General features: G+C 52.5%; 7 protein-coding genes across 11 annotated transcripts; 3 read left to right on the top strand and 4 right to left on the bottom strand.

Moving 5' to 3' along the window:
* Positions 1–23,825: 23,825 nt before the first annotated feature.
* Positions 23,826–154,876, top strand: NCOA1 (nuclear receptor coactivator 1). Its single transcript, XM_075707139.1, has 21 exons — positions 23,826–23,843; positions 87,835–87,941; positions 91,901–92,067; positions 105,170–105,181; positions 115,192–115,277; positions 119,999–120,176; positions 121,930–122,109; positions 123,735–123,830; positions 124,678–124,818; positions 125,916–126,063; positions 126,780–128,124; positions 134,070–134,253; positions 140,231–140,357; positions 144,736–144,904; positions 148,153–148,467; positions 148,637–148,738; positions 149,853–150,252; positions 151,107–151,281; positions 152,454–152,637; positions 153,510–153,599; positions 154,709–154,876. The coding sequence occupies exons 2-21, from the start codon at positions 87,856–87,858 to the stop codon at positions 154,874–154,876; spliced, it is 4,353 nt and encodes a 1,450-aa protein (XP_075563254.1). The 5' UTR covers positions 23,826–23,843; positions 87,835–87,855.
* Positions 154,877–156,585: 1,709 nt separating this feature from the next.
* On the bottom strand, positions 156,586–159,268 carry PTRHD1 (peptidyl-tRNA hydrolase domain containing 1). Of its 3 annotated transcripts, none has more exons than XR_012830955.1 (3): positions 159,041–159,262; positions 157,753–158,039; positions 156,586–156,604 (listed from the first exon to the last, which is right to left on the bottom strand). XR_012830955.1 is itself a non-coding variant. In XM_075708112.1 (2 exons), the coding sequence occupies exons 1-2, from the start codon at positions 159,260–159,262 to the stop codon at positions 157,869–157,871; spliced, it is 393 nt and encodes a 130-aa protein (XP_075564227.1). In that variant the 5' UTR covers positions 159,263–159,268; the 3' UTR covers positions 157,680–157,868. The 3 variants fall into 3 exon arrangements, 1 of the variants encoding a protein (XP_075564227.1); XR_012830954.1 differs by lacking the exon at positions 156,586–156,604 and adding an exon at positions 157,483–157,543; XM_075708112.1 differs by lacking the exon at positions 156,586–156,604 and having other exon boundaries at positions 157,680–158,039; positions 159,041–159,268.
* A 542-nt stretch (positions 159,269–159,810) lies between these two features.
* On the top strand, positions 159,811–167,209 carry CENPO (centromere protein O). The gene is made up of 6 exons (XM_075707885.1): positions 159,811–159,997; positions 160,833–161,002; positions 161,397–161,508; positions 163,100–163,359; positions 163,842–164,013; positions 166,688–167,209. Exons 1-6 carry the CDS (start codon positions 159,904–159,906, stop codon positions 166,810–166,812), a joined length of 933 nt encoding a protein of 310 aa, XP_075564000.1. The 5' UTR covers positions 159,811–159,903; the 3' UTR covers positions 166,813–167,209.
* A 2,460-nt stretch (positions 167,210–169,669) lies between these two features.
* Positions 169,670–184,993, bottom strand: ADCY3 (adenylate cyclase 3). The gene is made up of 20 exons (XM_075707493.1): positions 184,319–184,993; positions 179,951–180,100; positions 175,612–175,742; positions 175,187–175,298; positions 174,660–174,787; positions 173,979–174,137; positions 173,713–173,896; positions 173,535–173,651; positions 173,221–173,363; positions 172,972–173,133; positions 172,802–172,889; positions 172,583–172,699; positions 172,071–172,332; positions 171,905–172,026; positions 171,313–171,471; positions 170,884–171,030; positions 170,640–170,753; positions 170,443–170,569; positions 170,088–170,212; positions 169,670–169,852 (listed from the first exon to the last, which is right to left on the bottom strand). The coding sequence occupies exons 1-20, from the start codon at positions 184,991–184,993 to the stop codon at positions 169,670–169,672; spliced, it is 3,405 nt and encodes a 1,134-aa protein (XP_075563608.1).
* A 4,922-nt stretch (positions 184,994–189,915) lies between these two features.
* DNAJC27 (DnaJ heat shock protein family (Hsp40) member C27) lies at positions 189,916–199,135 on the bottom strand. Its single transcript, XM_075708053.1, has 7 exons — positions 199,049–199,135; positions 197,518–197,600; positions 196,323–196,392; positions 193,333–193,497; positions 192,394–192,516; positions 191,678–191,838; positions 189,916–190,048 (listed from the first exon to the last, which is right to left on the bottom strand). The coding sequence occupies exons 1-7, from the start codon at positions 199,133–199,135 to the stop codon at positions 189,916–189,918; spliced, it is 822 nt and encodes a 273-aa protein (XP_075564168.1).
* A 22,909-nt stretch (positions 199,136–222,044) lies between these two features.
* On the top strand, positions 222,045–247,866 carry EFR3B (EFR3 homolog B). 2 transcript variants are annotated; one of them, XM_075707515.1, is made up of 21 exons: positions 222,045–222,166; positions 226,185–226,335; positions 231,629–231,750; positions 233,919–234,068; positions 235,863–235,997; positions 236,358–236,436; positions 237,805–237,940; positions 238,923–239,084; positions 239,722–239,833; positions 241,726–241,777; positions 242,009–242,181; positions 242,848–242,923; positions 243,788–243,949; positions 244,256–244,387; positions 244,500–244,567; positions 245,280–245,407; positions 245,805–245,903; positions 246,655–246,699; positions 247,041–247,144; positions 247,351–247,400; positions 247,761–247,866. In XM_075707515.1, exons 1-21 carry the CDS (start codon positions 222,060–222,062, stop codon positions 247,864–247,866), a joined length of 2,349 nt encoding a protein of 782 aa, XP_075563630.1. In that variant the 5' UTR covers positions 222,045–222,059. The 2 variants fall into 2 exon arrangements, with proteins under 2 accessions (XP_075563630.1, XP_075563628.1); XM_075707513.1 differs by having other exon boundaries at positions 245,805–245,896; positions 246,651–246,699; positions 247,038–247,144.
* Positions 247,867–251,888: 4,022 nt separating this feature from the next.
* POMC (proopiomelanocortin) lies at positions 251,889–254,906 on the bottom strand. 2 transcript variants are annotated; one of them, XM_075707022.1, is made up of 3 exons: positions 254,866–254,906; positions 253,137–253,344; positions 251,889–252,524 (listed from the first exon to the last, which is right to left on the bottom strand). In XM_075707022.1, exons 2-3 carry the CDS (start codon positions 253,263–253,265, stop codon positions 251,889–251,891), a joined length of 765 nt encoding a protein of 254 aa, XP_075563137.1. In that variant the 5' UTR covers positions 253,266–253,344; positions 254,866–254,906. The 2 variants fall into 2 exon arrangements, with proteins under 2 accessions (XP_075563137.1, XP_075563136.1); XM_075707021.1 differs by lacking the exon at positions 254,866–254,906 and having other exon boundaries at positions 253,137–253,265.
* Between the last annotated feature and the right edge of the window lie 12,529 nt (positions 254,907–267,435).

Below are 267,435 nucleotides of genomic sequence, written 5' to 3' on the forward strand. Positions count from 1 at the left end.
GGGCTGGTCCACACAGACTTAACCTGAACCCTCCACTTCTTTGAGGCAAGGTCAATGTTTTGGATCTTAGCACTGTCCCAGGTCTGGGAGCATCACCTTGATGTGTAATTTTGAGGTAGGACCTCAGTTGCCTGTAAAAGGACTTGCTGAGTATTCAATGGCATAAGACAGGCAGCTGCAGGGATGAGGCTGTGATGGGCTAACGGTAGGCAATGTATCGGGGGCAAAATATTTGATGGCTGGTTATGAACGTGAAGGTGCCGTCCTGCAAAAATAGAAACTATGAGTAGCAGATGGAAACAGTGCAATTGGGAGGGCAGACCTGGGTTTATTAGCCCTTGGAGTCAAATGACTTTTTTTGTGTGCATTTTCTTTAAGTGGAATGTGTTTGTGGCTGATATTTTTCAGCAACTATTTGCAGGGGTTTAAGTGTTTTAAGGGGGAAGGATGGAAGTACTGAATTGAGGTTGAGGTGGGACTTCTGTATTGTTTCTGTTTTCCCATCTAAAAAGGCAATTGTTTTGACTGTATGATGTTGAGAATTTAATATATAAGAATGACTGGAGGAAGTCCTGAGGAAAGGATGACCTCAAAAATTTAGGATGTGCGTGGAAAATTTCAGGGCGTATTCTCATAGTTGGGAATCGTATCGTTTCTGATTCACCCCTGAACTCCCTTGCTGGTTGTGATAGCAGGGATCTCGGCACGGAGGCTTCTGGTAGCAGCGGTCCCGGTTTCTGCCATGCTGTAATTTGCACTAGCAACCTCAGAATACTTCTCTTGCTTGACTGCAAGTAGTTGACCATAGAATACATCTACACAGAATTAACTCGAAGGAAAAATTAGTGAATAATCTTTGTACAGTGTTCTTGCTGCATAGCCCGTTGTCTTGCCTTCTCAGTTTTTATAGTTTCATTATATCTGTGTTACTACACATCCCTGTTAAACAGACCTGCTAGGTTGATTTCATATTCTTTTAGAGGTACAAAGTCTTTGAACAAGCCTAGAATTACTCATGATGTCAGGTTGCATTTTCATTATACTTAGTGTACTTCCCCCCCCGCCCCGCAACACAAAAAGGCAGAAAAGGGTAAAGAGAATATATTCTTGGCAGTTGAAGCATTCAGCAATCTGGAGTTATTTATATGTTGGGAATGCAGAAGAACGCAATCATAAAATATTAATACTTCTTTATAAAATTAAAAAAACCCCTCTCTTTGCGGTGGGTTTAAAGCCCTGATGGAGCACTCAGGGTGCTCGGGCAGCTCCAGTTCATCAGGAACTTCTGCTCAGGTCTTACTGTTTAGCGCTAAACAAATATTTGTGCTAAGCATTTATCTTTGTGTTAGAAAATTCGCGGTGGTTCTGTATCATCGGTAATAGTGCTTTTAAGTAGATTATGTTATTAGTGTTTACATAGCGTATTTGTCGTAGCGAATTGGTTCTAGCTCGGCTAGCCTTCGAAGCGGCGTGCTGCTTGGCGTCTCGTCCTTCTGACTTTAGAGACTCCCAACGCGAGTGCCAAGCTTGTCATGGAAACGCGTGCTTGCTCGAGGTGCGGGGCTTGCTGTTTTATTCGGAGGAGGAGGAAGAAGAGAGGCTGAATAGGCTGTGGGACCTTTCCTTCCAAGAAATGGTAACAAGTAAGCTTTGTTAGATTTTCTTTGCCCACTTCTTCAAAGGAGGAGAAGGCACTTTCAGTAAGAAATCATGAAGGGACAGTTAATTTTCAGCATCTGCGGTGGGTTTTGGGGAGAGGACCTGCTAGGACTGGAAGTCCCAGGCGTTCAGGAGTCCAGAATTCCCAGATTCTGGTAAATGAGGTAATTCCTTGCTTCATGCCAGAACTATTGGAAGCGTAATATTTTTGAAAAATGTCATTTCCATACAGTAATCTATGCATTTGCATCCAATCCTTCTTCCCCCCTTCCTCAGCTCTTGGATGGAGTTGTTCCCCAGCTCTTGGATGGATCTGTTAAAGGGACAGACCATTGAAAGGGAAGCGCTTGCCAAGTAGGGAAGGGTCAGGTTCAGACTGAGTTCCTCCATTAGAGCCCTTATTTTATGTTTGTCAGATTCATAAACCGTTTCTTGTGCTCAGAACCTAAAATGACAGGGATTCATATATGTGCTTGTTTGGACAGAGGAAAAAAAAAATTGCGTGTTCTTACCTGGAAAAAAAAAAAAATGTTGCAGGCAGCTTGGAATTACCATTTTGAGGGGTCAGCCTAGATGGTCTCACAGGCTGGTTGTGTCACAGGCAGGTTTAAGATCAGAAAGCTGGAGGCCATTGTGCACGAGATTGTGACTTTTAGTCTTCCACTTACCGATGTGGCTCTCCTGCAGCTGGAAATACAAAATGAGAATAGCTCAGAGGTCAGCAAAATCCCCTTGAAAGAACATTCTTAATATATTTATGGTGTATTTTTATATAATTTATATGTTTATGTATTATTAATAGATAAATTCTAAGTTTTTATCATGTTTTTGCTTCATCTCTTGCACAGCGTTAAGATGACGCACCCATAATGCTTTATGTGAATGTGGAGGGAGACGCCTGTTTCACCAGCTTTGTGGAATAGTAGCACCTTTTTGGGAAAAATGTGTCTTTGAGCAGAGCAACGGCCTCCAGCAGCACTTGTTGTGCTTGGAAGTCGGCTCCTGGTATTTGCTGCTGGGGCTGTGAGCTAACCAGGGCTCTGGAGGTCTTGGCCCGAGGCTTGCTCAGAGCCCTGTGGCTTTGCATTTAGCGTAGAGAAGAGCCAACCTTGGTAGATGAATTAAGCAAAATGATTAAGGGCAAGAAGCTCCATGAATGGTCACTGCAAATTGTGTATTAAATGGGGGAAATTAATTTGCTGCGGTCGTCTGAACCCTGAGCACCCCACAGCTAAGCAGAATACAGTGCGCCAAAAGGAACTGAAGAATCATAGAATCATGGAATCATGGAATGGTTTGGGTGGGAAGGGACCTTCAGAGGCCACCCAGCCCAACCCCCTGCAGTGAGCAGGGACAGCTTCAACCAGAGCAGGGTGCTCAGAGCCCCGTCCAGCCTGGCCTGGGATGTTGCCAGGGATGGGGCATCTCCCACCGCTCTGGGCAACCTGTGCCACTGCCTCACCACCCTCAGCGCAAACAATTTCTTCCTTGTGACTGGTCTGAATCTTCCCTCTTTTAGTTTAAAACCATTACCCCTTGTCCTATCACTACAAAGCGCACGGTGAGGCACAACTTTCATCTCGGGTAGGTTTTCCACCTGTCAACAAGGAAGGAGAGGTTGAGATGATCATCACTGTGTGATGCTGGGCAGGTGGCGGGTGCTCCCACGCGTACCCCACTGCTTAGTGGTGGTGCAGAAACATCTCCGGCGGCTCAGCTTCAGATCTGCTGGTCTGACCAAATGGTCAGGTCTTTTACCCAAAATTAACTCTTCATCCCACCTTGCCTGCAGAATCCCTAAATACTGCTGAAAACGTACTTTACTGTGGTGGAGGCCAGCACTTTCCAGTAAACTATAAATGTTATTACCCAAATTGAGTCTTTTTCCCCACATGGAGAAGGGTCATAAACTGGGAAGCGTTAATGGGGTTGCTTCAGTGGATCCAGTCTATACACAAATATTAGCATTACAAAATCTCAGGCCTGTGTTTAAGAGTGCATTTGTTAGATGTTGTTTCTTATTGATGTCAGTTTGTTGTTATCCATGAAATTAAGCAAATTCTTAGTTGTTGACCTCTGCTCCCATAAGAGAGGTCTCTATCTTCGCTTAATCTTAGCTTAATTCTCACATGATTAATGACATATCCATTTGAGCCTGGGGCAAATGTTCTTTATTTTGTCAGTTGACTAAAGTTCTTGGCCGCAGTCACCTCTGCCAGGAGAGTTAACGAGTTACAGGCACTTCTGTTGAGTCCCCCATTTGCAGTCATGTGTCCCTTATCCTTTATGTGTGTCCCTTACCCCTTATGTACATCCCTTATCCCAGCTTGCATGATGCAGTTGCATATTTTGGGGGGGATCAGATTTGTGTATATCCCTTTCCAAATCCCAAGCACATAAAGGTGAAGCCAGACTATGTTTTTTAGATGTTAAAAGAGGTTTAGCCTTCTTATTAGGCAGACTGGAAAAGATAACATCATCTCCCAGTCTGTTAGTTCCTATGCTGGGAAAAAAAGAGAAGAAACTACTGTTTCTCAAATCACATCCATAGGGACTAAAATCTGCACAGAGGAGGTTTGTGAGCTGTTTTCCATCCCTTTTCCTTAGAGGATAAAGTCCTGCTCTTTCAGAGCCAAGAGAGCTTTAAGAGGATGTCTCAGACATTTGCCAGATGGACAGGATCTCAATCCTCATTTTTAGTAAATAGTATTTATTTGGTGGAACTTAGCTTCTGGATTTTGATGTAGTTGCCTGGCCCACCTTCCAGTTGCTTTTTAATTTGGATTCTTATTGATGAGCTCCATGTAGCCCCGCTCTTATGGGAGAAGATGTGCCCAGTTTGTTATTATGGAGTTTCTCCAAGATGAATTTTGCTTGCTTCCCCAGTTTTGCCTGCCTGCTTGGAAAGCTTTCCAGAGATGGCACAATCAACTTGAAGATCACATTCCTAGATGGAAACAAATAAAAATATTTTCCTTTAATTTTCTCATTTTGTTTGTAGCCAAATCCTCCTAGCTGATCTTTTCTCCTTCCTGTGAGCAGGTATTTATAAGCATATTAATGCTTGCTAACACTTGATCAGCTTCAAAATACTTATTTATACGAGAGCACTCTCAAGGCATATTAAGTTTAATTTCTGTCTGCCAGGGCAGTCTTTGATCTCTGGTTTCATTCTCCATGTTTTTACCCTTTATATTGCGCATCCTTAAGGTCTGTGAAATACAACTTCAGAGGAGAGTGATGAGCGCTTGGAGAACAAGACCTGGATTAGGACCACAAGGGTCTCTCCTAGATGCCAAGAGCTTCATCAGCAAGTTTGTGGAGGACTTTTGGGCTAATTTCTGTGCACTTTGGGATCTTCTGGTGAGAGCTCAAGGGAACCGAAAGGCCAACTGCTGCTGCCAAGTCACACGGTGACATTGGTTACGTTGCACAGTGAGAAGAGCACCCTAAAATATAAAACCACTGGGCACGGAGAGGTGAAGGTCTCTGGGACTGCGTGTTTTGTGTTTAAGGGAGTGAGAATTTTTAACAGGCAGCACTAGTGAAAATTTCAGGAGATGAGGGTGTACATTGGGGGAAGAGAGGCAGGTAACTGGGGGATGGAAAGGGAGCAACATGCAACGTAGTTTTTCTAGCACCTTCTAGTCTGAAGCGTGGACTAACTTGCTGACGTTGTGCTAAACCATTATAGGAGGACCAAATTAAGCCAATAAATCCTTTTCCTGGAGGTGCTGTCAATATTATGCCGCTACCTGTGGGCTTGTACCTTCATCAGCAAAGCTTCGCTCTCCATGCCGATGTTGTGCACGGACACACGCTGAGTGCCTGGCAAAGCGCTGAACATCTCCAGGTGCTCGGAAATCAAGTGCCTCCTTGAGAGGCCTTGCTTTGTTCAGGCTTAATAAAAGCATCACGTTTTCAAACGATGTGCTGAATCACCAGGGAATTCTCCCTTTCAGCCTGGCTTAACCGAGTGGGAAAAGCATGTATCCAAGATAATTTTATACAGCTTACTCTAGGAAGCAGTTTTGAAATGGTGTTTGTCAAAGTTTCTCTGGGTTTTTTCAAAAGCTTCCACGGTCTTCTGCTAAACAAGCTCTTCTGGAGAGAGTTTTCTAAAGCAGGGGAGGAAAAATAGTTCTTTAGGCTTGTCTTCAGAAATGTAAACAGCTGCGGCACTACGGCGATACTTCGGAGCATCGCCTCTCAAAGCAAGAGTGAGCGGGGCTGGCACAAGCAGCTACTTGTACGAGAACAGGAGGTAATTACCACGGAGTGAGTTCACTTCAGACTTCAAACACCGGGGAGTTAATTTGCTCTAATGTGATTGAAAACACAAAATGTTTGTAGATGGGCTGCTCCCAAGATGAAGAATTTCAACAGCTATTGACGTGCTTTAAAGCCGTTTCTTTTAAAACACAGTGTCCCTGTGCAGGTGTAGATTTGCACGGATAATATTTGGATTGTCTTGCCCGTCGATAACGCTGACCTGGCTTTGAGAAGCCGAACAAAAACCCACCCGGAGATAGTGCGAGGACACTCATCCCGCACCTTGCGGTGCGAATGGTCCGGATCTTCTCGGTGGTTTGTGTCCTGCTACCTGGCCCACCCTAAGTAGCACTTGGGAACCTCTAAAGAAAGGGGGGTGGGGGGGGAAAGGGGGGAATAAATCCCTTAAATAATCTAGGGCTGATTCTCTGCATAGTGTTTTCTCTGGCCAGATATTTTTAGATTCCTGTATGGTTTTGATCACACTCTTGTTTAAGATTGATCTGAAAAAAATAAGTCCTTTTTTGAAGTGTATTTTGCATATATTATTGCTTTGCAGTGTCTTTTCTTTGGGAATAAAATAGTTCCCTTTAGTCTGCATATACTACCGTTCAGTAGAGTACTTTGAAAAATCACTATTTATCTGTGTCTCCTTCTCAAAGTGTACTGAGGTAGAGAAATTACATTTTACAGTGTTTAAATTAAAAGAAAGACACTTCGTTTGTAAAACTTTGTGGAAAGCTGTTTTAACTTAAGGGAATGGTTCCATGGTTGAAACCTCCAGCTCTACCAGGTCCTGGCAATCTGTTGGAGTTTTGCTTGAGCGAGTAATAACACTGTGAAAATAAACCATTTAGTGACAGGTATCTTCATATCGTATCTGTGGATTCTGTGGCGCAAGTCACAAAGATGATATCTTTATCATCATATCCCAGATTTGCAATTTTCCTACCGCTCCTCCAGAAATTAAATCGTCTTTACTGTTTCTTGGCGACGTGCCCCATGATTGCAGAGCTAAAATAGCAGATCCAAAGGGAGGATGGGGATGAATGGACCAGCTGATCCAGCAGAAAGTCACGCGTTCCCAACCGTATCTCCTCCCAGGGTTTGGGTATCGCTCCTCAGCCACAGCTGTGGGGCACATCTGGCTGCCTCCATGCCCTGCACTCATTATGGTGCTATGTGAAGCCGATGGAAATCCAAGGTGAAACAGGAGCTGATCATTTTTGTTGCAGGAGGCAAAGGGCAGCCTGGCTTCGACTAGCATCGGGGGCAACGTTGGTCTGGTGAACCAAACCCACGCTGCCAGCACGCCTGGCGTCCAAGCTCCTGCCAGGTGGGATGGCTTTGAAAATTGCTTTCCTTTCATTTTTAAGAAATGATTCTCTTGAAACTGAGGATTAGGATGCCTCTGGCAGTTTGAGGAAGGTAAGTAGGACTGCAAATAACAGGGGTGTGTAACTCATTTTCTGTATCTTAATTCCATTATAACATACCCATAGTCCCAGTCAGATGGGACCAAGACCTTTTAAATGAATTATTTGTCTGCTCTGCTTACATTTGCAGGGATTATTTTAATACCCAATAAAGCAAGGACAAGACTTGGGTATTTGAGGAGTGGTAGAACGAAGGCTGTTAGGATTTGGCTCTTCTGGGTGTGTGATGCAAAGCAAGGCTGGCTGTTGGACAGAAATAAAATCCATCGTGTAAATTTGGTTGTTGTTTTGTCATATTCGGGCAGTGCAGGTCATGACCGACGGGACCCATTTCACTGAACTGAATGTCTCTTTCTGATGGACCAGTTGGCTTTCCAGCTGGGATCTTCTGTCACGTGTTAGCATCCCGTGTGAAATAATATTTATCTTCTTTGGTATAGCGGTTAAAGTAAATCTCAGAGATGCTTATAAAGGTCTATTTCTCACAATTTGCAGTTGAAGATAAATGCTGGGGTAGGTAGGTTGTGTGTTTGTTGCTCAACCAGCCAGGTGACTGAGCTGAGTGTAGAGTAAGATGGTCACGTAGGTCTGCAGCTCCTGGACTTGCCGCACATCGGTTGTTGTAGGTGGCCTCCCAGAAGTAGTGTCCAACAGCCTTGAACATTTCATTAAAATACAAATCAAGAAATTCTTTCCAGATAAGAGTTTTTCCATAAGTGATGCCGAGCAGAAATAGCTCTAATTTTGGATAATCTTATGGATTTCATTCTTTGGACTGAAAACACCACCACTTTAGCTTGAGTTCCTTCAGTCATGACATGAATCATTAATATTATTGTTTAAACACAGTTGCGTAGGTGTTAGTCATGGTTATTGATGTGAGTATGGCCCCTTGCTTGTCTTCTAACATCTGGAAAAATCTGTCTGATCCAACAGCTGTTTCATCTGGTAGAATGATAAAATACTTTCTTGTAGCCTTTAATTCACACTAGGACTTTGCTAGCTGTCAAGATTAGCTTGACATTTTATACAAACATGTATCTTCTTATCGTACCTATCTCTAATGCGGTTCCTGTAAACTGTAAAAGTGTAAAATTAAGTTTTGGTTAAGACTTAATACATAATGTATATGATCAGAAAAACAGTGGCTAATGGTATGAAATACTTTGAGGCAGGAATGGAAAAAATCTCTTAAATGCTTATAAATGGCTTTGGAAAAATAAGTGCTTAGTCCCGTCTAATCCATGGTAACTTGCATGGAGGTAACCATGGAAATTTTATATATAAAGCTCATCTCCGAAGAGCTTATTTTAACACCATCTCTTGCTGCAGTCCAGTGCTTAACAACACTCTACTGGCGCGTGGTAAGACTTTGAGGCTCTGAGCAACCTGATCTAGTTGAAGATGGCCCTGCTCATTGCAGGGAGTTGGACTAGATGACCTTTAAAGGTCCCTTTCAACCCAAACCATTCTGTGATTCTAAAACTTTGGTGCTGTCCCTTTCAATTTGGTGTGTTTGGGAAAAAAAACCCACCAAGAAAACAAACTCCAAAATGCTCCTCCAGCCCACAATTGGGATTATGTGATAGTCCAGCAATTTTGGCTGCTGATAAATGAAAATCTTGCCATCAAAATGAAACACAGATCATAGAATCATGGAATTATAGAACAGTTTGGGTTGGAAGCGACCTTAAAGATCACCTAGTTCCAACCCCTCTGCTATGGGCAGGGACACCTTCCACTAGACCAGGTTGCTCAAAGCCCCATCCAACCTGGCCTTGAACTCTTCCAAAGATGAAGCATCCACAACTTCTCTCTTCTCTGGGCAACGTGTTCCAGTGCCTCACCACCCTCAGAGTAAAGAATTTCTTCCTTATGTCTGATCTAAATCTGTCCTCTTTCAGTTTCAAGCCATTACTCCTTGTCCTATCACTGCATGCCTGTCCTCAGAGCAGAGCTGCTCCAGCCCTCTCATCATCTTCATGGCCCTCCTCTGGCCCCGCTCCAACAGGTCCCTGTCTGTGCGGTGCTGAGGGCCCCCGAGCTGGGCGCAGGGCTCCAGGGGGGGCTGAGCAGAGCGGAGCAGAGGGGCAGAGCCCCCTCCCTCGCCCCGCTGCCCACGCTGCTGGGGATGCAGCCCAGGGTGGGGTTGGCTTTCTGGGCTGCCAGCGCACATTGCCAGGTCATGTTGAGCTTCTCATCAACCAACACCCCCAAGTCCTTCTCTGCCCGGCTTCTCTCAATTGGTTTGCTGCCCAGCCTGTATTTGTGTTTGGGATTGCCCCAACACATGTGCAGGACCTTGCACTTGGCCTTGTTGAACTTCATGAGGTTCTCACAGGCCCACCTCTCAAGCCTGTCCAGGTCCTTCTGGATGGCATCCCTTCCCTCCAGCGTGTCGACCGCACCACACAGCTTGGTGTTGTCAGCAAACTTGCCGTTTGGCAAAGATGCCATTCTTTGTACCCGTTTGCATTTTGGGAATGTGACCAGCAGCCCATGCTGCTGAGCCGGTCGCCTGCATCGCCCTGGGAGGAGGCTGCAGAAGCGACGCAAGCCCCTGGCAGACCTGTAATGACTTAAATGATTTTAAGGCTCAACTACTGAAAGCCAGGAATGCTGAGATTAGCAGGATGATGCTGAAGGTGTTAAGTCCAGATTGACCTAAACTATTATTTTGACTTAAGCCACCGGTGTTTATATTATTTATACGATTTATTTTTGCTAAAGAAAAACCTATTTCCTTTGGCTGCAGAACCAGAGGCTAACCTTTTGATTAACCATCTGTTTGGTTTCATGTAATTTCCTTTTCCATGACAGTTTTTCAAAGCTGCTTGCGCAGGAGACATTGATGCTTTACAAGGTGCAGTAAGCAAAGCCCATAGCACTTAACAAAAGGTGTCCGCATCAATAATTCCCATTTTACACCTGCAGAAACCGAACTGGGAGGAAGCTTGCCCAGGTTTCCAAGTTTTCTTTCTCCCTTCTGCTTTATGCTGGCGTTTGCCATCTCGTTGAGTTGTTTTGCTGCCGCAATTAGCAATAACCACCTTGTTGCTCGGGTGAGGATGAGGGTGCGTTTCCTTCCAGCGCTGCGCACGTGACGGGAAGGGGAGCGCGTGGTCAGCAAACCCCCTTGTGTAGCTCAGGATGGCGTTGAAATTGAGATGTCATGCTAATGGGTTAGGAGATCGTTCTGGTTAATATGTGTAATGCAGGAGTGGGTGTTGTTTTGCTGGATTTGCAATGTTCTCTCCCTTCTGGTCGTGTTGCTATACAGCAAATTGCAGCTGGAGTGCTCTTGTGTTAGAGTATAAACACCGCTGGAGCAATCTGGGGATTAAGTAAAATGGATGCTTTAGTTGAGAACCGTGTTTTCCTATATCTCTCTAGAATCATAGAATACTTCAAGTTGGAAGGGACCCATAAGGGTCATCGAGTCCAACTCCCTGCTCCTCGCAGGTATAGTTGGAGAAGATCAGAATTTCTGGGCTTGACGGAGGATAATTCCTCCTTTATCACTGTGCCAGATTCAGGACCTGTGGACTACTGGAGAGTGTCTACTGTGCTTCTTCCCCATGTGTCGTCTTCTGCCCAAATATGCCTTGGTTCTCACTATGGTGATCCCATCTGCTTTAGGACATGGGTCTGCAATTAAAAAGACCCCTGCAGCCAAGGCTTGGTGGTCCTGCGGTGCAGGTATGACATCTGCCGGGAGGGTCCTGTGCCATGGGACGGGGCAGAGGAGCATCCATCTGGGATGCAGAGAGCTCAGGCTCGCTGTACTTGTGTTTTGGGCATGTTCTGTGCGCCCATCTGAAGTGTCTACAAGGCCCCGGGTTCTTTAAGGTGTCTTTACCCGCAAAACGTGCAGGTAGATCAAAGCGATTTGGAGGCTGCGTGTTGTACAGGTTTTGAATGGATATTGGAGGTGACACTTCTGAATCCTTTGCTTTGCTGCTAGCTTGTTTGTCAGACAAGGGGTATATCAAATTCTCCCCTGAAATGGAGACACCGAGGAGTTATTTCAGGAGATTCGATCTTCGCTGAAGTTTCTGCAGTGGAGTGCATCTTTGTACCACCTCCAGTGTAGCTGTTTCTCATTTCCAGCCCCTTTTGGTTAATGTCTCAAAGGAATATTGTCTAAGAAATTGCCAAATGCGCTGTGGTTACCAAGTTGCTATTGGAAAAGGAGGAGGAAATTCCCCACTATTGCAAACCAATAAACAGATCGGAGTTGGGAGTACGAATGTGAAAACAATATATTTCAACTGGATAATGAAGAGAGATGTTGAATCTCAGCAGCTGTTTAGATAACTGTCCTTTGATTTGTTTACCATCTGCTTTTAATTCTGAAAAGGAAAAGCAGTGGTTTGGGACTGGTTTGAGGAGCTTCACAGAAAAAGGCTTGTTCACATTGCCACTAGCCACAGGTGGAAATTCTCAGCCAAATCCTCTGTTGTTGGCGCTGGTTTCCCTGGAAGAATCGGAGCAGCAGGGAGCTTGGTCTCTGGATTGATGGATGGGAGAAACTTGAACGTTAAGGGATTGGTTTGCCCGCAGGATCTGAAGTTCTGCAAGAGACACGTTTTGCAGAAAACACATCTCGGTGGATTGACTTAAAGTGGTTTATGAACAGCTTTTTTTTTCCCCTCTTTTATAGCATTACAGTCAACTTGCGCGGCTATAGTCGTCTGCTTCTGAAAAGCCTTTTTCCTTCCCTGCCCGTGCCCTCTTTTGATGGCAGACCACACAGAAAACAAGCGTGATGCTGTATTTGCAGGGTGGCTCTGGACCGATTGTAGGACACGATGGATGCAAGAGCAGAGGAGTGGGAGGACATATATTAGCACTGACACTTCGCTAGTCTGCATGTGCAGCTGGAATTCCTTTTCTCTAAAATTACTGGAAAACAGGCTTAGAGGAGCGTAGAATCATCATAGAATCGTTTAGGTTGGAAAAGGCCTTGAAGATCATCCAGTCCAACCGTTAACCTAGCACTGCCAAGCCCACCACTAAACCAATTAAGGGCAGAGGAATAATTAATTTCATGTTTCCTGGCCTCGTGGCTGCATTATTTTCTAATGAAAGTAAAACTAGAAATCGTTAAGATTGGAAAGGCCCTAAGATCATCAGCCCAACCATCAACCCAACACCCCCATGCCCACTAAACCATGTCCCCAAGTGCCACCTCTGCCCATTTGTTGAACCCCTCCAGGGCTGGGGACTCCCCCACCTCTCTGGGCAGCCTGTTCCAATGCTTGACTACCCTTTCCATGAAGAAATGTTTCCTAATATCCAATCTAAACCTCCCCTGATGCAGCTTGAGCCCATTTCCTCTTGTCCTATCGCTTGTTCCTTGGGAGAAGAGACCAACACCCGCCTCCCTGCACCCTCCTGTCAGGCGTAGAGGAGCGTAGCTGGGTGGTAGGAGATTTCACGAGCTATTTCAGGCTGCAGTGGAGGAAGGGAAAAGCGGTGGTTAACCCTTGACTTTTCTGTTCAAGTTGTCTCTGTTTCCCTTATACAGCCCCCTGTTCACCGCTCTGGAGCTGCTTTTCCACCAGTGCCCAGTCAAGGCCAGTTTATAGCATGGAATAGGCTTTATATGAGAAATTACGATTATCAAACCTGATCTGGCAGTGGGCGCTAGTAGCCGAGAAAGTAAAGCAGTTGTCCTTGTCATCTCAGCCCCGTAGTGCATGCGTGGCCGTCGGGGTCATTTGCAGGAGTGGCAGGGGTGGGACGTCCACCCTCGGCATCCCCTTGCTCACGTTGTGCAGCGTTGTCGGTGAAATGATTTTAGCTGAAATAGTGCTGAAGGCAGCGGGGGGAGGAGTCTCAATTTAGACAGGGAATCAATTCAGACAAAGCATTCAAATAGCTAAAGTTATAAATACAAATAAGCTTATAGCATCTTGGATTTTTTTTTTTAATAAGCATAAATACATGAGAAAGAGCTGTAAAGCTTTTAAGATCACTACAGCTCTTCTGTATAAACACAGGCCCCTTACTCCCCGTAATCCTTTATTTCTAAAGCACTGGTTAGGCATTCGGGCTGATAAGCGTGTCATGTTAAAAGCTTTGGCGATACATTCCAAGCTGCCTTTAATGGTCCTCATCCACGGTGGCACCTGTGCTTTGCCAGCTGCAGTGGCAGCTTGCACGTTGGATGCTCTTGTACATGGAATTTCCTTCCCGCTACACCCACCTTCCCTCTCTCATAGAACAAGACGAAGCACAAGCCATTTCCCATCCTCAGTCCTGACTTTGATGAAACCTTCTAGAAATGTTCTTACCACTTTAAGTCATTTGTTTCTTGATAAAGTCTCAGTATTTTTTGATATTCCGTACTGGAATAATTAAAAAAAAGATACCTCCGTATTTTTTTTGAGTACTGTACTGGAAATAATTAAAAAAGATAAACATGCATTTAAACTGTTTAAACAGCAGTATGTTTTCAGTGTGCAGTAACATAGCAGTGATGAAGGTTTTGCTTTCCATTTTTTTCCACTCGTTAGAATCCTCAAAATCACCTTTTAACTTTTTGCCTTCCTAGAATTTTCTTTCTGTAGTTTTAGCTACATATTCTTATATTATGCATGTATCGATTTATGCTGTTCCATAATATATGGAATTAGAACTCCAGTATAATTGTTTACTTAGTATTAATATGCTTTGTGTTATTTAATTGTCAGCCAGGGATTATAGTCAACACAGTACTTCTGTGTTCATATCCAGTCTGTTTATCTGAGCTATCTGCATTGTATAAAAATCTCAAATATACTGATGTGAGTAATGAGAGCAGTGAGAGAAGAGCAGTTTTCAAATCTTGAAGTGGTGGTTGTTTCAGAAAGTCGTCTTCATTTCTTTTTTCCCCCTTCATCGTCCCAATATATTTAATCATTAAGACGTGACACTCAAGAAGCGTCAGAGAACATTCTAAAATGGTTTCTTTGGCTTTACTTTTTAAAGAAACCTATTGAGTCAGCTTCCCAGAAACTTCTAAATTGCTTCTGGATATAACGAGCGCTGCCACAGTTTGGATCCAATAAAGGTGATGAGATACAGATCTGAAATCGCAGGGCTGAGGACAGTGATGCTTTTATTAGAGATGCGTCCCCGTCATGGTGCGGAGTGCTCTGCTTCTTCAGCTCGCGCGTACTCCCAAGCTTGACTCGGCATGACCCAGGCCTCGTGAAATGATATTTGAGGTCTAATGCAGTTGAAATTCCAAATTCAATGAAATCAAGAGAATTAGGATTTCACAGTGTCTAATGCCTCCCCCGTGACTGTTTTGATGCCAGGACAATAAAGCATCTTTAGAGTTAAAAATGTAAGACAAGGATAATTCAGAGCTGGCAGTCCAGACATATGAATTAATAGCAAAGTTGTCACTGTTGGACTCTAGTACACCTTCGCTGTGTTAATGTATTAACGAAAATTTTTGAACTCTGTAATTTTACATACGTCTGTATGTTATTTATGAGATTCTTCTCCGTTAGGTTTTTTTTAAATCACATCTCGTTGTGGAAGAAAAAAAGGCAAGAACATCTGTCCCAGGCTGCTGGTGCTTGTTGTTAAGCACATTTTAATGACGGATTGCAAGAAAGTAAACAGTTTAAAGTACTGTACCGTATACTTGTAATCCAGCGCACAGCTGTTCAAGTGATCGTGAAGGGTTGAGGCCACCACAGTGTCTGTGCATTGCTTGGTATAACAGCGTATTTGTGCATCACTTAAGGTTTACTTGGATGGCAGCCTGTTTCACGATGGTACCCGTACAAACCCATTTGTCATCGTTTAATCACCATCACTGGCTTTGAGAAGAGGGAAAAAAAGGTAGGAGAGAATTAAAAGTCAGTCTCACGTTCTTAAGATCAAGATTGTTCTTCGCAGGAGATCTCAGATTAGGGATTTATTTTTAAAGCGTGGTAGAAGCTGGTTTTGTTGGAATGGGGAACCTGTGACAGCTTAAATTCCACTTTCAAAGATGCATCTTCTTTCCAGCCCAAGAAATTAGCATTTGCACAGCTCTTCAAGCCAGTTACTCTCTTCTGTACGAGATCATCTCTCCTAGATTACTCAGAAATAACTTCAAGTATAGTCCTTTGGAAACGTCATGCGATTTCAGCCTTTCCAAGGAGCTGACAACAAGCGAGCAAGCGGTTATCACCCTTTGGCATCAGTCTGACAAAATAGTTTGCAAATGACGGTAGACGCTTTTTAAGATAACTCTGAGGCTTTGGAAGAAAAGGAACCTGAGCACCGCAGTACTACTGAGCTGTGTAAATAATTATTTATATGTTGTTTGGCTTGAAACCAAATTTGCCCTAATGAGAGAAACCAAATATTCTGAGAATGTGGATGCCGTTCCAGAAATTAGGGTTTTCGTAGAGTTCACATTCACCAAATGAGGGAGGAATAAAGTTGGATCTAATCTATATCAGGAAGTTATTAAAAACTAATATAAAGTGTGCAGTTAAGGCCGTTAATGACTTGAGACTTTTTGGACATAAATCTAATGATTCCTTTGGCTAGGAGCAAGCTATGGATTAATTTGGCGAAATGTAGTGAGTGGGCACCTGGGGTGCTGGGTTGCGTGTGGATAGAAAAACACTTTGGGTTTTGGTTTTAGGATTTTCTTCCCCCCCCTTAAAGCACACTTCTGCTTTCAGGCTGCAAAACCGGAGTGCTGCTCGCATGTGCTGGGGCAGGGATGGCTGAAGTGCCCTTGGAAAGTGTCATCTGCTAAAGAGCTTTCAGGTTTATTCTCTTTGCGGGATCCTGCGGCAGGTTCAGCGTTCCCCAGCGCTGGCGATGGTCAAGTCGTGGCAAGGGAGAGATTTTGACTTGTGTGATTTCCACCTGAAGCTCCTGTGGTCCACCTGGGGACTTCCGCCAGCAAAGTGCTATTATGGCTTCGCAGCACTTGGGAAATCTTGCGCTGGTTCAAAATTACAGCAATTTGCATAAATATCAAAATTGGGAACTCTGGGCTTTGTGTTGCCATGAGGCAGGTGAACGAAGAAAAGCCGATGATGGTGTAGGAGACCTGTGGCAGGTTGAGCATTCATGGACATACGAGATGGTTGCCGAGGCCTGCGGAAGTCTGGCATGGCTCCGAACTCGGGCTCCGTGATGTGCCTCTCCTGGCTTGCAGGAGTACCTTGGGCTTTGGGGCCCGGCAGATTAATTCATTGCTCTTGATCTGTAACAGTAGGAGCAACCCGCAGATGTAACTTTAGTATTAGTGTTGCCTGTTGTTATCGATTGCCTAAATGAACACATGCAATCAATTTCTCCTTCACATTTATTTAAAACATATTTTACACTTTCTGCCTTTCAGTTAAAGCCCTGCAGTTTCATCTAGGATGAGCGAGATCCCTGCAAAAACTGGCACGCGTTCAAAACCTTAGAAGTACAGAGAGCTGTTTATTAAACTTCCTCATGGGTAGATAAGACAACTCGCTTCACTGGAACAAAGTTAATACCTTTTTTTTTTTTTTTTTAGGTTGAGGTCTTAGTTGTGTAAAATTATTCTTTCCAAATACAGTGATTGTTTTTCTGACCTTTTAATTTGCAACAGTTAACTGGCAAACAGATTTAGCCCTCTTGCAAAACGGCTTTTCTCTCTGTCTCCTGCAACACTTACTTGGTATTGGGTATAAATCAGGAAGTAGTACGTGAAAAAGTAGATAAGGAGGAAAACAGGCTTTCCAGATGCCCAAAAATGTGTATAAGTTCTTAAGCAAAATCAAATTTAAAGGGAACCTGCAAGAGTACTTTCACAGGGGGAAAATGTAGTGAGAATTGGCATTGCCTTGAAACTGTTGCCTGAATGTCCTTACTCCAGGGAGATTAAATATCCCTTTTAAAAATGCAGCATTTACACTGACCCAACAGCCTTGGAGTTCGGAGGAGTTGCAAAAAAATATTTGTTGCTGCATGTTACTTGTAAGCAGGCAGAAAAGGAAGGTCCTTGCGGGAGGCTCCCTGCAACCCCTTGTAACAAAGCTGTTCTTTTTTAATGTGACTTTGTAGCGTGCCCTTTTTATATATAGCACGGCAATGAAAAACAAGTAAATAAATTATGGATTTTGTCAACATACAATAAACATTAAATCCCTCCTAACTCTTTTCCACTTGCTTTTTATAGTTGGGTATAATTTGTTAGCTTTGATTACCTAGGCTAAATGGAACAAACTTTTGCAGCAGAAAGACAGGAGAGGATCCTGCGGTCACAGCGTGGGCCAAGGTTGGACAAACCCAGAGCTATGTTCATGTTTGTCTTCACGTTGTAGGTCTGGAGCCCACTTATCAGGTGAAGAGAGTAATGCTCTTTCTGGTCCTGGCTCTGTGGACCCTTGTTTACGCATTTTAATATTAAACAGTCACTGATAAAATATTTAGAGCCTTAAGTAAAATGTAACAAGGGAGGCATTGAAAGATGCATGTTTCACACGCTAAATGATGACCTTTTCAAAGGTGCTGGGGTGGTTTGGTCCATCACGGGCTGTGTGAGAACTCAGCTGCAAAGCGTTTATGCCCTGTAGGTCCATGGCTGAAGATGCGGTTAGAAAGCTCATGACTTCGAGGCACTGGAAAATGTTGCAGTATGCTAAAGATGAAAGGTTTTGGGTGAGATCTAGCTCGGATGACGGATGACAGGAAGTTGTTTCTTATGGTCACTGGAATGTCTGAAATGGTTTAGTGGATATATTTTACTCAAAAATATATTAGCAGTTGACCTTGAGCCTAAACACCATGTTAGAATTTAGCTTCCTTATATTCTCCACTGATTTTTCAACTGATTAGTAGAATTTCAAAGCAGACATACAGATGGAAGGGCCGATGGGTTCAGCAACACGCCAGGCTCTCCTGTGTGTGTTTGAATACGTTTTCATGGGGTAAGGAGAACTTTTGATACACTGAATCTGCTATAGTTAATGTGGGATAGTTTAGGTGGAAGGGGTGTCAGGAGGTCATCTGGTCTGAACCTTGCTGAAAGCAGCTTCAGAGGATATGCTTAACAAGATCGTGGATAACCCACTTCTTGCCCTCAGCTTCAACTGTTTAAAACCAAGGTCCAATCCATCGACTTGTACGGGATATTTCTTCTTTCTGCTTTGTTGGGTTGCAGGGAACAACCCGGCTTTGATGCTTTGTTGGGGGGGAGAATGGGGATACACCTAAAGCAAATCGCTTCAAACCATTCAGTGAAAGTTGTCAATAGTTGGAGCAAAAAATGCTGAATGCAGGATTTAGGAAGAAAACAGAAGAGCAAAGGTCACCAGTCAATGCAAGCTTTAGTGAAAGTGCTTGGGGTTTTTTAGGTTGGAAATCTCTTAAGTGCATATTCCTACTAATTAAAATGCTTTCTGATGAAAGGGAAAAATATCCTGGACTGTTGATGTATATAATCTATGGATACTTCTTTTATCTGTCCTCCGGATCTCTCTATGTCTTAAACTGAAAGCTTGTGCATAATAGCACTTGTAAAGTGTCTTTTATTATTGCCGCAGGGTATTATGTTTTGGAAAGAAAAGCCAAGATCCAGCTCCTTTAGCTTCTTGCTGTGATTTATGGACTATAGGTAGTGGTCTGCAGACAGGTTGTGTAGTAATGACCTGGGAAAGCTTAGCAAAATCTTTGTATGGTTGAGGGCAAGAAAGCATGTGGGACATGGAAGAGCTTGAAGGGTTAGAGTCATAAAATGCTTTGGGTGGGAAGGGACCTTTAGAGGCCACCCAGCCCAACCCCTGCAGTGAGCAGGGACAGCTTCAACCAGAGCAGGGTGCTCAGAGCCCCGTCCAACCTGGCCTGGGATGTTGCCAGGGATGGGGCATCTCCCACCGCTCTGGGCAACCTGTGCCAGTGCCTCACCACCCTCAGCGTAAAAAATTTCTTCCTTATATCCAGTCTAAATCTATTCTTCTTTAGTTTAAATCCATTACTCCTTGTCCTGTCGCTGCAGGCCCTGCTAAAAAGCCTGTCCCCACCTTTCCTGCAGCCCCTTCCAGCAGTGCAGGGCCGCAGGAAGGTCTCCCCGCAGCCTTCTCTTCCCCAGGCTGCACAAGCCCAGCTCTCCCAGCCTGGCCTCAGAGCAGAGCTGCTCCAGCCCTCGGACCATTTCTGTGGCCTCCTCTGGCCCCGCTCCAACAGGTCCAGGGATAGAGCGGTTCTGCCAGGGAATTACGTCTGGAGGATCTTTGGTGCTCTCCAAATGAGGTGTGTGTTTCTGTCTGCCTCTCAGACCTGCTTTCTTCTGCTGATGTGGGCTCAGATCATTCGGTGACCCTGGGACGGCATCACCCCGCTACTTGTGCAACTGCGCTGCAGTCTGGGATTGATTCTGGGGCTGCCTCTGTAGGCTGCTTGTGGTTCAAAAGCCATGGTTTCACCATCTCTGGAAAAGGAGAGGTTGTTAATAGTATCTGATATGGTCACCTGCACGAGAGGCTGTAGGACCTCCCTGAGTTCAGTTTGTATTTGAAATAGTGAGTTGAGCTCCCAAGTTCAGGAGTTTTTCATGCACGTGGATGATGCTCTGCTGTCGCTAAAGGGAGCTGCACTGGGGAACCACGTGCAGTTGGTGGTCCACCATCACTGAGATCTTTTCCAAAGTACAGTTTCTTCTACTCTTAGGTGAGAATGTAAGAATAGCACTGATGGATCTGCGCCCTTTTTCTAGAAGTGGAGCCCCCAGAAGGATGCGAGAACTGGGCAGACCCTGTATGACACTTTCCCAACTCTCCAGCCTCTGATCTTTCAACATCTCCAGGACTTTCCCAGCCAGACATGATGTCCATCTTATTAGTAACCATCATGGGTGTCTGTTCTGTGACACGGCCAGTCTTCCCTTGAGCTCATGCAGACGTTTAGCATGCACAACATCCTGCAGCAAGGAGCTAGAACGCTTAGCTGGGTTGTGTGTGAAGAAACCGCCGTCTCTGGTTTGGTTTTGGACTTGCCACCTGCTACTTTCATTTCTTGCCCTCTTGTTCTTGCACTGAGCAGGCTGCTGCTGCCTTCCTAAGCTGCTGGTGTGTCCCTCCTCTGTTACATCCCATCTGGACTGGGAACGGTCTCTGTTCCCAGATGCAAGTTTGTGTTTGGTGATAAAAATATGCAAGGTTTTAGCTTGTAGTCACATTGGTAAAAGATCCGTATCTCGTGTCGTTCGCTATCTGCAGCTTTCGGAGTCGGTGTGAGTCTTGAGTTGCAGTGGCTTTTGCTCGTGGCTTGCAGGAGGATGAGTAATGTAGGGTGCAAGAACTGCTCCTTCTGGGATTTCAGTATGAGCATGTGATTAATGATGATCTAGTTATATTTTATGACTTGTCACTTGGCCGATTATTAATCTGTTTAATATATTCCATGTTATGTAATGTAATTCCAGTTACTTGAGAAATCATACTTTACAAAGTTAAATGATTTACCGGACTCTAAGTATGTTGCATCAGAATTTTTACAGTTTGTAGCCAATCTTGTAGTCTTAATAAAAACGCATACAATTGATTTAAGACGTATGTGTTGATAGGCATCAGTTATTTACTTCCTATAATTCCTAATTAGGTTTTTATACCAGCATTTCCCTTGTCTTCCTGGGATGTAAGCTGGACTGATAGCTTGTTATTAGCCTAGTCATCCTGCTCACGCGTCTAAAATACTGGCACAACAGCGCGTCCTTCCATGCTCTCAAACTTCCCAAGTTAACACTTGCGGGAAGCTACGATCAATAGTCCAGAGGGTCTCTTGTCCAGCTCTTTAAAAGCCACTGGGATGCAGCTGAAGATCTCCTGACTTAAAACCACCCAGCTCTGATAGCTGTTGTTTCACATCTGCCTGCATTGCTATTTGGAATAGAAAATGTTTCCTGTGACACGACTATACCGTCTGGTTTCTTTCTTAATTAACGAACAGAAATATTTGTTGCATTCTTCTGCCGTTCCTATAATATTGCTGGTGGTTGCTCTGCTCCTGTGCCATAAGGGTCCTCAGCCATTGCTGGAATTTGCTCTTCGTAGGTAATTTTTATAACCTGATACGCTCAAACCTGTGAGTATTGTGGTTCCTGTCATTGCATTTTGCTTCTCTTGCTGTTTCATATCACTACATTTCTTATGTATTTTAATATTTAGTTTAGTTTTTCTTCTCTTTTTTATATATGTTTTTTATTCTGATTGTTGCTTTCCTCTTCATGAGAGCCAGCTTGAGATAAGTATTTTTATTTTTTTTTTAAACAGGAACATCTTCCCTTTTTAGTTTGGGAGCTTCAAACAGGAACATCTTCCCTTTTTAGTTTTGGGAGCTTAATCCCCCTGAGACGCACACCTTGCCTCAGGAATCGGGAATCATATTCTTAAAGTTTCCATTATTATTATTTATGTTTTTCTGTTTTTAACATTCATTCCTTAGCATCATTTCGTCTATTTATTGTAGGGGTAGTGAAAGCAGCTGGGACGTATATATTATTTAGAAATTCAAAGACGTCTCCTACTGGTAAAATGCAACTTTCAGGCTGGAAGCCTGAGCGATACAGCAGTTTGTGCATCTTTTGTGTTCATTGATGTGCATGTGTGTATAAAAATGGATGCTTAACAAGGCAGGTGTCCCGTCTCCCGTCGGGATGTGCTCTAGTCACACCTCTCTGGATGCGGATCCGTAAGCTTCTGGAGTTGTGCTTTGCCAGTGCCTTGGAGATGATGCTGCCGTCTGAGGTTTCCTCCCTCCTTTTGCCTACTGGTTTTTCATGAATAAATTGCAGCGAGTGACTTGTAAGAGTCTTACGTTGCTAATGATGGGTGCATTATTAAGACAGTATTCTAATGACCTTGTCCGTGTAAGTAATTTCTTTAGTAATAGCAAGAGCGGCGATAGGGACAAGCAGGTTTTGAACTAATGATGGTACTTCCCTCATCTAACTTCAGGTATAAATTTAACCCGGTAACCCTAGTGATCCTGTGCGAGAGAGAGAAAGAAAGAAAATAGACACATCCTGGCAGTAATTTGATGCGGACTCCTGACATGGTGGCTCCTCAGGGGCTCCGCTGAAGCAGCAGCCAGCCTTTGGGGCTGGTTGGGCTGCGGAGGACCTGCAGACATCTCCATCCAGCACCTCCAAGGGGAGCTTCGTGGACCTGTTTATTGACTGCAGAAGGACCCTGGAATTACCAGCTCTGGTTTCCAACCAGCTCTTAGGTGTCCAGGGTTGATTAAGATGAATTGCACCCTATAGCTACTGCAAATAAAAGTTCTAAAGCAATAGTGGGACTTCTGTCTCGGAGCATTTGATGGGGTGGGTGGCAAGCTTGGCTGTAGAAACTGCAGTGCGTGGAGTGGCTTGGAGGAAAGATTATGAAGCTCATCTCAGTGTTTCCATGGTTGGGTTTTTTTTTTTTTTAAATTACTTACTTTTTCATTAGCATTCAGGCAATGCATCACAATATGAAGAGTCCTATTTTAGGAACTTACATTTTTCAACAAAGCAAGGTATTTGCAAGCCATGGATTAGTTGACATACTAGCATTCGGCTTGAGAGGAACAAAGTTCAGACTGGTATGACTGAGGGGATAGCTGGAGAAAATGGACATACTGCAGTCTTGGTGTCTTTTTATGGCGTACGTGCTTCCGGAGAGAAATAATTATGCTCGTCTGGGGTTCAGAGACTACCTGGCTTATCGAAGGCAATACAGAAAGCCTGTGGAAGAGGAGGAACTGGAGAAATCCCCTTGATCCGCTTCTAGCTTAATGCTTAGTAACAACAACAATTTACTATCCGTGCCTTTGTGAGGCAGGGAAGGATCTCATTATCTTTGAGTTTTATGAGTTCGGCGGTGGTCTGCAGCCTGTTGGCTGTAAACACCAACTGTAATTTTCTGGTGCTAGTTTTTATCTCCCGTGTTGCGTAGATGCTGTCTCGCTATGGCAGATTTGCTACTAGATCTGTGCTGTGTTTTTCTGGAGGGTAATCTTTCTTTCTTAGGAGTGGCGTTGGCAAAGAGGGAGGGGAGAATTTAAAAAAAATGTATCCATTGGAATATTAAGCTTTCATTTACTTTATTTCCCTGCGTAGCTTAAAGCTTGAGGAACCTGGATGAGTTCTTTTCCAATGAAATAAAAAAGATACCTTGCAATTGATAATATTGAGAAGCCGGCAAGCTATTAATCATGCCGCTGTGAATTAATAGTTGACCTCAACTTTGCTGGTTTTCTACTTAAAACACTGAAAATTGCATTGTGTGAATAATAATTCAGAAAGATAAATGAAAGATAACACAGACAAACTGTCTTTTCCTTTGCAGGACTCAGTAATTGATGGTGGTCCCCTATCAGAAGAGTTCATGTGAAGACTGCCCATGGAAGGTCAATGCCTGTGTTTGCTGAAGCTCTAGGATTCTGTTGTTTTGCTGTTTAATTAACTGAAGAATCCAGTTTTTCCCATGAACCATCTTTCACCTCGGGAAGATAGAGGTAAGGTTGCAGGTCTCTGTTTCTTCTTTCCTCTGGCGGAAAATGTTTAAACCTGTCATGGAGGTGGTTTTTGCCGGAGCACTTCTTCATGCGGAATTAATTACTGAGACTGCTGAAAGCAAAAGCCACTGTTTTTCTCTGTCCTTGGCATCCTTTGGATTGTTTTCCATACGTGAGATGTGCAGTCAGTCTGCATTGCATTCGTAGCTATGAGAGTTGTTTTAAAAGCTCGTAAAGATGAAATTATTGCCTGAATCAACTGCGCTTTCTCAATATGTTTTGCAAAATTGAATAGCTAATTGCTGCAGTGGCAGAATGGTATGCAAAGGATTTGTGCTAAAGAATAATATGTGGTTTTGGTAAGTCAGTGTTACGCTGTAAGCTGTCTCGTGGTGTTGATCAGGTGAATTGAGTCCATAACTAGAGAATTTTAAAAGTCACAAACTTGGGAAATCAAAATGTTTTATGGCAAGGGCTACTACAACTTCCAGAGCAAGAAGTGTGTACTCAGCATCCTTGTAGCTCTTACTAGCTGATGCATGTAACAACTTGAACACTTCTGTGGTTTGCCCACAGCCGGCAATATCATAAAGGAAAATTGTTGTAATGGAGTGGTAACTTGGAAAGACGGTAGAATATATTTAGAAGTGGACAAAATGGTAAAACAAGTAGCAGTTGGATGATGGGTCGGCTGCAGCTACTGTATGGCTGTGGGATTTGCAGCCTCTCTCCATCAAGACTGGGAGCGCTTACTGCTGTGGACCATGAGTACGCAGGAGAGGGGAGGACCTGTACCCCTGCGAGTTCCCCTGGAAAACCAGCTTCTAGCAGACATGCCATAAGGCAAAAATTACATGTAACGCTACAGCTGCTTTTGTCTGATGAAATTTTATATTGCTTGTATCACAGTTCCCTGTCTGAGATAGCTGGTGTTGCAAGAAACTTTTGCGTCGGAGCTGGTTTTGGCTGGAGTGCAATGGAAAATGGGATGTTTCCTTCTGGACTGAGCATGGCTTGCTCCTATGCTCCTCTTCAGTGCAGTGTAAATACTGGTCCCAGTAAGATACTGGTGTTGCATGTCCTCTGTAAGCTGCTTTGGCCACCTGGTTTCTGTCCTTGAGTTGGCTGCTTCCCTAAAATGTGGTGGGATGATCATAGAATCATGGAATTGTTTAGGTTGGAAAAGACCTTTAAGTCATCAAGTCCAACCATTAACCTAACACTACCAAGTCCAACACTAAACCAATTAAGGGGAGAGAAAGAATTAATTTCACGTTTGTTGGCTTGGTGGCTGGATTATTTTTTCATGAAAGTAAAACCAGGAATCACTAAGGTTGGAAAGGCCCTCTAAGATCATCAGCCCAACTGTCAACCCAACACCCCCATGCCCACTAAACCATGTCCCCAAGTGCCACCTCTGCCCATTTTCTGAACCCCTCCAGGGATGATGAACCCCTCCACCACCTCTCTGGGCAGCCTGTTCCAATGCTTGACTACCCTTTCCATGAAGAAATGTTTCCTAATATCCAATCTAAACCTCCCCTGGCGCAGCTTGAGCCCATTTCCTCTCGTCCTATCGCTTGTTCCTTGGGAGAAGAGCCCGACCCCCCTCCCTGCCCCCTCCTGTCAGGAGCTGCAGAGCGATCAGGTCTCCCCTCAGCCTCCTCTTCTCCAGGCTGAACACCCCCAGCTCCCTCAGCCGCTCCCCACCAGCCCTGTGCTCCAGACCCTTCCCCAGCTCCGCTGCCCTTCCCTGGACACGCCCCAGCACCCCAATGTCCTTCTTGGAGTGAGGGGCCCAAAACTGGACACAGCATTCCAGGTGCGGCCTCACCAGCGCCGAGCACAGGGGGACGATCCCTGCCCTGCTCCTGCTGGCCACACTATTCCTGATACAAGCCAGGATGCTGTTGGCCTCCTTGGCCACCTGGGCACACTGCTGGCTCATGTTCAGCCGCTGTCGACCAACACCCCCAGCTCCTTTTCGGCCAGGCAGCTTTCCAGCCACTCTTCCCCAAGCCTGCAGTGCTGCATGGGGTTGTTGTGACCCAAGTGCAGGACCCAGCACTTGGCCTTGTTGAACCTCACACAGTTGGCCTCGGCCCATCGGTCCAGCCTGTCCCTGATCGCTGCAGCAGGGGCTGCGGTGGCTTGGAGATGTCGGTGCCCCCCTTCTAGATGTCCTCCCCTGATCGGTTTGGTGGCTGGAGGGTAGATAATCGGGCGCCCGAGATGGAGCCAGGGGTGGGCAACGGCTGGGGAGACATCCCCCCTTTGCCCTGTTCTGCCTAGTGTTTGACCTGTGGTTTGGGGCAAGGCTCTTTGCTCTCTGCCTCCGTGTCTTCCATTTGTAGCACAAATAATGGTGGTAATTAAGCATGGTTGTAAAATTTGGAAATAATATCACCTCTGTATTGCTGTGCCCTGTCCTGACTGTTAGCTTGGAGTCGCCTGGGTGGAGAGGAGCTGGGGGGCTGCCTGTGAGTGGTAAGAAACCAGCAGAGCCCCGATCCAGTGCTGAAAGTGCTGCTCAGAGTTAATTATTAAACCACGCTTTGCCTGATAAATGCACAGTTGGATTCAGGATTTTTCACCGCAAAAAGATCACCTTTCTCCCTGGACATAACAGCTACTTTTTGATTGGAAGCGGGTAAGCCGTATCACACGCAAACAAAAAATCTTAACTCCTGCAACTCTTAAGATGATTTTACTTTTCTCTCCGGTATCTGACCAGATTCAGCTTTTGAAGAGGTGACCTCGCAGGGTGGTGGTGGGTTCTCCCCACTGCCCACCAGCGCTTTCCAGGCGCTGATTAACACCTGCCCAGGCTGGGAGCTTGCAGCCTGAGCGTCTTGGGCTGGAGCAGGCTGCAGGCTGGGCTGTACACAGCTTTTCTTCTTTATTTTCTTCTTTTTTGGCCCCCTCTCCAAAGCAATCGGTACAAATAATGCACCCAGCAGTGGCCAGGCTTTGCATGAGACATCTCTTAATGTCAGGCAGCTTGACGGATGCAGCCCAGGCAAGGAAAGGGTTAAATTCTTAACCATGAAATTGGATATCGTTGCGGGGAGGAAGAGTGAGTTCAAGATTAATTTTAAGGGTGAGGTGCCTCCTCGGCTGCTCTGGATTTCCCCTAATTTAGGGGACTGACGGGCTAGCCCCTGCAGTGAGCCGGGGGGAGCCCTGCCTTCATCCCACCTGGCACCTCCCAGCCTTTCCTTATCCCCCTCCTCCCCCCAATGTGTCTTATTAAATTTCATTTCTTTCCTCTAGCAAATGGACTTTTTGGCTTGGCATGAAATCCGGTTGCTGTGATTGAGTTCCCATCCCCTTTATCCTGCGATGGGGCTTTGAGATGAAAAAATGTAAATCCAATCGCCGAGACGCTCCTTCCCCCACCCTAGCCCTAGGTCTTTGCTGAGCCGAAACTCCCTCTTTATTCCTTAATGATCATATTCCTTCCACTTTAAATAGATTTCCTGCTGTTAACAGCGTTTTCAAGTGTTGCAACACTTTATAAATGGTATCTCGTGAGAGGTATTTACCGTAGCTGAGTTTCCTTGAAGTCGTAACCTCTGCCTTGCCATTCCCTTTTCCCGGGGGCTGCTGGCGGGGTAGGAAGGACACAGATGATGGGCTTGGCAGTCACCGTACTTCTAAATCATCCGTTCTTCTACCTCTTTTGTTAGTTTTAGAGAGGGATGTTGTTTCAGCCATGTATTTGAAATGGAGTCCTGCTGATCAAGACAAAGATGCACGCAGCACTTTTGGGGACTTAGAAAGAAGAAATCCCAGGCTTGTCTCGCCGCGTACGAATTAAAGCCATTGGGGCGCTCCTGAAGCCTTGCTCTTAAAAAGCAAAGAGCACAAACAAACCAGGAACCCCCCACCATGCCCACTGGAAAAGGCTCTTTAGGTTTCCCAGTAGAGAACAGACAGGACAACTGCCGTGGACCACGTGCAGGGAGAGGTCTGAAGCTTCTGCCGCTTTGCAGAGGACACCCGCCAGCTAGATTGCATCTTCAGGTCAGGCTTCTTGTACTTCTGCTGGCCAGCCTGCAGCCACAATGACAAGAGATGTGGTTCTCTCTTTAGGTTGCCAAATACAAATGCTGAAGTGCTGAGTCTTTTTGGTTTTTTGGGGTTTGTTTGTTTCGTTTTTTTTTTTTTAAGAAGAAAAGCTAGAATGAGCACGTGGAGGCCCCAACGCATTTCTTTTCATATTTCTTGTGAAGATTTTATAGCCAGCTGTCACTAGCAAAAAAGTTTACATTAAGAGCATTCACCCTGTTGGAAGTGTTCGAGTCTTAACTGAGTCTTCCCCCATTTTGTTTTTATTTGGTCATTTGATTCTGCTGCAGTCTTCGTTTCCTTAACGTTGAAATACCTCTTTCTGTTAGATGTTTATATGTTAGAGGCACCTGCGCGATGCTAAAGACAAAAGTTTCAAGCATATGTTGAGAAGAAAACAGTTGATGGGATTTCACATGTCTGCTAGTGACTTTGGCTCTTCTGTGCAAAATTAAGGAAGAACTGTTTTGATACGGGAGCTGCTTGTAGTTTCACATCTGAGAACTCTTTCTGTTCCTTTTTTCTAAAAATGCCATTAGATGCTCTTGTTTTCACATGTAAATCCTGTAGTTGGACAGTGAGATTGGGTGCTTTGTTTAGATAGAAAGTATTTGAGACACACATCTCTTCCATTAAGTAGAACTTTTGGTGCTTAGCTCCTTCAAATAATTAAAATGTCTTAAGTAAGGGTTTGGTCATCTTCTGTTAAATGTTGCTTGCCCAGGAGCTTTGATTAGGTCTCTTTTGACTGCTTTGGTTTAATATCCAGATTGCGGTTTTGCTTATCTTTTGGAACAAACCACTTTGTCCATTTGCCTTGCTACTCCTAGAAATTTTAAGCAAACGTACCTTTTTCTTAGGCTTTCACGTTTGTACACAAATCCAGCCTAATTCTTTGACCATGACCAGACACCAGCTGCAGAAACCCTGCCAGGGTCTGAGATGTCATTGTCCCTCCGCCGTCGGTCGCTACCTACATGGCAAAGCTGGTGGCTTCCATGAGTTCATCCAACAGCACGGTTCTTGTGAGCACGCCTCATCTGCAGCCCTGCCGAGTCCTCCAGGCTGGGCTGAGCCCTCTCTAGCAGCTTTTCAAGCCAAACTTCTTGTGCTGAAGCACGTGAGAAATGCTCACGTGAACCCTTCAGCTGTGAGCGTGGGATCCTCTTCACAGACAACCCAGGAATGGGAACATCTTCATCTGCCGCAGCCATTTCTCCAGTGATCAACTTATCATCGCCTTTAGTGTACGGCTACGGCATTAATGCAGGTTGTAACCCCTTCCTCTGGGTCTGCGGTGGTTGGCTGAACAACAGAAGCTTAATTGTAGGTAGCTCTTGCTGTGCCGAGGAGACAAGGTGGAAATGTGTTTGTGTCTTGCCTGAGCAGGATTGTAATCAGCATCCAACAGGACAGTAAATGATGCTGGATATGTTAATGGCTTTTTAGTCTGCTGGGTTCTCTGCTGCCCTCGAGGAATTTCTACTTCCAGGGCCACAAAGATGATGTATTGTTTAATTGAAAACCACACTCAAGTGAGTCCATCGGTTTTGGGGATTTAACGATTTGCTGTTCTTTGCTTAATGTAGTATTTGCTGTACGAGCCCTTCCTGTGGATGTAAGGTTATAAATCGGTGCCTATTTACTTTCTTCCCTTGTTTTAGCTATTTTGGTACCTCTTTGTCAGTTTGTGTTAGCTACTGCTCTGACCTCCTCAAGGGCACCTCTTTGGTGTCGGGCTTCCTGTTGGCTGTCAGCTCTCCGGAGGTGAGACACCAGCGATTGCTGATTCTCCCTGCAAGACACGGCTGTGGCCGCTGCCTCTGTAAGCCAGAGAGGGATGAGAAATTCTGCCTTTTTTTTGTTCATAGAGGTTGGCAGGATTAGAGTCATAGAATCGCAGAATGGTTTAGGTCAGAAGGGACCTTTAAAGATCATCTAGTCCAGCCCCCCTGCCATGGGCAAGGACATCTTTCACTAGATCAGGTTGCTCAAAGCCCTGTCCAACCTGACCTTGAACACTTCCAGTGATGTGTGGGGCATCCACAATTTCTCTGAGCAACCTGCTCCAGTGTCTCACCACCCTCATGGTAAAAAAATTTCTTCATTATGTCTGGTCTAAACCTACCCTCTTTCAGCTTAAAACCATTGCCCCTTGTCCTGTTGCTACAGGCCCTGGTAAAGTCTCTATCTGTCTTTCTTATAAGCCCCCTTTATATACTGAAATATATAAAGACCACAATGATGTCTCCCCGCAGCCTTCTCTTCCCCAGGCTGCACAAGCCCAGCTCTCCCAGCCTGGCCTCAGAGCAGAGCTGCTCCAGCCCTCGGACCATTTCTGTGGCCTCCTCTGGCCCCGCTCCAACAGGTCCCTGTCTGTGCGGTGCTGAGGGCCCCCGAGCTGGGCGCAGGGCTCCAGGGGGGGCTGAGCAGAGCGGAGCAGAGGGGCAGAGCCCCCTCCCTCGCCCCGCTGCCCACGCTGCTGGGGATGCAGCCCAGGATGGGCTTGGCTTTCTGGGCTGCCAGCGCACGTTGCCGGCTCGTGTCCGGCTTTTCATCCCCCAGCACCCCCAAGTCCTTCTCCGCAGGGCTGCTCTCCATCCCTGCGTCCCCCAGGCTGTATGGATACTGGGGGTTGCTCTGACTCAGCTGCAGGACCCTGCACTTGGCCTTGTTGAACCTCATGAGGGTCACATGTGGCCGCTTCTTGAGCTCATTAAGGTCCCTCTGGATGACATCCCTTCCCTCCAGGAAATCAGCTGCACCACTCAGCTTGGTGTCATCAGCAAACTTGCTGAGGGTGCACTCAATCCCACCATCTAGGTCATTGATGAAGATATTGTACAGTACCAGTCCCAATATGGACCCCTGAGGGACACCACTTGTGACTGATCTCCATTTGGACGTTGAGCCCTTTGTATGAAGCACAGTTCTGTTTACTCGGTGTGGAAGCATTTAAGGAAAAAAACCATCATAAAGTAATAAAAACGTAGGTGAGTATTCGTCTTGTGGGCAGTGACGCATCCTCATGGGCATCGCCACCCTGGCTGCGTTTGTGGGGCAATAGCTAAATGCATTCTGGAGGAGTTTCTTCCTCCTCCCACGAGGTTTTGTCTTCTGTCTGAAGCCTCTTAGATAGGGTGAGGCCAGCTGGGGTAGAGCTGGGGATGGTGACTGAGTTTAACCCTGCAAGAGGCAGGTTCTGCTCCTGGATGGTTGCAGTCATCGCTCCCCTTAGCCTTCGGCAGACGTGCTCTTCACAGCAGCTTCTGGGGAAGACGTGGCACAGCATGATATCTGAAAAGGAGGTCCTTTTATCTTCTAAAAATAACAAATAAACCTGCTTAGAACTGCCTTTTTGTTTGTTTCCCTACTTTTGATCTTGTCTTTGAAAGAGGAAAATTTTAGACGGGTTAAACCCTTAGTAAGGACTATTTGTGCTTGTAGTTAGAGAAGTCTTTTTTATCCTCCAGTTATCGCTAAAAACGTTTTTTAGAGCTGATGGGAGTTGTGTAACCAGTTGTCAATAACTCAGGAGAGTGGTAAGATCTGTTTCTGGTAAGCTTTCAAGAGATAAACACGAAACCCCAAAGCTACTGCTTGGCTGACAGAAAGTGAGAAGAATTTTTCTGGTGTTTTTTTACTTCCGTGCTGAGTTGTTGGCTAATACCTTCCACCAGCGCCGGGGAGGTTTTGCTAAGTACGTGGCTCTGTTTGCTTCTCAGAAAGAAAACTATTGATACCTAGTTCCTGTGGTTTGAAGATGAAGGTATACGCATTAAAGCATACACGCACACGCCTGCTGCCATCAGGAAAAGACTGAAATTTAAAGTATTTCCTGGCAGTTTTGCGTGAATACTGGTTTAAATTATTATTTACTATTGAGTTAGTCCTGTGAGCTGGAGGCAGCGGTGTCATCTGTGATAATACTTTCCGAGAACCAGAAATACTGGTAAATAATTTTCATTACAAGAAAGTTTTAGGAGCACAACACCCATGAAATCCTGATGCTTTGGAATGCAAATCATAATTTTGCTCATCATTGATCAGCATTCCTCCATGGCATCCTGTCCTTGTCTTCCCTGACATGCCGACATCTCAAAGCACCTCAAAGGATGCTTAAAACTTCAGAGTACATTGCTGATAAGAATTATGAGCTCGGGGTGAAATTCAACATTTGCAGAGAAATTGTCTGCATCATCTGATGCCCCGCTGGAGTGGGATGGAGAAGCTGCAGAGAGGCTCTGCCTGGGTCTGTGGCATTTGGGTAGCTAATACACAGGGGACTCCTGTCTCTCTGAGGTGAAAAGGTAAGTGACGTTTTTCCATAAAATCAGCGTTTTTCCCCACGTATTGATAACACTTGCTCTCCTCCTTGAATTTACTTACCTCCTGGAGTTGCGAGTTAGGAGGCTGGCTAGCTGTTGCAAAGAGGACGAGGCGGTAGGAATATATAGCAAAAATACGTCGGAATGTATAGCAAACTCCTCATAGATGCTTTTTTCTTTTATTTTCGTAAAGACCTTAGACTCCCCTTGCAGATTTCAGAGAAGTCTCATGAGGTTAATAAAGCCTTAGCTTTAATGTGCTTTCCCTCCCCACCCCTGCTTCCTCTACCTTGTTATCCTGGAGTTTCTTTATACAATGAAAGGCATACATTTGTTTAATGGAGCTGTCACGAATCCCAGCTACAGATGAACTGCGGAATGTATATTAAAATATATTTGGCGAAGTTAAAATGAAATTCAAAATCAAAGGAAAATTGCCCCGTTGCTTGTTACAGTTCATATCAAAATGTCACCTGGGAGAAAGCATATTCCTTTTAGAAGCGTGAATGGGTTGTTAAGAAGGGACCAGTTTCATCTGTAGGGAAATTCTCTACTGTCTTAAGCCCAAGTGTGAAGAGGGAAAGGCAAACTAATTAGCAAATTTTAATAACAAAGTAACGGAATATCAGATGGATGGTATGTCTGTTAGCATTGGATTTATACAACTGAGCAGTTTCCACGTATCTCTGAATGTGTAGCAAATGAAGGGAAAACCTTTTATTGAGATACTGGAATAAAATTGTGATTTAAGCAGCCTTAAATTTATGGCAACCATAATAGTAAATAATCCAGAGATGGAAAATAAGTGAAACTTCATACTTGAAGTGGAAGGTTTAACAAAAAACCAACTTCAACAAACACTCCTAAAGAGACGCAGTAAAAATCTGAATGGGCAATTCAGAGCCCACAATTGCACAAATGAAAGAACCACAAAGGAAATGGATGTTCTTGTGCAAGGAAAGGTCATCCCAGATCTTGACAAATGTTAAAACAGAACCCAGTGGTGTTACTGACAGTTTATTATCCGAGAGTTGTAAACAGGGCATTCTGCTCAATGGAGCTGGAACAAGGGCAGTTCAGGTGGATATAAGGAAAAACTTCTTCACCACGAGGACAGATCCCAGAGCTGACCCAGAGCAGGTTGGACCAGAGACATCCCGAGGCTCAACCTCAATTTCCCTGTGATTCTAGAAAATATTTAGCACTTAAATACACAGTATTTGTAAAGCAGACCTGCAGCTCTTGGCAATTGATGAACAACGAAAATAGGAATTTGCTAAAATTTATAGGAAGTACAGTCCAGATCCATGAGTGACTATTGTCAAGGCATGGAGAAACCCCTTAGGGAGCAGGGCAAGGTATTACTAGTGGTCATGTAAGTGGTCGGCAGTTGAGTTTAATGACATTAATTTCTAGTAGAAGACCCTTCCTCTTTACTGCACCATAAGTGAGCATAGGGCTTTACTGCGCGTTTCTCGCTGGCGGCCGATTTTAAGCTATTTAGAAATTTGAGGCCATTTAAAGTTGGTTGTGTCGCAGCTTCTGCCTCGCACGGCGCCGAGTGAAGCGCTGCTCACGCATCTGCAGTGTAAAATGCTCATTAGGGTTTTCATACGTCTTTGTAAGTTCAGAGCATTAATATTTCTCCCTGCTTTGATCCCTGCAGGAGAGAGGGAAGCGAAGCCGCCGAATGCTGCTGACTCTCATCTCGCTTGAATGGGAGACTCCTCCAAATTTCTTACATTTGTTGTCTCCTCGCATTCTGCAGTCTCATCTTTAATCCCTCTCTCCTGTCTTTAATTCATGAAAGTAAGTAATTAGAGACCCAAGCACATGTCAGAGTGATGATATACAGATACAGCTGCAGCGTTTTTTTCTTAAATATAATAGTATAATGTCACAAATGAGCTCCCTTTGCTCTATATTTCTCCGGACTCCATCTATCTTTAGATGGAAAATACAGCTGCACAGCAGCCTCCTGACTGATGTAAAAACGGGGAGGAAGCTTTTCCACTTTGTGTAAGCATATTATTTATGAATATACCATGAAGAATGGCATTGCCGCACAACACAATTGTAATCCCATCACATCCTTATTTCTCCAGCAGATGAAAATACTTCATTACAATTAGATGTTGTTTGCTTGTTGTTTCCTGAGAGGGTCTGCTGTTAAACTCGAGACCTTTTCCACCCTGCCATTATTAACGTGAGTGTTGGTAGCGAAGTATTTCATCAGTCATCTACTTATACACTAGGTCTGGGTTTGGGGTGCTGCAGTGGTCTTTGAAAATGATGGAGTAATAACGGATGAATGACAGGGTAGAAGCAATCTAGCAACTATTTTGCATGTTAAATATGAAGGACGGATAAATTTTACAGCTGTTAGCAATGATTAGAGCATTTGCAGACAAGTAGATAAGTCATTAAAAAAATAAAATCACTCCATATACCACTTACCCCTCTATTGTCAACACCGTGACTGTACATGGGGTAAATAATTTCAGTAAGTACTGAAATCTTATTAAAATTTTTAATTAACTCATCAGCAGACTAATAAATATTTCATGACAGCTAACTAAATGTCTCCTCTAATGTGTAAGAATGGCATCCTCCTCGACAGGAGACCTGCTGAAAGCCATTTGTCTTGCTCACGAGCATTACAGGTGGTTGCAGTGAACTTTCCTTTCCAGTGTGGTGGGGTGTCCAATAAAGAAAAGAAATTAAAAAAAAAGAAAGAATGAAAATTAAAAGTATACATCACAGCCTAGTTCTTTATTGTTTCTAAGAGTAATTTAGTGAAGGAAAGGACTGATTGCCTTGGCACAAGGATAGGGGGTGAGACTTGTCAATTAAATTATTGGTTTGCTCTTTGGTGGTGCAGCATTTCTCAAGAATAATAGTGCGGTATTTCCCTCCTTCTGTTTGTAATCATTATGTGACTTCGTAAAACACATTGGATGCCCATAAGAGATCTTTTCGCAGGTGCACGCTCGGATTGCCACGCTCTCCATCGGAGGACGGTGTCACCTTCCGGCTTGACCGCCCCAGGGTGGCATCGCCCTTTGCTGGGGCGGCTGCCGTGTCCTTCCCTGGTGCCTTCAACACCGTCCTCTAGAGCAAGCGGAGGAATAGCCTCCCTTTCTTAGGAAAAGAGCCCCCCAAGGCCAAACATTTAAAATAGTAATTTCATTAATGTGATTCAGCTGTGATTACCCAGGTGTCACATAGCTGCCATCTTCTAAAGGCAGCATCGCCAGCCCCAGCCTGCCCCGCGCTGCAGCAGCTAGCGAGTTGCCGTGCCGCAGCTGAGTCTTTTCATCGCTTTGTTTTCACAGGCTTTAATTATGGAGGGGAAAATAAAACTGTTCCTTATATCATCGTGTGATGGCATGGGTATAAAATAAGCCGTATCCCTGCACCAGTGTGAACTTCACACTGAAGTGCTGGAGCCGTCTTATTTGCTTGTATTGTTTGTGCAGCTGCAGGAATTGCACGCACATCTGTTTTGCGGTCCTGAAATTTAGCCCCATGCACATTTACAGATCATTGTGAACCGGCAATTTTTTTCCTCTTTCTTAATGGTTTAATAAATACCAGGGGTTTTTTGGTGGTGGTTTTTCTTTTTTTTACATTGAGTTTCATCTTCCCTTTTCAAACAAAATGTTGCTGGCAGCTTCAGCACGTTGCTGCAGAATTGTTTTTGCAATGCTGACTTTACAGTTGCACAGAGGAGGTGTTTGTTAGTGCACAAGTTTTGTTACGTAAACTTCAATTTTTCCAGTTTGTGCTGGAAGATATTTTATCTTCTACCAAATTCCAGGGGTTTATAGCAAGGTAGTTGCCCCCCCCCCCCCCCCTCTTTTATTTCGCAGTTGATGTTTTCTTTAAAAGACTGGGTCTTCTGCTTGCATTTCTTGGGCTTCTGGGAACCGCTGAATTAATTCCTAATTCATCGGACAAAGCAAGAAGTTATTTTCTCTGGAGCAGTGAAGAATTTTGGGGGAGAATTCAACAAAAGTGACACTGGGTTACTTATAGCTAACAGCCCTTTGTCACCTCGGTGGGATCCTGCGTCTTTCAGAGGATGTCCTACTTTTCGGAAACGTTATGTGGAGCAGCCCAGCCATTTTGCTGTATTTTCTCGTGCACTTGCCTATTTTTGTATTGTAGAAACAGTTTTAAGGAGTGCTGAGTAGCGTTGGTAAAGGATTTTAATGCGGTTGCTTCTCTGCAATGCTTCATGAAATGGCTTGAGCATCTCTTGCCCTCCATTTTAACAGACCAGATACTTGTGGATCTCTTCCGCTATTAATATCTGTGATTTAATAGCACCATTTTGGACTTATTCCTGCAGTCCTTTCCTCCCGAAACTCTCCAAGGGCTGTGCATTTTAATTAGTTTAGCCTCACGCTCCCTCCACGAGGGAGCTGGACTCTCCTGACCCCCTCCTGGTTTTCCTCTTTCCTCCGTGCATTTCCCTACATGCGTTTGCGCTCCGGCTCTTTGCAAGAGACGTTCATTTTTCCTTGATCGAGGCACATTTACGCCCATTTCTGTGGTATGAGCTTGCCCTTTCTCCCCATTTAAATATACTTGATCACCACTCTGATTTTTTTTTAACGCACCCACTGTATTTAGGGCAGGAGATGCACCCAGTGCATAATTTTCCCGCAGTTTCTTGAAGCAAGGGTACGGTTTGTAGTGCTGCCCCATCCCATTTCTTCATTCTCAGGATTTAATTACAAATCTCTCCTTTTTTTTTTTTTTTAAATGCCTTACCTCTTTTTCTGCTGTTTGTTTTATTAATGCTTATTGGGTTTTTTTTTTTGCAAACCTAAGGATTAGCAGTCGGAGAGGCAGGTTGCATCTGTGCCTGCAGCGCTTGTGCTTGCAGAAGATGCGGATCCGGTCCTGCTGCCTGGCACCGGGCAAAGCGGGTGCAAAATGCTGTCTGTTTTAGCTAAGCTTAGCTTTAGCTTTAGCTTTAGCTTAGCGGAGGGGACTCTGTGCGCTTTGGCCTGTGGCGTTTTTATCACGTCAGTCATTCGCATGCACGTGAAACAAAACAGCTCGTGGGGCTTCCATGTAACTTGGAGGTGATGCGGAGGACGGGTGGTACGAAATGAAGCCCTATCTTATTTTTCTCTCCAAATTAATGTATTTTTGGGGAGTAGTTCCCAGCGGGTGCTCCTGAACTTTTGCAAGCTTCCTATGGCAGATGCCTTTGTTGCAGAGCTCCTTCTCCTGAGCTCTCTGCAGCCTGCTTCAAGGAGAAAGCCTAAAGGAGAATGTAAGTAGAAATTATGTAACGAAGAAGCAGACCAGCTTTGCTGCGGTAAAGCAAAAAAAAAAAAAAGAGAGAAATTGTGTGTTGGATAAATGTATTGCTAAAAGGCTGCCCCAGCACCCTTGCTGGGCTGCTTTCCCTCCCCAGGGTGTGGGATGAAGCTGCAAAATGGTGTGAGCTTTTCCTTCAAAACCAGAAAGTGGTGTTTAGATGTATACCGGGTTTTGGGTCAGGGTTTGGAGCTGACTCTAGGGGCAGGTCTCTAAGGACAACAAACAAAACCCTGAAAACCTATAAAATCCTTATGTTCCCCAAATGCGTTGCTTAGCAAATCTGTCCGGATGGAAATGCGGTGCACTGGATGAATCAAGAAGGGGATAAAGAGTCAAGAAAATGTGAGCCATTTCTACATTTGCATGAAGAGAATATTATTTGGAAAAACCTGCTTATGAAGTGGGGGGGGGCTGTTTGCCTCTGTCACCAAAGCTACTTAAAATTCAGGCTTTTAATTAGATTCCAACTGGACGGCGTCCTTTCCAAGCCGGTCTGCTGTACTGTAAGCACAGCTGGGCTGCAGCACTTCCACGTGAAGCAAATGGCAATGTTAGCCCCGGCAGCCTGGACCAGCGGAGCATCCTGCCGGGTACCAGGAGTGCTCTGTGCCCGGCGTCCCTAAGCAGTGCCGGGATGCGAACGGCATCTCTTCGTCTAACATTATAAAACACATTTCCTGTAACCGTGCTTGAAAGTTCAGTAACTCAAAAAGCTTGGAAATGAAAATAATTGCTACGTTGAGCAATCTCTGTCTCTTTTTGTTGTTGTTGTTGTTTTGTTTTTACAAAGCACATATCTGAGGAAGTGTCTTTATTAAGAAGTCATGTGAGGCCGTTGGTTTCCATTTTTGGGATCCTCCGTCTCATCAGCTCGGCAAGTTACAATGCATAAAACTGAAGTAAAACTTGGCGAGTGCACCGTGCGTTTACCCCAAGTAAGCTCCAGCTGGTGCCACTGGAGTGATGGCACCGGGGAGCCTGGCGAAAGGAGGAGCCCATCCTTGCACGTGTGGGGCTTGCTGGTGCAGTATTTGCTCTGCGTACATGCATTTCTGTGTAGAGTAGTAAAATAGTGTCAATAGTGGCAGGTCTTAATATGAAGAGTGGATTAATAACCCGAGATGTTCGTGCCTTGAGCTTGCACTTGACTGTGGAGCTCCAAAGCACATTGCAAATGGTGGTAAAGGCTTTTCTCCTTCTGGGGGTAGAAGGGGCCACATTTTAGGGTCACAGAAATGGTCCGAGGGCTGGAGCAGCTCTGCTCTGAGGCCAGGCTGGGAGAGCTGGGCTTGTGCAGCCTGGGGAAGAGAAGGCTGCGGGGAGACCTTCCTGCGGCCCTGCACTGCTGGAAGGGGCTGCAGGAAAGGTGGGGACAGGCTTTGGAGCAGGGCCTGCAGCCACAGGACAAGGGGGAATGGTTTTAAACTAAAGAAGAATAGATTTAGAGTGGACATAAGGAAGAAATTGTTTACAGTGAGGGTGGTGAGGCACTGGCACAGGTTGCCCAGAGAGGTGGGAGATGCCCCATCCCTGGCAACATCCCAGGCCAGGTTGGACGGGGCTCTGAGCACCCTGCTCTGGTTGAAGCTGTCCCTGCTCACTGCAGGGGTTGGGCTGGGTGGCCTCTAAAGGTCCCTTCCCACCCAAACCATTCTGTGGTTCGATGATTCTAAGGGTAGAACTGAGGTTGGAGTCTTGGCTTCCCATAAGCGTGAGTAATAAGGATGCTTTCAATTTGTTTCCAAAGGTACAGAGCATTAATGGCTTCCTGTGCAGCCCTTCGGAGGTTGGGAAGCTGAGCGTCGTTGTGTCTTGGGCTCAGGAGATGCAGGTGATACTTGGAAATTACTCAGCTGGGTATGTAACCCCAGCCTGCTCCTCCTCAGGGCAATATCTGATAGAGCTTCTGCGGCGTTCGTGCCAAGCGAGAGCAGTTCAGCTTCTTGCTGAAGTTCCTTCTTGGTCACAAGAAACAGTAATTAATACTACATTAAACTGATAAGTTTTTCCTTCCTGCTGTGATTCATTTTCATTCTTTGAGCGTTTATATGATGCTTGAGAGTACGTTGAAGATTCTTGTTCCTAGCAGACCGGCATTTAAGAGCAGGATATTGCTGTGTGCAATCGTATGGGGAGTCAGATGTTATCTAGAGATTAGATTGCAGTAATGTAAGGTCAGAAATTTGCTTTACCACTGACAATACTTGATCTTGGGCAAGGAGCCTAAATTCTTTTGCTGTGTTTTCTGCTCTGAAAGTCCATATTCTACCAGAATAGGAGAGATTTGTTTGAATCGGAGTATGGGATTTCTGCTTCATTCATACTCTCCCAGGCCAAAGCGTTTGTAAGTGAGATAGGCTGCTTTCCACCATGATCGACTTTTATTTCCTCTCCCGTATCCCCTCTCCGGTCTCTCCATCCCTATTTTAAGTTGTCCTCTTGTTTTATGGTAAATGGGCACGAGCCAGAAGATGGCTTGCTTGGAGCTTCACGCTATCACGGTCTTTTTTCAGTCTGCAGAGCGCTTTAAAACAGCCCCATCAACTTACTTTGAGATGTGCCCTTTGAGGTTGTGTTTTAGCACCTATTCCAGGTTCTGGGAAGCCGAGTCCTCCCTGCAGCCCCAGCACAAACAGAGCAACCTCCAGGCTTCTCAGGAGAAGGATTTATCTTCCAGTTCCCTTCTGGAAGCTGCAAAGGTTGGGTTGTTAGGAAGATTTATCTGCACAGAGGTGTCACCAGCACTCTTGAGTTTGAGATTTCTGTATTGAACAGCTTGGGAAGGAGGAGTTGTCTTCTCTGCTCGGGGAATTTCTGGGGAAGAAATAAAGCCCCATACGCCAAAACCCCCACCAGTCTGCAGTAATTTCTTATTTGCTTTGTTCTCTTTTACTGTTGGAGAAGGAAAGGCATGGGTTGAGGATTGCTGGGTTTTCTGCCATTAACCTGAAGACTGCATTCTGCTTTTAAAATGCAGGTTGTTGATTAGGAAAGTATCATTTGGGTTCTTCCCTGTATTTCTTGGCAGCTGTTGGCAAGATAGTCTCTTTTGAAAATTATTTTTTGGTACTCTCTAAAAGTAATATCTACCAGATAGATGCGCCGTGAAAGTTGAACGCTCCTAAAATACTTTGATATGGTCACCAAGGCTATGAAAATGCAAAGTATGGCAATAAATTCATTTTTGGAGCTACATCCAGGGAGATGAGAAGGTGAATTTAGCAGGTTAGAAGTGACTTGGCTGATTCCCTTCATTTAAGCATTACTCTGTGATATCTGCTTAAGAGGGTTATGCTCTGCAAAGCAGCAGAGTGAGCCCTTGAAACAAAAGTACTTTGTCCTTGTCGGGCAATTGCCCACCATTAAAACCCCCGACCCGCAGGATCCGGCCGGTGCAGACCTGGAGCAGCCTCCCAGGAAAGCCGGCTGCTTTCCCAGCCTTCCAAGAAGAGGCTTCAAAATCGATTAGTTAGAAATACACGGGGTTTTTTTTGTTATTTTGCTCTGGTTCTGCAGCAAGCCCCGCTCTGCAGGTGGGTTTCCCAGCTCTCCGCTATAAGCGAGCAGCCAGCAGCTGCTGAAGCTAGGCTAAGCGCAAGATTCCTGCACTCAGCCCCTCACTAAGCGTGATTTTGGGACTGGGAGAGCATATGTATTCAGTTTAGAAAGAAACCAAGCTCGCTTTATTAAAGTGAAACGATAAACCCCAAACAAACGGTAAATCTCTTGCCCGCCGTACTCCCATCGCGTGAAATCCTCTCACTGCTCTTGCCTAGCGCAGGTGATTTCTTTCCCCGCAACATCAGACGTACAGCTGGCATACCTGCGGTGATGAGCCTTTTTTGTCGCTTAAAATGCGGTATTTCCCATGGCCAGGGGAATGCCAGGGGATTTTTGGTGTTTAGCGAAGGAATTTCTCAAGTTCACTGCCTGCTGAGCATGAGCGTTTGGCACAGAAAAATGGGTGCAGTTCTGCTTAAATTTTTTATATTGCCAAGGTGCTGCTGGAGCTCCTGGGGAGGGTTGTGGTCTGTTGGAGTATAGACGAAATCTTGCAATTGAGGGCAATAGCCCTCAAGAGTTTGGTTTATGGCAGTAGAGAGAAACTACCGTAGTCAGTTGAGCCCAGCTACCCAATTTCTACCCAATCTACGGCAATTTCTATTAACAAATGCTCTTTGTGCATTTTTTCCTAAATGAATGACCTTTCCTTATTAAATGGACTTTTTATCAGTTACTGTGGCTGAATAGGAGCAAGTTTTCCTCCATGGAAGACACGCAGGGATTTCCAGAATTGCTGAACGGTGCCTGGAGAAGTGGCTGGTGAAACCCCCGTGGGCTTCAGTCGGGGCTTTGAGAGTTAACTCTGGAAACTGCTGTGCTGGACCTTGGTGGTTGCACCTGATGGTGGTTGCCACCTCCTCCCACCACTCACCGGAGCAGTAGAGGGACCTGGGGGGGATGCAGCTGGGCTGGGGGGGCATGCAGCTGGACTGGGCTGGGATGTTGTGTAGTTTTTCTTTGCAGCAAGACCTTCCTCAAAGTTATGACCATGTTTAGCTGACAACATGGAAGGGGAATTCTTTCCATATTCCAAAGCCTGAGGCAAAAAAGATTTTTTAAACAGCTGCTTCTCTAAAGTGCCGCTTATTTTATAGTGTGAGTTGTAAATGGGTTACGTGCAGCGCTCCTCTGGCCATCGTCTTTGAGCTGTCTTCTTCCCGGTGTGCAGCGGAGCGGGCTCTCGGCACGTGGAGGTTTAGTGAAACGCACTCTGGGCAAAATCTTGTCCTGTTTTCACGCAAGAAAGCAGTGAGAAATCAGCTGTATTTTTGTCGTGTCAGAGTATGCTATATTTTACTCTAGTTGTTTTACTGGGTGTGCTTTTTTTAAGAGGTAGCACGGGCAGCCTTCCTGTTTGTGTTTAGAAGGCGGCAAGGTGCTTCTACAGCATCTAAGCTTTGCTCTGCTTTGAGGAACGGTGAACTTGTCCTGGGATTTCACAAGGCTTTGCTCTCTGCCAAAGCTGAAATTTCTTCAGGATTTAGCCCATCCCTCTTCAAGTCAATTAAGGCAGCCTTTTAGCCTTAACACCCACTAGCTAATTATTCAGATGTTTAAAGGCGTTGGGTTGCCCGCGTTCATGGGAGTGGTGCCTTCTGCCTGTGCGTGTCGGATGAGGTTCTGCTCCGTGAGGAACGCGTCCAGCGATGCTCTGGCAAGAGCGAGGCTCTGCGTGGGTCCAGACCTGGCCCTGGCAGGAAGATCTCCTCCTCCTCCTCCTCCCCCTCCGCCTCCTCCACCTCCTCCTCCTCCTCCTCCTCCTCCTCTTCCTCCTCTTCCTCCTCCTCGTAGTGTCCAAGAGAGCCACAGTCAAGTGCTTGAATGTGGTGTCCAAGTCATGATGGAGAGTTCTTCAAGAAGTATTCAGTAGTATAATCCCAGTGCCAAGATGAAATCCAGCAAATGGGAATTAAAAATGATCGTGATCCTAAACTGTAGCTCTGTCTGTAGCATCTATTGGCTTCAATAGATGGGCAAGACCAAAGGGAGCTTTGTGTTGTAAAGGTTACCCAGATCGTTGGGTTAGAGAGTGTTTTCCGCCATCAAATTAAATGAAAACGTCATTTAGAGTGAGGGAGGGAAAAATGGCATTCCTGAAATTCCCATCAGGTAGGGATTTCTCCCCCCCCCACCCTTCCTCCCTTTTTTCTTCTTCTTTTTTCTTTTTTCCCTTTTCCCCTTTTTTCTTTGTTTTGCCTTTTTCTTTCTTTTTTCCCTTCCCCCCTTATTATTTTCCTTTCCTTTTTTCTTCTGTCTCTTCCTCTTCCTTTTCCTTTTTCCTTTTCCTTTTTCCTTTTCCTTTTTCCTTTTCCTTTTTCCTTTTCCTTTTTCCTTTTCCTTTTTCCTTTTCCTTTTTTCCTTTTCCTTTTTCCCTTTCCCTTTCCCTTTCCCTTTCCCTTTCCCTTTCCCTTTCCCTTTCCCTTTCCCTTTCCCTTTCCCCTTCCTCTTTTTTCCCCTCCCTTTCCCCCCCTTCCCCCACCTTTTTTCCCTTTTTCACCCCTTTTTTCTTTCCTTTTCCTTCTTTTTTTTTTTCCTTTTTACCGGACACCTTACAATGACAGGCACTCTGATTTGCCCCGCTACAGATTTAAAATGCTTTACCACTCATCTGCCGGCCTCTAAATGACCAACATAGCTGAGAGACCATCACCCAGTGACAGATACCCAAAAAGTTTGATCGACTCTCCTTCGCTCGCCGCACTTCTCCTTTCCCTCTCCCTGTGTGTTGAGGCAATGAGTTAATGGCCGTGCAGATAAGCGCGCCGTATTTTCTAGTGCCAGTTATTAGATCAGCAGATGCTCGGGGGAGTACTGATTAGAGAATGTCATGTTAGCGGTCCCAAGGTGTAATTATGCTTTGCAGATTTCTCTTGCTTTAGCCGTGTTGACAACATGCTTGGATTAAGGAGAGAGGGAGGAAGATGAGGGGTTTGTACAGCTCTTCAGCTACGATTGAGGAATTAAAGTTTATCTAATAACGACGTCTTTGCACAGACCTCTGCACGCTTTCCTCCAAATAGGTTTGGTGTAGGGTTTTCCTCCTTAACTGATATCAATAGTTTTTAATTTTTGCTATGCTACTAATTTATCTAAATTAATCTGAATTAATGTGTCTGTTGGTGGTTAACCTAAAAATTGCTGTCTGGATGGTAGACTTTATCGGGCAATCTCAATAAATTGTTAAGACTATTGCTTCAGATAGGTGGGGTTTGGAAAAAGAAACAAAACCTGACTTGCTTTGCTGGGGTTTTAATATATGATATATAAATTGAAAAAAGTACCCAGAAAAGAATGGAAATCTTGCAAAGTCTATATTCAGAGAAAAACCAGGATTTTAGAAAAAGGCTGTTTATTATTTGAAACCTCAAGCCCCTCTGAGAACTGGCTAACGATAAATCAGTAAGTGCTTTAATTTCTGTATAAGCAGGAGCGAATGCTGAAAATGTATTTTCAAGTATTTTGACAGATACTAAGGTAATCACCAGGGAAGTTAATAATTATCTTATATTTCTATAATTTTTAGTTTATTATGTAGCAGGACCCCTGGTAGCTCTGAGATATAAATGCCTTTCTGGTTCCTCTTAGACGTGCTTAGATGCTTACCAAAGCTCAGAAGGAACAGTTATTAATTGGGACAAGACCCAGGTTAAGTTAAAATCAGCTATAGCCTCTACCTCTGTATTTCTCCCTGACAAAGGCGTAGGATCATACTGGGATTTAGCATCTTCTTTCTTCCATCTTCATCCATCCACCCATGTTCACTTGTGAGACCTGAATCTTGGGTTTAGGTCTGCTTCAAAAGCAGCTTTATGTCGTGGTGTTGGGTTAGGTGCTGAAATTCACTGGCGACTTTAAAAAAGCTAAATTAGTAATTCTACGTGACAATTTATAAGGAAACTTTTCAGTTTGCAGTGTCAGCCCCTCTGGGCTCATCTCCCACCATCAAACTCCCCTGTGCTGGCCTCAGTAATATTAAAATCCCCCAATAATAATAAAACCAAGAAGTACCTAGTGGGATATAAAAAATTTGTCACCAAAGTCAGGAGCAGAAGGTGGCATTGGCCTGCGTAGTCTGTGGTTTTTGCCCTTCAGGCTGATGCCATGTGTTGAATTCGCATCCTTCAGGTGTGCCAGATGTTTCCGTTGGCCAACTCCAAGCGTGTGGCTGGTCAAGAGAGGGCGAGACCCATGGTCCTTCCAAAGGAGGGACCACCGTTCTGTGGTCAAACATTAAGATTAAGCCTAAATGAACCTGATGTGATCTGTTTGGTACTCCAGCAAATTAAGTTGGCAGAGGAGAATATAGCCAGAGTCACGGTAGATGATTCATATCTTTCAAAGCAACAAGCATGTGAAAATGGAGACCAAACCCACCATCTTTTAGAAAAAACACCCATATTTCCCTTTATTCCCCCCAAATCCTAAACAGACCCCAAAAATAAAGCGCTTCTGCTTAGAAAATAATATAATATTTTCAGTTGGAAGGGACCTATGACGATCATCTCGCCACAACCCCCCAAACTGGCAACAGCCGCTCCGTGCAGAGGATGTTCAGTGAACTTGGGTCAAGTTAAGCGAGACCTCCTCTGTGTTCCCAAAAACAAAATAATTCTGTGTCAGAAGGCTTTAAAAAGGTAATGGAAACCATAGTGGAAAGATGAGAAATGCAGGGGCAGGGGGAAGAACAAAATAAAATTGAAAGTAAAATAAAGGAAATGCGTTGAAATGAAGCAGAGCGTGCAGGTTCTAACTTGAGAAAGCAAGTGAAGGAAATGGGTCATTAAAAAAAAAAATTGAGGGGATTGGAAGCATAGAAGGATGGGTGAAAAAATGTGCATAAAAGGGGCGGGGGGCGGGGTACACCAAAAGTAGAGACCTGTAAATGTGGATGGATGGTGGTGGGAACCCTGCTGTGAAGGGGAGCGCAGCCGTCCCCATCTTCTCTATAAAAAGGGTCAGCTGGGTGCCCAGCGATGCTCTTTGCAGCATTTCTGCCCCAAAATGAGAGGGGCGGCCGCAAGGGCTTGGTATCTCTTTTTCCCTCCTTCCCCCCAGCCGTTTTTTAAAATTATTTTTAAATAAGAGGTGGATGTTTATGGGGCCCCTCTGTGCACACATTGTAGAAATTGTATATAACACTTTGTGTATAACAATGAGTTATGTACATGAGTTTATATATTTATATATTACTGATACGTGAGTTTATACATTTATATATAATGAGTTATATACATGAGTTTATATAATTATACATTATTGTCTATAACTCATTGTTATATACAATTATAAAGCGTTTGGGATGTGAGGTCCCCCCGCTAACACCCAGCCTAAGGACATCGCTGCACTTCCCAAACTAAATGTAGCTGGAGCAAACAAAAGTTAATCAGAGGGACATTCTCTGCAACTTAATTTACATTAAACAAGGAAGGTGCCACCTTCCCAGGATCATCACCTGGTGCGCTTTTAAACCTCTTATTAAAAATTAACTTCATTATTTATCGTAAAACCCTTGCTCCAATGGGTGGTAACGTCCTAGGCATTTACTCTATCGTGCCACAGCATCACTAGTTACCTAGCATTTAGGGATATTGATTACAGTGTAAAAATGTTTAATTTGTTACATAATTATCCACTGTAATTTTAGTTTTTGCCTGAATAAACTATTTAATTAGGACACAAGCTTCTAATATTTCAGGATGTACTGAACAGCGATATAATTGATTATATGCCTTGCCGGTGGAGCAGTCCTGAAGTTATTATGTAAGGACACATAACTGCATTTAATCAAACATTGGCTAAAGCCAGCTGCCGGGTGCCGAGTTTTTTTGGCACAAAGTAAGTAGCAATTTAACGATTACTGAGTGCTGCTGAAAATAGCCCTGTAGTAGGGTGGACTTTCTGCGGCGCATGTCAAGGCGGGCAAGGCTTGCCTGCGAGGGACCCGCACGGTTGTGATGGGGTCTTGATTATGGAGAAGGGTTGCTTAACGAATCCGTACATCCGAGTGACGCAATGGGTTGTGTTCGGTTGGGGTTCTGCAAGTTCTCCAGGCTATTTTTAGTGCCACCATCAGCTGGGGAGAGAAGGAGGCTCAGCAGCACTGGGGGAAGGGTGGGGACCTTTGAGCAGATAAAGGTTCACCAGCAGCGTAACGGTGGCGTGGAGCACCCAACCGACGTGCAACGAGTCCTGCAGCCCCTTCTTCTTCTCACCTGCACCGTGCTGGCAAGTCCGGTGAAGCCCCATGCTCGTGTGGGTTGACCTCTACTCATGTGGCACCAACGCACTCTTGCTTGCTTTCTTGAAAGTTTCCAGAAAGCTTGAGTTTACATTTTGCTGTTTGATTTTTTTTTTTTTTTTTGCTTACTGAGTGCATTTCTGACAACTTCCTCGTGCTGGAGAAAATTCAGAATTGCAGATGGGAGAAACTTTGCTGTCACACGGACGCTCCCCACCTCCTCTTCCTCCAGGGTGTGGTGACCTTAGAGGGCATTCGCCTTGGAGATGAGTGGGGATAAAGCTGAACCTCTGTTAAGAATTGGCCAATGTTTGTTTGCTCTGTCGCTGGATTGATTGCTGCAGAAATAAATAAGCTGTATTAGCTTCCTCCATTCCTAGGTGGAGAGAAATGCCTCCTACGACGTCCTCCTGCAACACCAGCGAGAAAGGCAACTGGCCTGGGGGTAGCCAAAGGGCTTACAGCTCGGCCAACGCCAACCCTTGGATCTTCCTAAGCTGACGTTACCCATATATTACATTTTTAGGGCCTGAACGTGGCCCATGTCAGCACATCAGCAGAGCTGGAAACCTGTTGGTCAAACGTCCCACCCCAAGGGGAGGCCTGATGGGCAGAGGGCTGGTCGTGCCAGTACCTGCTCTGTCTTGGGCTGCCGTGCTGGTTGGTGCACTACAACTGTGGAACTGTATATTTTCGTAATTATTTAGCAGTATCTTCTTTAAAATCATGTCAGGATGTGCTGCACAGGGAAAGTCTCACTTCTGTGGTCACGGTCATGACAGATTCACTAACCAAGAACAGGCTCTGGTGTGTTTTTCAGTGGCAGACACATGACTGATGCTCAGCTTGCTCAAGCATAGCAACTCCAAAGCTGCGACGGTAATTCGGAAAATATCCAAAGGCCACAAAATTTGCATATAAGCTTACAGACTCTTACATAAGCAAAGGATATAAGTATACACAGGTATGTTTGCTTGAACTTGTACCTTCCTTCTTAGAAGGAGTGTTGCTGCATGTTTAATTCCCAGGTAATGAGAGCCATTCCTCAAGAATTAAGCCTCTCGCCCTCGCTCACCCACATGTCCCCTCTGAATCAAGTGTGACTGTCTCTTTCCAACGCTTCTCCCTCCTGTGCACCCTTCTGCATCAAATGGAGATCCTGACCCTACGCAAGACACTGCCCCTGCTATTCTTTCTGGGACTTGGTGTGGGCTCAGGAGTCTGCCCGTGGCAGCCTGCTTGGAGCAGAGGGTCGTACTGTGTGTTCTGTAAGGCTGGCAGTCCACATCTTAGCAGCCGTGTGAAATATCCAGCAGTAAAGTATTCAGAATGTGCTGTCTTTCCAACTTGGCATTAATCAGGAAGATGGGAGTCATGTCCCTGAAGGTGCACATCTACAGTTGGGCTAGCGGTCATGGTGCCTGTTGGTGGTGGTGGGGGAGAAGCGGGTGGTTTAAGGTTGCAAGAGCGGTGGCCTGTTTCAGATGTCCACCTATACAAGCAGGTGGACATCTGAAAGCCCTTCCCCGGAAGGGCTTGGTCCTCTCCAGGGTTGGTACAGGGAACCTGGGGCGAGGAGCTGCTGTGGAGATGCCCCAGCTGAGTGAAGAGGAGACCCAGCTAGAGCGCTTGCAAGGAGCCCTTGATGGTTATGCAGCGCTTGGTTCTTCTGGTGGTTGCTACCTCACTGCAGCCCTTCGCTTGCTGAACTTCAGCTGCAGGGAGTATATGATGTGCTCAGTAGGTTGCAAACAGAAGGTGTGAGTAGACTGTCTGATAAGCACGGTTGTTTGCCTTTCAAATGCTAGATAGTCTTCACCGTGGAGTTACAATGTAAGTGACTGGCTCTGATTTCTCTTTTTTTTTTTTGGAAGAAGAAATTTGGATGCCAAATTTCTACTCCCGGTATAATTGCACTTTGATTACCAAGTATGGAAACCACCTTATCCACTTTTCTCATTCATCTAATTTATATCTAGGCTGTCATAAAGGTGCACAGGTAAGGAAGGAGAGAGCGAGCTTTAGTTCTTGGTCTAAATGATGTTTCTTGCAGACAAAAAAACCCTACCTTGCTTGTAAACTGAAGTATTGAGTTGGAAGTGCTCTGCAGAAAAAATGAAGTAGAATCAGGGTCTAAGATTTTTTTTTTCTATAAAGTGAGTTGATTGCAGAGGCTGGATGACAATTTTGCTGTAATCACTGTGAATTTGGGGTACCCCTTTACTGCCTTTTGATGCTGCACGTGCAATTCTCTTGCTTCTGGAGTTGAGACCCTGGAAGAGACCCTGGAGACCCTGGGATTGAGTTTAATCTCTGTAAACTCGGATCTAACTCCTGCTTGGGCTGTCCATTAGCCCTGGGGTTTGCCGGGGCACTTGATGCAATAAAGTTGATTACAGACAGACCTACAGAAGGACTCCACAAAAATCCCTGAAAAAGTATTGCTTGCAGATTTCTGCTGGAGCAGAAGATGTGTCTAAATAATGGCATAATTCTCCTAATTACAGGGCAAAAAGTCAAGAGTTGAGACAGTAAAACCTCCATTTCTTGGTATTATTCATTAGCTTTTAAGTCTTCCTTCCTCTCTCAGCTCAGCCTCTTCCTCTCGGTGTTGCAGTAAGATAGCATCTGTTGATAACCAGCCGTGGGTTTCGCTGTGCCTCCTCTCTACCCTACTCATCCATCCGACTTGTGAATCCCTTTGCCCTCGGTAAGCACAGTCCAGGGGCACTTTACTGTCCCCTGGCATCCTGACACCCAACAGACAAATTTAACAGCCTGCTAATTGCATGCTAAAAAGGCACTACGGCTTCTTATCCAGGTCTGGCTCAGCAAAATGAGTGCTATACGGTGATTTTACAGCCCCAAATTTGGAGAGCATGCTTTTTCCTATGCAAAGCTTACTGCTCTTTCTAGTGCTTCACCCCTGTGCTAGGAAAAAACTCGGGGAGGGAAGGAGTTGAGATGGGAAGGTCTTCCCTAGCCTCCCGCTCCAGCACTCCTTGCACAGCTCTTATCATAGAATCATGGAATCACAGAATGGTTTGGGTGGGAAGGGACCTTCAGAGCCCACCCAGCCCAACCCCTGCAGTGAGCAGGGACAGCTTCAACCAGAGCAGGGTGCTCAGAGCCCCGTCCAACCTGGCCTGGGATGTTGCCAGGGATGGGGCATCTCCCACCTCTCTGGGCAACCTGTGCCACTGCCTCACTGCCCTTCATTGTCAAAAATTTCTTCCTTATATCCAGTCTAAATCTCCCCTGCTTTAGTTTAAATCCATTACTCCTATCTTATATGGTCCTTGGGGAATATTGAGAAGATTTGAAGAATTAGATGGGAATGGAGTGTTGTGGGTTTTTTTTCTTAAAGGAGTGCTGTCTGGACAAACCAACCTTGTTTAAGTAGTGGGTTTTGCCTGTAACCATTTTCCATGCGTGGACACATGCAGTATCAGCTGCAGTGCATAGCGCTGGGCAGTGATGGCGGGTCCGTGTGCTGTTTGCCGAATGCAGGGTCATGGTAAAACGCTATTTATTTTTCCTTCTTTCTTTGAATGAGAAAAGCGACCCAACTTTTGATCCAGCTGTTTGCATGGCTTTCTCCGTATTTCCTCAAAATACGGCAAAAGAAATGATGTCTCCTTACCAGCACCGTGCTGGCACAAGCCTCGGTGTTGAAATAATGACGTGAGGGGGAAATCGTCTCCCGAGTTTGTAAATCTTGTTCAGGGAGTGGCGGCGTTTGCAGAAAAATAACTCTTCTGCTGGCATGAGTTGCATCTTGATCACAGCCTGGTCTGGTTCAGCCGTGCTGATGGGAGCCCTTTAACAACTCTGATCACTCTTGATAGGTACGGGCTTGAATCTGTAATGAAAATTGGAAGCTGCTTCTCTTGTTTGCAGGAAGCGGGATGGAGGGGTGCTGGGTTGGCAGTCAGACAGAATACCTGCTTTTCCAGATATTAAATGAAAATATATCTCATGCCAGCTCATGCGTGAATCTTGGAGTCCCCCAAGTCTTCACTTGCTTCCTTAAAAGTTAGTCTGTGCTGGAAACTTTATCGGGGCAGTATGTGGGTGCTAAAATCTGTCAACATAGACCTGTTTGCAGGATCTAGCTTCAGCTAAAACCAACCCCAATCTTATTAACTTGTAATACAAATGTACATGTATATATAAAGTACTGTGATGTGACTGGAAACAAGCCCTGGTTGAGCTAATTTTAAGCAGTTATGAGCTTACTCTGGTTCCTTTGGTAGGATTTCTCTCTGTCCTGGGCATAAGAGGAATTGTATTGATCTGGAAACCAAAGCTATGCTGTTTGTGAGTGCCATAGAAATTCGTATACACTCATAACATTTGGTTAAGATCTAAAGTTTTTATAGTACAGTGACTCCTCGGGAGCCATTAAAAAAAATTTTGGAAAAAGACTTAATCCTTTTTTTATAGGACAGTAAGCACTTTGAAATAGAAAAGCTCTTAAAATACTTTTAAATTTGAGCATGGCTTTGCTTCCCAGCTGACTTTTGGTTTCAGTTTCAGAGCCTCCCGAGAAACGTGGTATTTTTGGACTTGAGCATTACAGCACTTGTTAGAAAATGGTTTTGGTTTGCTTCTTGGGGTTGGTCACACTGCATTCCCGCTCCTGTTGGGTTAATGAAGTTTCTGGAGACGTGCTAAATGCAGTTTGTGCGTAGCCGGTATAACTACGCTGAGCAAGGAGATCGGGTGTGCGACCGGGGGAAGATGCAGATGGCATCGGTCAGTGGGGAGCCCGAGTTCATCTGTGACCAGCACTGCCAGGAACCTGCGAGAAACCAGCAGTGGAAATGATGGAATAGCTTCTCTCCAGAGAAAATTTCTTTCTAATCCCTGGTAATTAGTAGTCAATATATCCCTGAAGGAGGAGGGTTTGCTCTTCTTCCAAGTCGTTGGGATGAAGTAGGCACAGGTTTGCTCTGTACCTGTGGTGCTGGAAGATGGGGGTTCCCAGGAGATACTTGGCCATCGATAACTTTGTCCCAGGTGCTCTTTAACTCCAGCTTTGGCCCATCAGACCAGAGCCGGGATCTCAGCTGGACCCCCAAAACTGCTGGGCTACGCTTTGAGAAGTGCCTTCTGCAGCCTCCATCACTCTGCATTTCCGTGTATTTTGTGGTGGCATTTTGGGGTGGCATGTGGTTCTTCAGGTGAACAAAAAAACCCAATGAAAGGCACAGTCCTTTGTCACCGCAGTGAGTATATCTTCCTTGACTGCATCACCCGAAGCAGTTCTCACTCGTGGTTGCTGGTTCCCAGCCTTCGCTGAGGAATCTGAGCCTTGTGTGACTCCGAGTGTATTTTTCTTTTTGCTCCTTGCAGATGCTGTGATTGTAATAATCTCCTCTGCAACGTGAAACTCACCTTGGGGAAAGTGTCTTTCAAGTTGTGATTGTTTTGACAGTGTGATCGCAAAGTGCATTTTTAGGGAGAGCTGTTCATGATTTGGGAAGCGCATGTTGGCTGAGGAGTGCTGTCAAGGTTGTGGGGCTGAGAACAGCTCTGCTCCTACGTAACCATCCTGATGGCCAGTCCTTTCCTACATAGGTCTGAAAACACAGCCTTGAACCTTTCTTCTCCAAGCTTCTGGAGACTCCCTGGAGCAGGGGATGCGTTGCAGCCGCACGTGCTGGCCATGCGGACCACCTTGCCTGCGCCCCTTGGTCAACGTGCCGTTACTTTGCCAGCAGACTGGGCCCCTGAACGATCTTGCTCAACCTGGGGAAAATGTTGCAGGACCTGCTCTGCAAGTGAATGTGGTTGAGCAGAGGGAATATCAAGTTCTGGAGAGTTTAAGAGAGATTAAGTTTAATACCCAGAGCATTGCACGGACCCCCCCAAGAGGTGCTTCTCCAAGGGCTTCTCTCCATCATCACCAGAAAGGCTTTTGTGGTGTTACCTGCTACAGGAGATTTCAGGGCAAAGATTTTCTCCTGCCTCTTACCTGGTTGTATTGTTCCAACATGTGTGGTTTGAACGTGATTCCCTGTGTTTGTGGGCAGCATGAGGTGAGCAAACAGCGTGAGAACCTGGTTCTGGCAGAGCTGATGTGCAAGAAGAGGGGGGAGATACCTCCTCTGGGGGGATTATCATCCCTTTGCTTCTGCACCTGTTAAGGCATCATCTCTCTACCTGGGGTTTCATCTATCCGTACCAAAATCACTGTAATCATGAAGTTTTGTGAACAAAAGATGCTTTTCCTCCCTAAATTCCCCAGAACTTTTGCTGGGGACGCTGAGCTGTGCTGTCGGTGATGCTGGATTCCTTGCTTTACCGAGCCCTTGGCATGCCGCTCTCACCAGCATGCTGCCTTTCTCTCTTGCTTTCTTTCATTCAGAAGAGATGCTGATTTCTTCCCACACATGCTTGCAGGTTTTTTTTGGTGAGTCCCCTCTCTGGAACGAGCTGTGGTTTCCCCAGAAGTTGTATGTGGTCACATCACCTGCCTGTATTTTGTGTTACATCAGCTGGAAAGCGCCGCATTGCGTAGTCTCTAAGTCAGTGACCCGTTTACACCCACATGTTTCCCGAGACTGAGACCTGCCTCATGCTCGGTGACGTGGTGAACCCAGGGCAGGGCCAAAAAACAAGAGCTGGCCTGTCTTCTTCTTGGAAGCAGGGTCTGTGTTATGCTCTTCTCTGGCACGAGCAAGATGTTCTACTTCTTAGCAATGGGGTGGGTTGTAAAATCATAGTTGTCTTTATGGATTGGGCTTTGACTTTTTAATTTTGGCTTATCAACATCATCATACAATCACAAAACGGTTTGGGTTGGAAGGGACCTTTGAAGATCATCTAGTCCCACCCCCCTGCCATGGGTAGGGACATCTTCCACTAGATCAGGTTGCTCAAAGCTTTGTCCAGCGTGATCTTGAAGACTTGCAGTGATGGAGCATCCACAGCTTCTCTAGGCAACCTGTTCCGGTGTCTCAGAACCACCCTTAGGATGCAGAGGAGCTGCTGAATCGCTACCTGGTCTAAGTCTGGAGGTTGGCATGACAGCTTAGATGAAAACTAAATGGTAAGCAGGAAAGAGGAGTGCGTGCTTTGATCTTCTCAGCTCCCTGGTCACCAGAAGGGTTCATAGACCCAACGTGGAATGAGCGGGGGAGAAGCAAAGGGCTTGTTTGCAGAGCTCAGCCCCACTGCAGGGTTTGGGCTGGCACGGCTCGGTTCTCTTCGGGCTTTTGCAAGACGCTGAAATCTCTGGCTGGAGCCCCTGCTTATAAGACAGAGATGGTCATTTTTTTTCCCCTTTCAGTTAGTCTAATCTATTCAGGGTTTGACATCTGGGGCAGGGACAATCTAATTCTGCTTATTTGTGCGGTGCCAATCATAATAACGCTTCGCTCTCGGGTCCTCTGGGTCCTGTTGTAATACATGGCTCGAGTGGATTTGGAGCAGAGGTCTCACTGATCTGATATCCCCTCTCTGATGATGACAGCTTAAAGAAGATGCAAAAATATCCCTGGAGAGGGCAGCTACAGCTTATCCTGCCCTGAGAAAGTCTTTCTCCTAACCTCTTGTGGCGGAGGAGTGAAGAGAAGTGGCTCTGAAGAGGAAAGAATGAAGACGCCAACTTTTCGGGTCCAAGAGGCTTCGTCAGTGACTTCAATGGGAAGGCTCTGTGAGAAAACCAAGCAGAGGTGGATTCTGAGGAATTATACCGAACGCAAAGCATCTCCTGGGCATAAAGAGGTAGCTGCTGGACCACAGATAGCAGCTACTTGTAGGGAACAAGAGGACTTTCATCTTCTCACTGCTGCATGTCAGGAAGAGGAGGCGGTCTGTAGTTTTCCCACTTAATGCGCAGCTTTTTAAACCGTAGCAATTTGAGAATTAATTTTTTTGTTCATTTGCTTGGAAACAATTATTATAAATAGGGCAGTGGCGAGCTGTTTTGGTGTTGGGCGTTAGGAGGTCATTCCAGTGCCCCATCTCCTGAGCAACCATCCCCTGTCACACCATCCGAATCCTGCCTCCGAGAGGGCAGAGGCTTGGAATCCCGCTGTGGTTTGGAAGTCGGTGGGAGCCTGTTTCAGAGCAAAGGCTTTGCTGAGCAGCAGAATTTCTGTAAAAAAGAAGAGGTTCCTGCTGTGTCCATCGTTCAGCAAGAGCCGCTTGTCCCTGCTGCTTTTTTTTTGCCTGCCCTCGTTTTGCGCTTTGCCTGGTGGAGACTCAACCCTCAGTGCTTTGCAGAAAATGATCGGGGCTTTTTTTTCTGTGCACAGATGGAAAGATTAAGCTTGTGTGCGTTTGACTCTTTGGAACATAATGAGATTGGGATTCCTAAGGGTTAAGGATTTCAGAATTTCCTGTGAGTTTTGTCCCTTTTTGCACGTGCTGCCTTCAGCAATCTCAGGGTACGCTCTTCTGTAATGCAGCTATTTTATCAAATTGCTTTGCTGGTAGTATATAATTTTGCTCTAACTGCTGCCGATGGCAGCATGGAGATGATGATCGGCGCACATATCTTCCTTTTAAAATATTTCATAATAGACCGGGCTGGGTTCTTTGCATTCTTATGGTGATGGATGGGTGTAGGCTGGCCCTGATCTCCCTGCACTTTCGGAGATGGGTGGACTCTCCAGGCTGTACCGCTGGAGGAGAGCTTTCTGCACAGTGCTTGACTCCAGGACTATCTAGGAGACGTGCAGTGGGAACCGAGACCACCGTGTTCCTTGGTGGAGATCAGCTGGGATCTGCCCTGTATCCCCTGTTGAAGACACTGAACATGCTGTGGGTTTCTGAGCGTGTTAGTGGTCAGAGTGGGGTTATTTTTGTTGTGATACTGATTTGCGTGTGCCATCCTGTGGTTCTGGAGGCACCGTAGAAATGCCTTACGTTCCCAGCTGAGGATCTGGAGAATAAGATCAGTGTTAATAAGTTACTTTTTCCTCTCTGTGGTTCATTGGAGAAGCATTGCTCCTGCTTTTCAGGCTTGAGAGGGAGGAGGATTGGAGGTGACCACATGAGAAGCCCATCTCTGACAACCCATGGTTGGCGATTCCTGGTGCTGAGCCTTAACCCCAACCCCACCTTTTCCCCAAGTTTTCCTGGTACAAATTCTGTTGAACACAAAGGAAGTGGCATTGCATTAAAACGACGTCATCATCATCAGAGCTTTAATTCAAAAACATAACGAGCCTTTTTGATGTTCGTTCCCATTTGGGAATAGGTAGGATGCTCTGGATGACCCCACCTCAGCAGACCTGATTTTGTTGACGGGCACTGGAGGTACTGGGGCTGCTGTGTGCACCGCAGACGCAGCTGGCGCGCAATTAAGGTTGGTTACCTAACCTATTACAATTAGGTAAGAATAACAAAGGCAAGACGTTTTTAAAAGCCAGGCTGAACCCAGGGTGTCTCTTGATTGTTTTCTCTTGTCACGTAATTGAACCCTTAGGACCTCTCTGCTCCATGGGAGGTCAGCTGTTTTCATAACTGGTTTATAATTATTCCTGTTGTGGAACCTCTTACGTGGCATTAAAACTACAGTAAGAGGAGCGAGGAGGTATCGATCCCTCCCCTGGCAAGGGAGGGGTCTGCACATAGCGCTTCACTCCCAACCATGTTTGCAAAGCGTTTTGGGGCCAGAAAGTGCCCCTAAGTATGAAGAGTGACGTCCTTCTGGTGTTAGCAGAGCAAAGGTTGAAGAAGTGTTTTATCAGTTCAGAAGGGATCAGACAGCAGGACCACCAGCCTCGGGGCCGATGCCATTAGTACACCAGTGTACCCCTCAGGGGTGGTCTCTGCTCATACTGGGCTGCAGGTTAATTGTCCGGTGTCTTAATAAGCTCCTTTCCTTTGGGGGTACGTCCTAAGGCGCAGTTACCTACATACCATGTCCGCTTCCTAGGCAGCCCTGAATTAAGCAAGAAGCTCATGCTTTTTCCTGAAGATGGGCCATACATGGGCCATTTGGGGACATCTCTGCTTCGTGCGCATCCTCCACCCGCTGTGGTGGAGCTCCGATGGAGCTCCGATGATGATGACGTCGTTTTAATGCAATGCCACTTCCTTGGTGTTCAACAGAATTTGTACCAGGAAAACTTGGGGAAAAGGTGGGGTTGCGGTTAAGGCTCAGCGCCAGGAATCGCCAGCCATGGGTTGTCAGAGATGGGCTTCTCATATGGTCACCTCCAATCCTCCTCCCTCTCAAGCCTGAAAAGCAGGAGCAATGCTTCTCCAATGAACCACAGAGGGGAAGGACCTCTCCAAATGCCTCCGCAGGAGCAAGACCACAGCAGCTATCAAAATCCTCATGTTCTCTTCAGTTGTGCGGAAGGGGAGAGAGCCAGCGCGGTGCGGATGTGGAGCCCTGGAGAGATAAGGATGCTCCAAATTCTGCCCGGCTCTGGGTGGGATGCCGGGCATTTGGGTTTGGGGACAGCCAGTGGGGACTGCGTCCTTACCATGTGTCTCCTACCCTGATTATATATCCCCAACAAGGCAGGGAATTGTCACTGATATATATAAAATATAAATAATTTTTGTATATAAAATACATATTTGCATTATGTAGCAAGTCTTGCTACCGACTCAATAAATATCTCCATATATTTTTAGGAAGAAGAGATAAAAAGGTGTCCCCATTCCTATCTGAGTGCCTACCTCTGTCCTCTGTGGCATGCATCAAATTCTTCTTCATTGAGACCAAATGCATCAAAGCATCGTGTGTTGTTTTAAACAGCTTTCCCTGTATCATCCTCCCAGTCGACTAACCCCCACTTTAGCAAAATAAGAGGAGGAAGTTTGGAGATAACTGTGGGCTTTGCAGTCGTACTGTGATTTGTATAATTTTGGCTTTGTGCTTGGATTCCTCGATTGCCGCTCCAAATTCACGCAGTCTAGCGTGTACTTCACCCCAAGGCATGGATGTTTTAGGGATTTAGTGGGTAGAAGCCTGTTTTGGTTTTGGGTTTTTTTCTTCCCTAAGTTTGCAATTCTTACTGCTGAATATCAAGCTTGCACCGCTGCAGAGTTTATAACACACGCCATCCGTTGGGAAGAACATCTTTTGTTTTTGTCGCTTAGCAATTCCAGGCTGAGTTTCAATTTCAACAGCAAAATTCACCCTTCCCTTACCCCAGAGCTTGCCGAGGTCGTGCATCATTAGACGTGTTTTCTAGCCGAGAAGGTCTTGCAGCTTATAGGTATGTATGTAATGTGTGTTTGGTTGTCCTGTAGTATGTGGTGGAGAAGATGAAATGTGTCCACGCCTGACTTGGAGATGGTTCTTGGGAGAGAAATGCAAACTCTTACTCTTGGACATCCTGGCTGAAGCCCAGCATGGAACCTGGAGGATAATAAGGCTTCGTTTCAGGGTATCCCTTACTGGGCAGAAGCTGAGTTACAAAACCAGCTGCCCGGGGTCTCTGAGTGTTGGCTATCAATTTTTTATTTATCCCTCCAGAGCAGAACCTTAAAATGTCAAGGTGGATGTACACAGAGGAGTTTGCAGCTGCAAGTTTTGGGTGAGTAGAAGGAAAATGGTGATTTTCAGCACTGGTAGTGACGTTTAATATTCAGAAGTGAGTGATTTCTTTGCTGGCCCAGCTGGTACTGAAAATAAGCTCCTGCCTGTTACCTAGTAACTTCAATTTCAAGTTTATTTGTTGGCAATGTCCTGTGATGTTGGATTATCACACTTACATGGATGAGGATATATCACGCACCTACTTCTCAGGAGAAGGCTCAGAAATTTTGGGTTGATACTTGGAGAACCAATGATGAACCTCACACCTGTCCTGAACGGTGTATTCTGCAACTTGCCCACCCCACCCCAAACCCCTCAATGCCCAAGGTTTGGCCATGCCTTTGCGTGCTCTTGTATCTTCCCCGAGCAGTTTGTGCTGGTCACCAGGATGGCAGCCAGGTGAAGAGGGACAAGGTGTAGGTTTTGCTGTAGCTCGTAGGGGCAGTTGTCACCTTTTTGCTCCCAGATGTAATGGTGACAGGGATGGTGGTGGCGGTGGGGGAGCATCTGGGGTGGCAGTTGTCAGTGTGGCCATCTTGCCAAAAATGGGGAGATCATAGAACCACAGAATGGTTTGGGTGGGAAGGGACCTTTAGAGGCCACCCAGCCCAACCCCCTGCAGTGACAGGGACAGCTTCAACCAGAGCAGGGTGCTCAGAGCCCCGTCCAACCTGGCCTGGGATGTTGCCAGGGATGGGGCATCTCCCACCGCTCTGGGCAACCTGTGCCAGTGCCTCACCACCCTCAGTGTAAAAAATTTCTTCCTTATATCCAGTCTAAATCTATTCTTCTTCAGTTTAAATCCATTATTCCTTGTCCTATCGCTACGGACCCTGCTCCAAAGGCTGTCCCCACCTTTCCTGCAGCCCCTTCCAGCAGTGCAGGGCCGCAGGAAGGTCTCCCCGCAGCCTTCTCTTCCCCAGGCTGCACAAGCCCAGCTCTCCCAGCCTGGCCTCAGAGCAGAGCTGCTCCAGCCCTCGGACCATTTCTGTGGCCTCCTCTGGCCCCGCTCCAACAGGTCCGTGTGCTCCTGGTAGCATGGTTTAGATACGTTTCGCTGTCAAAGCCTCGGCTGCTGTGAATTTGCAACAGCCACACGCATGTGTAGACACCTCTGTAAGCCTTGGAGCTGCTGATGCAGAGCAGGGACCGAGCAACCTTGAACCGTCTCTGAGATGAGAAAGGTTGGGCTCAGCTGTGTTTTGTCACCAATTTCTTCCTCTATAAAGCCAGCCTCCGGGCTGGGAGGGACTTCGGGCTTTTAAACAGCGCGTTGGTGTTTTGGAGCTTGTAGCGCGGAGGCTGGGAAAAGCATCTTGCTCACCACTATAGCTGGCATGCCCGAAAGAAAGTGACACGCTTAATTAAGTTCAGTTTTTATTTAAAGTTTGCTCTTTTGGACTGGAGTAAATAGAAACATTAAGTGCTGACAGTTGCTTAAACTAGACATTTACCATGAACTTCATTTTCTAGATGCAGAAATCATAACCTAGTGACTTTTCCACTTTCTTACAGTTTTTTTTTTAAGAGAGGAAGGTGCCGGGCTGGAAAGTGCTGAATTTGCTGACTTTGGCAGACACGCAGGCCTGAATGTGCAGCTTGTTTCTGTTGCTTTTTTAACAAAACAAAGCTATTTTGTTCTTGCTTTCCCATTCAGACATTTACCTCGGATGCACCTCGTCTGCTGTTTGCTACCTGGAGAGGGTAGGAAACCTCTCTGGAGCTTGGCTGTCAAAGGATGTTAATGCGGTTGTGTGGATTTAATCACCTCGGCAAAGCGCTGAGCCTCGCGTGCTCGTGCTGTATTTATTCTGCTCAGCTCCAGCTGTGGTCCATGGGCACGTGCAGGTGGGCCAACATGGTGCTGCTGTCAGAGAAAAGGAGCACATCCCTCGTTGGGGAGAAGCTGCAGGTTTCTGGAGGAGTTTTTGGCTGTCAGAGCATCAAGATAAATCTTGTGATGGAATGATTGTCTCTAGAAATGATTAGTAGATGATAAAGATTGGTGTTGATGGAGTAAGATCCTTGAGCTGGTCACTACGGGGTGATTTATGGGTTTTGTATGTAAAGCACAAGGTGCAGACTAGTGCCGGTATCTGGTGGTCTCATCTGATCTGCTCTTGTTGCCATGTCAGCTCTCTCGGTCCGTAGAGACTTTTGCGAGCTTTTCCAAGAAGGCTGCTAGAGGGTCCTCACAGGACGTAGGTGAAGCTGGGAGTTGATTCGAGCAGTTGTAAAACCTGAAGAACATTTTCCATTCCTTCATTTGTCATGAAAGTAATTTTCATCCCTGCATTTCTCCTCCTGGAGTGTCATCTGCTCACTGCGAGGCAGTCATGTCTCAGATAAACGAAACCTCATTTTCCATCCCTCACCTGGAATGACATCCATCGAGATGCTGGCTTTTAAAGGTCAATGTCAAGTGCTTATCTTACCTATGTTACAGATGGGCTCTTCTGGTATTGCTCTAGGGCTCGTTTTACTCCAGATTCCTGCACACCACTTCTCCATCTCTTAGGACCCATTTAAATTGGGAAACTTTGAATGGTGGGAGTGGAGAATTCAGATTTATTGGTGGTTTAGAAGTCTGTTGCATGCTGTTGCCCACAGCCGCACAAGATCAGGCTCGAGGTCTTTTGAAGTGACTCTTAAATCGTGCAATCACAGAATGGTTTGGGTTGGAAGGGTCCTTTGAAGATCATCTTGTTCAAACCCCCTGCAGCAGGGACATACTTCATTAGATCGGGTTGCTCAAAGCCCCATCCAGCCTGACCTTGAAGACATGCAGTGATGGGGCATCCACCACTTCTCTGTCTTGCCCATTATCATGAAACCTCAGATCTGTGATGATGCCTGGAAATGCCGAGCAGCCGGACCACTGTGTCCCCTCCCTGCATGGTTTGTGCTTCTTCATTGGGTTCTTGTAGCCAACCATTGTTTTAAACTTCAATTTTGGAAGAGCTTTTGGAAGATACCCCGGGTGCCGTTGCTGTTGGTGTAAGACGGAAAGCCAAGAGCTTCAGTTTGTTTGGGGCTGCATGCACCGCCTCTTCTTTCAGACAGACGTAAAAGTAAACATAAAAGAAAGCAAAATCTCGGCTCGGAGTGCCCTGGCTAACCACTGCGTAGGGATATTTGACAGAAGAACAACTTTAACTTCTTTTTTATTTCCTTTTCTGAAAACCTCAGTACTTGAGTTGGAGGTTTAATAGCAAGATGGTGCCTTGTGGTGGGCTGGCAGTGATTTAGGTAATGCCAATAGGTTCAGAGGGTAGAAAATCTGGGGAGGAAGGATCCTTGACGTTAAAACTTACTCTGAGCTGAATTTGCCTTCGATGAACCATTTGGAGCCTTGTAGCTCAAAACCCTATCCTTGATTCAGGAGAAAACTTAAAAAGAACCAGTATTTGTATAACCATGTCAATGCAGAATCGAGACGGAGATGCTCAGTGGTGCGAGCTGATGGTATCATTTAATTGCCACAATGTATTGTATTGTATTGTATTTTATTTTATTTTATTTTATTCTATTCTATTCTATTTTACTCTATTGTGTTTTATTTTATTTTGCTTTATTTTATTTTATGTAGAAAGGTTCTCAGTTTCTGGTGTTTTAGTAGCAAATATCTTGGGGAAAAAAAAAAGATATCGAAGTAGATGAACCTGTATTTGGTGGTTCTTTTCGGTGGGAATGGCTGAAGGTCAGACAGTTCCCAGCTTGCTGGCAGGCTGTAGCCGGGGATGCGGCGTTTGGGTTGCGGGCAGCGGCCGTTGCCCTTTGCCAGCGGTTCGGGTGATGGATGAGCAGCGCGCGAGGCGGGGGCTCGGTGCTGCCGGCAGGGAATCGGCTCCCCTCCGCTCGCTTGTTTTCTGCAGCCTTCATAATTAATCACCGTGCCCAGGAGAACGGGCAAGAAAATGAAACTTGGGCTCCTCACAGGAGCTCTGTAGCTTCTGCAAATTCTTTGTATTCCAAATTCTTTGTCTTATTTAACTCTGCATTGGGAGAGCTGGGTTCTACTGAGTTTATTTCCCTTTTTATGGTGACATTGCGTTAGCTTCTGCCCACCCAACTCTTTCAAATCTCCACGAAGGTGAAAAGATGGAGTGAAAAATACACGGAAGGCAGAATTGGGGTGGTACGCCCAGGTTAACATCGATGTTCTCGTGAAAGGCAGATGCAGCCAGGACAAAGACATCGATTAATCATTCATTTAACACAGCAGCTGGAATCAAATTCATTGCTGGAGCCGGGCCATTCCAGCAAGGGAAACTTTTTGCTGCTGAAGTCGTAAAAAATTGAACAGCTGAAGGGGTGGAATTTGTTGGTAAACTCTTGAAACTTCCCATATTTCTCAATTATTTTATTTTTAATTTATATCATGCGCTTCCCAACTCCTCCAAGACTGCAAAGAGCAGAAAATCCCCTCCAAAAACACTGTGCTTTGAAATAATGCAATCAGAAACTTGGTTTTTGAGCAGGTGATTGGGGTGTAGTCTTTAGCCTAGTTTATTCCACGAGTGTAGAGGAAATAGGATCTTCACTTGAGCGCTGGATTTTCAGTAGAATTGCACTCTAATTACAGCTCTCATCCATTTTTCTTCTTTCCCCTTGTGCCACCTCAGTACATCTGGACCACGTAAGGTCTCTGCAGTCAGTGATCAAGACCATATTTATTATCCTGTTGTTTGTGCCTGTAGTACCCGATTTTTTAAAATTATTTTTTATTTTCTTATACACCTCCACATCCCCTGCGATTTTCTCCTGCATTTTGTCATCTTCCCTGCTTGGCCGTTCCACATCTGTGGTCCTGTAGGCTCTACTATGCAAACAACAGCATCCTCCCTGGACAAAAAAAAATCAGGGAATCACAGAACGGTTTGGGTTGGAAGGAACCTTTAAAAGTCATCAAGTCCAACCCCCCTGCAGTGAGCAGGGAAAATGCTACCTGGACATTATTCTTTAATTAAGTTATTCTGCAGCTGTATCTATATAGGCTTTTAGTTCTCCAGGACTTCCTTCCATGTCTACCTCCAGCTCTTTTTTCTTACCCTTTTTCCTCTTTTTAATTTTTTTTTTAATTTTTCAAAGTATTTGGGCTCCAAGCATTTTCTCCTTTGCTGACTTCTTCTGGAGCATCATTTCTGTATCACTCCACCCTACCAACACACTTTATTTCAAGTTTTTTGTTGAAGTTTCCTCCTTCCATGGCTTTTTGAGCGCTTTCTCCTCCCATTCTTTGATGTCTGTAGCTGTGCTGTGCAAATCCCATGGTGGAAACGGTTCGTCTTTGGTTTTGATGAAAAGAATTTGAGAACTGCTGTTCCTCTGAGCAGGGCAGCAGAGGAGGGACCTTCCTCGGGGTCCCCGAAATTAGACGTTCAGGTGACGCACTGATGGCAAAACTGAAAATATTTGGATGCGGATCAAAAGAGCCATTTTACAGCCCAAACACCTTAAGGTTCCTGTTTATTTTTGTTTATGCTATTAAAAAAAAAATGACGTCGTCCACACCTTGATGGTGCCTGTGATGTGACTCTTGGTATGAAGATGCGGCGCGTCCCCATGCTCCTGCTTGTGATGGGTGGTGGGGACCGAGCCCCCGCTGGACACAGGTCCCTTTGCTGAAAAGCAGAATGGTGACAATAATTTGGGGTTTTTTTTCCCCTGAAATGGGTCATGTGTCCCACCCCCCCCCAGCTCCGTACAGGAGTCAGGCTCATCCAAAATTTTCGCAGAATATACTGTCCGTGGTGCACATCAACGCTAGGGAAAAGACCGGTGGGGGGGTGCTGATCACTGCCAGGGTGATGTGCAGCCTGATCTGGGTTTTATCCCGTAGTCACCTGGATGTAAGTCCAAGCTGACATTCAGAGGAGCCCTTTTTCCAAGCTGGAAAATAAAAAAGCTGCTGCTTTTAAATGCAAAAATGCCCATTTTTGACGGAGCAGCTGCAGGCTCGGTCACTGGGCTGGGACTCGGGGGGTGCAAGAGGGCTGGTGTGATTTGGGTAAAGGAATTTTTCTTGCACCTTATTTTTTCCTCCTGTGACATGATAATTTCTGTGTGACATAGAAAAGGGCTGTGAGATTAAATTTAATAACATTTGTGGCACAATCAGTTTGGGATGGTGAGTTATAGGGATGCACAGATGAAAAACTGCTTTGTGTCTGAATTTAAAAAAAAAAATAGCCAAGCTGCTTTTGATTTCAAGAGGCTTATATTTTTATTTTAAAAAATGAGGGTCCCGAGGACAGGACCGGTTCTGTTCCCAATCACAGCAAGCTGCAAGCATCGCTGCTCTCGCTCGCTCCCGTGCCGTCGGAGCCGCCTGGCAGGTGGCATCGGCGGCGCTCGCTCAGCGCCGGCACCGCGCGCTGAGCTTCCTTATCAGCCAGCCGCTGCGGGATTCGAGTGGGAGAAGCTGGCGGGGAGTCCTTTCGCCTGCGATGGCAGCAGCACCGCGTGCCGGCGGGCGCTGAAGGGCTCGCCAAGCCCCGGGGAGCGCGCGGGAGCGAGCGGGAGCCGGCGAGCTTCCCGGCAGCATGTTCGGCATCGGGGGGCTGCGCAGCCGGCGTGCGGAGCAGCGGAGCTGGGAAGCTCGCAGGTAAGGGACGACGGCTCCTTCCCGCTAAAGCATCCCTGGGGCGGGTGGTGGTTTGGGAGGTGTTTTCGGCGGTGGGTTTGGGAGCGAGCGGTGGGGCGCAGCGCTCTCCTGCGCTCCCCTGCTGCGACCTGGCTGGGATGGGGGGGAAGGGGAAACCTTTGCTGTCCCTTTATTCAGCATTTATACAACGGCGCAAAGAAAAGCCGGCGTCCGGCTAATGAAGGATATTTGCATTTTCCGAGGCCGCCTTCCCTCGGGCATTTTACTTCGGATTTCTTTTACGGATTGAACTTTGCCGAGGCTGTTTTTGGTGCTGCTCCCCTGCGCGCAGCGTTTCCAGCGTTGAATACGGCCGCGCGCTTGTGGGAGAATGTGCTAAGTAGAAAATGACGTATTTCAGCGGTGACCTTGAAAATCAGTGTGTAAATGTTTAAGCTGGGTAGAGCTGGCACGAATCCTCACGGCGACTTGCAGAAGTAAGGTTTTTTTTAAAAATAAAGCGTTCCTCGTTAAACGAAAAAAAAAAATGCTGATTGCTTAATGTTAGTTAATCATTGATGAAAGAGGTAAAAGCAGCAGATGAAGTTAATGATTTCACATGTATATGGGTCCCCCTTAGCAAAGCGTTGCACAATTTGAAGGAGCTCTTCCCCCTCTGAAGTTGGCAGAGGGTTGCTGTGTCAGTGGGCTCTCGCATGAGGTTTTATGCTTTAATTTCTCCTGCCCTTAACTTGCTTTTTGGGTCCGTGCATGTGGCAGCAGCACCCGCCGCCCCAGAGTTGCTGGATTACGCAGGGTGAATAAAAATACAGTCGTCGCCTCGAGCCCGCTGCGTGGGGGAAGGTGTTGTAGGGCTTTCCACCATAAATCCGACATCGACAGCGCCTTCGTTTTTGAGGTACATCACTGTAACAGGCTGGAGTGATGGAGAAGATTGTTTAGGATTTATGTAAACCTTTAAAACACTGCATAAATTGTAGCCGGAGGCACTGCTACACCTCTCTTGAGTGGCACGAGCAAATTCCCATTTCCAAACCTGGCTCTGTCATTTTGGGTTGGGTTTTTTTTTCAGTTTTTTTTGTCGCTGATGACATCAGCGCATCACTAAATAGCGCAAGAATAAGGTCCAAGCGTTGGGTATCATGCTGCTGCTCGAGTCTTATATCTCCGTCTGCATTTTCAGAGCTCTTTTGTTCACCCCTTTTAAATTTTTTGTGTTCTTGATGTAGGTCTTCCATCAAAAAGGGGCACCGTGGCACTAAAAGAACCTCTTTTTCACTAAAAACTTAGGACCCAGCCCAGTAAGGCAGAGTAGCAGCAAGTATTGTGTGTCTCGAAGATGGGCAAATTGGTTTTAAAGGCGGTACGGGGAGATGATGATTTGCCAAGAGGGTTGAGGGCCTGAAATCTCACACTCACATCTGTCACGAGTTTGTGGTGTCTCTGTGACGTTTGCTTTTTTGTATTTTTTTGCTTTTTTTACCCCATCCTCTAGCAGTTTTATGTACGTGTTGATGATGGTGGTGACCAGGGTGAAGTCTCGGTGAATGACAGCCTTTTGTGGGAAATAATGCTTCAGCGTTGCATCAGCAACGAAGCAAGTCTCTGTGCAAGACCTTAAAAGCAGAGGAGGTGATTTTAGTTTTAAATAAATCCAATCCAAACTGGATTTCACAGATCCGTGCTCACATTCTCATTGGGTCCAAGATGTGTGTTGGACACAAGCTGCTCCTGTCTAGGAGGTCAGCTCAGGATTCCTGGAGATGGGATGGAGATGGCAGCTCGTGTGCTCCTCACACCTCCTGGCTTCTTCTGAGGGTTTGCACGTGCCTTTCCATGTCTCGGAGGAGCTGACACTGGTCAGTCCATCCACCCTGTCCCATCCCAGGATTTACCTGCTGGTTTTTGTCTCCCAACCTGGGTCTCCTGACATGCTGCAGGTAGATGTGTGCTGAGACTTTGATGACTTGTTAACCTGAGTACCGACATCATCTGCCATTTTTTAGCCCTTCTTCTGCTGTTTCTTCCTTGTAGCACTTCTGCACCCACCATCCCCATTCACCCAGTCAGAGCAGTCTGAATGTTCACAGTTCTCCGTGGTTCCCTGGTCCTTACCCAGCTCTGGTACGAGAGGGAGGGACTTGACTCTCTTTCCTGTTGTTGTTGGCCCCATCTGGAAACCCAAAGGAAGGAAGTTGTTTTTGTGTCCCTCTCGAGTGGACAAAACTGGATCATCTCTGATATTTGGAGAGGTCACCCTCGACTTGGGTGGGTGAAGCAGGCAGGTGGTTTGGTTCGTCGGCACGTGCTTTGCTTGGTGGCCAGGAGGATGCAGAATCTGCACTGATGTCAGCTGAGGCTGAGCGTCCATTGTGGCTTGTGCTTGCCATGACATTGCCAACCACACCAGCGACGGTCATGTTGCTCCGGCACCGCCATCCCACCGCTCCCGACAGAAATTCAGGGCATCCACATGTGCTGGCTTCCGGTGCTCCGGCTTTCCCGTGCTTGCTGGTGGCGGCGAGATGTTGTGGGTGACTTTAGATATACCCCCATCAGCAGAGAGAAGTGGCAGTGGGTGACAAAACCCCTTCCTGCAGCTGGGCAGAGCTCCAGCTGGGCAGCTTTTGTGCAGGGAGGGTCAGGAACCAAAAATGTGGAACCAGCTCCTCGGTAGGTACCAGCACACGTAGGGTGTCCATGGCTTGGTGTCTGCTGGTTGTCCTGGGACATCTTCCTGGGGCTGTTCAGGTAGCTGTGACAAGCAGCGTTGAATTAATTACATTAAAAGCAGGATGAGAAATATTTTCAAAGTTGATGGTTTCCACCATACCCTGTTTTGGAGCTCTGATTTAATGCTTAAAATTAAAAAAAAATTAAAAATTAGCTTTTGTATTATGGTTGCTCCCGGAACTGGAGAGCTGAGCACTTCCTAACAACTTGCCAGACTTTTAAAATTTTCACACTTTGTACTGTGGGCACCTCTGCTGCTTAATTAGTTTGACTTTCATTATTCTTCCTGGCAAAAGCCATCAGGATCCAAAGGTTGTTCAAAGGGCATGAAGTGATGCAATTATTTTTGCTCCTTTTTTACCTTTCCTAGCAGGTTTGTATCTCTGACATCGGACTCGGGGGAATGCGATGCTGAAATGTCCTCGCGTACCTTGCTTGTGCTAATGGTTGAACACGTTTTAGCCTGCCTTGTCATGGAAATGTTGGTGACGATGCTGAACGTGGCGACTTCAGGATTTTTTTAAGCGTGCTAATCGTCACCACCTCTTTTAATGCTACTGTGGTGCTACAAGTGCAGCTGTATATGTTTAAAAAAAACCTGTAATTTCCAACGGTGCTGCTCCTTGCAATGATTCCTGGCTGTGTACAAGGTTCAGCCCCTTCCCAAAGCGCTGCTCCATCACCCTGGGGCTTAGTTAGCGAGCGGCATTGAATTCCCCCCGGTCTCCTTGCACAGACCGCCTCAACCCCTCAAGGGTTCAACTAAGAAGCTCCAGCCCCATTTCTCCCTCTTTCCATCCCCAGAAAATGAAGATCTCTGTAGCTAGCAGGGCTGCAGAGGAAGGGGATTGGTTGGAAACCTTAATTATCAAGTCTGCTTTTAATTAAGTGGGTAGCTTCAACCATGAAAGTAAAATATTTGTGATTAAAGGCATGGGATATGGCGTTATCTCCCGGATCCGATGGTTGGAAGCGGTGTGTGTGACGCTGTGCCGGGTTAGTCCTGGCTGCAGCCAAGATCTCCGCCGGGTGAGATGCTGCTGGGCTCCCCGTGGGGTCCCACGATGGCCCCTCGCTCTGCAGGGCTCTGACCGCTCCCGTCCTCCTCTGGCCTTTGGGGAGGAACCCGTGCTGCTCCTGGCTTTTGCCAGCCAGGAATCGGGTATCCAAGGTAGGCTTAAAAAGTTTGTCGTCTTAGAAAACACTTGATGACACCAGGATACATGGATGGACGGGTGGGAGTGCTCATCGTGTTCGTCCTCAGCTCCTGTTTCTCCTTGCGGTGGTTTCCAGCCAGGGTGAGATCCAGCTCCGGACTGGAGCAGGGCTGCATCTACGTCAAGAATTTCCTCTTTTCAAACATGATCAGTGCGATGTGCCGTGTCTTCTTCTGACGTGCCTTGCCTGAGGCTCCCGAGTTACCCAAGTAGCTGTCAGCGGCTTTTAGGATCCCTCCCTGTGCCTATTTTATCTGTGCTGCTCTCCGGACCTGTCTGGGATTCGCACACAAACGGGAGGGACATGATGTGTGCATGCATATCTGAAATTAATAGGAATTATGTGCTACGTTCATGTGCTTCGGTCTGTAGTCAGAGGTCCCGGAGGACTGGGAAGGGCACCTGGGCACCAGTTTGCTGCTGGTCGGCCGCGTCTCCTGCCATCACGCAGCCTGAAGCAATGCGTGGATGTAGCAGCAGCGCAGCACTCACGACTGATAGGTTTTTGTCCTTGCACAGCGTGATTTCCAGTAGCGTTTTCCACCCGTAGCATCTCCACCCATGGCTGTCGTCCTCCAATTAATCGATATTTGCCTGTGTCGTTGCAAAGCAACCGCCCATCCATCTGCTCAGGCAGCTCCTGAAGCAGTTCCCCGCGGGCTGAGTTTTGTAGGGGCTGGTGTTTGTGGGACATTTCCTGAAGGGCAATAGGATTTGTGGTTGAGTTTCATCCTTCTCTCATTACCCATTTGCTTTTTAAGACCTGGAAAGTATCTTTTAAAAGTGCTGCCCGGCGCTGCGTTGGCAAAAGCTGTGGTCCTGGAGGGTGACGTGCAAACGGGGGGGGGTATCTAAAGTCACGTCGTGACTTCAGAACGTGGCCAGAAAGGATGTCCAAGGAGGACGAGGGACATCAAGCAGGTGTAGGGTGTAGGGGTGCTGCTTTGCTGCTCTTCGAGTCGTTCTGAGCCGTGCTGCCTGCTCGCTGCCCTGGTAAATCTTCCATGGAGGAGTTGGGTGGGAGAGAAGGGATGCTGACTGCGATGGAGGGGATGGAGGCTGGAAGCTGGAGAGAAACGGGGTGTCTGCGGGGTGTTGGGCAGCGCTGGAAGAGCCAAAGGTACCATCCCGCTCGGCAGCAGCATGAAATAAGAAAGCAGTGGGTGATGGAGACTGGTGCCGGGGAGGGGGTTTGGTGGTTAAAACACCAGATGGCTTCCCAAAAAAAAGAGCCTGACAGTTTGTGGGCACAACACACTGTAATGGAAAATAGGGGTAACCTCTGCAAAGCTGCCGAAGTTAATTGTGTCTTTCTTCCCCCTCGCTCCCCCCTCACTACGTTCCCTACTGCCTTATTTACCTCTTAATTATATCACATGTAACTGGCTCTGTAAATACCTCAGGGCAGGGATCCTCATGTTTTGGAGGCGTCTGCTGCAGCTGTGAGTGATGGTAATAAGGGATTAATAATGATGCAACAAGCTACAACTTTGCCTCCCTTGCGCACTACTGTTGCTGGGTGGGTTTTTTTTTTTCCCCTTTTCCTCCATATGGTTTGTCTAAAATATCAGCTGAGAAGAGACGGAGGTGTTTTGAAATCTAAGCCCTACACAAACGAAGATAATTGAAGACGGGGGAAAAAAAAAAAATCTGCATTTTTGAAGTGGCATTCCCTGCAGTGTGCCCAAGTCCTCCCAAAGAGGGGTCTCTCCAGCCTTGCATTTCACCGCTTCTTGTTCTTCTCGTCCCCCTCGTGCCTTCTCCTTCTGCGTCGCCTTGGCATGTCATCGTCGTGTGTTGGGATAGCTGTGACCTCTGCAACTCAGAGGCGGAAAAGAAAAAATCTTGAGGACTCTAAAGAGCCAGGTAAGCCTCTGCCGCCGGCCGGAGGACGGTACCACCACAGGCTGGCAGCCCGGCGAGGTGGTACCCGCAAGGATGCCAAAGGTCCTGGTCTGTCTCGCTCGGCTTTAGACCACAGAGTTTAATTTCTGAGCCTGCCTTGAATATTGGTTTGCGTCTCAGAGGCAGGTCCTGGCTTGCTGCGTGGCCTCAAACTTACCACCTCACAGCCCTGGGGCGCTTTTGCCATATGTTTTCCTTTGGAAATGCTTCCAGGCCGCGGCTGCTGCATCCTCCCCATAGAGCCTCGTGTAACGGGTCCTGCTCTTGCTCAGGACCTCTAGGTATTGCTATAATGCAAATAATTATTAAGGAATTCAAGCCATCTCCTAAAGTATTACCTGTCATCCGTCGCTTTTCCATAGCTTTTTTTTTTTTTTTTTTTTTTTGTACTCTGCCTACTCCTGGATGCCGGAGTATTTGTAATAAGCAGGAGCAAGCGGCTGCTCTTCGGAGCCTTGCTCGGGCATCAGCAGCAGCTGCCGGCTCCCCTTGCTCCAGAGCGACAGGAGGTAAACGCACCTCGAGTTTGAAGGTAATAGAACCGTAGTTCTTCGGATTTGGTGTCAGCTGCGGTAACCCGCGGTGCGATGCCGGCAGCGGAGGAGGCAGTGGTGGGGGCTGGTCCTGCCCCCCAGCTGGGATGCGGCAGCGGGGATGCGGGTCGGGACGTCGTGGAGGTGTTTTGGGGCTTCTGCTGCAGCATGAGCGGGCATTGCCGGTGGTGGTGAGGTGGTTGATTTCTGAAGCAAACTGCTCTGCGGCCACTTTAATGAAAATAAAAATAAACCTTTTGTTACCTACTTTGGTCTTCTTCCCAAAGACAGACTCCACTCTAATTAGTCTAAATAATTCCTGTACCTCTTCTGCCACCCTCCTTGGGAAGTTCCTTGATGATATTACTCTTCCATGGTCAAGGCTCTTCAACCCGGGTCATCTCAGTGACCATCTTTGCGTCCAGCGTATGGATCACGTAGGGACTGCGCAGCTGGCAGGCTGTCATATGCAGTCCTGACCTGTTGAGTTCAAGCAGCTTCTCCTTTTCGCTGGGGTTTGGTCAAACTATACCCGCTTTGTTGTTTTAATCTTTTTCTTATAAATCCCTTTAATCGCTTTGTCATTCACACTGCTCTTTTAGGACCAGTTGTGGCTATTTGTCTGCTGCGAAGGTGATCTCAGCTGTGCATAATCCTCTGTTTGCTTAGCTAATTATGCATAGATAGCTACCAACGCCGTCTAAAACCCCAAACTCTTCATTCTCCATGCTCTGCTGACCGTGTCCAAATAGCCATGAGCGCTGCTATGTCATTGCTGCATTTTGCATAAGTTGCCATCCAGCATCTTGCTCAGTATTATCTGACTACTGTTAAGTATTTGGAAAAAAAAAGCCCCATAACACCACCCCGACCCAGTAAATGGCAACAGGAGCCACGTCTCCCTGCAGCTGAGGTTATTGCCCCCTGCGGCTATTGATTAAAGTTGTGTTTGACCAAGTTTCATTTTGTTTCTTGCCCATATTTTTCAACTCCCTGGGATGCTTCACGCTCCGTTTTTGTTCTCAGCAATGGTTACATCTCTTCCAAATCTTGTATCGTATGCAAATTTCAATAGCTGTCGGATCCCTGATTAAAATAATAAATAGGGAAAGGCTTAGCAGATCTCCTGTGAGCACCATCAGCTACCTCTGCCCCACGCCGCTGAGTGATTTAGTAGGTCCTCTGCGAACCTTCTCTGGTTGGTGGAGAAGAGCTCGTGTTGGGACCGCGGAGTTATTGTCCGCTCGGGAGCAAGATCTGGCATGATATGTTGCTTATTTTTAATACGTTTTGAAAACCCCACCAGCGCCCTGCAGGTGCTCAGGAAATGTCAAGGATGCAGCCACGTTTCTGTAGAGTAAGGTCATCGGCAGGTGGCATCAGTCTTCATCCCTTTTGGCAGCAAAATCCTACCGGATATATTCTAGAGACTGGAGGCTTTCCTTCATCCTTGTGAGAAGGATGGTGACCCCATCCCAAATTCTTCAAGGAGGGGAGAAGGCCGTCGCTGCCCTGGCTCAGGCACCAGCTGTGGTTCAGAAGCTGGTTGAAATCTTCTGGTCACAAATGGTCTTGTGGAGCTCTAAAATCTACGCAGCTGAAAGGCAGACCTGCCGCTTCTGGTGTGCATCATGTAAACTTGGGGAGAGGATAAAGACAGAGCTGGCGGCAGCTTGAGGGTGTTTCTTTAACACCAATAATCCAATTATCAAGGAATTTCTCTGCGTAGATCTTCAGCGGGTTTCATAAGGGTTTGGATTCATTTGGAAGATGCTGGTAATGCTTTAGTTTTTAAGCTGCATTTTTCTTTGTATGTGGTTTTAGTTTTTTAATATCTCCCTCTACAGCCTTTCAAAAGATTTACTTTTGGCAGAAAAGAAACCCAATTCAGTGGGTTTTTTTTTCATTCTATCTTACTAATAGCTTTCCTTCTCTAAAAAGCTGCAGCACAGCAGTTAGCTCATCTTGCTGATACAGTTGGTTACGTTAGGGTAGGACATTAATTGTGAAGGTGAAGCAATCGCTTGCTTTGATGGATTTGTTTGCTTTGGCCAGGGGTAAATGAATGGTCACTCTTAATGTCCTGGTGAGCAAAATGTTCTGCTTGTGGCACCAGCTGAGAGGGACGCTCATCCCCGTCCCCGTGAGCATTGGTGGGACCTTTTGAAAAAACAAAATAGAGGTTTGCGTCTTCTCAAGTCTCTGAAATGCACTGGGCAAAAAAGGTCTTTCAGAACAGCAATTAGTAACTTGTGTAAATAGTTGGGACGTGCTGGTTGGAGAAGATTTGGGTTGTGTCCTGGAGCTGGGCTGAAAACCCAAGCTCTGGGCTCGTAGGCAGCACAGTGATCACCGAAGCACAGCGGGGATGGGTGTTTTGCACCGACGGTGCACCCGTGCAGCATGCCGCGCTGTGGGGGAAGCTGTAAAATTAAAGAACTGTTTTTAATAACAGAAACAGCGTTGTTTGGGTTTCCAGGTTGCAGCGTGTGGAAGTGCCTTCATGGTCACTTGGAACTGCTGAGGAATTTGGAAGTAAAATCCATGGAGTGCCATGTATACCTAATAGCATGGGGAAATAATCAGATCCACCTAATGAATCATAGAATCATGGAATCACAGAATGGTTTGGGTGGGAAGGGACCTTCAGAGCCCACCCAGCCCAACCCCTGCAGTGACAGGGACAGCTTCAACCAGATCAGGGTGCTCAGAGCCCCGTCCAGCCTGTCCTGGGATATTTCCAGGGATGGGGCATCTCCCACCTCCCTGGGCAACCTGTGCCAGTGTCTCACCACCTTCAACATAAACAATTTCTTTCTTATCTCTAGTCCGAATCTTCCATCTTTTAGTGTAAAACCATTCCCCCTTGTCCTGTCACTACAATGGCTGGGGTCTGTGTATTTGAGATGGTTCACCGAGTGTAATACAATGATTCTCCCTGCAAAACAGCGAGCTGCGGCCCTGTGCAGCATCTCAAAAGGCTTTTTTCTGCAAGGCAGGAGCCCTACAACCCCTCCGGAGATCAGGCTGGAAGCGGCAGAGCTGGTGCCTGGCTCAGCAGGCAGGGTGGCTGCCTGGCTGCCCTAACCCTTGGTGCAACGCATCTCGCTTCGGGTTTTTCCAAGAGCATGCCTGGGCTTCCCATGGTGCATGGGATTCCCAAACCGCTCTGGAGGTGGCAGCTGTGACTGTCCCCCGGAGGGGACCTTTGCTGCTGCCACGGTGCTAGCGGCGGTCACAGCCCTGGGTCTGCACGCTTCCTCAACACCTTCTTGTTGTCCGTCTGGGCTGACATCTACCCTCTGGTGCGCTGTTGGGTTGTATTGCTATTAGCTTTTGGGGAGCAAAAGGCGTGCAGTGGAAGGCAATCTGCTCGACTGGTCACCAAAATGTTAGCAGGCTGCACTGAGTGTCTTTAAATTCTGCAATAATTGCATCATGGAGGGGTCTCCATGGGGAAGAACATGGACGTGTGGTGGGGTCACCATCGTCCCTGCTCAGCGCTGGTGAAGGGGGTCAATGGTGCCGTGTTTGGCGGTGGCTGCCGTGACCAAGCTCCCGCTGGTCGTGCCCTCAGGGGTTCATGTTTGCTGCGGGATGGAGAGGTTGGTTGGGGGAGAGTCCCATCAGAGCCTCCTGCCCTCACCCAAACGCTTTGGGTGGCGGTGTGTGTCTCTGGCAAACATTAATGAATGGCCTTACCCAACGCTGGGTCTAGATGCTGCTCCAAAAAAATAACCTGAGCGTGATTCACCACCACATTTTGCTCACACCTGAACTGGAGAAGAGAAGTGAAGTTAAACCAGTCCCCTTGCAGCATCCCAGTGGGAATGTTGTCCTGCTCCCAGTGCTCTGGAGGGATCCTCTGGGTTGGAGGGTAGAGGGTTGACACCTCTGTTCCTGCTCTACACTCAGACCAGGGCGTTGTGCACCTCCACACCTGATTATATTATATTTATATACAGATTATATAATCTGTATATAAATATATAATGTAAAGACAGGCGCGATGGGCATCAATTGCTGGATTTTAAGGAGGAATTTAAGTTTGCCTAACTCCAGTGTCAATGATAATCAAATATGCTCTTGTGCTCAAAAGGCGTGGAGTTGTGGGGCTGTTTGGGAGCTGTCAGGGCTGCTGTCTCACACCGTGCCATCCCCAAAACACGTGGTTTGGATGCATGTCTGGGAGACGGGGTTGCTGCATGACCGTCGCCGGCATTACGGTGGCTCTCGCCGGGCTGCTGGAGTATTTGCTCTGCGGCTGCAGGCCAGCGCTCCGGGTTTGTTCTTTAATCCATGCATTTGAGGTATCCAAGATATTATGCAAGTACAGAAAGATAATAACAAAATTAGCAGGGGGCGTGTATATATAGATAAAATAAATCCTGCAAATTTTGGAGAGAAGGGACCCGTAGCCCAGCATCCCCCTTACAGCGGGTCCATAACCAACACGACATGGTTACAGCAGGCTCACGCAGAGCACGGACCCCCGCACCGCTCCTGAAAAGGGATTTTTCCCTGCTCCATCCTGCTCTCTGCCTTCTGGTCGAAGGCGTTGGGGCTGGCTTTGCCGGGGAAAGCCGTGGCCTTGCGGGCAGCCGAGCGCCGTCTCTGCTAACGAGGTTTCCGTGCCGTGGTCCGACGTAGGATGCGCCGGTGCCTTTGCTGCTTGCGAGTTACCGTGATTTTTATGAAGCCACATGTGCTTGTGCCGCAGTTTAATTTGTGCTACATGAGAACCTGATGTATTTGTACGTTCTGCCAAATACTTTCTTCTCCCCATAGAGAAAATTGTGTAATTGCAACGTGTAATTCACGAGCGTAATATGAAACTAAGTGTGTAATGTTCTGTGACTGCGAGGGAATTAGCCTTATTTTTCCCTTTCAGAAGCTGTATAAATTAACCCACTTCAACCCAATTTTAACTTTAAACCCAATTAACCATCAGTTACTGGGAGAAAAGGTTATGCTTCTTGTAGTTCTGTTTTGTATCTTATCTCTGCTGTAAACATTGCCAAGCGATGCTTGTTGGCGTCGAGACACGAGCAGCTCCACGAGGAAGACCGCTCAAGGATGGCGACTAAATTGCACATCCATTTCTGGGTTCACCTCGGTTTCGTGTTTGAAATGTATTCCCATTATTAGTGCAAAGCAATCGCAAAAAACATAGTAAGTCTATATTTTTGCATTGAAAGAGCAAGGTTCCTGCTTGCAGTGTGGAGAAGAGCATCCTTTCCCAGGGATGGGACAGAGCTGTTGTAGCGTGCAAGGGTTGACTCTCATGCAGGAGCCCACCATGAGCCCTTGCTCCCATGTATTTTTAAGCAGAACATTGCCATTTTTACCATCCACCGGCTAAATTTCCCTCCCCCTTGCTCGTCATAGTGGCACTAAAAGGAGGTGGGTAATGAGAAAAATTATTATTTATTATTAAAATTATACACACTGAACCTTGACTTGCCTTTTCAGAAGGTTTCTTGCCTCGCTGCTGTTTCTTTCCATACTGTACATTCATTTATCTCACCTTGCTACCAGCCTTGCTGCCCCCCAAAATATTAACCGTGCATGATGCACCCTTGGGGGGATCTGGTGGGCCTCTCAGCCCTTGTCCTGAAATGAAAAATAGTGAAAGAAATCCAAGCAGGACGGCGCTTAAGCCCAGATCTTAGAGAGAGAGTTAAACCTCACTGCGTCCACCACTGCAACCATCCCATCGCGTGGCTGCTGGTTCTTGTTCAGCCCCCGCTGGTTTGGTTTTCCCCTCCTGTGGATGGCTCTGTGTCCGCTAACATCAATGGTTGAATGCCTTTCTTCTGGTTTTTGGATATGCAGATATATACGGATGCAAACGCTCACGGAGAATGTGCTGACATTCGTGAGCAGCCCTGTAATAAGGCAGTTGGCGTGCTTTGGGAAAACAGCTGGAGTAAGAAGAAATTTAAATTTCTATTGCGCTTTTAATGAGGATAAAAACCAAAGTGGTTTTAATACTCGGAGATCTTTACACGGGCTTAAAATACCTGATCGGAGTAATTTTGAAGGGAAAAGGATGTGTCATCATGCTTTTACATGGACTTCTCCCAGGGGTGTAGCAGGTGATGGTGGTGGAGTAACTCAGCTGATACAGAGTTATGACCCATACAAATTGAAAATAGTTGGTGGGCTCCCATCTTACCTAGCACCGAGGCATCTGTCTCTTAAATATTTTTCATTGACTTGTTGTGCTGCTGACATGAATTCAGGCTTGCTTTTGTCTAGGTTCTTGGCAAGAGGGTTGAAATGGAGAGGGAATGAGCCCTGGCTGAGACCAAGTGGGTGCCTGTATTGACCCAACTCTGGAAAGGAGCCGGCTTCTGCTCGAGCGGAACCTCAGCAGCAAAATTTCATCCCCTGCTTGCTCGTAGCTCAATCTGCTGAGCCTCGGGACTGCAGTGAGGCTCAGGGTTTCCCCATCCTGAGCACTTGAAGATGGAGCTGGGTTAAAATAGTGGGGACACCGGGTAGTCACGCCATGGGTGTCCTGCCTGGGGATGTGGATGGTGCCACGGCAGCAGCGCAGTCCTACCCCAGCTTCTACCAGCTGGTGGGGAATGCAGCCATGGCTCAGGCAGGGACAGCGTCAGGAGAAGGGGACAAACAAGTATTGAAGCAACTCACAGATGAATTTTACCAGCAGTGCTGTTCAGAGCAAGCAACGTGAGCAGAAACTTGAGAATACTGAAATTTAGATTGCTGTTAGAAACCTTTCTTCATGCTTTCGTTTCAGATGGCAGTGTCTGGTGAGGTGCTTGTGCTCATTTCTGTTTTTTTTTTTTTTAAAAAAGAATTACGTGCTTCAACGTCATCATGTGTAGCAACCATCACTTCTGATCTCTAGACTAGGGAAGCATCTTCTGAGCAGCCACCTTCTGGGGAGGGCATAGAAGAACCTATAGGACAGGGTGTTCTAGCAGGAAGCTCTTGAGATGGTGGTCAAAGTTGCTAATAATTAATCAGCAGCATTTCAGTGCTCCAGAAATTAATGTGGAGAGATGAGATGCAAGATGGTACCTTCTGAAGGCTTTGCTGGAGCTGGTGGGCTCCGTTCCCCTCACCCTCGGGGCAGCAGCATCAAGGATGCTTGCAAGGCGAGTTGTCCTTTTTTGCTTTCCTATATTTTTTGTAATGTAGCCGAAGGAAAATTTTAGTTTCCATGACCAGCCGGGTTAGCTCAGTTGGTTAGAGCATGGTGCTAATAACGCCAAGTTCACAGGTTCAATCCCTGCTTACTGCAGGGGGGTTGGGCTCGATGATCTCTCCAGGTCCCTTCCAACCCAAAGCATTCTATGATTCTATGTTTTCATCTTTCCCCCACAATTAGTTTTGGTTTGATGTTGTGCCCCGTTGTTCTTCCAAACAACCCCAGAGGAGCTTGGAAGCTAAATCCGAGAAAGTTAGGACAGGTAGCAGAATCTGTGGGTGGTCATTTACTCCTGAAAGCCCTCCGTGGTGCAGCGTGATTCTTACTGAGCTTATTTGCTTCATTTTTGGGGTGGGGTTGGGTTTTTTTTTTTTTGGCTTCCTATTTTCTAGCTGTCTTCCTTCTACTTGGCCATGCGAGAGGATTCACGGTGGTAGCGCGGAGATGCTCGGACAGAAGCGGGATGCCGGGGGGGTTAGAAAATCACGTGCTGTGACAGTCCCTGCCCCTCCGAGCGCACGATCTAATTAAGACAGACAACAGATGGCTACGACAAACAGATGTGGGTGAGCACCAGGTAACAAGGAGATGATTGCAATTAGTGTAATAAGCAGCACATCAGTTATCTCCTGTCTGTTGTATTTTAGCTGAGGTGAGTTTTAAAGAGAGCTTGGGAAAATAACAGAGTGGCGTTGTGGATTTTCAGAGGTCTCCTTAGGCATCAAATATTGATTTCCCACAGCTGGATTATTCATTTTCATCGTGCTAAGACAAAGCCCTTTCCCATATTTTCCCATTCATTTGTAAAACAAATTGGCTGCTGGAATTATCCACGGGCTAAAGGGGAATGACTGCTGTGGGTCTGTGAGTTGCAAATATGATAGAGATGATGGGCGTATTAAAATTCACACCTCTTTGGACCATCGCCTCTCTAAGGATGATACTCAGCCCGCAGGACGTTGATTTATGTACCCCTTTCCCTTCTTTTTGTGTTTTCTAGGGATCATGTAGAAAGCAAGCACTTGCAGAGCTGGCATGCAGCTGGCCCGTGCTTTCATCCTTAAGGAATTCACTTGGATGCCTGTATTTTTGTTACCGTATGCAAAATTCCCTTTGGCTGAATAGGTTCGATTTTGTGGGTTGTACGGCCCGTGTTACCTTTCCAAAGCAAATGATTTCTTGTGAGCAAAAGGTGGTGGAGAAGCCTGGATTTGGAGAGCAAAGCTCGTCTTCTCCATTGTGCAGTATGGAGCAGTTTCTGGTGCTCCGAATTAAAATTACAAGAATAATGGGGCCCTGGAAGGTGGGATTAGTGTCCTGTCTCTACCCCATTAGTATGAGGTTCACTCCTTCCCATGGCTGCTCTGCAGAAGACACGGATCTGTAGGACCTGGGGGTGAAGGACTTGATTCTTGGTGCTGGCTGACCCACCATGGCCACTGTGGGTGGTTGGGAAGCCAAGGGCTACCCTTCTTCCCCATGGGCACACCAGCCGGTTGGCATTTCCTACCTCATCTTCTGCAAAACCTTCTGCAGTGGCGAACGCAGGATGGGTTTGATGCCAGGAGTTCAGTCTTCCATTGGGATGCATTGGGTTTCTCTGTTAGGGTCAGGGAGCAAACCCACCGGGGTCTACAAGGTGGGAAGAGACCTTCAGCTCTGCCCCCATCTCCTCGTTTGGTCCTAAGAGACCAAACAAGGTCGAGCAAAGAGCTCCTGGGAGGTTTGGTCCCCGGTTGTGGACCGCTGCTGGGTGCCGCGTGGCTGGGGTGCTTGCTGCGTGCCGGGGCATTGCGCTTCCAGGGTGCCCTTCGCAAGAGGATTCAGAGCGCTTTGTACATATTGTCAGCTAATTCCCAGGGAAATATTAAGTCAATTAATTCCCAGGGTTTGCCAGCGCTCGGGGAGCTGCTTGTTCAATAGTTAGGAGTTTTCCATCCTTGTGTTTAAGACAGAAAAAACTCCGTGTGTTGATAGCATCTCACCCAGTAAACAGCTTGGAAGAAATTAAATTAAACTCTGACTTTTTTTTCCCTGCGTCACATCCCCAAAATCCAGAGCCTGTGCGTGTCCCCCTTGCCAGGAGCGCCGATGCCGTGCTCCCCGGGCTGCAGCCGCCGGCGCTGCTGCGGGAGGGTCTGGACCCACAGGATTTGGTTTGTTCCTCTGCTTCCCTCTGCCACCTAGGACGAGTCCCCGTGCCCCTGCCGCAGCCCCCCGAGGGATGGGAATGATGAGGCAGAGAAGTGAAATTCATCTTCAGAAACATTTTTAGCTGTCAAAACGTTAAATCTTTCATAACGTTAATCTCTTCCACATCGGTTGAGTTTTTGATCGGTGGCTTTCAACCTGCGTTGCATCAGTGATGTTTAAACTTTTTCTCTCCCTCGTGGCATAGGGGGAGTGGGGTATAGAAGTGACCTGCCCGGGGCCACCCAGCCTGCCGTGGTCCTTTCTCCTCCATGCCAGCAGCAGTGGAAAGCCTCTCCTGAAGGGTGTAGGCATCTCACGCGTCCTCTCCATCCCCTGCCGCGCAGGACCGGCGGGTGGGTGCGGACGCGGGGAATTGAGACGGCGGGCTTTCGCTCCACTGCGTCCCCGAGCTGACAGCTTTTATTAGCTTGCTGCCTCCGCAGAGCCGGCGATAATTAAGATTTCTGCACGTCCCGCTTATCGCCTAGGAAGGAAAGCAAACACTGGCCCTCCAGGTTAGATGGACATGGGGGACATTGGAGCATGCTGCTCTCTCCCTGAATTCATCCTCCTCCCAACGCCACGGGCTCTGCTTAAAGAGGTGGTGCGAGATCAGGCAGGGTGGATCTCCCTGCTGCCTTCACCTCTAGTTTTCCCCCCGCCGAGGCCAGTGAAAGTAAATCTTTATTCATCAGCTCCCTCCTCTTACAGCCCTAATGACCATGGAGGTGTGGGCTCAAGGTAGGGTTGCTCCAAGCCCTCCTGGTGACCTTGAGCGTGTCCCATCCAGCCTTGACTTGAGCATCATCGTTATTACCGTAACGAAGGAAGCATCACTTGGTGTCGAGAGGAGATGTTCAGGCCAGGACAAGTAATGGGAACCAAGAGAAACCCAGTTGCTCATGATTCCCGAGTTGGATGTCCCAGAGCCAGAGGGTTCATCTGGCAGCGTCTCCGCCAGGCTCAGGCAGAAGATGGAGGGTTCACAGGCTAAGTGAGAGGCAGGAGGAAACAAAGCAGGGAAATTGGGGTAAGGTACCAAAAAAAGAGGATTTAATTGGAAGGCAGATGTCTCTGCAAGCTGGAGCAATGGCATATGGATACAGGGATTTCCACCACACCACCCTCCCGCCCCGGAGTGTTGCACAAACCAGATGTGACATTTGTTTTTGACAACTTCAGCCACCAAAAAAACAACATTTAATCAGGACTTTACATCTCTCTCCTTTTTTTGTTGGGGATGAGGTCAGAAAAAGTTCTTTTAAAAAAAAACACCCCAAAACTAACACCACGTGCAGTAGCTTAGCAAGTGACTCACTCTTTCTCACCCATTGCCTCTTCTCTATCCACATCACAGCTTCAGTGTTTCTTCTGTAATCTGCAGAAGTTTAAAAAAAAAAAAAAAAATTAAGGCTTGTTCTGACCCCAGCTATGAGAGGAGCAGCTGATGATGAACTTGTGAGGGGAACAATATAGACGTGTCCTTGCGACACTCCAAGTATGCTCTTAATTATCCCTAATTGAGACTGCCTATGCACAGATGGGTTATATTTTCATGATAAATAGCTGTAATATGAGGGACTTTTCCAACATTGTCGTTTTCTTAAAAACAGCCGACTAATTGTGTCTCTCTCCAATAGATGTTAGGGTTATTTTGTAAGCCTTTTTTGTTTGGTCAAACTCATCCAAAATGTGGGAAATACATTTTAGAAATAGGCAATTCTGTTAGAATTAAGTATTCAGTGGCCAGCTCCATCTTCCGTGCTGTCAGTGCAAATCACTTGGGCTATTTGTGTCTGCTAGAGGTAGCGATGGCCGTCTTTGGGACGTTATTGGAAATCTGTTGGCATTATTAGGAGAGCAGAAGCATTAAGCCTCAATAATTCACATCTTTTTTCTTTTTTGTGATTTTTTGTTAACACCAAAATTGCCTTTGTATCATGATCCCCGATGTTGTGTTGGAATATTGATGTTGGCTGGTGCTCCATCCTCCGTGTCAAGGCTCTGGTCTCTGCTAGGATGTTCGTTAGCATCCCAAAAAGCAGCATCTTCGTCAGGTAGATGCTCCGGTATGGTACATTGCAAGACCGGTGGAAGAGGAGAGAGTATGGGGTTGGAAATCAGAGGTGGTTTCACCTGCCTGGCCGTGGGCAGGTCACTTCAGCTCTTGTGCTTCGTATCCATCCCCCCCTCCTCTTTTTTTTTTTTTTTCTGATTAATCTCTTTGAGATTAATTAATCTCCAGTGAGCAGATGCAGTGGTGCATTGGGGTGCTGGTTTCAAGAGGGGCCAGGGACTAGTGCCGTATCCAGGTCAGTGGTGTAAGAACCAGGGGAGCAAGAACAACGTGGATGTGGAGAATCACCTTTGAGAAGCTCCAAACCTTTGGCCTCGCCAGTGGCTTGGGTTTAGCCCTGGTTTCACTGGAGCCGGGGAGCTGCAGTCTGCATCAAAGGCACTTGCTTTGCTGCTAAACATGGTGCACGTCGCAGCTTTGCTCATCAACACCGCTGCTGCAGGTCCAAGGGCCTGTGCGCTAGCTGCACCCAAGTCCAAGCGTGAAGCTGCTGGTTGCAGTGATAATATCTATAGTTGTTGAAAAAAACCACTCTACATTTTGGGTTTGCACCATGACATGGAGTTTCTTCAGAGCAGTGGGTCTGCACCATGCTGTGATGTCTCTTTGGGATGAGGCTTGATCCACGTGCATCCAGAGAAGGGCAAGAAGCCAACGCTCTTTGCATTGATGCAACACTTAGATCTTGCTGCTGCCATGGTCAAACATCTCCCAAGGAGCCCCCGTGAGCGAGCAGTGCCAGCAGGGACACCAGCAGCATTTTATACTGTCCCTTAATATATTTTTTTGGTGGCTTGTGACAGCAGAGGAGCAATCGGTTTAGCAGAGGTCTGCATCGGAGAGCCCCCCGTACGAAGCCTGGAAACGGCTCCCCCCCTCCCTGGGCTGAACTAATTAGCTTGTTTTCCTTAGCATCCCACCGTCCTTCATCCGCCTCTGTTTGCTTTGCTAAGCCAGCAGAATATTAACGTTTTTACAAGAAGCCAGTGTTTAGAAATCGGGTTTCCGGTGAAACAGCCCCGAGCACGGGCAGCGGCAGGCAGGGCTGCCTTTCACCGGCAGCCCAACCCTTGCCCTCGGCGGGGCATGTTGTCCCCTGGACCCAACGGGGCTTTCGAACCGAGTCCTCCCCGTTATTTTTAGACCAAATGACATTTTTTGGCTTGTCGACGCTGGCAAGTTTTGCTGTAAAATAAACTACTTTTACAATAAAAAGAAACACTGAGTGTATTACATCAAGGGCTTAACTCAAGCCAAGGATTTCAGCTAAGGCTGCAATGTTGTCCTTAGTTCACCTCTCTAGGGCATATGGTCGCTCTTGCCAAGCCACAGTCCCGCAGCGCAGCATCCCAGTGGGACAGTCAACGTTACCTGCCATATCCCTGCTCATTTTTTCTTTTAATTCAGTTGCCGAGAGGAAAGATCAGGACCTGTCAGAGCAACGCCACTTGCGGACACTCAGTGTTTTGGAGAGAGCAAGTTAAACCTTCAAGAAGAAGGTTTAAACCTGGGTAAGCTTGTCTGAAACCCCAGCGAGCCCTTCTCTCCCACAGCAGATGATGCAGCGCTTTTAGTTTTCCAATCTAAATTTTTCAAGAGTTTGCTTTTTTCTCCCTTCCTTATATTTGCGTTGGCATCGTTCCTTCTTGCAAACATGCCAAAGACCGGGGGGATGAACTCGGATCCGTGGTCATGGCTAGCTTGCTGGCGTCTGCTCAGGGTTTCTGATTTCGGTGGACGAGCTCTTGTGCCTGCGGCATCGATCACCTGCACTAATATTGCTAAAATGATTTCAGGAACCACGTTCGCCTTAGCACTGGTGACGCAAGCGTTAGCAGAAATGCCTGCGTGCTGCCGAAAGACGGGCTCTTTCCCCGTAGCACTGTGTTAAGCTGAGATGTTTCACTTATTTTGGAGTAGAGGTTTTCAACGCTGAGCGGGGACGTGGGTCATTGGGGAGCCAAAATGTGTAACACCCACCTGGATACCTCAGTCATAGGAGATAACAAAGCTGGTAATGCTGGTTTTCATAGAATCACAGAATGGTTTGGGTGGGAAGGGACCTTCAGAGGCCACCCAGCCCAACCCCTGCAGTGAGCAGGGACAGCTTCAACCAGAGCAGGGTGCTCAGAGCCCCGTCCAACCTGGCCTGGGATGTTGCCAGGGATGGGGCATCTCCCACCTCTCTGGGCAACCTGTGCCACTGCCTCACCACCCTTACAGGACAGAATTTCTTCCTCATATCTGATCTAAATTTTCCCTCTTTCAGTTTAAAACCATTCGCCCTTGTCCTGTGGCTGCAGGCCCTGCTCCAAAGCCTGTCCCCACCTTTCCTGCAGCCCCTTCCAGCAGTGCAGGGCCGCAGGAAGGTCTCCCCGCAGCCTTCTCTTCCCCAGGCTGCACAAGCCCAGCTCTCCCAGCCTGGCCTCAGAGCAGAGCTGCTCCAGCCCTCGGACCATTTCTGTGGCCTCCTCTGGCCCCGCTCCAACAGGTCCCTGTCTGTGCGGTGCTGAGGGCCCCCGAGCTGGGCGCAGGGCTCCAGGGGGGGCTGAGCAGAGCGGAGCAGAGGGGCAGAGCCCCCTCCCTCGCCCCGCTGCCCACGCTGCTGGGGATGCAGCCCAGGATGGGCTTGGCTTTCTGGGTTTTAATACAAACACTGGGGTCTTCAAGCAACCAGGGTGTGGAGGAGATGCTCACGGCTGTGTCCATCCCTCTGCACTGCTCTGAGGTCAGGAGGAGCTGGTCTGTGGGTGTGGTTTGGGGCTCAGAGGACCTTCAAAAGCTTGTGGGACTTCGATCGTCACCTATGTGAGCATGAGATGAACCAGCACCAATGGCTTTTGATGAGTGGCCACCTTGTGCCAGGCTGGGCAGCAGGTGGGAGATGCTGGACCACTCATGGCATCCCACCATGCTTTCGGGCAGGCTGAATAAAACATGAGGGGAATCTGGGCTGTGGGAACTGTGGATGTGCCTTCTAGGGTTTGTTTTATCACAATCTGTCAGCAGGTTAATTCTCATTAAAATTCCAGCTTTTGGAAAGTAATGGAAGAAATGAAGGGAATTAAGTTTAAGAACTTAGTGCTTTTACCCTAAACTACTACCTTCTTGTCCAGAATCCTGTTACTTTATTTCTCAGGGATTGTATCTTCTCATAATGATAAACACTTCCAAAAATCCTAAAAAAAGAATTCGGAAGGTGGCATTATCCAATACTGAATCATTGTGGTTACTGAACAAAAAATCACTGAATGGCTTTAGCAAAGCAAGGGAAACAATGTGCATAGCTGATTTCTTTTCTGGAGACACTCTGTCCCTTGATTTAACGTGTTGTATGAGGTTTTGACCCTGTCCTATAGACATATTTAGTCCTGTTTAGGCAGTCAGAGGGGACTGGCTGTGCTCTTGGGTCGGAGAGTGTCACGGTCTTTGGCCAAACCCCTTTAACACCCTTCAAGGTGAAGTATCCAGAAAGAAGCCTTAATTGGCTTTCTTGCCCTTATTTGGCTTACATAGGATTTTATTCAGTTAAATAAAAATAGATAATTCAGTGTTTAGGAGCATTAACATGTGTGATATTGCAATGTTATAGTCCTCATGACTTCTGGTCCTTCTTTTGTTGCTTAGACCTCTGACTTGCCTTAGCATGGACTAGTTTACCCAACATGTGTTGAAAATTCACCCTAAAAATAAGGGTGAGATGTCTGTGTGTGGGAGAGAGCTGGAACCCAGGAGGTGCCCAGTGTTGGGACCAGCCAAGGACCAGCCGTGGTGGGAAGCTCTCTGCCAAGAGAAGGTTGGGGCTAGGAGGACCATACACGGGAGGCAGCCTCAGCGGGAGGTGGGGAAGGGGTTCGTGGGAGGGTGTCACATCCCATTAAGAGATGAGTCAGTCTGCAGCTCTAATTAAAGCCCAGGCCATGTGCTGAGGGGAAAGGAGGTGATGGTGGAGCAGGAGCGCAGACACAATGCGAGGGGTGGAGTGTCCTCTGCCAGCTGTGAGTCAGAGGAACTGGGGGGAGATGGCAGAGGAGCCAAAAATGGGCTGAAGGAGAAGCTTGCAGGAAAAGGAAACAAAACAAAAGCAATCAAACGCACTTAAACAAAGCATTGAAACGGGCTGTGTTTAGATAGTTGTTAAAATGCTGTAAGGCCAAGAGGCTAAAATTTGCAGGGATACAAGGAAGAGCTCTGTGTGTGATGTAAGGATGGTGGTGCTGGTGGTGAGGGCTTGCTTAGCGAAAAGATGACCGGGGGACACCAAAAGGAGGGTAAAGCGATCATGTGTTGTCTTCCGATCATGTGTTGTCTTCCCTTCACACTGTTTCCTTCACAAACAAGGCATCAATTCAATAAGAAAGACTTGCGTTGGGTTAGTTACCTCTTCAAAGATCACTTGGTCCATGTTTTCTGGCTCTGCCACGGAGGAACCGCTCCTCCTGCAGCTGCAAAAAGCTTGTCCTTACCCTGTCTCTCTTCGGTTCCAGGTGCAAAGTAGGTCAACCAACATGAGTGGCCTTGGGGACAGCTCAACGGACCCTGCCAACCCCGACTCTCGGAAGAGGAAAGGCTCACCCTGCGATACAGCCCAGAGGTACGTGCGCTGCTCCCAACCCGTCCCCTGCCGTGGCTACTTTGTCATTCCCACTGCGTCGCTCCGTCCCGTCTGCTCGAGCAGATGGAGCCGGGTTTCAGCCACTCGGAAACGTTCACACTTCCCACCAGAACTTCGCTTTGCTTTTAGCAGTGGCTGCAGTGGAAGATGGAGCATGATGGAAATGCGGCTCCCCATCTGCTCTGCTTGTTGTTAGGTGGCAAATGATGATTAGAGGCTCGTTATTAAAGCTAATGTATTGATTTTATAAATTGAGAGCGCTCAGAGCATCAGGAAAGCTTTGTCAGGGTAAATTTGGGGGAGATACTTCTGCGAGGTCTGCAGATCATCCCAAGCCTTCTGCCTCTTCATGCCAGATTCCCGAGAAATCCGTGTTTTTGTAATATTCAAAAACCCTGGTGGAGACCCTCTTGCTCCATGGTGCAATTACAGAACAGAAAGTATTTCTCTCTGAAATATCTTCATTTCTGTGTGCTCATGCAGACTGCTTCAAAGCTCAGCTCACTGCAGAAAGGCACCTTTTGCTTATGACCCAGTGTTCCCGTCCCAGCTACCTTGCCACCTGATTTAAGACTACGAAGTCCTAGACAGAGGCAGTTGTGATCTCCTTCCACAGGCTTTTCCAGGCTCCCTGTAAATGCTGTGTATCTTTTTCCGTGGCGGTGTAGTCTGTTAGTAAGGGTGAACGTACAGTGCTGCTGCTGACGCTGTGTTTCTGCTGCCTGGGATGCCGTTTTGCTCGTCATCGCAGAATATTGATGCACTGAGCAAACCCCAGGTGCATTTTCTATCACTTACAGCTCATACATGATATTCTAGACAATAAATGTAAAGGCTACGGTGTTCCGGTAGAGAGACATTAAGAGGTTGTTTGAGGATTTCTGTTTATTGCAGTTTTTGGCTGCAACATCTCCCTTCTGTAGAGTTCACACAGCTTTCTGCAGAGGCTCTGTGGTTCATGGCTTAGCTAGGCGATTAAAGGAGTAGTAATTGCAGAACGTGTTTTGATAGCACTTGTAGCTGTCTTATTCCTAACTAACACTTCTGTAATCATGTGAAATATTTCCCCTTTCTGGCTGACTCATTTGTGTCAGAGCTCTGCAGCCCTCACTGCTGTCTCCAGGCTCATCTTGGAGCTGGCCCTTGCCCTGGAGGTGAGGGTAGGGTGGAGCAACAGCATGGTCCTTGGGTCCAAGCAAGGTGGGCTTGGACGCCTCTTCTTGAAGGAACTGCTCTCTAGATGGATGACCACACACCTGGCTTTGCTTCATCTGGTCTGCCTTTAGAAAGCAGAGCTCTTGTGGTTTGTTTCCTAACCCCTAAGCACCCCAAGAAAGCCTTCTGCTGCCGACACCTGGGGTCTTTCAAAATACGAGGAATGAACTGATCGTAGAGAAGCAGAAACTTCTGGATGAAGGATTTTCCTTTCTTGTCCAAGCACAATGAGTTTTTACATCCACAAAGCACCTACAAGCAGTTTTAGAAGGGTTGACTCAAATGCTTGTCATTGGGTTGGCCATCCAACCCCAAGCACTGGAGCTGAAGCATTTTACCAAAATCCAGAAAAGTCCTCACCAGTGCTGTGTCTTCCTTCCTTCAGACCGTCTCCCGACTCGCAGCCACGGCAGGGAGGGACCTCATCTTCCTCCCTGGGCTGGCTGGAGTCCTCTATAACGTACTCCAGAGCAAAGTGAACTTCAAAACTCCTTTTTTAAAACCTGGAAGGTTTAACTATTGCTTTTGATGATACTTGGGAGTCATAAAGAACAGCCCACTGCTGTAATATTCTCATGATGCTTTTATGTAAGGAAAATTGGCCAATTTTCCCTCCTACAATTTGAAAGTTGCCACAGCAACAGCGACATTAAGGGTTTTCATGAAATGAGCTCACCCACAACAGAGGTTTGGGTTTTTTTTTTCTCCCCTCTGCTAGTGCTTTTCGGTTCGCAGGGAGAGTTAGGAATTATTTTGACCTTAACTAAAATACTCACTCAGCTCCTTCGAGAAGCATTTGCCTGCCCATTGCTGGGGAGCGTGCCAGCGCTGGTGTCACCGATACCTGTACAAAAAAGAGGCTGAGGTCCCTGGCTGGACCCAGCACTTCTGCAGCAGGTGGACATTCGACCTGCCTCCATGAAGTTCTTTTTGCTGCCTGTGACCGCTGCATCCGTTGGCAGCTGCCTGCTGGGAAGCAAGGGCTCCTGCGCCCACCCGAGTCCATTGCAGAGGAGTTTCCAGGTTGCACTGCGTGTCTCCTGTGGAAGGTCTCGCTTGTGGACTTCACGAGACCGGTGGCCCGAGCAGAAACACGGCTTGTGTTCTCCGCACCCACAGCTGGCTTTGCCTTTTCTTTTTCCTTTCTTTTTTGATTCTGCTGCTCCACTGAGTTTGATTCTGCTGCTCCACTGTCGCTCCTTTGGGCAGTCACACCACCTGGAGAGACGTGGGCAGGAGGAGAAGCGAGGTGATGGAGAGTGAGCTTGGGAGGCAAGGGGAGGTTCATCACAGAGGCTCATCCCTGTGGTCGTCAGGTATTTTCATGTGAGATCAAGTTTAAACAGCAGTAAAATGCCCAAGAGACAACACCTACCTGTCAGACCTGGATATTGAGCTAATAAAGTGGCTGGAGTTAGGAAAAAATAAAGAAACATCTGTGCAGCCTACCTTAGGAGCTCCTTAGAGGGTAGGGCTGGTGTTGTCTCATCCCCTTTTGGACAGATATGGTTTTAAAGGGTCTCTGCAGAGTTATCAGAGTATATTCATGCTCTGGCTGGCTCGTACTCTCAGCAGATAAAATAAACCAAACATCTTCTCAAAGCCTTCAGCTGTTAGCGGAGCTTGTTTGGCCACGTAGCACAAACCAGAGCACGTCTGCGGTGGGACACAAATCTCCTACTGAGCTGGACTTTTGGAATCAGCTTTTGTAACCAGTGTTCTCTCAGCCCCTCTGTGAGTGGTGGGGCCTCTTTGAGGCAAGAAACATCTCACCATGCCCACAGGCATCTCAGCAGCTTCTTGGTGTCCAGTAAATAATAGGGATTTTCAGGCAGTACTTCTTACATAAAGTGCTAGGCATCCTGTGGAGGTTGTAACAAAAAATTAGGTGGCTTATTGAAAACCAACCTGATAAAAGGCATCGCAAGCAGTGGAGAGCCCTGTTGGGCATTCTGAGCTGTCCTCATTTCATCCCGTGGTTGATGTAGTGGAAGGTATTTAGGGAAAGTGTGTCTCTCTATGTCTGTCCCATATGCACAGTTCATTTTGGTGGCTTTGATGCTTCTAATGTCGTTGGTAAAGGAATATGTTGGTGTCCAGGGTGGCTTCAATGATGGCCATGTCATGGCACGTAAATAATATATTCTCAATTCCCAGAATTTAGAAATAGTTGATGGGCGAGCGTTGGGCTTCTGCAGCAGCTGGGAGCTAAAAGAAAAGCTGCTTTTGCTGGGACAAAAAGGTTGATCTCATGAATATTTTTCATCTTCCTCTTGTCACCGTTGATTCAGATTTTCACTTTGGTGAACTCCGGTGGATGTTGTTAACCTTTATGTGTGAATTTAGGATTAAACTTGGCGACAGCTGGAATAGTGGCTGTGGAAAAATAAGAGGCTCTATATAACTATTTTTTATTATTTTTATTATAACTCGGGAGAGGAAGGCAGAGTCCTGAATGTTAGAAGTTTGTTTTTGTTGGGGGTGTCTAACTAGCCCTATGTATCTCCCTTGGCATTAATTTTGATTATTTTTATATGCATAAAAATATACAAAAGCCTGAATGAACTCCCCAGTATTTTGGAGATACTGGGATTATAGCACGGTCATCACTCCAGCCAGTAGTTGTATTTTTGGGTTCTTGTCCAGTGCCCAGGTGTGACTAGACTGAGCAGTAAGAAAAAATCATTAACGTGACTTTTAACTTTTTTTTCTTTCTCTAACAGCAATGAAAAGCGGCGACGGGAACAGGAGAACAAATATTTAGAGGAGCTGGCGGAGCTGCTGTCTGCAAACATCGGGGACATCGACACTCTGAGTGTCAAACCCGACAAATGCAAGATCCTGAAAAAGACGGTTGATCAGATCCAGCAGATGAAGAGGTTGGAGCAAGGTAAGGCAGCAGCCTCCTGCCTTGGCTTGTCGGGAGGCTTCTGAGTAAGAGCGTTCTCCTGGTACCCTTCAGACACTAAATTGCAGCAGATACTCGTGACTTAATTCCTGAAAAATCGTGACATAGTCATTCCATTTGCAATAGTTTTCCTTCTCCCGCTTTTATGAAAGCATTAATACCAAAGGGTATGCTTTGCCCTCATTGCTTGGCTTGTTTAAGATGCCACCTTTGTTTCTGGTGCAAGGTGGCACTTTACTCTCTGTTTGTGATTCATCCTGAAATTATTCCTTAGATTAAAATAATCAGAAGTGCTTGTTCAGCTTTCAGGATCGGGCCCCTTATCAGCAATACTGCTGTTAACTGTGGGCAGAACCCCCATTTTATAGCTGGGTAAGGTGAAGGACAGATAGCTGTGCCACACACTGTGCAAGACTTGGTGAAGAACCATGTACCCTTGTCAGATCTGTTCTCCTGCCAACCAAACAGGTTAGAGCGGGCATTAATCCACCTCCCGCCGGTGAATACGGCGCTGTAACCGGTAAATGGAGAAGAGATGCTTGAGAAGCCATACAAAGGTTAAAATTCACCCTGAGTGTCAGCTCGTAGACTGAAATGTAGAAGTCCAAAGGGCTCAAGTGAGGCGCAGGAGAAGGGGTGAGGTGTATTAAGGAGGGAGTAGGACTTGTTCAGGTCCTTGCAACCCCAGCATCCCTCCTAGAGCTGCTGCAGGTGGGCTCCAGTTTGCTCCGCATCGTGCCCACTACGGGCTGCCCATCTCATGCACTCAAATGCTTTGCCCTTTGTGCAAATACTTTTTCCTTGGTGCAAATACTTTGTCCTTCGTGCAAACGGTTTGTCCTTCGTGCACAAGGTGAATCCCGCACAGCATTAGCGCTGAGAGCACGTCATCCGTCAAGTGTTGCCTTTGCCAAAGCTCCCGCCGCACTCTCTGAGCGGAGCAGCGTTGCCTGATAACAGATGTTGAATTTTTCCCAAACCCAGTGGCTGGAACGTGGGTATACACGCACAGGCGCTCCATAGAATCACAGAATGGTTTGGGTTGGAAGGGACCTTGAAAGGTCATCCAGTCCAACCCCCTGCAGCGAGCAGGGACAGCTTCAACCAGAGCAGGGTGCTCAGAGCCCCGTCCAACCTGGCCTGGGATGTTTCCAGGGATGGGGCATCTCCCACCGCTCTGGGCAACCTGTGCCACTGCCTCACCACCCTTAACATAAACAATTTCTTCCTCCTATCTAATCTGAATCTCCCCTTTTTTAGTTTAAGACAGGCATTGCTGTAGGTCCTCAAAGCTTGCTGTTATTTTAGGCACTGAATTTTGGGGCAAGCACGGTGGCAAAGCATTCGGCTCACATTGCGCGGGCTGCCCGGGCTTCCCAGTGAACCAGGACGACTGCTTTTAGATTTCATTCACGTTGTGCCTGGGCTCTGAAAGGAATTTGGTAGCGGGTGAGTACGCCCAGGTTCCTGCTTGCTGCCGCTTCCTTGTTCATTAGTTTTCTTGACATTGCACGGCAGGGCTGAACATTAACTAGGGCAAGTACTACTTAAAAATATTATGTCTTGAGCTTTGCTCTGTATTGCCAGCTTATCTAGCGCGGTGCCAAATTACCGAAGAAAAGAAACTTCACCTGTATTTGTTCTTAGCAGTTTACTGTGACAGTGTGTTACATGAGGTAGGAAAAATACGGCAAAAAGTCAGAATATTTGTGGCCAGAGACAATTTTCTGTCCTTGTAGTTATATCGAGTGTTAGACATCATGTTTCCCTGCCCATGTCTTTCCTCCTCCTCTCTGTTTCTCAGCCATAAACCTGATTAATATTTGCTAACTGTTCAGGGTGGGGTTTTGCTGCTAAAGTATTGTGAACGGCGACATATCCCACAGCATTGGCTGTGCTCCTTGTAATGCTTCGTTAGGAAACCCACCTGGAGTCGTGATTTCATGTAACAGAGAGGGGCCGGGGAGTTTGGACTTTGCAGTGGTGTGTAACAGCGGGCTCAGGACATCCCAGCAAATGATGCTGTTCAGCCCAATAATAAGCAAAACCCATAAGCGCCGGGAAAAATTATGCTAAACCTCGTAGCAGAGCATATTTCAGTGAAAAAACTGCCGACATCCTGTTATTAATTTAATTTGGAAAATGTGCCAGGCGCAGAGCTGGGGAGTTTAGGAGGGGGCAGGTGGCAGCGCCAGGGGAGTGGGGACGTCCTGGGGGGGAGACATCGTCCCCACTGCCAGCCCTGGAAGGTTTGGAGGTTGCATCCCACCGGCTCTCCCCACCCTGCACCTCCACCGCAGGTCGTCCTCGGTTTTAACCCGCAAAGGGGTGGAGGAGCCGGCAGAAGCTTGCAGATGGATCGCACGCAGGGGCTGAGCCCTCCCTCCCATCCCCCTGCCTGCTGGGCTGCTATTTAAAGTATGAAGCAAATGCTTTTAGAAAAGATTCCTAGGTCTGGACACCTTCCAATGTTAGTAATGTACAGTTGGCAGAACAAGCGGTTTGCGGCTGTGGCAGCAACCTGAAATTCATCTGCCAAGACAGCAATAAACGCAGTGGAGGAAGAGGCCAGACAGTTAATTTTTCAGCCTTTGTCCGTCCCGCAAAAGGTTTTTTTTGATTTTTTGGAGTCAGATGGTTTGAGTGATGGAGCCCTGAACCGTGCCTGTGCACGGTCACTTGCCGGGGAAGGAGGAGAAAAGGCCACCGACGTCTCCTGGGCGATGTGGAGGTCAGCAAGAAGATCTCTCTGAGCATCCTGCCTGGGCTCCACGGGGCCGCGGTCCATCCGTGAGGACCTCCCTTCCCTTTGCCTCCAGGCTGGCGTCATGCCCAGCATGGATGCCGGAGGTCCTCTCCTGGGGTGGGTCCTCTGCTGCGGAGCCGTGCCGTGAGGCGGAGCTGACGTCCGTCCATTACGCGGAGGTGAGCTCGCCCAAGGTTGTTTGAATTCAGAGCAGTTCCGTCGCGGTCAACACCCGACGGATGAAAGCAAGCCGGACAGCTTTGCTGCTTGACATGCATCGCTCCTTGGCTTGTAGGGTTAGCAGAGGTGGTGTAAGGGCCGTTAGAAGAAGCCTTCAGGGCAGCGTGGTGGAGCTGTGATGGAGGCAGGAGGCTGCAGGACGGGGAGGAGGCTCGGTTGCTGCTGGGAAGGCGGCCGGTGCGTGGTTGCAAACACAAAAATAAGGCATCTTGGTCATATGGGAGAGTACAAAAATGAGCAGAGATGTTGGAAAAACTGCGTTGATGCACAGACCACCGCTTGTTTTGTTCCTTTTCTGTAAAATGATGTCATATTTGATGCCTACCCTGCAAGTGCTGTGCAGGCTGGGGTCACCCCTGCCCCGCGGAGAGGCAGAGCCTCGGCATCCAATGCCCCTGCGATGCCAGGCTCTGCGGTGGAAGGCGGGCTCCAGAAAGGGTATTTCCTTTTTCCCCCGGGTGATTTTTTTTAATTAAATGCCCCAGTTTTGGGAGGGTGATAACCTTTGGTTTATGGAAAGGGTGATGAGCAGCGTGCAGAGATCTGACAGAGATGGGAGCCAACGGAGGGTTCATCTCATCTCCCGTGTAGAGCTCCCAACCTTGGCAGTGTCCTTTTTAAGATGAAGCCACCAAGTCTTTTCCCAAAAGCCCTCTCCACTGATAGGCTGCTTAATTTCCTTCCAGAGCAGGAGTATAAAGGCAGCACCTTAATAGAATAAATCAAATAGTATTGAGCTTTCAATTACACCACCTACAAACTCAAACAGCCGCAGAGGGTTGCCCTTGAAACACCTCCTAAGGCATCGCAAGTGACTCTACCACCGCCGGCGTCCAAGGGACCTCCTTCCCCCCGCCCTTCCGGCATTTGCTCATCGCTGGCGGTCTCTCCCGCTGTGCCGCCGTATGTTCGGCTTCTGCGGGAATCGGTGCGCAGAGCCGGCAGCTACCTGGTCCAGGAGCAGTCGCGAGATGGCTCCTGGCCCCGCCAGGACGCGTGGGGTGATGCTCATGAGTTTCTGGTCCTGCGAGGTCCAAAAGCCCCAGCAGATTTACTCTGTAGTTGCCAAAATAAAGGATTTGTGCTGTGTTTGCTTGGATTTGTACAACTTAGCTTGTCTCGTGAAGGACCCCAAGTTGCTGCTTGCCTTTGCAGTGCAAGGCTTCTTATGGCGATGGAGGGTCGTATGACCCCATGTATGACACCTTCAGCCCCGGCGAAGCCTGGCTTTTCAGTGATGGAGCTGCCAAATTTATTCTTATAGATGTATAAGGAAAAAAAAAATTCCGATCTTTATTAATGCAGTTTTATTCTGTAATAATGCTACAGAATAGTGACCTGATTTCGGGATGTTTTAAAAACAGCACTAGGCGAAGAATTAGCTTTCTTTCCCGAACGTTACTGTGTTAACTTGCAAAGATGACCCTCAGTTTTTGAGTTACTTTGGGCAGGGAGGGGAAGAAGGCTATTTCTTGAGCCTTTAATAATTTTCAGGGGTTTTAGGGATAACACCGTTTCTGTCTCTTCTCGGACTACACAAAAATTCCACAACTCGTTCTTCTACTGCATGGAGGTGTCCTCTTTTGCGTCCAACAAAACCATGGAGCAGTTGTGTGCTCCTGACTTCTTTTTATTTGTTTTTTTCCTGAACTGTGGCCATAATAAGACGGGCTCCTTCAGGCAAGTTTGTGCTTCTTTGTCACTAGGGCACATCAACCCAAAAAGAAGAGGACCCTTAATTTAAGACCACCCCCTATTTGGAAGTTAACCTACTTGGGGAAGTAATTTTCCTTTGGGGTAAATACAGGAGGTTAATTAAGTGAAGTATATGAAATAATTATTGATTTTGGCTGCTCTGTTGCATACGATCATTGGGCTGTCAGTGGCTTTCCTTTAATTAAGTTTCCCTGCTGTCTTGTCATATGCCTAGATTTGGCCCTGGATTTATTTTGTGGTACATATGTACAGCTTCTAGCACAGAAAGGTCCTGGGTCCTCAGTGGGACGTATGGAAGCCTCTTCAAAACGAATGCTGAGTTTCTTCTTGGGTTTGGGAATGCCAACACATGGTGAGCTTTAAAAAGAGAACAAAAAAGCCTTGGCTTTGTATTTAGCGGTGGTCAGAAAATGGTGAAGTAGTGGCCTGGGAAGAGGCTTCTCCCACAGCCTGTGACAGCGGCGTGAGGTTTTGGGAGGAGGAGAGGAGGAGACCTTGTCCTCAGGCGCTGAGTCAAGAGCCCCTTCTTGTCCCAGCAGCCGAGTGATGTGGTACATTATTAAAGATCATAAAATTACTCCCATAAAACCACAAAGCGAGTAATTGCGTGCAATGTGTGGAAGCAAGTCACAAAGCTGAGGCCCCTTGGCGAGCTTTACCCCAAAGCAGAGGAACCCAGTGCGGAGCAATTAAAGGCTTTCAGCTGGTTTCTTCTGCCCAGGTCCAGGCTCCCATGTTACCCTCAATCTGCAGGGTTTTGTGTCCGCAGCCCCTGGGGATGCAGCTCTACATGGGCTTTCATTAGCTTTCAGGGAATATCTAGCCCAAGTCCACGTTACTGAGTCTGCAAGGAGCTGGACATCTCCAGTGCAGGAGTGGAAGGAGCCTTTGGGACCTTCTCCCCTGCTTGGCTTTGTCTTGCCGAGATGATGTAATTAAAGTCTTCAGGCTTTTTTTTTTTTTTTTCTGTTTAGGATCCTCCTAAATTGTCTGCATATCCTTCTTTCACTGACTCCAGTTTGAATGCATCTTTCTTGACATGCACTAAATCACAGGTAGTATTTCCAGTTTCTGATTAAACTTCTCAGGTCCTTGGAGCTGCTGCCTCCATGCCACCAAGGGAAAGTACCTTCTGCATAACATGCTCTGCCTTGTTTATGCTTGCATTATATCTTGCATTTTATATTTTTGAATACTCTCATTTCAGCTCTTCCCTCTTCCCATATTGTAATCCTGTATCCTCTTGGAGAAGTCTAACATTTTACCTGGGTGCTGGCAAGCTCTCTGTCCGGCTGGAACCATCTCATTTCCATAAAGCTTATTTCCATTTCTGATAGCGATGTTGTTTGACAAATGGGCTCAAAGCAGGGTCAGCCCTGGCATCAGCCCAGGTTGCTGAGGGCTTTACCCAGTTGGGCTTTGGAAGACCCCAAGGATGGAGAAGCACAAGTGGTCTGGGCAACCTACTCCAACACTTGGCTGGCCTCGTGGTGAACAGGATTTTCCTTCTATCCCACCTGAACATCTCTTGCTTCACTTGCACCTATTGCTTCTCATCTTCTCACCATGCATCGCTGTGAAGAGCCTGGCTCCATCACCTCCTTAACTTCTTGTAGGCATGAGCAGGCTGCTGTCAGGCACCCCAAAGCCATCTCCAGGCTGAGCAAACCCCTTCCCTTGGCCTCTGGTCTCAGGATCAGTCTTCCAGTCCTGACCATCTCGGTGGCCTCCACTGAACTCACTCCAGTTGTCTTACACTGAGGTCCCAAAACTGGACGCAGTATGTGGTGGTCATCTAAATGTAGTGCCCAGGCTGGTCATGCAGATGGAGAAGGTTGAACACAGGAGTCAGTGGCCGCTCTAGCAAGTACACATTGCCATCAGGAGAGCCAATGGGGGAGAAACGTCCCAGGGATTCTGGACACCAGGGATGTCCTGCTGCATTCCCACATCACATCTGAGCTCCTTCCTTGGTGGCCTGGAGAGCTGCTCAAGGTGGGTTGTTGCTGCCAGGAGGGCAGGGTGACAGCACGCCATCACTGCAGCCTTTCTGCCTCACATGCACAAATTGAGATAAACTTAAATTATTAGATTCAGAGAATTCAACTGTAATTTTTGGTAGCTTTGGTGTGCTGAGTCAACATGGAGGTCCTTCAGTGGACCCAAAAGAGGGCACTTTCATGCAATGGAAGAACAAGTAGAGTTTTTGCATAGTCAGAGAAGAGATGGAAACCCCATTGCTTGGAAAATCATTAAAGTGAATGCTCAAGAAATAGCCTGAGCTCAAAGCATCCCAGCTTTCAAGGCCAGTGATGTATTATAAACAGAAGTTTAGGTCTGACATTTGAGGTTGGACTGAAGAATAAAAGCAAGCAGCAGAATAGCATCTGAGGAGCAATGTAAGTGGAAATGTCTCCTGGAAATGGAGTAAATGAAAACCGCTTTAAGGGGTTTACATTAATTAAAGGATTTTTTAAATTAATTAATTAAAACCACATTAAGGTTTGTGTCAAATCTAAAATTAGATTGGAATCTCTTCAGGCTACAACTGTCAGCCTGGTGCTGTTGTCTCCTCTTTAAATGCATTGACTTTATCGGAGTTATCCTGATTTTGTTTGCTTCAAGGGAGGTCAGAAAAGGGGAGCTTTGCTTTTGCCTTAGAGCGGTGTTTTGCAGACTCTGGGTTCCTCCGCCTTCATCCCTGAGGTCAGGAAGGACCTTCTCGGCCAGCGACGCTGTTGCTGGGTGTTTGCAGGTGCTGGGGAGGAAAGCTCTTTCTTCATCCCAGATCTGGTGGTTGGATTAACCCTGATGGAGCTGCTCGTGCTACTAGAAGGAGGGAAGCGCACTGCTTTCATCCCGTCTCGGCGGCCAATTTCTCACTGTATGTTAGAGGGCTACAGAGAAAGAAAAACAACCAAACCCTGGAGGCCAGATGATTAGACATCAGCAGGGAGGGGGAATTCCTCCTTGGCTTCAGTAGGTGCCCACTGAAAGCCCTCAAGTGTGAGGCTGATCCAAGGTAAACAGAGTACAAACAGATCCAGTCCTTTTAACTGTTTAACTTCATCCTTCCAGGAATCCCTCTGTGATCCTGAAGAGGATGAAACTGGTGGAAGTGAGTTTCAGATCATTTCTGTGCCAGTGTTGCCCTTTAATTTGGTTTATTCTTCTTTCTGTTTGGTAATTACTGCCCTTCCCTAATGTATTTTTATGAAGTTGTTGCTCTTGTTCTCTACCTTCGCTTGACTTGTCCAACAAACCAAGTTCTCCTAGGATCTTGGTGTCATATAGTTATGCCTTTCCTTTAATCAACCCAACAGCTCTTTTTTGTACTTCTTCCAACTGTACTTCATTTTTCTTAAGCGAATTGACTCAGACTGTCATGATTTTTCTTACCAGATCTTACCAGTAGCGTTAGGTTGTTGCTGGTACCACCCCTGGCATGCTAGAGGTAACAGTCCTTGTCTCCTCTTGACACCTCCATTAAACCATCCCCAACTTTTAGCCAAAGCTCATGTTCCTGGTTGATGACTGTGTGACCTTCAAGTAGTGGAAAGTGGGAGAAATAAGCACAGTTTAGCAGAGCAATTGGGTAGTTTTTCTACCATTTGGTCCTCTTTCATGTGAACAGGTCAACCCACCCTCAAGTTGGTGTGTATTTTCTCCCTGCATGACTACCTTACCTTGGGTGCCAGAGGAACACCACTGGTGACCTCTCCTCATCCTGATGAAACACCTTTATTCTCAAAATTGAGTTTCATGGAGCTTCTTGGGAGTCTCTGCTAGTTCTTGGTGCTATTCAACATCTTCACGGATGTGGAAGAACATACAAAATCATTACTAGACCAATACAGGATGGGCATACAGGAGTGCTGGATGGATCGTATCCCGGGAAGTGGTGCTTTTCAAGAAGATCTGGAGATCCTGGAAGCAAAGGCAGTCCATCTGAACTTGGGATGTGATAAAAAGCAAGGTGGGCTTCTCTTGGGTGATGTTAGGTGTGCATGGAATTGGTGGGACAAAACTGGAGCTCAGGCATGGTATCCACACTGGAAGGAGATTGCAAAACCCAGAGAAGGCAGAGAAGAGGGCCACGGAAATGAGCCAGGGGCTGGAGAAAATGTGTTGCAGCTTGGAAGGTTGAAGAGCTCTGTTGAGTGTATCCAAGGGAAAAAAAAAAAAAAGGAGTGGGGACATGGTGATGACACTATAAACACTAACAAGAACGGAAAATGCTGGCTACCAGAGAGGTTTTTAAATCCAGCATAACAGAGAATGACTCAAAGCCGAAGCCAGACAAAAACAAATTAGGACTCAGGCCCAGAGTTACAACTGGGAGGGTGACTGCTTTGGGAACCAGCTGCCAAGGGAAGTGGTGGGTTGCATCAGGTTTTGGCCAAACAGAAGTTCAGGGCTCATGGTGTGGAAGTGGGTGAACTTTGATGGCTCTGTGATAGTCAAGAAGTCAGACTGGCCAATCTAGTGATCTCTACTAGCCTTTGTCTCCATAAATGTGAAAATTTTGATTTTGAAAAATGCCTCGAGAGCCGGATCCCTGTCCACAGCAGCAACTTCTGCCAGCACAAAGCCAGCGCGAGAGTCCTCGCTTTGCTTCCCGAGCATCTGCGTGGGTTCCCTGCCCCACGCTCTGTCCTGCCCCCTTCCCGGGGTTAAAACCTCCCTGTTAACAGAGTAATTAATTGCATTTCGTGCACGAGGGATGAAGAGTTTGTTGGAGCTGGTTCGGGGAATTTCACGCCCTCCCTTTCTCTGCAGTTTGGTTTCAACGTGAAATGTTAAACGGATTGCATCCCTGCCCACGCTCTCCGCAGACATTTGTGAAGTCTGTCTCTCCGTATCCTCTGGAATCTGTTTTATATCAGGGATTGATTTCAGATACAAACTCCCCCAGGTCAGTACTATAAAAATCTCTGCCTGTGCAGCAACACCAGGGAGCATCCTCTGTATATGTTTATTTTATGGAGCCGTACCACCTACAAAGCATGTCAATAAAATTCTCATCCCTGCTCTGACAGTTTTAATCTAGCTGGCAGCTTAAATATAGACCAAGGGGAAGGGGAGGCTGCTAAGAATTGCACAGACCTCTCCAAACGGTGCCTTTATTTTAACAAGTGAACATTTGGTTATTACATCCTCAAGCTTTTAAACATCTCACACTGTCAAGAACTAATAAATCCTTTAGCACCTCTCCGTAAGAAGAGGATCTGATAGGATGTAACAGGCGTGTGGATCATGCGGAGAGTCATAAACCACCTGTAGAAATCACTCCTCCTCTTGCCTTCTGCTGTGCCGGATTAGCTTTTTTTTTTCCTCTTTTTTTTTTTTTTTTTTCTCTCCTTGATTCAGTCTCATTTTTAAGAGAGATGGGAAAGGAGGAGGAAAAAAATCCCCTTTCTTTAAAGCCCTTTTCCTGGCCCTCCTTACTCTTTGTAGAGATGGACAAAACCTATTTTAAGATTCTTCTTCTCCTGGAATGGCACCCCAGCAGGATTTTGCCTCCTCTGAGCTTGTCCTCCTTGTGTTCTGGACCCCCGCTCGTTTGGTTGATGGTCAGAAAGAGGTTCATCCATCCCGTGAGCTGGCATCCTTTTGGGTGCAGGAGCAGGACGACGGGGCTCCGTCCCACCTCTCTTCTAGCAGCCGCGATGGATGCATCTCATCTGAGCTAGTCATCAAGTGTCCTGTGCACGAGAGGGGGTTCAGAGGGAAGCTCACCCCCGCACACCTCTGCAAGTGCCCATCTCGATTATTGACCCATCAGAGCGCCCAGCGGTGCAAGCATTGCCATGCCTAAAAAGCAAGAAGTAACACAATAAACCTCTTTCTTATGGGAAAAAAAAACCTCCAAACTTGGAGCCAGCCATGCGAGTCCTTCAGTTTTCATTTCAGATTTTCCCCTAAACAAACTTTTATAAACCTTAATCCTCCTAACGCTTCTGCAAGCAGAGGAAATAAAGGGAGATTTGTACAAGGAGATAATAGCTTCTATTATGCCGAGCGGTATGGTTGGGCAAAGCAAACAAACTTGCTGGGACATGAGCGTGAGAGATGCAGGAGTGGTCTCACTCCCTCTTGCGCCACGTTATTCCCCGGTGCCCAGCTGCTGAGCGCCTCATCTGACTTCTGCTGCTTCCCCCGAGCCCCACAATTTCATCACGGGGTGTTTGGTGGCACTTAAAGCCTCACCAGAGCCTTGGGTAGAGAGCCAACGACACCATTTGAATGGTTTTAAATGATATTTCTCACCGTTCCTTCTGCCCTTGCTATTTAGGAAGTCCGCCTTCCAAGACAGGTTTTCATTAATTAATTAAACTGCCAGACTCAGCTAACTATCCTTTAAATCATGAAGTGCGTATTACGATGAGCGGGGTTGATGAATGCTGGCAGATCAGGTTCCTCGGGCTGATGTTTGCCCCCAGTTTGGCGCAGCTGCTGCGCTGAGACAGTGAATTACGTGCGTGGACAGTTTCTTAGGGGAGCGGGGAATAGTTTGGACCATCCCAGATTTTTGAAATAATGTATACGATCCTTAAAAAAGTAGTTGCAGGTAGCTGCACCTTGGTCCTAGGTGCAGAACCCCATCACATGAGTCTCTCTGGTGTTTCCTGCGGGGAAATGAAGGGTGGATATTCAGCGTTGTTCCTTACTCTCCCAGGCACTCGCCTGCTTCGGGATAGGGAGCACCCGAGAGCTGTGCCTTCGTGCACCCACTGTGAACATCTAGCACCTGGCACTGCACCCGCAGTTCTGCAGGTAATGATTGCACTGGAAGAGTTAGAGTTCATTTTGGAGGTGAGGTCCTCCTGAGCAGGCTCTGCGCAGATCGACAAGAGAGCAGTCTTCACCTGCATGGCTTGGTCTGTCTTCTCCAGGTGGATTCCTGTACCAGGAGGCTCCATCTTCTCTGGTGGCTTCCTATACCATGTGGCTCCATCTTCTCTGATGGCTTCCTATACCACATGGCTCCTTCTTCTCTGGGTAGCTTCCCATACCAGGAGGCTCCATCTTCTCTAGGTAGCTTTCCATATCACGTGGCTCCTTCTTCTCTGGGTAGCTTCCCATACCAGGAGGCTCCATCTTCTCTAGGAAGCTTCCCATATCACGTGGCTTGCTCCTGCCCATCCCTGTCCCCCCCAGGGGCATCTCATGGCCTGGAGCTGCACTTGCATCTACTGACCACACTCAGTGCACGTGTTACAGCCACCCCTCGGTTCACTTAACGCCGCACTGTGAAATCTGCCTTTACCTCTGACAGATCCCTTTTGGCGTCGCAGAAGCAGCAAGTCGATCCCGTCAGTAGCTGCAGATTGACAGCTCTCCCTTTGCAGCCGAGGAGAGACAGATGGGAGGCGCGAGAAAGTTGGGTTTGGAGGAGCGGGGCTGGGGCGGGGAGTGCTGCTCTGTGCATGGGAAGCGTCAGCTCCCCCCTCGCCGCGCTCGAGCTTTGCATTGTCTGCACGCTTTGGCAGGCGTCCCCTTGCCGGTGCAGTTCACATATTTGAAGTGCCTGTGCAACTTGAGCATGAAGCTGGTTTAACGGTTGACACGAGTGAATTTTTAATAGTAACTTCTCATGGACTTTAGCATGCAGCGTACCAGGGCTTCGAGGTGCTACGTCTTGAGAAAAGACAGACTAATTCTTTGCAAAATTAATTAAGTCAGATCGTTAAAATGGTGTTGCGATGTATTTTATGCCTGCAGGAGGAGAATGAAGGCTATGCCAGGGCTGAATTAAAGTTTGGAGGGGGGGAACTACATGTAGCCCTTTCTCATCTCTGCAGATTTGGCCGTGAGAGTTGACACAGTTTTTTGAATGAATTAAATTCTTCAGATTTGAGATAAAAGTTTTTTTCTCCCTTTATTCTTTCCCCCAGCAAGATGGAGATGTTCTACCTGCTTGATCTCAGCGTCGACTATAAAAAAGTCTCAGCTCCTTATGCCTGTTCTCTCCTGTCAGCATTCAGCACTCATTAATTTTGCATTCACTCAGCACCGTATAATTTTTCCTGACATTGTTCAGACAACCAGCCTTTTTTACTTAAGACATCTCGACACCATTAATGTTTAACTCTAAAAGGTGTGAAGACAGAAAGAAATACCCTTTTCCTTCTGTTTTAGCGGCAGCACGCTTTGCTCTGTGCTCTTCACCATTACACAAGGATTTTATCAGAAGCAGAAAAATAGAGTTTTCCATATAAACTTTGCCCAAGAAAGCGATGCTTGCTGGTCGGAGCAGGGACCAGTGTCTTGGGTCTTAATCTGTACTCCTGGTGCTGTTGTACATGGATGGTGCACGATGCTCTTTGCCTTGGGGCATGGACAGATGTGCTCTTGCAGGTCCATCTGGAGTCCTTCAAGAGAGAACCACCAGTTGGTGAACCACCATGATGTGTGAAAGCAGCATCGGTTGAAGCTAACCCTGGTGGCTTTTGTGTTGCGAGCATTTATGTGGCACGTAACAGCATCTCAGCTCAGGAGATGGCAATGAACTTCTTCATCCACTCCAGCAAGAGCTGCAGAAGCCTGTGTTATTGTGCATCAGGTTTCTTCAGCAGCTGGAAAACGGGAGTGTTAATGGGGAATAGTGTCTTGGGCTCGTTAAAGGGAAGCACGTGTCTTGTCCATCCTCCCTGAGGTCCTCACTTGCAAGGATATCACAGCCTGCCATTCATTTGAGTGCATAGCGGTTGGTTAGGATGAGGGCAACGCTGGAATACATTCTCTGCAATTTATGGGAAGGGTCAAATGGGTTAAAACAAGACTGTTGATTTATTTGCATTGTACAGTCCTGAGGAACTTGGTTGTGCCCATTGCTGGATAGATACATGTTTAAAAAGTAAGAAAAAAGTTTAAAAAAAAACCAACAAAATTCCTGCCCTCAAAATCCTTATCCTCTACCTGGGAAAAGAGGGGAAATACCGCTTGGAGGAGCAGCCAAAACTGGGGAGCAGCCCATAGCCATGTGGAAGGTTAATGTTGCTTGAGCTTGTGATCACCAGGCTGGAGACCTGGTACAGAGTTGGGTTGTTGCCCACCAGGAGCGTCCGTTTCCCGGGGTTGGTTGTAGACGTGGTGGAGGTGGCTGTAGCCCTCCTGCTGACGGGAAGTGCCATCAGCTCTGTGCGGCAACTTGCAATGAAGCATCGTGGGATGTTGTCCTGTTTATGAAATATCAGTGTTGAAGGGTTTTTCAGGCAAGTGGAAGGATAAGACAAGTTGCTGCGTTAATATAGACGCTGGCCTGTTGTATCCTTTGCTCATACAGTTTAAAAGATACCTCAAAATCACTAACCTTGATATAAACCTAGTGTCCCACCTGCAGATCTATGCTGGTGGATGAATAAGTCTACATGGTTTACTCCTTTTAGGATTTGATGTTTTATATAGAATCATAGAATCGTTTAGGTTGGAAAAGACCTTTAAGATCATCCAGTCCAACCAAGTCCACCACTAAACCAATTAAGGGGAGAGTAATATATAGTGGTTGGAGAGGTGCTTAACTGCTGGGACTAGCCCGTGGACTTTAGTGAGTCTTCCCAGTGCCACCGTGGGTTGGTAAGGACAGGCTCTCGGGCTGCAGGCAGCGTGGCAAATAGCTGCGAGAGTGTTAGGTGGAGCCATCATTGTTGCTGGTACAGCAGCAATGCTAGACTGGTTTTTTTGACTGCTTTTCCAGGCCAGGCCACAAAGGAAGAAACTCAAGTGAGACATGGGAGAGTGGCAGGATGTCCCCTCCAGCAAGCTGGTCTAGTGGAAGGTGTCCCTGCCCATGGCAGGGGGGTTGGAACTAGATGATCTTTAAGGTCCCTTCCAACCCAGACCATTCTATGATTCTACGACTCTATGATTCTATGATCTGTCTCCACCGCTGGCTCTACTGATGCAACTGGAGTGGCCACCAGCTTCAGTCCTCAATCCTCACCATCCACATGGGCACTAGAGCCCGTTCTATACACCTCAAGGGCTTAGTCTCCTCCCTTGGCTGTGGGCCTGGTGAGATGTGTCCTCTTGACGTGTGCCTTTGCATGTGCGTTTATGGAATAAGGGCTCAAGATGTGTCTGAAGAACCACTTGGGGCTGTGTTGGTGAGGATGTTCTCCAGGATGGCACAGAAATACTCAGGGCTGAAGCAAGTGCTCTGTTGCCAGCTCTGGAGGTGCATGGGTTATTTTTTCCAGGGCCAACATTGGAATGAGGTGATGAAGTCAGGATTTCCACTCTGGCCAAAAAAGAGAGAAGAGAGAGAGCAAAACCTGGTTGACTGCTGGTTGTGGAGGAAGGCTAGGGGATAACAACACCCCCCTAAAAAAACCAAAAATGAGACTCTATCTTAGAAGAAAAATTTAAAATGGATCAGGTGAATCTCCCGTAAGAATGCCTTTTTCTGTGCTCTGGCTGTAAGGGAAGCATGAGGTGAGTGACTCAGGTGGCAACATCTCCATCACAGATGTCCCATGCTCCATGAGACGGATCTCACCCCAGTGTCTCAGCACTCCAGCCTGGCGTAGCGGCACACGGTTGGGGAGCACCCAGGGGCTTGTCACTGATAGACCATCGCGACGGATGGTGTAAAGCAGGCAAGCGCAGGGCTCTGAAGGAGCCGTGCTGGTTTCTGAAAGCCAAGATCTGCTCTTCTATTTCTTGCACTGGTATTTTCAAGCTCTGAATCTCACAGATTGTATTTTTCCACAGTTTTTTAAATTCATAGATCAGATAATTTCCTTCCTCCTACTAGAATAAAAAGTTACACAACCTAAGAGCTGCTGATTTCCATACAGTGTTTTAGAGGAATCTGGTATTTGTGGAAGTGAAGAAGGGAGGACTCTGGGCTGGGTTTTCTGCATCTGCCTCCGTGTGAATATGCTGACATTAAATAGGTGAGCATTGGGCAAATCTCAGCTTCCACAGCTTGAATTTTGGTTTAGAGTACCTCCAAAGAAGCCATCGTTTGCTGTGGTCCGAACGTGTGCCCTGTAGGCTATGTAGGATGGTCTTCCTTGGAAGTTGGCTTCATGCCCCAGTTGAGGTTGGATCTTCCTCTACTTGTTGATCCCTAGGGAAGGGGAGGAGAGCGCTTGGGCTTGCTGGGACTCAAGAGGAGGCTGCAGGTGAGCTCAGGACTTTGGGCCAGGCCACCACGACCAGCAGCAGCTGGCGACACTCAGAAGCTCTCCCCCAACATGTCCCTAACCTGACAGATAGCCCTAGACATGCCTTCCTCCTTGAGTACTGTTTAAAAACACAAAAGCGTTCCCATTTCTATGGTCTCGATCCCCTTACTTATTGCATTCCTGTATCAATATCATTGTCTTTTTCTCCTCTCGTGGCTTTTTTAAACCAATTTTTTCCTGTCCCACTGGACAGTGCATTCGGTGCCCACCTTCTGCCAAGGTGTTTATTTTTATGGCAGTTTTTTTTCCTGTTGGGTTTACTGGACTAATGAACCTCGTAGCAGGCACTAATTAATGGCACAGCTTTCTGTCACGCTCTCGATCCATGGGTGCACCAAGTCTGTTCCATCTGATTTTAATTAACTAAAAATCAAAGCTCCTCATTTGGGAAATTACAGATGTGGGATTTTTTTTGCTTCACGCATCTTTTAAAAAGCAGATAGAGCAGATCCTGGCTGAGATGTGGGGGTTCAGCCGGCACGGCCCTCAGGGAGGCTGCGGAGCTGTGCCGTATGGGAGAGGGATGGGGAGCTGTCGTGCCTCGTGCTCCATCGTGTTTTCCAGGTATCACATCAACTTCTCCATCTTGCCCCGCTCTGTTATCCTTGGTACCCAACACGCTCTGGGAAAGGCTGCAAGTCCTCCACTGGGCTTTTTGCCTTTGAGCTGTTGAATTTTTAATAGAAAAATCAAAACCCAAAGACTTTTTGGGCTTCTCTCATAAGAAATGAAAAATGAATGTTGCCCATAGAAATCTTGGGTTGAAAAAGAGCCCTTGGAGAGCACGGGGCAGTTTTTGGGTCCCAGCCATCACGCCCACAACCATAGGGGCCTCTCCGTGGGGGCTTCCTTGGGGAGTGGCAGCGAGCTTCTTGCAACTCAAGGCAAAATGCAATACATTACAAAGTTTTGCGCTGGGCAAATGGAAACAATTGTTCTGATTTTCTGTGTTCATGACATTTCTCAACAAAATCCTGGTTTGAATTTTTTATGTCCTGGTTTAGAAGACCCACGTGCAATGTATTATTTTTTAGATATTCCTTTCCCCTTTGGGGCGGGGGGGGCGGGGGAAGCACTTCAGCTCCAAAGTTTTAGATGAAGAGCAGAATGAGACAACTTGTATTATTTTAATATCAAAGTGCGGATTTAAGGGATGGAGAGACAGGAGTGCTTGCCCTGGGTGCTGTGGATGGAGCTGCATGCGATGGAGCCTGCAGGGCTGGGGCTGACTTCCCAAGACACTGCAGATGGACATCAACGCTGGACATCTTTCCACCTCCACCCCCTTCACCCCCATTTTCCTTCCCCTCCCACCCTCTGCTTTGAGTGGCTCTGGGAGGTGTCCCCTAAAGCCACCGACCCCCCTTCCTTGTGGTCCTGCCATCATTCTGGTGGCACGTCCATGCTTCTCTGGCCCCTTGGAGTGCAGGTGCTCTCCTGGCCACTGAACTTTGTTGTGTTTTGGATAAAAACCAATAAGTTAAGGCCTTTTTGGGGACTTTTCCCATTGTGTGGCTGTGCTCCAGGGAAGACCTTCCCTGTTGCTCCAGAGAAGGTCTCCAGCTGTGGCTGCTGGAGGAGGTCCCAGCTCCTCTCCAACACTTGTCTTTTCCCTACCTTGGATGCCTGATTTTCTCCGGGTATGGGTTTTCAGGTGCAGAGGTCTGGAAGCGGAGGGAGGTGAGTGCGGGATCCCAGGGATGGTTTTGCTGTGCCCCGTGCCACCAAAAGTAGTTGTAGAGAAAGAGCAGAAGACCTGCCAAAGGGATGGAGGCAGCTAAGGCAAACTAGGGAGGTTGGGGAAATAAAAAATAATAATGCAAAGAGGGAGAAGAGGCAAAGGAAGGGGAAACCACCAGTGACCCTACACTTGTGTGGGCAGGGGGGTGGTGGCACCCACTTGCCAAAGCCACATCCCTCAGCTTTGCTCTGTGTGATGTGGTTTTGAAGCAGAGGGTCGGAGCCAGTTTTTAGGGAGGTACATATTGCACCGTCTCTTTTGGGGGAGCAGAAATAACACCCCAGATGAGCCGTTTGCCTTTCCTGTGTGTGCTCTTGGCTTTGGGCTTTTATTAACAAAAAAACCCCGACTTTGTGCGTTGATGTCTTCTAAAATCAGAGGGGAAAATGCTCCGAACAGGTCGGCTGCCCGTCCGCATGCCTTGACTTGCCGGCATCCCCCCGGCCTGGGCTGCACCCCGCCGTTTCAGCAGCTTGCCACCCCGCCGTCAGCCCTCGCCTTGCCAGGGGTGTTGCTTTTTACTCTGCTCGCCTCCCACCCCTTTTTTCCCCCCGCAGCATTGCTCCATGCCTTCCTTCCACCATGCCGAGCCTGAGAGGAACTGCACGCCGAGAGAAGCCTGGCCGGCAGCCCCGGACGTGGCTGGGTACCACCGGGCTCGGGGATGGGAAGAGCAGCTCTCGGTGATGCAAAATCTGTTCCCATTGCCTTGTGCTGCTGGCCATCGCTTCCAGCATCAGGTTATCTAAGCGTAGCATTCCTCTTCCAGTCCCGGCGTGCTTTAGCAGCATCCTCCCTCCCTCACCAGCCTCGTGCCTTCCCCATCCCTTCTTCTAATCCTGCAAAGAAACAGCAGCTTCTAGCCAGGAGGCTCATGTGGCTGCAAAATAGCGGGGCTGAGCTGGAAATGTCACCTCTGGCCGTGCTAACTTGGCTGCATGGGGTTGGCACGGGACAAGATCGTTTTCAAAGTGACCGTGGCGTTCCCAGGCATCGCAGTGGGCGTCGGGTCCTGCACCCGCTGCAGTATCGATGGTGTTGGGTGACCTGATTACAACACACTTATCTCATGGTTCAGGTCCACTTGACCTGATATTTTTGGAGTGCCAAGGATCCCGTGGCTCCTGTAGACTCCGGAGGCACCCAGACATCTCCCTGGATGTCAGAAAATCGGGGTGTAATTTGAGGAATGCGTTTAAAATAGCTCCTCTCTGTGATGCAAGAAAAAACCCCTTGCTTTAATCACGTTTACAGCAATTAGGTTCCAATCGGGGCCGTCGGCGTGCCGGGCTTTTATTGTGTGATGGGGATTTATGATGCACGAGGCTGCCAAAGCCCCCGCAGCTGGATGCCAACAACCTCAAACGGCAGCAGCACCGGGGCTCGTGTTGCTCCCGTTGGTTTATTTTCATGTGGATCTGTCTGTCCAGCTTTATAATGAGATTATGAGCTTGGGGAACTGGGAATTTGCTCTGTGTTTGGCTGTGTCGAGCACAGGGGATGCCTGGCCCGCGACCGATGCTCCCTGGGAACGTTAGCCTGTCGCCAGCATAGGAGAGCCACCGCTGCAATTAATGCTGGGAAAAAAAAAAAGAAAATTGAGATTAATGGGTTAAGGTGCAAACCAGCGGTTTGCTTGTAATGTATTCCTTGGATGCTTGGGATGGAAAAGCTGAAGAGCTGTGTTTAAGCACATTAACTGAAGTGCTTCGCCGGGATGTGCTGACGCTCTGAAGGAGTTGTGTATCGCTGGGATGTGCCGCCCCGGAGAAGGTGAGCAGGAGTTTTAAGGGATCCGTCTGCTCCCGAATGCTGGGGCGTGGACAGTGCCTGGGAAGGCGGGAAGGAGAAGGAGGGAGACGGTGCCAGCGCATCGTTCTGCCAGCTCTTTCTCCCAAATAACGGGCTCGGCACTGGCAGATGAAACTATTTTGCTAAAGCAGGAGGAGGATCCCACAGCCCAATTAAAGGATTAGAGCTGAAAGCCAGTGCATTGCCTCTAAGTGCACCAATTTATTAAGAGTAGGGAAAAAAAAGCCGTTTCTCATGCTGTGGTACCTGCCAGCTCCCACAGGTTTGGGTGCATGGGAAGCTCTTCCCTCCCTGGAAGGGATTTGGGTGTCTTCCTTGGGACGGTTCTGCTCCTTCATGATTGAGCGGTGCAGCAGTGCTGGGTGGGAGGCAGGCGTCGCTGCTCAGAGGCGGTTCGGGTGGGATGAACCCCAGTTTCTGCTTGAAACAGGGGAAACTGAGGCCCGTGGGGATGAGGTGAGCTGCCCAAGGGGGCCCGTAGCAGGACACAGGGGTCAGGTGTTTTAGGGCTGAAGTCAGACCATTGCTTGAGCATCCAAAACCTGTGCGTGCGTGCTCGAAACAGGGCGCGCGTTGCCTGTTGTTTTCGGGGCTGCGCCAGCAGAGACGAAGACACGACCTTTTTCGGTTGATTTATTTTCTAAAGAGAAAAGAGCCGCTGGCTGAGAGAGAAAGCAGAGGCAGAGATTACCCGATAAATTGGTGGGGGAAGCTGGCGGCCACCTCTGCAAGAGCAAGCGCTGAGCAAATGCTCTTCTAGGCTCGCTCCTCTCGCAGCTGCTTTACAAGCGATGCACGGGATGAAGGACAAAGTCAGGAAAGAGAAACACCCAAAGTGAGCTTGAAGGCAGATAAAGTCCTGGGAGGACACAGGAGAGAAGAGTTTCAAGTGACACATCTGTACGTTTTGCAAACGTGATTTGATGCCGAGTAATAAACCTCGCATCCGATGCGCTGCAAAGCAGCAAATGCAATTTAGCTTTCGCTTACGGACAAGTCGGGGGGCCGGATCCCTTGGTGCTGGGATGATCAGAAATTCAGGCCAGCGTCGAGGGTATCGAGAGGGATGGGCAGTAAACCTCCAGCACTCCTAGAAACCTCTTGGCTTGCACCTTCGGCATGCACGCCGCTGCGCTCAGTGGATATTTATCCCAAGAAAACATCTCTTGCCCTGTGGGAATGGACTGACATAGGCTGAGCAGAGCTCTTTCGTCAGCCTGGTGTGTTGATACACATACACATTTGATTGATAAACAGGTATTTATGGATGCACATGAAGGTTTCCAGGTCCTACATGAGGCACCGTGGGGTTGAGGAGCCTTTTCCCTTGTCCTGCTCTGCAATAAAGTTCGCAACTTGCTGCCATCCCTCTTAAAACCAGTTTGGGCAATTTTCTTAGAATCATAGAGTCACGGAATGGTTTGGGTGGGAAGGGACCTTTAGAGCCCACCCAGCCCAACCCCTGCAGTGAGCAGGGACAGCTTCAACCAGAGCAGGGTGCTCAGAGCCCCGTCCAACCTGGCCTGGGATGTTGCCAGGGATGGGGCATCTCCCACCTCTCTGGGCAACCTGTGCCAGTGCCTCACCACCCTCAGTGTAAACAGTTTCTTCCTTCTGCCTAGTCTGAATCTCCCCTCCTTTAGTTTAAAACCATTCGCCCTTGTCCTGTGGCTGCAGGCCCTGCTCCAAAGCCTGTCCCCACCTTTCCTGCAGCCCCTTCCAGCAGTGCAGGGCCGCAGGAAGGTCTCCCCGCAGCCTTCTCTTCCCCAGGCTGCACAAGCCCAGCTCTCCCAGCCTGGCCTCAGAGCAGAGCTGCTCCAGCCCTCGGACCATTTCTGTGGCCTCCTCTGGCCCCGCTCCAACAGGTCCATCTCCTTCTTGTGCGGTTTCTTCCTCCAGCTCCCAGCACCGCACACGTGTTTGGTCCTCGGGATTTTTCTGAGCATCCCTTTGGTTTCCTGGCAGACCTCGGGATGTTACTCCTGCTGCATGGGGAAGTGCAGCCTGCGAGGATGGGGCTGCATCCCCCTGGACCGTGCACGTTGTCCACAAATCACCCGCTGCATCCCAGCCCCAGCATCTTTCTTTATACAAACAATTAACAGTTATATGGAAAAACAGTTATACAGCTTAATTTTCAGCTACTAGGCTGAATTTGTGGTTCTGGTACCTGGGAAAACCTTGTAAATGGTGTAAAATTAAGAGAGGACCAAGTGTCACGCCATTTTTCGGCTAGCTACAGAGGGTCTTTTTCATTTTTAATCAAAACCTGCATCGAAGCTGCCTGTGTGAGCCTGGACTGAAGATGCTTCAGGACTCCTGGGCTGTTTGCATCCTGCACGACTGATAATTTCCTTTGCCAGTGCCGATGGGCACCGATGTGCTGTGGGCAATACCCTGCCCCTCCGGCTGTCCCCCGGAGGTGGCGTTTCAGAGCAAAACATCGCTGAGGCAAAAAGCATCTGCAATCTGAGACGCCCCTGCTTTCCCCTTGCGAAGTGATGCCCGTTCAATGAAGCAGGTATCCTCCCCGTCAAGATTTAGCTCCCACTTGCCTCTTTCTGCTCTTATTCCACCCAAACCACGTGATTAAACATAATTAATCTCCTTTTTGCTAATGCATCTATAGCCCCAGACGTGCCCGGCTGGGGCTTGCACTGCCAGCCTCCCAAGTCGCTCCCAGCCATGAGGGTTTATTTTCAACTGCATCCCGTGGAGACGGGGATGCTGCTCTCCCCATCCTTCCCGGATCACATCCGGGGAGGCTAAGGGACTCTCGCAGCTTTCCCAGAGGGAAACAGTCGTGGATATATGGAGGAGCAAACCAAAACAGCCCTGAAACACCAGCGGCATCGTGGCTCACTTGCCCGTGATCGCTGGCTTTATCACATCCCACTTGCCACCCGCCTTTCACTGCTGGATTTATCCCGAATTCCAAGGAGTAGCTGTGCGACGTGGCTAGCACCTTTTGGGGGAGTGCGAGATAAATAACAGGGCCTTCTCTCCGGGTTTTTTTTTTTTGGGGGTTGGTTTTTTTCCCAAAGGGATTATTCAGCAATACAGTGTGAGAGTTTCTGGCAGGGCTGGGGCTGGGCTCCTCCAGCAGCATCGCCCGCTCCGTGTTGGATGCTCTCCTCCCATCCCCAGCCCCGCTGGCTCCTGGCTGACCGACGTCCGTGATGATCCGTGTGGATCCGTGATCCACATCAGTGGTAGGAGCTGGGTTTTTTTTCTCCAGCAGGTTTCCTTTGGCACAGCCTGTTCTCCCTGAATTTCTCTCGGCAGTTATTCCTTAAAGTGTTGTTCGAAAAGTTCCAGATCAAATACTGCAGCTTGCGCTAAACTGGATATACCGTTTCCTTTTCAAAATGTTGATTTTGGATGCCTCTTTCTGCAGGCTGCTGCTTAAGACGGGTTTTTCCTTCCTGCTAGCAGTAGGTTGTGATCTAATTAGTGCCTTTATTTTATCATAATTAGTAAATAATTAGAAATTACATTATATCTTCACAGGACTGAGGGATGAAATGAAAATGCTGGAGTCTTTTGATGCACATCCTGCGTTGTCGATATTTTGCTTATTATTGGTAATAATTCAGTAGTAAAATGACAGTTCTTTTGGCTGAAGCGTCCCTTTTCCTTTGCTACAGAGAAAGCAGCTGATGATGAAGTCCAGAAGTCCGACATCTCGTCCAGCAGCCAAGGGGTGATTGAGAAGGAGTCTCTGGGACCTCTTCTTCTGGAGGTAGGTGCTAAAATATCACTGATGCTGCCGGGCTCCCGCTTCTGCCCAAAGCAAAGCAGCGCACCAAGAAAGTGAAATACAGTGGAAGAAGGCGACGGGGACATGGTTGGGATGCTCTGAGCCCAACCTTGTCCCTGGCCTAAGTTGTAGGTAGACTGATCTTAGTCCTTCACTTCAGCAAATGCTTCGGAAAGTGAGCGAACCAAGCTTGATGGAGCTTGGACTTGGTTAAGTCGAAGCTTTTCTGGATAGCTTCTTAATATCAGTATTAAAATATTGAGTTGCTTCTAAGTGTGGATTAAATTGAGCCCCCGTCCCCATTTGGAGGTGAGTTAGGTAACGTGGATGGATGGTTTTCAAGATATTTGAATCCTCCGTCCTCTGAAAAACAGGCAGGAATGAGGAGGGCACCCCGCGTTTCTGTTGGTATCAGAAATAGTCGTATCTCAGGAGGAAGGTCAGAGCTGGACCTGACGGGACCGTCTTGTATGGAGAAGGTTATTATATGAGGGTGATTATATTATATCACAGGCCCCAGAGAGAAACTTCAAATCCTGAATCATTTCACAGGGGGTGGTTGGGGTTGGGCCTGGGGGGGTTCCTCCCTGGGGATGGCCAGCACCAACCCTCAGCCGCCTTCTTGCATGGAAACCACCTGATAAAATTACACATTCAAACCCAAAAGGAAGCAATGTCCTCGTCTAATTTATTTTATTAACTGTAAGAGCGTAATTGCTGACATGACACAGTCCAACGATTTACTCTGAGGTTTCTGTTGGGAGCCCAATAGCTGGGAGGTGAAGTGTGGCATCATTTTTGAGATGCAAAGCCAGCCTAGGTTTTCAGGATTCCTGGGGAGAGAGACTCTCCCCCGCCACGTTTTTGGCCTCTTCTGTATCTCCGAAAGATGCTCAGAGGCCCTGGGGAGCTCTCCTGCGCTGCGCTGCCTGCTTTTCCAGACCTGCTTAATCCCTCTTCATACCACACTGGTCTCCACTGAGCCCTGGAGTGAAGGTGTCCAAATTAATAAAACTCTGCAAGAGGGGACTCTGCAGATGGAGGAGTTAAGGCAAAAAGGGATGGGAAGGGAGTTAGCGTCGAAGGAAGGGTCTGACTTGTGGGAAGGATGGAAAATGGGTGCTGGAAGCACGTGGATGGGGTTAATGGGGAGCTGGCAGCTTGGCTAAAGAGGTGCTCGGTCTAATAGAGGCAAAAATGCAGGAGGGGTGTAGAAATTAGTCTGGGAATGGCACGTGGGTTTTGAGGAGTGCGTTGGGTGCTAGAAACAGGTGTGGGGGTATAAAGTGATGCAGGAGAAGAAGGCAGATCCTCAACAAAACCCAGTATTTGGGTTATATTGGGAGAAGGCATCCTACGGCAGAGCAAAGAAAAAGGTGAGAGAGAGCAGCGTCCATACATCCGCAGTAAATCCACATATTTCGCACTGCGGTCTTGGGAATGTGCCTTTACATCGCTTAAATGATGACCGTGGGGCCAGCCGGCTCACCAGAGCATCATTCAGCTGGAGTCGATCTCCTGGTGTCCGTGTCCGTGTCCGTGTCCGTGTCCGTGTCCGTGTCCACACGTGGGAAGAGGTGGTTCGCTGCGGCCGGCAGCCCCGGAGGTAGTCAGCCCCTTGGGTGATGGGGAGCAGAGTGCCTCGGGGCAAAGCGGGGACAGCAGCACATCGGTCATAGAAATAGCTCTGGAAAACCTGAGGTCATCATAAAAAAAAGGAAATTAATTAAATCAGCTAGCACATGACTAAAAATTATCCTCCGTGCTCGGGTCGGGTATCGACGCATCCTTTCTGCGGGAAGGAACGCAGAAGCGTTGTACTGCTCAGTCGATGTCGCTTTGTAAACAACCTACCCCGTATTATTTGATTTAAAATCCATGTTTAGCTTACCGTTATTATCTATCAGGCTGAGGAATAATTTCCTAATTGGCCTCCTCGTGTGTGAAGCCGGCGCGCTGGAGATGCTGACCCTGACCCGTGCCCGTGCTATGGGGCATCCGTGGCTGCGTGAAACGCTTTGAGGATGCCAAACCCTTACCATGCTGAGTTCATTTTGCGGATTGACCGTGAGAAGCAATTAGTGGTTTCGCTGGTCCCCAAGCAATCCGCAGCCTCCCATGCCTAAAAACATTCCCTGAATGACTTCCAGCTTCTTCTGAGCACCCTGGGCTCAGGCGGGGTTTTCAAACCCAGAAAGGCGGAGATAAAAAGGGCTATTAAAAAGCATCTCGTTCATTTTTAGGAAGGTTTTTTGCCTCTTGACCTGTTGTTTGGGCTTGACTTCCATACGCAGTTGTGCTGGTAAGGTAATTTAATATTTAAACCATGGATAAATGCCCCGTGTTGCTGGAGGAGGAATGGGGGCTACAGGGAAGGCGTGCAAGCGGGGTCTCCACCAGCTGCTGCCTCGGAGCTCCCCTGCCCCTTCCCTGCTCCCCCGGCCCCCCAAAACCAGCATCATTTGGGGAGAAGGGTCCAGGTGGGTTTACCATCCAGCCTGGGCCTTTTTTTTTTTTTTGGGCACCCGAAGTGCAAAGGCTGGTTGTCTTGGCAACAGCTGGGAATAAGGAAAATTGCAGCCAATCTGCCAGAACCATTTTGACAAAAGATTTCTTTCTCCCCCCCCCCCCCCCCCCCCCCCCCCTCTCTTTTTTAAATTCTTCCTGCTTCTTGCACTTAATGTTGCTCTACAGCAAAACCTGATTTTTAGAAACTGCATTAAATAAAGCCTGGACGCCCTCCATCAGAGTAATGCGCTGCAGGCACGGGCAAGCAGGAGGACGGGGAGGAGATGGCGATGCTGTGGGTACCAATTTTTGGGCATCATTAATTTCTCCTGTCCCTGCACCATCTCCCACTCCAGGATATGGCCAGATCTAGTTGCAGGATCACGGTCTACCAGAGCTTGCTGTTGATGAGCAGGAAAGGGAGGAATTAGACTCAGGAAAACCAGATCCTGCCTGGATGAAACATTTTAGGTGATGCACGCTTGCAAGACTGTAAATCAGCAATCAGCCTTCTCAAGGGCTCCTTACAAAAGCACTGGGCTCTGCAGCTCTGAGCTTATTTCGTAGCACCCCCCGCGTACCACGGCAGTGAATTAAAAACCTCGATGGTGTCCTCGTTAAAATAAGCAGAAGATCTCCCCGTGTTGTATGATTGGGTCTGGGTTATGCTCGTTCTCCTCCGTTCGATTGCAGGGCTGAATTTGCCACTTGCATTCTAAATGCATGAAAAAACCCTGTTATTCTACAAGATGCAAAGGCTCTGTCATTCTTGGGCGGTAATTAAGCAAATCGGGCATATGCTTAATTTCAGCGGCTTGCCAAATTAGAGCCTTCCTGACTGCTCTGGCCCTTGGAGGAGGATTGTTTCTCCTCCACTGGCACCATTCTTAGTGGCAGGGACGTGCTTAGCAGACGAGGTTGCAGACCAGAGATATGGATTTGATGGATGGACTGTTTGGTGGATAAGGAATTGGCTGGTGGATGAGGAATTGGTTGGATGGTTGCATCCAGAGGGTAGTGGTCAACAGCTCAGTTTCCGGATGGAGACTGGTGGTGAGTCGTGTCCCTCCTGGGTCCGTACTGGGACCAGTACTGTTTAATATCTTCATCAATGACACTGACAGTGGGATCGAGTGCACCCTCAGCAAGTTTGCAGATGACACCAAGCTGAGAGGTGCAGTTGACATGCCTGAGGGACGGGATGCCATCGAGAGGGACCTGGGCAAGCTGGAGAGGTGGGGCTGTGTGACCCTCATGAGGTTCAACAAGGCCAAGTGCAGGGTCCTGCACCTGGGACGGGGCAACCCCCGGTATCCATACAGCCTGGGGGATGAAGGGATGGAGAGCAGCCCTGCGGAGAAGGACTTGGGGGTGCTGGCGGATGAAAAGCCAGACACGAGCCGGCAATGTGCGCTGGCAGCCCAGAAAGCCAAGCCCATCCTGGGCTGCATCCCCAGCAGCGTGGGCAGCGGGGCGAGGGAGGGGGCTCTGCCCCTCTGCTCCGCTCTGCTCAGCCCCCCCTGGAGCCCTGCGCCCAGCTCGGGGGCCCTCAGCACCGCACAGACAGGGACCTGTTGGAGCGGGGCCAGAGGAGGCCACAGAAATGGTCCGAGGGCTGGAGCAGCTCTGCTCTGAGGCCAGGCTGGGAGAGCTGGGCTTGTGCAGCCTGGGGAAGAGAAGGCTGCGGGGAGACCTTCCTGCGGCCCTGCACTGCTGGAAGGGGCTGCAGGAAAGGTGGGGACAGGCTTTGGAGCAGGGCCTGCAGCCACAGGACAAGGGGGAATGGTTTTAAACTGAAAGAGGGAAAATTTAGATCAGATATGAGGAAGAAATTCTGTCCTGTGAGGGTGGTGAGGCAGTGGCACAGGTTGCCCAGAGCGGTGGGAGATGCCCCATCCCTGGCAACATCCCAGGCCAGGTTGGACGGGGCTCTGAGCACCCTGCTCTGGTTGAAGCTGTCCCTGCTCACTGCAGGGGGTTGGGCTGGGTGGCCTCTGAAGGTCCCTTCCCACCCAAACCCTTCTGTGATTCGATGTGTTTGAGCAAATGTGCTGTCATTTGAGCACTGCTATAATATAGAGTGGTGATGAAGCCAAGGTATGAGAGGCAGAGGAAGGTTGCCCATGATTATGGAGCATCCTGACCTGCTTCGGGACCTGCTGCCCTCACGCTGCTCGGGTTTATTCCCCTTCCAGGCATTGGATGGCTTCTTCTTCGTTGTGAACCGTGAAGGGAGGATCGTCTTCGTCTCTGAGAATGTCACCAGCTACCTGGGTTATAACCAGGAGGAGCTCATGAACACCAGTGTCTACAGCATCCTGCACGTGGGGGATCACGCCGAGTTCGTCAAGAACTTGTTGCCGAAGTCTCTGGGTAAGAAAACCCTTGAGGTGGGGTTTTATGAGGTGGTGCTTGGAGAACGCTGTCAAAAATGACGTTGCGTCTTCAGTGGTACTGGCCTTATATTGGTTTTTGTGTCTATTTTTTATGTATAATATTAATTTTTGTCTTGTTTACGGAGAAATTCAGAGATATACCCAAGCCAGGTAATAATCCATAAACCTTTGCCTAGCGAAATACATCCTACCAGTGAGGTATCAATATTAGATTTTTGAATAAATAGCTGGTGGATGACAATATTCAAGTCATCTTCCCTTTGTCTTTCTCTACTAAGAAAACTTTTGCCTTTGACTTTGGCTTGTGGATGGGAAGAACCGACTCGTCTGCCCGAAGTGAGGAGCACACGTAGGAGCTTTAGGGAAACGAGGAGGAGGATTTCAAGGTGTTGATCTGGGGGACTGAGCCTGTTCACTTATCCCAGTTCATTTAGGGTGTCCTCCCAGCTGGAGGGGGGTTGTCCCCAGCTGGTTTCAGAGCCCAAGTATCTGGCATGGGGATGTGCTGCACCTTGGGGTGTGACAAGAGGTCACGGGGCAAGTGGTGAGCTGATGGTCGTCCCCTACACCGGGGAAAACAAACATTTGCGAGGGTGGAAGGAAGCATCGTGTGATGAAGGCACTTGCGGGGTGTTGGAAGCAACCGAAGCAGAAGGTTTTATTCATTGACTGGAGATGAGCATCCTCCGGGTGGGTGACGTGGGTGAGACATCACTGATCCCTCATCCACTCACACCTTTGAAGAAACACAAGAGAAGATGAGCCTTTTCCAAGTAGCTTGACTTAAAAATAGGGTTTTTTTTTTTAATTCACACTTGTCTGTCTTCTGCATAAATACAATGATGTCTTAAACCACCTAAATCTATGGGCACTCATCAGATTGAGCCTATAGAGGTTCAGGCATCATCTTTTCCCTGTGGTTACCCAGTTTAAGGCTGTGTATTTTGTCTTTCCTTGGGTGTTACAAGCCCCTCAGCTCTTCTTGTAGATCAGGTTGCGTGAAAACTTGATAATCTGCTGGTGGCAAAATCACTTGGGTTGAATATGGATATCCACAAAGAGGTTGTAGAGGGTTAGCAAAATCTTTCAACTGCTGCCCAGAGGTTTTCGGAAAAAAGCCAGGTTATAGAAAAAAATCAAAGAAGTTTTTCGCTGCTGCAGTACCAAAAGATCTTGCTGCTGACTTACACCAGAAATGGGGAGGAAGCGAAGAAAAAATTCATTTCAATGGAGATGTTCAGCTGGACTGGCTGGAGAAGTCCCTGGAGCGTCGCTTTGGGAGGATTTCAAGTACAAGAGCAAGAGGCAGGAGCCTTCCCCAGCTGTGGAAGTGACTCAGACACCCCGTGCCTCAGTTTCCCTGCCTGTACGATGAAGATGATAGCACCTACCATCGATGTAAGGAGCAATTCATAAATGTCAGCACGATGACTCTCATGGTGATGTGCTGTTCTCAGTTAGGGTTGTAGGTGCCCTTCTGGGCTGGCTGGCAGTGTGGGTCTGGGCACGGGGTCTTCAGCAGGTCTGAAGGAGCCCTGGGGGCTGGCAGGGAGAGTTCTGCCCCCGGCTCTGCTCTTGGCTCACCCCTGACCTGGGCAGCAAGCTGGTTTCTTCATGCCAGCACTTTTCTTTCTGTCCCCTTATCCAAGGGGTCCTCAGGAAGTCGGGGGAGATGTGTGCACGGCACAGCTCCTAACAAGCCCTCTTCTCCTCCTTTCTCCATCCCCCAGTAAATGGAGTTCCTTGGCCTCAAGAAGCGACCAGGCGCAACAGCCACACCTTCAGCTGCAGGATGCTGATCCGGCCGCCTGACGAGCCGGGTGCGGAGAACCAGGAGGCTCGTCAGCGCTACGAGGTGATGCAGTGCTTCACCGTCTCCCAGCCCAAGTCCTTCAAGGAGGAAGGAGAAGGTAGGGGAGAGCACCCTCTGCTTCTGACCCTGCTTTCAGGCAGGGCAGGCAGGAGGAGGAGCAGGGTGGGGATGGCAGTGCAGGCAGGAGGAGGAGTGGGATGGAGATGGCAGTGCAGGCAGGAGGACCAGGGTAGGGACAGCAGTGCAGGCAGGAGGAGGAGCAGGGTGGGGATGGCAGTGCAGGCAGGAGGAGTGGGATGGGGATGGCAGTGCAGGCAGGAGGACCAGGGTAGGGACAGCAGTGCAGGCAGGAGGAGGAGCAGGGTGGGGATGGCAGTGCAGGCAGGAGGAGTGGGATGGGGATGGCAGTGCAGGCAGGAGGACCAGGGTAGGGACAGCAGTGCAGGCAGGAGGAGGAGCAGGGTGGGGATGGCAGTGCAGGCAGGAGGACCAGGGTAGGGACAGCAGGAGGAGGAGCAGGGTGGGGATGGCAGTGCAGGCAGGAGGAGGAGTGGGATGGGGATGGCAGTGCAGGCAGGAGGACCAGGGTAGGGACAGCAGTGCAGGCAGGAGGAGGAGCAGGGTGGGGATGGCAGTGCAGGCAGGAGGAGGAGTGGGATGGGGATGGCAGTGCAGGCAGGAGGACCAGGGTAGGGACAGCAGTGCAGGCAGGAGGAGGAGCAGGGTGGGGATGGCAGTGCAGGCAGGAGGAGGAGTGGGATGGGGATGGCAGTGCAGGCAGGAGGACCAGGGTAGGGACAGCAGTGCAGGCAGGAGGAGGAGCAGGGTGGGGATGGCAGTGCAGGCAGGAGGATGCTCAGCCACCACCCCGCAGGGCTGCCCTGGGGGTTATTCCTGGCCCGGCACAGACGATGCCTGGCACGGGGGAGATCCGGGGGAAGATGCCTGAAGTTCTCTGCAGCTTCTCGCTCCCCGTTCCCCTCCAAGCTGATGCCTGCCAGCCATCCCGGCTTCCCTGGCCCTCCAGAGCTGCCCCTGGGGCTGCTTGCAGTCAGTATTCCTTAAGGAAGGAGCAATATTTTATTACCCACCAAAGCCCATTGGCTGCAGGACCTTCCTGGTGAGTGATGTGGGTGCTCGACACCCCACCTTGTGCCTTCACCACTGCTGGACCACGGTGCTGCCCGCATGTTTTTGGGCTGAACTGGCTGCCTGCAGGCAGATCTCTGCCCGGGGACTCAGGACAAGCAGGGTTCCCTCTGTGCCGTGGGGGCTGTTGCTTTCCTGCAAGTGCCCTAACTCTCCTTTTGGTGTCCCAGCTGTTATTTTCCAGCACGTTAGCTGGATGAATCCATTGCGGTTTACACAGGAGATCATGACTGGAAGGAATAAATTATGGTATTTTATGACCAAATACTTTGCCTGAAGCCGACAGTTGCTGGCTTTTAGTGCTGACTTTTATTGTACGATACTGCCAGATCTGAAAAGCCTTTACAATTAATTTCTCCAAGCACTGGAAACCTCTTTTCCAGCAAATTTTATAGAGAGTTTAGAAAGAGGCTACTTGCTTTGAAGGGCCGGAGGATCGCTCAGGGTAAACACTTCCAGGGCAGGACGTGGCAATCAAGCCCAGCAGTGGTATTTTAATTAAAATGTTGAATTGCAAGTGGTGTTTGTAACGTCTGATTTTCATGTTCCCGGTCCCTTCTCCTGCTTTGGCAGATTTCCAGTCGTGTCTGATATGCATCGCGAGACGATTACCTCGACCAGCAGCCGTCACCCCTTCTGAATCCTTCGTGACCAAGCAAGACACCACAGGTAATGTCCCAGCGATGCCGGGGAGTCCTGGCTCGGCAGGATTTGTTCTCCCCCAGGGTCAGAGGCCAGCGGTGCAGTGCAGGACCCCATAGCATGAGCATGGTCCTGTCGTCTGCAAATGGCAGCACTGCCTGCTAGGACCGATGTGGTTGGCACCTCAACTGGAGGCACCTCAACTGAGTTTACACCTCAACTGATCCAATAGACCAGGCCCATGCCCTGCACGCAGCCCCTCCCTGCTCCCTTGGATTTCGGGCGGTTGCTGATGGGAATGAAACAGTCACCTTTCAGATTCAGGTTTGCTCTCGGCCAAATATCGCCTTCTAGCCATTCTGGTGACCTCCTTTCTGGTAGTTACCCATCACTCTGGACTTCTCTGCAGCCTGAAAATCCTTAATGAATGTTTTCTCTGCTCTCTGTTCCCTGCCCATGGCTGTAAAACAGCCAGCAAAGCTGCCTGGTGTTTCATGGCAAGGGAGAAAGCAGGCAGCAGGTCCTGCTTGGAGGACCCTTGGATGTGGGCAAGGTGGCTGGCGGGGTGTCCCACTGGGTGAGGGAATCTGGGGACCCCAGCCCTGGAGCAGTGAGGGTCCCTTTGCACAAAGGTGCTTCTTGTTGGGTCTTGTGTCTGCTTCAGCTGGCCAAGGTGTGCGTAGAGGTCAGTGCACGCTCCAGAGCAAACTCCTTGAACCTCCACCTCCTTCTGGAGGACATCCTTGTGTGCTCCTGCCACTGCTGCCTGACACCAAATAGGACGTGCCTTCATTTTCCACATTTATGGACCTATAGATGCTGAGGGACTTCTGATGCTGTGCTTGAGTAACGTGGCTTCTCTCTCTCTGCCCAGGTAAAATCATCTCCATTGACACCAGTTCCCTGAGAGCTGCCGGCAGGACGGGCTGGGAGGATTTGGTGCGGAAATGCATCTACGCTTTCTTCCAGCCTCAGGGCAGAGAGCCATCTTACGCCAAACAGCTCTTTCAAGAAGGTAACGGGCTCCTCTTTCTGGCTGGCGCGCTCTTCTGCCAAGCAGTGGGAGCTGCAAGGAGAAGCCGGAGCACAGTCCTCCTTGCTGGATAAATGCTTTCTAGAAAAAAAAAAAGTGCTGCAATAATAATCACAAAGTGCCAAAGGGAGATGGGAAGGGGCTGAGTAACACTGGAGGAGCTCCTCCAGCCAGGAGGTTCCCTCTCACCCTTCAGGAAATACAGAATTGAGACAAAATTGACCTAAATGTGATTAATTTTTTTTTTCCTGTGCCATCCGCAAACGCCATCCCCAGTGTCTAAGCAGAAGAAGCGGATGCTCTTTTGTGAGCATCTTTGCTCTGTCGGCTCTTTCATGAGCATCTTTGCTGTGTTGGCTCTTCAACGAGCGTCTTTGCTGTGTCGGCGAGGATGCTCATGACAGGGATGTGGGGAAGGCAGAATGTAGGATCAGGAGGTCGCTGAGCCTCCGGAGAGCTGTAACTCTGCCAGGGTTGCAGCGGCAGCGTCCTGCTGTACCTTCCCAGCCTGGCTGGGGTTCATCAGCTTGTACGTTGTACGCTGGTGATTGAGTGATGGCCCCTTCAGAAGCTCTGAGCACTCAAGGACGGTGCTGGATGGATTTAGATTTATAGAATCATAGAATCATAGAATCATTTAGGTTGGAAAAGACCTTTAAGATCACCCAACCCAACTATTAACCTAACATTACCAAGTCCACACTAAACCAATTAAGGGTAGCCTAGACTAAACCACGTCCCAAAGTGCCACGTCTGCCCGTTTTTTGAACGCTTCCAGGGATGGGGACTCCACCACCTCTCTGGGCAAATTTACCCACTGCAGGACATAGGTTTGGAGCTGGAGAAGCAGCAGGGAGGATTCCTGTGCCACCGTGGTTATTCATAACCCTCTTATTTTCTGGGTCTATGGGGTTAGCCAACACGCAGCATGTGGTTTTGTTTGCTGGGATGGTGGCTGTCCCAAGCAGCTTCTCCCTCTCTTCTGCTCCTTCCATCCTCCCCCTGGTGCTTGTAGGGTGTTGTGGGTTCTGGCTTGAGTTTCTAAGGGAGGTTCTTGTGTTTCTGGTTATCTCCTTCAGTGATGACACGTGGCACAGCCTTCAGCCCCTCCTATCGATTCACCTTGAGTGACGGGACAGTGCTTAGTGCCCACACCAAGTGTAAGCTCTGCTACCCCTCCAGCCCGGAGATGCAGCCCTTCATCATGGGCATCCACGTCATCGAGAGGTACGTTCCCACCCCGCCGCTACCGAGCCGTGCCCGCGCCTGGGTGGGCGATCCAGGAATCAAAGTGCGTGTTCCTTGCAATGGAAGGAGGATCCACTGGTGCTCTATGATGCTGGTTTGGAGGTGTGATCCCCATGAGTAATCTGAGGCTGAAAACCAGCGTGACAGCAGCTCTGTTGCTCTTGATTATTCTTGTTTTGCAAAGCAGTGGCCCCGGGAGTTCAGGTGGAAGTTTACAGACATGCTTCAGATTTCTGCCTTGCCCTGAAGAACTTAAAATATTTGGGGAGGGAGAGGCTCTGACAAACTGGCAGGACAGGGAGAGGTGAGGCTGTGGACCTGGGCTGTGCTGGAGAAATGCAAGGGGGCTGGGGCGGAGGGGAGTGCTGTCGGAGCAAGGTCCTCCTCCAGCCATGTGGGAATGTAAGACCCAGAGAACGTGATGCCTTCGGGATTTAGCTGGTGAGTGGCCATAACCCCAAGCAGCATCATGTTTCTGGGGAGATGCTAAAGCTGCTGCACTCCATCCATGATACCGAAATGGATCCAGAAGCGCTGGTGGAGATGGGAAGGCTGAGACCCCCAGGGCTCGCGAGCTGCTGCTCTCCAGGCTTCAGAGCTCTGCAGCATGGACAGGGGGCAGGAGCTACCTGAGTGACACTGAAGGTTTGGGCAAAGCCTTTTGTGACTTTTCCTCTCCTTTTCACCTCCCGCAGAGATCACGGCATGCTCTCACCCCAGGAGAACACTAACTCCGCGATGTCCCTTCCCCGGGTCAGCCCCTCGCTGAACCCCAGCATCTCCCCGGGGCAAGGCATGGCCCTGCCGCCCTCCATCCCTCCCTCCAATGGCAGCATGTTGGCCACCAACGTGAACCAGCAGCCAGGCGCCAGCCTCCACAACAGCAACTCCAGCACCAGCCAAACCAGCTTTGGATGTTCACCTGGGAACCAGATAGGAGCCAACGTTGCCTTAAGCCAGGGACAAGCCGGTCCCCAGAACAGTAACCACACTTTGAACCTCAATAGCTCCCCCATGAATAGTCCAGGGATTACCCCACCACAGTTCATGTCTCCGAGGCATCGGGTCAGCCCAGGGCTGGTGCCCAGACCCAGAGTGCCCAGCAATCCCTTCTCGCCCACCATGCCCACCATGCACTCCCCTGTGGGCATGGCCAACAGCGGTGGTGGGGGCGGCGGTGGCACCGGTGGCACCAGACCCTTTCCCAGTGCCCCCATAAACTCTATGCAGGGGCTGACCGAAGGTCCCAGCACGCCGGTGGGCTACTCCACGCCACCCCCCGTGCTGAGACAGCTCAGCTCCCAGAGCTCGCCCGGCCGCCTCGCCATGCAGCCCATGAAAGCAGAATCGAAGGACAGCAAAGAGATCGCCTCCATCCTGAGCGAGATGATCCAGTCGGACAGCGGTTCAGGGGATGGCAAACCGCTGGACTCGGGCATGCTGCATGCCGGCGACAGGCTCTCGGAGGGGGACAGCAAGTGCTCCCAAGCCACCAGCCATAAGCTGGTCCAGCTCCTGGCCACCACAGCGGAGCAGCAGCTTCGACATGCCGACGCGGACACGAGCTGCAAAGATTCGTTAGCCTGCGCGGGCACTGCTGGCACCTTGGCCGCCGGCAACCCTCCCAGCAGCACCTGCCCTTCCTCCCATAGCTCGCTGACCGAGCGGCACAAGATTTTGCATAGACTCCTTCAGGAGGGCAGCCCTTCCGATATTACCACCCTGGCCATGGAGCACGAGAAGAAGGAGAACGCCCCGAACCCCACCACCACCCCCACAGCTCAGAGCCAGCTGCCGGGAACCCCGGACATCAAGCTGGAGCCTGACGCGCTGAAGAAAAAAGATGTCAAGGATCACCAGCTCCTGCGCTATCTGCTGGACAAGGATGAGAAGGAGCTTGCTGCAGCCCCGGCGCTGAGCCTGGATGACGTGAAGGTGAAGGTGGAGAAGACGGAGCAGATGGAGCCCTGTAACACGGCCCCAGTGCCGCTCGCCAAACCTCCTGCTGCGGAGGAGGTCAAGCTGGAGACACAGGGCCAGGTGAGTTGACCCATCTGCGTCTGCGCTGGTGGGATCCTCTTGACAAGTCGTGTTTTGGGGGCACTTTCCCCCAAACCTGCTGGTGTGCTCCCTCCACAGCAAGGTGGTGGGGGCTGGGAGAAATGTGGGGAGACGTCCTGTGGCTGCCGCAGCCTTCTGCCCTGGTGCCACCTTCTCCAGCACTGATGCCACCCTCTGCGGTGGTGCCGCCACCTTCTCCAGCGCTGATGCCACCCTCTGCGGTGGTGCCGCCACCTTCTCCAGCGCTGATGCCACCCTCTGCGGTGGTGCTGCCACCTTCTCCAGCGCTGATGCCACCCTCTGCGGTGGTGCTGCCACCTTCTCCAGCGCTGATGCCGCTGATGTCACCTTCTCCAGTGCTGATGCCACCTTCTCCAGTGCTGGTGCCACCTTCTCCAGCACCGGTGATATCCCCTTTTGTCCAGATGCTTCACATGTTGGCAGCTTAGACCTTCAAGGCGATGGTGGGAAGGGAAGGGAGAAACTTTACCGAGGTGTATAAAAATGAGAAAGAAACACAGCACATCACTGCAGGTGGTGGGCTTGAGTGAGGAGAAGACCACGTGCATGTTGCCGTGTGAAAAGGTTCTTAATTCTGCATCTCTGGGCACATTTAGGGCTCATGTCCCAGGGAATTTTCAATCCATTGCCCTCTTGTTGCCTGAGATTAGCAATTATACGGGCTTTTTAGTTATCCTAAAAGTATTATTAAATTGAATAATCCAGTGACAGATCTCTGCAATAGAGATTTGGGTGTATAAATATTCATTACACACAGCTATGAATAGAAGAGATTTCTTATTTTTGAAAGCCAGGGGAGATGGTAACATGGATAAGGCTGCTTAATCCTTTTTAAGCAAAGAGAAGAGAGCGGCTGACATGAAGAGCAGGGCTGATCGCCTGCTTACTGACTGCGGCAAATAAGGCTGCCGGTGTTTGGAGATACGGGATGAATAACAGAGTGCTCAGAGAGCCTTGAATGACAAATACACAATAAGTCTTTTAATAAGGTTAAGGGCTCAGTTGGCTTGGGAGTCGCGGTCGGTTATCCTATAGGCGAGTGGGAATTGAACTCCGTATCTCTTTCTATAATATCCTTTCCTGGTGTCATCGGCTCGCTGGATGGTACGGCCTCCCCCATCATCTCCCATTTGAGATCCATCAGCTAGATTAACGTGCCTCTGGATGAGGAAGACCCAAGTCAAGATGTGCTCATTTCAGGAGGCACGTGGGAGCTTGCAGGTGGGCAGTGAATCTGCCGTAGAGCCCGGTACCCACCACGATGCTCCAGTGCAAGGCGCAGCATCCTCCCGGGAGATGCACGGGTTATTGTATGGAGCCGCCCCAACCTGCTTTCACAAAGCTGGGAGCGTGTCGGGGAGCGTGGTTGTAGCCGAAATTAGGCAAAATGCTGGGGCATGGGAAGAGCTTTGCTTGCCTGGTCTCCCAGACATCCACGTGCGGGATTCACTCGCCAGCTGGGGATTCAGGCAGGCTCTTTGCTGACCGTCAGTGATGGTTCCAGGTACTCCATCCTTCAGAGAGTGCAGAAAGCCCTAGTCATTAAATGAGGCTGTGTGAGCTAATTGTGCTCTGCTCGCAAACAGGCGCACAGAGCTTGCAGGACTCGAGCCTGGATGTGTTTATAAGCCCCTTTCCTGCGCTGCTGGAAGCAGCCGAGCATTTTTAGGCTCCTTCGTGGCTTTTCAGTTCCAAGTATCCCTCCCCAGGCAGCTGGAGAGTATCAGGATTATACGTTGGACCGCACCAAGTGCTTCCAAAGAGTTAATAAAAGAGGCTGGAGAGGGTTTGCAGAGTCTTAAAATGCATTTTCTGAGGAGTGAACAACCCTTCACTGCTCAGCAGCTCAGGACAGAGTTTCATTTCCACATGTTTTCTGTTAGAGGCTGCTTTGGTGCGGTGTGGAGAGGGGAAGCTGCCATTTCAAATAAAATCTAGCACTTGCTAGATTTTTATTTTCATGTGTGATTATTTTAAGAATCGAAATGTCAATTAGGAGCAACATTAATTGTGGGGCAGGCACAAGGCCTTGAAGGAATTATTTCCTTTCTGGATTTATCCTATGGGAACACCCTGGGTTTGCTCGGAGCCACCTATTTGAGGGGTGAGAACAAAAAAATATTTGGGTAGGGCTTCAGAAAGAGCTAGTAGGAATTACAAGAGTTAAAAAAAAAAATGAAAGGAAAAGAATAAGCAAGGTTTTGGAAGGGCTCTTCATCCTTGTGCTTCAAGGCATGAGCTGAACTTCGGCTAGGTGAAGAGGAGACTTTCCTTCAGGTCACATTGTCTTAAATCTGCCCTTGAGCATGATGCTGGGGAGCAGGCAGCACTGCCTGGGCCTGGGAGCGCTCAGCTGCTTCCACCGTCCACACGTCCAAAGAGAAATCATCAATGTCCCATCATTGGAAGTCTTCAAGGTCAGGTTGAACAGGGCTCTGAGCAACCTGATCTAGTAGATGTCCCTGCCCATGGCAGGGCGTTGGACTAGATGACCTTTCAAGGTCCCTTCCAACCCAAACCATTCTGTGATTCCATGAAAAATAAAGTTTTACCTTCTTTTTTGTTTGCTTTTTGGCCTGAATCTATATTTCAGCTTGTTTTTGCAAGCAGGGTAGAATCCTTTTCTTGAAAAGAAGAAAAAAAGAGAAGTGATGACAGAGAGCTGGAGATCCTTATGGAAATAGCTGCCTCCAGGAACCAGGGCTCCACAGAAAATTCAAATGATCTGAAGCTTGCAATAAAATCGTGGGATTATTTAATTTGTGCAAGTATTTCGTTGCCCAAGTGGCTTGGGAGGAGAAGTGCCTCCACCCCCGTGAAGGTCCAGCCATGGATGAAGGTTTGCTGGGTGGGTACCACCTGGAAGCATCTCTGACCTCCTCGCCAAGCTGATTTCACGTGTGGGGCATCCTGCGAGCTGGCTGGGCGAGGGACGAAGGGCAGATATGAGATGGTGTCCTTTGGTTTGCCTTTTGGTTAGCTCTGGTTTTGGACCCTTGTTTCTGCCGGGAGCCAGAGGTTTGGGGAAGGAGGAGTTGTTCAGAAATATTCAGCCACCCTGTGTCTCCAGCCCTCGCACCGTGGGTTTTCTCACCCATTTGGGGACAGAAATAGGTCGTGGAGGTCTGAGCCTTCTCTGAGCAAGACTGGATGGCCTGAGCTGCTCCAGCCCTCCAGCACTATGCATTTTCTAGACATGGAGGAGAAATAAAATACCCATTAAAGTGGACACAGATTCCAGGTGCAAGTTTGGGTGCTCCAGAAAATAACTCATAAGCACCCTGCTCCCACCACATGTCCTTCATTCCCACCTCTCCGTCCTCCGCCCTCTTCACATACCCAACAAGCAATGCAAGAACTTCGCTGCTCCTGATTTATCTCCACTTAACGTCTGTTTTGGATGCCCACAGCTCGCTCTGTACCCTTCTTCTCCCTCTACCTCCAAAATGACCTCCCTGCAGGAGGAGATGGAGTTAATGAGGTGTATTTCTGCTGTATCGTGGATGTCTACCATTTGCTTCAGTTCTCACTTCAGTTTTGCAAACTTGAGCTTTAAAGAAATTCTGCTTGGTCGAGAATCATAGAATCATGGAATCATTTAGGTTGGAAAAGACCTTGAAGATCATCCAGTCCAACCATTAATCTACACTACCAAGTCCACCACTAAACCAATTAAGGGGAGAGGAATAATTTCATGTTTCCTGGCTTGTTGGCTGGATTATTTTTTCATGAAAGTAAAACTGGGAATCACTAAGGTTGGAAAGGCCCTCTAAGATCATCAGCCCAACCATCAACCCAACACCCCTGTGCCCACTAAACCATGTCCCCAAGTGCCACCTCTGCCCGTTTGTTGAACCCCTCCAGGGCTGGGGACTCCCCCACCTCTCTGGGCAGCCTGTTCCAATGCTTGACCACTCTTTCTGTGAAGAAATTTCTCCTAATATCCAATCTAAACCTCCCCTGACGCAGCTTGAGCTCATTTCCTCTCGTCCTATCACTTGTTCCTTGGGAGAAGAGACCAACCCCCCTCCCTGCCCCCTCCTGTCAGGAGCTGCAGAGCGATCAGGTCTCCCCTCAGCCTCCTCTTCTCCAGGCTGAACACCCCCAGCTCCCTCAGCCGCTCCCCACCAGCCCTGTGTTCATTATGACATTATTTGGAAGAGTTGAGACGTGCAGCCCGCTGCAGGAGTTGAATTTGCTGCATTTAATTCGCTCTGTGAGCCTGGGTTTAGGAGGATATTCTGCTTCTCAGGGCTCTGGGGTTACGATTTGATGGAAAGGATACGGGGGGAAAAGAAAAAGACTGGTTAGTCCATTATAAATTGTAATATTGATGCCTGCTGCTCATGGTGCACTTTTCATCATCGGTGTTGTCTAAACATCATTTAATTCACAACATGCTACTGTAAAGGAAAAACAACCATGTGCCCTGTCACATATATTAAAAAATAGCAACTCATCTACCCAGGTGCTCCATGAGACGGTAGGGAAGCGGGGAAAAAAGAGCAGTGAAGGTCAAGAAGGAAATCTCTGACATGGTGGGGAGCGTGAGCGGGGTCTCTCAGGTCTCGGATGCTGGAGTGGGTTCATGGTTTCGGTGGAGCCACCGTTGTTGGAGGGTCCATCCCAAGGTGGAGCTTCCCGCAGCTTTGTCCTCGCGATGCGCCGACCTGTGCATCGTGGAGCTGAAACTGGAAGTGGTTGCAGCGGCGATTGGGATTGCCACCGGTTTGGAGGATTTTATATCTGAGATCTGAAATATTTCCAGCTAGGAAACTTCCTAGGGAGAAACAGCTAGGGAGGAACTTGCCATGGTTTCTTCTGGCAAGGGGCAAAGCTGTCACCTTGGTGAGAGGTCTTTAACTCTGCTCCATCGGCCAGGGAGGAGCAGAGGCATCCCCGGGATGCCCAAAGCCAGCAGCCTCCCAGCTTTTTATCACGGGCAGGGGCTGTTGGCTGCAGCCCCACATCTCAGCTGATGGCAGAGCCTCTTGTCGAAGCCAGGATCCCAATTCCTGCCAGATTTCTCCATCTTCTCTGGACCAGAGCATCATTCCCTCCATCAAATGCAAAGATTTTCCCTAGTGCTATCAAGTTGTCTATTAATTACTCCGTGTTAATGGCCAGGCTTACCCTAACGCCGAGGGGTGGCTCTTCTGGAAACGGTATGCGTCCTTAGATTTTAAAGCATTTAGCTTCCCTTGAGATATTTTTCTTTTTAGCCAAAGCTCATTTATCTCAGCCCCTTTAATCCCAACCTGCTGCTTTACAGCGCCGCTATTACAGCCACTGGTGCAAATCCCTTTCCCAGTAACTTTCCCATTTATTTGAGTCCCCGGGCTAAACATCTAGGCTTCCACTCGTAGCGCTGATGAAGGCTGGAAAAGCTGAATGAGATTTTACTGCCCCATTGAGGGTAATTACATGCCCGAGGCCAGCGTCGGTTTTGGACACTTGTTCCAAAAAGTCACTTCTGTTTCTTAGAACAGACCATTTTTTTACTATTATAATTTCAGCGTAAGCATATGTATATTAACAAAGCAAATTATCTCCCGTTTTAAATAGCTGGAGGTTATATATACCGTTAATAATTATGCTAATTGCAGCACGCGAGCATCTCGAAGCTGCCGCCGAGGATGGGGCTCTGGGGTGGGGACACGTGCGCGGGGGGAGGACAGGCCTGGTCCCCCCAGGGTCTGCGTCTGGCCAGGCAGAGGGACGCGGGGCCGGTTCTCCATCCATGTGAGATGCTCAGCATTTCGGCAAGCGAAGGGATGGGGGGAGCAGCGTTGGGGGGCTGTGCGCATGCGAAAGCAGCGCTTGGTCTCGCTGAGGTTGTGCGTTGGGCTCAATCATCGACCTGTGATTTTTTTTTTTTTTTTTTTTTTTTTCCCCTTCCTTAGTTTGCTGCCGAACTGGAGCAGCTGGACCAGCTCCTGCCCTCGCTGGAGAAGGCGGCTCAGCTGCCCGGCTTGTGCGGACCGGAGAGAAACGAGAGCGGCATGGCCGGCGTCGCCGTCAAACCGGAGATGCTGGCAGCCCCCCTGCAGCCCAGCACCGCTGCCAGAGCCCCCACGGGACTCAACCGTACGTGTCTGCCTCCGGGGAATGCCGGCCCTCACCCCCAAACCCGGTCCCTGCTGGGGGGTGGGCAGGGAGGGTGTCCTCCATCACCGGCTCTGCTGGGGTACCACCACCCTGGATCCGGCCGCGGTGATGCTCTGGGGGACCTGGGCTTTGGGGGCTGGTGCGAGGCTGGTGGCGGTGAGCCCCACTCTCCCCCTGCAGACAGCTGTGATGTGAGTAAGAGGAGAGGGATACTGTCCCTCCGAGACATGCGCGTAGTCGCAAGGCAGCAGGCAGGCTCAGCCAGAGGTGTTTGAGGTTGCAAAGCATCGCTGTTGCTTCCAGACAGGAGACTTAGTACGTTCAGGTGCGGCATCAGGACCGTTTATCTGGGGGGGGGGGGGGTGTCGGGGGGGAAAAGATCTCATTTTCTCCAAAGTGAGCAGTTTTACTAAAGAAAAAAATTATGATTTCTCTCCTGAAGGAGCCTGCAGGCAAATAATAAATTCAGGTTGTTACAGAGCAAAAGCGTACGTGGACCCCACGGCTGGGGGCTGAAGCTGGGGCTCCTCGAGGTGGGCTTCCCCAGGCTGGGCGGTAACAGAGCCACAGCTATTCCCAGCAAACCACCCGCATCCACCACAGGGAAGGCAAGCTTTTACCAATTACAGCATGAATTTGCCCAAATAACTGCACCCAGCGGCTCCCGCTATCGCGGCGTGCTTGGTCAGAGCCCACGCTGTGCGCTTGCCGTGACGGACGTCCCCGTGCCAGCCCCGAGCCCCGCGGCACGAGGGACGCTCGCCTGTCCCCTTTGGTACCGCGGCATCCCCGGGGCAGCGTGCCAGAGCCGGTCCCGGCCCCGTGGGGCTTTTCCCGTCCCACACTTGATTTTTCATGGATATAATTATCCGTCACGGGCCCTGTATCGCTGCCGCTGCAAATCGCACCGAGTCTTGAATGCTGAAGTGCAGCTTTCAGAGCAGAGGGAAGGAAGAGCGAGCGGCAGGACAGGGCCCAGTATAAACCAGTTAGCTGCTGGTCCAGATCCTACCCAGGGAGGGATAATCATCCTGTTACTTATTCAGCAAATGGAGATGAGGAGGTTTTGGGTTCCAGCCCAGCAAGAAGCCCGCGAGGCGGCTCTGGCAGGCAGGGCTGGGATATTTTCGGAGCACTCGGGTTGCAGAAGCAGAGCCTTTAAAAGGGTAGGAGCATCGTAGCAGAAGGAAAAGCGACGCGGTGGCGTGAACGCGGCCAAAATCGTGCCGTGAAGTGGGGCGAAACCCACCTGGGAGGCTGGGTTTGCAGTGGGCTCTCAGGGGGGACCCTCCGAGGGCAGCGCGGCATCGTGCTGCTGAGCAATGGCTTGCGGGTCTCTAACCCCCTCAAAAAACTCTCTGCGAGCCGCAGGCAGGCTCTGGAGCAAAGTGCTATGGGCTGAAACGTCGCCCTGCGTGCGATAAATCGTAGGGGAAGAGTTTGGGGTGTGATAAATGGGAATATCAGCTACCAGAAGATGTACAGGGTAGGGCGCGAGATGAATGCTGGAAGGGTGATGAGTGAGGGCTGCCTTGAGCCCGGAGGCATCGGGGAGCCGTGCTGTGCCTCCCCTCCGTCGGGAAGATGTCTGGGGAGTGAAAAGGAGCTGTCAGCCCCATAGCTGTAGCCGTGGACTGATTCACCCATCACCTCCGAGCTGAATTCATCGTTAGGCTTATCACTCAAGCCTAATAGTTCCTTGCCAAGGACCCTCTTGTCCCGGGGCTGAGCTGGTTGGTACCTTCAGCAGCGGGGACACTCGTAACGCTCCGACGTAATTAAGAGCTGGGCTTACTGCCTTCGGAGGAATCGGAATCCTGCGTCCGAGTTAGAGCGGGGAGGAGAGCGAGCATGGTCGCGGCAGGGGCTGCAGTGCGAGTGCTTGAAATGCCAGCTGCTGCCCTCCTGGGTTACAGTGTCTAAAATAGCACCTACCGCCGAGGAGATCCACCACGAGCCTCGCCGAAGGTGCTGCCGTGGGGCTTAACTCGTGCGGGGTGGCAGTGGTGCACCCCTAAGCCGGTCCCTGAGGATTCGGAGGTGCTGCTGGCTGGAAGAGGGCTTGCCAACGGCCACGGCTGGTGGCCACCTGCTTGCAAGGCCGCCTCTTACATTCGTTCTTCTGTTCAACGCGAGCATTTTGGGACGCGCTCCCCGATGGCAAACTTGCAGCTGAACTTGCAAAAACTTATCGAAACAAAAATTAGAATAATGCGAGGGCCTAGCGACGTCATTTTCAGTGATTTAAAGCCAGCAGGTGATAGATGAGAGCTGCACAGGCAGCAAGCCAGTGCGGGGAGCATCGCTGCTGAGGCTCCCCTCTCGCTGCCAGGCGTAAAGGCGGGGGCACGGCTCCTGCGCCGGGGGCAGCCCCGGAGGGAGCAGAGCCTGGTTGATGTGGCTACGTCGAGCAAGAGAGCTGCACTTCAGCTCCTGTCGTTCGCTGTGGCCCTGATACCCTCCTTTTAGCAGCGTTCGAACCCCGGCTATGTATTTTAGACAGGTGCAACCCCCATCCCCCCCGCCTTTCTTACGTCCAGTTGATTATTTTTAATTTTTATGCCCAGCTGATTATTTTAAGCTCCAGCTACTGGGTTTTGGGTGCCAGCCCGGCTCCTGGATCCCCTTACCTTCATGCAGCGTGGCACAGCATGCAGGAGCTGCGGCGCTGCCCAGGGGCTGTTGTCACCCGGGGCGGCTCCCCCAGGGTGGCTGTGGGTGACAAAGCCACACATGGGACTGAGCCTTCAGCTTTAGGCAAGGTGACATCCCACCACGACCCCCTTCTCGCCCTCCAAACTTACTGACACCAGCTCCCTCCCTGGCAGGGCGAGGATTTTGCTGAGCGCTGGTGATCATAGAATCATCAAATCATTTAGGTTGGAAAAGACCTTGAAGATCACCCAGTCCAACCATTAACCTAACACTACCAGGTCCACCACTAAACCAATTCAGGGCAGAGGAAGAATTAATTTCGTGTTTCCTGGCTTGGTGGCTGCATTATTTTTTCATGAAAGTAAAACCAGGAATCACTAAGGTTGGAAAGGCCCTCCAAGATCATCAGTCCAACCATCAACCCAACACCCCCATGGCCACCAAATCATGTCCAAAAGTGCCACCTCTGCCCGTTTGTTGAACCCCTCCAGGGATGGGGACTCCTCCCCCACCTCTCTGGGCAGCCTGTTCCAATGCTTGACCACTCTTTCTGTGAAGAAATTTCTCCCAATATCCAATCTAAACCTCCCCTGATGCAGCTTGAGCCCATTTCCTCTCATCCTATCGCTTGGTCCTTGGGAGAAGAGACCAACACCCACCTCGCTACAACTTGTGATCTTGCAATGAGTCTTGGGTAGAGATCTGACTTGTGCTTTTTTTCTTTTTTTTTTTATATAATTTAATGAATCTCTAGCAATGAACAGCGGGCAGGGCGTGCAGGCTGGTCGGACCCCATTTGAGTTCTGCGACCCCCTGGAGCCAGCGCAGCTGAGGCCGGTTCCTTGTCCTGCGAGCAACGGCAGCAGCCCGCACGCCCGCGGGCCGTCCCAGCAGGGCAGGGGCACGGTGACCGCACCAAACCCCTTCCCACCCGACACAGGTACGTACAGCCGCAGGCATCCGCTCCTCTCCACCTTCTCCAGATTACGCTAAGGCTTTCCAAGGAGTCCCACAGGAGAAAAGGCGTTGCAGGGTGGAGCTCGAGCTTCGCTGTTCACCACCAGCTTCTTGCAAGCAGTGAGCTTCGCAACTGTGCTTATTCTTTTCCCTCTTTTCACGTCGGTGTAGTTTCAGACAAAATAAAGACCTTTCTGTCAGTCCCAGCTCCCAGGGAGGCATCAGAGGAGGCTGCTTCCCCTCACCCGAGCAGTGGCAGCCGCTCAGGTTCCCTGGCACTGCTCGAGCTTTAATTTCCATGAGACCCGGAGCATGGGTGGTGTGTTGGGAGAAGAGCTGCAGAAGCAACAGTCTCACCTCACCTTGCTGAAATCGCCGACAATAAAACACCGCACACTTTGCCGTGAGCCATTTCGGCAGCCTGAGCTCTGGAGAGTTGTGGGTACTGCTTCTCTGCCCTCCTCTGCTTCCCTCGATGCTTCCCTCAATGCATCAAGCGATGTTAAACATGATCTGGAAGAGGGACCTTGCTTGCCACCATGCACTGGGGCTGTACAATGGCTTGACTGCAGGTGCAGAAAGCAGATAACCCAGATCTCATCTTCTCATGACGGTAGCATGGGACTAGAAGAGCTGCTGGATTCATCCGCTGTCCCCTCTCTGACGGTGGCCGGGCTCCAGGAGAGCATCAGCCCTGCATCTCACACACCGTTCGCCTTGGAGCACAGCTCTGGCCCTGCTTGCGGGGTGGGACTGCCACGCTCCCCGCCAGCCCACGGATGCAGGATGCGCGTAGCCGGTACTCGTTGCAACTCTGGATTGCCCTGCACACAACCGGTCCTTCGGAATCACGTGAAACTCTCAGTTTGGGCAGCTTCTCTTGAGAAGGAGAGCATCACAGGAGAGCTTTCATCTTCCTCCGAGTGCCCCCCAAGACAGAGATCAGCCCTGCGCATTGCATTGTCACAGCAGCTTGCAGCTATATAATATTATTATTTTACATCTTGCCCTGATACCTGGTAAGCCACGGCCGGGTCCAGCTGCCTCAAAGAGCGTCACCCACACCGTGGTAAATGAGCTGCCGGTGAATGATGCTCTGCTTGGGAAAATCTGCGATTTTCAGCATCAATGAGCCTGGGGACCGTTGTTGGGCAAGTTGAGGAAGGATTGGGGATGGGCTTCACCATGACTGTGCCACGAGCCTCCACGGCCTGGCTGGAGCTGCTGCGACTGCTGCTGGCACCACCGGGATCCGCCTGTTGCCAAGCAACCTTATGGGGTTTTTTTAAGAAATTTTGAGAAATAGAGGAGTGCTTGGCAGGAGCCGCCGTGCCGGTGCATATGCTGGGACACTGAGCATGCCCAAGCTGGGCCTTCCTTCCCTCCTTCCCCTCAGGGCTCTTATTTTCTCTTTTTTGAAACAAACCCCACCATCTGGGTGGCACATGAAGCTGGTGGCTCCTTGTGACAACAGCGAAGACACCGGGCACTGGGTAACCAAAGATCTTTTCAAGGATATTTTATTGGGAAAAGAATCAGCACAGCTGAGCTTGGTTAAAAGAAGAGAGATTTTCATCTGTAGCAACTGCCTTCATCAGCGCTTCTCTTAGAAACTCGGGGGTTTTGGCATAGGGGCGGCCACCGATAGCACATCCCGATGTGGAAGAGATGCCACCGTGGCCAGAAATGTGCTTACCCCTCCGGTTTCCATCTCCTTGGATCTCCACGGGCTGGTTCTGCTGAGATGCCGTTTGATCTTCAATCCCAATTCCTATTTCAAATGGGATGATGTAAAGTCTTCAGCCTCATAAATCTCTCTGTCCTGGTCTCGGGCTCCAAGTTCTGCTACAACTTAATTTAATTGCGTTGGCTCCTTTCTGTGTGCAAATTAACTTTCCTCCAAAAGAGAGGCAGAAGATGCTAATGGGTGTGGGCTAGTTTTTAAGCTAAAATCTCTGGTAGTAACAATTTGCCTTCAAGAAGAAACCTTCTAACTTGACTAAAATTGGAAAATCTTGCTAGAAATGTGCTGAAAAGGGAAATGTTTTAATAGCATGTGCACATACTGGGTACACAGGGTCATATATATCTGCTGTGTGTGCAGGATCTGCATTGATTTTCACCCAGAAGTTCGTGCTTATAATTAATGGTTAGGAAGCCACACCTGATACCTGTAACTTTGGGTTGAAAAGATCCATAACTGGTGAATCTTGGCATCCCTTTTAGGGATGTTTTAGGACGCGGTTGGCATCCCGTTGCTCTGAGCTTGCCTGGTCCCCCCGGCAGCACCCGAGTCCTGCTCATGCACTAACCTTTCTTCCTCCCATCCTGCTTTTCCCTCCAGGAATGCCTGAGCTGGAGATGGGGGTGCCGGATCACCAGTTTGGACAGCCGGGAATGGGGGAGCAGATCCCCTGGACGGATAACAGCATGTCAGCCATGAATCGAGGCGCGCTGAATAAACCCGAAGAGTAAGTACTGCAGGGCTGGCGGCTTCCCGACCTGTCCCAGGAGAACATCAGGATGTCCTGGAAATAGCTGACTGGGTCAAAGAGACGTGTCCTTGCTTGCTGCCTGCCTGGAAACCTGGCAAGCGCAGGCTGGGATGAGCACGACTGCCCCTCGCCGTACGGCAGCTGTGGTTGCTGCTGGTACCATAAAAGTGCTGGGACCTGGGATGGGAAGGGTGCTACAATGCGGGAGATGACGTCGGTTATCTCTCTAGGGACAAGTGCGTGGGTAGGCGAGGAAGGTCAGGGCGGGGAGACATCCAGGGTATGTCTGGACCTGAATATTCCTGAATATCCATGGCAGAGCCAAGGATGCTGCAAGTCTCCACTATCCCTTGCCAGTGCCAGTATTTGGGTTGGTGTTCTCCAGCATCCTTTCTCGCCAGGGGCAGCGGTGGGATCTGGAAAACCATAGAACAGTTTTTTGTTTCCACGCAATTGCAGCTTTTTGCAGTCCCCATGTGCCTGGTTTCAGCTAAAATTATTACAGCTCTAATTCAGGGTCAAATAACCCCCTCCGGTCCTCTAACCACATTTTTTGGGTCCATGCCCCATGGAGCAGCCAAGGGGCCATGACCTCCCCAAAGTACAACGTCACTCCTTGGCTATAAACGGGTTGGAGGGGACAGTAGGTCAGGTATTTTGGGACGGGAGGTCGGAAGGGTGGCAAGCCCTGCTGATGGAGCTTGGCGGTTGATGCCCTGCCCTGGCAGGGGGCACCCCAAAGTCCTTGCTGAGGCAGCAGCGCTCACGGAGCTGGATTTGATGCAGATGGGAGGTGAATCCTCCCCCTGGCCCGGGGAGGGCTTCGGGTACCTGCTTTAAGAGCCAGCGCTGATGAGCTCTGCATGGATCCTCTTGCCAAAGCCCAGCCCTGCTTTGCAGAGAGGCAGAATTTCCTCTGCTAATTAAAGTCTTCAGCAGATGAGCACAGTCTCTGTTTTCCAGTCATGAAGAAGACACATGTAAGGGTCGTATCTGAGCAAGCCGGTAGCCAAACATCTTTTTCTAGGAGCTAAATTTGGTTTAATTTCTAAAAGCTCTTTGCTCAGCCCAAGAAGAGAGTTGCCTAAGTGGTCTCCACGGCTGCAACTGGATCTTGGACTTCTGCTGGAAAGACTCAGCCTCTCGTTGCTTGAAAGAGCTGGGAGATAAAACAAATCCCCGTTTAACTAAGCATTTACATCAGCCCAAGTCCTTGCCACAAGGAAGTAACTTTCCTTTTAAGCCTTGCCAGTGTCATTATTTTGTTGGGATAAGATCCATGGGGCATACCTGGCAAAGGACAGAGTTGCTAGAAAAATCGCGCTGTTTTTTACACTACGAATGTTCCTTAAAATGCTGCTTATGGGGTAAAAATGACCTTACCTTACTCAGCAGCCTTGTGCTCCAAGCACTGAGTCAGTCTGGCTGGCTGTAGACATTTGTGTCTCCCCAGCCAGTGCAGCTGGGAGGAAGGGAGCTGGGTTTTCTTTTGGCTCATCCTTTGCAGCAGGATTATTGAAGTGAGGACCCAGAGTGGCATGGAAGGCTTGGGACCTGCGCAGGTATGAAGGAGGAAAGCATTTGGCAACAGCATCCCTTGAATCCTCCGGTGGGAAAAACACCTTGGGTGGCTTTCAGGGCAGAGCCCTGTGCCAGGAGACAAGGTCGGACCGGTGGAGTGGCGGCATCTGCCCGAAGCCTGCTGAGATGTGCCGGTAACAAAGCTCACGCAGTCCCTGCCTTTGGAGAGCAGTGATTTCAACCACATTTTAAAATTGCAACCTGGTTAGGGTTTTACAAGGTAGTATTTGATTTTCTCAGCACTGATGGGGGAGAAAGCAAGGAAAACCATGCTGTGTGGTGGGCCTTCCCATGGCTCCATCGCCTCCCTGCAGCAAGGTTGGACTCCCCATGCAGTGGAGCCACCGGTAGAGCCAACGCGTGGACCAGCATCACGAGATGACAGCAAGATGAGAGGTAGAGGGCTGCTCGTCCTGGTGAGCCTCCGTTCCTCCTGAATTAGGGTGTCCGGGCACGGCTGGTTGCTGCCAGAGGTGGTGGGCAGAGGCAACACTGGAAGAAGCTGGTTCCCAGCTCAGTTCCCTCTCGTGTCTTCAGTAACTGTAGGTCTGATGGAGCATCATGGATGAGACCTGCCTTAGCAGCATCTCGGTGGGGTCTAAACACTTCCATCTAGCGGCATGGTGATCAACTACAAAACCCCGCTTCCAATGCAGCCGAGAGAAGAGATTCTGCTGGGGAAAAACCTCTGGATTTTGATCCTCAAGACCTGCAGATGTGCTCCAGCTGGGGAGGACACGCTCGTCCTGGGAGATGCCCACGGTCCCAGCGGCTGCCTGACTACCCAACAGAGACCGCAGTCAGAGCAAGCAGACAGAGCCTTTGGACTGCAGATATTACAGGCCCAAGAAATATATTTTAGCTAAGATCAAACCAGCAAAGCTTTTGCTTTGGGTGTTGTAAAGGTTTCCCAGCTGGGAGGTTCACATTAGCTGGAGGTGGGCTGAGCTCCTGGCCTTGTTTAAGGAGCTGGTGATGCCCAGATCTCCCAGCACCGGGTCTCCTGGGATACAGGAGCTTCCTTTTTAAATTCTCCCATTCCCCAAATCCTCCCCCTGCTTTTTGCCTCTTGATAAAGTAGGACAACAATATCCTCGCTCTCCTGTCCCAAGCACAGGTGCTCTCGTGTCTTCTGCAGAAGAGGGACACCTTGGGCCAGGTCCAAGGCTGCTTGAAGCAAATCCAGGTTGCCATTCTCACACGCGTTCCTCTAATACCCCAAGGTCAAACATGCCGCCTGGGGGCCGATTCGGTTGCCTCAATGCTGGCACCCAGAGCCATCTGAGATGCCTGAGGTTTCTAGGACATCTGTGCAGGGCCGGAGACCTGCAGCCTTTCGGAGCAGCGCTTGAAGGCCATGCCAGGGAGATGTTTTATGGCACCTCAAGCGGCATTTGACACCATCTCCTCAAGTAGCTGAATTTCTCCTCCTCACCACATGCAGAATCAGAGTTTTCACCTTAAAAAAAGCCCAAAGGGTCGCGGTGGATAGAAAACCTTTGGAACGCAGAACCAGTATGACTGGGGACATGATGCACAGGGTCCAAGATCTCCTCCGCCCCCCGTTACCTGCCCGGAGACTCATCTGAACCCCACCATGGCACGGTGCTGGAGGAGAGGAAGGGTGGGGAAGGCTCTGCAGGCTGGCTTGGGCTGCAAAGCAGGATGCGCCGGAGGTTTATTTACTACATCAAGCTTGTATTATCCCCATGATCTCTTTATAAACCAACTTCTGCCATCCATGCAGAGGTCCAGCATGGGCTGAAGAGACAGTGTCGACCTGAATTTCTCCTCTAGCTGCCTGCTACTGTGGAGAAGCAGCCTGTCCTCCTCTTCCTCTGCAAGAACGATGTCTGTGCAGCAAACTTTGTCCTTTGGCCTTGGCACTGAAAAACTGGGTTTGACACAAGCAGCAAGTAGCAGGGACCTTGGCTACGGAGTGAAACCAGCCCTGCTTTTCACCTCTGTCTCCCTGCTTCCCTCTCTGCTCCCGCTCTGCAATTTAAGAAATCCCAACGCCGAGTATTTCTTTTCCCTGGATTAGGCTGCGTGTGTTGGCTGCAGTGGTCTCGGTCAGATTGGCTTCAGTTCCTTACTGTACATCTGGTCCTCATCTGGAGCTAAAAGGATAAACATGTCTGCTGCTTGGGAACTGCTGGCATGTTCGAGCCCTCGCCTTTGTGCCTCTCTGCAAGCGTGATGTGCCACGGCTCTCTTCATCGTGTCAGACCCGGCAAATCCGATTGACTCCAATTAGTCACGTCATTGGAATGTCTCTCATTACATATTAATCTTATTCCCAAAGAATATTGAGCGAGCTTTGCAGAAATCTTATTTTTGCAGCTCAAAGGTTCCCCTTTGCCTTCAGCTGCTTTGCTTCCAGCTGCTCCGGCTCCATCCAAGCCTCCCTGCTTTCGTGCCGGCAGAAGTTTTGCTCTGCCTCCCGCTATCCTGCCCAAAATGCCTGTGGGAGCAAAGCCTGCAAAAGCACCAAAGTTTTATTCCCAAACCTCAGCGAAACTCTGTCCGGGCTTTGTTTCGTGGAGAGGTTCATCCTTACAAGCAGGTTTCGGCATGGGGCTTGAGCTTGAGCGGGCTCAGCCGGTGTCGGAGCCGGGGGACGGGGCTGCATCCCGTGGGGTTTGCATGATGCAGCGGGGTGGGAGCGAGTCCCTGTGGCTGCAGGGGCTGTGTGGCTCGAGCATCTCCCAGCTCAGCCTCCTGGCTGCTTCGTAAACCTTAACGTGCCTCCCTTGACTTCTTCTCTCTGCAGCCAGTGCATCACCTCACAGCTGGATGAGCTCCTGTGTCCTCCCACCACGCCGGAGGGTCGGAACGACGAGAAAGCCCTGCTCGAGCAGCTCGTCTCCTTCCTCAGCGGCAAAGACGAGACGGAGCTGGCCGAGCTGGATCGAGCTCTTGGGATCGACAAACTGGTCCAGGTAAAGACACAACCACTCCTGGGACTTATTGGAGGTCACATATGGGGCCAGATGCTGAGGCTTGACGTGAGCGTGGAGGAGGATTTCCAACATCTGGTAACGGGAGGCCAGATGTGAGTGGGAACACACGAGCGCATCAGATTCAGAGACGATACTTAACACCACACCATTCTCTCCCCCCACCAAAAAAGCTGGAAAACAGCCCCATGAAATACAATATCTCACTTCTCCGCTTTTCAAACGCGATCCCCCATGAGAACCGGCAGCCTGGCAAGGAGGCGGCCGAGCGTTTTCGGCCCCGGGCAGCTCGTGTAGCGGGGAGAGCTGGCAGGCTGTCCCGCTTCCCCACCTTACCAGGGGGATTAGGGCACGGAGGAGCCTTCCAGCTGGAATCCCACAGCCTGGGATTCCTGAGCCTGGGTTGTGCTGCCTAATAATATGTCTAATGGCCTCGCTGGTATGAAACCGTGCAGCCCTTGCTGTCGAGATTGGCTTACAGTGCAGCTGCCCTTCTGTCTCGGGTTGAACCGCAGGGAAATAAAAAAAAAAAAAAAAAAAAAAAAAGGTTTGCTTTTAGTGGTGCTGTCTTACTCGGATAGCGCTGGGGCCCTGGTTTCTGCAGCTGAGCTCCGGTGGAGACTCCCCGTTTGCAGATATCCGTGGGGACAGATGCCTCTGAAGGGCCCAGGGTTTCATAAATAACAGGGCACGGCAGGAGGAGAAGGCTGGCTGCAGGGGAGCTAGCAAGGGACGTGGAAAATGAGACGGATCGCTTGGGATTTGTCGTCAAGTGGTTTCTTTTTCCATGCCCCATAGCACTCGCACGCACGCTTTTTTCCAAAACAAGGACCAGAATCGAAAGCCTGTTAATAAATGGGATACCCTAAGAAAGAAGCTGCTCAGAACAAATCCCCCTGGCTGCTCTGGGCCTGATCCTGCATCATTTAAGCCCGGAGGTGGCACAGCTCCTTCTGTGGCCCTGACGTGATGCCTCGCGCTGCGCTGCCGGGAGGGTTTATCTTTTCACGAGCGATTTGAGGGACCTGTCAGTGACTTGATTCCCGAGTCAGGTATTTGCCACCTCCCTTTCCTCAAGGCTGTGCCTCCAAAATCTCCACCTGCCTTTTTTTTTTTTTTTTCTTTTTTTTTTTTTGTTGCAAGTTAGGGGTAGGGAGTTCAGCCTCTCTGGTACAAAGGATCAGGGACGCTCTTGCCAAAGATGCAGCTGCAACAGCTCAGTGTTTTCACAAGGGTTTTGCAGACTCAGCTGGCAGAGCTCCCCAGCAACCCTTTCCTGCGCAGGACGGGCTCCAGCAGCATCGGCCCGCTGGATTGGGATGCCCTCGGATGGCACCCGACACTGCCAAGCATCCCCACGCCGATCCGGCGCTTCCCCTGCCAAGGGGCAGCTGGCTCAGGGGGGTTTAATCTCATGTTTGGACCCCAACCCAGCTTTGCTCCCGTCCAGGGATCATTTCGTTAATGGCAATCTTGGGCTTTTTCCATGGCTTCGGCTGAACCTCAGACATATTTTGAATAGCTCCGTGAAATATTTGCTTGAAATACATCTTTAGAGAAACAACATGTCAGCATAAAGGCATCTCTGGGAGGAAAACGTGTTGATCGTTCCCTTCCAGGATGTCTTATTGGCTGGTAGGGGTTCGCATCCCCTGGGGCAGAATTTGGGGATTTACTCTTGACTTCACCAAACCCACCGTCTTCTCCATGCTACCACACACATGGTGGGCTGAGGTGCTGGAGATATCTGCACCCAGTTTAATCAGGAGGCGGATGGAAACTGGGTGGTTTGGGGAGAGAAGAATAAAAGAGCCTCATTTCAGCAGGTCTGTGGTTTCTGGCCATCGCAGGCTGCTGGTTTATGTCCTAGTACCCAGCCCTTGAACCCTGTAAGCTCCATCTTAATTTACCTTCAATAATTTATTTTTCCCCACCACCATCTTAATTGATCCTAAGCAGTATCTTTTTTTCCCCACCACCATTCCCATATCCTCATCCCTGCCTTCGAGCCTCAGTCCTTTGATGGGCACCATCTAACCAAGTCCCAAAGGCGGTGGGATTTGGGGAGGGGGTTGTGTGTGTGGTTTCTCTTAACGCAATTTTCTCTCAATCCATGGGACTCAGATTAAGGATTCTGGCTCCAAGGTGTTACTTCTCTCTGGGTTCATAGCTCAAACACCAAATTTCTCTGCCTGAGCCAAGCTAGAGCCGCACAGAATATCTTATGATTTGCTGGTGTGGAAATCATCCCCTGGCTGTAATATGGCTCGTTTGTGTAGGAATGGCTGTATTGCAGACCAGAAGATCCTGTCTCCCGTGGGTTCCTAGCAAGGAACAGCAGCGCAGGAGCATAGCCACGCTTCCCCATGAGCTCTCCCAGTCCCGGGGGTCCGTGGCTCCCACCCTCAGACATGACCTGTGTCCATGGTGCTCTTGGGGCAGATGGGGACCTGAAACGCCATACCCTCTGCCTCCAGCTGAGCCTCCAAGACTGCATAAAAACAGGAAAGGAGAGAGAGCACAAATGATTTCCCGTGTTCAGGTTGATCCTCTGAGCCTTAGGGTCTGTCCCGCCAGGCATGCTGCAGTTTGGAGCCCAGATGAGCAGCTTAGTGCTAGCAAACCCTGCGAAGGAAGGCAGAGGAAGGCAGAGGAAGGCAGAGGAAGGCAGAGGAAGGCAGAGGAAGGCAGAATAAGGCAGAGGAAGGCAGAATAAGGCAGAATAAGGCAGAATAAGGCAGAATAAGGCAGAATAAGGCAGAATAAGGCAGAATAAGGCAGAATAAGGCAGAATAAGGCAGAATAAGGCAGAGGAAGGCAGAGGAAGGCAGAGGAAGGCAGAGGAAGGCAGAGGAAGGCAGAGGAAGGCAGCATCACCTCCTGCTACTCCCTGCCACTTCCCCCCACCAGCCCAGGGAGATAAGCCCTGAGCCCTTCCAAAAAGCCTGGCTTTGGTCTTTGCTGCCAAGCAAGCCAAAAGAAATAATTTCCATCCCTCTAAGGTTTGCGCCGCCCCGAGGAGCGGGTGTTTAATGCCCTCCCCGCCACAGCACTAGCGCTCACATGGGCTGGAGCCTGGCCCAGGGGATGAGGGTTCCAGGCAGCAGCATCCTTACGGGCGGGCTGCCCCGTGCCAGGCACGTCCTCCATCCCTTCTGAGCTCTCCCGGGAGGGGTCGGGTGCTGGTGGGGCTCCAAAGTGATATTTTCCTCCCCCTTTGCCTTCGCCAGGGCGGCGGGCTGGAAGCCCTGACGGAGCGGTTCCAGCCCCAACAAGCCACCCCACCACTCATGATGGAGCAGAAACCCGGCATGTACCCCCAGCCTTACTCCTCCGCCTCTCCCACCACCAACCTCCCCGGCGCCTTCCCCGGCACAGTCAGGCAGAAGCCGTCCTTCGGACCCATGCCGGTGCAGGTACCGCCGCCCCGCGGCGCCTTCCCCACCAGCATGGCCATGCAACCCCGGCAGACGCTCAGCAGACCCCCGACGGCCCCCAACCAGCTGCGACTTCAGCTGCAGCAGCGGCTGCAGGGCCAGCAGCAGGTAATTCTTCCCCCTCCGCATCCCAGGGCCACGGCGGAGGGACCTTCGGTCCTGCCTGCAGCCCGTGCGTCCCAATCGGACAGGATCGGACGGGTGGGAAGCTCCTACATCAGATTTTTGAACATCTCCCTCGCTTGTTTGGTTTTTTTTTTTTTTTTCTCCCCTCCAGCTGATCCATCAAAACCGACAGGCGATCCTCAACCAGTTTGCAGCCAATTCCCCGGTGGGCTTCAACGTGCGGGCGGGGATGCAGCAGCAGATCACGCCGCAGGTAAGGGGGACGCAGCACGCTCCTCCGGCTGGGAAAAACTGGGGGTTAATCCCCATGCCCTCCCTGTTAGCACAGCCTGGCTCGCTCCTCTCTGCCATTAATGGGAGAGAAAAACTCTCCCGCCTGCGGAGAGGTGACTGCAACATGAGCTGCTGGGTTTTCTTTTTTTTTTTTTTTTGCTTCACCCTTATTCCAGCTCCTCCACCTGCTTAAGGTATAAATACTCCGTTATTGCTTGGAGAATAATGTGCTAACACATTTAATTGAGAAGGATCTTTAGGAAAGAGATGCCATCCTTTAAATACCAGAATCTCTAGTGAATCTTCTTAATGATCCTGCAAATCCCCAGGCCCTAAAGTTCTTGTTTGGCTTCTAATAAAGTGAATAAAACATCTGCTGGGTACGAGGAGAAGTTGGAAAGCGTAGCTGAGTTCTGGTGACTTTATTCCACTTCTCGGAGAAGCCTTTGCCTTTTCGGGAAGCGGCGTGACGTCCCTAATGTGCCACTGGGAGCGTTAGTGATAGGGAAGGGGACCGAACAGTTCCCATCGTAGCTCCAATTTCAGCCGCTGATGGCTTTGTCAGGCTTTTTAAGGTGATTAATTCCAACACATCTGGCTCGGCCATATGGGGAATGAGCCCACGGTGATGGAAAAGCTCGTGGGATGGGTTGTTTGTTTTTTTTTTTTTTAACAGCTCACAGCTGAAAGAGTTGAGGTCAGGGATCCCAGGCTCTGGTGTGCAGGAGCATCCCGGTGAGGGCACAAGCGGGTCCCGCGGAGGAGAGGGGTGGTTGGTGGCAGCCAGGTGACTGAGAGCCTCTTTTCCCAGCCTGGGGGATGCTCCGGCTCCTGGAGCTTTGCCATTTGCCACGTCCGGAGGCCAATCTTTCAATGTCACCAACCCGCTCTGCCCTGCAGTGGCACAAACGGGCCGATTTACAGCATTTCGGGGGGTTTTCCAGCTTTTCTTGCAAACCGAGGATGGGCACCCCAAGCCGGTGAAGGGAAGCACCCGTGGCTCTTGCACCGGGTGGGGGGGGTGTGTCTCTGAGCTGTTTGCCAGAAGCGGAGGGTAACGGTGATAATTCGGGCATCCCCCTCCTTCCCCGCAGCCTCCCCTCAATGCCCAGATGCTGGCCCAGCGCCAGCGCGAGCTCTACAGCCAACAGCACCGGCAGCGGCAGCTCATGCAGCAGCGAGCCATCCTGATGAGACAGCAAAGCTTCGGAAACAACCTCCCTCCCTCCGCCGGGCTCCCGGTACAGATCGGAGCCGCTCGCTTGCCCCAAGCACCCCCCCAGCAGTTCCCTTACCCCCCAAACTACGGTACGACCCCGGGAAACCCTCCCACCTCCACCAGTCCCTTCTCGCCGTTGGCATCCAACCCCGAGGCCGCGCTGGCTAACCGCAGCAGCATGGTGAACCGGGGGATGATGGGCAGCGTCGGAGGGCAGTTCGGCGCCGGGATGACCCCGCAGATGCAGCAGAACATCTTTCAGTATTCGGGATCAGGTACGTCGAGCAGTTGGTTGTGCTGGGAAGCCATCCGGCGGCAGGGAGGGAGAGGTGGAGGGCAGAGCCGAGACCCCTGAGGATGCCACAGCCCAGCTCTGCTCGCCCGTCGCCCCAGGCTTCATCCCCAGCCATCTCGGCCGACCTGCCCCCTGGGCTGGTCTCTGGTCTCCACCTCCCAAGGGACCTTTTCTGGTTGAATCTCCAAAAAAAAAAAAGATACCATTTGGGCAACTTTAACTCTTTCCTTGAAAATAATTTCCTTAACTCTTTCCTTGAAAACCAAACCGCAAGGCAGTCCTCTAAATTGCTCTTCCTTAAATATATACACTCTGAAAAAAAGCCAAACCCTCGCTGAGATGTCTGGAATGAGCTGCAGTCAGGTTACGCCTCTTGCGTGGGCACCACGCTCGTGTGAGGTGGGTGAGCCGGCGTGGAATTGCACGCAGACGGGCACCGTCTTGAAGGTCTTCGCGTTCGCGCATTGGTGCAGGGTCTCAGCAAGGTGGACATCACTGATGAGTAGAGAAAATGGTGGTGTGGCTGCAGTAGCCCCGCAGGAACCTGCTTTGGCATCGTCTCATCGGTTACCCTGGCTATTTTCCAGCCAGGTGTGATGCTAAAGAGGAACACCTGCTGACGGAAACCACTTGAGGGGGGGTTCCCCTGCTCTTTCATCCTTGAAATATTTACATTTGAGCGATACAGCTGCTCAAAATGAAAACCAGAGACCCCGGGAGCGAAAGTCAAGGATGGTAGTTCTGGTTTGATGCCAGTGGTTGCAAGGGAGGAGGAGGGAATTGGGGCTGCTGGCGGGGGTCTGGGCACCACTGACGCCATCTGTCCTTCCCCAGGCATGGGTCAGCAAAGCGAACCCACCTTTGCCCCGTCGCTCAGCCCCAGCAGCCCCTTGATGTCACCCCAGCTCCCGCCTTCGCAAAGCCCCATGCTGCAGCCGGCCCCGCCGACCCCGGGCTACCAGTCGCCTGACATGAAGACCTGGCAGCAAGGAGCCATGGGGAACAGCAAGTAAGATCATGGTGGGGATAACCCGGAGCGCACGGGTGGCATGGAGAGAGGGCAGCAAGGGGACACCGAGGTGATGGTCCCCTGGCAGGGCGTTGGCAGGGGTGGCGGTGCCTGTAGGTGACACCTGGCTGAGGACACGTGCTGAGCTCAGGCCGTGTCCTCCTACCATGACATCCTCCATGACATCATCCTCACCACGGTTGATGTCACCATTGGCCTTATCCTTGTCTTCGCCTCGGAGGCAGCCAGAGGCCCACAGCGTTTAGCTGAATGAGCATGTGTGTTGAGTGAGACATGAAGCAGGTCTTTGGCTTGTCATTAAACGAGTGGCTTAATTATACCATGTGAAAGTGGGCTTAGGAAACATGACAATAAATTGAGTCAAGACCAGCAGTGCCAGGTCACTGTGTGACCATCTTAAGGCGTGGCCAGCTCTGACGTAGGGAAGCAAACGGGAAGAGTCACCACACTTGTTGCCTCTTTTGCATGAGTCAGGGCTGAGCTTCAGCTCTCCAGAAATGGGGAGAAAAAAAACCCCAAACACTCAAAAGCTCACCTGGGGGATACCTGGCGTTGGCTCTGTGCAGGTAGCTCAGCTAACCTGTCCTGGTCAGGCAGCACGGAGCAAGAGGTTAGCGGGCTGGGTGGGATGAGGTGGGAGCTCTGTTGGAGGTGGGATGCTTCCCCTTGCCTTGCGATGGAGAGCTGTCCTCCTGCCTGGAGAAGAAATAGGGATGGTTGGGTGTTGAGGAGGGCACTGGAAGGAGCGTGAAGGGGTGAACTTGGTGTCACATAGACCAGGGCTTTGCATCTGACTGACCCTTAATCCAGGCTGCCGCCCTACAGTGATCCCTCTCTTGGCACTGCTGTTTCTCCTGCTCTACCCCGTCACACCGAGGAGCCTCCTGCTACAGCAGGAGCGGAGGGTGGATGTCCCCACAGCGGCCACCTTCCTTCCTCCCAACCTCCACACTGGTTAAGCCTCGCTGCAGGCAGCACCTCTAATGCCTCCCTGTCCCAGCTGCTCCGCCGCAGACGGTCTTGGTGTTCACTGAGAGGCAGACCGGCTGCCGTCACAGCTCGGGCCACCGCAGGGGCTCGGCACACACCTCGAGGTGTCTCCTGCTGCCACGTACACCCGGGTAATGCTTTTTTTTCTCTCTCTCTCTCAGCGTATTCAGCCAAGCGGGGCAGAGCCAGCCGGCGCCTGCTCAGCAGGGCATGTACAACAACATGAGCATCACCGTCTCCATGGCAGGAGGAAACACCAACGTCCAGAACATGAACCCCATGGCCGGACAGATGCAGATGAACTCGCTGCAGATGCCCGGGATGAACTCCATGTGCTCGGAGCAGGTCAGTCCCGCACCGTCCCTCATTCCCGGGATGGTCAGCCAGCTCCCAGGGGTTCAGCATTCACTTCTCTGGCCCTGGGGGTACCAGTGTCCAAAGGGGGAAGCGGCGAAGGTCTGGCTGCCTCTGCTGGCATTGTCGCTGTGCTGGAGCCCAAGGTCACTGGTGTCCCGGGATGTCCCGTGTGCCCTTGGCGGTTGCAGGGACGTGCCGAGCGTCTCTGGCACCTCCAGCACCTGCAGCGCTCGCAGCGGGCTGGCAGCGCGTCCGTTTGTGCATCCCCAGGGAGCTGTGAAACCTCGGGATGGGAAAGAGGGAACGGGAATGGTTGGATACAGAACCTTTCCGCAGTCCCAACCCTTTGGTGTGATCCTCCCTGGGCCAGACCAAGATGCCTCCAGCTTTTGTAGCTGCCGGGGTTTGTCTCAGCATCATTAAGCTCCCGGAGGACACATTTGGCTTGTTGGTTTTGCATGGGAGCGTTGCGGGCTGGGGCTTGCAGCCTCCCTGGGGAAAAGCCGCAGGGCTCGGCGAGGAAGGAGGCTGGTCCCTTCCTTGAGCTGGCCGCGGTGCACGGGCTATGCCGGTGGCTTTTACCCCTCTTGCTGAGCAGTTGGGTGGCATTTCGTGCTCCCTGGGGGTGAGATGCCCCCGGAGGCGGCAGCAGCCCAAGGCAAAGGTGCGGAGAAAGGCAAAACAGGGCCCCCCACCGATCCCCCCCAAAAACCTGCAGCCCACGGAGGATGTCGGCGGCACAGCTCCCTGCTCTGCCCCATCTGCGGTCCCCGTACGCCCCCAAACTCAGCTCGAGAGGGCGGCGAGTGCCCCTCCAGCATCCGGGAGCCCCAGCTGAGCCTGGATCTTGCTTTTGACAGGTAAATGACCCGGCGCTGAGACCCGCGGGCCTTTACTGCAACCAGCTTTCCTCCACTGACCTTTTGAAAACAGAAGCAGATGGGGCGCAGGTCAGTAAGAAACTGCTAAGCACATCTCAGGTACCCCGAGGAGTTTGACGGGTTCCCCCCCCCCATAAAGGCTGAACGTCCCCGGCCCTACCGGCTCGGCACACTTGGTTTCCACTGGGGCTGGCCCCAGTCGGCAGGGTCGGGTTGAGGCGTTGGGTGACGGCCAGCCCTCGGGTACGTCGGCGCCGCTCACAAACCCTCTTCGCATCAAAGCTCGCACCGGGAGCGTTTTCGGCCTCCTTGCTGGCGTGGAAGAGCGGTGACGCCGCAGTTGAGCTGGAAAAATAAATGAGCGTTGGTGCTAAACACCCCTCGCCCCGGCTTGCTGCCACCCTGGAGGGTTTCTTTCCTAGGCTCGGCCATCACTGGAGCGGCCGATGGCCTCTGCGCCGCCGCGGTGCAGCCAGGCCGCCACGTTAAAGCACGGCGGAGCGAGGAAATTTGGATGGGGGAGGCTCCGGGGGCGGCATCCATCCCTGCAGGCAGCGCTGCCGGACGCTGCCTGTCCCTCTGAGCAGCACCGAGCACCAGCAAAGCGTGCCCAGCCGCCCGCCGGCGCCGATGCCTCCGGCTCGCAGGGACGATCCGGTTCATCCCCATCTCTTCCAACACCCGCCGGCGGCACGGCGTCGCCTTCCCCCTTCCCCGTAGCGCAGCCTTGGTTTCGCAGAGCCCATAGGGACGCGCCGGCAGCGCCGCCGAGACACACCAAAGCTCTTAATTTTGATCAAACAGCCGCGCTGGACCTCGCTCGCCGCCAATGCCACCCCACGCCGCGGCACGGCCACCACGCCGCGGCTCCCCTTCACCCAGGGGATGCCAGGCTGGGGTTTTTTTGGGGTTTGGTTTTTTCCCCCCCCCCCCCCAAATCTGGTTGGTTTTTTTTTTCCCCCTTTTTTTTGGATGAGCAACGTTATGAACCTCGCAGAGCCGAATGAGTTGCAGCGGTTTTCTTTTTATAGGACAAGAAGACAGAAGAGTTCTTCTCTGGGGTGGCTCCAGACTAGAGGAAGTCTCTAGTGAGTTTCCACTTCACGTAGTACCCAGATCCGCCGCCGCCGGCCCCTGCCCCGGCCCCGCTAAATCCCCTCTTCTCTTTTGTGTCCCAGCAGGTACAACAGGTTCAGGTCTTTGCCGACGTACAGTGTACAGTGAATCTGGTAGGAGATCCCTACCTCAACCCGCCGGCTCCTTTGGGCACTCCGAAAAACGCCGCCGGGCCGCCGCCGCCGCCGGGCCAGCAGAAGAGCCTTCTTCAGCAGCTACTGACTGAATAATCGCTTTTCGAGGAATGTGAAATTTAAATAAGAAGACGTACAGAGATATATAAATATATATATTATATATTTTTCTGAGATTTTTGATATCTCAACCCGCAGCCATTCTTCAGCTCGTAGTGTTTGGAGCAAAAAGGGGTTGTTTTTGTTTTGGGGGGGGTGGGGTTTTTCCCCCCTTTTTCCCCTATTTTTTCCCCTGTTTCCCTCCTTTTTTACCCCCTTTTCCACCCCTTTTTTCGCCCTTCCCCCCCCTTCCCCCCTTTTTTCTCCCTTCCACCCCCCTTTTCTCCCCCCTTACCCTCCTTTTTTTTTTACTCCCCTTTTTTTTTCCTCCCCTTTTTTCTTTTTTTTTTTTTTTTTTTTTTTTTTTTAAAAGCGTTGGATGTCAGCGAAGCAACGAGGCGGGACAGTCGGTTTCTCGAGCCAAAATTACAGATGATTCTTATTTTTGTAATCATTTCGCTGGCTTCTTAATCCGGAGGAAGGTTTCTCGGGGAGGCGGGGAGGGGGAGAAGGCAGCTGGAGGACTGCGGCGGCGGCAGGAGGAGGAGGAGGAGGAGGAGGAGGAGGAGGAGGAGGAAGAGCAATCTCAGTTTCAGCTGGATCTGTCACTGATCACGTCTCGGCGCGGGGCACGGAAGGGGATCGGCGCTGGACTTCTGCGGGAAAAGCCGGGTTTTTTTTATTCACGCTTAAACAAAACCCCTTCTCTCCCCTCCGCCCCAGCCCGCTTGTGCGTACAATCAGCTTTTTCTAGCAATCGTGAGTTTGTCGGTTTTAAAGAAAAAAAAAAAAAAAAAAAAACAAAAAAACAAACCCAGAGTATTTTGACCCACCATTTTTTCCATGTTTTATGCTGGTTTCAGGCCTCCGAGCGAAACGGGGAGGGGTGGGGGGGCTACAATGTGTATATTACAACAGGAGGAGGAAAAAAAAGAAAAAAAGACAAAAAAAAGACAAAAAAAGAACAGTTTGGGGGAAAAAACTGCAATAATTTTTAGGGGGAAGGATGGGGGGAGGGGGTCTGTCAATTATTGTAGATAAAATTTTCTGATTAAATATTAAATAAAATTAAGCAGTCGGTTCTTTCTGCTTTGATTGTGTTTAACAGCTGAGGTAGCTTAAACTATTTAAAATAATAATAATAATAAAATAATAATAATAATTGAAGTCTCTGTTGGGAGATAGCTTTTTTTTTTTTTTTTTCCCCTCAAGCCTGTCACTGTAAATAGCTCTGAGCTCTGTATAAATTTGTTTTCTTCTCTTTTAGTTGGGGGTCGCTTTTAATATTCACTGCTGACTTTTTGCGGGGCGGGTGGGGAGGGCAGCTACAGGGGATTTTTTTTTTTTTTCCCCTCTCTAAAAATCGCGCTGGTGTGTGGAAAAATGTGTAGCTTTGGTGATTGACATTTGCAAGAGTTAAAGATGACAAAAAAAAAACCACCAAACCCCGAACAAACAAACAAAACGAAACAGAAAAGAAAAAAAAAAAAAAAAAAAAAAAGAGAACCAGAGTTGCCAGCTAACGTTTCGTTGTTTCTGTGCCGACGGGGATGCCGGAGCGGTGCCGGGGCCGTTTGCCGGGGCAGGAGGTGTGGGCAGCCGGGGGGTCACACCGTCTGCTCACCAGGAACCCCTCTGTCACTGCGGTTTGTCACGCTGGGGAGCTGGAAATTAGCTGGCGCGCGGAGTTTGGTGGCAAAAACGGGTGTCTGAAATCCCAAAGTGCTGTAGAGAAAACAGAGAGAGCGAGCGTGCATGTGGTTATTAGTCACCGAATTTACCGCTGGAGCGCGGCGCGGACGGTGGGCACTGGGAAGAGGGGAGCGGACCCTGCGCCGCAGCTCTGCTCCCCACTGTGACACCGGGGTGGTTTTTGTTTTGGTGTTTGTTTTTTTTTTTTTAATAAAAAACCAGGAGGGGCTACGCAGGGTTTCAGGGCTCGGTTTTGCAGGCAAGCGCTCCCCAGCACCGCGGCGGGGGGCTGCCGGCACGCATAACACCAAGGTGGAAACGCCGCTTGGGTTGGCTCTGGCAAGAGCAGCGAGAGAAACGGCGCACGGCTCCTGCCTCCAGGCCTGAATTCAAGGCCAGGAAGAGCTGCTCCGTGCTCACCTTCAGCTCTGGAAAAGGGGAAATCGGCGGGGCAGGGGAGTGACAGGGGCATTAAGGGCATGACATGGATGGGGAGAGGTGGGGCAGACGCAATTCTAGCTGACAACGCACTTCTTTTTTTAACTAAGTGGCTCATTTCAAACATTTTTGCTGTAAACGAGGCCGACCGCAGCAGGACGAGGTCTGCAGCGAGTCGCGGCTCGCCGGCCGATGCTGCCGTCTGCTGTTCGCGTGGCTCCCGGCAGGGTTTCATCGCGCCGTTCAATGCGTTCAAGTCAAGGCCAAACCGGCCTTGCTAGTACGGGAAGAAAAAGCCATCCGGCGTGGCTCCACAGCCACGGAGCGAGGGGCGGAGGTGGGAAAGGCGCCGGGAGCGCGGCCACGCCGGCAGCGGAACCAGCGCCAAATCCGCAGGGAGGAGCAGAGCTGCTGGACGGCCGTGCCTGCAGCCAGGACCCGCTTGCGGAGCTCGGGCATGGGAAAAACAGCCGTCGGGATGGATGCACGGATGGATGGGGAAGCTCAGAGGGCTGCCCAAGGGAAAAGTCACCCCTAAAAAGCAGAAGAGACATTTTCAAGTGTGGCAGAACCAAAAAGTTTGCCTGCGCTGGCAGCGGGACGACCTACAGGCACGCGGACTGCATGCAGAGGGCGGATGAATACAACACGTAGCCACTTTCTGCACAGAATAACATTTAATCCTCCCCACCAAAGGGCCCTTTCACTGTGTAACTGCTATCGCCACGCAAGGAGCAGACTACCTGCTGCTAAGCATTAGCACAGCGCTCCTGAGACACAGCAGCTTTCCTCCCAGCGCCTGTCCCGGGGATGAGCACAGCTCCAGCCCAGGAGGAGAGCTGCCTGCGCCTGATCGCGGTCACTTCAGCAATTTAAATTTCTTCAGGTGCTGGTGCACTTGGTCCTTCGGGTAAGGCCTGAGTGCCAGGCAGGTAGCCACGTTCTCAGGCTGCTCAGTCCACACTTCGTGGTCGATGCTGTGCTGCCTCAAGGTCTCTGCCAGCGCTGTCAGGGCGACTTCATCCGGAGCCTGGGGAGAGACAGAATCTGCTGTGAGGGCTGGGGTGCGAGGCAGTGCTGGGTACCCAGCAAGAGCTGCGGGGAAGAGGCAAAGCAAGATGGCTCACTCTAAGGCTGGTGGCCAGCACAGGGAGGTGGCCGGCTGCCTGCACACAGGTATGAGAATGGGCAACCCCCATACTTCCCATCTTCCCATATGGGAAGATCTTACAGGACAAGGAGTAATGGTTTTAAACTAAAGAAGAATAGATTTAGACTGGATATAAGGAAGAAATTGTTTACGCTGAGGGTGGTGAGGCACTGGCACAGGTTGTCCAGAGAGGTGGGAGATGCCCCATCCCTGGCAACATCCCAGGCCAGGTTGGACGGGGCTCTGAGCACCCTGCTCTGGTTGAAGCTGTCCCTGCTCACTGCAGGGGGTGGGGCTGGGTGGCCTCTAAAGGTCCCTTCCCACCCAAAGCATTCTGCGATTCTATGATTCTGTGATCTTACCCAAAAGGCATTTTGTCCTTGCAGGCCCCAACTGTACCGCCAGCCTCTGCAAGCACTGGGCGTAGGAGCTGGGGCTTGTGAACCAACACAGAGAATCGTTCAGGTTGGAAAAGACCTTTAAGATCATCAAGTCCACCACCACAGGTTGTAAACTTTCAAAAGCGCAGGTTTTATCCCTGGAAAGCTTTGCCTGGCACAGCGTGCTAAGGCAACCAGCTCCGCCCGCCCCCACGGAGCCTGCCCCAGCACCGCCCTGAGCCCCCCCTCACGCTGCGGCCCTGCCTGGTTACGGGGCCTCATCGCCGAGGCCGCGGTTCACCCCACGGGTGAAGAGGGGCGCGAAGGGGCTCCCGGGAGGATGAGGGCAGCCCGGGGACAGGCGGGTCACGGCCCAGCCCGTGGCGCCGCGGCAGAGCCACCGCCCGCCCCTCACCGCCCCGCCGGGCCCAGCCCAAAATGGCCGCCGCCCGCCCCCCCTCCCTTCCCCGAGCGCGGCGCTCCCGGCGTGCCCCGCGGCACCTCCAGCACGACGGTCCGCATGGCGCCGCCCATCTCCAGGTAGGCGCGGGTGTCGGGCTGCTGGCGGTGCCTATGCGCGGCGGCCAAGGCGGCATGGCAGGCCTGTGCCACCACCGCGCCCAGCGGCCACGACAGCGGCGGCCGGGCCAGGTCCCCCCGCAGCACCACGTACTGCACCAGCGCTGCCGCTCCGGGAGCCGCCGCCGCTCCGGGCGCCGCCATATTGCCGTACGGCACCGCACAGCCTGCTGGGACAGCGCTGCAAGGAGCGGGAGGAAGCGCCGCCGCCATTTTGTTGTACGGCGAACAGTGGGTGGGAGGGAAATGGTGTCAGCGGTAGTGATGTTCTTCCGGCGGCGCTGAGGCGCGCAGTTTGAGCGCTGGTTGTTGTGGTGAGTGCGGGGCTGGAGGGGAACAGGGCCTGCGGCGGGGGCTAGGCCGCCCGCGCCCCCGGCCCCTCGGCGGGGCCTCCTCAGCCCCCCTGGTGCCTTCCCGGCTCCCCCCTTGTCGCTGTCCCCCTCGGCGGGGTCCCCAGGGGTCCCGGCCTGCCCCGGCACCCCCGGGCGCCTGCCTGTCACCTCCCCGCAGCTGCGGCGGCTCTCTGGGCTTGTCCTGCGGGGCGGTGAATGTTGTCGGTGCCCGCGCTCCCTCGTGAGGCTGCTGTGAAATGGTGGCTCATGGAAAATGGTGGGTGATAACGTGTCGTTTCAGCCATCGGCCCGTGGGGTTGTTCCTGCGTGGGGCCGGCCCCGGTGCTAGACCTGCCCTCGGCGCTTCTCAGAGTCCCGTCGCAGCAGCAGGAGGAAGAGGAGGGTCCCCTGAGGAAGAGCTCTCGCTGCCCTCAACTCGCCGCTTTCCAAAGGATGGAGCCTGGCAGGGGAGGGCTGGCGTCTGCCTTCTTGCTTGCAGGAGAGCGGCGAGGGAAGATGGAGGAACGGAAAGTGGATTCACCAGAAGGTGAGCTGTCTGCAGTGTAGGGTGTGGGACACCCAAGTGCAAAGTGTGTCCTCCCGTAGGAGCGAACCCGGAGATACCTGGGGCCAGATCATAGAGTCACAGAATGGTTTGGGTTGGAAGGGACCTTTAGAGCCCACCCAGCCCAACCCCCTGCAGTGAGCAGGGACAGCTTCAACCAGAGCAGGGTGCTCAGAGCCCCGTCCAACCTGGCCTGGGATGTTGCCAGGGATGGGGCATCTCCCACCTCTCTGGGCAACCTGTGCCAGTGCTTCACCACCCTCATTGTAAAAAATTTCTTCCTTATATCCAGTCTGAATCTATTCTTCTTTAGTTTAAATCCATTATTCCTTGTCCGTCTCAGCATGAGCCTCTGCTCTGGAGCCCTTCGCCTCGGTGACTTCATTGAAATGGCAGTTATGCCATTTCAGATGTGACCCCCTGGCTCGCTGAGTCGCGTCTTGAGTCACTTTCAGCCAATTTTATGGGGGCTTCAGAGAAGTCGCTTCGCTGCTCTGTGTTACTGGGTTAGAATTAAAATTGGGAATTCCAGATCTCTTGGGATCAGGACTGGAGTGTTTGCTAGCTTAGTCTGCTTTTCAGGAGTTTAGCTAGCTGGGGTGGAACACCCCAGTGTTTAGGGTCTGCTGGCGCTCAGCCTCGCTGCTTAAAATTCCCAAAAGCCTCTTTGCCAGATGTTTCCCTGTCCTCTGCCCCTTTGAAAAGCTGTTGTAAGTGGTTTCTTTATGTACTGGACCTAATTTGTTTTGGGTACCGCGGTGCAGACCGCTAATAATCACAGCCTGGATTTTTCGGCGTGTTGTGCTTTTCCTCGCAGGGGTGTTCGCTCACCTGGAAATGCTGGAGGTGCGGGCTCATGAGGCAGCTGTGAAGCAAGAGGAAACGGAGCAGCAAGAAGAGAAGCTGGCCAGGCTGAAGGCAAGAGTGCAGGAGCTGAGGCTCCGGAGGGATGAGCTGCAGGCTAAACTGGACCTACAGCAAAAAGGGGTGAGAAAGGCCTTGCTGCAGAGATCTGGCAGAGGGCTCCGGTGTGCTCATGCTCTCAGAGGGTGGATTTACTGAGGTTATTCATGTAGAGTCAACTATTATTCTTGTTATTTCCCCTTTTTACGTGACATATAGTCCTGGTGTCTCCTCTTTTCAGTACTGTGTAGTCCAGAACTGCTGAGTCTACTTGCTTGGAGGTCGTGTGGCCATTTCTGCACTCTTTTCTTGAGTTTTTCTCCCCTCTTCTGTTTCATTTCTCCTCTTTCCTGCTTGAAATGCCCTCTCGCTTTTCTCAGAGCCATGTTATTATTTCTCTGTATCCTGACTGCGTTCCCTGCAGGTGACATGTTCGTGTCAGTGATTTCTGACCTCTCTTTTCTTCCGGCTTTTGTAGCAACTTGGGAAAGAAGGAGTCATGACGGATCCAGCACAGCCCAGTGCTAAGGCTGTTTTAGAGTGGAAGATAAAAAACGTTAAGGCCATGCTGCAGGTCTTTTACCTCACAGGTAATGTCTCGAGATTTGCATGTGTGCTGCCAACGGCTGCACTTCTGGGGTGCTAAATTTTGGAAAATGAGCCTGATGTGAAATGTAACTTCCCTGTTAACATTGCCGCTGTTGTGCTTGGAGCCCTTAGAGTCTGAAAACGCTGGAAGAGCCATAACCTTGTAGTTCCCTGCCTTTCACAGAGGGTGTCTGGGGTGTTGCAGGAACTATTAGTTACTGAACTGTATCATTTAAACTAAGGTCTGGATTCTGGAAGGTGTGTAACTACTTTAGTCCTAATGGGGACTCCTCCTTTTGGGGAGGAGTGGTTGGAAAGCTGCCTGGCCGAAAAGGATCTGGGGGTGTTGGTAGATAGCCGGCTGAACATGAGCCAGCAGTGTGCCCAGGTGGCCAAGAAGGCCAACAGCATCCTGGCTTGTATCAGGAATGCTGTGGCCAGCAGGAGCAGGGAGGTGATTGTCCCCCTGTACTCGGCACTGGTGAGGCCGCACCTGGAATGCTGTGGCCAGTTTTGGGCCCCTCAATACAAGAAAGACATTGAGGTGCTGGAGCGTGTTCAGAGACGAGCAACAAGGCTGGTGAAGGGTATGGAGAACAAGTCTTACGAGGAGCAGCTGAGGGAACTGGGGTTGTTTAGCCTGGAGAAGAGGAGGCTGAGGGGGAGACCTTATCACTCTCTACAACTACCTGAAAGGAGGTAGTAGTGAGGTGGGTGTTGGTCTCTTCTCCCAAGTAGCTAGCGATAGGACAAGAGGAAATGGGCTTAAGCTGTGCCAGGGGAGGTTTAGGCTGGAAATTAGGATAAATTTCTTCACGGAAAGGGTGGTCAAGCATTGGAACAGGCTGCCCAGAGAGGTGGTGGAGTCACCATCCCTGGAAGTGTTCAAAAAACGGGTAGACATGGCACTTTGGGATATGGTTTAGTCTAGTCTACCCTTGATTGGTTTAGGTGGGCTTGGTAGTGTAGGTTAATGGTTGGACTGGATGATCTTAAAGGTCTTTTCCAACCTAGACGATTCTATGATTCTATGATTCTAAATCTTTGGGAATTAGGCAGTTAAATATCCAGTGGGTCTGGGTTTTCCAAGCCAGCTTGTGAAGTCAGCACTCTCTTTTCATCTGCTCCTGAGCTTTTTAAAAACAATTTTCGTTTCCAACAAGAGTCACCTTTGCTCTGTGTTCTGGATGGTGCGAGGATGAGAGTCCCGCTTGGTGCCAGGGTGCTGAGCCCTGCCGTGAGCACTCCTGCTGCTCTCCTTGGGGCAGTGAAGCGCTGCCTTCCTCCGCCCAGGGCAGCCAGTTCTCCCTGTTACGCTGGAGCCAGGACCGCGTTTGGAAGTGGCAACATAACCCAGTTATTGGGAATTTAAGCTACCATTAAGCTGCTTTAATTCTTTAGAGGTCCCGTCTTAAAAAAGTTGCTGTGTTTTATGTCCCTAAACTCTTGCAAGTCTTTAATCCTCTGAGGGAGCTCCTGGAGGTAGCGTAGGAAGAGGACGCAGCCCCTCTTGCAGTCTGTGTTGCCCCAGCAAAGCTGCCGCGCAGCGCTGAGTTAGAGTAACGCTGAGCAAACCCTATCTCCACACGCAAGGGATCAGCGGGAAGCTGACCAAGCGGGGAGTGTGTTTCTGCATCAGCACAGCTTACGAGGGCACCTACTTGGATTCCTACTACCTGGACCTGCTCACCAAGCCAGAAGTGCAGATTCACCGCCACTCCGTCCCCATCTTCATCCCCCTGGAGCAGATCGCCAAGAAGTACTTGCAGACGGACATCAGGCGCTTCTTGTCTGTCCTGTCGGACCACCTGAACGCTTACGTGGGGAGGAGGTACCAGGCAGACCAGTTACAGGTACTAGTGGCCGCAGCAATGCTGTTCACCCATCCTTTTCCCTTTGATAGACCGAGCGTTACAAGTCTCTGAAGTGCTGGGGGGAATCTTGGCGGTTTTCTTTCTGTGGAGCACTCGCAGTTCTGGTTTTTAGAACTTCACAAATTAATCATCTGACTATAAACTCAGTCACCTGTTTCATCAATCAGCATGCGCTTTGATGTTGTCTGGTGGCTCATTTAAAATTTACTGCCAAATTCCGGAGGTCCCTAAGCTGAAATAGCTGTGATCTTGTAAAAAGCTGCTGGAGGACGTGGCCGAAGGGTGTGCACGAGCACTGGTTTATTTAAGTCTTTCCCAAGCGAGGGTCGCTTGACGTACAGCGTGTGGGCATGCCAGGCTGGTACGGAGGGTGGGGCCACTGCACTCGGCGAGCTGCCAGCCCTGCGCTAACGGACTCCCTTCCTAGCTTCATGTCTCAGGAGTTGTCTTTGTCCCTCCAGGAACACTTTTCAGACCAGATAGAAGGGCCCTTGCAGAGGAACTCCTTGTGTAACTTGCTGGTCTTTAATTACAACGTGTCAAGTAAAAGCAAGACCTTTCCGTTCAACGTGAGGCTGCTTTACAGAGATCTTTGTTGCAGCCTCCCCACTGAAGTCATCATTTCCTGCACACGTAAGTGGACGGTACAGGGGTCTGTCTGGGGCTGTGGGGCAGGCAGACCGTACTGTTGTTCTGCAGACAGATGGGGTTTCTTTCTAGGTGGGTTTGGGGACTAAAGGGAGCAAGCTGTTACATTTCTGAGGGAGAAAAGATTATAGAAGAGGTTGTGTGCGATCTGTGCTGGGTCTTGAAGCAGTCATTAACTCATCCCTAGCACAAGAGCACGGATCTCTTGCAATACTGGGCAAGATGGGGTGGCTGGAGGGAAGGAAATACGATGGGGCTGAGAGAGGAAGGGTGTGAGTGCAAGCTTGGATCTCTTCAGACGGACAGGCTGCTGGTTCCCCATTTGCAGTTACTCAGAGTGCAGGCTCCGGTACGGTCCCAGCAGGATCAGGATGCTGTTTTCACAAGTCTGACGGATAAAGCCCAGCCTGTGCCAGTGCACTCTGCACACATGGAAGAGCCTTGCGAGCAAGTGTAGCCAGAAACTCGGATGCCGTCTGTCTCAATCGCAGTGATAGTTTCTTCCAAGCAACTTATGGCCTTGGACTCGTTTCTGAGCATTGAAAACCTGGCGCCCAGCCCCGTGATCTTTCCTAGCATGGGAGTTACTTGTAGGCAAATCAGGCAGGATCTTCTCAGCATCAGGAATTTAGAATCATAGAATCATTGAATCTTTTGGGTTGGAAAAGACCTTCAAGATCATCCAGTCCAACCATTAACCTAACACTGCCAAGTCCACCACTAAACCAGTTAAGGGGAGAGTAGCAATTTCATGCTTCCTGGCTTGGTGGCTGGATTATTTATAATGAAGGTAAATACCAGGAATCACTAAGGTTGGAAAGGACCTCTAAGATCATCAGTCCAACCATCAACCCAACACCCCCATGCCCACTAAACCATGTCCCCAAGTGCCACCTCTGCCCATTTTTTTGAACCCCTCCAGGGATGATGAACTCCTCCCCCACCTCTCTGGGCAGCCTGTTCCAATGCTTGACCACTCTTTCTGTGAAGAAATTTCTCCCAATATCCAATCTAAACCTCCCCTGGCGCAGCTTGAGCCCATTTCCTCTCATCTTATCGCTTGTTCCTTGGGAGAAGAGCCTGACCCCCCTCCCTGCCCCCTCCTGTCAGGAGCTGCAGAGCGATCAGGTCTCCCCTCAGCCTCCTCTTCTCCAGGCTGAACACCCCCAGCTCCCTCAGCCGCTCCCCACCAGCCCTGTGCTCCAGACCCTTCCCCAGCTCCGCTGCCCTTCCCTGGACACACTCCAGCACCCCAATGTCCTTCTTGGAGTGAGGGGCCCTAAACTGGACACAGCATTCCAGGTGCAGCCTCGCCAGCACCGAGCACAGGGGGACGATCCCTGCCCTGCTCCTGCTGGCCACACTATTCCTGACACAAGCCAGGATGCTGTTGGCCTCCTTGGCCACCTGGGCACACTGCTGGCTCATGTTCAGCCGCTGTCGACCAACACCCCCAGGTCCTTTTTGGCCAGGCAGCTTTCCAGCCACTCTTCCCCAAGCCTGCAGCGCTGCATGGGGTTGTTGTGCCCCAAGTGCAGGACCCGGCACTTGGCCTTGTTGAACCTCACACAGTTGGCCTGGGCCCATGGGTCCAGCCTGGCCAGGTCCCTCTGCAGGGCCATCCTACCCTCCAGCAGATCGACACTCCCACCCAGTTTGGTGTCATCTGCAAACTTACTGAGGGCGCATTCAACCCCCTCATCCAGATTTCTCTGGATTTTGAGGTTTCTCTCTCTCAATGCAATTAGACAAATGACTAATTGAAGCCTGGTGTTGCGATGCCTCGCATTGTGCAGCCAGGCCCTGACTGCTGCGCTATCAGGTGTGCTGGTGGGTGCTGCAGTACAAGAGCAGAGAGGAGAGAGGCAGGAGCGAGGGGTATGACCTCTTTGAAAGGGTCGGGGATACCGTGAAATACTCATAACAAAGATCTAAATACTCGTAACAAAAAATCTCTGCCTGCAAATCTTGCCCTGACACCACCTGCTCCCCCTCCTCTGTATCAGTAACGCTCCCTCCTCCTGGCACAGCAAAGACTGACGGCAACGCCTCGTGTCTTGTGCAGCCCTAACGCTGTGGCATGGCTTAATCCTGGATCTGCGCTGTTTTCTGACTGGTTTACTACAAGCTGGGCTGAGGAATCATTTGCCTGTCTGTCTCCCTGTTTTTCCAGCCACGCCGTGTCCCGCTTATGGCTGGCTGGCTGGGCTGCGGAGCGACACGCAGCTAGATGGAGCTCTGAACAGAGCAGCCGAGACTAATCTCTCTGCTATCAGTCATGGTCTCAGGCCTGCTTCTGCAAGATCCTTGGCTTGCAGTTTCCCTTTATAGGTGAAGTTCTGCCTTTGCTCACGAATTTCAGCGTCTCTTGAGCCAAGAGAGCAGCTAGGTGGCTGAGGCTGCCACGTTGCTGTCCTCTCCCTTCAGCAGTGGGTTTTTTTTTCTTAAGGCGCTTGCGCTCTCTGCAGCCATCAAATCCCACAGGGGAGCTGCAGGACACAAAGGGTTAGGAAGGAGAGAGAAGGGTTTAGAGAAGAAAAACTGTATGGTGAGGGAGTGAAAAACTCTGTGGGGACAAGGGAAGAACAAGAAGCAAATAGTTTTATGCTGGCAATATGATTTTCCTTTCCCCACTGATCCGTCCGCTTCTGTCCGCCAGCGGACGCTCCCGCATCTCTAGCAGAGACGGCAGCAGCTCACTCGGACCTGTTTCGCCGCGTGGCCCTGCACAAAGCCTTCCGCTCCTTCGGCAGCACTGAAGAAAGCGTGGATGGAGCACCGTAAGCCACCCTGGCTCTCCTCAATAACGCGCCTCCCCGAGCTCCCCTGCCTGGGGGGGAGTGATCTGCAAATGCAAAAGTTTTCCGTGGACTGCGGCTCTGCTGCTGGGAACCCCCGCCAAGGAGCAATTGGCCCAGTTTGAATCTCGAGAGCGATGTTCCCTTGAGGTTTTCGGGTGTCTGTTGTCACAGGTAATCTTTCCTCAGCGCTGTGCTTCTTGCTTGTTTGAGTGCTGATCTTGGTGCCGCAGAAATCCACAGCTGCAGGAAACGTCTCGTGGCTGGAATGAAAAATTGTATTAAAACTTCGAGATCTCAGTGCTTTGGGGGCAATGCCCTATGGATCAGCACCATGCCCTTACCAGTGAGCCTCAAAAAGAGGGGAATAATCCGTGCCCTGCTTACTACAGCCAGGAAAGGACTTTGTGTTAGAAGCTGGAGGGAGTTGAGGGGCAGAGATGAGGTTTAGCGTTGCCAGCAGCAGCCCGTGCCCTCGTGTGGGCTGCATTAACTCCCCCAAGCATGAATGCCGAAATTTCCAGAAAATTTCCCACCAGCAGTGGCTTTACCCGTGCTGTTTCCTTCCCTTCAGGCACAGGGCGCCTTTGCTGGTGTCCCGTTGTTGTGCTTCAAGTCTGGATCAGATCTTTAGAAACTTGCTGTTTTGTAACAGTGCTTTAAAAACTTGTTAATGAAAGTTCTATGGTACTGAAATGGCAGTGTTTAAAAAAAAATCTTCTGTTGATTTCCTTTAGCTGTATAATGTGGTTTAGTAGAATAGAATGGGGTTTAATGACAATATATATGTAATCTAGTTTAAATTACAGTATTTTTTTCTTATCTCATTTTTATGCCAGTCCCATGTGTGATAAGGCATAGGGAAAGCACTTTATAATTCTTTTTTTTTTAATTTTTTCCTGTAATCGTTAGAGCTCCTTGTCCAGATCAAACTGGACAACGTGTTTAAATGTAACCTCCAGCTTTCGAGTGTCGTAGCTCCAGGTAGTGATGCCCCTAATATTCAGAGCTTCTCACGGAGGAAGGCTCACAAGGCTGAAGCTGCTTTAGAAGAGCTGACAGCTCGTGGGGTGCTCGCGGGGTGACTTGCTTGTGTTTGGAGAGGCCTGGCCTTTCAAATATCTCCTCCTGGTGCCAGCTGTGCACCGTCAAAAGGCATCTTCATTGTCTCGCATCGCTTTTAATTCTGTGGTTGTGTTTTCCTCCGTGGAAAAAAAAATGTTTGGGAAGTGGAAAAAGTGCTGCTGGGTGCCTGAGGGCAGCCGTGAGTTTGTGGAGGACAGACTTGGCTGTACGTCCCTGCCCTGACCTTGCTGTGGGGTGAAGGTCTGGGCCAGGCTTTTGGGGGAAATCTGGGGGAACTGGGCACTTAAGCAGCCAGGCTAAAGCGCCTGACGCTGAGGCAGCTGCGGCAAAGCCGGGCTTAACTCAGGTCTTGGGCGCAATCCCTGGTTTGTGGGGGACGGAGAGAGGCAGCTCCGGGCTGTAAGACCCATCACACCTCCGGGCTTGTATCCCAGGGTCCAGATACCCTCCGCAGGCTGCGTCCGGCAGGGCAGGTGCGGATGCAGGATTCTCCCCCTCTCCAGCATCGCTCCGGATCCCCGCAGGTGCTGCCTGCGAACGCAGGGACAGGGCAGCGCGGGCTGTGGATGCGGATTTTTATTTCCTTCTGCCTGACGGGGTGGGGATTAAACTCCCGTATCGTTCGTGTCACCGAGCCCAGTGGTTAGGTACTCAGCGGAGCCCCAACGAGGGAGAGGAGCGAACGCCACCGACGGGAGGTGCTCAGCCCTGGCCCCAGCCTCCCCTTGGGGGACTCTTCCAAAACCAACATCCCCTCAGAAGGGTGATCGAGCCCTTCTCACCCTATCCAAAACCCCAAAACAAAGCAGGCGCGGAATCAGGCTTTGAAATTCAGCTGCTTCTATTCAAGAAACTAGCGGCGTAATTACACTCTGCGGGTGCCCGCTTTCTCGCCCCGGCAGCGTGGGGTTTAACACGCCAGCCCCCTCCTCGGCCGGTCCCGGGTCCTCTCTTCCATCCAGCGACAGCAAAGTGACAGCAGCCGACCGCAGCGTGCGCGGGGCAGCGTCCGGATGAGCGCGAGCCCCACCGCGGGGAGGGGACGGGCACAGTTAAAAATATAAATGTCAATCTGTACTCTTATATTATATATATTTATATATCTGAAATACACGATATCGGTTCCTTTTTCTTCTTCCCCGAGTCAAAGGCGGCGCCACGCTCTCCGTCTCCCCGATCTCCTAACTACGGTGGTTTGTGACGAGGATGAACTTGGTACGAACTAACAGCAAACCCCGGATGCTCCCGGTTTGTAGCTACTGCTCCCGGCATGCTGGAGAGACGTGATGTCTTCCCATCCGGCCCTGAGTTTGGCTCTCCTCGTGCCGAGCGCGCGGCGGCCGGGGCCCGTGATGCTACTTTAATGTCACGCTGTCCCCCGGCACGGCTGGCGGTGCGGCCGCCTGCCCGGTGAAGCCCGGGGAAATGCAGCGTGTGTCCCCGGCCCCGTGCCCGCCGGGGGCTGCGAGGTTGCGTGCGCTTGTACGCGAGCATGAACGACCGGAGGAGCCCGCCGGGGCGGCCCCGCGTCTCCCACCTGCTCAGCCGCAGGTGCGATGGAGCAAACCCCCCCCGCCAGGAACCTCCGGCGGGGGCTCGGAAGGGGTCGTGCGAAGGGGTTGGTTTCTCGAGTTTGGTTTCAGATCGGGACCGCGTGGGACGGATGTCCCCAGAGGCAGGCACCGGGTTCCCTTCCCCGAGCCGCCCCACTCAGCGCCGGGATGCGGTGGCTGTGCTGGCGGGAGGGCGCCGGACCCTCAGGAGCTGTCCACCACCTGATGGGGCAGGGTGACGGAGGAGCCGTTGACAAAGGAGCCCTGTTTCTCCCGGCCCTTGAGGAAGAAGGTGAGCAGCTCCCCTTTGCCCTTGACGTAGATGGCTCCCCGGCGCACGAAGCGGAAGCCGTACTCCTTCAGGATGAGGTGGGTCTCCTCCACCACCTGTGGGGACAAGCAGACGGGGCGGGAAGCCGGAGGTGTCCTTGACACGGGGAGCAGGGACCCCCCCAGCATGCCACTCGGGCAACAGGTCTACCCACCTGCCCCATTGTCTTGGGGTGCATCGCCTTGCCCCATCCCCAACTCTCCCATGTGCTCCTGCCAGTGCTTTCCCCCTCCCGCCCAAAGCCTGGGGTGTTTTTGGGTTGCCAATTTGTGCCCCGCCTCATTGCCCCACCTGTATGTTCCCCATCACGCCAGTGGACTCCATCCTGCTGGCCACGTTCACCGTGTTGCCCCAGATGTCGTAGTGCGGCTTGCGGGCGCCGATAACGCCTGCCAGCACGGCCCCCTTGTTCATGCCTGTGCAAGACATGGGGTAGACGTCACCTCCGTGCCTGGTGACACGGACGGGACATCCTGGTCTGCAGGAGAGTCTGTCCCACGGGATGGGTTGGGGCAATGAGGTCCCCCACTTCGAGCCCTGCTGCCTTCAGCTGCTGAACTACAGCTGCTGCCCAGTGTCCCACCACTCGTGGGGAAGGAGGGATGGGGACACTGAGGCAGACCCTGCCCCACGCTCATGGACTTGCCTATGCGGAGCATGAAGTTGTTGAAGGACTGGTAGTTGATGTTCATCAGCGTCACCTTCATGGCTAAAGCAAAGTCAGCCAGGTCGGCCAAGTGCTGCCAGCGCTCCTTATCCGAGAGGGTCTCCTTCTGCAAGGGCAGCGCGGGTCAGGCCTGCCCATGCCTTGCCCGCTGTCCCCCCACCATGGGGACCCCTCACCTTGGCACTGTAGCCGTTGGCATTGACATCGGGAGTCACTCCAGAAGCAGCCATGTAGGTGCTGCCGATGGTTTTGATTTTGGTGATGCACCGGAATTGGGGTTCGTCCAGGAGCTGAACCGTGGAGACGAGACCCTCAGGCACACCGGGGCCATGGCAGGTCCTTCTGCCCCCAGATGGGGCAGGAAGGGAAGGTCTGGCCAAGCCCCATACCATCCCCAAGACCAGCTCCATCCCGACTCACTGCGTCAAAGTCGGAGATGATCTCATTGAGGAACCGCAAGCACTCAATTCCCCCATTGTTGATGCTCTCCTCCGTGTAGAAGTCAGCGAAGTTGGGGAGGGAGGCGAACATGACACCAATCTCATCGTAGGACTGGCTGTAGAGCTCCTGGGGACAGGATGGGATGGTGGCTGTGAGCTGGGGACATGCCCACGCATGACACCAGCACCTCTGGCAAACCCCAAACCCTCCTGTGAAGCCATCTTCCCTTGGCACGTGTGAAAAAATGAGGGTGCTCTGCAATCTCACCTTGCACGGCCAAGACATCATCTTCATCCAACCAAGGATGCTCAGCCAGAGCTTTTGGCAAAGCCTCTGGATCCAGAGCTCCCCCCCCCCCCCCCCCCCCCCAAAAGGGGGTAAATCCCCCCGCTCTGAGGTGTCCCTCACCTCATCCCGCTTCTTGGAGCCCAGGAAGTGCCGGGCCACGTGCTCAGGCAACATGTTGGTGACAAGGGCCTCGTTCCAGCGCCGCATCTCATAGACCCGCTCCTTCTGGTCATGGACATCGATCTTCCAGAGGAAGAGGGTCCTGGCCAGCTTTTCCACCTGTGGATGGGAGGAGATGGCTGCACCCCCAGTTCCCACCCACCAGTGGGTCCCCTCCAGCGCTGGGAGCTTTCTGACCACTGTGGGGATGGTCCAGGCTTGGGGACAGCCTGGAGAGAGGCTCTGGGACAAGGTGAAGCCCTAACTGGGGACATGAGACCTGCTCCGAGGTGCGAACGGGACCCTCGTGGGGCATGCATGGGCTTTAGGGCCACCACATCACTGCCCACCCCTAACCATGAGGGTGAGATGGAGGTGCTCTCTGCACTGATGCGGTCCTGGAGAGAAAAGGCTTCCTTGGGTGGGCTTCCTCAGAGAGGAGCTGATGGTGCTGGGGACAAATCCTGCTGCCTTGGAACTTGCAAAAAATACAGGCAGGGGCTGAGGGTGAAGATGTAGAGGGGAGGGGAGCTTCCTGGGGTATGTCACTCACGTGGCGAGAGAAGTAGTAGAAGCTGAGCATCACGATGAAGATCATCGCTGTCATGGAGTACTTGGAGGGGACCAGCGAGGACCTGCCAGCAGAGGCGGTGAGGCATGGGTGGGCGGTGGGCATGGCCATGCCCCCCCACCCCACGCCCACCCCCCTGCCACCCCTTACGTGCTTTGCTGGTCACGGCGGCGGTCGTACTGGTCGAAGATGTGCTCCCAGGCGTAGATATTGACGGCGCCGGTGGCCCCGGTGATCAGCACCATGAGGGTCAACTTGACCATGTGGCTGACCTGCACCAGCATGATGGTGGCCACCAAGGCCAGCAGGGCGATGTAGCTGTAGTACTTGGGCTGCTCCCCGCAGCCGCGTGGCCACGGTGGCCCCACTGTCCCGTTGCCCATCCCGCCGTGGTCCTGCCGGCAGCTGAGCTGGGGGCACAAGGGCAGGGTGAGGACAGGGACAGGGTGCACCGCTCCCCAGGCTGCGTGGCCACCCAACGGGACGGGGTGCTTTGCACAGCAGAAGGAGGACACCTGACCTAAAATCCCCCACAACTGCAGTGCAGGCTTGCTAATTGCTTTAACAATCAGCCATGCACGGGGCCGTGCACAATTATGGGATGCCTGGATGGAGGTTGGAGTAGGCTCAGCCCAGCTGGCACCCGGGCTGGTGGCTCACCATGTCCACGATGTCAGCCATGGTGACAATGATGATGGCAGCCATGGCCCAGGTGTTGCGTGCCCAGCGGGTCCTGTCAATCCAGGTGGAGAAGGCCACGAGCTTTTTGGGGAAGACCTGTGGGGAGAGGAAGGTGGGGAGGGGTTCGCCCAGGCAGGACGTGGTGGTGGGACATCACGATGTCCCATCACCATGAGCAGTGAGCCTGTCCCGTCTCACCCGGGGAAAGATGGCAGCCAACGAGCAGAGGGTGAGGATGAGCAGCAGGATCTCCCCCACCATGAAAGTCACGTAGTTGGCCACCAACCTGCCAAAAGGGGATGGGTTTGAAGCCCAGTGGGGCTGACCGTGTCTTGGGGCTTCCTGTCCCCACCACCTCCCCACCCTACCAGGGGTCGATGAAGACCTCCACCAAGGCAGTGAAGAAGAGGACGACGCAGGAGCAGCTGAAGGCAGCCCCGCTCTGCTTCTCCTTCTCCACCGAGTAGCGCGTCTCCATCTCGGGGTCGATGAAGCGCATGGAGAGCCGGAAGGTGCTCTTCCCCTTCAGCCTGCCGGTGACACCGCCCGTCACCGCCCGGCGGCACCAGGGACCTGCCGAGCCGTGCCGGGACGCGCTGCTGGCCGGGGTGACTCACGCCTGGACGGACTCGCGCTCCAGCAAGGCTTCGTTGAGCAGCTTGTTGAGCTCCTGCTCGTTCTGCGAGGCGTCGATCACCCGCTCGGCCAGGTCCCGCAGCCGCAGCCGCCGCCGTGGGTTGGGGAAGGAAGGGTTCACCGCCTGCGCCGGCACAACCAACACATCAGCAAGACCACACTGGTACGAGGGGGTTCAGCCACCCCAGTGTGGCTATCAGTAGCCCTCCAAATGCAGGCGAGCTGCTGGAAGGGGGATGCTTTGCATGGGCTGTACCTCTCCATCCTCCTCCCCGCTCTCCAGGGTGCCCCTCACCCTGGCGTCGGGCTCCTCGGGCTCCTCGGGGCTGGCGCAGGCCAGGCTGAGGCTGCCATTGCGCTCCTTGGTGTTGACCAACGGTGGGGAGCCACGATGGGACGAGGTCAGCGACAGCTTCTGCAAGGTGGAAGGTGGCGGTGGGTCGCGGTGGGGTGTCCCCCACGCCCCGCCTCACCGTGGCACCGCCACCACTCACCACCCCATTGATGCCGTTGCGCAGGGGCTGCTTGGGGACCACGACGAGGTAGGTGACGATGCCCTTCTCCTTCAGGTACTCGCAGCGTGAGCCACCTTCACCCGGCTCCACCTCGAACTCGCCCTTCAGGCAATCCATGGTGCTCTGCGAGATGTGCACCCGCCTGCCAGCACCGGGTGCCAGTGTCACCCTTGGGTGCAGGGCACCCCGTCCCCATCCCCAACCTCCCCTCTGGAGATGCTCACCCGGGGATGCCGCCCGCCTCCATCTTGTTGGCCACGGTGACGTCAGTGGACCACACATCGTACTGCCAGCGCTTCTGGCCCAGCACCCCCCCCAGCACCGTCCCGCTGTGCACCCCCACCCGCATGTCCACCGCTGTCTTGGTCTTCTCCCGCACGTACCTGGGGTGGGGGGGGAAGGCAAGGATGATATGGGGGTGACCCCCTCCCAACCCATCCCCACGCCACCCCACAGCCCCTCCCCATGCCAACCCCCCATCGTTGATTATCACCCCTCTGTATTGTCTTGCAATCATTGAATCATTGAGGTTGGAAAAGACCTTCAAGATCATCCAGTCCAACCATTAACCTAACACTACCAAGTCCAACACTAAACCAGTTAAGGGGAGAGGAAGAATTAATTTCATGTTTCCTGGCTTGGTGGCTGGATTATTTATAATGAAAGTAAAACCAGGAATCACTAAGGTTGGAAAGGCCCTCTAAGATCATCAGCCCAACCATCAACCCAACACCCCCATGCCCACTAAACCATGTCCCAGAGTGCTACGTCTGCCTGTTTTTTAAACACTTCCAGGGATGGTTTTAATGCATTTTGCAGAGGTTGACATCACCCCAGGCTGCACCCCAGCCCACCAGGACCCCCTGCCCACCCTGGCACCCCTCCTCGGGGATGAAAGCCCTTACGAAATGGCCTCCACCATGGCCAGCCCCATCATGATGGAGCAGACAGCGTGGTCCTCCCGGTACTCGGGCAGCCCGCAGATGCAGTAGTAGCAATCACCCAGGATCTTGATGCGCAGCTGGTGGTATTTCTGGGGATGGGGGGGGCACAGGGTCAGCTCCCCCCACCCATCAGCTGGGACCTCCCCCAGCCCCCTCACCACCCCACCCCTCTCCCAGGCTGACCTTGACCCACACAGAAGTCTCCGGTGCCCAGCAGGGACACAAATAATCGGATTTTCCATTCCCACCCTGCCTCCCTGGGCCGGGAGCCCAGCTGCACCCTGGCTGGCGGGGGGGCGGGGGGAGCCCCCCTTCCCAGCTCTATTTTTTGCAACACAGAGCAGGGCGTCTCCAGCATCACGGCGCAATAATATTTTAACCTCCTCATCCCCATCCCGGGATGCAGCTTTCGGCTGGGGCCAAGGCAGGGTGGTGGCTGAGACCTGCCCCGCTCATTACGTGCCAGATTTGGGGGTGGGGGCACTCACAGCTGCCAGCTTGTCGAAGCGGGCGAAGAGCTCGTTGAGGAGCTTCACCAGCTCCTGGGCGCTGCAGGACGAGGAGAGCTGGGTGAAGCCCACGATGTCTGCGAAGAGGATGCTGCGGGGAGCAACGGCGAGCGGCTCAGCCCCGGCGGCTCCCACCCTGGACCCCCCGCTTCCCCGTTCTCCAGCACCCGCGCCGGAGGAAAGGCTGTTTTGGGACACGGCTGAAAACAATGCTCTGCAAACCATGGCTGGCGCAAAAGGGGGGCCCCAAGCCATGGTCTTGTTGGCGGCCGTCCCCGTCACCCTTCGCTTTAGCTGCAAACCACCCCAATCTCTCCCCTCTTCTCTAGCCAGGACTGCAAAATACACATTTCTGCAAAAAAATTGGAGTTTTTTTCCCTTGTGTGGTAAAAGGCCGGTCCTACCTGACGTTCTCGTGGCGGTACATGTACATGGTGTTGAACTGCTGCATCTCCTTCTGGCTCGGGTCCTTCTTCATGTCCTTCAGCATCTCATCGGCCACGTGCTTGGGCAGGATGGAGAGCATCAGCCGCTCCTGGGGGACGGGGCAGGGAAGGGAGGTCGCCACGATGCAAGGCCAAGCGCGGTAATGCATGGTGCAAAGAGATAGTGCAAATGCACGGTGCAAATGTGCAGTGCAAACACAAAGTCTAAATGCAAAGGCATGGTGCAAATGCGGGGTCTAAATACGTGGAGCAAATGTGCAGTGCAAAGGCACAGTCTGAATGCAAATGCACGGTCTAAATGCACGATGCAAATGGGCAGTTTAAATGCGTGGTGCAAACGCACAAGTCTAAATGCATGGTGCAAATGTGTGGTGCAAATGCGTGGTGCAAATGCACAAGTCTAAATGCATGGTGGAAATGCAGTGTGCAAACATATGGTGCAAATGCAGGATGCAAACGCATGGTATAAATGCATGGTGCAAATGCACAATGCAAACATGGTGTAAATGCATTGTGCAAATGCAGAGTGCAAATGTGTGGTGCAAACACATGGTACAAATGCATGGTGCAAAGGCCCTCTAAGATCATCAGCCCAACCATCAACCCAACACCCCCATGCCCACTAAACCATGTCCCCAGGTGCCACCTCTGCCCGTTTTTTGAACCCCTCCAGGGCTGGGGACTCCCCCACCTCTCTGGGCAGCCTGTTCCAATGCTTGACCACCCTTTCCGTGAAGAAATTTCTCCCAATATCCAATCTAAACCTCCCCTGACGCAGCTTGAGCCCATTTCCTCTCATCCTATCGCTTGTTCCTTGGGAGAAGAGCCCGACCCCCCTCCCTGCCCCCTCCTGTCAGGAGCTGCAGAGCGATCAGGTCTCCCCTCAGCCTCCTCTTCTCCAGGCTGAACACCCCCAGCTCCCTCAGCCGCTCCCCACCAGCCCTGTGCTCCAGACCCTTCCCCAGCTCCGCTGCCCTTCCCTGGACACGCCCCAGCACCCCCAATGTCCTTCTTGTGCTGAGGGGCCCAAAACTGGACACAGCATTCCAGGTGCGGCCTCAGCAGTGCCAAGTACAGGGGGACGATCCCTGCCCTGCTCCTGCTGGCCACACCATTCCTGATACAAGCCAGGATGCTGTTGTCCTCCTTGGCCACCTGGGCACACTGCTGGCTCATGTTCAGCCACTGTTGACAAACACCCCCAGGTCCTTTTTGGCCAGGCAGCTTCCAGCCGCTCTTCCCCAAGCCAGAGGTACCCAGGGGTGCCAGGTCCCCCTTGGTGATGCTCTGCCGGGGGTGCCAGCTACTGTTTTTACCATTTTCCTCCCTATTTTACAAGTTCTCATCAAGATTTTTGCAAATGGGAATAAATCCCAGCCCGGGGAAGATGGGCGGGTGGCACTTTTGGGGCACTGCAGCCTCCCTGTCCCCAGAGCCGTGGGAAGGAGGGATGGTCCCACACATGAGCTGCCAAATTTGCTTGTGCACCCCAGATCCTTCCTGCAGGCACAACACGGAGCCCAAGCCCCTCGCTGGGAGCTTGAGAATTAAAATGCGTTGGGTTGGCCAAGGTTTCATCAGCCCAAATAAACCTGGGACACGGCGCTGGGAGTGACCTCAGGGTCTGCACCGATGTCCCCCAAGGTCCCTGCGAGCTGCCCCAGGGTGTCCTGCCCCAGCGCTGGGTCAGGGCTGGGTGTATGGCCCTGGGTTAAACCACGCCAGGGAGGATTTAGCAATTTAAAAGTGTGGTGGGTAGCCCACGTCTACGCGTAGGACTCGACCGAGGTCACCCAGGAGGATCAAGCCCACCTGGGGACATCGCACACATTGCTGGCCCTGCAGCCCCGGAGCCGGAGAAGGGCTAGATCTGCCCGGCTGTGCGTGGGGATTTGCACTAAATGTAAGTAACTAAATGTAAGTAACTCGGCTAACGAAGTGGGTTTTCCCCTGGGACGGGGCGGGTTCTGTGCGCAGCCGCGGCGGGGCTGTTGCTGGAGGAACGGCGCCGTGTCCCCGTCCCCGTCCCCATCCCCAGGGGCTGCCGGTGGGGAGACGGGCAGGAGCTCCCCGGCTCCTCTCGGCTCCCGTTAACCTTAGCTCTGCCCGCGGGGCTGCCGGCTCATCCACCACCGATGGGCTGGAGGGAGGACGGATGGATCCGGCTGCCAGTATCGCTCCCTGCCCTGCGGTCCCCCCCTGCCCCGAGCCACTCGGCCTCACGCTAGCAGCCTTTCCTGCAAGATCACAGCCTATTTTTAGCTCAATTCCCTAAGGAAACAGAGCTCACATGATAATAATCCCCGTGTCTCTTCCTATACCCCTCCGAACCCATGAGCTGGGGCCTCGAAGGCGCTCGCACTCGCAGCATCCCCCAGCCCCAGGATTTGCCCCCATCGCCCAAACCCCTCCCTGGCCCGAACCCTTCTTAGCCATCAGAGCATCCAGCCAGGTTTTGCAGCAAAGAGGACGCCGGTGGCCCTGGCCCGGCCCCGCCACGCGTCTCTCGTTGCCATTGGGAGCAAATTGCTGGCAGCGGATCAACCAGATAGGAGATAGGAGATGGGGAGAGAGGCCCGAGATAAGGCGCTAAAATTAGCCCAGCTCATCACCGGACAGCGGCTGGAGACAGCAGGGCTTTGAAAGAGCCGGCTGGCACCACGCCGCCTGTTCCCCTCCGACCGCTCCTCTTGCCGAGCCGCCACGGCGCGGTGCCGGCACAGGGGTGCGCGTGGGGCTGCGCCGCGGCGGGCGTTGCTGGTGGGATGAGCGGAGAGCGGCTGGCCGTGCTCGCGTGCTGCCAGCTCTCCCGTCCCCACCATGGTCTGCGGCAGGACCAGCCCATGAGATGGCCGGGGGCGCTGACGGGGAGCTGCTGCGTGGCCCTGCCTGGGGACAGGGACCTGCTGTGTGGCCCTGCCTGGGGACAGGGACCTGCTGTGTGGCCCTGTCTGGGGACAGGGACCTGCTGCATGGCCATGCCTGGGGATGAGGATGTGCTGCGTGGCTGTGTCTGGGGACAGGGACCTGCTGCATGGCCATGCCTAGGGATGAGGATGTGCTGCGTGGCCCTGCCTGGGGACAGGGACCTGCTGTGTGGCTGTGTCTGGGGATGAGGATGTGCTGCGTGGCTGTGGCTAATGACAGGGACCTGCTGTGTGGCCCTGTCTGGGGACAGGGACCTGCTGCATGGCCGTGCCTGGGGACAGGGACCTGCTGCATGGCTGTGTCTGGGGACAGGGACCTGCTGCGTGGCCATGCCTAGGGATGGGGATGTGCTGCGTGGCCCTGCCTGGGGACAGGGACCTGCTGTGTGGCTGTGTCTGGGGATGAGGATGTGCTGCGTGGCTGTGGCTAATGACAGGGACCTGCTGTGTGGCCCTGTCTGGGGACAGGGACCTGCTGCATGGCCGTGCCTGGGGATGAGGATGTGCTGCGTGGCTGTGTCTGGGGACAGGGACCTGCTGCATGGCCATGCCTAGGGATGGGGATGTGCTGCGTGGCCCTGCCTGGGGACAGGGACCTGCTGTGTGGCCCTGTCTGGGGACAGGGACCTGCTGCATGGCCATGCCTGGGGACAGGGACCTGCTGTGTGGCTGTGTCTGGGGACAGGGACCTGCTGCATGGCCGTGCCTGGGGATGAGGATGTGCTGCGTGGCTGTGGCTAATGACAGGGACCTGCTGCGTGGCCATGCCTGGGGACAGGGACCTGCTGCATGGCCGTGCCTGGGGATGAGGATGTGCTGCATGGCCGTGCCTGGGGATGGGGACCGGCTGCGTGGCCCTGCCTGGGGACAAGGACCTGCCACATGGCCATGCATGGGGACGGGGAATGGCTGCGTGGCCGTGCCTGGGGATGGGGACCGGCTGCGTGGCCACGCTCAGGGGTGGGGACCTGTGGTTGTGCCTGGGGACAGGGACATGCTGCAAGGTCAGACCTTGGGACCTGCCATGCGGCCGCGCCCGGGAACCTGCCCCGTGGCTGCACGTGGGGACCTGCTGCGTGGCTGTGCTCAGGGATGGCGACAGCTTGGTGGTGGCTGTAGCAGAAAGGCTGGGAAGCCCTGGAAGAGGACGGCCACACGGAGAGTCCCCAAATTGACCACAGGCTGCAAAGCTGCAAATGCATTTCCCACTTCGGCTCCTCCTGTCCCCATCGCCACCTGCCACGGTCCCTCCGCACCGTGCAGGGTGCGGGCTGTGGGTGCCTTATCCACGTCCCAAAGCCACACCGGTGTCCCATCGCCATCCCCTGCCCTGTCCCCACGCTGTCCCCTTGCCCAGCCGCGGCTCCCACCTGCTGCTGGCTCTGCTCCTCCAGGTTGAGCTTGACCTCCAGGGACTGGCGCGCTTCGAGGAAGGCTTTGCGGTGCTTGCGGTCGGCCATGTAGTAGGACATGGTGCCCACTGTGATGGCGCAAAGGTAGATGGCAACGTTGGACAGGATCTTTGGGGACAGAGAAAAGGAGACCGGGGGTGAGCTGAGCTGTGGGGAAGCCCGTGCGCGCCGCGGGGATGGCACCGGTGTCACCGCAAGTCCCTGTTTGGGCAACAGAGCCTGATAGATGAGAGTGGGAAAAAATATTCAAATGCTGGCAGATATAAAATACACCCTGGGGATAAATCACCAAGCCACGGCCACCGTTAAATGCTGGGGGGACTCACTGGGGAGCGGGGGGACTGTCACAGTGGCTCTGCAGGAGGGGTCCAGCCGGGGATCACGCCCTGAGCATCCCAGGAGACCTCGTGGGCCCTGTGGGCTGACTCGGCTTCATTAAAACTTGCAGAGATGTTTTGGAAAAAGGCAGCAGGTCGGCAGGGGCCGGCCGCAGCCCCGGGGGAAGGCGCTGCTGAAGGCGAGCGGCACTCAGTGCCTCACGTGCCAAATGCAGAAAATGTTAATAAAAACACAGCCAAACCCTAAAAATCATGTATTTACTCATCCTCCTGCTCCACTATATCCCTCTCAACAGCCAAAAATACAGGTGTGAGCCTGCAGCACCGGAGATGGATGCCCCGGGTGTTGCTGGCTGTGACAACCCACCCCAGTTTTTTGGGGGGGTTTCAAGGGAGTGTGGCACGGAGGCTCTCTGCTTCATCCTCAAGGCTGGAGCTGTCCCATCCCTGGGCTGGACCCTGTCCCCATGGGCAGGACTCTTCCCCATCCCACAGGCTGGATCCCAGCTCCATGGGCTGGATCCCATTCTCCAGGCTGGATCCTGTCCCCATGGGCTGGACCCATCCCACCCCATGGGCTGGACCCCGTCCCCGCAGCCCAGGGCGGGACGGAGCAGGTTTGCAGATGGGAGCAAAGAGCCCTTTGTGGAAAATATGACTGATGAGGGGAAGCCGAAAGAATTCCGTTTGTTTAGTCTAGAAAGGGAAAGAGCAAGAGCGACGGGGAGGATGTGATAACAGGCTCCAGCTATGCCGAAGGGGCGATGGGGACATGGAGATGTCCTCGGGCCATGGGCTGCGTCACAGCCGGCGTGGAGGAGGCAGTGGGAAGAGCACGGAGCCGTCCCTGGGCTTGCCTCCATCGGGGATGTGCTGCCATGCTCAGCAGCCTTCTCCTCATCCTCAATTCCCCGGTCCAGACCTTGTCCCGTTCCTGGTCCCCGTGTCCCAGAGCCTAGCTTGGGCGGAGGAAAAGCCGGGACGTGACCCTGGCCCCAAAGCCATCCCTGGGTGTCCGCAAGGGTTTCATCACTCGACGGCATCGAGCCCCGAGCAGCCCGGTCCCATCGCACGGCGAGAGGGAGGAGCTGCCAACCCCTTCCATGCAGAGGGGAAACTGAGGCACGAATGAAGCAGGCCACGTGCAGCGACGAATACAGCAGCGATAACTACGGGGCCCTGGCGCTGGGGGTTTGGGTGCTGGCGTGGCACCATCCCGGGGTTGACAAAACGATTTTGCAGCAAGGAAACTTTTTGGGGGGGGGGGTGGCGGGGAAGAGCATGAGGAGCAGGGGAGAGCGCCTGGGCCCCCCAATTGATGCCCCAGGGCTGGATCGTGCCCCCGGCCCAGCCACCGCAGCTGGGGGATCCCCGGGAAGCCCCTGCAGCAGCAGACGGCGAGTGAGGAGTTGTCTGGAGGTGGGTACCGAGAAGAAACCCCCCAAAACAAGCAGCCACTTGCTATTTTTAACTAGCCTCTCAGGTTGCCATGACAATGGGCCACTCTACCGGGGCTGGATGGGCACGGGCAGCTTGGCACAGCTCGGCACAGCTCGGCAAAGCGGGATCACCGGAAACCCCGGGGACCCACTCGCCTGGCACGGCTTGGCACAGCCACGTTCCACGCCAAGCGTCTTCCAGCTCCATCCTGCAGCGATGCAAGGGATGCTCGGTCCCCAAAAAACCTCTCCCAGCGCAGCCCAAGCTGCAGCACACCTCCCGGCACCCCAAAGGCGGCGGGAAAAGCCCCGACACGGAGGAGACCCCGCTCCCGGCACGGTCAGCGGTTATTATTTGCACTCATTAATCCGAATTAACGCAGCAAGAGCAAGACACGCGCAGAAGGAGCGTGCGTGGCCGGTGGGACGAGCCTCATCCTTCCTTCCCCATCCAGCCCCGCCCGTGTCCCGCAGCAAAGGTCCCGGTGGGATGCGCCGGGGCCATCCGAACCGGGAACGGGTCATCGGCTGAGCCCGAGGATGCTTCACAGCTGGCTGGTGCACGACGGCGGCAGATACGGCCTCAAACGCCGCCGAGCCCCCACCACCCCCTGCCACAGCTCAGCCTTCGGGCTCCTCCTCGACGGCCGGCAGCGGGGCAGAAGCTGCTGGCATCTCTCGTGGACCCCCCCCGGGCTGCGCCGGCCCCGCTCAAGCGACATCCTCCGGTTCATCCTATTAATAGCAGTGCCCTCCGGGAGCCGCACCACCGGCTATAATAATAAAGCATATGATGTTTATTTCTGGACATAATGTTCCTCCTTTTGCAGCAGGCAGAGGCTGAGGCATGCCGCGTTGCCAAGGTTTTACCGGCCCCGGACTCTCCGTGCCACGGCAATGATTAACGCAGCGGCGGATGCCTGCTGCCGGCCGGGGGGGGTTGCCCGCATGGCCCCCTCACCTCCCGCATCCCGGGGCTGCTAGCAGCGAGATGTTTCCTCGGCTTGGGATCGGCCGCGCGCAGCGTTTGTATCCCAAATAGAGAGCAAAAACCTGGGAAAGCCGCTGCCGCGCCGGGATTTCTTCTGCCGGCGTGGTGCCTCCGGCCGGGCATCTCGGAGGGCACCGACATCGCTGCTGCAGCACCCAGCCTGGCACGCACCAGAAACCGTGCCCAAAAAGTGGGTTTTTTTTGCAAAATCCTGTGTGATGCCAGGAGATAACCCATGCCAGGGGACCAGCCCCAAACCATACACCCCAGGGGCAAGGGAAAAATCGGTATCTTCAGGATTTTCGGAGAGCAGGCTCCATTTTCCAAACTCCCGGTGTGACCATGGGCTCAACATTCCCAGAACCTCCCAAAAAGCAAATAAATCATAACCCCCCTCTCCCTCTCCCTCTCCCTCTTCCTGTTTAGGCTGGGAGCAACTGGAGGTCTCCCAGGACCTGACCCCAGAGCATCCCAAATTCCCGTAGCATCCTCCCACGGAGCGCACACCATTACGGGGTAGAGCGGATGCTTCCAGAGGGATTTTCCCTGCTGCCGTCAGCAGCCACCGCCACACAAGTTTTCGGCTCTGGCTTTTTCCCCCCCACCCCGCCCTCCCCCAGCCATGGAAAGGCTCCGCAAGATCGATGGGTGCGCGGCCGGTCGGTGGGGACCTCAGCGGGAGGAAAGGGACTCGGCCAAGCCATGAAAGCTGCTGATTTAAGGAATAAAAACAGTCTCTAGCTGCTCCAGATGGGTATTTCCCAGGAAATATTAAGAACCTGATGGGCCAGGGACCGCTCTCCCCCCGGCCTGACCCCCACGTCCCCTCCTTCGCTGCGTGCGTGGATGGGTGGCCCGTCCCTGGGGCCACCTTCGGGCTCGGGGACGCTGGTTCTTCAGCTTTTCTGGTGCAGAAAATCGCCCCAAAGCGTCCCCGGGCTCTGCCCCGGGTGCGGGGCTGGGTGATGGGCATCGCCCAGGGGCTGAGCTGGGGCTGAGCCTGGCTCCTTCCTCCTGGGAAAGCTCCGCTGGATGTTTGCGAGCCCGGAAGCTGGGCTCCTGCCACATTTCTGCTAAAAATGGCCATTTTTAGCCATTTTTAGCCATTTTTGCAATTCAAAGGGTAATCGGCGCAAGCAAGTCCACCGGGCAGGGGGGACGGTGGAGCCTGCGGTCCACCGTGCCTCAGTTTCCCCAGCAGCCCAACCACAGCCCATGTCCCCACGCACTCCGGAAGGCTCCTGGGGATGGATCCGTGCTTGCGGGGCCGGGTCTGTGGCCATGTGTCACAGCACGGGTGGGTGCTCCTGCACTCCCCAGCACCCCACTCCCCATGTGGGTTGATCCCTGGGTATGTTTTGGGGACACCCCCCCCCCCCCCCGCTCCCGGTAAACACCACGATCGGCTCGCAGGGTCCGGATCAAACCCGGCTTTAGGATCAGGGCATAGGGACGGGGATGGACCCCACGATAACTCATGGAAACATCAAATGGGCATGATTTGGCCGTCACCCACCACCACCCCGGGGAACCCCATGTCCACCCGCCGGCCCCGTACCTGTCTCAGCAGCGTGCCCTTGTCCAGGGCGTCCTGCCGCTGCTGGGCGACGGTGACGCCGAGCACCAGCGTGTGAATGCCGCAGGAGACGGCGGTGATGAGCACGATGGGCGCCAAGCGCAGCGGCAGCGTGATGAAGAAGGAGAAGACGAAGAAAGCCTGCCAGCCCACCGTATCGCTGGCCTCAGGCGAGTGGGAGAAGTTGAGACCCAGGTAGCAGAAGACCTGGGCCAAGATGAGGACCCAGAGGACGTAGGGCAGGAACCTACGGGCCACCCGCTCGGGGAGCAGCCTGTACTTGCAGAGGATGAAGAGCAGCACGTGGGCGACCAGCCCGGCCGCCGCCGCCAGCACCGGGGCCAGCTTGTCGGCGGTGTAGACCACGGCGCACATGACGAGGACGTAGCAGTCGAAAAGGGCGGCGAAGACCACCAGCACCAGGAGGGTCTCGTGGCGTTGGCGACGGAAATAGGTCTGGTAGAGGTTCTCCAGGGACTCGGGAGCGAAGGTGAGGCGCATGAAGCGGGGTAGGCAGAGGCAGGGTCCCGAGCTGCGCACCGTCACCTCGTGGGTCCGACCCACGCCGTGCTCGGGGTCCGACGGCAGGCTCACCGAGTAGTCGGCGGAGTACTCGGCCGAGCACTCGGGCTCTGAAAAAGCCCTGTTCCTGGGCATGGCGGCACCCCTTCCCCTACTCTGGCCCCGCAGAAACACGGCGGTCCCCCCCCCCGCGCCCTGATGCTCACCGGGGCATCGCCCGCATCATCCCCGTCTGGCCGCCCGCCGAGCCGCGAGGCCTTTCCCCGTCTCCCGCAGCCGTAACCCTGAATCCCGCTGCGTGCCGAGGAGCGGCCGAAGGAGGGAAAAGGGGATAATTATAAATAACCGCCGGCGTGGCGTGGGGAGGCCGGGAGACGAGCCAGCCTGCCTGCCCAGCTCCCTGCCAGCTCTTTCCCCAGCCCTTGCGCACTGCCAGGTTGCAACCGAAGCGACGCGGAGCAGAAAGATGTCGCGATGCCTCCCTGCCCGCCCTCCTTCGAGGGCAGCCGCTTTGGGGGAGGCGAACCCCACCGTTTCTCCCGTCTTTCCTCTTTTCCGAGATGCTTCCTTCCACGGGAAGGGATGGAGAAGGGCCGGGGGGCCGCCCCGGAGCCCACCGGTTGCCGCAGCATCCTCCGGCGGCCCCCGCCGCCCGCCCCGCTTCCCTACGCCCGGGGCCGCCCTGCCCCGCCGCCCCCTCCGTGTTCGTGGGGCCGTGGGGCCGCGGTACCGGGCCACGGAGCGGGGGAGCGGGCAGGGCTTCCCCGGGGCCGGGGGCGGGCACCCACCGCCGGCTGTGCCGGTACCGGTGCGTCCGGTGTGTCCCCGCCTCCCGTAACCCTCTCGGTGCCGGCTGCCGCCGGGGATGGGGAATGCGGGCCCAGAGATCGCTTCCCGGGTGGGTTTGCCCCCACTCGTGGCCCTTTTTCCACCGCAGCGCTGCTTTCCTGCTCCCCAAGCCATCCTCCTCCTCCTCCTCCACCCCCGCCTCTCCGCTCACAGACCCCACAGCTGCACCCCACAGGGACCCACAAATCTGGAACCAACTGCCTGCAGCTCCTTGGGTGCCAGGGACCCCAACCCCCGGGGACGAGCAGGGTGCCCCATGCACCCATATAACCCGCCAGCCTGCCCTTCGCCCAGCCCCACGGCCCTCTCTGGGGTCCCAACCCCCTTACAAAGGGGAGCAGAGACACCCAAGGCTTCCCCCCTGCGCACCCCCCTTTGCCCACGCTGCCCAAATCACCCTCCAAACTGACCCATACCCCACTTTTCCAAAAGCTCCCCCTCTTCTTCCCCGTGTTTCAGCCGCTGCGTGCTCCCATCTTGCATCCCTGGATCTGGAAAACCGGCTGCTGGTCAGAGCTGATGGAAATGTCCTGAATCAGCCCCGGACCACGCTCGAGGAGCGCGCCCTGACACCCGGGAGAACCACGTTCCGTTCGTGGCCGGAGGCACCGCGCTCCCGTGTGTCCTCGCCCCAACGAGAGGCCACGTCGGCTGCTTTGTCAGGGGAAGTAATTGCTTCTGTGCAGTAATTAATACCAAAATGAGAGCGCCAAAGCCACAGCTCCTCAGAGGTTTCGGGCATGCTCGGGGTTATTCCCATCCTGCTGCAGCTGAAAAGGAGCGCAAGCGTGCGGGGTGCGGGCAGGGGCTTGGGCTGCCCGCGCAGGGCACCCTAGGTGGGCCCTGGCTGGGAAGGTTCACTGGTCCGAAGGCCAGCAAAATTGGTCTGAAGGCTAGCAAAACTGGTCTGAAGGCCAGCAAAACTGGTCCGAAGGCCAGCAAAACTGGTCCGAAGGCCAGCAAGGGGACCCAGCACTGGTTCGTGCAGCAGGATGAGCGTAGCCTTGTCTCAGGAGACAGTTTTCTCCCCGGGCCCTGCCCGGGCACGTTACAGGGTGCACGAGCCTGGAGCGGCAGCAAGGAGCAAACCGTGGCTGCCAGGCACGGGGCCAGACCAGAAATCCTCACGTCCTCCCCGCTGCGGGCTCTGCCGAGCGCCGGGAGGCAGGCGGAGCGCAGGCAGGCAGGCAGGGCAGCGCCTCTGGGCACATGGAGGGAGGCTTTCCGTTCCAGAGATCTTCAGAGGTGGCTCCTGGCTGCGTTTCTGGATGCTGAATGGGAACGTTTGGGATTTGGATCTTGGCGCCTTCGTTGCAGGATGGACGCTTCAGCAGCAGGACTCTTGGCACGAGGCAGGAGGACGTGGGACTCGGAGGCCAGAGACAGAGCCTGGATGGTGGCGGCTTTGCGGGAGGGATCTGGAGCTTGGGGTTCTGATGGAGATGGCACAGAGGAAGCACGCTACCGGGGGGCTGTTAGTGCGGAAGCGTGCGTGCACGGAGCAAGGACGGAGCTACCCCTCTGCCTCTGGGTCCCCTGAGCAGAGCCAGGCTCTAGTGCAGCTGGGTGCATCCCAGCCCATGTCCCTGTGGGACTCCCAGGGCTGCACCCATCCCACACCCAGCTCCCGCTCCTGCAGAGTTGATTCACAACCTCCATCATCACCCTCGAGGGCAGCTCTTCACCACCAGCCTCGGCCAGACCCGGTTGGGGAGGAGAGAAATGAGTCAAAGGGCAATTAAACATTAACAGCAGGCGGTCACCACAGGAGGACAGCTCACAGGGCTTCCTTTGTTCCAAAGGAGGGGTTTTAATTTATAAAAATAACACAACTTAGAAGGGCACCGGCATCGCTAGACGTGACATGCGTGCGTAATTGTCTCCAAACATCCGGTCAGCTTGGTAAACAGACAGGAGAAACCCCAAAACCGGCAGCCAGTCACCTGAGGAGCAAAGAGGAGGGACCGGGCATGGCACAACAGACGTGGAATTGCCCCTGAGCAGCAGGAACCGAGGAAGCCTTTAAACTACTCCAGGCACTGAGATCTCACCCCCAAAGCCAAGTGCACCATTCAGCAACTGGATCATTTACCTTCCTCGATGGAAAAAGAATACAGAGAAATAGGTTTGAAGCTAAAATTAAGTGGTTTGCTCCACCAGACAAGTGGGGAGGTTTCCAGTGAACTCCACAGCGTTATAAAACGTGTGGAACAAGAACCCATCAGCGTAACTTGCCACAGCTCCAATGCCTGTCCTGCTGATCTCCCCCAGCCCAGCTTTCTACACATCTGGGAGAGAAAAAACAGTTATTTTAAACATTAACCTCTTGTAGCAACATCTGCCCTTGGTTATTTCTACACCAGAGGAGCAAGAAGTGCTTCCCAGCAGGACAGCCTACTTCTTCTTCCCAGCAACCCAGCACCAGAAACCAGAGCAAGAGCAAAATGATACTGGCTTTAAAGTCCCTTAATGCTTGCTGCCAAAAAGAGGGAGGGATCTGTTGTTGATCTATGATATATTTTGAAGGGGAAACACAGAAAAGCTGCCTTGAAGTGGGGGAAAAAAAAAAAATATTGCACTGACCATAGGAGAAAACACTTTTAAACAGGATACTTGTGAGGTGGGGTAGGGATACACACACACACACACGCACACGCTCAGTGGCTTCCATTTCGTAGCTTAGTGTCCTGTCCTTCCCTGCCAAGCTCATACAGCAGCAAGGAAATAAAATTGGGTCCTGACAAAACCACGGGACCCCAAGGGATCTCCCATTTGGCTCACCTAAAAGCCTGGCAGCCATCACGGCTCTGACCCCGCTCAGGATCACAACAACCAGATCCCAAGCCTCTGCAAACGCTTTTTGGGGTGACCAGCAACGCTCCCCTCTAAATCAACAAGATCATTCAAAGGAAACAGCGGCTGTGACTCGGAGGGAGCAACCCGCACCCACCCGCTGATCGGCAACCCGTAACACAACCAGCAAAGCAGGGCGACGCGTTGCTGCTGCGAGAAAAGAGGGTTGGGGGAGAACGCGGCCCCTCCACTGCTCACTGAACCCGAGAGCGCGGCGGGGCCAAGCGCGCAGGCAGATCGCAGGCACCCACGCAGCTCTGCGGTGCGGGCGAAGCTCGGGGGACGACGCTGGCTGAGGGGAGGAAGGGCAGAGCTGACAGGAAGCCATGGTGGGGGCCGAATTGCCTCCTCCTTGGGTCAGCATCCTCCTCCTGCCTGTAAGTAGCCAGGGCCACCCACAGCCGAGGACAATCCCCCCCAGGGGCTGGTGGCACCTCCCCAGAGCTTGCCAATGCGGTGTGAGCAGAGGGCTGGGAGAGAAGGAGCATATGGCTCGAGGGCCTTGCAGCCTTGGGGGCTCTTCCTGATGCGTTGAGCTCAGGGAGGTGGAAGGAGGTGGTGGTAGGAGACTCGGGGCTGTGATGAGAAGGCGGGTGCCCGGGGGAGAGCCCCAGTCCTGCCGAAGGGACTGTTCTTGGCACCGTGACGGCCTGGGGAGGAAGGGGACAGGCCGGGGAAGACTGGGACACTCTTGGAGCCAGTTTCTCCCTGCAGTACCAGCGAGGTTTCCTCAAGCAACCCGCCCTTTTCCTCACTGCCAAAAGCAGCATCGCCTGGTGTCAGGTAGAAGGAGCCAGCTTTCACCCAGGAGCTGAACCGCCCCGGCGCTCGGCAGCCTGTGCAGCTTTCAGCACGGGCAGCCTTGCAGAGGTGGCTCCAGGATAACCCAGAAGGACTGACAACCCACTGCCCCTCCTGGGGATCCTCCACCCATGAAACCAATGCTTTCAGGTGCAGCAGCTTTCGAGTCAGATCTCAGCTCAGTCCTCGCTGCATCCACAGGTTAGAGCCACGCATCCAAACCTGTCCACGACTGGTAACTCCCACGGGAATAACACAGCCGGGAAGATGGGGACCTCAGTGCTTTCAGCACTTAGACCAACCACGACCTGGGGCCACGGATGCAGGGAGGGTTCTGGGGTCCCTCTCCCCTCCTCAGCACTCTGCCCTTTTCCACCACATCGCAAGCGCACTACGGTCGGACGCAGTCCTGCTTCCACGGCTGGTGCTGGGAGCGTCTGTGTGTCCATGCCAGCGGTAAGCGTGAGGAGGAGAGGGGTGCCCCACGGCCGTACGGCTGCCTGGGAGCTAGCTGGGAGGAGGGGAAGGTTTCCAGCTCTGAGTGGTTCTGTTGCCTACTTGATGTTTTTGAGAAGCGCGGTCCGGGCGTTCACTACTGCTTTGAAGGCGTCCTCGCTGCCGGGAGCCACGCACTTATCGGGGTGGAGCAGCACAGCCAGCTTCCGATAGGCTTTGTTCACTTCATCCCTAGGAGACACGACAAGAGTGAGAGGACCCACGCGACACAGGAGCCAGGAGCTCCCCCTGTGCTAAACACCCCTGCGTAGACACTTTTGAACCCTTCCCTTGCTGGCACTAAGGACCTCCAGGCTTTGGAGGCAATGCTATGGAGAAAAAGCTGAAGAAAAGCACACAGGGCACTTCTTGGGGTGGGAGGAGGGGGAGAACCCCTCTCCTGGGGCAGATACACCCTCTCCACCACGGGACTGTGCCAGCACTAACGCTCCCATCATGCCAGACACGTGCCTGCGACACGTGCCTCGGCGTGCTGAGTCTCTGGCACCATGAGAGCAGAAAGCTGGGAGACAGCGCGGGGGCACACGCACCCTGACTCAGCTTCACATCAAACCGCCTACGCGCTCCGGGTGAAGGCACTGCACATCACTTCAGCCCTTTAAGCCTTGGGTGTCTGGTCCAAGGCAGACATCTCGACTCCAGCTGCAGGCTGGGAGAGAGGGGGGCACCTCCTGAGGGAGGTGAGTCCGTCCGTGCCGGCGATGGCAGCACAAACTGCCCTGCAGAGCTGCTGATCTCTCCCTGTGGATGAAAGCGAGCTGGAGGAGGGGTTAGGCTCAACACCTACATTTCAGGGAGCCAACGGGAGGACGTACGAGTCCTGAATGGTATGTGTTATCCAAAAATCTACTCTCCAGCCCCTCCATAAGGAGTACAAAAGGGTGGTCCTCATGTTTCAGAGAGAAGAAACGAAGGCATAGCTCTGGGAGCTTGTTTTAGCTGCCCAAGTCATACAGCAAAACTGGGAGATTCAACATCCAACCTCTTACACAGGCAATGACCAATTCCACCTGACTAGAGGTCCTCTGAGGAAGACAAGAGAAAGCTTGTCTTAGAATCACAAAATCACAGAATGGTTTGGGTGGGAAGGGACCTTTAGAGGCCACCCAGCCCAACCCCCTGCAGTGAGCAGGGACAGCTTCAACCAGATCAGGGTGCTCAGAGCCCCGTCCAGCCTGACCTGGAGTGTTTCCAGGGATGGGGCCTCCACTACCTCTCTGGGCAACCTGTGCCAGTGCTTGACCACCCTCATTGTAAAAAATTTCTTCCTTATATCCAGTCTAAATCTATTCTTCTTTAGTTTAAATCCATTATTCCTTGTCCTGTCCTTGTCCTTGTCTTGTGGAAGTACCATTTCCAGGTGGAAGAGCTGTAACATCAATCCCTTTTTGATAATGTGGGCAGCAGCCTTACAGCAGCCTGAAAGCTTCTCCAGACCTGGAGAGCAAGGAAAGTAAAGTTCAGAGCCACTCCAAACACGTCTGGCAAGCGAGCGACCAGAGACGGCTCAGTCTGGAGGCAGGATGCAGGGCCAGGCAGCTGACAGGGCTGAAGTTCTCACGTTCATCACTCCTCCCTTGCCTGCAGCCTGGCTTGTCTGTTAAAAGGGGAAATTTGGTGCTCAGGACTGAGGGTTTCTTTTGCATTGCCTCAATTTTGTGGCTAGATATGTGTGCCCAGCTGCTCTATAAACCAAGCTGAGCTTATCAACAGGCAGGTTGATAAAAGGTCACAGATGCAACCAGCCTGCCAGGTGAGAAAGATTACAGCCAGGCAGGCAAATGCTGAAGTTTCCCTCACCTTGTGGCTCCGGGTTTGACCGCCAGCATGTCCCAGCTGTCCTTGCTGTTGCGGATCCTGCGAATGGCATCTGCCTGCTCTTTGGTGAAGCCAACCCCCATGCTGGAAGGAGGGCGCTTCCCACCGTTGTCACACAGGTCAATGATGGCGGAGTAGAAAGTCTGTGGACACAGGGAGGAGTTAGCAGGAAGGAATGGTCCCCAAAGGCGCTGGCAGTGCATAGGAGACCCCACTGCCCTCGCTGGCTGTGGGCTCATCCTCCGAAGCACGGGGGAGCATTTGCACCACTGCTGAATGTTCACTCCCCACTGCCTGGGCTGTGGGGGGCTGAGATACCCCACTCTCGGGGGGATCCAGCCCCTGCAAAGACCATGGGACAGACTGAGGAGGCGGCCAGGCCCCACATTTATCTCAAACCCACTTCAGCTCAGTGCTAGACCTGACGTGGGCAACCCTGCTTCGTGTTCCCAGAGCAGCAAGAGGGATCATCAGCTTTGAGCAATGCAATGCTAGGGCCAGCTCAGGACTGGGAGGACCAATAAGTGATCCTGAGCTAAACAGCTACGGCTTTCTCAGGGCGACATTTCACTGGGAAGACACCTCTGGGGCAGAGGGCCAACAGATTTTGTGGGATCCAGGCAGTTCAGGAGACATTCTGCCATCAAATCCTGGCTCAGTGTGGTGTCTGTGCCCTCACCACCTCCACTATACCTCACCTGAAACATCTCGTTAATTCCTTCTCCTGTTTGTGCCGATGTCTCAAAGTACAGAAAGCCCCGGCTCTCTGCCCAGAGCCGCCCCTCGCTTTCATCCACACTGCGGTGCTTCGTGCAGTCGATCTAGACCAGGAGAAAAGGCAGAGATCAGAGCTCAGCCAGGGTCTGCAGTGGCAGCTGGAGGAACACAGCTCCAAGGCCGATCATCTACATCGCTCTCTACAACTACCTGAAAGGAGGTTGTAGTGAGGTGGGTGTTGGTCTCTTCTCCCAAGTAGCTAGCGATAGGGCAAGAGGAAATGGGCTTAAGCTGCGCCAGGGGAGGTTTAGACTGGAAATTAGGAAAAATTTCTTTACGGAAAGGGTGGTCAGGCATTGGAACAGGCTGCCCAGAGAGGTGGTGGAGTCACCATCCCTGGAGGCGTTTAAAAAACGGGTAGATGTGGCACTTCGGGATATGGTTTAGTCTGGTCTACCCTTGATTAGTCTAGAGTGGGCTTGGTAGTGTAGGTTAATGGTTGGACTGGATGATCTTAAAGGTCTTTTCCAACCTAGATGATTCTATGATTCTATGATTCTATGATCTAATAAGGAGCATGTCTGGTTGGAGAGGCTGTTTGCTTATCCTGAAGGGATGGAGGCAGCGTGGAAAGAAAGCACAGAAAATTCAAGTGAAAAGGCCTTTGGGAGTTTATCTAGTCCAGAAACGATGTCACCTCTACTTGGATCCCTTCCTGACTGCTGCATGGCCACCACATTCTCAAAACCCCATTGAAATGCGGTCTCCAGTGCTCCTCACACACAGATCTGGCTCTTAGAAAGTCTTCCCTACAACCTAACAACATTTCCCTTGCTGCAGCTGGAGCTCAACAACTTGGGCTCAGGCTGGGAACAGAATGAGCCCCAAGAGCCAGAGATTGGGACCGCACTGCAGCCCACCTTGTTCGCACAGACAACGAAGACAATGTTCTCCATGTTCCCGTGAGGGCCCAGCTCCTGCTTCATCTCAGCCAGCCACGCGTCCAGCGCATCGAAAGACTCCTTTTGTCCGACGTCGTAGACCAGGATGACCCCCTGTGTGTCCTTGTAAAACTCGTTCCTCACCTGCGGGGACAAAGGCAAGGCACTAGCATCAGCGACAGCCAGGCTGAGAGCACACGGCCTGGCAGATCTGGGGGATCACCATTTACCTGGCACCTCTTAGATTCTGTGATTAAAACCTTATCCACACACAAACAGAAGATCACAGAAAAAGGACAGATGGAGGAACCCAAATAATAACCTGACCACACTGCCCCCAGGCCCATCACAAGAAAGCGAGCAGCCCATAAAAGATGCTTCTCCACACATACACAGAAAAGCACAGAAGCACAATGGCGGAATGTGTCAGACCAGCTCCTGGGGAGACTGGAAGTTCTGGAAGTCAACCAAGAGACCCATTTGCACGTGTGCGTTTCCCTGTGTGTGAGGCAGCAGGGCAGAGCAAGCAGCTGAAGGGGGCTGCAGCCTCCAGGGCTCGTACGCTCAGTGCCAGCAACTGGGGAGAACAAAGATCCCCAGGACAGCTGCTGGATGAGGGTCTAAGGTCAGCTAAAGGACAGATATTAGAATAGAATAGAATAGTTCAGTTGGAAGGGACCTTCAAGGATCATCTAGTCCAACTGCCTGCCCAATTCAGGGCTAACAAGTTACAGCATGATATTAAGGGCACTGCCCAAATGTCTCTTAAACACTGACAGACTTGGGGCATCGACCACCTCTCCAGAAAACCTGCTCTAGGGTTTGACCATCCTCTTGGTAAAGAAATGCTTCCAAATGTCAAGTCTGAACCTCCCCTGGCACAGCTTTGAACCATCACTGGATAAAAGCTGGCTGGGTGGCTGAGCCCAGAGAGTTGTGGTGAATGGGCTTAAATCCAGTTGGCGACCGGTCACGAGCGGTGTTCCCCAGGGCTCTGTTTTGGGGCCAGCCTTGTTTAATATCTTTATCAACGATCTGGATGAGGGGATTGAGTGCACCCTCAGTGAGTTTGCAGATGACACCAAACTGGGTGGGAGTGTCGATCTGCTGGAGGCTAGGAAGGCCCTGCAGAGGGACCTGGCCAGGCTGGACCCATGGGCCGAGGCCAACTGTGTGAGGTTCAATAAGGCCAAGTGCCGGGTCCTGCACTTGGGTCACAACAACTCCATGCAACGCTGCAGGCTTGGGGAACAGTGGCTGGAAAGCTGCCTGGCCGAAAAGGACCTGGGGGTGTTGGTCGACAGCGGCTGAACATGAGCCAGCAGTGTGCCCAGGTGGCCAAGGAGGCCAACAGCATCCTGGCTTGTGTCAGGAATAGTGTGGCCAGCAGGAGCAGGGCAGGGATCGTCCCCCTGTGCTCGGTGCTGGCGAGGCTGCACCTGGAATGCTGTGTCCAGTTTAGGGCCCCTCACTCCAAGAAGGACATTGGGGTGCTGGGGCGTGTCCAGGGAAGGGCAGCGGAGCTGGGGAAGGGTCTGGAGCACAGGGCTGGTGGGGAGCGGCTGAGGGAGCTGGGGGTGTTCAGCCTGGAGAAGAGGAGGCTGAGGGGAGACCTGATCGCTCTGCAGCTCCTGACAGGAGGGGGCAGGGAGGTGGGTGTTGGTCTCTTGTCCAGCTTGGTTGCCCTCCTCTGGACACATTCAAGGACCTTCACATCCCTCTTAAATTATGGGGCCCAGAACTGCACACAGTACTCAAGGTGAGGCCGCACCAATGTTAAATACAGCAATAAATACAGCAGTAAATAAACTGCTCTTTCCTAACATTCTATACATTTTTATTAGTCACAGGATGATGCTTTGCCAAGCATCAACAGTATATTTAAAATTAAGAATTAGTATGCATTACACTGTTAAAACAACAGGATTATACTGGATAAACATTTAATGTTCCTTTCTTCCACTTCTGGATCCCCTTTATTACTTTGTTTATAATTTAAAATAAATGTGATCAGCAGTGAGCACAATCACTCCTTTGTGCCAGCTCTCCAAAATGGATGCTGTAGTCTATGTGTTCAAATCCTAAAGTTTTATCCTTTTTGTAAATAGTACTGTTTATTACTTGCATAGCGAATCATTTTAGAATGGAACAGAACAGAACAGAATAGAGTATTTCAGTTGAAACGGACCTACAAGGATCATCTAGTCCAACTGCAAATGTTTTACAGCACTTTGGTCATGGATTAGGATGCCAGTATGCTACAAAGGCCCGAGACAAGCTCCAAAAACCTTCCAACCTGAGTAAATTTAACCTCAAGATGGGCAGATTCATAAGCACAAGGAGACTCTTTGAAACAGGGCTAGCAACACGAGTGGTAGCACAGTCAAACCTTACACTCGTGGTTTATGAGCAAGTTGTTGGGTTATTCTTTCCATCAGAGTTGTTTGCGGCTTTATAGGTTCCAGATTTAATAGCTTTGTTTTCCTTCTCCTGATCAGCTAGAGAGAGCAGGATGAGGCCAGGGGCACTGTCTGCGCCAGTGCCGGCCGTTTCTGTCTGTGTTGATCTGCGCACGTGTCTACGTATGTACGTCTTGTATCGGCGTGCCTGTGTGTGCCTGCCAGGGATACGCACTTGGCCTCGCTACGGGTTGGACCTTGGAGTACGGCGCTGTGGCAGCCCCACCTCCGTCTGGTTCCTGGATTCGGCAACCCCTAGCAGCAGGGAGTCACTGCTCACAGAGAGGCAGCAAGGGTTTCCAGTGCTGGCCTGCTTTAGGTGTTTGTGGCGGGAAAGAAGGGGGTGTACTGTAGTGGAGGAAGCGCGTAAGAAATGTAGTTTCAAGTTTCCCACCCTCCAAACACAATTTCAGGCAGATCTGAGGAAAGCTGATGGGTGCCAAACGCTTCTGAGATGGGTTGGCTGAGGGCAGCGCTGCGGCGTGCTGCCTGGCGCCGGGTCTGCCTTACCTCGTAGAAGAACGGGTGCCCCGCCATGTCAAAGATGTTCACCTTGATCTCTCGGTCTCTGACCTGCACTCTGAAAGAGAAGTGGGAAATCATAGAATCATAGAATGGTTTGGGTGGGAAGGGACCTTTAGAGCCCACCCAGCCCAACCCCCTGCAGTGAGCAGGGACAGCTTCAACCAGAGCAGGGTGCTCAGAGCCCCATCCAACCTGGCCTGGAATGTTTCCAGGGATGGGGCATCTCCCACCTCTCTGGGCAACCTTTTCCACCGTTCCAGTGCTTCACCAGCCTCATTGTAAACAATTTCTTCCTTATATCCAGTCTAAATCTATTCTTTAGTTTAAATCCATTACTCCTTGTCCTGTCACAACAGGCCTTGCTAAAAAAATTGTCCCCATCCTTCCTGTAGGCCCCCTTCCAGCAGTGCAGGGCCGCAGGAAGGTCTCCCCGCAGCCTTCTCTTCCCCAGGCTGCACAAGCCCAGCTCTCCCAGCCTGGCCTCAGAGCAGAGCTGCTCCAGCCCTCGGATCATTTTGGTGGCCTCCTCTGGACCCACTCCAGCAGGTCCATGTCCTTCTTGTGCTGAGGGCCCCAGAGCTGGATGCAGGGCTCCAGATGAGGTCTTAGCAGAGCAGAGCAGAGAGGCAGAATCCCCTCCCTCGGCCTGCTGACTACGCTTCTTTTGATGCAGCCCAGGAGGGCTGCTTGAGAAGGCTCCGCTTCAGCCCTCGTGCAGGCTGTGCCCCCACAGGAACACCCCTTATCTCTGCCAGCCCTCTGCAGAGGAAGAGCTGGGCGATTGGGGACAGAAAAAACAGTAAGAGGTTACGAGTGCTGGCGTTTAATGGCCAGAAAACTGCCCCTAGAGCTGGTCAGACAAGGAAGATACCACCAGCTCTGCATGTAATAAGAGCTATGCTACCAGAGGAAGGCAGATTATGCGGATTCTCTTATGATTAAAGCAAAAATGCAATTACGCCAGGAAACTAAGCAGCCTCAGCAGAGCCAAGCACACCTGGCTCAGGGCAGTGCGGTCACGCAGGAGCAGCGGGAGGTGGGACAGCCCCATTGCACCTCTTCCCTCTGCCCCTGCAGAGACCAGCGCCCGTCGCAGCAGACACCTCGCCCAGGCATCTGCAACCACGCAGCTCATCCCACTCTCCCAGCACTTGTGGCTCCTCACCGCAAAGGTACTTACTTTGTGACGCCATAGTCGATACCAATAGTCGCCAGGTATTTGGGAACGAACCTCTTCTCACAATAACGCTTTATAATGCAGCTCTGGGAGAAAGGAAAACAGAGAAGCTCAGCAGGAGGGCACTGTACACCGTAATATTTGTGTTAACATGGAATTCGCCGACAGCCCCCAGCCAGCTGGATGGCTGCAGAGACATCAACTCTACCTTAAGTCCCTAAACCAACTAATTAACCCACAAACAATGCACCAATCTTTGCCAGGAGCAGTTTTCTTTCTGCAAAAAGAAGGAGAAGTCACTGGGTGTCAGTTATTCCTTACCCATTTGGAGATTGGAATGCCAAGAAACTGATTTATCCAGCCTGAAGGAGCTGTGTGTTCAGAGGCCTGGGGGACAGTTAGCTCCTCAAAAAGCCACGAAGAACATTTTGGCAGCCTGAGCAGGCAGCACAAGAAGCACATTCAGGGTCACACCAGGTCCCCCAGCCCCGGTTCTGCCCGACTGGCAGAGATACTGTTTATGGAGAGCAGAGGAGTGGGTTGCTGTCAGCCACAGAGATAAATGCCATAAGGATAAATGTCACCTGCTACCTCTTTGCCCACTCACTCTGTCCTGCAAGATCCTTCTGGATTTTCTTGCTATCAGTGAGGCATTTGCCTGCCCCAAGGGAGCCCTCGTGCTGTCAGCAGCTTGACACGACTACATTTATTTAGCAAACACAAAAGGGCAGCACTTGAGAACAGAACCTGGCTGGGAGATGAAATAACATCCTGGAGAAGAGCTGACTCATTCACCAGAGCAGGACGAAGGGGAGCTCCTGAGGAAACCCTGACTAAAGCCGAACCTGGGAGGGCTGGGACTCCCCCAGCAACCTCCAAGTGCCTTTGAGGAAGGCACTAAGGGCCGGACCCACACTTGTTGCCCTCGGGCGCTGCACTACGGTATCTGCGGCCGGAGCACGGTCATGCGGGCTCCCCCTGAAGGAGGTGGACACGCGAACGGGTGCTCCTCAGCAGCCGGGTCACGGAGGGACCCGGCCCACAGAGCGGGGAACGCTGCGGTGGGCCTGTGGGGCAGGCCCCGAGCGGGACCACGGGCCGGGCCCTGCCCACCGCCCCCCCGTGCCGGGGCGGAGAGGGGCGGAGCGGCCGGCGCAGAGGGCCCGGCACCAGGCCTGCCCCGGGGCGGCCGGTACGGAGGAGCCCCGGCAGAGAAGAGGCCGCTGACAGCAGAGGCCGCGGGCGCCGCCATGACACCCGCCGCACGCCCCGCCCCTCAGACTCCGCCCCTTGCCACGCAGCCAATAAAAACCGGCGTTACCCATGCGCGGCCACGCCCACACAGCTGTCAATCCTCCACTCGCCCCACCCTCCCACTTCGCACCGCACAAGCCGGCCGGCTTCTGATTGGGTCTCGCTAGCCGGCACAGCCACCAATCCGCGGCCTCTCTAGCAGCGCGGCCACCTGCACCCGGCTCTCTATTGGCTAGCTGTACTGCCCGCCACCGCCCGCCCGCCAATCGCAACGCCTCACCTTGCCCACCTCCGCGTTGCCCATGGAGATGACTTTAATCCTCAGCGACTTGCGCGTCTCCTTCCGCTTCGGCGGATTCGCCTCCATGGCGGGCCGGGCCGGTGCGGGCCGGGCCGGGCCCGGTTGAGGCGGCGGAAGGAGGGAGGGACGGAGGGACGGACGGAGGGAAGGAGGGAGCACGGCGGGGCCGGCGCCGCCTCACCGCCCTGCGCCTCAGTTCTCGCGAGACTTCCCCTCTCCCGACTGCCTCGGCCCGAAGGTCTCGCGAGATCTGGCGAGATGAGGGGAGCCGTTACCGTCCCGTGGGGGCGGGCAGTGAGGGGCGGTGGGGAGGGGACAGGCCCGGGTCCGGGCCCGGGCCCCAGTCCGCCCTGGGGGTCGACAGTGAGGGGACAGGCCTGGGCCGTGTCCCCTGCCTGCCCTGGGATCGGCAGTGAGGGGCAGTGGGGAGGGGACGGGCCTGGGCCCAGGTCCCCTTGGCCTCCCCGGGGAGCAGAGGGAGAGCGGCAGCCTGCTCACCTCTGGCAGGGCCTGCCCTCTGCAACTGCTTTCATCGGGACGTCCACTGCCCTGTCCCAGCATCTCCAGGGGCTCGAAAGCAGCACCGTGTGGCATCGTATTGCCCTGCCCGCTCCTGGGTGCTCCCAGGCCATCCTGCTGTCCTTGTGGGCCGAGCTGTGAGGGTCTGTGTGGCCCTGGAGAGCTCCAGGTAGAGCAGCTGGGGGTTAACCCCTCCTGTGCCCCATGACCTGCTGCATGGCCATGGGGAGGTGTTTCCCCACAGCCTGGGAGCTTGCTCTCTTGTTCCAGCTGGGTCCCTACAGGATTAAGAATAAGCTGAGCTGGGGAGGTTGGGTGGGATGCAGCTCACTACCTTTTTGGGGGGGTTTGGATGGAAGATACTGGCTTGGTCTTGGGTAGGAGCTGTTGGGGTCGGTGTTGAATCAGTTCTTGGGGGTGGAAATGGACACTCCTCGAGGACAGACCCCATGTGAGATAGTTTCTTGAGGGGAGGGTGTTGCTGGTTGCTGAGGCGGGTGGCCTTAGGTGACACCAGAGCTGGCAGTGACCCTGTGGCACCCGGGGACACGGCCCACGGGGTCTGAGTAGAGGGGTCCATCCCTGCACAGGGGCTAGCCTGGGGCAGGGCCATCTGTGGGGACCCTCGTAGTAAATAATGTCCTTATTTGCTCCCTGTAGCCTAGCAAGATCCTGTCAAGAAGGGAAACCTTTGCATCATGCCTCGAAGACAAGGTACCAGGAGGGGACACACGGCTGGGGGTTTTGAGGCCCTCTTCCCAGGGGGGTCACAGCCACCTCTTGGCAAGGAGATCCTCAGGCAGGGCCCACGTGGTTTGAGCATCTCTTGGCTCTCTGGGGACTTCGCCGTCAGAAGAGATGGACATGGGAAGGGGTTTCCTCAGCTGAGATACCCTGAACTTAGGGATCCTGTGACCCTCCCCGCCACATCCTGCCGGGAGAACATGTCTGGCTGGCGAGAGGCCCGGTCTGGAAGTTGGGGTGGCAGAAGTGGGTGCTTGGGGGTGTGGCGGAGGTCACTAGCGTGTGCTATGGACTAGGGCCGCTGGCTGTTGAGTCCTCGAGAAGCAATGAGGAGCTGCTTTTTGACAGGTCTGTTACAGGCTGTTTGGGATCTTCTGCCTTGTTATCTGGTCTCATAAATCTTTGGCAAACGAGTCCTGCCATTCTCCATCTCTGGGTGTTTTATGGCTCCAGCTCTGTTCTTCATCTTCATGTCACCTTTAGCTTTGTTCTTCTTTGTTGTCTTCATTTTGTTCTTCATCTTCCTGCTGTCTGGCTGCTCGATGAAACCAGGCACACATCTCTGCACCGATTTAAGCTGATTCCTTTAACCCTTCCTCCGCTGGTCCTATGCATCCGTGTACAGACACTCCTGGTCATATGGGTGTTACTGCTTCTTACAAATCCATCTGGCAGCTGATTTGGTGAATTCAGCCCTTCCTCTTTGAGCTGCCAGTGGGGACATCTCCGGGCAGCTCCTTGCCTTGGAGCTGTGAGGGATCCTACTTGCTCCGTAGCAGCGTAGGAATGGGCTTGTAATTCCCACTGCCATGCAGGAGGCAAGCGCTGCCCTGCCCTCATCCCAGCGGCAGGAGAGAGATGAGGTTGGGTTTTTTTTCTGGGGGGTTTCATCCTCGGCCAAGCGTGTCCTTTAGTTTATTTGGAAAAGAGGAGAAAGAAAGAAGGTCACTTATTTCCTCTTTGTTTTGCTACCAGATAGAAAGCCCTCCGTGGGGTTTTCTCTGGGTTGGGAGGAACGGAGCCCCTCCATGCCTGGCCAGGAGCACGAGGGGGATAGGGAAGCGCCGTGCCAACTTCTTCACCGAGTCTGGACAGCGTGAGGGCTTAGGGCAGCCCTGCTGACTGATAGGTTCAGGAGATGGTAACAGACATCAGACCAGCAGCTTTAGGGATAAACGATTTATCTCTAAATAACGGTACCGTAATAAATACAGATCAGTAGTGCAATTATCCAGGTCATAATGACAGCAAATCCAGTAATTCACTAATACAGGGCTAGACTTAATATCTGGGAGTGCAAAGACTTGCACGAGCATGGCTATTGGGCAGGTAGGAAGCAGAGCACAGCTTCTTCATAGAATCACAGAATGCTTTGGATTGGAAGGGACCTTTAGAGGCCACCCAGCCCAACCCCTGCAGTGAGCAGGGACAGCTTCAACCAGAGCAGGGTGCTCAGAGCCCCGTCCAACCTGGCCTGGGATGTTGCCAGGGATGGGGCATCTCCCACCGCTCTGGGCAACCTGTGCCACTGCCTCACCACCCTCAGCGTAAACAATTTCTTCCTTATGTCCACTCTAAATCTATTCTTCTTTAGTTTAAATCCATTCCCCCTTGTCCTGTGGCTGCAGGCCCTGCTCAAAGCCTGTCCCCACCTTTCCTGCAGCCCCTTCCAGCAGTGCAGGGCCGCAGGAAGGTCTCCCCGCAGCCTTCTCTTCCCCAGGCTGCACAAGCCCAGCTCTCCCAGCCTGGCCTCAGAGCAGAGCTGCTCCAGCCCTCGGACCATTTCTGTGGCCTCCTCTGGCCCCGCTCCAACAGGTCCCTGTCTGTGCGGTGCTGAGGGCCCCCGAGCTGGGCGCAGGGCTCCAGGGGGGGCTGAGCAGAGCGGAGCAGAGGGGCAGAGCCCCCTCCCTCGCCCCGCTGCCCACGCTGCTGGGGATGCAGCCCAGGATGGGCTTGGCTTTCTGGGCTGCCAGCGCACATTGCCGGCTCGTGTCCGGCTTTTCATCCCCCAGCACCCCCAAGTCCTTCTCCGCAGGGCTGCTCTCCATCCCTGCGTCCCCCAGCCTGTATGGATACTGGGGGTTGCCCCGTCCCAGGTGCAGGACCCTGCACTTGGCCTTGTTGAACCTCATGAGGGTCACACAGGCCCACCTCTCCAGCTTGCCCAGGTCCCTTGTCCCTTCTTCTCTGGACAAGCAACTTGGGCCAGCCGACCAGGCTTGGGGAATCCCAGATTCCCCCATGGGATCGTTCTTTGTAATTGTTGAGTTACAGAAGCACCGTTTGAGCTTGTCAACCCATCATCGCATCCCGCCTCTGCTCCCTTTCTGTGCTGGTTCTGTCCTTGGCATGCACAGGGCTTAGAAATGGTGTGTGAGGCAACGCTAGCCTTGCATTTCACCCCTTGTTTGGTAAAATTGTCTTCTTGTGGTGGTGTAAGGCCAAGACCAATGTCGATGCCTCCCACCTCCATCCCTGGGGGTGTCAGGTTGGAGGGGAGTTTGGTCACAGAGCGATGAAGGGTTTAACGTTGAGTCAATACAGTGGCACACCGAGAAACCATCAGAACAGTGTGGGCCAAAAAACAAGCATAAACATGTAAAGAGGTGATTAAAAGAAGTAAGAAACTTCTCAAAATAAGGGTAACGAAGATGTTGAATATTCCCATAGCAGGGATGGGGAGACCACCCTAAAAGGAATTCCCACCAGCCACATTGGACTATTTTTTGAGCGTGTTCCAGGATTTGTGGGATCTGTGGTGTCACGGTGGACATTTTATTGACGTTTGTTGTGCCTGCTCCTTCCCCTGCTTCAATAGTCAACGTAAGGCTGCGTGCTGCAAAAATGCTTCCATTAAAGATTAGGGGTGGGGGGTATAGTTAGTTGACAGTACTTGACAAGTGATAATTGAGGTGGTATAGTTAAAATCGCATCCAGGTAGGGTAGTAAAGTGACAGATATCTGCTAAACTAACGTAGACAAAGTATGGTTGTACGTAGCATCAATATCTATGAACGAATATGAAGATTGTGAAGGTACACAGCCATTCCTGCTGCACACAAGTAGTGTCTCGGCCTGTTTATCGGATGCGCTAGGAAATGATAAGCTCCCCTGGGGAATTAAAGCACATATCAGAGGCTGTAAAGGAATTTCCTTCACACGCGAACCCCAGTCCTGGCTCAAGGACACAAACTTTGGTGTCTCCTGAGCACCAGCCTTTCATTCCCTGCCGATGCTCCCTTGGGTCATCCCTACGGCATTTGGTAACAGCGTGTGGTTGCCGTGATTTAGCTGTTCCCATCTGCGTCTGTGCTGAGCCTGGGTTGCTCGTGCGGGTGTAGCCAGCGTTTCTGGCTGGCAAAGACTGGATTTTTTGCCTCCGTGGCTCAACTGGCCCTGCCACTGTCACCCTGCTGTGTTTGATGGGCTGGAGCAGCCGCGCATGAGGTGCGCACGTTAAAGCCGTGCTGGTGACAACCTTGCACGTGTCCCCTGAGCGTCCCTGTGGCCTGCGCAGCTTCGCTGGGCTTGGGGAAAGAGCCACTGGCGTTTGGGCGTGAGAGGCAGAGCGTGACTCGGTTTCCCCATTCCTGAGCTGGGGTGTTGGCGTGCCGTGTCGGTGGCTTGGTGCAGGGCACGGCACTGTCCCCGGACTTTGTGTTGGGGCAGAATAACCGCAGTTCTCATCTGTGGATGTCTGGGCCCCAGGAGGCATTGGGGACAGTCCTGTAGCCCTTGTAGCCCCCAGCACAAGCGTGGGACCTCCCTGAAAGGGCTGCAGGGAGCTTCTCTGCGGCACTGCAAGGGTTGGGGAGATGGGGCAGGGTGCCGTCGGCAGGAGCTAGCCCCAGCTCAGCCTGGAGCAGCGGGGAGATGTGGCTCAGGCTGTTGATTTGCCTGCAGCATCTTCTGGAGCTGGAGCATCGCCGGCTGATACCCCTGGAAACAGCAGCGCTCCCAGCAGAGACGCCCGCAGGGGCACCCCTTGCATCCAGAGGGAGGGCAGCGCCTGGCTTTTCGGCAGAGATCTTCCCCCGTCCGCTGCCGCAAGCCATCCACGTGCGAGCAACATCGCTTTGCAGTGTGACAGCGGCCGTTCTCCCGGTCCTTGTCCCTCCCATGCCACAACTGTGCAAGAAATGGGTCCTCGTGCAAGAAATGGATCCTCGTGCAAGAAGTAACGCGTAGACGTGCGAGAGGTGACGCATTGCATGTGAGAACCGTCAGGGCACGGGAAGAGCCCATCCCCGGGCGTCGTGCAAGCGACGTGGCGAGTATTGGTGCCAACAGACGCGGGTGTGTGCGAGCCGGTGCAAACGCCCCGAGTGCCGGTGTCTGGGAGCGACTGTGGGGGGCTGGCTCTGTCCTGGGTGCATGGCTGGGGAAAGGATGCACGGCTCAGTGCCGGAGACCCTGCTGCGGTTGCTGCAGCAGCTCTGTGGCCATGGAAACAGCTGCGGGAGAGCGCGGAGATGCGAGGAAAGAGGGAGCAGACGGACCGGGGATGGACGTGCCTGACAAAGGAGGTGCCTGGGGCGAGCAGCTCCTCGCCGTCCTCCCGTCGTGTCGTGACTGTCACAGCTCCATCTGCTTCCGGGTCGCTGCCTTCCCCCAGCGCCCGCTGGCCAATTCCCTCTGAGGGATCCTGGAGAGGGATCCCAGCGCTCGGGGCACAGCGGTCCATCTTGGTATCCCACATGCCCATCCTACCCACCGTGCTGAGCTCTGCACAGCATTTCTGAGCCCTAAGCGGGGACACAGCCGGGTGTCCTGAGAGCATCCCAGGCCCCAAGTGATTTCGGCATCCCCCCTTGGCTGCAGGAGAGGTGAAGGGGACTGTGCTGTGCCGGAGAAACGCACTTGGATCCCTCGGGGCAAGGCTGGAGCGTGTTGGGGTCCCTGTTATGGCCACCATGTCCATTTGCGGCGAGCCGATGGCCTCGCAAATCCCTGATGGCCTCACAAATCCCTGTCAGCAAAGGGATGAGGGTTCCTGGCCTGGGGGGATTTGCCACATCCGCTTCAGGCTCTTCCCTCATTATCAGGTTTTCCTCTGAGGCTTTTAATTCACAATAAAAAGGATTTTGGGGACTGCTTCTGGGGCTGGGCCTGACCGGGGACACTCAGGAGCCCCGTCCCTCGGCCTGTGACTGCTGCCATGTCCCCTGTGAAAGCTCTCCAGTCCCCTGGGAGCGCGGCTTTTCACACGCCTGCTCCGTCACTCGGGGGAATCGACAACGCAGATTAAATCCCGAAATGTTTTAATTAAAACATAATTTTCCTGCGAGGAGGATCGTGAGGCACCAACTATCGCCTAATTAGATGATCCAACCCGCGGGGGCTTTGCCGTGTGGGAAGAGACGCAGCAAAAAGCTCGGGGAGGGGGAGATCTGCGGCAGCCCAGTGCCAGCACCTCCCTGGTCCCCTGGCCCTCCTCAGCCCCCATGCCCTGTCACCTCGAGCCTTGTTCTTGTCCCCAGCTGTGGCCCCGGGGAAGCATCTTTGCTTTCGCTGCGTCGCTTGTGCTTGTGACAGGGTCTGGCATGGGGAGGGCTCGGGTTTTTTGTCGCTTGTGCTTGTGACAGGGTCTGGCATGGGGAGGGCTCAGGTTTTTTGTCGCTTGTGCTTGTGATGGGGTCTGGCATGGGGAGGGCTCGGGTTTTTTGTCGCTTGTGCTTGTGATGGGGTCTGGCACAGGGAGGGCTCAGGTTTTTTGTCGCTTGTGCTTGTGACGGGGTCTGGCATGGGGAGGGCTCAGGTTTTTTGTCGCTTGTGCTTGTGACGGGGTCTGGCATGGGGAGGGCTCGGGTTTTTTGTCTCTTGTGCTTGTGATGGGGTCTGGCACAGGGAGGGCTCAGGTTTTTTGTCGCTTGTGCTTGTGATGGGGTCTGGCTCAGGCTTTGCTGATGGGTCGGTCCTGCCCTGCTTGGGACACGCCGTGGCTGCGGGGCGGCCGTGAGAGGTGTGTGGGGACCCGGGGCACGAGGGGCTCTGGCGCAAAGTCCCCTACGTCAGCCTGGCCAGCTGGGAAAAGAGGTGGAATGGGTCCAAATGGTGGGAAAAAGGTGAATGTAAAGGAGAAAAGGTGGTGCTGCGCCGTGCCGGGCATTGCTGCGTGCTCTGCGGTGCCACGCTGTGTTGTGCCATGCAGCGCTGTGGTGCATCGTGCATGCCAAACCACACCAAACTTCCCTGTGCCGAGCTGCGCCGTGTGGAACCGGGCTGTGCCGTGATGTGCTGTGCCGTGTGGAACCAGGTTGTGCCGTACTGTGCCGTGCCGTACGCTTCTTCACGCCTTTCCGTGGCCCCGTACCCTGACACTTCCTTTCGTCCCAGCTCTGCCTGGCATGCCGGCCGCTCCTGCGCCCTGGGACGCGGCAGGCTTCCGTGCCACCCTCCTCCGGCTCCTCCCGGCGCAGAGCCCAAAGCCTGGGGGCTGCGGCAGCGACCGAGGTGAGAACGCCATCGCCTCTGCACGCCGGCTTGTAGCTCCCACTGTCTCCTCCCTGCCCGGGGTGTCGGGCAAGCTGGGACCCCACGTTCCCATTTGTGGTGCTGAGCGGGAGTCGCGGGTTTTGGGAGGTGACAACAGCAATTGTCTGGCCAGATAAAGCACGGGAGACGATCAGCGCTCGCGTCCGTGACCTGCGGCTCGGCACTGGTGCACTGGGAGCAGCGGTGCGGTGCCCGTGGCGTTGTGGCCAGGACCACCCAACAGTGGTGGAACCTGGACGGGGTGGCTCCCTGCCTCAGTTTCCCCTTTGGCAGCCGGGTGTTGCTGCATTGCTCCGGTGCTGTTAAAGGCACTGTGGCAGTAATGCAAAGTAAAAGCACCTCAGGGAGGTGTCGTCCTTATTCCTCACCCCCTCCAAGCGCTCTCAGCCCTTTCCCTGGTGTCCCTGTCACCCCAGGGCAGTCCGAGCCCCGCCATCTCGCTTGCCAGGACTTTCTAGAAGCAGCCGAGCCGAGCTGGCTCTGTCTGCATTTCCTGCGCCGTCCCCCTGCTGCCCTCGCTGCTTGCAGCCGCACACCTCCGTGTTTTGGGAGCCTGGTGCAGCTCCCACCTGGCCGGGCTGCGACGGCTGGTGCAGGGAAAGGCCGCGGCATTCACGGTTGCCACTCGAGTGGCCGCAGATGCCTGGGCCGTGGGGCTGGCAGCGGGACGGGGTGGGGGGAACACACGCAGTGTCTCCTCCCCACGGGGGAAAGCGGCTGGGTGCAAGACTCTGGGGTGCTTTCCCAGGATGAGCGATGCAAATAGTGAGCACGGGGTGCTGCAAGCTCTCAAGGAAACCTTGCTGCTGGGGTTTGGGGTCCTCAGAGGGAGTTTGGGGTCCTCAAAAGGGGGCTTGGGGTCCTCAAAAGGGGGCTTGGGGTCCTCAAAGGGTGCTTGGGGTCCTCAAACAGGGCTTGGGGTTCTCAAATGGGGCTTGAAGTCCTCAGAAGGGGGCTTGGGGTCCTCAAAGGGAGTTTGGAGTCCTCAAAGGGGGCTTGGGGTCCTCAAACAGGGCTGGGGTCCTCAAAGGGGGCTTGGGGTCCTCCAATGGGGTTTGGGGTCCTCAAATAGGGTTTGGGGTCCTCAGAGGGGGCTTGAGGTCCTCAAGGGGTGCTTGGGGTCCTCAAAGGGGGCTTGAGGTCCTCAAAGGGGGCTTGAGGTCCTCAAAGGGGGTTTGGGGTCCTCAAAGGGGTGCTTGGGGTCCTGAAAGGGGCTTTGGGGTCCTGAAAGGGGGCTTGAGGTCCTCAAGGGGTGCTTGGGGTCCTCAAAGGGGGTTTGGGGTCCTCAAAGGGGGCTTGAGGTCCTCAAACAGGGCTGGGATCCTCAAAGGGAGTTTGGGGTCCTCAAAGGGGGTTTGGGGTCCTCAAAGGGGTGCTTGGGGTCCTCAAATAGGGGTTGGGGTCATCTGACCCGTGGAGGAGAGATGCTCAGGGGCTCACCGGCATGTTACGGGGGGAACCAAGCAGGTCCCCGCTGGCCGGCAGCCCCCGAATTGGCAGGGCAGAGTTGCTGCCGCGCCTGGCTTTGCCCCCACTGCCGGGCTCCTGTGGCCGAGCGTGGGGCACAGCCCGGGCAGGGGGCCCCGGGGGGCGGGACGGGGTGCTGGGGCTGCAGGGTCCCCGGGCCGCAGGGTCCCCGCAGGGTCCCCGCAGGGTCCCCGGGCCGCAGGGTCCCCGTAGGGTCCCGGCCGGGCCGGGGCGGGCGCTGCGGCCGTGGCCGCGGGAGGAGCCGCCGCTGCGGTGCCGCCCCCCCGGTGCCGCCCCCCCGGTGCCGCCCCCGGCCGGCGCCGCTCGGTGGGGCAGAGCCGGGCCGGGCACCGCCGCCTGCAGCCGAACCGGGCCGAGCCGGGGCGAACCGGGCCGAGCCGAGCCGGGGCGGCGGCAGCGGCCATGTACGGTGAGTGCCCGCGGGGGGACGGAGCCGGCGGGGCGGTGCCGGGCCTGGGCCGGTGCCGTGCGGGTCCCCCGCTTCTCCCGGGGACTTGGGGTCCTCCCCGCCCCCCGGGCAGGGCTGTGCATCCCCCGGTTAGGGCCCGGCTCCCCGGGAGAACCTCGTTCTTTATAGGGTTGCGCGCCCCCCCCCCCCCCCCCCCCCCCAGTTACTGGGGTGTAGCCCCCCTTTGGGCTGGGGGGGACCTCCATCCCCTAAAGAGCTGTGCACCCCCCTTTTACTGGGGGTGACCCCTCTTGGGGGTGGGGGGGACCTTGGTGTTTTGCAGGGCTGTGCACCCCCTAAGTTACTGGGGGGTTATCCCTTCTTTGGGGTGGGGGGGGACCTCTGCCCCCCCACTTACTGGGGGTGACCTCTCTTTGGGTTTGGGGGCACCTTGGTCTTTTGGGCAGTGCACCCCCTAAGTTACTGGGGGGTCATCCCTTCTTTGGGGTGGGGGGGACCCCTCTTGGGGTTGAGGGGACCTTGGTCTTTTGCAGGGCAGTGTACCCCCTAAGTTACTGGGGGGTCATCCCCTCTTTGGGTTTGGGGGGGACCTTGATCCTATACAGAGCTGTGCATCTCCCTAGTTACTAGGGGTGACCCCTCTTTGGGTTTGGGGGGGACCTTGGTCTTTTACAGGGCTGTGCATCCCCCCAGGTTCTGGAGGGTGTCCCCTCTTTGGGGGCTGGGAGACACACCGTGGTCCCATGAAGGGCTGCCGATGCCCCCTCTATCCCTAGGGAATTGCCACTTTCCTGGGGGACCACGGGCCGTTAACCGGCCCCCCCAGCCCAGTTTCTGGGGTCACCCACTCCCCAGGGCTGGCAGGATTTTGCTTCTCTACAGGACCAAGGACCCCCATACTGCTGGGGGATCACCCGGTCCTTGGGGGGGATCTTGGTCCTATATACGACCGCCCCGTTACGATACCGGGGAGCTGCCCGCTGCCTGCCGTAGGGCAGACCCCAATCCCATATAGGCCCACACACTTTTGGGGGATCACCGCCCCCCCGTTGACCACCACGCTGTCACTCTCGTCACCCCACTGCGCAGGGTGGGCATACGGGGGTCCCGGAGCACCAGGCAGCGCGGTGGGGTGATGCCGCCTGCATAATGTGGAGCAGCTGGCGGAGCAGCTGGCGGCCCCCCCGCCCGGGGCAGCAGGCTGAGCTAAGCCCCTGGGAGCTTTTGGGAAGGGCCGGGGGGTGGCCGGCTGGCTCTTAAATCCTCGCTGCCCGAGCATCCTTCCCTGGCTGTCGGCGCAGGGCAAGCGCCACGGAGGAGGGAGCCCCTGGCCGCTGCCCGTCCTCGGGGGCTCCCAGCCCAGCCCGAGGGCTTGCGGGGTCTTTTTGGTGCTGTTGGCTGAGCCCCCCTCTCTGCGAGGTGCTGCGGTGCCAGGGGTGAGTGAGTGCACGGTGGGATGCGGCAGGAGGGAGATGGGTGGGCAGGGTGCCAGTATTCTCGTCCCCGGGTGATGGGGTGCTCATTTTGGGGCTCAGCAGGGTGCACACAGACGGGAGATCCTGAGACGCGGTGGGACGCAGCACCTGCCTCCTGCAGGGAAAGATTCAGAGCCGGTGGACTCGGGGAGCCAGTTTTGACTTAGCGGGGCCAGCGGGAGGGAAGCTGAGGCAGGACACACGGGTTCCGTTCCCTTCCTCTCGTCACGGTGCTGACTCCTCCGTGGCCTCCGTTGAGTCATTCAGGTCTCCCAGCTGGTATTTTTCCACCCGCAAAATGAGGGGGATGCTTCCCTCCCCTCCTCGGCTGTGGTCGACCTGCGGCGACGGCTGCCGTGTGCCCGGGGGACGTGGCCCCTCTGCAAGCCCCCTCACACCGGGGTTCCCTCGCCTGCTCCGACCACAGAACCTGGCTGTCTGGCGTGGGACGGCAGCAACGCTCTCGTTGCGGGACAGCCGTCCCCGATGCCCAAATGCTCCCGCTGGTGCCCTTTGCATCTGAGCTCCCCGCTTTGCTTTTGCATCCGCGTTGGGGCTTGGCCTGATTTTTAGGGTTTGGGGTTTTGGGTTTTTTTTTTTTTGGCAATTTGTGCTACTGGCTAGCAGTAATTTGCAGGGAGCCGTTACTATCCGAGCAATTTGCAGCAGCCTGGAGCACATAATAATCTTCTCTTCCAGGGAACTGCAGGGGACCCCAGCCCCTCTGCAAACCAGGGGAGAAGTGGAGCCGTGGGTCCCTCAAGAGCCCCGCCAGCCTCTCTGGTGTCAGTTTAATGATGGGGCCTGGGGGATGTGACACGCTCTGGTTGTCCCCTGCGATCCTGACTCAGTGGCCAGCCTGTCCCGCCCATGGGGAATGGCAATGCCACATCAGGCCGCAGCTCCTCTAACCCACAGGTTACGCCTCTGCTAGCATCTTGGGGAAGCTCCTGCTCCAAAATACCCGGCGTTTCCTTACGGTGGGGAAGGGCAGAGCATCTCTGGGGACCTGAATGTGACTTTGAGGACAAAAGCCAGGCTGGTCCCTTCTCCGGTAGCGCTCATGGCCAGGCATCGCTGCATCTCGTTGTCCTGGAAAGCATCCAGGAGCTGGAAAGCTCTGTGGGATACTTCGGATGAAAGGTGCATTAGCAATGCACAGGATTATTGGTATCTTTTTAATCTCTCTTTTAACTATCTCTTGGCCTGGCCTGGGAAGGGTTAGATGGGTCACTGGGGATGGTTTTTTTTTTTTTCTCCATGGACAGGATGAAGCGGTGCGAGATGCTTGCTCCGTTGTTGGGGAGACCTGCTGCGTCCCTGGGAGGTGGTCAGAGGGACAGCATGGGGGGCACGGGCCACCCTTTGCATCCCCTCTGTTCCCACAGCGCTGGCATTTGCGTGTGTGAGGCAAGAGCAGCGTGCACACGGAGCAGGGCTGCTGGGCATCTGCGTCCGTTTTCAGCCCAGGCTCGGTTTCCTTTTTGCATCACGGGTGAAAACGGGAGAGAAAAGCTTTGACCACAGCCGTGCCAGCCTGGTGTCACGCAGACGGCGGTTTTGCGAGCTGAACCTTCGGGCTGGTGCCCCCGTCTCCGGTGGGAGCTCACCGTCCTGAGCCTGCCTCGGAGATTATAGCTGCTTCACAGGAGATTTGGCCCTGCAGAAGCTGGGGTGCTGCCTCAGGCTTTGGCTGGCAAAAGAACGTGGTTACCCCGCACCCGGGGGCTCTGCGATGGCCCCGGCTGCAGGGGAAGCCCGGCGCTTTGTGTACCGAGTCACCGGCAACCTTCCTGCTTCGCTGCCGTCTCCAGGAGGCAGGGCTTTAATTCAGAAATATGTGCAAAAAGCAGAGCGAGCTCGTTGGGCTGAAAGCGCTCCAGGAACGGGGACACGGCTGTAAGGGAGAGCGTAGGGGGAGAGCAAGGGAGCTGCGGAGATGGGATGGGGGTGACATTTCCACAGGGGGTTCCCAGTGGGGTTTTGTCTGCAAGTCCCCCCCATACTTTTGGCAGCTGCTGGGAAGGCAGCGTGTGTCGGAGCGGTGGCAGCGAGCCTTCGGGAGCCGCATCCCAACCCTCCAGCCCTGCAGCCGCTCACCACAGTTTGTTTCCTCTACACTCCCTTGCTTTGCTTTCTGGTCGCCGACACGAGCTGTCTCCTCCCACACCAGCCGAGCTGGAAATAGAGAAGGTTCCCCTTTTTATTTTTTTTTTTTTTTTGCAGCAGCAGCAGCTGGAGCAGGGGAAATGAGGTTTTTTCGGCTACCCGGGGAGGAGGCGTTGTCGGTGGTGGGCGCCAGCAAGGTCCCTGCGAGCCGTCTGGGGCTGCCAGCGTGCCACTGAGTCACAGCCAGCAGCCACACAAGCGGATGGGTTTTGCGCTAAATAAATAGCGCTCGGTGGGACTGGATGGCTCAGCAGGGGAACGTGAAATGCAATTAAGCTGCTTTTTTGGGCTTTTTTAATTTTTTTTTTTTTTTTTCTTCTTCTATGCTTTTTAACTAAATGATCTGCAAATTAATTCAGTGCTCCTAGAGGAAAAGGGGCTGTTTGTGGTGCCGGCTGTGCTGGGGGCTTTCCTGAGCTGCCCGGTCACGGTTCTCATAAGGGTTTGCATTAAACCTCAATGGCTGTGGCCAAGTCCGGGACATTTTTCCTGGTGCACTTCCAGATGGCGTTGCCATGTCTGGGCAGGATTTGACCCCTGCAGTGAAGATGGGGACTCCTCTGCCTGGAGCAAGTGCTAGAGGGGATTGTGCCAGGCCAGGAGCTGGCATCGCTCACCTCGAACCTCATCAAGCCCGACCGCTTAAGGACTCTGATAATTGCTTGCGGAATTAGTAATTGCACAAGAAAATGCACTTCCAGAGAGAAAATGCACTTCCAGAGAGAAAATGCACTTCCAGAGAAGCTCCGCTCCCCGCTGAACCCTTTGCAGCGCTGTAGCTCCGTCGCAGGTCGCTCTGCCGTGGGGCCTGGAGTTGCTGCCCCTCGGCAGGGACTGCAAACAACCCAGAAAAGGCTGGAGAGAAAGCGCGGCCGTGGCCGGTCCCGTCACGTTTCTGTCTCTCGGTAAATGAGGGTGTTCGGTCAGATTTTCTGCCGCAAACTAGAACTGGCTGGGGACTTTGAGGTAGTGTGTCTAGGGGAAATAGGAAACCACAGAAACGTGTGTGGTCAGCATCTCACAAAGCTCCTTACTGTGTTTTTTGTCCAACATGCAAAACAGGGCGGGGGGTTTGCATGGGTTTTTGTCTCTAAAAACCTTTCAGACTCGCAAGCCTTCCCGTGTCCTTGGCCCTTCCGTTGCACCCGGCTCTGCACTGCGTGGGGCAAGGCCCTGGGCTTGCAAAATGATCCCGGCTCTTAATTAAGCGGGTTTTTTTCAGTTTTTGGAGGCCATGTCCAATGCTGGGTGGACGGCTGCCTCCCTCAGAGCTTCCCCCACCTATGTGGTCCGGACCGGACACACCACGTCCGCACAACTGGTGAACGTCTTGCATCGAGGAGCTACCTCGAGGCTGGAGTTTGAGTGAATTTCCCACTATTTAAGCTTTTTCTTCCCCCCACTTTTCCCTCTGCCATGTGTTGTATAATGAAACCAGGCACCCGTTAAGGCGCTTAACTCCCCTTCTCCTCCTCTCAAATCGGCGCTTGCCGGCATGCCAGGTCCATAATGCAAACCTCCCGGTGCACAGCTCTGCCCTTAATGGGTGGTTTTCCCCGCATGCAAAAGGGCCAGTGTGGTCTTCATGCCCGAGTCTAATCACCGCTGTGAAATATTAATTAATCTGGCCGCTGTTGAAGCTCCGTGCGCGCGCTGCGGTGTCGGAGCGGCAGGCTCGGCCGGGCAGTGAAGTGTAAATAACGGAGGGCCGGTTCCGTTGCTGGTGTAAGCTGGCGGCGGGGCTGATTTACGTCCCACCGCTCACCACGGAGTTGTTAAAGCTGGATTTGATGCCTGCGTGCCTCGAGCTGTCCGCGTTTGGAAGCGAGGAGATGGGAGGGAGCGTGTTTGGGCAATTCCAGGTGGGATTCAGACGCGCTGGCACCAGCGTGGAGTCGGCCTTTGGAGCAGCTCCCATTCGGGGGGTCCCTGCACGGGTTGGGGGGAGCCCAGGCACAAAGCCGCACGCCGGGGCTCTGCATGGAGCCACGGCGTCTGCCCCGGCGAGCCCCGGCTGCGTCGGTGGAAGCGAAGCGAGAGCGGCGCGTGGAGGAGTGCCAGGGGGAAGCTGCGAATTTAATTGCTGAGCTAAAAGGCTTTGCGCCGACGGCTCCGAGCGGGCTGCGGGCGACGTCTGGGAGAACGTTTCCCTCTCCAGCATCCTCCCGCCCATCCCGCTCAGCAACATGAGAAATACATCTTGGCAGCAGCAGCCTTGGCTTGCCAGTGCTGGGCATCTCTGCTCTTTCTTTGCTGTCGGGGCCTCGAAATATTTCGCTGTCCCTTCATGCCGGCGTCAAGAGATGCGGCTCCTTGCGATCAGCGCTGGCTTGTGCTGCCCTTGGAGGTTTGGGTCTCCTGCAACATCCTCGAAAGTGTCTCTGCTCACAGATGAGCTGTCAGCTTTTATAACACCCCCTTTGCAGACGCTGACTTTTGCCGAAGGACGCTTGGATGAGCAGTGATTAACGAGCGGGGAAGGGAACAAGCCGCGGCCGTGCAGCCCGAACCGTTCAGGAAGGTCAGGAACTATTAATTAATGTCAGGACATTGCTCCAAATTACAGAGCTGCGGGGGCGAGCTGGGTTCAGCCCCCTCCCCAGCTCTGCCTCCCTGCTAAAGGCAATAGAGGTCTAACGCAACCACCCAGGGTCCCCCATCTTTTCACAGCTGCTCTTTTCCAACAGTTCTTCTTTGCACTGGGCTGATCTGAACCGCTCGATCCGGCTCCCCTCCCAATTTGGGGGCTGCCATTGCCCACCACTGCCAGGGCACGGGGCACCTTGCTGTCCTCGCCCCGTTTCCTGCACGGCACGCTGCGAGGAGGGCATTGGGCCACGGTTTTAATCGGTGCCCCGTGCATTTGGCTCTCTTAAACGTGATTAGAGAGAGATTTACTGGCTTGCTTTACAGCTCTGCCGGCCTGTGGGGTTGTGCTGATTTATATCGGGATCTGCCCTGGCTCTGGGTGGGTATGGAGGCAAATGGAGGCTGGCCAGCACAGAAGCTGGATTTTAATGTAGGGTTTTCTGCCTCTTAAATTGGTGGCAGAAGCTCAGAGGAGCACCTGAGCGAGCCTTTCCCTCAGGGAAGCTCCCAGCCACACTTGCTTACGGCTCCGGGCTTCCCCCTGGGAACGGCTTTCGGGGAGGAGGGGGATCTGCAACTTGTACCCTATGTCTCTTCCATCCCTCGTGGCACCGAGTCCATCCCTGCTCCCTGCCACTTGTTTCTTGCCTTCCCTCATATTTTCCCCTCACCTCCCATGGGCTGGGGCTCCTCACTCCATCCCTCTGCCCACCCTGGGGTGGATGGGAAATAGGACTAATGGGTCTCTAGGCCAACTTGAATATTGCTCAGTGACATTTCCAATGCGTAGCAGGGAGATTTCAGCCTTTTCCCCCGGGCAGTCTCACCCGCTGGGTGCCAAAGCGCTGAGGGAGTCAGAGGATAGTTATGAAGGAGACGCTCGCATCAGCTGCATAAATGAGATTTCGCTAAGCAGATTAGAGAAAGGTCTCTGGTTCGGTGCGGGGCTCGGGGGAAAACAACGCTGGGCTGGCGGCACCTCCCCTACCTTCGGGCCGGTGTTTTTGCTTGGGGTTAAGAGAGCGACCTTCGTGTAATATTAGGTTTAATGAGGAATTTTGTGTGATTTAATTGGGTTGATGGTTGGGCTGATGATCTTAGAGATCCTTTCCAACCTTAATGATTCCTAATTTTTACTTTCATTAAAAAATAATCCAGCCAACAAACCAGGAAACATCAAATTATTCCTCTCCCCTTAATTGGTTTAGTGGTGGACTTGGTAGTGTAGGTTAATGGTTGGACTGGATGATCTTAAAGGTCTTTTTCAACCTAAATGATTCTATGATTCTATGATAAGATTTATTTGCAGTCAGTTGGAGTGTCCTTATTAAGTAAATTCCAGGCCGCGAATAATACAGCCATAAGGTTTTCCAGCCGTGCTTATTGCCAGGATGCCATTAAAATGGGGACAGGGGAGGGGATTAACAAGGAAAGGCTTCAAGTCAGAGCACTGGTGGGAGAGTGCGTGGTTGTTTCGGGAGGTGAGCTGGGCCTGGGTCCCTTTCTCAGCTGGCTGTACTCGATCCCCAAAACCCCAGTTACAGTTAGCCCCCGTCCTGGAAACGCATGCAACGAGTTTATCCTCGTTGCCTTGGGGCTCACGCCGGTGTCGGAAAAGCTAAGTGGGGGTTATGCTAGCAAGCCACGGTCGCTGGGACTGAAAGACTGTAATTCCCCCCAATTAGATCGACTTTCTCGGAGCTGAGCTATTCAAGCAAAAGGCCCTTTTGGCTCGCTTTGCCCCCCGGCGAGAGCGCAGCTGTGACCTGCTGCGGCTGAGAGTGGCGGTGAAGAGCCTGATAAATGCCACTGGGGTGCCCCAGGCGGGTGCGAGACACAGGTGACACACGTATCGTGGGTAGCTGCGGGAGCCGGTGCTGCTCCTGAGTTTCCCACCTTATTCCCTCCATAGGGAGAAGGTCGAGTCACGTTTCTCCCTGCCTCAATTTCCCTGATCTTTAAGAAAATCCTTGTCCTTGGTTCCCACAGCGGCGGGCTGCCAGCAGGAGGAGAGCGTGACGCGCCGTGCGGGTCTGTCCTCGCGTGTCTGTCGCATCCCTGGATGCTGTTTCGGGGTCAGCTCCAACCTGCTGAGCCTTCCCCCTTGTTAGCGCTGCCCACAAGCGAGCGATGCTTCACGTGCCGAACAGGAGAGCTTTGCGCTTCAAGGGACCTTCAAAAATCGCCCCCGTCCCCCCCGACTCTGGGGCTCTCCGAAATGCCCAGCTCCCCGGCCGCCCCCGCGTACCGGTGCAGAGCAAAGCCAGCGCCGTTCCCAGCTGCCATCGGAGCCGCCTCGGTGACTCAGCAGCCGTGCTGAAAGCTCCTTTATTTATTTAAACGGCTGCTCCCGCTCGGCTGAGCATCCCCTGCAGCGATGCTGCCGCTGGGCTGGCCCCAGCTGCCGCTCGGCGAGGAGGAGAGCGATACCCGGCACCCCGAGCCCCCCAGTTTCCTCCGGACACGATGGCTTTGACTACCTGGGCTCTCGGCCCCGCGCTGCGGCTCTGTGCCGCCGGCCCTGCCTGCTCCTGGGAGATGCTGCACGTGGCTGGAGCAGGTACCTTCTCCCCGTTTTGCTTTTCCCCAGGGTGCTGGGTTGGATCTCCCGGGAGGGGGAGGCCACTTTGGCTGCTGGTGACCTTCAGTGTCGTCTTTCTATTTTTTAAATACCTTATGTCAGCTCGGGCTGGAGGAATACGTTGCGGCTGCGGGGTTTTGTCCTCGCAGGGGAACGTTGCCGGTCGCTGCCTTGCTCAGGGCCGGAGCTGTGGCTGCGGGGCCGGTGCAAGGGCACAAGGCGCATGGGGTCAGTGTGGTGGGTGCTAAAGGAAAATGATGTCTGGAAGAAGAAATGTGTCTGTGACCCGTGGCGGGGGGGTTGTTGCTAGCCCCAGCGTTAGGGTTTGGTGCTGTGAGGGTCTGGGGGGGTCCCATAAGCTGATGTTTTACGCTCTGTCTGCCCCGGAGAAGCTGGATCGCGTCGGTGCCTACCTCTCCGAGCGGCTCATCCGAGATGTGAGCCAGCACCGATACGGGTAAGGGCTGGGAGGCTGTTTCAGCCCTGGCATCAGGACCGGACTTGGGTTTGTTGCTCTCTGGAGAGCCCTTGCTGGGGGGAAATAAACGAAGGGAAAATCTTCCCCTTTCCTCAAGGTCTGTGTCATTTTTACTCTGCTTTTTTAAGCATTTATGGTCTCCCTGTCTTATGCCTGTGCATGCCCAGGCTGGGCAAAACCGAGAGAAGGCAGGGGTTTGAGGAAGGGAAGTTTCTCTCGGTTTCGTGCAAGCAGAGTAAGCAATACCGTTTCAGTGCCCTGCCGCGGGGAGCTCAGCCCTCTTACGAGACACCAGAGAGTCTCATCGGGAGGCAATGCTCTGTAGGAAGCCCTGTCCTTCTGCTGGGCCATGGTGGGGTCCTGCCCAGCACTGGCCTGACATGGCTTTGGGTTGAGCAACGTTCCTGCTTTCCCTGTCTGGACTGTGTTTGGCCCCCCACACCGTGTGACCGATGGATCACCCGGGTCCCCTCTCCTGGCAGGCGCCTTGGGCCTTTGTCTCTCTCCCGTTGCTGCTTTCTTTAAGCGAGGCCTTAAAAATCTCCTACTTCTGGAAGAAGAGGTCATGTTAGGTGAGAGGGAAGGCATTAGATTTAATTACGCAATTATTATTGACGGCATCCGTGCTGTGTCTCCTCTTCAGCTTCATTCATCAGGATGGGGGTGGTGGACTGGGAAAGCGGCTGGGCTCTTTGCTCCTCTCCCAGGGCTAGGAATGTGCGTTAATCCTAAAATACTCTAAAGTCACATCTCTGGAGGTGAGATAATTCCCAAGGAAGCTGCGGGAGGTGGAGGGGACCTGGCTCCTTGGCTCATGGGATCGCTTCCAGGGAAGCTTTCCGGCTATTTTGCAGGGAATGCTCGTGGCCCATGCCGAGACGCCGGCAGGGACGTGTGGCCCGGCAAGGTGAGATAAGTCACGCTGCCTCGGCCGTCCCGGGCGAGGGGAATTTATTAAGAGGATTCAGGAGATCATCAGACGCTCGTTTGTGTGAATGGCAAACAAGAATTTATTAAGAGGCCAGATTAAAGGTACTTTGGAAAAAGAGCAAAATCGATCGAAGGCAGCTGAGAAGGGAGGAGGGAGAGCAGATACGAGACTTAGAAATAAAATATTGGATAGCGGGAAGGTGCGGAGGGGTTTGCAGGGAGAGCACGAGAGGTGGAAGGACCTCTTTGCCGCTGCAGCGTTGCTGGCAGCGCTGAGCCTGGGGACCCCAAAGCGGGACCCCGAAGGGGGACCCCAAAGCAAGGGGTGGCCTCCCCCGCCGTCGGAGGCGAGGCGCTCAGGAAGCGAGCGAGCACATTGCAGGAAGCGAGCGGTGCCAGCGCCGGGAGCTGGCACGAGCAGGCGTGAGCTCATGCGTTCCAGCGGGAGCGGTCGCTGGCTCCCGCCGGCACAGCCTTTGTCCCCCCAGCTTCTGCTTCTCGGCGGCGGTTGCCAAAAAGCAGCCCCGAGTTACTCACGCTTCCCCAGGCTCGCAAAGGCCGGCGCTTTGGGGTGGCTGACACCAGTCTCTTCCGTGGGGTGCAGCATCCGAGTAACTCCAGGCCCCGGGGAAAAAATGCATTGTGCTGGAGCCCGGGGATCCTGGCGTGCAAAGCCCTCGGAGCGGCGTTGGGGAGGGTATCGCGGGTTTGTTGTTTTGTTTATTTTTCCCCTTTTTTTAAATAAACAAACTGTGCAGATATTCACCAGCGGCCGGGAGGCAGGGCAGTGCTGGTACAGCTTTTCACAGGGGGATGGATCAGGGTGACCCTGCCCACAGATGCTGAACTCTCTAGTGCGTGTGGAAGCGCGACAGATGCTTGAGAGCCCGCCTGGACCGCCGCTCATCCCCAAGCGGAAGACGGTGGGGGGATCCCTGGCTGCTGCGGAGGGTGTGCTGCAGCCCTGAGAAACAGCAGATGGCACAGGGAGAAATATCCAGGTTGCAAATCCAGGATCCCTTCCTCCCTCGGCAGCTCCCCGAAAGCGGAGCAGGGGATCGCAGCCACGTTTGGGATATTTGGTGGCTAGGGCTAATAGTGTTGCTCTGAGTTGGGATGAGGCCGATGCCTGCCGTTCGCTGGCCTGCGGAGTTGCTGCTGCGAGGGGTTTTGGTCCTTGGAGAGGCTGCGTGGGGCACGGCTTGTGCGGCAGGGACAAGCTTCTGCCATGTCTGAGGCCCCTCAAAAAGAGGGGCTGGGTATGGTTGTGTCGGTGTCCTGCAAAACACAGGTCACTTGGTGCTCCCCTCGAGGGAGAGGGGCCCTAGTCCGGCAGCCCAAAGGTAGGGGGGCAATCGAAGGTGTTTGGTGTTTCTCAACAGCTCAGCTTTGGAGCTGCAAACAGGAAAATAATTTTCCTTTCATAGCCTTCCTACGACGCACTCTCTTCGTTTTCTGTCTCGCTGTCTCCAGCAGCCTGTGCTCTCTTTATCGCTGCTGGCTCCATGGGGAGCGCGGGGCAGCGTGCGAGTAGCGTGTCCTTGGGTGAGTGGTTGGAGGAAAGAGGTTTTGGTCTGAACACCTGCAAAAGAGGATCTTGCAAAATAGAGAGGCAGAGATTTAAGGGAACTGTGGACATCTTGGTCTCTGGGGGCTGCTTTCTTGGGTGAGAAAAGCAGATAACCCTGCAGTCCTACGTCAAATGATGCTGGTCGCCAGCCAGTTCCCTGCCTCTCAGCTGCGGTTTTCTTCCCTTGTTTTTTCTGGCTGCAAAACTCTGGGATGTCGTCAGCTTGGTGCCCTGTCCTGCTCCCGGGCTTCCCTACTGAATCCAAGGCTATATTTTCCCCCAAAGGCACCTCCACACAGGGGTTTGCCATGGAGCTGAGGATTTTGTCCCTGCCGACCAGCTCTGCTTCCTCTCTTCCAGGTGTGTGCGGCTGCTGCGGCGCCCTGCGTCCCCGCTACAAAAGACTTGTCGACAACATCTTCCCTGAGGACCCAGAGGTAAACGAGGCGCTGCTTCGCGTGCCGAAGCTCCGGTGCTTTACGCACCGAAGCTCCGGTGCTCGGGTTGCAGGGAGGTGGTGTGACCTGCCCAGAAACAGCTCCTGCGAGGCGGGCGATGCTTTGACTCCATAAGACCGTGCCTGGAGGGTTGGATTTTCCTTTAAAGCCTGTTTGTGAGCAGAAGCACAGAAGCGGCTCCTCCAGCCACATCGGCCTGGAGGGACAGGCTTCCTTTCCCAAAGGTGCCAGGCAGATGCACCATCCGAGGACGGATGGATGGGATGATGGGGGACTGGACCTGAAGGCATACGTCCTCTTTGCATGAAAAGGAAAGCAGCTTCTAGGAGCGGGGATCTCTTGGGACCTCAGTCAGGCTTTTGAGCTCAAAAGCTGCTTATGCTTCCAGGGTGTGGGGAAGCTGGTGCCCTGCTTGCTGCCTAGCTGAATTGGAGATGGGGGGTGCCCTGCCACCTGCACCTGGAGCATCCTGAATCTGGCCTCTTTGTGTCCTTTTCACAGCCAAGATGCAAAGGCAGTGGAAGAGGGGCTCCCGGGTGGGGGTAGCGGGGCTGGGATTACCCAGGGAGGCGATGAGCGCCTGTTTTGTCATGGCACTGGCAGCAAAGCTGAACAAGAGAGGAGGCTGCTGCCGAGCCGTGCGGAGAGGAGGAAGCACCACAGTTGTCCACGCTGTGGGGGATTGGGGCTGGCAGCTTGGCATGCTTGTGTCGTTTGGCCTCAGCAGCCTGGAGGTGTTGATGTCCCTGTCTGCCCCTGTCCCCCTTGGTGCTGGGGCATTGCTAGGGGCTGGCAAACGGTTCTCGTCGTATTTACAGTGTGGGGTGCTCAGTGGAGACTTGCGCTGGGGTCACCCCGGGCTGTCGTGCATCAGAGAGCCCTCAGCTGAGGCCAAATGCAATCCTCATTTGCCTTCCCTGGTGTACAAGGTGTGGGGAAGCCCTGGGATGGGACTGGCGCCTCCAGGTCTCTGGCATCGCTGCCAAGGTTTGCTGCAGAGATGCTCCTGATATTTGCCAGGTCTGGGTGTGAGGCCGTGACCCCCCTGCGCTGCTGTCTTTCAGGATGGGCTGGTGAAGACCAACATGGAGAAGCTGACGTTTTACGCTCTGTCTGCCCCGGAGAAGCTGGATCGCATCGGTGCCTACCTCTCCGAGCGGCTCATCCGAGACGTGAGCCGGCACCGATATGGGTAAGGGCTGGGAGGCTGTTTCAGCCACCCCAGTGACTGGCGTAATGGTGGACCACTAAATAATAGAGGAGGGTCAGGCAAGAGGGAGGATGTATGGGGTACGCAGCTCCTGCATGCTCCAAGATGTCGTGAAGCTATGAGCATGCTGCAGAGAGACCTGAGCGTGTTCTGCCTCCAAAAGTGAGACATGGGAGCACGCAGGGATGAGCAAACTCCTTGCAAAGTTGCAAGGGACCATGCAAGCTGGGAGCCATATAGCGTTTCCCTGGCATCGTGATGTCCATGCTTGAGGAGTCTGCGTGCGTACGGTGTTTGTCCCCAGCAGCAGGACTGCCATCATCAGGAGCCTGTGGCATCCTCCTGGCCTTTTTAAAAGCCCACGGTGGCTCTTCCAGAGCCAGATGGAAGTCTGGCTAGGTGTGAGCAAGCAGCTAAACAGGGTGGCTCTGGCTGCAGCTTGCTGGGAGTTATTCAGGACAAGCTTGGGTGTGTTGCACCCCATGCAAATCTCTATTGAGCTATGGTGATGTGGCACAAGCGGGAGTAAGGATGCAGTGCAGCGCGCTGACGCTTTTCCAGAGAGCACGTGATGGGGATGCATTGGGCTGGATGAGGATTGCTGGGTTTGCTCTGTCCGGCTTACCTGCGTGGTCCTGGCTGGGCCCCGTTCCCTTTGCCTTCCCTCCCCTCATCACTTCTAGCAAGACTTTGCCGTGTTTACTGCAAGGAGAGCAGCACCCACGTGGAAATAGCTGACTGCCCTGATTAGAAATGCTGGGGGAGCATGGGAGGGCTCCTTCCCTTTGAAATAGCTCCTGGATTGATTCTTGTCTCCTGAACAAAGCCATGGCAGACAAACGTGGCTCAGCTTCGTGGTGCGAACCTCAGCCTGCCTTTTATCCTGGGGGAAGAGAAGCCAGCAGCCTGCCTAAGAAGTGTTGAAGTTGGAAAACCTTCAAAGCCTCATCCACATCACCCGTCATTGGGAGTGACAGGACATTCAAAGCTCTGCCTGATGTTCTGCGGTTAAGCGGCTGTTAACAGGCTCTATTTGCTATGTTGGGAAAAGAAAGGCTTTCAAAGATTTTTGACATCTAATGACAAGCCTCGGCGGGCGGAGGGGGGAATACATTCCTTCCTCCGCCGCCTGTGCATATCGGCTCCTAATTGGGTTGGAGCACTAGCTAATTTTCAAAGTCGTAACTTTGAAATACCTGAAGTGGGTTTGGATCAACCTTTTGTTTGTAGGTCGGTGGTGGCTGGCGCAGCAGGGCTTGCCCCGCTGCAGACACCGTAGCCAGGCTTTGAAAGAGCAGCCGAGTGCGTGGGTGCCTCTCCTGCGTGTAAGATGAAGGTAGCCTTGATTCCAGGCCTGTTGGGTGTCATTTTTGTTACCTTTATTGCTAAAAGGAGAAGGTATTCTTGTTTGAGTTTGCAGCAATGCAACCCGCCATCTGTAAGAGGATGGTTGGGGTAGGTTGGAGGTGACAACTCCATGAGTGTCCCTTTTCCCTCTTGGTGGCCTGTGTCCGGTTGTCCCCAAAAGAGAAGCCATGCTGTTACAATAATATCAGGTACAGAATGTTGTTTTCAGCCTTGTTTCCTGTGAGAAAGGAGCTTGATGCTTCATGCTGATAGTCGGTCACTTCTTCATACCTTTTTTTTTTTCCCTCTGGGCCAGTTTTAACCCAGTTTGACAGATGGGTAGGAGCCTCACAGATCCAGGAATAGTTGGCTGCTTATTTTCACAGTATCTGGAAGAGCTGTAATGGTGCCTGAAGGACACTGCTGCAGTGTGAGCTCAACCACCCTACAAGACACCAGAAGATCTATTTAAGACTTGAGCCAGATTTCAACAATTCTGGGGCCTCAGGAGAAGGGATCGATCTTACTGTGTTTTACCAGCTGGAACCTGGAAGTTCAAGGTTTATCAGACACCTCCTTTTCCCCGCGAGGGCAGTTTGCCTCCCCAGCTGCCCTTCAATGAGCAGGCAGGGCTGGTGCACGTAGACGGGCAGCTCCTGCCCACCTTGCTGCCGGCGAGCTCGGTGCTTTCGGGTTTCCCTCTTGCAGCCCAAGCTGGTGACTCCTGCTTGCCACCCAGGCTGCGAATCCAGCCGAGCAAGGAGCTGATTTGAAAAAAGGAGCTTAAAGGAGGAATTGTGCTCGATATAAAGAGATCTGTGCTTGCCACCTCCTGCTTTCTTGGCCGTGGCAGATCTGGGCTTGATGCGAGCTGCCATGGTACAAAGATTCGCAGCTGCACAGAGAGCAGGGAGGTGGTAAGGAGCTGTAAAGTTTGTTTTACTCCCAGTCTCCTGGTAACAGGTCCACGTCAGGTGTTTGGGTACCTCAGAGGTCCTGCAAGAAGAGCTGGAGCTGTGAGACTCAGTGCAATCACCTTTTGGGCTTTTTCTGTGTTTTGGGCAACTCCAGCTGGAATAAACGTCTGCTCAGAGCGGTCAGAGGCTGGGGTTTGCTTCTTCGCTGGGCTCTATGCACACAGTGGGCGACCAGCAACTGGAGGTCAGTGCGGTCATGGCACGAGCACCCCATCCAGGGACTCTGGCTGCGACGTTGGTAATGAACCAGACGCTGTTGGTGCAGAAAGCGTCGCAGGACCAGCCTGTGAACAGGCTTCTCCAGAGCCGCTCCAAGCAACTGGTCCAATTTGTCTTGGAAACATGAAGTGACACCTGACAAATGCTGCAATTGCAGCGTAAGCATCTGGCCACGGGCACCCGATCGAGATTCATCGCTGGACACGAGGTCTTCCAACTTCCTCTCAGAGGCAGGAGCACCTGGTTTATTAAATAGCCTGGCAGATGCGCCGTAGCAGCTTGCAGCAAAGCCAGCTGCCGGAGGGTGGTCTGCGGGTGAGCTCAGCCCGGTCGGGAGGGATGGTGAAGGGATGTGCTGTGCTCAGGGACACCTCTTGCATGGCCCAAGGACCTGTCATGTCTGTGTCCTGTCTTGCTGATGTATTTGAACTATTTTCTGGGCTTCCCCTGTCCCCATTCAGCACGCAGGGCCAAGACTGAGTGATTGAGCCCCATCCTTAAGAGAAGAGAAGGCTGCGGGGAGACCTTATTGCGGCCTTTCAGTACTGAAAAGGGGCCTGTAGGAAAGGTGGGGACAGACTTTTTAGCAAGGCCTGTTGTGACAGGACAAGGAGTAATGGATTTAAACTAAAGCAGGGGAGATTTAGACTGGATATAAGGAAGAAATTGTTTACAATGAGGGTGGTGAAGCACTGGCACAGGTTGCCCAGAGAGGTGGGAGATGCCCCATCCCTGGAAACATCCCAGGCCAGGTTGGACGGGGCTCTGAGCACCCTGCTCTGGTTGAAGCTGTCCCTGCTCACTGCAGGGGGTTGGGCTGGGTGGCCTCTGAAGGTCCCTTCCCACCCAAACCATTCTGTGATTCGATGGTTCTGTGATCCCTGGAGCAGGGCTGCGGACCCAGGTAAGTCCTGGTGCAGGCAATGCTGCATCCTGCTCTGTGTACTGCTGGAGAAAACCCTGCTCACCCCGGGAACTTCTGGGGTGATGCGAATAAGCTTTGCAGGGTTGCTTTATTGTGTTTTTAAGCACAGCTTTTCTGGAGCGTATCAGTCTAATTCTGGGTTCTCATCCTGTCCCTCCTCTCTGGCCAGGACCAGCTGGGTCTGTAAAAGGCTGCGTTTGGCACTGAGCCCACCCTGTACAAAGCCCAGCGCTCCCTCATGGGGTATAAAGACCAGTTCAGGGCGAGGGAAGCCCACAAGCAGCGCGGGGGGAGATGCAAGGTGTTGCTGACAGCCTTGTTCCTGGGGTCTTCGCTAGGAGGAGAGATGCTGGGAGGATAAAAATATCCCAAGGGTGTTTTGGGTATAAAATGTTTCTCCTTGGGTCGGCCAGGGCAGGAGGTTGGCATTGTGCTGGTGGGTACCCAGGCAGTTTGGAAGAGGGGAGGAGGAGGGATGGCCGCGGGCCCGTGCTGCTGTCGGGGAGTGACCCTGGCCTCTGCCTATTCCCAGGTACGTGTGCATTGCCATGGAGGCCCTGGACCAGCTCCTCATGGCCTGCCACTGCCAGAGCATCAACCTCTTCGTGGAGAGCTTCCTGAAGATGGTGGCAAAGCTGCTGGAGTCGGAGAAGCCCAACCTGCAGATCCTGGGGACCAACTCGGTGAGTAGGAGTGCAGAGGGAGGTGGCAGCACCCTGCTGACCCTGTCCTTGGCTTTCCACCCTGCCTGTCACCCCCACATCTCTGCACAGTGCCAGGGCAGGAAATCTTGTTGGGAAAGGACGGGGAGTGGCTGCAGGGGAGGATTTATGGTGTCCCCTCTCCTGTGTCCTGCCACACGTGAGGTTTCTGAGACCCCAACTGTGCTGCCCGTGTGCTGTCCCTGCTGTTTGCTGTCTGTGACCAGTCGCTGGTTTCTGATCTCTGCTGCCATGCCTTCCCTCTCTTGAATTCTGCTTTTCCTAAATGAGCCCGAGGACACGGGGGCTGTCAGCAGTTTCGGACAATAGACCAACTTAGGAGGTGATCCCCATGGATTTTTGGGAGCTCTTTGTGCTCAGAAAAGGACTGGCTTAAACAGAGCTGCTGCTTGCAATAAATGGCTTAGTTGGACTGGGGATGTGTCGGTCACAGACATAAAATGAGGGGAAAGGAGAAGCACGGATGAACAAAGGTGACGACCTCCCAGCATCCAAACTGCTGATCCTGGCTGGCAGCCAGCAGCCACTTGTGCACGGCCTTTCTGCTGTTTTTTACTGGGAACACTGGGTGTACCTGACAGCTGGGCTTGCGAGGGCTCTGCCAGTGCTCGGTAGCTTGACTCGGACAAGCGGCGTCTGTCCTTGCTGCTTTTTAAGTGGGGTTTTAGATGGAGCTGATCAGCCTGTGGGCAGGAGGGTGGTCTGGGTAGATCCTCTCTTGAGTGCCTGGGAAACGTATAGACAGCTCAGCCCTAAGCTTTAATTCTCTGCTGTGTGTGACAGGGAGAGGGACAGTATTAACGTTTCTGCTGACGCCTCCTGGACAGGGTAGTGCTGCATCCCGTGATGCCTCTCTCCTCCAGAAGCCGGCATGGTCCCGGACATGGGGTTGTAAATTCCTCCGCTGAGGCATGGGTGGCTGAGCAGAGAGCTTTCACACCCCGTTCTCCCTCGCAGCTAATTGCCCAGCTGAAAGCGATGTGAGCTGCCCGTCGGCAAACCTATTAATGCACAGCCCTCGAAGAAGCGGGGAGATCGATCCCTCAGTTGAAACCCACTGCCAACGACAGCTTGCTGTGGCGTTTTGGTGTGGTGATGCCACCGTAAGCCCTGGGTATGCTGCAGGGGCTGCCTGGGAATGCCCCTTGCAATGGGAGTGGGGTCTTTGCTCAGCACCCACATCCCTCTTGCCCAAGGGTGGCCCAAGCTCTGTGGGAGACTGGAGAGGTGTTACTTGCTGTCCAAACTTCTTGAGACGTGCCAGAGCTGCCTGGATCCATCCCAGCGGCAAGCAGCTGGGTCTCTTGCGAAGAAAACACCCCACGCTGCAGTGCAGCCCTGTCTGCAAATGCATGCAATATCCCCTTGCCCAACCCCTGAGCTGTTTGGGAAATGCAGGGGTTGTCCCACGCTTCAGAGCGACCCTGGGGTAGAGGTAGGGTTTAAAACTCAACTCAGCCAGCATCTCCCTCTCCGTGGCCACTCTCTGGACACTCCTCAGCTCCTTGGATGGTGCCCAAGCAGAGCCCCACATCAGAGGAGCCACTGGCACGTGGCATGGAGCTGAATCTCAACAGGAGCTGCCGGCATGGAGCCGGGGAAAGGACAGCCCTCACCGCAGGGGCTCACGGTGCCACAGCGGAGGCTTCAGTGAACCGGCCCCAGCACAGACATCCTCGAGCGGGAGGTGTTGGGTCAAGGCAAGACGGAGCCCTGCCTCGTGTTTCCTGCCCGTGCGGAGAAAACCTCCCATGTTCAGGCACCCGTGGAGAGGAGGGATGGTCCTGGAGCACGGATAGGTGTTTCCTTAGCGCTGCTGTCACTGCGGTCAGGAATCTGTAAGCGGGTGTTTTAATGAGGAGTCCAGATCAGAACGATGGTTTAGTGATGTGGTTTTTTACCTTCTCAAGCGTGGCGGCATTCAGAGGGCAAATAGCACAGAAAACTTGCGGGCTTTTATAGAAAAGTGAGTAATGATAATGAGGCACTTCTTCCTATATCTGCTAATGAGGAATGTGCCTCAGGCTCGTGTTTAATTAGAGGGTGCTGTCTCAAGCAATCTTCACAATAACGGAGCTGATGGCAAAGGCGGGAGGAGGTTGTTTATAGAAGCCTGCTCCAAGTGAGTCATTCTCCGCGGCGTGAAATCTCGCCTGAAACACGTCTCCCTCCTCGCGCAGAGCCAAGGTGTCGCGCTGCGGAGGGGCTGATCCCGGGGACCAGCCCGCCGGGCTCCACAGCCGCAGCACCGGAGGCGGCAGCGAAAATCCAGCATCCCGTGATCACTGTGACCCCCTCCTATAATCCCCGGGGTGAACATACGGAGCTGCAGCTTAAATCCACTTTGGTTTCTCATCCTCTTTAGGAAGCCGCTGGGCAACCTCCCTGCTTGGGGTAGGAACCATCTAATTTCCAGCTCGATGTCATTCCCATTTTATTTTTCCTCGAACCAACATTGAGCTTTCATTTAAACACCTCTTCCCCCGCCTTGATGTTCCTCTTGATGTATTTATGTCTGATGTATTTATAGGTGGCAGCGTTATCCCTTCCCAGCCGTTGTTTTGCTTCTCCAAGGCAGCCACGCTCCTCGCATTTCCCCCGTGCTTGCTCCCTGCTTGTCCCAGTCGTGTTGCAGTTGGAGCTTGTCGGCTTCAAGCACGGGAGCCCCAAGCTGCCCAGCCCCGCACCCCTTCAAACCACAGCAGAAATAGTTTGGTGTTTCAATGTTTTAAATTGTTTTCTCAGTGGAAATGAGGCTTGAAGCTGCAGAGCAGCTTTTCGGCTGGGATGCAATGCCTGTTAGTGAAAATAAGTCGCTTTCCCTGAAGGTTTAATACCTCTTTTCCTGCAGGCCCAGCTCTCGCTGGGTCATTTTCGTGTGTCCTGGTGCTGCTTTTTGCCACTGGGCAAATCAAGGCTGATTTTTCTCTGTTCTTGGCTGCTTTTTACAAGTTCTGGCCCTGCCGGAGGCTGCAGGCTGAAAATGGATGTAGAGAGGGCAGCTGCCTCCAGCTGTTGGCAGATGTGAACACTGTGCCGCATCCAGTGTCACCGGGCATAGTGGCACCGCGCGGGGATGTCTGTCCCCCAAGGACAGAGGTGGGCAGGGCTCGCTGTGCCTGGCAGAGGGCAGGGAGCCGAACCGCAGGCGCTGCCGGCGTGGGTGGGTGGGCTGGCAATCCCCAGAGCTTCAGAATAAGGAGCGCTGATGAAGGGGTCCTGTTTGGTTACCCGATGGCACGAAACGAGCTGCCGTCCTCCGCGTGGGTGTGGGGTTGATACCTACAGATACAGGCTGCAGAGAAGCCGTTTCCTTCCTTTATTTCATGATGCTTTTTGGCCACGGGACACTCGGGACGGCTCTCCTGGAGCTGCCGCTCCTCGCTCTGCATCCTGCCCTCACCTCCGGTTGCACGTGGAGTTGCCATGAGCTTAAAAAAACCCCACGTCGTGCGCTGCCTGGTACAGAGGTTTTTTATATAACAGCCCTGCATTTTTCTGGTGAGTAAGAGGAGTTTATCAGTTGGAGCTGGTCCCTGCACTCTGAGAACAGTTCCTGGCAGGGCTGAGCCGGCTCCTTCGCTTGCGCAGAGCCAGCCTTTGCAGCTGACGTTATTAATAGCCCGGCGCAGCGGGTACATCCTAATCAGTGCCTGTGCGATGCGCTGGGATGGGCGGGCTGGCTTTGCCAGCTGTGGAGGGGCACCGGTGGGCCGTTTGCCTGCTGCTCTCTTGGTGGGCCTGGATGCCGGCAAATGCAGAAAGCAAGAAGTAAGAAAAGCCTGTGGACAGGGTTGGGATAAAGAAGGAGAAGGAGCTCCCGTGCCGTGTGGCATCTCCAGAGGGTGCTGAGCACCCTAAGAAATGCCGGGTGCACAAGTAACCAACCCCTTGGAGGTAGGTTAGATCCTCCCAGCTGGAAGAGGAACCCAGCAGTCCTGATGCCTTGGCCCAGCACAGTTTGCCTGAGTGATGTGGGATTGCTCGGTGCGACCGCAGAGCTTCATGCCCCGCTGTCGTAAGCGATGGGGCTGTGCCGGCATGGGCGCTGCGTCACGGTGCAGCGTCTCTGTCTGGTGGAAGCACGTCGTGCATACGGTGTGAGCGGGTGCCCGTAGTGGGAGATGTCTCGCTCGGCGAGGTGGTAGGTGCGTGCAGCTGAATCCTCTGCCTCTGCTGTCGGCTCAGGGCTGGGATCTTTCCCAAGGGCTCCTTTGTGTCTCTTGGCTGATTTCCGAGTCTGGAGGAGAGCATTTTTAGTGAGCAGCTTCCAAGATTGAGTGCATGGGCACTGTCGCTCTCCCAGTGTTGCTGGGTAGCAGTGAACCGCTGGGGTGGTTTTGGGGATTGCTTGGACAGGGAGCATCCTCTTCCTTCGTTGCATGCCCACGCAAACAGCCTCAGCTTTGCCAGCATGCTGAAGCGGGCGCAGGACAGGAGCACAAAAGCAGCCAGCAGATTTCTCTGCCTAAAATCTTGGCAAGCAGCTGCTTACGCCCTTGCTCCGAGCGGGAGGATAAAGCACGGGGTCTTGGTGGCACGATGCTTGTCCCAGGCCAAGGACAAACCTCGTCCGTTCACAGCAGGCGCTGTTGAGTGGGACACAGGCCGAATGCTCTGTGGGTGCCAGCCAGGAGCTGATGCCTTGGATTTTGTGGCAGCTCTTGTGCTCTTGACGTTTTATTTATTTTTCCTTTTTTAGAGTGACCCATGTCGGCGTGATTGGATGAGTTGACGTTCCCCCTTCCTGCCCTGACCCTTTGTTCCCATCTCTTTGTGAATAAGTTTCGGAATTCAGAGGAAAGCTTGAAAACATGTTTATCCTTCCTTCCTCCTTAATTCTTTCCCTGAAAGCTTAAAAGCCAGATCTGTTGGTCAGCTGGCATTTCTGGCAAGCTCCGTGCCTGTTGGCGCAGCCAAGCTGGAAGGGAGCGATGGGACCTCGTGCTGCCGGGTGCTGCGGGCGAGATCGGGGATGTGGTTAAGAACCTGCTTGCAGTTGGTTTCTCCACTGGCATTTCCAAGGCTCTTTTCACCCCTGCAGCAGTGTTTGGGAAATGTTGGCCAGGTTTTGTGCCGTCTGGGAGGATGGAAAGAAGCTGGCAGCAAATAAATCTCCTGTTACTAGTGTGTGTTGCATATTAGGGATCCCTAACTGCTGAAGCCCACAAATGTTTGCTGGTTTGGAGAGGAATTTTATGAGTATTTTTGTTGTCATGCCTTCTGGGCTGACCCCCTCTTTCTTCTCTCCCAGTTTGTGAAGTTTGCCAACATCGAGGAGGACACCCCATCTTATCACCGCAGCTACGACTTCTTTGTCTCCCGCTTCAGCGAGATGTGCCACTCCAGCCACGACGACCTCGACATCCGGACGAAGTGAGTACCGTGAGTGGGGTGTCCCTGGCCCCGCTGGCTCTGCCATCGTGTCCTGGGGGGGGGCTTCCCTCTGCCTCCAGCCTCTGCCTTTCCTGGAGAAGCACCTGCTTTTGGGGGCAGGTTGGATGCAGGCTCTGCATGGTTTGATTGCTGTGATGGAGACACACAGTGATTTCCCCAGAGCTGGGCACGTTCAGGCTGCTGTTGTTTACCCTCCCTTATTTTCCAAGCATTAAACCCTGCTTACTATATGGGGGGATGAAACAGGAGCCTAGAAAACATGGTGCAGCACGTATCCAGCCTCTGTTGCTGCCTGGGGTGTTGCACGCAGTATTACACGCATGTGACAGAATTTGGTTTGCATTTGCTGTCCGGAGAGCAGGGCCAGCTGCGCTCAGGCGTTGGCTCGCTCTGTCCACGGCCGATGGCAGGACAAGGAATAAACGTGCCCTCGGGCTTCCAACTTCCGTTCTTTGGGCAAAATGTGAGCAGGTAACACCTGCAGTCTGCCCGTCACAGGGCTGCCTCAGTGCATCTTTAAGCATTTCTCACCTTTGCTCGAGGACCATGGCCTGCAGACAGCTGGAGCTCAGAGCGGGAGGCAAGGAAGTGATCCTGGCCCCAAAAGGAAGGATGATGATGATGGCAGGAGGCCTCCCGCTCTTACCAGAATGAATGTTCACTCAAAAACTGCCTCCTGCAGCCCTGTGGTCTGTTATTTACCACATTTAAAGGCGGTTACATCTCTCTAGACAACATCGAGGACTGACTTGCTTTGCTGTGATGGGAAGTGTACCCCGGGGGGATTAATTACGAGTAAAGCAGACAGATTAATGTTGTTTACTGCTGCCAAGGCCAGACCTGTCGGTTGTGTATTTAAAAAGACTGCTTAAAAACCTTAAGACTGCTTAAAAAGGTGCTTAAAATGGCCCTGTGAGGTACCGATGGCGCAGCACCTGTGGCTCTCGCCAGGAATCTCTGGGCAGGAGGCCACTGCTGCCAGAGACAAGTTTTAAGTAGAGCCCAGATGTCAGGCAGATTTTCAGCGCATCGTGTTGGTGCTGTTCCCAGAGCTGCTGTACTGGTTGCCTTGCAGAAGGGCGAACCCCTGGGGCTCGCCACTCCTAGCAGAGGCTTGTCTCTGAGGCCCAGGCTCGCCTCCTTTTACCGCTGCAGACTCACAGGTGGTTTTTTTTTTTTTTTTCCTTAATAAGGAAATAATGCAGAAGGCTCATTATTTCCACTTGACCTTCAGGGCACCGGTGATGCTGGCTAAATTGCATTGGAGACTGAAAGAGAGAAATTTGGCAGCTCCTCTAATTAAAAAGAGGCACACTGGTTTTCTGGGGTCTTGGTCCTGCTCAATGCTCCTCCCTCACGAATGGTGTCTTGGTCAGATTATTGCCTTGATTAGATCTGCAAAATGTGTTAGGGAGACCTCAGAGCAGGTTACTTAATGCATTTATTTCTGCAGATAAGTGCGTGTTGTCTTTCTCGGGCGTTAGCAGTGGGTGTTGAAGGGCTGGTTTCAGACCTGAGAATCCTGCTGCGTAGGGAGATTTTTATTGATGGCTTTTATTGATGACTAGAGCAGAGTCAGGATCTCTGGTCCCAGAAAGCACACAGGTGTCAAAAAGCTCCTAAGTTTCCTTAGCACCCAACATCCCCATGGGCACAGCACAGCTCTGCAGCTGCTGGGAATGGAGGAAATGGGAAAAGCCTCCATGCATGCCACAGCTGGAGAGCAGACACCTCCCAGGTCCAAAATAAATCCTTCAGAGAGGCCAGGCTCGCTGGTGCCACCTCTCCATCTCGGGTAGCGTGCCGTGGAGATGGGTGGCTGCTGCTCGCCTGGGGGCCTCCTGGGAAAGACAACGGTGGATGGGAGCCAGCTGCTGCTGCCAGGACGATTTTAGTTGGTTCAGAGCCTTTCCTGCTCGCGTCTGTCGGGCTGCGGGAAGCCGCATCTCTCGGGGATGCGAGGCAGAAGGATTGCCCTGGGGTATAGCAGGCCTGGAGCTGGGAACTGGGGCATCGCCTGCATGAACCCCTCCAGCAGTGCAGATATCAGCGTCTTCTCTCCAACTTCTTGCATGGTTTCACCTGTGTATATATGCATATATAAATGTAAAATAACATATGCATTTTGGTGTCAATTTGTTTCCCAGGATCCGGATGTCTGGCATTAAAGGCCTGCAAGGGGTGGTAAGGAAGACGGTGAATGACGAGCTCCAAGCCAACATCTGGGACCCGCAGCACATGGATAAAATCGTGCCCTCGCTGCTCTTCAACTTACAGCACGTGGAAGAGGCCGAAAGGTGAGCTTGCTGCTACCACGACCCTGCTCGGCCAGTGGCTTTGGGACCCCAGGGCTGCTTTTGGCAAGGTTTTGCAGAGCAGAGGCATTGCAGGCTGATTTGTGTCTGCAGCTTGTGAAAAACGTGGCCAGCGGCCAGAGGGGAAATCCTGCGAGTACCTCACTGAAGGATGCCGCAGGTAGCAGGAGCTCTGTGTGTCACCCGGTGCCGTGAAGGTCATTGCTCTCTTGGCCACTGCAGGGCACCGTGACAACCGTGGAGCAGAGCTGCGCTGTCCCTACAGTTAAGGCACGCTGTTCGCAAAGGCTCTGAGCTGCCTGTTCGGCGGGTTGACTTCTGTGAGGGATTCCTGCTTAAATGATACCCAAGCAGTTATTTTAAAGCCAGGCAAGAGGAATCTCAGGGACTGAAATACGGCTTTGCTTGCTGTCCCTCCATTCTTGTGGCGTAACCCCCCGCCGGCTGCGTGCTTGCCACCAGCTGGGTGTTTGAAGGGGAGTTGCTTAGCTGAGAAGCACAGGGCAGAGAAGCAGGCGTGAATTCCTCCTGGGATTTTCCTTTTGAAGGTTAAGAGAGATGTATTGGCCCTGGGAAGTTGGCTTCTGGCCAGATGCCTTTTCCCTTTTTTCTTGTAAACTGAAGCATCAAGGTGGAAAAAGCATTCATGGTGTCTGTGTGATGCCAAACAAGAGTGTGTGTCGTGGTTTAGCCCCAGCCAGCAGCTCAGCACCACACTGCCCCTGCCCCGATGGGATGGGGGAGAGAATCGGAGGAGTAAGAGTGAGAAACACTCCTGGGTTGAGATAAGAGCAGTTTAATAATTGAAATAAAGTGAAATAGTAATGATAATAATAACAATGTAATAATGATAATAATAATAATAATATACAAAGCAAGTGATGCACAATGCAATTGCTCACCACCTGCTGACTGATGCCCAGCCAGTTCCCGAGCAGCGATCGCTGCTCCCCGGCCAACCCCCCCAGTTTCTATACTGCCCATGATGCCGTATGGTATGGAATGGCCCTTGGGGCAGTTTGGATCAACTGTTCTGGCTGTGCCCCCTCCCAGTTTCTTGTGCGCCTGGCAGAGCATGGGAAGCTGAAAAGTTCTTGACTGGCATAAGCACTGCTCAGCAACAACTAAACCGTCAGTGTGTTATCAACATTCTTCTCATACTAAATCCAAACCACAGCACTGTGCCCGCTACTAGGAAGAAAATTAACTCTATCCCAGCCAAAACCAGGACAGTGTGGAAAAAGGGGATGGATCTCCTCTGGGGTGTGCATGTTCAGGGTCACTTGTGCTGGGCCGTGACTGCTTTGCTCTTCCTCCCCCAGGAGGCTGTGTCTATCCCGGGAGGATGTTATGTCCTGCGTCCTCACCGATAAGATCCTTCCCCCTCCAACACCGAGCACCGGGATCCTCCTCCCAGTCCCAGGGACGCGGAGGCTGTCCCTGCCGCCTGGCACAGCCTGGCACTGCAAGCGGGGCCGTCCTGGCACGTCCCCCTCCTCTGCAATCCATGCACCCATGCTGCTCTCTGATCTGGCTCAAATCCAGCAGCGCTTTATCACTGGGCTCTGCCCCGTCTGCCTGGCAGGGTGACATTTGGCCGCTGCGGGGTGGCCGTGGGCTGTGCCAGGGGTAGCCCACGGCCCTGCGTGGCACGGGGTGCGGGCAGATGCCACGACCGTTTTGCTCCAACCCTCCCTGGCCAGGCTTCATGCCTCTTCTCCCCCACTGCTGCCGCACACTCAGCGCCACTCTCATCGCCCTCCTCTGCTTTCGCAGCCGCTCCCCCTCCCCGCTGCAAGCCACCGAGAAGGAGAAGGAGAGTCCTACGGAGCTGGCGGAGAGGTGTCTGCGGGAGCTGCTGGGCCGAGCGGCGTACGGCAACATCAAGAACGCCATCAAACCTGTCCTCATGTAAGTCGTGCATCCCTCGGTTTTGGCACAAGGGAAACTGAGGCACGGGGAAACAGCCAATGCGGGCCGGAGCTGGGGCGAAGGCATGGTCTCCTCTGACTCCCCTCGGCACGGTACTGGAGATGGGGACTGGATTTCAGGCTGAGCTCTCATTTTTGGATGCAATGAGGAAGATGGCATGGGATAGATACCGGTCGCTGAGAAAAGTCACCCCAGAGAGGAGTTTGTGTTCCTGCCCTTGCCTGCAGTGTTTGCTCCCTGCTGCTTCTGGTCATCCCTGGTGCTTGGTGCTGCTTTGCACCCCTGCAGGGTTTCGGGGACCGACAGTTACTTTCCCCTCCATTTCCATCTCTTCCCCAGCCACCTGGATAACCACTCGCTCTGGGAGCCGAAGATCTTTGCCACTTGCTGCTTCAGGATCATCATGTACTCGATCCAGGTGGGGAGCTGGCAGGACTCTGGCTGGCGGCACCGGTTGGGGACGCCCATGCATGCTTGGGAGCGCCCGCGTCTGCCTCTGGGCTGAGTCAGAGCCGCCGCCGCCGCATTGCCGCATCCCGGCAGGGCCGAGGCTGAGCGCTCGCAATGAGCACCACCAAGAGTGCCCCAAAACGGGCTGGAGACGGGCACAGTCCGGGCGTACGGCAGTGCGGGCTGAGGGCCCCACAGGTACGCGGGGAAATGGCTGGCAGGCATTAAGTTAGCCTGGCTGTGTGCCAGCCGTGCGTGTTTTAGGATGCTGCTCATGGAGCTTGTGTCTCAGTCCCGGGAGTGATTCCTTCCCTCTCAGCGGAAAGCAAAGCCCTGCTGAATCAGTCGGGCTAGTGGCGTGCTGTGAAACGCTCCAAAGGAAGCAGCTGGGCTCCGATGGAAAGCTGCCTCTTTCCAGATCGCTGCTGTGTAAATCAACCCAAGCTCCTCATCCCTGTGGAAAAGGAGAGGGGCTGTCTGGGGTGAAACGTGCCCTGGGCACGACAGGCGTCACGACAGTGCCTGCAGCCCAGCATCCCCGTCCTTAGACATGGGCGTGCTCAGAGGCAGACTCTGCCAGGCTCTTCCCTTCTCACTGGGGGCCATGGAAATGCAGTTTAGGTAAACCCCAGAGTGATGGGAAAAGGTCCATCCTTTCTTTTTCCATGTGGATCTCAATGAAACTCTGTTTGCGTGGGTCCCTGCATGCTGTTGGGTGCTGCCTTCCCACCCTGCTCCCGCTCTGCTGAGGCTGTCCCAGACCTGCTGCCTCACTTCACCCGCTTGGGAGTTTGCTTCGCTTTTGGACCCAGCCAAGCCATGGCTCTGCTTGGAGAACTCTTACAGTGAAAAGCAGATCGTCACCCCCTGCTCTCGTTTCTTGTTTTTAATCCTGTAAACTGCCTAAAATCCTCTACAGCGCTACTAGATTTTATATAAAATCCTGTTAATGCATATTGGAGGTTGTAAGGTCACAATAACTCAGCAGGACCCTTTTGAAGTATAGATGTGTTTGGGAAACCCTGGCAAAAATCAAATCCCTTCTCCCTGAAATCCCCAGGCTTAACTGTCACAATTTCCTTAGATCTGTACAGCTCTTTTGGATCATTTTTCCCATGCAAATTGCTCCAAGCTCTTGCTCAGTCATGTAAAACAGGCTTCCTCCAGGTGCCCCCTCTCATTTTCCATCTGGAGCTGTCTTGGAAAGAGCCGGGCAGGGACTTGGTGCAGCTGGGTGCATGTGCAGGATTTGTCCCCAGTAGCCATGTGGGTTAGAGAACCAGGCCACCACCTCGTGCATGCAGCACCCACGCTGACGTTCACGCTCTCTTTCCAGCCGCAGCATTCCCACCTCGTGATCCAGCAGCTCCTGGGGCACCTGGATGCCAATAGCAAGAGCGCAGCCACCGTGCGTGCCGGCATCGTGGAGGTCCTCTCGGAGGCAGCGGTGATCGCAGCCTCCGGATCTGTTGGTAAGTGGATAAATTTGTCCTCTCCATCCATCTCTTCACCCTTTTATTGTGGTGGGAGCGGTGAATTGGTGCCGGAGGTTTGGGCTGAGCTCTGGTGTGTGCTCAAGTGTGAGCTGGTGGTGGGGGATCCAATCTGGAGCATCCAGGGGTGCTGGGGATCTGTTCTGTGCCATTTCAGTGCTCCCCAGCGCAACACCTATGCCCATGTGCAGCGACCTGCACAAGAGGATGGGGATGAGAGGAAATGGCCTCAAGCTGCATCAGGGAAGGTTTAGATTGGATATTAGGAGAAATTTCTTCATGGAAAGAGTGGCCAAGCATTGGAACAGGCTGCCCAGAGAGGTGGGGGAGTCCCCATCCCTGGAGGGGTTCAGAAAACGGGCAGAGGTGGCACTTGGGGACATGGTTTGGTGGGCATGGGGGTGTTGGGTTGATGGTTGGGCTGATGATCTTAGAGGGCCTTTCCAACCTTAGTGATTCCCAGTTTTTCTTTAATGAAAAAATAATCCAGCCACCAAGCCAGGAAACATGAAATTAATTCCTCCTCTCCCCTTAATTGGTTTAGTGGTGGAGTTGGCAGTGTTAGGTTAATGGTTGGACTGGATGATCTTAAAGGTCTTTTCCAACCTAAACAATTCTATGATTCTATGATTCTGTGATTCTATGACCTAAACCTAGAGGACTGATTCCAAGCCTGCCTTTGCCTTTGTGGCAGGGGGCAAAGGGATTTTCAGGGGCTTGCTGTGAATGTGCTGCGCTGACAGTGCTCCCGGAAGGGCATTTCTCTCCTGTCTCGACTGGGGGAGCTGGTTGGGGTTAAAAGTCACTGTGTGTCTGGCCAAACTGTTTTTCAACCTCTTTATGGGGTGGTGGGAGGTGTAAACCACACTGTCCTGGGGGGAACTACAGCCTCCATCTCTGTGGGGAAAACTACCCGCTTTCCTCTGGCGATGTCACGGTCTCTCCCCTCTCGCCACCCCAGGCCCCACAGTGCTGGAGGTGTTTAACACCCTGCTGAGGCAACTGCGGCTCAGCATTGACTACGCGCTGACGGGGAGCTACGACTGTGCCGCTGGCGTCAGCACCAAGATCATCAAGGAGCACGAGGAGAGGATGTTCCAGGAAGCTGTCATCAAAACCATAGGTGGGGCACCCAGCGGCGCCCAGCGCAGGTGCTGTGCTGGTGGGTGACCCCCTGCGTGGTGGGTTTCTGCCTTGTGCGTCTGCAGGATTATCCGGGGTGAAACAAAGTCAACCTCAGCCTAAAAGCGGTGATGGGAAATGCGATTTATCTGTCGCGGCGCGCTGCAAGAGTGGCGGCGGGTTATCGGCAGGTGGCATTGCAACCCCGGCCATCCCCGGCAGAGCTGCTGTGCGCAGCCAGAGTCGTGTTTCTCCCTGGGCAGGAGACGCTGAGGAAGGGAAGGAGAGGAGGGAAAGAGGGCAGGCATCAGCCTGCTGCAGCTGCTGAGGATGGGGATGCACCAGCCCCAAAAAAAGGAAGGGGTGGAGGCAGGGGTTGGCATCTCTCAGCCTCACCCTGCCTGGGCCTGGGGCTGCCCCACTTTGGAGGCATTTTGGTGGTTCTTGAATCACCCTGAAGGTAAAGCTGCCTGCGGGTTACGGATCCGGGCAGGCATTGTCCTATCCCACCCTGGCTACGAGGGTCCGGCAGCCGGCTTGGAGCGGGGCAGGCGGGCAGACCCCAGGGCACCGGGTGCTTCTGGGAGCGGGTGGGCTGCGCCTCGCACGCTGCCAGCTTTGCTCTTGTCCCCCCGCAGGGTCCTTTGCCAGCACGCTGCCCACCTACCAGCAATCTGAGGTGATGGTCTTCATCATGAACAAGGTGCCGCTACCCTCCTCGCAGCAGTCCATCGAAGCTGGCAAAGCCGGGTGAGAACGAATGCCTTCCTCCCTCCTCTTCCTCTCCTCTCTGCCCTGCTGTCCCTACCACTGTCCCGTGTGCGGTGGTGTATGGCTGTGAATGTGGGGCAGAAAGTGCTGGGGAGCTCCCGAAACCGTTCCCACCTTGAGGTTGTATTTGGGGACAGAGTGGGACGTGGGCACATTATCGGAAAGGCTGAGCATCGAGAGCTTCCACCGAAGACCGCGGGGAGCTGAGGAATGTGAGATCCTTGTTTAAAATGCTTTGCTGTCTGCTGCAAATGTGATGACAAGGGCCTCTTGAAACACCAGAGCATCAAGGAGGAGAAGTGTTTACAGGCAGTGGTGTTGCAGTTGAACTCTGTGTTTCTTCAGGTACCTACTGAGAGATTCAGCTGTCAGGAGCTCGGTCCTGGGGTATCATCCAAAAGTAGCCAGGAACTAAAAATAATATGCAGGGGAGTGACTTCAGATGTCTCAGGGCAGCGAGGTGGCCACAGGTGAAGTGAGGGCTGCCCGTGGCTTTTGAGAAGCTCGTGTATGGCTTCGTGGGACTGGTTGCTCATCACTGCCTCCCACCACTGGCGCCTGGCCCCTCTGAGCTGCCTCTGAGCTTTTATTAACACTGAGCAGGAGGTATTATTTATACCCAGCGGTGGAGGAAGAGAAGGAAGGGAAAACACCCAAACAACATAATTGCTTAAGAAGTGTGGTAACAGACCATGAGAGCTATTTGGAGCGAGGGTATCAGTGCTGAAACATGTAGGTAAGGAGCAAACAGATTTTCATGCTATATTTATCTTCAAAGTACGGTCAGGCTCTTCCCACTTGTCTCTGATGGGAGAGACACTTTGCCGGCTGATAGGAGACGCGCTCTGCTCCTCGCTCACACGGCGGTAATTCCTGACGCCTGCGTTCAATCCCGATTCCCGCGGTGGGAGACACGCTGGGTGCTGTCTGCGGTTTGGCCAGGGCAGCTTTCCTTGCTGCAGGAGCAGAATTGGGCTCATAGCCTCAGGCAGGCAGGCACTTCTCAGTGCTAGGCTGGCTGTGCCAGTGCTGTTTGTCACTGCTCCTTTAGCAGCGCGTGAGCTTCCTCCGGGAGAGTTTTTAAAATCTCGTCTGCCACTGTGTGAAGGATGGTGCTTGCTCTGGGCGTGTAGGTGAACCAGGAGTTTGCAGAGGAGCTGCAGCCTGCAGTTTGGCTTACGGGGATGCTGCCATTTGCAGTGTAGCTCAGTCCCTGAGCAGAGGTAGGCAGCACAGGCAGCATGTTGTGGGTGATGGGACAGCCTGGAAATCCCCCTGTCCCCTTCCAGTACAGGGCTAGGAAAGACTTGATTTCAGACAGCAGAGAATTCAAGATTTCCCTTTTTTGCATTAAAAAACCCCCACTGAAGTGGAAACTTCCACGCTGAAGTGGAAGCGTGGTTCAAGGTGGCTTTACAAGAAGCGAGACGGAAGCGAGGAGCAGGGGTACCTTCATGGACAGGAGGGCTTGGGCTTCGTCTTGCCTATTTTCAGCTGCTTAAAAGCGAGGAGCCTGCTCAGAGCTGGTGCCTGGCGTCCCTCGAGAGCTGCTGTGGGATGGGCACGTCCAGAGGGTGTTTCATCGTCCCGAGCTCAGCTTGCGCCTGCCTGGAGATGCGAGTGCTGCCTTGTTTCTGCTGCCTATGGCAGGATGGATACTTTGATATTCATCATTCCTTTAGCAGCCTTTTTGCTGGCTGTTCAATCTGGAGCTCATTTGCTGGAGACCTTTACAGCGTGGCTGTTTGTGGTGGTGACCCTTGGGAAACGGGTCCTGCCCTTTCTGAGGCTTTTCCATCCTTTGGGTATGGAAGGAGGAACTGTTTTGTTTCCACTTGGATTTTACCATTTGTTTCTTCTCTCCATGACAGGGAGAACCGGAATCGGCTGACACAAATAATGCTTCTGAAGTCCCTCCTCCAGGTAGGAACGTATCCCCATCCCCACAGGAGTGTCCAGCCTCCGTGAGACGCGTGGGGTCCCTGGCTGCTGGCATGGGGGTGCTGAGCTCGGGGACCCTGTCCCCCAGGGTGCTTTAGGAAGAGCGCAAGCTGTACTTTGTCTTCTCTGCTTGCATCCCCTCTTTCTTGGTGCGTTTTAACCGCCCTGAAGTGACGCTGTCATGTTGCCTCCCTTTTAATTTGATGCTTGCAGGTCTCTGTGGGCTTCCAGTGCAGTAACATGCTCACGGCACTTCCCAGCGCCTTCCTGGACAGGCTGCTCTCCGCAGCCCTCATGGAGGATGCTGAGATCCGCCTCTTTGTCCTGGAGATTCTCATCAGCTTCATCGATCGCCACGGAAACCGGCAAAAGTTCTCCACCATCACGTATGTCCCCAGGGGCTCCCCAACAGGGCTGGGACCTGCAGACCTTGCAGAGCAGGCTTGGGGAGGGAGATCTGCTGGGCTGGGAGCGCTGGCAGGATTAGTAATAAATCTGGTAGCAGTTCTGGGGTGGTTTCATGCTGCAGATCAGGGGTCTGCTAAGAGCCAGATGGATGGGGAGGGGTCTCTGCCCAGAGGTACATGGGACCGTGCTGCTGAAAGTAACCATGGGTAGACAGTGGTCCCAGGAGGACGCACAGGAGCAATAACCTCCTTGAGTGGGTTCATCGACTGCGCTGCATCCCCACGGATAGGTCTGCTGGGCACTTGCGTTGTCCATGCTGCGTTACCTTGGAAGAAGGTGACTGTAATCCCAGATGGAAACATCTCCATGGGTTTTGCTGTGGTCCTGCTAATCCACTTGGCTTGCATACTTCTGTCAACTTGCCTTTGTGTTCCTGAGCACCACTACCCTGAAACCCTGTAGTGATTTGACTCGGTACTCTTGAATTGCTCAGCTGGGTTTTAAAAGCTTTAAAAGCTTTTAGCTTCCCCCCTCGCTTCCTCCCAGACAGCTCGTTCCTGGCCAGCAGCTCTGCAGGCATGCGGGAATCGCGCCTCCTCCCTCCAGTGTCTGAGTTTTCCCTTCCCTTTGGCCTTTCCTTGCAGCACCATCAGCGACATCTCGGTCCTGAAGCTGAAAGTGGACAAATGCTCGCGCCAAGATACTGTCTTCATGAAGAAGGTAGTGGCAGGGTCTGGGTCAAGCTGTCCTCGTGCAGATCGGTGTAAGGACTGTGCGTCTGTTTCCCCAAGTCAGACTGAGCCATGGGGGAGCCCTGGGATGCCTCTAAACCGGGGGATGTCCCTGGGAAAAGCCGGTGGGATTCAATCTCCATCAGCGCTTCATGCGTGGGCCTTTCTAGAAACCTAAATCTGCTATTTGTCCCAAGGAATGAGTACCCCAGGATGTATTGGTATCCCAAAAGCTATTTATCAAGTGGCTTTCGAAGTTGCCTGATTATTTTATTTAGTTAGTTAGTTTTATCCACTTAAAGCATTTTCAGAGGTGGTGCAAACCCCTCTGGAGCTAACTCGAGGCCAAGAGAGGATCAGTTTATTACTTTGCGCACACCAAGGAGCAGCAGCACAGCCCCTCACCTGAAAACCACAGCAGAGTTGTGTTTCCCTTGCGCCAGCGTGTGCCCTGCCCTGTCCTATGCCTCGCAATCCAGCAATGTGTCTCAGGACTTTATTTCTCTGTTTTGGCCTGAGCTGTGATTTCTGTAATGCTTCTGCACCAGAGGCATCCTTTCCCTGGGCTCAGTGCTGTGAGTGCTGTTTGCCTGCCCTGGGCTCTGCTCTTGGAGCTGCCTGTGCATCTTCCCCGTCAGGGTCCAGCATCGAATGGTGAAAGACCACCTGATAGTGGCAGCTCCCTCTCCCTGGGGCTTTCTTCGTTTGCGTGGTGACTGGAGGAGCTCTGCTCCCTCCTGCATGGATAGAGGCCCCTTTGCTGGGCCCTGCTGCTTTGCTTTCTCTGCATTGATGGCAGCGTTGCTCACAGGGGATGCTCAGGAGGTGACTGCATCCTTCCATGTCCCCACAGCATGGCCAGCAGCTCTACCGGCACATCTACCTGATATGCAAGGAGGAGAGCAACATGCAGGCTCACTACGAGGCTCTCTACAGCATGCTGATGCTCATCAGCATTGAGCTGGCTAACGAGGAGGTCGTGGTGGACCTCATCCGCCTGGTGCTGGCAGTGCAGGTAGGGCAAGGGGGAGCTGGGTGTGCTGCTGGGGTGGGCGGGCTGGGATGCGATGGGAAGAAGCCTCTGGAACGGGGGCTGTTTTGGAGTTGGGGTCTCTGAGGAAGCGGGATGCAAGTGCCTCACCTGCTCTCAGCTTCTCCCACCGCAGTGGGATCACAACGTCACCTTGCCAGCCTCCGAAATGCTGCAAACCCAAGCTCCGAAAGCTGGGATGTTTGCAGGGCAGGTGATGCCACGAGGTGGATGAGGACCATCCCGGGGCCTTGTCCATCCTCATCTCGTGGGGCTGTCTCTCTGCTGCAGGAGATTGCCCAGATCAACGAGGATAACTTGACAGCGTACAACCGCTGCGCGCTCTTTGCCCTCGGTGCAGCTTACCTGAACCTCATCAGCCAGCTCACCACCGTGCCCACCTTCTGCCAGCACATCCACGAGGTGCGAGGGAGGGGCTGGGGACGGGGCTGGAGCCTTGTCCGTGGCAGCTCTGGCATCGGCTCTCCTGGCCACCCATGGGGTTTGAGCTTGGCTCCTTGCTTGTCTTCTCCAGGTCATCCAGATGCGGCAGAAGGAAGCTCCCTATCTGCTCCCTGAAGATGTGTTTGTGGAGAGACCCAGGTAAGAGCCTGGAAAATACCTTCTTCCCCACTACCTGCTCCTGAGGGATTGGCATCCGTAAGATCGTGGGCGATAATGGGTTCATCAGCCCTGTGCCTGCCTCTGCTTGTCTCCTTTCCCATCTGGGGATGGCACAGTGGGAAGGACATCAAGAGTTTTTCAGCCTGTTTAGAATCTGAGGAGGATCCCATGTAGCCAGGGAAGGGGGTGGCTTGTGCTCACAGCCAGCCAAATGCCGGGATCAGCTCTGCGGGCTGATCCCTCCCCTCGTTTGACAGCAGGATGGGTGTAGATCTGCTACATCATCCCGCTGCCCTGCCCTGCCACCCGCTTGATGACACCTGCTGCGTGCTGAGCATCCCCAGGGCAAGGCTGCCCGGGCTGTCCCATTCCTGCTGGCACGCTTGGCACGGGTCACATTTGGTGGTGAGGTCCCTTACGGGGACGCTGCCCCCAGTGAGTCCCGCTTCCATGGGTCAGGGTGGTCCCTCCTGAGTGCATCCGTATCCTTTGTGAAGGATCGAGAGCCCTTCTGGGACTCAGGCTTTGTGCTGGTGTGCGCAGAAATAGCACGATGTATCCAGCTGTGCTGGAGCTAAGCGAAGCCATGAGAGCATTCTGTTTCTGACCCGAAGGGACTGGAAACCCTGCTGACAGTTCCCCTAGCAGGAGAGATGCTGCCATCTCCATTGGTTTTTCTCCATCTCCATAGGTTGAGCAAGAGCCTTGACCGTCTGGGCCCGGAGGTCTTCTTCTGGCAGAGCAAGATCAGCGAGGTGCTGGGCGGCAGCGGTTACAATTCGGATCGGCTCAGCACACCCTATATCCCCCAGCTGACGGGTACACACCACCCTGGGGCATCCCGGAGAACTGGGAGGGGAAGGAAACTGGTCCCTTGCTCTGTGCCGTTATGGGGATGTGAAGTTCTTGTGCTACACGTGGGCATGTTGTTTTTCTACCCTCCTTTAGAGGTGTAGCCTTGGGGGAAACTGAGGCACAAAGCAGTGAATCGGAAGCTTCCTAAGGTTGCCACGTGTGTGGCTGGCTGGCTGGAAGGAGCAGTGAAGCCCGCTGGGCTTGGCTCAGTCCCCAGTTCTGCTGGTTTGGATGCATTTGGGGGAATGGCTGAGCAGATGGACTGCTACCCTGGGCATGGGTCGTGAGGCTGTGTTCCCTCTGCTCACCCCACTGCCCCCAGGGTGGCTGTGATTATCTCGTCTCCCCTTTTCCTCCCCAGATGAAGATCGCTTGTCCAAAAGAAAGAGCATTGGCGAGACCATTTCCCTGCAGGTCGAGGTGGAGTCGAGAAACAGTCCTGAGCGAGAGCAGGTACCGTGTTACGCCAGAGCCGCAGGGGCTGCATCATCCCTTCAGCACTGTGTGCTTTAGCCGCCTGACAGCGTGCGGTTAAGCCCTCTCTAATTCTTCATTCGGCTGCATGCATAATTGCTCCGCTGGCTGCAAGTGCAGGGGCACATAACTCAGCCCCAGTGTGTCTGGCAGTGAGCGGGGTCAGAAAAACCCCGATTACCTTGCTTTGGGGCAGCTCTGCTCTGAGGCCAGGCTGGGAGAGCTGGGCTTGTGCAGCCTGGGGAAGAGAAGGCTGCGGGGAGACCTTCCTGCGGCCCTGCACTGCTGGAAGGGGCTGCAGGAAAGGTGGGGACAGGCTTTGGAGCAGGGCCTGCAGCGACAGGACAAGGGGGAATGGTTTTAAACTAAAGAAGAATAGATTTAGGCTGGATATAAGGAAGAAATGTTTTACTCTGAGGGTGGTGAAGCACTGGCACAGGTTGCCCAGAGAGGTGGGAGATGCCCCATCCCTGGAAACATCCCAGGCCAGGTTGGACGGGGCTCTGAGCACCCTGCTCTGGTTGAAGCTGTCCCTGCTCACTGCAGGGGTTGGGCTGGGTGGGCTCTAAAGGTCCCTTCCCACCCAAAGCATTCTGCGATTCGATGATCTTTAAGGACAGACTGTGCTTTGGTGCAAGAATACAGCCTGGGACATTGGTTCTGGATCGCTGTCATCCCAGAACGGTGTCCTGTGCTGTGTGTTGAGCATCACCTGCTTTTCCCGTTCCTTTAGAGAGCACCAGCAGAAGAGATCACGTACGAAACGCTGAAGAAGGCGATAGGTAATCGAGGGAGCCGGCCGTGGTAGGGAGAGGTGGAGCCTGGCACGGTGTGTCCGTATGGGTAGTGTTACCCCTGGGTCTGCGCGCACCGTGGATGGATGGATCCCCAGCGCCTCGCCATTGCGCTCAAGTCACAGCGTGGTCGGGCAGCTTCATAGCTCTGCCTTGGCCCTGGGGGTGTCCCTGGGGGGCTGCCCCCAAAGCCAGAGGCTGGAAACCCTCTCCTTGGCTTTCTAGTGATTCCCAAATCCATGCTGTCTGCTGGGGAGGTGGGGATGCGGAACGGGGTGGTCTCTGCGGGTGGGGAGCAGCTGAGCACCATCTCCCCTCTGCTTCAGTAGACAGCGTCGCCGTGGAAGAGCAAGAGCGAGAGCGGAGGCGGCAAGTGGTGGAGAAATTTCAGAAAGCCCCGTTCGAGGAGATCGCCGCCCACTGCGGTGCCCGGGTGAGTCGGGGCTGTGGCACTCAAAATCCCCATGGCCTTTCTGCTGGGGAGAGGTGGACAGTGATGACGCGGCTCTAAATTTTGCCAGGCCACCCTCCCCTCTGCTCTGGTGACTGGGGAAGGCCAACGGGTTGTTTGTCCCGTTTGTCCCGCTGTGGTCCTCAGGGTGCAGCCGCACTGATACAGCCGCTCTGTCTGTGTTACAGGCGACGCTGCTGCAGAGCAAACTCAACCAGATCTTCGAGATCACCATACGGTGAGTTGGGGTGACAGCCACGCACAGTTTGTCAAGCCACCCGAAAACCCGCTGCCGGATTGCGGGGTGCCTGACCACAAGACCAGCGCTGGCTGCGGGGCAATTGGGAGCCACGTGCGTCCCCCGTCGAGGAGGCTGGTGTGCTGGGGATGGGTGCCAGCCTGGGGCTGGGGCCTTTGCGGTGGCAGAGGGGACAAGGGTTGCTGGCAGCAGCCTCTGGCTCGTTTGCCCCAATTCCCCTCTGCTATGGTGGCACCGGGGAGACCTGCAACAGTGCAAGAATGCGCATTTTCTGCACCGGGCTTTGCTTCCTCACCAAACCTCTCTGTAAACCACCTCCTTCCATCTCTTGCGTTTCAGGCCACCGCCAAGCCCCTCCGGCACCATCACGGCCGCCTACGGCCAGCCCCAAAACCACTCCATCCCGGTGTACGAGATGAAATTCCCGGACCTGTGCGTGTACTGAGGGCGGCCGTGCTGGTAGGGCAGAGCCACCGCTGCACAGCTCGCACCAAAGGACCTCTTGGGGGAGAGATTGCTGACCCTGCGGGGAGCGCATCCTCGTGCAGGACGGGTGGGGACACGGACACCGAGGCCACCCCAAGATTTGTTGGCATCACAAACCCGTCTCCCGTACTTTCTTTTGTGACTCTCTGCCTCCGCAGCCACGTTTTGCAGCGGTTGGTGGTGCAGGAGGCTCGGGGCACAGCGGCGCGGGGAGGTGGGTAGTCGCTCTGACCTCCCTTTCCGGTTTTGTTTTTCGGGAAGGGGAGAGGAGATGCTCTGGCTCCGGGCAGAGCACTTTGGGTACGTACATCTTCCTGGCATAAAGCAAACCCATTCCCTGGGGAATCCCTCCCTGCATCGTTTATCGGCCACGTCGAGAGCCCCTGGCAAGGGGCAGGGCTGAAGCTGGAGGGTGTGAGACTGGAAAAGGCAGGAGGGCTCCTGGGGTGCAGCGTGCTGGAGCTTGGGGCAGCCGCAAAACCAAAGCCTGCCCGAGCTGGTGCTTGAGGCAGGTTGCTGGAGGGGGTACAGTCCCTGCATCCAACTCCTGAGTCTGCATCTTCCCGTAGCCCCCTTGGCCCGTGGCCAATTCCCCCGGGCGCTTCAAGGTGCCCCGATGCCCCAGACGGAGGGCTTGCCCGGTGCAGCGTGAGGGTAACGATCGTCCCGTCCCAGCGTGAGGGGCACACAGCAGCCTGGCTGGTTCCAGGTCACTTGAAAACATGATTTCTTTGGGAAAACCCACTTTTTTGGGGGAAAACCCGCAAGAGCCATGCCTTCTCGCCTGGGGCACGGGCAAGCTGGTCACGGGGGGCTGGTGCGACTGAGCCCACAGGCAGCGTGCCCGGGCACGCGGTGGGACGCCTGGAGCAGTGACACGAGGCACGAGCAACCACCGTGCTGGGGAATATTAACACGTTAACCCACTGTTTTCATATTTTTGGGTTGGGTTTTCACAGTTCGGGGGTTCCTGTCTCAAAGAAAGAATTATTTTTTTTTTTTTTTTTTAGCAGAATCACTTTGACAAAGTCCAATCTTAAATCAACTGAGCCGTAATCACAGAGAAACCCCAGCGCTGCAAGGAAATAGCTGCGATAAGAGGTGTTTTACAGGCTCCACCCTGCAGACCCTGCCTCTGGCAGGCTGTGGATCGCACCTCTGCTTGTGCAATAGGATAAAACTGGATTTGGGCTTGAGGGGGGAGATGAGGCTATCGAGAGTTTCGCTTTAGATGCACGTGGTAGAAAATTCGGGGCCCTACAGAACCAAAACTGCAAGGTGAAGATGGTAGGGATGGGGAGGAAAGGTCGTTTGGGGATATTCAGTCATTCACAGGGTCTCTCTTGCTCCCAAATGCCTTTCAAGTGTCGGTGCGCTAAGGGTGCTCTTAAGGCGAGCTTGGGCGCGCTCGCAGTCAGGCGCTGCCTGCAGCTTCCCCGCCGTCGCCCTCCGAGCAGCCTGGGGGTCTCTCCTGCGAGTTCAGGCAGCCCCTTCGCCTCCGGCCGGACACGCTGCTTCTGTCTTCACTGCCCGAAGAGACACGGAAGGGTCTAAAGCCGGAGATGTGGGAGCTGCTGCTGCACATGGCGGAGGGACGGCAGCCGCTCGGCGGTCACATTGGCTCTGCCCGTGCCCCGCTGGGTTGCTTCAGCCACGACCCATTTCTCTGCCACATCCCTGCAGATCTTCAGGCAGTTATTTTAAGCTGTAATTACACATTACCATGCCCCCCCCGCCCCGTTTTGTTGGTTTTTTTTTTTCCTAAGTGGCGGATACAGTTCGCGATTGCCCCGAGGTCACCGCTTGTTTGTGCAGTCGTGCTGTAATCTGGGCTTAGGAAATGATCTAGCTTAAGAGGACAGGAAAAACAAGGGTTTATTTCGGTCCCTGGGCTGGATCACGGCGCTGTCCCGCTCGCTTGCAGCGTGGCTCTGCCTGTGCCAGCCCTACCCGGTGCCCGAGGCTCTCCCCTTGCTGCTGCCTCTCCTCAGGGTCCCCGTGTGTCTCCGTCCCCTGTCCCCAAGCTCTTTTGGCTCCCTGGGTTATGCCCGGTCCTGCTGAAGCCCGAGTTTTGGCTGGGGCAGGTTTTGGGAATGCAAAGCAGGCTACTCGGGGAAGGAGGGTTCGCTCCCGTGGCTGTTCTAATGAAAAGCACTAAAATTTTTAACAAAATGCAATAGGAAAAGCAGTTAACCCCCGAATTGTGTCTCCATGGGAAAACGCATCCAAAACTCTTCAAAACCACACCGAAGGTGGGAAGATGAGCACAAGTTGGCGTGTGCTGAAGGAGGGGAGCCATGGGGACGCCACGGGGCACATCTTGGGGTGCCCATCGTCCCTTTTGGGGCAGAAAATACCCCTGGCCTCTGCTCCCGGGAGCAGCTCCCGGTCCCTCCGGTCCCAATGCTTTTCCCTTGCTCCGCTCCATGGGACCTGGCAGCGGGGCTGGGGCCGTCACCTCCCAGCTGGCTGCATCCCCCAGCATGTCTCACCACGGCCCCTCCGCATTTTGAGACCCAAATTCCACCTGTAAATGTGCCCCCCCCTCCTGGACACACACACGGTGTAAGTGACCTGTTTGTACATCACGTTTAGTTTAGATACTTGTGGACGTATAGATGACAAAGTATATTTCTATAAAGTCGGCGGTTTAGGTGCATGTGTGCGTTTCCATCTCTGTATTTCGGAGCACTGTGGCGTTTGCGTGTGTAGCCGAGGGCGGGGAGGGGGGGAGCGGGTTGTTAAAAAGGGCCAAGAAGCCCTCGATATTTTCAAATGCACCGTCTTAATGCCCTTTTCAAATAAATGTTGATGTTGCCACCTTAGGGGCTCTGCTCTTTCGGCGTGTTCGCGGCAGCTGGGTGCTGTCTCTCTGCCCTGGGGGAGGAAAAGTGGGTGGTTGCTGCTGGGATGGAGAAGGGAAGGCACGGGGTGAGGAGGAGGATGGCCTCGGCTGTGGACAAGCTTCCTTCCCCCAGCTCTGTGCCCAGGATCCAACCCAAACCTGGCTTCATCTTCATCATCCTTTATAATTCAGCATTTGGAACGAGCTGCCCAGAGAGGTGGGGGAGTCCCCAGCCCTGGAGGGGTTCAACAAACAGGCAGAGGTGGTACTTGGGGACATGGTTTAGTGGGCATGGGGGTGTTGGGGTGATGGTTGGGCTGATGATCTTAGAGGGCCTTTCCAACCTTAGTGATTCCTGGTTTTTACTTTCATTATAAATAATCCAGCCACCAAGGCAGGAAACATGAAATTAATTCTTCCTCTGCCCTGAACTGGTTTAGTGGTGGACTTGGCAGTGTTAGGTTAATGGTTGGACTGGATGATCTTCAAGGTCTTTTCCAACCTCAACGATTCGATGATTCTGTGATTCTCTGGGCTGGCTGCAGCGAGCCCAGCCTTGCTGCAGCCCCACAGCCAGCTCTTGTGAAGCTCCTGTGCCAGGGGTGCAAAATTGCCCTGTCTCCCCTCACCCCAAAACATGCTCCCCAGCACTTTCCCAGCCATGTCTCTTTACCCTCCCCAGCTGCAGGATTTTACTTTGCAACTATTTTTTCTGCCCCTTTACAAACACCGGGGCACCCCCAGAGACATTGCCAACACCCGGTTAGCTTGCAAAGAAAAAGTAACTTTTTTCGTGGGTTTTTTTGGTTGGTTTTTTTTAGAATTCTTTTAATCTATCATTTACAGTATTGTACAGCTCAGTGAAAATATGAAAATCATCCAGCGTGCTCCAAACTGGGCATCATCCCTGCTCCCCGTGCGTGTCCGGTGGGAGCGGCGAAGCGGTTGACGTCTTTAACCGGTTGACGTCATTAACCCTAACCTCTTCCCACCCAGTGAAACCCGGGAGTGGACCCCTTTGGAGTACTAATTAAGAATGACATAATGAGCGATCTCTAAGTGAAACACATGCCAGCGGGACACTAAAGCTACGGGGGGGGGGGCAGTGGCCGGGGTGCCCCTCGGGCTCTCCCCCATCACTGCCCCTTCTTGTAGGCGCTTTTGACGATGGCGTTTTTGAAGAGAGTCACTAGAGGGGTCTGGCTATGCTCCGAGGTCATGAAGCCCCCGTAGCGCTTGTCCTTCAAGGGCGCATGCCAGCGGAAATGGCGCATGCGGTAGGAGCTGCCGGCCTTCTTCTCCTCCTCTTGGCCTTCCTCCTCCTCCTCTTCCTCCTCGGGAGGTGCCCCGGTGCCGCTGAGCGCCAGCTCCCGCCTGAACTCCAGTGGGTAGCTCTCGGCTGACTCCTCCTCCACCCCGTTGGGGTAGACCTTGATGGGTCTCCTCTTGCGTCCCACCGGCTTTCCCCAGCGAAAGTGCTCCATGGAGTAGGAGCGTTTGCCTTCCTCCCGCTCCAGCCCGGTTCCCTGCTCTTCCTCGCGGCGGGACGGTGGGACGGCGGGCAGCGATGCCGGCGGCGGGTCGCCCCCCGCCGCCTCCTCCCGTTTGTGTCCCCCACCGCCGCTGCTGCTGTTCCTCCGGCCGAACTTGTTCCAGCGAAAGTGGCTCATGACGTACTTGCGGATGCTCTCGGAGAGGGGCTGGAGGTGCCCGTTCCCCGGGTAGACGGGCGCCTCGGCCGACAAATCGGCTCTGCACGCCGCGGCGCACGCCTGCGCGGGGAGGGCGAGATGTGCAGGAAGGGTGAGCACGTGGCCGGGGTCCCCGGGGAGGGGTTTGCAGGGGGCTGCTTGCGCGGAGTGGGATGTTTCACAAGGTGGTTTCACGCTTGTGCCCCGCCGAGGTCCCCGTGCGGGTGCCACCCCCTTGGCGGGGAGCTTCAAGCACCGTGCCCAGGCACCAAACCAGCCCTGGGTGGCTGGAAACAGTGCTGTTGGGGGGCACAGCCCCTGCCGTGGGGTCCCTGGAGCAAATTCGGCACCCGCACAAGGTGAGCCGCCGTACCGCCTCGTCGCCACCACCCTCTGCAAGCACCCTTGGGCGCGGGGTGAAGCCGATACCCAAATTGCTGGCTGATCCCGTGCGGGAGGGACGCTGCAAGCTCAAAAAGTTGTTTTAGCGTCATCCCCCAGCGTGAAGCCGGGAGGCACGAGCCCACCGAAACCTGCGGGTCACGGGGCCCAAAGCATCACCCCACGTTGATGCGGGTCACCCCACGGAGCTGGCATCCCCATCACCTCCTCCCCCAGCCCACCGCGCCGGTCCCTGGGTGGGGGAGCCAGAAAGCAAAGCAACTGGAGGGCAATCCCCATCGCCAGGCTTACCAAAATCCCGGCCTCGCTGGTGAGGTCCTGGCACTTGCTGCTCTCCCAGCACGGGCCGCTGGCACCAGCGGGGTGCCAGAGCAGCAGCCCCAGCACCACGGGCAGGCTGCTCCACAGCGCGCTCGGCATCCTGGCCGGGGGTACGAGGCCGGGGTCACGGGAGGGATGCGAGGGGCTGCAGGCCCAGAAACCGTGCAGGAACTGTGGGGAAACAAAAATGGGAAAAAAAAATGCCCTTCTGCAGAGCTCTCCTCCTGCTTCAAGCTCGTTGCAAAGGGGTGCTCCTCCCTACACCCCAGGAGCACGGGGGCGGATTTTTGCCGGAGGAGAAACTGAGGCACAGAAAAGGGAAGGCAACACCCGAACCTGCCTCCCTGCCTGCACCCGCATCGCTCTGCTCCTGCTCAGCCGCTCCAAAAAATGGGCAACGTTCCCCCCTGCCTCTGCCTTTTGCCTTCCCACCAGAAAAGTGTCTCTCTGGAGCCCAGGTCTTTTGTCACTGCTACTGTAGGTGACAACCGCTGTCGGCGGGGATTGCTGCCGCCTCCTAAGAACCCCATAAAGATGAGTGATGCTGCAAGGGGAAAGCGTTAGGGAGCCGTCTTCAGGTTTCCTCCCTTGCCAACCGCTCGCGGCTTGCAAGCCGATTCCTCTAAAAAATATATGCTCCTTCCTAACCTGTCCTGCGATGCCCCTCGAGCGGCTGCAAAACTCCTGCGTGGTGGGAGACACAACTGCAAATAATATTCGGTTAGGAGTAGAAGAGTAAGACGCGTATATTTGACATTAAATAATATTGAAGTCGGTTGCTTGGCTTTTGGGAAGGGCTATGGCAAGCGCTGGTGGTGTTTGGGGCGCGGCATGCCCCGGGGGCTGCCAAAATTAAGCCAGGATCTGGCTGAAATCCGGGGGCTGAAGCGGCCATCGCTGCTGTGCCATCAAGGATGAGGTTGGGGTCGGTTCCTGGATGCCCACGGGACCTGGCTCCAGGGTCCCCGGCGATGCCCAGCTTGCTTTTCCTCTGCAAACCCCAACTCTTTCCCAAGCAGCTGTATTTAACTCGGCGTGGACTCACTTGTCTCACCTTAACCCATGCTGCGAGTGCTTTACAGGAGGAAAAGCCCATCCCACATGGAAAGAAAACAGAAGAAAAGAAATAAAAAATCTCATTTTCGCCCAAAATGTGTGGCTGGAGGGGAGAGCTGACCCTCGCCTCAGGTGCAAGGGCTGCCAGGTCGAGCCTGGATGGAGGGAGACTTTCTTGGGCAGAGGGAAAAAAGACAGAAAAAAGATTTATGACAGCAAACAGCAGTTTGGAAAGGGGGGGGGATAAAACAGCGAGATAGACCAAATTTAAACGTAAATGTTGTCTTTCTGTATTCTACCTGAATTTGCGGGTGTCGCTGCCCAGGACCCCCCAGCACAGCAGCACGGAGGGTCCGGGGAGGCGGCGGGCAGCACCTCTGTAACACATTAATACCAATAATGCGAATAAACCTGACAATAAGCGGAGGCGAGAGGGCAATAAGCCGGAGGCGGGGAGGGAAGGGTGTGTTTTATTGCCCGTCCCTCGCTGGGAACCCCCTGCCCGGCAGCCATCCATCGCGGCGTGTCCCCCCTCCGCCGCGACCGCTCCCCACCATCCATCGCGCCCATATTTTTGCGAAGTTTCTCTCCCCCCGTGCACCCCAAAACACATCGAGGAGACCCATAGGGCTGGGTCGTTGGTTTTTGGGGCTTACCTGTGGCCGCCGCGCGCCCTCCGTCCCCCTCTCCCCCGCGCTCCCGGCGAGCGTCTGCCACTTGGCCGCTGGTCCCGGTGGCTTTTTATACCCCCCACGACGATCGCATCCGCCGCCGTCTGCCGGAGGGAAGGGGGGGCAAGAGGGGAGGCGAGAGGGATCGTTCCAGGTACCGAACAAAAGATGAGCAAGCGACGGGCGTTCGCCGGATCCAGCCCCGCGGCGGATGGAGGGATTAGCATCTCTCCACGAACCGCAGCCGGCAAAGTTTACTGCTAATTGCGTTTGCAGCTTTGGAGCTGGGGAGGGAGGAGGGGGTTGGATGGAAAGTGCTTCACCGGGTACCAGCCGGCACCGACGGCGGTGGGTTTGGCACGGGTTGTTTATCACCGGACAGGAGCATCCGTCACTCCTTGGGCTCAGGCGTGGGAGGGCTTCGTGCTCCGACGGGTGCTGAGGATTTGGGATTGTCTTTCCATGGGATAAACGGGGATTTGGTTAAAAGCAAACCTCTCGGGGCGGCAGCGGCGCCTCAGCCCAGGCAGGGTGAGCTCAGGCATCTCTGCCTGATGTGCCAGGGAATCCTGCGGCCGCCGGCTTTGGGTGTAAAAGCAGCAGGAGAGCATTTTCCAGCCTGGGGGTGGCTTTTCCAGAGCACGGACTGGTTTATGTAGCTCGGCCAGGCTCACTGCTCCCTTTCTGCGCCCGTCAAACCCCGGCCTCTCCGCTCCACTCGAGCTGGACCAGCTTTGGGCTGCGGACGCTTTCCCTGTTGCACCGTGGCCCGAAGCCTGGCGGAACTCATGTTTTCTATAGGGTCAGCCCTGGCTACTCCATATATAAGAGCAGTGGTGGCTTCCAGGAGGCTCCTTCGTGCACCTTGGCCAAGCCTTGCATGGGCGAGCAAGAGGGATGTTCCATCCTCCGCAACGTGGTCAGCGCAGGAGAGCACTTTGGGGCAAGCTTGGAAAGGGGCTGGGGGTGATGGGGGATCCGAGGGGGTTGGAATGATGGGGAAACTCATCCGGTGCCAAATTTCCAGCCCCCCCCAGACAGCTGGCTCGGGCCTAGAGGGCTCAACTCTCTTTTTTCACCCAAAAGAGGGTGGCGACGTGCAAAGCACCCCTGCAGACGGCTGGGGCTTTGCTAACTCCTGACTCTACCCTGGGGTGGTTTGGGGTAAAAACCACGTCCCACAACCCCGCCAGACCCTGTGTGGGAGTTTTAACAGCAGCAGGACGGCGCTCAGAGCTGGTTTGCCAGGTTTTGCACAGCCTTTACACCTCATGTCTCACGTGTTTGAGGTGGATTTGCTCTCTGACCTCGCTCATCACCTCCGCTGGCTGCTCTCCACAAGCATCCTGTTGTGGTGGCACAGGTCCTCAACTGCATGTTGGCCTCGTGGGATGTTTTTAAGATTTTTAAGGTCTTTTTTTCCAGTTGTGGGCATACCCAGGTGGAGAAACACATCTGCATGGGGATTTTCAATCCCCAGGATGTAATGCCAAGGTGCCCTTGAAGGCTGGTCCATCCTCCTGGAGCACCTAACAGGGATTTTTTTGTCGGGTGTGGGCTCAAGCAAGAGCTAGACATGGGCTGTGAGCATCCCTCCCACCAGCCCGTATGAAGCACAGTTGTTGATTTGCACGCTTATGAGAAGACAAACCGCAGGGCACGGCGAAGCCATACATGGAGGTTTGCCCGCGATCTTACCAGCAGGGAGCAGACGTGGTCTTACCTTGGGTGGGCAAAGGATTTGCTCCTATTTTACTCGACACAGTCTTCTGCAGGGAAAGGAGCCACCCCAAAAGCAACCTCCCAGGGAGAGCAGCCCATAAGCAGGACACTGGCGCTGGAGGGACCCGGAGTGTGCTTGAGCCACCTCATCCAGACATCTGCCTCAGGGTGGAGATGCTCCAGCCTGAAGACATCTCCTCTGGAGATCCTCCCCTCTTTCCAACAGCCAGAGAAGAGACTGAGAATAAACAAAAAGGAGGTGGGTTGTCCTTCAGTGGGCTGCAGATGTGGGCACCTCCATGCCAAAGGATATTGGGGTGCAACAGATTCACCCCAGTACCCCAGGACTGGATGAAACCCTCCATAGCGGGTTACTAAAGAGGCAAAGCACCAGAGGTTCAAGGAATAGCCTCTGTAGCATTTCAGTTTGGTTCACACCTTCTCCAGACCCCCGTCTTCCCCAAATCCATCCCCAAACCATCCACATCTCGCCGCAGCGCCCACAACTGCGTCAGCTGCCTCTGTCCTCCCTGACAGATCCCCAGATCATGCAATATTTTTCCATGACAGAGAGCTATTCTGAGATACTTTATGGCCCAAACTGGAGCTATGATTCCCACTTTAAAGGCTCTTTCATCTTCATTAGGCCAATCTGAGCGGTCTATGTTTATAAGGAAGATGTGAAATCTGTTTAGGAAACCTCGTTGAGCGGAGCGGCTGCAGGTGAGGGGCTGAGATGAAGCGTCCTCTGCTGCAGCTTCAGCAGCCCATGCCGGATGCCTCCATGCTCGCCAGCCTTGCAGCCGGTTCTTCCAGACCTCACGCCCGGAGACAACCGCAGCTGGAGGTCACCCTCCCCGCTCCCGGTGCCAGGGAGCACGGCATCTCCTGGGGACATTGGTGTCCCACCATCTCTGGAGGATGCAGGAGTGCCACCTCTGCCGTTGGGGTGCTGGAGTGCCCAGCTCCCCCTCCGAGCGCAGGGCTGTTCCTGGTGTAACAGCAGGATACTCATTATATTTTATTCCGGAGCTTATTTATCTTTTTTTTTCCAAAGAGAGTCCAGTGTGTAAATGATCAGTGGATGCAGCCCACTCCCAGGCAGATGAATGGGAGTGGTGGGAAGCCAAGACAAGAAGAAAAGGGTGCTCCAGCGGGGAGAAAATCCCATTAGGAGGAACCTCTTCTTTCTTCTCCCTGAACATGGGAATGCTGAAGACCACCCGGGACCCTATAATTACACTGCACACATGCTTGCAAGAGTAGCATCCTCCAGGCCCTGGCTCTGAGCGTGGCCAGCAGCAAGACATGCCCCCAGGGCTCTGCTCCAGCAAACTGCCCAGCCCTGGAGACCTCACTTTAGGGGTGACCTCGAATGAGATCTGGTGGCTTCATCACAACCTTGTCCCCGTAAAAACCACATGCTCAGGACGTGCAGCTCTTTCCCAGCAGGGCTGGATGCGGGGGTGAGGCATCCATGGGTGAACAGGCTCGTTAGCCGCGTGATTTCTGGCCTTTCCGTTTTAATTCAGAGAACAGGTCGCACCGGGGTGTGAATGAGCTCCGGGGCCGGGTGCGAATATCGCGGCTGTGTTCAAATCCCATGGGATGTGGGGCAGTCATCCTGCTGGGCTGTAAACACCGGAGTCACAGAGGCAAAAGGTGCCCCGGGACTTGCAAAAACCTTGTGATGGCCACGTAGGGCTGTCCTAGGACCTGCACATCCCTCCGGCACCACCATGTGCTGTTGGGTGCCGAGTCAGTCCCCTTCCCTGTTATCTCAGGACAGATTTCCTGCAGTGTTTTGCAGACAGTTGACCCGTCCTCTGTTCGAGCAGGTCTCCTGGGCTCAGCACCCACTTCTGCTCCTGCCCGGGTGCAGCTGGTGGGGTGGGGAGTGGTGCTGAGGACCCTGCTCAATCCGGATGATCTTCATCTCATATTTGGTGAAATGGGATGAGGATGGATCCCCAGGGCAGTTGCATTAAGGACTTGCGCAGGGTGTAAGGAGCAGGGACCCAGGAGACATCCAGATGAAGAGATAGCTGGATCACCACCATAAAACTGTTTATCTCCACCGCTTGAAGATTTTAAAGCCAGAAGACAATTACTGATGGTAAATCCAAGCCTTGGAGACAGTGACTGGCAGATCACCCATTGGATTAGGGCCTTTTTGGGTGCATAAATGGAGGTGATCACAACTGTGCACACCTGGAGCTGTGGTTTCCAGCTGGCTGTGATCAAGGGGTCCCTTCTGAACCCACCCATGCATGCTTTGAGTCAGCGGCAGGTGGTGAAATACAAGCCATGCACCTTGCTCTTGGAGGAAAATGCTGATGCTTGCTCTCTTGTAGCTTCGCTGTAGAAGCAAGAGCAGCTCTGAAGTTAGGGACTGGGAATCCCACCACTGATTCCTTGGCCCAGCAAGGCCAAGGTACCAGGTTTAAGTTCACGTGCAGGTGCTGAGCTCCACAGCAAGAGCAGCCCAGGGCAGCCCCCAATAGAAAAAAAATCTTTTTTTTGACTGGGCTGTGGCACACATGAGTTTTATTGCAGAGAGGGGAGTCCTCTTCCTTTCTACTGAAGTCATCTGTTTTTTCTCATGACTTTAATAAAATCAAGATCCGACCTAAAACGAAGAAAGAAATGGCTGTGTGGCATGTGAACTGGTGGAACTCATTGCTGCTCTGCCTAAGCTTACTGATGCCAATGCCTTTTCCTCAGCACCATTTATATGCTAAAATCCGTAATTGTGCCTTGATTCTGATTTGAACCAAAATTGGGCACTTCTCTAGGAACAGACAGCTAAAGGCATTTGAGGATCTGAACTGATATTTTTGCTTGTAGGTGTTTTCTGGCATTATCTTTTCTTCCTGATATATGCAAAGAGCTTGAGTCACGTCACCCCACATGCTAGATCATGCACCCACTATAACTGCAGGATTGGTGCAAGACTGCAGCAAACTCTTTACCCAAGCAAGCTCCTGCAGGGATGAGAGCCTTTACAGCTTGAACAGGTTTGTTTCCGCTGCTCTTCTGAGCTCATGGTGAAGGACGCATCTTCACTGCAGCAACTTGTGCTTGTTAGGAAGAGAGGCTGATAAGCAGCGCATGCCCAGAGCAATCTGTGGGTCACAGTGTTTCATAGCCCTTCATGGATTTCTTTTTCACAGTCTTTTCCAGTGTCCTCTTCAAGCCAATCGACTTTCAGCATGTACAGTGTCCCTTGGCTGGGAGCTGCACAGCCCATCTCCCTGCTCTGTAAAGAAATGCCTCACTTTTGATTATAGGAGCAACATTTCCAACGGCACAAGTGTTTAAGAGGATGCTTGCCTTGCTTAGCAGCTCCTGATCATCCTTCATGACCCTCATCTCCCTTAGAAATGATGCTCTGGTGGGTACCAGCCGCACATCTTGCACCAGGACAGGGGGTGTGGCACTGGTTTCGCACCAGGCAGAGCATGATGGTGACCCAGAGACTCGGGGAGCTTGGCTGGAGTGGAAGGGCTTTGGGTGGCCACCATGCCTGGATGCTCCCAGGCAGCATCTGGTCTTGGTGCAGAGGTACCTGGTCAGCAGAGCCAAAGAAAGGGGGAGAAAGGCTGTCTGCACCTGGGAGAGCAGTGTGCATGACCCTAAAAGATGCTGCAGCAAGGCAGCCTGGAAAAGTAGGTGAGGGAACAAGAGCACTTGCTCTTTCAACGCCTCTTTAAAAAACCAGCTTGTTATTTGGGATGTGTGGGGCTGCGGAGTTTTCTCTCTAGGGAGGGTGCTGGTTTGCTCATCAGTCTTTGAGCACCTCTTTGAACACGTTCCTCCCCTGTTGTGGCTGAATTTCCTCAAATATTGGTAGTCTGGAAAATGTTGACATGTTCTGGTACCTCCAGAATTCCTTCATCTTTCTCACCTTGATTTTTCCAGACAGCAAATTCATCCCAATTGGCCAAATCCTTTCAAAGAAACCTTGTCCTGCAGCTCCATCTTGATCCCTTTAGAATTTATGACAGGAGTCTGCAGCTTGATTTTCCATGGCTTTGGAACATTGGAGTCAGGCTCATCATGGCCATCACAACTGAGCTGACTTGAACTGTCTGAAGGGCTGAGGCTTTATTCCTGTTATGTCTGTCATTCCTTCTGCAGCACTCCAAGGGATCAAGGTGATTGCATTCCCTAGTGAGGACCAAGCTGGCTCAGAGGAGGCTCTCGGCTGCAGAAAGAGTTGCTGATCTTCTGGCAGATGAGCCCAGAACATTATGGGTTTTGTTTGTCCCAGTTTTACCCCCAACACCAATCTCCTTGGACAGCAGTGAATGGACAAATACCAGGGTGACCTTTCTCTGACTCACCTGGTTTTCTCATGTGTGCCAGATCAGGCATCACCAGGGCATCAGCGGGCATCATCAAGCATCACCAGGTATCACCAGGCATCACCAGGCATAACCAGAGCACCACCAGACATCACCAGGCATAACCAGGTATCACCAGAGTATCACCAGGGCATCACCAAGCATCACCAGGTACCACTAGGCATAACCAGGTATCACCAAGCATCACCAAGCATCACCAGACATTACCAGGGCATCACCAGAGTATCACCAGACATCACCAGGGCATCACCAGGGCATCACCAAGCATCACCAGGGCATCACCAAGCATCACCAGGTACCACTAGGCATAACCAGGTATCACCAAGCATCACCAAGCATCACCAGACATTACCAGGGCATCACCAGAGTATCACCAGACATCACCAGGGCATCACCAGGGCATCACCAAGCATCACCAGGGTATCACCAAGCATCACCAGGTACCACTAGGCATAACCAGGTATCACCAAGCATCACCAGGAATCACCAAGCATCACCAGGGCATCACCAAGCATCACCAGACATTACCAGGGCATCACCAGGGTATCACCAGGGCATCACCAAGCATCACCAGGTACCACTAGGCATAACCAGGTATCACCAAGCATCACCAGGAATCACCAGGGCATCACCGGGCATCACCAGGGCTCACGACCCCATCCATGTCCCCATTCAGCATTCCTGCAAGCACAGAGCTGCAAAGCAGAAACTAATGGCCCTGACCCTCATCCATTGCAATTTATATCCCCCTCATTAAGAGTTTTTGAGGGAAATACGGTTGACTATTTTTCTTGGAAATGCAGGGGATCAAAAATACCCCTGGGCACCCCCAGCACAGGAAAGACATGGATGTCCCAGAGCGACTGTGCTGTAGGAGCAGCGAGATGGTCACAGGGTTTTGAGGCTGTAACCCCCAGCAGGGAATTATGGCTTAGGTAGGAATAATAATAAGTCTGTTTTTTGTGCGAAGGCTCAGCTTTCTTGTTTGTGGACTGTTTTGAAATTGCTCAGAGCAGCTGGGGAGCGCAGGAAGAGGGCAGCTGCCCCTCCAGCTGGGGATGCAAGCAGCTCTCAGGGGCGAGACAGCACATTGCATGGGAAACCCTCCCTGAGGTGCACCTCTCACTCAATTCCAGCTGCTGGTAATGAAAAAAACCCCGGTAAGTAAATATTGCCCCTTGCTTTTAGGTGGAATTAATCTCATTTCAGCACTTGGGTTTGGAAATTGTCTTGTTTTCTGTTCACCTCTTGTTCGAGGGGGTGTCCTGTCCCCACAGAGGGACACCCCTCCTACCCAGCACAGCTCCTCGGGTCGCTGCCACCCATCCGAGGATGTCGATCTGCCCCTGGGATGTGGCTCCTTCTCCGGTGACGGCAGAGCCAGCCCAGACCATGGGCTGGGAGGAGCTGCCTGACTTTTGGCTGGTTAAAAATGCCAGGGATAAATCCTGCCCTCCCTCCGGGACCGGATCCGGACCATCCCCTCCTGCCCGGCATGGGTGTGCACCGGCCCTGGGGTTAGCGCAGGGCAGAGCCAACCCTGGGGCGATAGGAGAGGTGGGGTCAGGAACTCAAAATTGTCCAATTCGGCATTTTCTTTTCTCATTCACGCTGCCTTTCTTTTCTTTTTGACCCAGTTATATACACGCAGACACGCACGTATGCTGTACACACACACGCATTTGCACACCCAGAGCCAAATCCCCGATTATTGCCCGTGCCCCTAAGAGGGATTACAGCTTCTTAGGGCGGGAGCTGGCTTTTGGCAGGGTTTAGGAGCCCAGCAAGGACTTCATTCCTGCAACCCAGAGCTCATGCTGCCTTTCGGGGTCCCGTGGGAGGAGAACTGCACCCAGAACCTTCTCCAGCCCCAGTGACACTCAGCCGTGTCCTGTTTTCCTCCTTTCTGCGCCTTCATCTCTCTTTAAATCACACACTGAAATTGCAGGAGAGAAGGAAGGATGGGAGGGGGATTTGGGAGGCTGCAGGGAGTGAACAGCCTTGCTTGCCCCTTCAAGATGCTGCCTCTGCCCAGGGCTGGTGCTCTTGGGGAGGATTAAGGGTGAAGGCACTTAACAAAGCCCCCAGGCAGAGCTGGATCCTTGCAGGATCCCAAAGTGGCCCCGAGACCTGCGGTGCCTTCCTGAGCACAAGCAGATCCCCAGCTCCAGCTGGACTCTAAATCTCCATCAGGTGCACCTGGCTCCCCCTTACCCTTCCTAGGCAGGGGCTACCCAGGGCAGGGCATCCCGGTGCAGTTTTGCATCCAGGGCTTGGGGCTGGCAGAGAGCATGAGCCCTGGAAGCCCATGGCCCCTATACCTCAGGGTACAGCTTTTGCTGATATTTGTGGAGCATGACTGTGGGCAGGAGAGCAGCACTAAAGTTTACTCTGATTTTGGGGCTCCTCAGGTCTTCAGGAGCCTCTGAACTGCCTTTTACTGCTGATTATTTTATAACAAATCACCGATTATTTGTGTTAGTGGTGGGAGCTAATTCGGGTCATTGCAATCCTAATAGGTTGGGGTAGGTAGAGTTGCGTTGGTTTGTCCTTTCCTCCAGGAGACCAAGGCAGAGTCAGGGATGGAGAGTTAGCCAGGGATGCCTGGGGGTCTCTTCACTCCATTGGACAGGAACAAGAGATGTAGAAGTATTGCAGGTTTTGACATTTGTCCCTCAAAGAGAGACCAGTTGTTTGCACACCGAGGGCGTGTGAGCTGTTGAAGGCTGGGCACAGGCTCATTGAGCGGACGAGAGGCTGCAGCACCTGGGCGATGGTGGTGGAGACCTCATCTCCTCCAGAAACTACAGTGGGGAGCAGATGGAGTGGGATTTGGGATGGAGTGGGAAGAGCAGGTGTTGCATGCCCATGGAAATGTTGTGCATTCCTGTGTTTGGGAGGAAGCAGAAGAAGACGTGCTCGTGGCAGGGGAGGCTGGTGGTGGCATAGGCTTCATGGTGTTGCTCTTCACAGCATGCTGGGGAGATGGATGCTCAGCAACAGCTACTCCCCAACAGGGTGGTGTAATCTGCATCTAAGGCTTTGGAAAGAGGTAGCCAAGGGGTACCCAGGGCTCCTGATGTTGGCTTCACTTAATCCCAGACCATGGGAGGGGTTGTAGCCGATGTCCCCCCAAACAGCAGGGAAGGATGCCGAAGACGGGCAAACCAAACGCCAAGCGCTCAACCTTGAGCCTTTCAGAGCCGTTATCTCTATTAGCATCGCCCAGGCTCTCTCATTGAATTCCCCCTGCCCTCCCCTCTCCCCTCCTCGCTAAATGCTCCCCAAACAACTCAGACATCAATCGAAGGCAGAAGAAATGGCCGCGCTTTGTCTCCCTGAAGAGGCAGCTTTGCATCAAGCCCTGTCAGGGCAGCCAGCAGCGAGCCGCCAGCGGAGACCATTTTCACATCTCCCTTTGTGAAGGAGCAGCCTTGAGCGAAACACCACTCGAGGGGCATTGAACGAAATGTACGTTCGCCTCTTCCATGTGGCACTCGGCGCCCGTCTCTGCCTCTGACGCTAATGATCCGGACGAGGGTTTCTTTTTTTTTTCCCCCAAGAATAATGAGGAAAAGAAAATGAAAGGGAAAGGGGCTGGAGGAGAGGAGGTCAGATCCATTTAGGAGCCCAAACATTTATGGGGAGAGTGCCTCCTGAGTGGCCGCACAAAGGGCCTGGCTGTACCTTGCTCCATCCCTCCTCCACCTCCTCTCCCCCGCCACCTCCGGCCATGAAAAGGGGGAACCAGAACTGTAGGGCCTCCGTGAAAGACAAGGGTAATGGATTTCATTATAGACAAGCACGTTAAATGTCTATCCACTCGTGTACAATAAAGGAAAGCTGGTCTTTAGCTAATCACACTGGAGGAGCTCTTGACTGGGATTTGAGAGCGAGATGTTCCCCTTGGTCCCCTGCCCCGATCCCCACCCCATACCACCCCATAAAGAGCTGGCTATGGGGTGCAATTAATCTTACAGCCATGTTGGTGCCTACCATCGCATCCTTTTTCTCTCTGCTGGCCATGGGGTGACTCAGGACAAGCCTGAGGGGTAAATGTCTACATCTGGGCAGAGGAACAGCTCTTGTGGTGGTGAAGTGGGGTTTACTGGTGCAGTGGTGGGATCCAGCCCAAAAAGAAGCATCAGCACTGGAAGGTCTTCACGCTCATCACGTCCAGATGGTCCACCACTCCTGCTTTCCCTGCAATGACCTTTTTCTGGCTTCCCCTGGCCCCCAGCCCCATTTTCTCATCCCATGGCGTTCCTTCACACAGTACTTGTCTTTGTGTCCCTCAGAGCTTTGCAGGATGATCTTGGGGTCCCTCTCCCCACTGTGCTCCTGCTTTACCCAGCACTGCTGTCCAGACTGGTTGCACGCTGGGCTGGCACAGCTCCTGCCAGCTCCAGGGAGGATGCTTCAGCCTTATTTTTCTCTCCCACAAGTGGATGTTGAAGCGAAGCACAGCCACGCTTGAAAAATTGCAGAGGGTAGCTTGGCTGGAGGCAGCATGTGCGAAGAGGTGTGATTTTCGGAGCAATCCAGATCCCTGCCCCGGTAAGAAGTGTCCTCAGGAGGTCCTCCTGGCTGGGGGGAGATGGGGTGATCTTCTCCCTGCCTGGGCTCGTTGCTCTCCGTCCATTAGTGTGTGTGAACTTGGGACAGCCTCTGCTCGCATGGGGGACTTGCTGCTCGGGTCCCTTCTTCTCCAAACCACCCTGGGTGGTGGATACGGACACAGAGATGCCTGCTGTGCCGGAGATGCCAAAATCAGCCCAGGGGCTCAGGACTGTGTCCTGAGCTGGCAGGACTCAGAGGCAGCACATCCCCCTGCTCTGCCCTGACCAGCTCCCTGCAGAGACAAAGAAAACAAATAAAACCCCTTCACCTAACATTTTTACAAGCCAAAATCAAAGCTGGGAGCTGGTTGTGGGCTGGCGATTCGGCTGGGCTTTTAGTTTTTCTGCCTAACCCTGGAGCTAAACTCAGGTTTCATCCTTCCCAGGGGAAGAGACTGGATCCACCGGGCTGGATCCAGCTAGAGGGGAGCTCAGGGCAGGAGATGGCCCCACCATGGCATGTAGGGTCGGGATGCTCGGATGTCATGCAAGCTGTGTCTTCTCCTTATCTCACGCAGACCCGCAGCCTTGCTGGGAGCCACCGGCGGTGCAGGAGGGTCCTGTCCATGGAGGTGACAGGTCCTCCAAAGGATGCCTAGGTGGCCATCTGGGATAGCTGCTGGAGGACCGGTGAAGTTCAGCACCTCTTCAAACCACCCGAGCAGACATTTGTTAATGACGCTCTGCTTCCCCAGGTAGTTCCTCTGTTTTTGGAGGCCATCTGAGCTGGTTTGAGTAACTGCTTTGTGAGAATCAGTCTGGGAACATCATCTGGAAACTCTTTGCATTAAGGGAAGAAAACCCAGCAGCCAACGAGGAAGCCCTGGGCTAGTGAATAAAATAAATTATGTCTGTTCCCTGCCCCGACCCCCTGCCCATGGCCAGGTTGGGAACCTCTCCCCCCAAAAACTGCTGGGATGGGGCAGGTCACTGTACACTGGATGAACCTACCCTCTCCCCAAAACACATCCCTGGGGTGGGACAGGGGGTTTCTAGGCAAGGGGGAGCTGTGCCCTCCTGCCAAGGCACCAGCTTAATCCCCCGCATGCTGATAAGGTCATGCTGGGACCTGCGCTCCTCCCTCCCATGCATCGTCTGAGACCAGCCGCTCTCTTGACCCTATTTATAGTGCGGTGATAGGATCAGGGGGAATAAGCATTCCGTGTCCCCTAAATCACACCCCACTCCCCATGACCAGTTGGTGCTCGCTGCTCTCTGCTCTTGCCGCCGGAGAGCCTGGCCAGGACTTTTGAAGGTATGTTGGGAGCTGGGGTGCTGCTTGCTGGGAGCTGCCGCATCCCTCCCAGTTCCTCATCCTCACTGGAGTGGGACAAGGATGGCTTTTGGTTGGGAGAAACCTTGGGAGCAGACTCAGAGCATGATGCCATGGCTGGGAGCTCCGGTGATGGGCAGGGATCAGAGGGCAGCTCTGGCTGCAAGGGGAGCCCAATTTCTCAGGATAAAAAGGACCAAGTCACATATTTTTCTCACCTGGATGGTGGCCAGGCCACCATCCTTCCATCCCCCTTTGGACCTGAGCCCATGTTGGGCAATCAGCCCATGGCCAGGGCCCATCTAGACTGCCCCAAGGATGGGTTGGTGGTCTAACCCTGCCCAAGGGTGGGTTGGTAGTCTGGGCTTCTCATGCAGATGGACACGGTTCACTTGATAACTCCATTTATAGTTACATCTGCCAAGAAAATGTCATAGACAGGGACATGGAGAGAGACCCAAATCCATGCCTTGTGTCCTTGGGCTGTGGGGATGGCTGGAGGGGCCCAGGGAAAGTGGGGGGACCTGTCGGTTTGCTGAGGGTGGACAGCATGGTGGGGAG

Source organism: Pelecanus crispus, chromosome 3 (genome assembly GCF_030463565.1).
Source record: "Pelecanus crispus isolate bPelCri1 chromosome 3, bPelCri1.pri, whole genome shotgun sequence".
Taxonomy (NCBI): domain Eukaryota; kingdom Metazoa; phylum Chordata; class Aves; order Pelecaniformes; family Pelecanidae; genus Pelecanus; species Pelecanus crispus.

Bases quoted from the DNA above. Each gene is read 5' to 3' on its own strand.
- NCOA1 (XM_075707139.1), top strand. From the start codon at position 87,856: ATGAGTGGCCTTGGGGACAGCTCAACGGACCCTGCCAACCCCGACTCT. The intron at 128,125-134,069 runs GTGAGTTGACCC...CCCCTTCCTTAG, and splicing joins AGCTGGAGACACAGGGCCAG to TTTGCTGCCGAACTGGAGCA. The intron at 134,254-140,230 runs GTACGTGTCTGC...TTTTCCCTCCAG, and splicing joins AGCCCCCACGGGACTCAACC to GAATGCCTGAGCTGGAGATG.
- PTRHD1 (XM_075708112.1), bottom strand. From the start codon at position 159,262: ATGGCGGCGCCCGGAGCGGCGGCGGCTCCCGGAGCGGCAGCGCTGGTG. The intron at 158,040-159,040 runs GTGCCGCGGGGC...GTCTCTCCCCAG, and splicing joins TGCGGACCGTCGTGCTGGAG to GCTCCGGATGAAGTCGCCCT.
- CENPO (XM_075707885.1), top strand. From the start codon at position 159,904: ATGGAGCCTGGCAGGGGAGGGCTGGCGTCTGCCTTCTTGCTTGCAGGA. The intron at 159,998-160,832 runs GTGAGCTGTCTG...TTTTCCTCGCAG, and splicing joins GAAAGTGGATTCACCAGAAG to GGGTGTTCGCTCACCTGGAA. The intron at 164,014-166,687 runs GTAAGTGGACGG...TCTGTCCGCCAG, and splicing joins AGTCATCATTTCCTGCACAC to CGGACGCTCCCGCATCTCTA.
- ADCY3 (XM_075707493.1), bottom strand. From the start codon at position 184,993: ATGCCCAGGAACAGGGCTTTTTCAGAGCCCGAGTGCTCGGCCGAGTAC. The intron at 172,333-172,582 runs GTGAGCCACCAG...TTGTGCCCCCAG, and splicing joins TGGCTGACATCGTGGACATG to CTCAGCTGCCGGCAGGACCA. The intron at 171,031-171,312 runs GTGAGGGACACC...TCCTGTCCCCAG, and splicing joins GCTCCAAGAAGCGGGATGAG to GAGCTCTACAGCCAGTCCTA.
- DNAJC27 (XM_075708053.1), bottom strand. From the start codon at position 199,135: ATGGAGGCGAATCCGCCGAAGCGGAAGGAGACGCGCAAGTCGCTGAGG. The intron at 196,393-197,517 runs GTAAGTACCTTT...CTTCTCTTTCAG, and splicing joins ATCGACTATGGCGTCACAAA to AGTGCAGGTCAGAGACCGAG. The intron at 190,049-191,677 runs GTGAGGGAAACT...CGTGTCTCCTAG, and splicing joins GTCAAACCCGGAGCCACAAG to GGATGAAGTGAACAAAGCCT.
- EFR3B (XM_075707515.1), top strand. From the start codon at position 222,060: ATGGAGAAGCTGACGTTTTACGCTCTGTCTGCCCCGGAGAAGCTGGAT. The intron at 226,336-231,628 runs GTGAGTAGGAGT...CTTCTCTCCCAG, and splicing joins AGATCCTGGGGACCAACTCG to TTTGTGAAGTTTGCCAACAT. The intron at 239,085-239,721 runs GTGGGGCACCCA...GTCCCCCCGCAG, and splicing joins AGCTGTCATCAAAACCATAG to GGTCCTTTGCCAGCACGCTG.
- POMC (XM_075707022.1), bottom strand. From the start codon at position 253,265: ATGCCGAGCGCGCTGTGGAGCAGCCTGCCCGTGGTGCTGGGGCTGCTG. The intron at 252,525-253,136 runs GTAAGCCTGGCG...CTCCCCGCGCAG, and splicing joins CCAGCGAGGCCGGGATTTTG to GCGTGCGCCGCGGCGTGCAG.